At 39.0% G+C, this 261,322-nt stretch overlaps 7 protein-coding genes and 17 non-coding genes across 26 annotated transcripts; 20 read left to right on the forward strand and 4 right to left on the reverse strand.

Moving 5' to 3' along the window:
* Positions 1 to 38,582: 38,582 nt before the first annotated feature.
* On the forward strand, positions 38,583 to 40,106 carry LOC108877494 (putative protein TPRXL). Its single transcript, XM_018667566.2, has 2 exons — positions 38,583 to 38,853; positions 39,127 to 40,106. Exons 1-2 carry the CDS (start codon positions 38,661 to 38,663, stop codon positions 40,104 to 40,106), a joined length of 1,173 nt encoding a protein of 390 aa, XP_018523082.1. The 5' UTR covers positions 38,583 to 38,660.
* Positions 40,107 to 49,223: 9,117 nt separating this feature from the next.
* Positions 49,224 to 95,513, forward strand: cdk18 (cyclin dependent kinase 18). Its single transcript, XM_018667584.2, has 16 exons — positions 49,224 to 49,540; positions 66,565 to 66,700; positions 74,036 to 74,172; positions 76,612 to 76,743; positions 77,136 to 77,192; positions 78,311 to 78,425; positions 80,749 to 80,843; positions 80,939 to 81,001; positions 81,858 to 81,981; positions 82,570 to 82,690; positions 84,892 to 84,989; positions 85,124 to 85,229; positions 86,838 to 86,880; positions 86,985 to 87,075; positions 88,888 to 88,965; positions 89,716 to 95,513. The coding sequence occupies exons 2-16, from the start codon at positions 66,583 to 66,585 to the stop codon at positions 89,748 to 89,750; spliced, it is 1,413 nt and encodes a 470-aa protein (XP_018523100.1). The 5' UTR covers positions 49,224 to 49,540; positions 66,565 to 66,582; the 3' UTR covers positions 89,751 to 95,513.
* A 1,591-nt stretch (positions 95,514 to 97,104) lies between these two features.
* mfsd4aa (major facilitator superfamily domain containing 4Aa) lies at positions 97,105 to 112,413 on the forward strand. The gene is made up of 10 exons (XM_018667580.2): positions 97,105 to 97,476; positions 99,243 to 99,441; positions 100,154 to 100,408; positions 103,007 to 103,136; positions 103,220 to 103,335; positions 103,632 to 103,805; positions 109,902 to 110,049; positions 110,397 to 110,467; positions 110,817 to 110,937; positions 112,029 to 112,413. The coding sequence occupies exons 1-10, from the start codon at positions 97,244 to 97,246 to the stop codon at positions 112,079 to 112,081; spliced, it is 1,500 nt and encodes a 499-aa protein (XP_018523096.1). The 5' UTR covers positions 97,105 to 97,243; the 3' UTR covers positions 112,082 to 112,413.
* trnaf-gaa (transfer RNA phenylalanine (anticodon GAA)) lies at positions 104,928 to 105,000 on the forward strand. The gene has a single exon. It is a non-coding gene; the product is annotated as a tRNA-Phe (tRNA).
* trnaf-gaa (transfer RNA phenylalanine (anticodon GAA)) lies at positions 105,069 to 105,141 on the forward strand. The gene has a single exon. It is a non-coding gene; the product is annotated as a tRNA-Phe (tRNA).
* trnaf-gaa (transfer RNA phenylalanine (anticodon GAA)) lies at positions 105,384 to 105,456 on the forward strand. Its single transcript has one exon. It is a non-coding gene; the product is annotated as a tRNA-Phe (tRNA).
* Positions 105,615 to 105,687, forward strand: trnaf-gaa (transfer RNA phenylalanine (anticodon GAA)). Its single transcript has one exon. It is a non-coding gene; the product is annotated as a tRNA-Phe (tRNA).
* Positions 105,846 to 105,918, forward strand: trnaf-gaa (transfer RNA phenylalanine (anticodon GAA)). The gene has a single exon. It is a non-coding gene; the product is annotated as a tRNA-Phe (tRNA).
* Positions 106,237 to 106,309, forward strand: trnaf-gaa (transfer RNA phenylalanine (anticodon GAA)). The gene has a single exon. It is a non-coding gene; the product is annotated as a tRNA-Phe (tRNA).
* trnaf-gaa (transfer RNA phenylalanine (anticodon GAA)) lies at positions 106,468 to 106,540 on the forward strand. The gene has a single exon. It is a non-coding gene; the product is annotated as a tRNA-Phe (tRNA).
* trnaf-gaa (transfer RNA phenylalanine (anticodon GAA)) lies at positions 106,699 to 106,771 on the forward strand. The gene has a single exon. It is a non-coding gene; the product is annotated as a tRNA-Phe (tRNA).
* Positions 106,930 to 107,002, forward strand: trnaf-gaa (transfer RNA phenylalanine (anticodon GAA)). Its single transcript has one exon. It is a non-coding gene; the product is annotated as a tRNA-Phe (tRNA).
* trnaf-gaa (transfer RNA phenylalanine (anticodon GAA)) lies at positions 107,161 to 107,233 on the forward strand. Its single transcript has one exon. It is a non-coding gene; the product is annotated as a tRNA-Phe (tRNA).
* On the forward strand, positions 107,392 to 107,464 carry trnaf-gaa (transfer RNA phenylalanine (anticodon GAA)). Its single transcript has one exon. It is a non-coding gene; the product is annotated as a tRNA-Phe (tRNA).
* trnaf-gaa (transfer RNA phenylalanine (anticodon GAA)) lies at positions 107,623 to 107,695 on the forward strand. Its single transcript has one exon. It is a non-coding gene; the product is annotated as a tRNA-Phe (tRNA).
* trnaf-gaa (transfer RNA phenylalanine (anticodon GAA)) lies at positions 108,014 to 108,089 on the forward strand. Its single transcript has one exon. It is a non-coding gene; the product is annotated as a tRNA-Phe (tRNA).
* trnaf-gaa (transfer RNA phenylalanine (anticodon GAA)) lies at positions 108,245 to 108,317 on the forward strand. Its single transcript has one exon. It is a non-coding gene; the product is annotated as a tRNA-Phe (tRNA).
* On the forward strand, positions 108,561 to 108,633 carry trnaf-gaa (transfer RNA phenylalanine (anticodon GAA)). The gene has a single exon. It is a non-coding gene; the product is annotated as a tRNA-Phe (tRNA).
* trnaf-gaa (transfer RNA phenylalanine (anticodon GAA)) lies at positions 108,828 to 108,900 on the forward strand. The gene has a single exon. It is a non-coding gene; the product is annotated as a tRNA-Phe (tRNA).
* Positions 109,144 to 109,216, forward strand: trnaf-gaa (transfer RNA phenylalanine (anticodon GAA)). Its single transcript has one exon. It is a non-coding gene; the product is annotated as a tRNA-Phe (tRNA).
* Positions 112,414 to 112,549: 136 nt separating the features above from the next.
* On the reverse strand, positions 112,550 to 128,659 carry elk4 (ETS transcription factor ELK4). Of its 3 annotated transcripts, XM_018667581.2 has the most exons (6): positions 128,436 to 128,656; positions 122,279 to 122,493; positions 120,453 to 121,226; positions 119,242 to 119,481; positions 116,124 to 116,243; positions 112,550 to 116,022 (listed from the first exon to the last, which is right to left on the reverse strand). In XM_018667581.2, the coding sequence occupies exons 2-6, from the start codon at positions 122,483 to 122,485 to the stop codon at positions 115,924 to 115,926; spliced, it is 1,440 nt and encodes a 479-aa protein (XP_018523097.1). In that variant the 5' UTR covers positions 122,486 to 122,493; positions 128,436 to 128,656; the 3' UTR covers positions 112,550 to 115,923. The 3 variants fall into 3 exon arrangements, with proteins under 3 accessions (XP_018523097.1, XP_050930457.1, XP_050930456.1); XM_051074500.1 differs by lacking the exons at positions 112,550 to 116,022; positions 116,124 to 116,243 and adding an exon at positions 116,250 to 116,594 and having other exon boundaries at positions 128,436 to 128,658; XM_051074499.1 differs by lacking the exons at positions 112,550 to 116,022; positions 116,124 to 116,243 and adding an exon at positions 116,597 to 116,719 and having other exon boundaries at positions 128,436 to 128,659.
* Positions 128,660 to 134,085: 5,426 nt separating this feature from the next.
* si:ch211-117k10.3 (Krueppel-like factor 15) lies at positions 134,086 to 141,957 on the reverse strand. The gene is made up of 3 exons (XM_018667614.2): positions 140,990 to 141,957; positions 138,309 to 139,484; positions 134,086 to 136,573 (listed from the first exon to the last, which is right to left on the reverse strand). The coding sequence occupies exons 2-3, from the start codon at positions 139,415 to 139,417 to the stop codon at positions 136,474 to 136,476; spliced, it is 1,209 nt and encodes a 402-aa protein (XP_018523130.1). The 5' UTR covers positions 139,418 to 139,484; positions 140,990 to 141,957; the 3' UTR covers positions 134,086 to 136,473.
* A 2,579-nt stretch (positions 141,958 to 144,536) lies between these two features.
* Positions 144,537 to 156,386, reverse strand: LOC108877495 (solute carrier family 45 member 3). The gene is given in 8 exon segments (XM_018667567.2): positions 144,537 to 145,811; positions 146,823 to 147,077; positions 147,567 to 147,692; positions 147,694 to 147,833; positions 147,929 to 148,401; positions 150,319 to 150,431; positions 152,708 to 152,949; positions 155,839 to 156,386. Coding segments are annotated over 8 exon segments (1,719 nt in total). The 5' UTR covers positions 156,065 to 156,386; the 3' UTR covers positions 144,537 to 145,667.
* A 5,521-nt stretch (positions 156,387 to 161,907) lies between these two features.
* nucks1a (nuclear casein kinase and cyclin-dependent kinase substrate 1a) lies at positions 161,908 to 182,131 on the reverse strand. Its single transcript, XM_018667585.2, has 8 exons — positions 181,825 to 182,131; positions 176,781 to 176,830; positions 175,790 to 175,880; positions 173,203 to 173,249; positions 172,916 to 173,068; positions 169,220 to 169,369; positions 166,910 to 167,062; positions 161,908 to 164,847 (listed from the first exon to the last, which is right to left on the reverse strand). Exons 1-8 carry the CDS (start codon positions 181,839 to 181,841, stop codon positions 164,597 to 164,599), a joined length of 912 nt encoding a protein of 303 aa, XP_018523101.1. The 5' UTR covers positions 181,842 to 182,131; the 3' UTR covers positions 161,908 to 164,596.
* Positions 182,132 to 261,322: the final 79,191 nt, after the last annotated feature.

Genomic DNA, 261,322 nt, shown 5'->3' on the forward strand with positions numbered 1-261,322 from the left:
TTTGCTATGTTTGTGATCTATTATGAACTGAAAGAAATGAGAATTACACTACACTGACCTAGACAAAGATATGATCAATAACTGGGAAAAGGGACGTCCTGATTATGATTCACTGCTGGAAACAAATTGCCATCATAAATTTGATACTATTACTTGCAAAATCACATATCCATAAATCCAAATTTTCCAACCATAGACCATCTTGATCTTTGAAACTGAAATCAAACAATACATCAATTTGATCTTATACTCAACTTGATCTTATACTTATACTTAACTCCCTGGCTAAGTTGCTATTTTCTGTTGTTCATATCCGGTGTTTCTATTTGTCAATAAAAAGTTAAAAAAAAAAAATACTCTGTCGATCATGGGTGTTGATCCGTACCTGGAAGCACGATCTGTTCTGCGCATGCGGCAAAATCAGCACATGCGCAGAATTTAACCTATTTTATGACACTGCCCGATCCGTTCCATGCATATGCGGACATATGTTTTAAATAGCCATATAGTAGCCTACATTTAAACAACAATAAAGCACAGAGTGAGAGAAGGTGCAAGCCGCTCTCATGAACATGCAGAGGTGAATGTGTGACAGATGTTGTGCCATTTATGCCAGTTGTTGCACCAACTGGCATAAATGGCAGAGCTTCCTTATGAACAATGAAATTACATATACAGTGATTCATGGAAAATAATAATTATAAAATAATTGGTACCAAATTTGAATTGTATATTAGCCTTGGCACAAACTGAGAGCTAACGCAGTCTTAGTCCCTCGCGGTGACCTGTAGACAGCCGAAAGCTTAACAGACCACACTCTGCCTCTGAACTTCAGCCTCTGATAGTGCCTGGGCAGAGAGTGTGCCTCTATACAACACACACAAACATTCAAATGTGGCTTGCAGGATCTGTCAATGCTAACTGAGATGGCAGACATAGTACACCTAAACCTTCTCTTTAGAACTACTCAACCTGGTCCTGAAATGGCTGTTATGCTCCAGAAGAAAAGTAGTCAGTATCAGCATTTCATGAACAGCTTGTCCCCATGAACAACTGTAATTGGGGTCATGGGGACATTTTCTTTTTTCTTTTTCTCATTTTTTTTTGAGTAGGTATCTCAGTCGAAAAAAACAAAAAAACAAAAAAAACAAAAACAAAAACAAATATGAGAAACCTTATATGTACTGCATTACTTCTCTTCTAATCTATGATTGATCTTATTTGCTATTAAGTGTTACAAATATGGTTACAGGTGCTACAGAGCACATTTTTGACTAGGCTTGAGCTTTTCCAACCTGGCATTACTCTTCATACAATTGCAATTTTTACAAATAATCTCAAGATTGGCAAAAATATGCAATTGTTTATTTATTTTTTGTTTTTTGTTTTCTTGTAATCCATTGGAAATTCCACAGTTTGTCCTGAAGAGATCCTGCAGAGACAGTATCATCACTAAGGAATATCGTCAGTGTGTGTGTGTTTACTAAGTATTTTGACAACTCACACAGTACAAAAATATATGTAAACTTTGATTGGTCCTCAGATCTTACGGCTGAATTGCAAAATGCTTACTAGGCAGACTGTTTACCATCCACTGAGGGCTTTTTGTTTCCATTGCTGCTGTTTTACACCACAGAGGAATGCTGGCAGGCTGCTGCCATGGGGCTGACTCTGCCCAGCCAATACGTCACTGCTCAACTGGGAACCTTTAAACAAGTGCACCCACACACAAACAAACACACCTCCTCCCTTTCTTTTCATCTTCATATCTTTCTACAGCATGTTAGCTTACTTATCCTGACTGATTCTGCACTGCTACATTTTCTGTGTTTTTTTCTCTTCTTTTTCTTTCTTTCTGTCTCTCCATTGTTCTCAATGAGACATATTTTGTCTGCTGTGTTACAATGTTTAATCAAAGGCCCTGCTGTTCTTCTGTGTGCTCATGAAAAAACCTACATCTGCTAGAAAGAAAAGTCAGTGCTGAGTGATTTTTGTGAGTGAGCAGAATGACTGAAAAATTTCACTGAATAGATGTAACATATTAAAATGAATCTGCTGGGGGAGAAGTTGTTAATTTGTTGAGCCAATTGATGCTCTGTTGAGCCTTTTTCATCTGTTGTGTTTGTCATTATGTTTCCTTCCAACTGAGTGAACTTTTAAATTCTGGAAAAAATTCTTAGCACCTACACTAAAGTAACTGAAAATAGAAAATCTTTCAAGAGGTAATATTGGATAAGCTCATCTTTGTTTTTGGCTACATTTAGAACTATTTCATCCTGCCTGAGGACAGAGCAGACGCATCAGCTGGAGACTCCCCAAACATGAGGTAAAGCCTCAATTATTTTCTGTTATCTCTCTGCTGTCAGCCCATTAAAGACATAAAATACCTCAAAAGTAATTACATAAAAAGCACATGTGAGCACACGGACTGTTTGCTGATGCTAACAGTATGCCTGAGGAAACATCTACGTGATGTGCAGGAATTACAGCATTCAGTCTCACACGGGTCTGGGTGTAACATCCCATCTTTAACTCCACTACATCACCAGAAACAAAATCCTCCTGTGTGAAATAAGACCTTATTTCCAGTCACAAATGAAATGTGTGAAGTCCCGTCTCCTCACATGCACAAAACACATCCATGCATAGCTAGCACAGTTTCTCTTCCTCTCAGAAAAATAGTGAACTCAGTGTCCTGGCAGGCTGGAATTTGTGCAACCTGCACAAACACTAACAAAAATAAGGTGGCCTGATCATAAATTAATTTCACAAAGTCAAAATGCAGAAAAAAAATCAAACTACTAAAACATAATGACTATAACATTCATTATCACCTAGTCAGTGTCACTAACTCCCAATGTGTGATGTAATATGACGTGATGTTTTGCCCTTACATCAAAAGATATATAAATTTAAATATGTAACCTGCAAGTTACTCTTTAATGCTGGATAAAAAATAAGCTAATAATTCTGACTAGCTAGTCAGCTGCCAAAGTAGGCAAATACATATAATATTATATAAACCATTTATTATTTCACCTTTGCTTGTTTACACCGAACCACCAGCATCAATCAGAGGTAACAGCAACAGCAGCCTCAGTGTCGCTGTCTTGCTGGTTTTCTCTTATCACACTGACGTTGACTCGGCTGTGTGACAACCTCCGCTGCTGACTTAAAGGTGGGACAACGATGTCCCACAGTGCAATATTCCCGCCTTGAACACATTGTTTAACAGGGTCTACCTCCAGTCCTCTCTGGGTGTTAGCAGTTGTTCAGAGGCTTTCAACATCAATAACAAGGGACAGAGATTATTATAGCATTAAAATGATTATCAGCAGGCCTGAGTGAGTTGGACTCCTGACCAATGAACAAGACTGATTTACTTTATAAGTGTTAGGCAGTTACTGAGATTTGGCATTAAGCTCTAAATATCGTTTGTCCTTGGTCATTCTGTTGACCATGAAAACTCACAGCCTTTAGAGCCATTGACACTTGTTGTAAAAACATCATACATAGCATTAAATCATACTCCCTTTTTGACAAGGAAATGGAAATTAGTGGAATGATAATTTTGGGTAACAATGATAGACACTGCAGCTATTTTGAAATAATGATTCTGGTGACATATTCAGACACTGCTATTGGAAAAAAGTTTAAACTGCGGCTAGAGAACAGGCAGTAGAATGAGATGTTGACTGAGGAGAAAACAAATTTACTCAAACATTGACTTTCAGAGATGGAAAAAACACACCAAACCCAGGAAAAGGAATGAATACTAATTTAATGATACTGATGAACAGCAGTGTATAGAAGCAGCTGTGTAGATTTTTGAGAATGTTAGTCTTTGACACTCATGAACCTAAAAGGAATTTCTGCTTTTTTGAAAATACTTTGCAAATGAGAGCAATTTCATCATTTTTTTTATTGTACATTGTGGATTATGGATTAAGTTTTTAACAAACTGGAAACACAGACACAGCAACATCAGACTTAAGTGACAACATTTTAGATATGAGCAATCTTTCAATTGAAACAAACTAATTAAGTGATTTTCACTTAATTAGATTTCAAGAAGGACATTCTTGTTTAGTAAAAAAGGAAATTCATTACTAACCCATTGGCCTACTTAACCTACTGGTTTGATGATCCCCTGATCTTTCATCTAGCGCCATCATCAAAAAATTCAATTTAGTATGGTCAAATGTTAGTATGCTATTTAGCATGCAAGCACAAGATGGTGATGGTGAACATAATAAACATTACCTGCTAAATATCAGCACTGTCACTGTGAGCATGTTTGCATTGCACTGACATCAGCATTTCGCTCAAAGCAGCCCTGTGTCTAAGTACTGCCTCACAAAGCTGTTAGTAAGGCTACTGAGTCTTGGGCTGTGTCTGACTTCACTCACTACTCGCTATAGAGTGCACTATATAGTGAGTTTGCCATTTTGTAGTGTTGTCCAAATGTGTAGTGAGAATTATTACACCCTATATAGTGGATTCAAATTATCCCATAATGCATCGTGAAAAGTAGTGAACAACCGATGGCCACTAACCAAGGAATATATCCCATCATGCACTGCATTTGTGCTGTGAGAGAGCAAAAAACGGCAGACAGATGGGAGGAGAGAGAGTCAAAGGCCCATAAGAAAAGTATATTTGTGCAGCACATTTCAACAAGGCAATTCAAATAGCTTTTTACATAAAACATGAGAAGCATCAAGATAAAGTGAAACACATAAACGGACATTCAACTTGAGGAGTGTAGTAAATAAAAATAAGCTAAAAAAATAAATAAATAAATAAAATAGCTAAAATACAGTAACACAAATAGAATATAAGAATAAAAGTTACAATGCAGAGCAATAAATTTATCATCAATCTCACATTTGATTGAATAGAAGGCAGCGGCAAACTGAAAATATTTATTATGGATCTTCACCAGCCAACGTTAATCTGGCATGTTTTAATTGTGCAACAGCAATGATGTCATTAACAGCGCAGAGAAAACAACCTGAGTAGTGTCTGAAAGTGTTTTAACACTTCACCCATGAGTTCACTGTATAGTCCACTACACTGAATTCCCTATATAGTGAGTAGGGGGTAGGGAGTGAATGAGTGTTCCTTCGCTGGATGGATGATGGTGTCACATCAGAGTTAGTCAGTTTTCATGAAGTGTCTATAATTTTGTCTGGTTGCAGCACATGTGCAATTATTCTGAGACTACAGTATTGGTTGTTGTATAACTAAATGAAATGTAAACTGTCTGAAACATTGTTATCAATGTGACGGGTTGAAAAGATGAACTTATGCAAAACAAAAGACAAAAGCTTGACATTAAAAATTATAATATTACTATGCAAGCCAAAAAAGATATTTTTGTCATGAAACTTCAAAGCATAAATATGTGTTAAAGCATAATGGAGGATCTGAACAGAAAAAAGGTTAGCAATTGTCCATGGCATGGCCCTTGGCATTGTCACTTTGTCATCAATAGACACACCCATAAATAGACAGTGATGAGTCCCTCTGTGCAGAATAAGGCTGAATGGCCTGAACTTTCCATCTGCCAAAACATATGGAATTCTAAGGATGTGACTTCAGCCTTGTCAGACAACACAGTTTGTTCTGGAAATAGAAGAAATGTACAGACACAGTGACAATCAGTGTGCTGTGTGTGAGGCATTCTACTAACAGATGCCAGAAGTAGTTTAAACTGGATGCCCACGTTAACCACTGCTGTTCATGAGTAATTCCAATGTATGAGAATTAATACTTTTACTCTGCTACATTTTATAGTGAAGCACTATTTTTTTTTTTAACTCAGTATTTATCTGACATCTGTATCTCCCAATAACTTTACAGATTATGTTTTTACATCCAATATACAGTAAAGGGTTAAATTCTTTAGCCTGTAGAGGGGCATGTAATCCTTAGACTAAGCATGAAAAAATGAAGATGCAGTGCTTTCAGATGACAGCAACTCTGTGTAATTCTATCGTTTACTCACCCGGACCTTATCTCTTCCTGCTAAACCTTTGCAGAATCACATGAGGCTGGATACTAAGCACACCCTGGACCAGTTGCAAGTCGATCACAGGGCTACCTGGACCTTTTGCAACATTAAAATACAACTCAGATGTCAATGCATCAATAATAAAATAAAAAAATTTTAGTACTTGAGTACATTGTAATGCTTGCAATATTTAATTAAACCAGCACTAACTGATTTTAAAGCAGCCTGGGGGTAGTTCAAAAAGCAAAAAAGACAATACAGACATATCATCACCCTACACAGCAAATATGAAGCATTCATTTGGAGTCATATCTCTGGCCACCCAACAAATCTAAGTCCAATATATACTCCCTTTGAAAGTGAGGTGCTGTAAAACCAGTGAACTGAAAGATGCAAAATTGCTCTGAAGACCCGGGAGAGATGGCAGATTGGAATGAAAATTCTCTCTGGGTTTATCAGGATGAGTGACCCTGTTTATACAGAAATATAAAAATATTGCTTCCTGGAGCTTGAATAAAATAATTGAAGTAAAATGCTACTGGACCACCTTGAAGGACAATATCAAAACTAGGGACAAATGTATAAGTGGATGGGTTACTGTATGTCACAAAAAAGTGTGACTTATTTTTATACAGTGCTACAACAAATAATTTTTCATCAATTTAAATTTCACATTGAAGAACAACATTAGTAGTTTGATTTATACAAAACTGAATTCATGAAGTCATGATTCTGTCATTAATGTCTGATTTTGATGTGAACTCACAGAAAATGGATCCTTGACATGCTCACAAAGGCAAATGGTTTGTGTTTTCAGATTAATTTTCTACCTGAAAGTCATGACCAAGAAAGATGTGCAGCATGAATAGTTTGACAGAACTGCAATTACCTCTGATTACTTTCCTAATCACAATCAGACAGGCGCCATGTTGTCCGTGACAGGGTTGAACTCAAACAGTGTCCTTGTCAGAGAGCAATGCTTGATAATGATTGCGGTTTAATGCCTCAGGTGGGAGAAGATGTGTTGTGTGTTGAAGGTGTGTTTACTTCCCACAGCAAACACATCCTCTATCAGACAAAGCCATTACAAACGAAATTATGAACTTGTTTTCTCGTCTAAAATGATAAGGCCTGAATGACACCCATTTGTATGAATCACCCACATGTTAATTGCCTCCAGCCAGTCTAATACACATGTAAATTTGGTTTTGTAGTTCATTTACAATAATTCCCAACCATTTAGCATCTAGTCTGTCTGCCTGGTATTACAAAATGTATCATCTTAAGCCTGCTGCAGTGTGAGCATTACAGTGTTGTTTTGGGTGCTTTTAGAGATGTTGTTAAATGGCACAGTAACCCTAATGGATTCTTGCATCCAGCCAACTCATCAGCCTTATGAGGCAACTCAAACTATTGTGCTCAGTGGATGTAATTTTGGTTAGAAGTGATCAGCATGAATGCAAATGAGAGGAGAATAATATCTAATAGTGTATGAGGTGCATCCATTTTTACCTTCTGCTGATGCTATAATGCTGTATTCCTCAAATATTCATTTTATCTTTTTTTTCTCTCTCTCTATTTTTCTTTGGGCAAAGGGCACTACTCAAAACCAACAACTGAAATTTGACAGTTACAAAATCTGTTGTTTGTTTGCTGTCTGATCTATTTAACAATATATCAATACAAATCACTGTTACAAAAATTGAAGCCACTATGGTTATCGTTTGGCCAGGTTTATACAAAGGGAAGCCTTGTGGTTAGGACTGTTAGGATATTTTGGCATATAATGTACATTTTTTTGCTTTTTTGTAAAGAATTAAAATATGCTGGCTATATCCACGAACCAGTTGCCTGTGCATGAAGACTGTAAACCCAGGGCAAACACCTAGCCTGACTATGTTTGAAAATAACCAAATCCACATAAATTAGCACAGCACAGTAGTAACTTCCTAAAGTCTTGTCAGCACCACAAGGAACCAGCAACCAGCTGTCACTTCAAGATGTTACATCTGGGACGCACTGCCTGCCTTGTATGTGCATGATGTCTACCTTACTGAACTGCTGCAGCTTGCATATGTGTATGTCCACATCAACAGTGTGTGTGCTCTGGCGCTGCCCCTGCTAGCTCCATCTTCCAACATTGAGATTGTTTTTGATAATGGCCAACAATAATATAATGTTTGATTTCATGTTATCATAAATTTAATTTACCCATATTCAGGGTTAGAGCAAGTGAGAGAGACACACACACTCACAAAGAGATAGGGAAACAAGGAAAAAGAGTGCACTGGAAAACCACTGCCCCTCACTTTCAGTGACAGTGCAAGGTGTCAGTTTTATGTAATGTTGCTGGTATGATGTCAATATGACTATGAACAATTTTTTTTTAAAACTAACTAAATGGGGCACCATGTAAACATTCAGCTCTCCTTAATGCATCCATTGTTTTCTATTAGTTTTAGTGCTATGTTAGCTACTCCTGGCTGCAGCTTCATATTTAGAGTATAGACATGAGAGTGGTACTGATCTTCTCATCTAACTCTCAACAACAAAGCAAATACAAATATTTCCCTAAATGTTAAACTATTGCTGCTGTGTGCTTGCACTGACATATTGTCATAGCATCAACTCCTGCCACTCATGACATGTAAAAAGATGTCACACACTTTATTAAATGATCAAAATAAAGTGGTCAAAATAAAATGTAAAACTCCTTATGGACAAATACTGAATATAACCAATTACTCAGCGCCATGAGGAATAATCATTTTTATCTCTTACTCCCCTCGGAGAGACAGCAGGAGGTGGGGAGCCAGCCGAGCTGTCAGATGAGTTGCAAAGAAACAAACATGCTGTTGTTGTGAACTGCTGATGGAATCTAACCATGGACCTAAACTGGCATATTTTTTATATCAAAAACGTAAATGGAGTGCAGGAGGCATAAATATATATTGATATAATATATCAATATCTGGTGTCACAAATTAACGCAGCAGCAAAACAAACAGCTCCCCTTAAGAGACCCCCCCCGCCAAAAAAAAAACAACAAAAACAAACAAAAAAAACTGGAATCATATCCTGGAAAAACCGCCTCATATCCTCTCTCTGCTGCTGTTGACCCCATGACCAGTCTTTAACTCACTTTCATTCACTAAGTGGACAGAAACACAAAGCTAATGCTACTCTGTGTTTGTTGATGTGTTAATAGGCATTGACGTTGTTTGTCAATGTTTCTTGTTTACTTGGGTTGCTTGTTTCTATTGGCCCAAGGTGGTCAAACATAAATTATTGCTGCTTCAAATATTGCCCCCCCACACTTTATATATAGGGTTACATGTAACTAGTTACAAACACAAACACAGTTTAAAATAGCAATCGTAAAGTTACATACATACTTTTTTTCCTAATGTAAAACCTGGTTTGTTCTTTTGCTCTGCTCACGTTGGAAGATTGTATACACTTTCATGATTATGTCAACCAGAACGATTCATATTGAATATTTACCTCATGGTACTTAAAATTCCTGTTGGTGTACAGAGTCTGTCCTCTTCTTCAAGTCCAATACTCATGTGCTTCTGTTACACTATTTTCAAGCATGGATATCCTTTGGTTTTCTTTAAAGTGCATATTTGATTATTTTCCCTTACTTATATTTGTACCTGAGCTTGTGTAACACCATAGTGAGTTTGCAACTAAATGATTACAACTAACTTTTTTACAGTTAACTTATTACAACTAAATCATGAAGCTGTGATCTGATAATTAGTGCTGCGGTTACACTGTTTTTTCAAATGCTGTGATGGAAATTGAATCAGATGATGTTATTCCTAAAGCCCTGTAAGGTAAAACTGGTACATTGAACGATTTACTTGCAATAAGACCGATTGCTGTGAATATTTGATGACTTGAAGCCTATGCAGTGTAAAGAAAGTTTGAACTGCAAATTTGTGGAAGTCATTTTGTGGACTGCAGGGATCCTCCTTATGGTTGTTTGCAATGGAGGGGATGAATAGATGTAGCCATGTTACTGATGACTTTGTGTGGTGATGAATTCCTCTTCAGCTTGAACATCTTAAAAACTAAGGACACAGCATAAGTTTTAGAGGATTACCGCCCACTGTAATCGAAAGCAAGGAAATTGAGTTGGTGGACAGCTATAAATATCTGCTGTTGATAGCAAGCTATGCCTCAAGAGCCATGCAGGAGCAATATGTACAGATGTTACAGCAGCACTCATTTTTCCTGCAGGAAATGATCTCTTTTAATGTGGCTGATAAAAGATGACCTTGCTTCATCAGAGTTTGTTCAATATGTTTTGACATTTTGTAGCAAAGACTGAATTGGCACGTTGAGTGTTTATAAATCAGATGGAGGAGAAAAAAATAGCCAGCAAACATTAACTGTGGGGCAGGGACAAAGTAATGACACTTCTCATGTTGACAGTTCAGTAGCTTTGTCCCCTGTCATGGTCACCTCTTTAGATGTCATTTTGAACAACATTAATAGTACAAGCAGTGCTACAGTATTATTAATATTTTTACAAATGGCATTTCCTCCCACTGGGCTAATGTGTTGACTTATGTGAATGACTGTCTCATGTTATGTGGAATATTACAGTGTATGACGTGGGCCAAAACACCTGAACTCAAAATCTCAGGAGCTTGTTGTCTCTGCTTAGTCATGTGCTCCTTTTCTGCCACTTCCTCTACCACTCCTCTCTGATGTGCTTAAGGATATGTGGCAGTGAAACCACTCACTGCACCAAGTAGTGTCAGCGCCTGAACACATCAGATACACCATACAGATGGAAGTAGAAGTCAAGGGTGCACACCTGGGGAGCAAAAATGATATTACTGACGCTTTTTGGAGAGTTATTATGCATCAAGACATTGCCAGTATGAAATTATGGGTTTATGAAATGGGTTTTTTTATTTTGCAACACAAACCACTTATAGTGGTACAATGATGCTGGCCCCAGGAAAGCAAAATTAATTCCCTATGTGCAAAGTATTGTTACTGTCATTGTTGCTTGCTTAAACGTAAACATTTTAACAACAGCAACTGAAAACTAAGGGGCAAGCGTTGTCCTGCGTCACCTCCTCGCTTTCTCTTTTAATGTTGTTTTATTCATCCAAAAAGGAAAATGTCTCTAAATCACAGCTACTGCTCTTTTACTACTTTCTCTGACTGTGCTGGGCTTTTGGTGTGTGCTGTAGGTCTCACACAATGTGATGCTTTGTGACATCGCTGATGTGTGTTGCATTTAAAGTCTAAAGCTATGCTGCCGACTCTTTGGAGCTGTATTTAGGCACAGCAGCTGAATGAAAACATCAGTGTGCTAACATGCTAAAATACTGATGTTTATAGGTAATGTCTATGATGTTCAAAATCCATGAGTAGCATTTTTGCATGATCGCAATTGCTTATTAGCACTAAACACAAAGTACAATTGTATCATGATGGGAGTATCCTTAGTCTCTCAAGTATCTGGTCATGAGCTTAAGGTAAATTTGGACCTGACCGACTGGACCTGAATAGTGTGAGACAAAAACTAAGGGAGATCACCAATGTTCTCAAAATTCATCCTGTAGCGAACATAAATGTCCAAGCCCTGGACAGACCACCCAACCAACATTGCCATTTCTAGAACCAGTAAACTAGAATGGCTAAGAATTTAAATTTGATGTTGCACTGGAGTCATATCCATAATAATTTACCACTACTAAAAACAGATACAATCTCAAGAAATTGCAATTTGGCACAATTTTTTGGCAAAGTTAATGCTGCTAATGTGTTGTGAACTGTGTAATAAATCTTTTAAAGCTTAGCTGTGTTTACTATTCCCTGTATCTGCTTAAATTGTGCCAAAATGCTGCCAGCGGTGATAAGGGCTGAACTAAACTACATTAGGGCCGGCTCCTGTGTAGCAACACCATCTGTCTGTCTCTATCGCTCTCACACACATTTCTTTCTCCTCCTCTTCACTGCACTGAGGTGCTGCTGTCTCTTCCTCTTTTCACTAACTTCCCCTTTGCTGAAAGGCAGATGCCCAAAATCAATTGCATTCACTCAATTTATATCAGCTCAAGTCAACACGGCTGAATGAAATGGAGGGACGTGCATGGCTTACGCCAGCTGAAACGGCTGCAGTGTTCTACTCATCAATAACACAACTGATAGACATCAAGTACAATGAAAGGGCACAGAAAGTAAACATTACTGTTGAATCACAGATAACAGTATGCTTCATTCTCCTGAACAACAAATCAGACTATTATATACACTATCACTTCCACTAGCGGCAGCCCCTGTCCTATAAGTGAACCTCATTGCAATGACAGCATCATTCCAGCTCAGTAGGTATGATACACTGTTAAGAGGGAAAAAAAAAGAAGTTTTTTCTAAATTGAGAATTCAGATTTATTGTGAATTTATTTTATCCAAAGAATACAACAAGCCTTGACAGAAAATCAATCAAAGAAAAGCAAGCTTTGAGGCAAAATTTTAATTAGGCTTCTGAGACGTCCTTTAAATAAATGTGCATTAGTTATATGGCTTCAATCAGTCTGTGGTACAGGACAGGATGAAGGTAAATATTCCATTAATAAGGTATTGCTTCATCCATATATGCTGGTTGATATTGATATTTCAGTGCCTCTTTGAATTGGAAAGATGGAAGAAGAGAGATTGCTGTATCAATAATCCACCTGCTCATGTAATATTGAATACTCTGACAATAAAGAAAAATATACTTATAACAATAAGCTGTATACTTATGTGATGCTAAAAGAAGCACGTTCGAATTAATTCAGAACACTAGTTCTTCCTCAAAGTGACGAATGTTAGAGAAGGCAAACTCCATTCTGCCTTTAAAATATTCATAGTCATAATGTATTGGCAAACACAAACAGCTGACGCAAGTGTTTGCTCAGGGATATTGGGCTGGAAAGGGAGCAGCATCTTCGCCTCGCGGGAGGGAGAAATTCAATTGAAGGATTTGGAGAAAATCCTGTCGGGTGAACTGTGTCTGCTCCAGTTGCAAATGCAGTGTTTTCCAGCATCCTGTTGTTTCCCTCTGGGCTCTGTGCATGTGTGTATGTGTGTGTGTGTGTCTGTTTGTCAGAGACTGTGAGGTGAGGGGGTGGGTTATAAAATCAAAGTTTTAAGTTCCCAAGACCTCATAACTGTAAGGAGAACTGAAAGTAACAATGTGTATCATTTTCATGGTAATGAGTGCACACGTTCCTTTTCCTTCTCTCTGTTGTTCTGCAGTAGTGGTAAACAATAAAACCAACAACTGACAAGTTCTTCATTGAACACTATGGAATAATATTAGAATGTGAATCTTTCTTTGGATCACAAGCTTTTTAATATACTGCAAATCTGCAACCGTTGGGAGCTATATATACTAGAACAGCATATCCTCTACCTGACAAGAGAGTGATATTCCACAATCCCACAATTATCCACTCTTCACAAACGTTCCTGTCATATTCCATTATGTTGGAAAGATCACCTAATGATTAAACCATACACATCCATAGTGCACTCACCCAGGTGTGTTAAGTTCTGCCAGATTAGTTGGTTTTTCAAGGTAATTAAAAGCCGCTTTAATGATTACAGTGCTGTTGCAGAGGTAAGAAATTTTCATTCCAAATCTCACTGACATTTTGTAAGATAGCTACAAATCCACATGACCTTGCTCAGAAGTGTGTAAGTAAGTAATTTTATATTGTTGTTGTTTATCGTTATCTATGTTTTTAAGGGGATTTGAAGACCGGCATTCTCTACAAGGCCTTTTTTTTTTTAAATATATGTTTCTTAATACACAAAAAACAAGCAGACAGAGGTATCCAACACTTAATATGGTCCAGTGGTTGAGTGAGCCATGGACAGGGAAGATAAGATAAGATAAGATCAGCATCAGAGATGGAAAAGAAACGAGTAAAAGACAAGGTATAAGCAAGATAACATAAAAAATATAAACATAAGAACAGGACAATGTAATAAAAATATGAACAAAGGACCAATATACGCAGGACTATATACATTAAGAAAGATTGAACTAAATACAGATATGAGTGGTGGAGCTCATGTAAAAAAAACATAAATCATGTAGTGATTGTAAACCCCACATTTCAAGCCAGTGAAACAATAGACCTCAGCTGATGTGGGGACCAAACCAATTTACCTCTCACTTCCAATTTTGGTGTTTAGCTGACACAATGCAGAGTGGTTCATGATGACTTATGGTTCTTTACTACTGTGATGATAGAAAAGATCAAAGTCTTCATCAGAAATTCATGACCAGAGATCGTCTATGTCAACATTGGTCCTGAAACTAGAAAACTGAAGATAGTGTTTTGTTCCTGGAATGTTATATGCGTGATAGAGAACAGAAACAGGTGGCAAGGGTGAGAAGGAAATACAGCATATTTCTTTGTTGTTTGTCTTAAAGCTGAGGAAGAAGATGTGACAGGGAGATTCAGGGGTTAGAGAAGGATCTGAATTATTTTGAAGAATCCCATTCTCTCATATATACTGTAGAGAAGAGTGACTATTTGATGTTCTTCATGGAATATTTAATAAGGCATTTACCTGCTCTCCAGTTGTGCTACTCCTCTAAAAACCACAGAGCATTTGGACTGTCATCCTCAATGAAGAAGTACACCTGAAAAGAAAACCTGTTCTCTACCTAACTGAGACAGCAATGTGTGGCCTTTTACTATTTATCTACTCACATATAAATCAAGGATAGAGTATACATGGTTAGTTAAACTATCCTGGGTGGATTATGCTGACATTATGTCACACTATCTTTTGTTAGAAGGAAATACAAAAGGAAGGAAGTTATCTGGCATCAGAAATCCATTTAAAAGCTTAAAATATCTGTAAAGTGCAAAAGGTTTTTGTGCCAGAGGATTCCCTCAAAAATTGAGAAATTCACTGTCCTGCATGGAAAAGGTACAAACTATAAACTCAGTAGAGTGTATGGCTGAATCAAAAAATGCAATTGCTGATATTTGGCTCCCATCACTCACATCATCTCTTTGATCCTTTTTTAACTGTTTAAGAGCTGGCCCAAGGCTTCAGTGAACCAGGAGAGTGCTTAGGGCCATCAGGAGCCTCCAAATGAACACAGATTCAAACATGTCAGTTTTTTTTGTAGCCAATTAGCTGTACATAGGTGGCACAGTGGTGCCATTTTGTTTTACATTTCATTTTTCACATGGGAGGATAGACAGCTGTGTGACCAATGCACATTTTAAGACACGTTCAAGCCTCACTGGCACTTTATAAATACTGTGATGCTGGGATTTAGGAGGGGTTTGGGGTCAGTGGTGGAGTGTAACTAAGTACAGTTCCTTAAGTACTGTACTTAAGACTAGTCACAAGGACCTTTACTTTTCATACTTTAATACATTGCTTATAAAACATGCTTATGTTTACATTAGTGACACATGAGTACAACTTTCAAACTCATGAATTTCATATGGAAACATATTTTTTAATGAAGCATTCCACTCATTAATGGAAGTGAAGTTACAGAGACATAGGTTAGAAGTGGTTGCTGGATGTACAAAGTGCACCTCTGTGCGCAACATTACATTTACTAAGGGATATCTTAGTAAGATTGTGGTTTCGGTTAAATTTAAATCAACATATTGTGCCTCAAGATACTGTGAATATTTTTCTAAATTAAACCAGACCAACCATCCTTCACTAACCTTAACCAAGTGCAGTGTTTGCTTAAACACAACCCTAGGAAAGTGTAATGTTGCTGTAGTGACTACAAGTTGTTGTGATACCTTCATGAAAAAACTGACAATTCCTGACCAGGTAGGCTAAATCAATCGATGAACTGAGAGTCGTACTGGCTGTACATGGTAATCACATTCATGTACACGTAATTGGTATATTACAGTTTCTGTGCATGGACACAAACTGCAGTGAAACTAGGCTGGACATTTTGATTGCAGTAGAGTAGTAGAGTATTTTCCCATTTCAGTATTGCTATTTCCACTTGAATGAAGAATCGAATAGTTCCTCCATTCCTGGTTACAGTAGTAATCAGATCCTACAAAATGTATGGCTCTAAAAAGACCAGTCCTGCTGTATCTAACTGGCATTCAGGCCAAAACCAGCATTACATTAGAAAATTCTGGTGTAACAATTAAATACAAGTTTATAAAATGCCAGAACACAAACAACACAACAAAGGTATGAAAACAACAATAACTTTACCCACTATCATGACAGTTGCAGAGTATACAATAGAAACACTCCATCTGAATTTCAAAGTAGTCTGTCTGGAATGTGCACTCACACAGGTACAACTTTGTTTGCTGAGCAAACCTATGTTTCTTTGGTGGTGTCCAATGTAATGACCACTCTCAGAGAAATGAATGATGCTTTTTTAACCACAGTGCTAATACTGGTGTGAACACAGCTTAATTCAAACCGTGTGAAATCCATTGCACCTATTGCCCTGTGTGATCAGGCACTGTCCAGTCTACGTACAGTACTCTGCTGCTGCTCTCTAGTTTCTTATTATAGCTTTTATGTCTTCTTGAAAAGCACTGACCTCCTTTGGAAAGACACAGAATGCCAAGAAATCCTCAAATCTTCACATCTCACAGACAGTTAGGTGTCAACAGGTTTTCATCATCTGTTTCTTCTCACACTTTTGCATTCACAGTAAACTGTTTCACAGAAAATCCAGAAATGCCTGCAAACGGGCAGTAAGACCACATTAAATCAGAGGATGAAATGCTGCAGCTGGTCTCAGTCTGAGCACACAAAGAGGTGTATCCTGGCTGCCACCCAGTGGCTTAACTATAACATCACAAACCATTCTTGGGTATAACAATCATGAAGACTTGCAATACAGGTCAGTATTGTACAAATCAAATACTAGATAGATTTTAGAGGAACAATGTACAAATATGTAATAAAAAAGGGGCTATGGGAACACTATAGTGTTAGGGGAACACCATTGTTGAAGCACAAATATTAATTTTCTGCAATGTTGTACATAGTATTTTATGTGTATTATAGTCAGATCTTTAAAAATTGCATTGTTATATTAGGCTCCATGACTGTAAATTATTTAAATAAAATAACCAGAAGCCAAGAAATATGACCTATATTTTAGATCAAAAACATGGTTTTAGTGTTGTATGATTTCATTTGATTTCTTGCACGACTAGTTCTTGGCTGGGACCAGATATGTCCTAGGAAGTTGCCTGGCAACTGTTCCTGCCCAAGAAAGTCTGGCACATAATGATGGTTTGTCATTGTAAAACTTGAGTTTTGATTAACCAAAACTGAATGAGTGCAGTGGGGTTTAGAATTGCTGCAACCAGGCAATCTCAAGATTTTAATCACTTTGAATGTTAAATACCCATCTTTATCACTGGTCTGTTTGTATGTATGGCACAGCCTCTTGAACAGACCTCATGTTTCACATATTGCTCTGCCATGACATCAAAGTCATGGCAGAGCAATATCTGAAGCCCACTAAAACTGGATTTTGTAAGCGATATATATATATATATATATATATATATATATATATGTGTGTGTGTGTGTGTATGTATGTATATATATATATATATATATATATATATATATATATATATATATATATATATATATATATATGTATGTATGTATAACATTACTTTACTCCCACTCACCGCCTGGAACAGAATAAATTTGATGCAGCCATGTGGGAAACGTACAAGAAAAAAGCACCCAACATGTTCAGCAGCCCATGGTAATTTCACACATCCATCACTTTAGTTATCCTCAGTCCCAGCTTGAATTAGCTCTATCAACTCTTAGTCCTAGGAAAGCATGGTGTGTGTAATTTGTGCTGCTAATAGACTCACTGGCTGCCAGGTGACCTCCATCAAGGACCTGCCCAATACTGGGGCAGTGGAGCACATCACTGCTGACCCTGCATCCACAGATAAACAGTCCTGTTCCATTAAAATAACCCCATGACACTACCTGTCCAAACACTGTCAATCATTAGATTTTCACTCAGATTAAACAGGTTTTCCAAACTGGTTAATGGACACAGCTTGGAGATACAAAATAATGAGTAGAGTACAGTTTTGAATGTATCACTGATTAAGAATGAGGTCAATTTAAAATTGCTTGTGGAGCAACAACTCTCTTTTTATACAGTATAAAGGTCAGGCTCCATAGCAATTTATATGAAAATTAGACAAGGAACATTTTTATGAAGAAAATTTGTGCACTCATTTAGCAGAGTGTAAGTGTCAAACCAGCCAATTCCCTAGCAACATCTGTTGTTTTATTTATAGTATACATTGTAATGTATACTATGTATACATTGTACAACACATCCAATAGATTCCATAAATGCGATGTGACTGATTTATCTGTAACATCATATACACACAGCTTGAGTATTTCAGTAGAGCCACTGTGTTCTATGTCGACTCTGTGATGCTCTGCTCTGTAGCTGTGAAATAACTTGGCTACTGAAAATATTCCAGTGGAGGAAAAACTCCTGCAAAGTGATATAATAATAAATATAATAAAATAATAATATTGTTGATGAAAAGTAGAGATGTATTACCAAAATCATGTAGTTGCTCTAATTTTTGCACCCTTTTAGAGTTTGTAACATTATTATAGAGATTACAGTATGGTAGTCTGGCACCATAGATTTATTATAATAATATAATGATTAATACTGTGTAACCACAACAGGTGCACCTATGAACTGTAAAAATGAAGTTGTGCTGGCTTTCCTATGGAAGCCCAGTATTGGTGTTAAATGGTTTTGACCTATCATGTGATTCTATAATGTTTTGCAGTCCACAAATTGCAATTAAACTACTACAGAAAAGTAGTAGTGATCTGGATTACTTACCTACAACATCATGTGGGACAAATCTGTATTATATATTCTGCACAAGACCTTTTTAAAAAAAAAAAAATGAGACAATCACTTTATTATTGTCAGTAACCATTTCTGTGTTTACTACTGTATAAAGCACTGGTGAACAGATCGATAGAAAGGGTGGGGGCTGGAAGCTTGGTGGCATAGTGACAATTCACAGGCCTGCTGTTTTGTTCACTCCCCCTGGCTTTATGTTCACCACTGCACACCATTTTATTTAAAAAAAGGGGAGAAAAAGCTCATTGAAGAAGGAAAATAATGCTAACAACTCTTGTCATATAGCTGCAAACTTGTGATACAGTTTATAAAGTGTTAAAAGATGTTAAATAAAAGTGAAAGGTGCAATACAGCTCAATAGCTACAATAGCTTCCTCCATTTTGGACTCTCTGGCTGTCAAAAATAGTCAGCACAGTCATGGCAGCTCACTATTGGTCAAATACATGAATTTGCAGGTCAGAATCATTCAACATTTAACTTGGAACAGAGGCTTTTGATCCACTTATACACTGCAGTCACCAAGCCTGTTCTCTGTATGTCCACACCACTGTCTGGTTTGGAATAAGTAGCCAGTGTGCAATAACCAACTTCCTGTTATTTTTAGAACTCCTTCACCTCCCAAGTCATTAAGCAAGAATCACTACAGACCACTCACATCCTGGACATAACCTGTTCCAACTTCTCCCATCTGACAGATACTTTCCACACAGTCACTCTGATGAGCAGTTACAACTTAGAAATAGTTTCTGTGTAGTAACTCTATAACATCAACTATACCTGCAAATTGTAAACGATGTATTTTACATGTACATATCATCATAATTATCATTGTCCTGATATAAATTTAAGCAAGCTATATGTATTCTATATCCACATGTATAAACCCATCCAACTATATCGCTTATCCTTTGAGGAGGGGGGCTGGAGCCAGTCCCAGCTGACACTGGGTGAGAGGTGCAGTAGATCCTGGACAGCTAGAGGCAAACAACCATTCACACTTACAGTCACACAATTTAGAGTCACCAGAACATGCAAACTCCACACTGAAAAGTTTAAACCCAGATGCTTCTTGCTAATTTGTGTATATGAAGTAAGTGCATGTCTTCACTTGGCCAATTAAGCAGATTCTGATTGTGAATAATCTCTTTCTGAGCTAGTGAAATCCTTTACTTTGTTAATGTAGCAAGGGAACCATAAATGCTGCAACCACAGTGGTTTCAGATCCCCAACAGAGCAATATAATACATGCACTTGATTTGAGCTTTCTGTGTTAGGTTCACTGCTGTTTTGTACAATCTATGTTCTGTTTATTTCTAGTGTATGTGCCAGATTCCACAACGTGGTTGAAAGCTGAACTGAAAAGAAAAAGAAAACTGAAAGAAAAAAACCCAACAACTTCACAAATTCAAATGTCTTGGAAATATATACTATAAACAAGGGATTAAATAATTGGCAAAAGTGAACCTCAGATACTTAACAACATTTGAACAGTGTGTTTTAGAATGACACAGCGGGTTAAGCTGAAAAACACCTCTAAACACTGTCCTCTGCTGGACACCTGGGACATGTACACTACTGTTTTACATTTTTTTCTCATATGAAAACCTTTTACCTACTTTATGTGAGGAATAATATTTGGTTAATAAGGGTTCTGCAAATTGGGGGCAAATTGGGCCCCTGGGGCTTAAAAGCACTTTTACTCTAAATCCTCTGAGGAAAGTAATAGTTCAGAAGGATCTGATGGCCACAATTTAAAAAATGAATACACTGTTCTTATTTCATGGGGATGTTTGGAAACACAATTTCTGCAAAACATGGTTTTGCTAATTTAGATAAAAATGCCACTGGCCACTGCTGCTTTATAATAATGGTGATTACCTTTGAATACTGTAGCTCTAAGTATAAGTCACTTTAGGATCCCCAGGTGGTTGAACTAATGTCTGTAACCTCAGTTAGTTAGGGCCACTTCTTATAAGTACAGTAAATTACAGGCAATATCTTGCCTGTATGACTGAGTAACTACGTAGGTAGATGGAGCCATCTCGATGCTATTGAACCTATTCTGTTGATTATGCTGCACTGTAGGCAAAGTCCACATGCAACGTTCTCCCACACATCTTACATAAAAACACCTTGTTGCCATACAGAGTTGAAGACTTGGATTTTTTAGTGTCTACATTAATATTATGTTCATTTTTCAACAGGTAATACAGAGTCCATTGTATATTATGGTACTACCAGCTGGTTTGGAAAAAGTCTAATTCAAGGCTCTAATTCTTTGTCTGATACTGACAGCAGCAAGGATTATGGCAGTGTCATCCCCTGTGAGCAATGAACTACTTCACAGGCCAATGGATTCTCCTCCATTGGTTACCAGCCAGTAGTGTATATGTGTGACACCACAAGAGCCACCAAGCTTAATTCAGAGTTAGCAAGTTTAACTTGAAATGCAAATAAATCTGATTTTACTTTCTAAAAATTTTAATTTTTTAAAACTCAAATTAAGGTATGCATCATGAAATTACTGGAAAATTTTAGGTTCTCTTGTTTTGGGTGCCACTGATAAGCCAATGGTCCATGGCAAGATGGCATAGTAGGCTTAAAAAGTGGAAACTGTTGCCACTTCAACAGATTCAATTTTTGAGTAAATGTGTTATATACTATAGTTGGGGTCAAAGCTTAGTGCACCAACCTAGACAATAACACTGTTAGTGTGTAAGCAGATGCCCTCTGGGCCTGTGGCCCCACCCAGGCAAATAATCACCTGCCACTGTTCTCCGTTGTTGAACCCAGTATAAGCTAGTTGGCTCTACTGTGTAAGCACCATTCTTATTAATATTTATGTGTCCCTCTATCAGCTGAACCTATTAACTGCCCTGTCATGAAGCACAATTGAAGGGGTAGCAGGGCAGGTGGATTATGTGAATAGTATAATGGTAATGTCAGTTTAGACCATTGATTCCCATTCATCACGTGTCTTTTAGTGACATGCATTTTTCTATGCACTATTAAATTTAATCTGTAGGTTTTATTAAAGTGGATTATCTATACAGTAGCCTACTGATATGGATATTAAATGTAAACAGACTAAATTTAACAAAGGTGATAAAATCAAGTGAACTGGAAACTAACCAAAAAGGATTTTTGAGTCATGGTACAATACAAATTCAAAGTTCTTTCTTAGTGCACTCATTTGCATCGCTCTTGTTTTTTCAGTGCCATCTGTTTGTGATTCTTTGCCCCACTTCTGCTCTCCCACACTCACCTGCCAGAGGACAAGTGCAGACGAGTGCAGATGAGTAGAGAACTGGCAGAGGCTGAAAGTGGAAAGAGGAGTGAAAAAAAAACCTTTGAGAGATGCTGTGGGTGGAGGTTAACTACAGTGTGGATGTTGGGATGCGGTAGCTTTAACCCCATGCAAAAATAGAACAACTTGGCAACTTGAACAATGACACACGCTACATGAACCCACAGACTCTGGTGAGTATAAACACATGATAAAACATGTAATGTCAAATAGAATTAGCTCTTCATTAGAAGGTGTTTAGAGAAACAAACCTTTAATTTGTTGAAAGCTGAAGACATTTGTCTCCATGTCCTCTGTATTAAGTGTTCCAATAGTCATTTTCCACAATATTTCATAAAACACATGCCACACTTACAGATAGAAATTCTAGTAGCATATCACTGTCAAATTGGTGGTACAACAGTGTATTGATTGATCAAGCAGGGATGTAAAAGAGAGATTGATTTAAGTGCTGGAAATAAGAATACAGGTGAGAAAGAAAATAGTCTCCTCACAGGCCCAATTCCTGTTTTCACTGAAGACCTGATAGTGAGGTTCAAGCTGCAACCTGACAGAGGAAGGCCTGAGAGAATTGCACTACAGAGGATTAATCAGGTATAACACAATAAAGTTTTCCAAAGAAAATCCTTGAAATTTACCCAGAGAATGAAAAGATGTCTCTCCAAAAGTCCTCACTGAGTCGGTGAAGGTTGCAATTTAATTTTGATGATTATCATCAGCTGGTTTTAATATGCTAAAGTTTTCTTAAAAGTAAAATTGAAAAGGTTAAGATTTCTTCCCATATACCAACAGCAATTAATTATAGCCTGGTTGCACACCTCTGAAGCACCAACACCTATCTAATTTGTTCAGCATTCCAATAATGCAAAGTTGTTGTTGTTGTTGTTGTTTTAATTTTAGTAGGGACATTTTTTGTATGTGCCATTTTTGACAGCCAGTACACACATTTTGTGCACTTGCTATGTATATGAAGTAGATCTTAGTTTCAAAAAGGTTGGTGAGTTTACAAAACATTAGTTCATATATGCCATATATGAACTGGCTTTGATCATGTGATGACTCCCATTGTGAAGATCATTAATGGCATCCACTCCAAAGCCAAACAACACAGGATATTCAAGGTGCTATTGAAGGAGCTGTCAGCTGAATATGGTGACCTGTGACTACACACATAAATCCGATGGCTCAGCAGGGGACAAGTTTTCCAATGTTTTTTGTAACTTTTGGGTGAAATCAAAGAGTTAATGCAATCCAAATCGGAGGACACTGAGTGGATACTTGACCTTGCATTTTTAACGCACATTACTGTCACGACTAGGAACTAGGACGTGAACCCAAATGCATGACTCAGACTCAAAGTACAAAAAATAAACAATCTTTATTAGACAAAGTAACAACACAAAATCACTCAAGGCGAGGAATCCAAAAGGTAACAAAAGTATCAAAGTGCATTTACGGAGAAAAAAAGTGCTGCACTTTCCTTCTGTGCAGTCTGTGCTGAAAGACAATGCTTCTGCATTTGTGGCTCTTGACAAAGTTGCAGAAAAGTACTCTCAAATCATAGACTGACTTGGGCAAAAGTTTGAGAACAGGTATTGTGACTTTGATCAACTTGAGCCATATGGGTCATTCATTTCCAATACTTTGATGCAAGTGGACATGACATGCATTGCTGAGTAACTAAGTGCAACGTTCAAATTGGATGCTGGACAGGTGGAGATTGAAACTGTAACATTGCAAAATGACCTCCACCTCAAAGCCCATCAGGGTGCACCAAACTTTTGGTGCCTTGTGGACACAGAAAAGTACAAAGGTGTATGCACAGCAGCTATGAAGGTTGCCTGCCTTTTGGTTCAACCTATCTCTGTGAGTCAGCCTTTTCTGACATGAACTTCATCAAGAACAAACACAGAACATGCTTTACTGATGAACATCTGCAATACTCACTCAGAGTTGCAGTGTCAAGTTATATCCCAGATTACAGTACACTGGTGAACAGCATGCAATGCCAGGCTTCCCACTAACAGACATTTACAGGCAAAACTAACCTCAAATATTGTAAAAAAAAAAATAAATAAATAAATAGTGACAAATTTGTTCATGAAGTGTAACAGATGGGATGATCTGTTAAAATATGAGTGAGTAGTATAAAATGTGATGGGATTTATTTAAAAATGTGAAACATCGGTCATAGTTCATGATTTGTTAAAACTTGTTACAGAGGTAGTGGTTAGTACAAATGGGACATGATGATTTCCTAAAAAATGTTACAGAAGTGATCATTTGAAAATGAAACAAATGAAATGCATTGAAATTAATAGAATTTTTTTTTTTTAAAAAAAAGCATTGCATGTTGAAATGTGTCTGTGTTATTATTGTTAATTATTGTAAGGAATTGTTAACATTAACATGTGATCTGGCACTGTCTTCACATTCAGTATATGAATATTTATTAATATTATTAATAATAATAATGATGATAATATCATCATTAAAGGTAACCCATGCAACTTTATGTTATTCCAGGAGTTTGTATTAAACTGGTAGCCCTTCTTATTAGTCTGTACCCTTGAAGTAGCTCTCAGTTTCAAAAAGGTTGGTGACCCCTGATATATGGGAAGATATCTGAACAGTGGAAGAATTTGTTGAGTATGTTTATTGTATAACTACTGGGCTGTGAGAAGTCCAATATAGTACAAATGTCTTGTGGATTTTTAGGTCTTAGGTTGTTCTCAGAAATTGTCTCTAAAGAAGCGTGACCTTTTTGTGTGCATGCATGTTTAGGTGTAGCTTTCATTGCCATATGTGTATAAGGTCATTTCAATCAGGAGAGACTTAGAACAAAAGCATGCACAAATCTGAAGTAGAATTTTATTGTTCACAGGAGAAATAGAGTTTTGGCGCTTAGAAGTAGATCACCCTGGGAAGCATTCAGAGAAAGAGAGAGAAAGAGAGATATTCTGATCAAGGGTAGATAGAACATGGCCAGGCATCTGCAGTTGAGGTGGTGAAAGGGAGGAGGTGGAACATACAACATCTCTGTGCTGAAATAATAGCTGAATAACAGCAGAGAGAGAGAACATTTTAAACTGCGCAGGAGGAGCAGAGATCCATTGTTGAAGAGAGGCGGAGGAGATCCCTTGCATTGAAACTGAGGTGACAGTACTCATTCTAAATGAATAAACTGAATATGCTGAGGAGATAGATTACACTTGTGAAGAACCTTTAAAAGTGATGATTAAACTATGCTTGGCATGGGGTGATTGCCTGAGGTTAAAACAGGGGAGAAGCTGCATAAAAGAGGTCAGCCTTGAAAGGACAAAAGGGGCATCTATGTGAACAATAATATAGAAAAGCACCCTTAGCTTTAAAATGTTTCATATAAAACTGTGTATAAAAAAGTGATTGAGGTGAAATGCTAACTAAGAAAGGCGATACCTCTGTCGGGACTGAAAGAATATGAAGTAGTGAATTTACAGATTCTAAGAGGCCATAGAATGCTAAAAGGAATATAGAGCAAGCTAATGTAGGAGAAAAAAAATGACCCCCTCTAAGCAGCATAGATGTGGAGTGTGATAGGGCATCTGTTACCTGGAGCAGAGGGAATCACTAGCTGTTAAAACAGGAGAACTGCCAGTAATGATGCAGAGAAAATGAAAACATGAGCAGAAATCATGAGTTTGTAACACCACCACATGACTTACATGAAGTTTGGAGAACGCTGAGCAGCTAGAACTGAGGCAAAATCTGGCCATATGTAGGAACCATAGCTGAAAAGGACCAGCAGCCCGGTAGCTGGAGAGAGGCTGAAATATTCTTTGGATTGTGGCTGAATTTGCAGCACCTATTCTAAAATACACTGTGAGGGTGAATTGAATGGGAAAAACAGATCCTCTCTGGAACAGATGTCATATTATGCAGATACAGAGTGTGGATGGGTACCTATAGGTGCTGGAGCATATTGAGATTTATTTTAATAGCACTGACACTGGATTAGTAAAGGCTAGGAAAAGGGATCAAAACATTTAGTATAAATTGGATCCCAGCAAACATAACACAACCATAGTGAGGCTTGAAATGGCAGACATAAGACGGTAATTTATAATATTATTATTAAAACTACTATTAACTACTGTTAAAAATACTGATGGCAGCATGCTTCCGGCTCACGAAACTGAGAGAGCAAGAGTTTTGAGGTTGGAGAATGCGTTGAGTCCTAACTGATAATCTGGTACACTTATCTGACTGCAAGAGTCGCACAACGTTGCAGTGCTGAAATGACAGCTAAATGACAGCAGAAAGAGAGAACATTTTAAACTGTGATAGCTTTCAGGTGATTGGCTTTAGTTGGGGTGTCAGGTTGTGACTGGATGAAAACAGAATTAGTAGGTGGGGCTTAGAGATAGCAGGAAACAACTTGTGATTCAGCTTTTTACCCATTCATTTATTCATGCTTAAAGACTAAGACAATCAGCAATAAACATTTACATATTGATAGCGTTTAATTTAGGGATCCACAATATTAAGGCTCTAAGACAGCGTAGACTGAACTGCAGACAGACAAATGCAAGTCATGGAATAAGGACCTATGATACTGTGATCAGGTCATTCTGAGTGGTCACACTGTAAGTAGCTTGGGTAATTCTCTGCATTATGGTCCATACTGTCTGTTGCCACAGTATGCATTAAAATAAAAAATCTTCTTTCATGCTCCATACTTAATTTACCCATGCGGCAAAGATAAGGATTCTGGTGTGGAAAATCACAAAGTGGTTCTTTAAGCCTTTTGGAAAGTTGTCTCAGTATCATTATCCGTTAGAAGTAGGCGTTGCATTTGGAAATAAGATACATTGTTGTTCACTGATGCCATGAAGGGGAATGTCAGTTTTAAGGATTCCCGTTATTCCTGCACCTCAGGACAGTTCAATATTTGTAAACCTGCACTGCTCCTCCTTAGGATAGAGAGAACTCCTGAATGTTTGACCAGTGATTTATTCTCTCCTACTTTCCAAAATGATTGGAGAAAAATTTTATTTTGGGTGTCACTGTCATCATTTTAACATATTTGCCACTTGTGAATTTCAGTACCACAGCAACAGGAATTCCTGGGTGTTAGGGATGCTAGGCCTCAAGGACGACAGGAGGAGACCCATTCTTATGATTGTGCATCGCCGATATGACTGACATGAAAGACAGAGACCAACCTCCTCCCTTGTTGATGAAGTATTAAAATGCTAGTTGGCTGCTGCTACTTTGTTCACTTAAAATTACATGAAGTTATGTTGTACTGGAAGTGTGATGTGAAAATGTGAGTGAAAAGTTTAGCTACTAAAGTCAAAGTTCACATCGACCTGTGTAGGCTTAATGTTTTATCTGTTCCTTTAAGCAAAAAGCTCTGTCATCTGAAAATTATAGAGCAAATTTAGGCAGTACACTTGTTCTAAGCCTTGTCAAATGTAATTTAGCTGCTAAAGTTCATAGCCTGTGTAGGTTTTACCTTTATGTAGTTTTATTTATTTATTTTATTTTTGAAGTTGTATTGGTACTCTATGTAAGATTGCCAGTTTTTGGTTATATGGCAAAGTATTTAGAGATATGGTTGGTACATTTGTTCTTAGCCTTGGAGAAAAAAAATATTTTATATATACTTGAAAATGTTCGAAGTGCCGATAAAAAAAATAAAATAAGAAAAAATTCTCCACTTGTGCTGATTTTGCTCTTCTACCACTGAATAGGAATAGAACCTGTGTATTTCATTAGACCTCCATTTTTTTTCAGAGTGTAACCCATCACATAATAATATACATAAACTACTAATGAATTAATCAAGACATCACTTTAGAATAGGGAATATATTCTGAGTTACAGAGAATTAATTCAGACTTATTTGGACACTATTAACAGTTGTAGTTTTGTGTTTTGTTATGCAAGAATAGACAATATTCATCAAGTGTTAACAATGGAGAATTACTATTCTTGTGTTAATACTACCTTATAAGGTCCATATTTAGCAAAGCATATTAAGATCATAATTCATGTACAAGAATTTCCTTATTTACCATCAATAAGCAGTAACTAGGAGTTTTTTGAGGGAAAACTCTTAGTTAATAGCTTATTAGCTGTAGAATAGATCATGCAGAATAAGGGATTAATAAGTGCTTAATAATGACTAATAAGGAGCCAATATGCATGCTAATAAATAACTACTTAATGGTGAATAAGTGTACCCTAATATAAAGTGTTACCACTTAGGACATAACAAAATACAATAAATACAAAAAAAAAGACAAAATAAATTTTATTACAGATCTGTCTAAAGACAGTAGACTTAGACTTAGACTTAGACGGACTTTATTGATCCCTTTGGGATGACTCCCTCGGGGAAATTACGTTTCCAGCAGCAAATACAGACAGAACACATCACACAGGACAGTACAACAACAGTTTGTGAATGAAAAACAGGGCAGCATGCAGGACAGTTAGCAAACGACACAGAATATAAATAGAAAAGCACAAGAATATAAATAGAATAGAATTAAGGGTACGTTTTGTTTTTGTCATTTGTCATCCTTTTTATGTATATAATGACCACGTGGTCTCATCCCTCTCTATATCCTCCTCACCCCCGAGGTAAATCTGCCCTCTCCCCACTGTTTCTTCTAATCAGTCATCAGTGCTGCCTCTCACCTCCAACTACAGCAGACACCTGTCCTTGAAAGCCCCAAATCAAAAGTAGTCATCCAGAGAACTCTTGTTCCTGCCAGTGGATGGTGGTAATTAGTGTCAGCTAGCCTAATTAATGTCAAATCTCCTGGATGAGGTAGAGCCCTGAGGACACTGCAGCCTGTTACTGCTTCATCAGCTAGCACAGAAACACTTCCAACCTTCTGTAAGATGCTGCACTTAATAAATATACTGCAGTGACAAAAGAAAGTATAAAAGAGGGTGCAAATTATCATCAACACCATTCTTGTGAATTTAACTATATTTAAATATTTACATAATGGCAACACGAAGCCAGCTTATGTTTACAGTGAGTGGTAATCTTTAAAGGAAAATCAATCTCAAATACTTAGCCTGTAAGGTATCTGCTTAGTTCATCACAAACACACTGGTTTCTCCACAACAAAACTAAGTACAATACCTCCATGTCACATAGCTCTGGTGGAAACAGCATGTTAAACTTGGTGAAGTTTTCTTGGAGTGCAGATCTCTATATGTATATGTATGTTACGTCCCCAGTGTGGCCCAGGGGATGCGGGGAATAACTGTTAATTAAACTAGGTGGAAAAGGAAGAACCCAGAGACTAAGTTCAATATGAACAACCAAAAGGGGTTTTATTTACAAGAACAACAAACAAAATATAACACCGCTGGTTACCGAAGTAAACAAAACTACACAAAACAACAAGCAATGGGGAAAAAGTACACCCTCCCAAAGAGAAGAGTGGCTCCACAGTTCCAGCTCTCCACACACCCAGCAACATCTTGCTGTTTACACACACTGGCTTTCAGTCACTGTATTTCTCTCCAGCCTTCTTATGCACTGCATGGTTTGAATGTTCGTCCACCGATGCCGATGCTTCCTCAGTGTAATGGAGGGCGGGGCAACAATGCACCTTACATCTAAAGAAGGCATGGAGAGAAAGAGCACACACAGAGAGAGAGAGAGAGAGAGAGAGAAAACACCCATACAACACAAAGAAAAACACTTACGGACACTTACGACACTCCCTCCCATAAGAACAAACATGACGTTTTTCTAGGCTTACGACCCCCACTCCTAACACATAACATATATTGAGTATTAATAATTCAAAACCTGAGAGTAGTATAGCATGGTCCTCCAAGCCACTACCTACCACATGGTCTAACTTGGCAGCACAGGGGTCGGACAGGGCACCATAGCCACAACCATGGCCTTCACCAGGTGGTCCTACCCACATCCCACCCACCTTCCCAAGTGGATGACAGTGGACTCACCAACTCGCACACGGCAAGGGTAATGGTTGGCAACACTCCTGCCAACTGCTGGACAGTGCCCTGGATGCAAAGCCCTTTTGTGCAGTACCACGCCCTTGTCCACAAAATGGGTCTGTTTATGCCCAGCCCTACTAGGTTTTACAGTTGCAGCCTAACACTTAGCTAGCAAGGGATCACCAACGTTTTATTCAGCCCCACTCTTTTCAGCTGCTTAGGGTAGGGATGTGAAATACTGCAAATTTCCAAATCAATGCAATACCAAGTAAATACAGGGCCAGTATCGCCAATACCGATATGATACAGATACTTTTTACTTATAAAAGCAGCTTATGTGCTTTGATGTAGAGAAAGGCAGTGTGTCATGATTTATGAAATGAATACATCAACAACTTACTGAACGCATTTTCATGACCAGTAGAAGATTTTGTCAGGTTTACTTTCCACTGTCAATTAGTTACTATGGGTAATCAGTCTGTAAAGTAACAACTATGATGATCACTTGCACTTTATGCTTAAGATCTGTCATGAGTGACTAAAATATGACTTTCACCACCACATAAGCCTACCTGGATATTTGCCTCTCTGAAGGGACTTTGTCAGTAACCTCTGTCTCTGTCTGGATCTGTCTGAGAGATATTCCTCCTCTTCTCTTCATTTCCTTCGTAGCTCAAAGTTCTCTTTATTGTGGTTTTTCATGTGTTTGTATAAATTGGTGGTATTGCCACAGTAGCAGATAGCCTTCCTACACACATCACAGCTTGCAATATTTTAATTTATAGCTGTAAAATGTCTCCACAACTTTTTCTCCCTGCCATGCTATCATGCCCTCACTCACTGCAGCCTACAGTGATGGTACGACAACAAAACATGTAAGAGCAGGGGAGGAAGACGAGCAAAGTGTACTTGCAAAATGTGAAAGCAGACATGTCCACTTTTGATGAAACGGGAGCAACATACTGAATGCAGAAGACAGAAACTGAAACTTAAGTATCGAGCCATCACGTTAGTATCGATCCGATACCAATATCAACACTGGTATCAATACTATCGATATTTCCACCCATCCCTAGCTTAGGGGGCGACCTCGATCCTGACCGCTGCTGCTACCTTTTCCAGGCTGCCCTTTCAGCTATCAAGTAATTGGGTTTATGGCAGAAAAAACAGTGCTTAACAGTGTTCACACCAGGGGAGCTACTACCCCGCACCACCTGCACATCGTTAGGTCTCTGCTATGAGTCACGAGGAAGAGAATCAGGCAAAGTGAAGACATTTCTGTGCATCAGAGCATACTCATCTGCCAGAACAGTGGCCTGCTGTAACATTGTTACCTTCTGTTCATTAAGGTAAACCACTGTATGCTCCAACACAAAGTTTTTAAACTCCTCCAGCAATACCAGCTCTCGCAGGGAGTTAAAGTCACTCACCTTACATGCCGAGCACCACCAATCGAACAAAATCCCCTTGTCTTAGGCAAAATCCACATGAGTCTGCCCCAAGGTTTTTTTAAGATTCCTGCATTGGCCACAGGGCAGCAGCAATGCATTCAAATGCATTAAAATAGGACTCTACCTCAGAGTCACAGAATATGGGGACCAAGGAAATATGCCTGCTCACATCGAATGTGACAGCTGAGCTGGACCCCGATGGTGTACTAGCCAGAACGCTAACTGGGTCTGACCTCAGCTCATAGCTGCTGCATCTGAATGGCAGTCTCGGCCTCAAGCTCAAGTTCATTTCGAGCTCTCACCAAAACTGAAACTCACTCTCTCGCTCTTCCCTCTCCAGCTGGAGACAGGCTAACCATACTTTTAGCCTCATGTCTACCCTTGAGCCAGGAGAAGAGTCGGCAGAGAATGGATCAATGGATCAAATGTTTACACGCTAAAGATCTTCTCCATGGATTACCATGAAATTTACAGAGTACATCCCACTCCTCAGAGTGTTAGGGTTAGGGTTAGGGTTTTATACTGAAGATTATTATCTTTCCCTTAGCATGACCCAAGACATATCTTAACACCAATAACCCTGTTAAATCCCAAAATTGTATGCTGCCCAACATGTAATGAACATTGCAGCCATAACAGAGCCTAGAAGCCACCTTATCTGTACTCCATGTACTGTCTAACAAAGGGAAGAGAAAAGTTCTTTATTCAACTCAGTTCATAAGTTGTACTGAGGGAGAAAACTCCTTACCTCATCTCACCTCACTGGCTTGCTGGTTGACAACTGTACCAAGACCCAACTGCTGTCTGTCTGGTCAGTCTGTCAGACTTCCCGGCTGTCTTCCCATCAAGACGTATGTCTGTTTTTCCACATTGAGCTGAATTACAATGAAAGCGCCACCTTTTGTTAGTATGATCTTGTAATTTGAGTAATTTACTTGTTGTAATTTGTAAAAGAATTTGTAATATTTTGTTAAGAAATCGTTAATTATTTCTTAATACTGCAGAATAGTACACTTTCCCTTTAATTGGAATGCTCTGCTACGTCTCAGTCTCGTTAAGTGCAGTTGGAGCAAGAGAAGCTACAAAGCAACACCGTTTTTTGACAGACTCTGAGGCTTTTGACTGTAAAATAAATCCTGTAATCTTCAATTTTTCTTTTTTGAAAAAAGAAAAAGTTTTTCAAATTTTAGTTTAGAAATTTTATTTGTTATTTGTCTAGAGGTTTTTTTGTGTAAGACTGGTTGCCTTTTTTTTTGGACGTTTTCTCTCGAAAGTGGCAGCACACTTGGAAACATTATAGGGAGAACCTCTACAGACTACATTACTGTTGTTGGATTAAATTCAACTACACTCAACTACACTTTTTTTCTTTTGTTTGGTCATACTCATTAAAGTACTAGAAAACCTAGTCATTAAAGTGAATGAGTACATGGTATTCATTGAGAAAAACTAATTTTTGGGTTGCACATTGGTTATTTGTTTGGCTAGCCAAGTGAAATTTTTGCCTCTATCTATCCATCTGTCGTTCTTTTTTTGCTATTTTGTCAGTCTGTCTGGAATTCACAGTGGCAACACTGCAATAAAACAGCTTGTTCAGTATCATCTGCCTACAAACTCAGTATAATGGAACTGTGTTAACATATCAAAACAGTGTACAGCAGTGAATCCAAATCACAGAGACCTTCTAACTATCAATTCACCAGTCTCTGTTCTTTCTTTCTTTGCAGCCATCTGTCTGAACCCCTATGCTCAGCACTCATTCTCCTTTCATCTCTGTGTATCTAAAGCCAGGCCTGCATTATTCATTATGAAAATTGACTTGGTATCAATGATGTGGGCTTCACAGAACCACACACATAGACACAAGCCTAATTACAAAATGGTTTACAACTCCTTTTTAGCTGAAGGAACAAGAGTAAAATTTTAAATGATGAATATGTGTATTGTCTATCAGCAGAAACTTTTTCACAGCAGAAATTTTGACTATGATATAAAAATTACTTAATTCCCATTAGTTGAGCCCATTCAAGGGTGCTGATATTGTGCATTGTGTAACTGAGTCATTGTTTATGGAAATTGCTTTTCCTGATATTACAAGTCAAATTCTCTGTGGTGAAAAAAATCTATTGGCTCAACAGTAAGATGACAATTATTACAACAGAATTATTCATTTGCATATTGTTACATGGAGCCCTGTTTTGGATTTACATATCCATGGCACTAGAGCTGCTGTAACCACTCCCAAATGCTACCAATCCAGCGTGGCACCAAGACCTTTTGTAGACAGCTTCAAATACAAAGCTGGTCAATATGGCTAAACTAACTTACGCTACATGTAGACTATTGAGTTAACACACTTGACACCTTGGTGACAATCAGACTATTGGATTTTCAGTCTGGTGTCTGATTGGTAGTACAGCAGAGTTCTTTTCTCACACATCCCCACCTTGATGTGACTGAGCTGTCTGTCTCCGTATTTCTGGACTTCTAAAGGCTCAAGGGGTTTTCTGTTTTCTAGACATTGTATTGTGCTGTTCTGATTACTTGCCATGAAGCAAACATACAATGTGATAGATCAGTAATTTTTTTCACCTGCTGAGCTTAATTAGACAGATCACATAATAATCATGTCACTAAATATGTGAATTAAGCTGTGTGATGAAGTGCTACTGCTCTTTTTTTCTGGTACTTATTATCTTTTATGAAGATTCAATTCTTTATTCTGACATTAGCATCCCTCATTTCAGGTGCAAGCATAGAGCCTACAATATTTCCGTGTATGATGACGATGTGTACAATTTGACATGTTTGTTCTCATCACAAGTCATCCAACATGCTCAAATATTTGTCTCACAGATGGTATGATTTGATGGTTGTATTGTGAATTTCTCACTAGAGTAGTAGTACAGTAGTAAATACAGAACATAAATATACAACTTTTCAAAGAGCAGCCTACACCTGAGTCAAAGCAAATTCCAGAGATGCAGTAGAGATCCACTGATACTGAAAATATCCCTGCTGTCTGTATTGGAGGTGATGCAGCTGTTCAGAGAATAGAGGTCTCAGCAGGGCTGAAAGGCAGGAGGATGTGTATTTATCCTCCTGCTGTGAGGAGAGCTATTCTGTGGCACTTCATTTCTCACTGCGTTGTTCATTCCAAAGGGGAAACTCCCCCATCTGTTTCGCTGCAGAGAAAATCTCATTTGGTTGAATGAGACAACCTCAGTGATCCTGGCAGCCTGAGCACTACACAAGGTAGCGTATGTCATCTCTGTAGTTTCATAGAGGTGGTTGTGTAATAGGTTGCACTGAAAACAACCAAGTGTACATAAAATGAACATACTGTGCCTACACATTAGGAATACCCTTTTCTATGCTATTAATCATTGAAATGGCTTCTGAAATATATATGAAAATGTATATATATATATATATATATATATATGCATCTGGGTGTTTTCTGGAGTTCGTTGGAGTTAGCAGTGGTCAAATATTTTTTAATAATATGTCTGGTGATGATGATTACTGTCAAAGCCTGATGTGAATTATTCAATGCTCCATTTCTGTCCAGAAACTGTGCAAAACCACTGAGTTATATTGTGGGTATCGCCTGGCCTGGGCATTGAGGACTGTAGTCTTTCTTTAGCCTCAAATAATTCTGATATGTCACTACATTGGTTGACTAACCTCAAATCTTTCTGACAGAGGAAGAAATCTATATCCATCATGAAATGTAAATAGTTTGAATCCGGACCACCCCCTACACTGCTGCCTGTGTGCAGATGTAGAGAAATGGAGAGCATGGCAGTGCTGTATACTGTCCTCTTGTATACAGGCTCAGTCAGTCCACTGCAGCCACCGTTTGGCAACAATGGTACGAACTCTACTAAGCGTGTATCAGAGAGGAATATACCACAGTGTGTTCAGCTTGCAGAAGTTTAAGTCAGATATCAAAATCCCTGTTAAATTCCTCCCTTTCAAAAGATCTCCACAGGAAATTCCACATCATCTCCGCTACAGGAGATGCAATGGTGGGTTCTGGCCGACATGGCAGTGACACACCAACTCCTGCTGAGACATATTTAAGCTGCTGAGAAAAGATAGGAAGGTTTGAGATCGGTCAATAATTAGAGACCCAGGATCAACATGTGGTTTCTTAAGTAACCACAGCAGTTTTAAAGCTAGTGGGAACAGCTATCTTTGGAGATTTTAGCTGGCAGAAGGTCGAGAAAGCAGATAATGGGTTTAGAAGCCAACACCAGCTTAGACCATGATTCAAGAGATACAGTTACAAAGTTTGTTACTGCACTGGGACACAACATAATGCTAAACTGATTCTACAGTTTAATTTGAAAAAAATGCTGCTCTAGCAATAGAATCTGTGCTTATAATTCAGCACACACTGGTACCATGGGAGGTAGAGAGCTTCTGATTTGGATTTATGACATTTGCACTCCAAACTCCTGCAGGCCAGGAGACTTAGATTGCGTTTGAGTTCTGAAACTTTTTGAGTTTTGTATTTAGTTTTATTAATTTTCCTTTTTTTTTTTCAACGCACCTTCACAAATTGGCACTTTTGTCTGGTAATTGTAAATAAAAAGAACACCAGGTGAAGCACCTGAGTCTGTGCCTCCTTCTTCTACCACCGGGTCAAATCTTACAGTATATATGTTTGTGTTCATTTGTGTCAAACAGCACATTTCCAGTTTTATCATTTTCTATGCTTATCATTTTTCTATGAATAAGCAATTAGCTAATATAATAGAGTATTTATTGACAGTCAATGTCATTAGATTGACTCACAGACTCAGGAACCATCAGTGGTAATAAGAAATACACATGTTTCACTGTAAGTGCTGTTGAACTAGCTTAGACAAGTATTTTATTGTGTGCTGGAATAAACAAAGTGTCATGTGTATATTTACATATATATATACATGTACTATGGAAGGTGGTGTGGTCACACCTTTTTTTTTTTTTTCCAAACGTGTGAATGAAATACATGCACAAAACACAATTTGTTCCCACAACAGTGACAGCCATGACAACAGCAGGAAGTGCACTGCACCTACTTTAAATATCTGTGTTAAGCTGATTATTAGTTGACAAGACAACATTAGTAAAGTAATTAATTAAATAGCCTACGTAATACATTAGTCAGTCATTAACCATGACAATGAATAGAACTATAACCACGTCAGGCTCCTGAAGCTGATGCTGAAGAGCGAGTGCATCTGGCGCATTTACCTTGCATGCATGAGCATGTAAAAACTGCACACAAATTAGTTAAAATGTGGGAACAAATTGTATTTCATGCACACATTGCTATTCATTTATAGTTTGGTCCCTGACTGATATAACTGAAACTGAAACTGAAATAAGATTAATACTGAAGCCTCAGTGTGTAAGTAATAGCTGCTGGAGGCTGGAGCTAGTTTGAACTATTTTATATACAGTTTTGTAAACAGGGACACCAGATAAATATGAGGGGGTTGTGAGATGATTAATGGGGGAGGAAAGCAAACAAATCACTTTAAACACTGAATCTTGTAAACATTTACTGAAATTTCAACTTACTTCATATGGGAAGAGGTACCTGCCTTGGCTCTTCAGTGCATCATGCGTCCAACCAGGCCAACCCACATAACCATCTGTGAAGCAGAAACAACAACAACAACAAAAAACAAAAATGAATGTATAGATCCAACATATTAATTAATTAATTCAGTCATGATCTATATTGCAGGGGGGCTGGAAGCCTATCCCAGCTGACATTGGGCGAGAGGCAGGGTACACCCTTTACAGATCGCCAGTCCATCGCTGGGCATTGCATCCAGTTAACCAGTTAACCTAACATGCATGTCTTTGGATGGTGGGAGGAAGCTGGATTACCCGGAGGGAAACCACACAGTCACAGGGAGAACATGCAAACTCCACACAGAAAACCTGGAACCCTCTTGCTGTGAGAGTGAATGAAAAAAACATTCAAATGATCAGTATGTATGCAAGCCTTTATATAATTTGCTAATTACAGACAGTTACTGTCATTCTACATACATTTATATTTAAGAAAGCAGAAAAAAGTTGTATAAATTATTTAGTGATTGTCCTGTAAAAAGAACAAACAAACAAACAAACAAAAAAAACATTGGCTTGTTAATTTAAAGTTAATGTTTGTAATTTCAGAGAGTTTTGTATGCAATTAAAAAAAAAACAGAAAACTACTGTAAAATTTAAGCCTCACTGTTCTGGTTTACACCTTAACTTGACCATCCTGGGAAAACAACCTTAGGCTTTAAATTAGATGTTTTTGTCTTGACATAGCATTGCTTAAAAGAAGGCTTCTATAGCCTTGAAGTGGATGCTTTATGTCCCTTGTGTCTTGTTAAAAATAACTCAAATTAAGACAAACTTGCTTATTAAGACTGAACCAAATTCTTAATCTATACTAAAAACAATACAAATTAGATTTTGAATTAAAATTAAATTTTTTCACACATTTAAATTTATACTCATTATTCATTTTTTTTTTTTTTTTATTTTTTTTTTGCATTGTGTTTAGACATAATTGTAATTGTATGCATCTTCAGCTTGTATTTTTACTAGTAAGTTGTGGATATCAGTAATGACATTTTTACTAGTTACAGTGTATTTCTCATATAAAAAAATACATTGTGGGAATGACTAGTTACAATTGGATTGTAAATATCTGAAATTGGAGTTGTTCCTGATAAGAATTCTATTTAAGATATCCAGAATGAATATTCCAGAATGAATTTTGGAAGGATAGACAATTCTATGACATAATCAACTGTGATGTCATGTAAGTTGATCTTGTAGAACTCATTTTGATCTTTGACACAATTCTACAATACGTGGCGTACTCAGCACTGCATACACTAACAGACAAACAAACACAGTCTCTACATTCCATTTAGAAAAAATACTTAAAATTAAAAAAACTATTAAAGATGGATTCCCAGGGTTTATGTCCATATGGAATAAAGAGCTTGATAGAGTGTGTTTCCAGAGCGACACTCATAGCACAACCAGGTGACATTCCAAACTTTTTAGCTGAGTATTTGTCAGAGCTGGTCAGCTTCAGAGACTCTAACCATGAAACCAATGTCAAAGACGTCTCCTTTCACTACGAGGAGCTATGGGGTAAGTTTGCATTGTTATAATTTACATTCAGATACAATTAAATATCATCTTTTAAAGTTACAATTAACAATGATTAGTAATGTCCTCCATTAGTGATGATTTGATCATAGACTTGGTGGGCTTGAGAAGTACATGAAGTAGGAGTTAAGGCCAAATAGTAATACAAGGATATTAGGACATTGCTAATAATAAGTTAAATAAATGAAAATAAAAGTTCTGTTTTTTATGTATGACAATAATCTTATGCATGTTTTCTTTGAAAATCTTTTCTAGAGAAAAAGTTCTTCAGAAATATGAGGAAAACAACCTGGACCACAGAACAGTCTCCAATCCCTTTCACTTCCAGTGAAGGAAGTGTAGCCAGTGACCCTCCCACTGACTCAAAACTGATGACTCCTCTCAAAGTGAAGACACGTAAAATGTCCCCTGTCAGAATTCCGAGTCACAAGGAGAGTGTGGGAACAATAGTTAAATCGTCAGAAACAGACAGTAAGCCTTCTTCATCTTCCAGTCATTCAAGACTGAAACCACCTCCAGGGAGTACGGCACCACCGTCAATGAAGCCTGTGCCACCTTCCTGTAATGAAAGCGTAAAGACACATAGAGTGGCCTCAGTAGGGGTTGTGAAGTGTCAGGAGAATGAAAGAAGCACTGACTCAAAACATCGACCCACATTTTCCTCATCTAAAGGCATTTCAGCACTGGAATCCAGTGTGGCCAGTAAATCATCTGCCCTTCTTAGCCATCCTGTTGCAATAGTAACACAGAGGCCTGCACTCCCACCTGTTTCACAGAAGATATCACTCAGTGTATCTAGGCCAAAGAACACTACTGAACATCAGGAATCACATAGCACCAGGACACAGCCTACAACAGCTAAGGCCCTGGGAACAGAGAGTACCACAACAGGGCCTACAAAACCTAAGGTTCCAAAACCAGAGAAGACAAGAGCACAGCCTACTATAACAAAGGCTGCAGGATCAGACAGTAATAGGACACAGACTAATGTCCCAGGACCAAGAAACACAAATACACAGCCTCCAACAGCTAAACTCCAGAGACCCGAGAGGACCAGGACATGGCCTATAACACCTATGGCCACAGGACCAGACAGTTCTAAAATACAGACCACAACACCTAATGTCCTAGGATTAGATAGCAAAAGCACACAGCCTACAACACCTAAGATTCAGGACCAGAGAGGACCAGGACACTGCCTACACCACCCAAGGCCTCAAGAACACTGCCAATGATAGCTAAGGCTGCAGGATCAGACACCAGGACACAGACTATAACAACTAATGTCCCAGGACCAGAGAGTATGAAGACACAACCTCAAACACCTAATAACCAGGGACCAGAGAGGACCAGGACACTGCTTATAACACCCAAGGCCCCTGGAGCAGAGAGTACCAAGACACATACTACAATAGCTAGACTCCAGGGACCCGAGACGATCAGGACACTACCAACAATACCTGGGGCCGTCAGACCAGAAAGTACCAGGACTCCAACTTCAACACCTATGGTCCCAGGACCACAAAGTTCTACGACACAGCCGTCCAACAGCTACTGGCTGCAGGACCAGACAGTACCAAGATGCAGACTACAATACCTAATGTTCCAGGACCAGAGAGAAAAAGCACACAGCCTACAACACCTAAGATCCAGGAACCAGAGAGGACCAGGAGACTGTCTGCAACACCTAAGTCCACTACACCGAAGAGCACCATGAAACAGACTACAAAACCTAAGGTCCAAAGGCAAGAGAAGACCAGGACACGGCCTACAACACCCAAGTTCCCAGGACCAGAGACAACCAGGTACAGGGCCTACAACACTTAAGACAGCAGGACCAGAGAGTACCATGACATGGCCTAAAAAATCCAAAGTCCAGGAACAAAAGAAGACCAGAGAATGGGTTACTCTAAACAAGGCACCAGAGAAGATTCTGTGGTCTGAGAAGGCTAGGGCAAGGTCTGCACTAAACAGATCAGTTGGTGGTGCCCACAGTATGGCATTTAGTGGACAAGGTGGTATAGCAGAAGGTAAAAACTACTTGGGTGTATCACAAGTTACACATTCTAGCTACACTTGCCCACATTTAGCACATACTGTTGACATCATTAGGTATAAGCATTTGCGGGCCCAATCCTCAACCCTGCACCACAGCGATCCTTAAGATAGAAAAAATCACCATTGTTTTCCTTGCAAACTCAATAAAATCAAAAAAGTCATTAGCATGAATTGATGAGTTGTAGTGATTAATGTTACTGACTAACTTATCTCCGATAACAACAGAATATTCTTAAAAGTGCTATATTCTGTCCTTTTTTTCACTCACATGTGGTTTGGCTATCATTATCTCAGCAGAGGTGTAAATATTTCTCATATAAAAGCACCTAGAATATGTGCTATTACAATGTAAAAAGGTAATAAACGGTCATCTGTTATGCTGCTTTCTCTCTTTGTGTGCTGCCTTTGTTGGTTGTTCCTCTCCAGTAAATGGGTGGACATGTCACCGTGTTCTACTTATCCATCATACCAAGGAAAGGGAACTCAGGGTTGGAAGAAGTCTATGTATCTGCTAAATGCAAATGATAACTAAATATAATTACACGCTATCATGTTTTGTATCACTTTCTATCCCTTCAGACAGTATGGGACATACTTCTATAATAACTCAGCAGTTAGCAAAGAGGAATGAAGACTATTGGCGTGGTTGGGGAAGAATGTACTATGAAAACTGAGATATCTACAAGAGAGAGTGGATGAAGGATAAGAATCGTGTCCTTTTTTATCAAAAGTAGACTGTAATTTTATAGGGCAGGGGTATTCAACTAAAGTTTAAAGATGTCCAGTTAGAGAAAATATATTGACGCAAAGGTCTGTAAGATCATAATTTAGTGTGATATATAGCCTAGTAGTTCTATCAACATCTACATGTAATCAATACCTGATTGTCAAATGAAATGAATTCAGTACAATTAAAAAACCTCTTGATAATGTTTATTGTCATGTAACTTAGATCTGAACATATATGTGTGACTGCTGATATATATAATGTTCTCACATTTACTAAATGCATTTCAAAATAAGAGAAAATAAATAAAATGTGAAAATTGTGCATGTTCAAATAAAGTGCTTAACTTGAGAAAAATAAAATAAGGGAGGAAAAGCTTGAATTTCCCCTTTTCTGTTTCACGTCTTGACTCAACAGTATCAACCAATTTACAGATAATAAATCTCAACACATCTTAACAGTAGAGTCTCACTTTCTTCCCCTCTTATATTCAACTCCCTCACTCTTTTGCTCAGTAAGAGAATTGAGCTCTAGCTTGTCCTGCCAGGATTTTAAACCTGGGCTTGAATAGAGTCAGGGCCATTCTCATACACATGTGGAGGTGCTCATTGGTGAGCCTGGAGCGATATTTAGTTTTGATTATATTCATTGTGGAGAAAGCTGCCTCCAAGGTGTGTGTGGAGCCAAACATGGTCAAGATGTATAGGTGGAAGGGTCAGTTCTTACAAACAGCTCTTTCTGGGCCACATCTGCTTGGAGATCAACCAGTTGGATCTGGAGAGGCTCAGCATTTACCCATTTAAAGTGCTGTGTGACTTCCTTGAACACCTGAAGTTTCCTCTGAAAGGAACAGACAGCTGTCATCAGTTCACAAATTGAATTGTCCTTGCCCTGTAGTGTCAAATTCAGTTAATTCAGATGCGAAGTGATATAAACCAAAAAGGCCACATTGTCCATCTGTTTCTCATTTCACTTTCAAAAAGAGAGAAAACTGTGTGGTGCAGCAAAAGATCATCAGCATTGGCATCAACTTCTCTGAGGAATTCCCTAAGCATGCAGTGCTGGTAGGAAGAGGATGCCCTGAGAAAAGTGATCATTTTCGACATTGTATTCATCACCTCAGCATGCTCATCTGACAGGGAGGCGCAGAGGACAGATTAATGAATGATACAAGTAAGCTATGTGCTCGTGACTGTCCTCTTTCAGTCTTGCTACAGCTCCTTTCTCTCTGTATCATAGCAGGGGCTCCATCTGTGGTTATTGAAACCACTTTTTTTTTCGCTATTTCTTTCTTTGTTAACATCTCCTTAATGGCCAGGTAGATGTCTCCTCCTCTTGTACTGGTCTGAAGGGGGGTGACACCTAACAGGTCTTCACAGAATGCTTTTTGGTCTGTGTGGAAAAACCTACTATTTAACACTCAATATTTGAAAGAAACACTTGTAACAAAGATGTGTCAAAAATCTATGTTAAATTGCTACACAACTATGAGTTGAATTTGAGAGGGATAGAGTGTGTGTTTGAGAGAGAAAAAGCACACAGCACAATGCAAGATAAATAGGTGTAACAACAACAGTGATAATAATAATTGTGTGTTGTGCAGGAACATGGGAGCAGTAGGTAGTTTGCAGTTGCAGATCCATACTCTACAGCTCCAGAGGTAGACATACCATGCCATGCAGAGAGAAACAGTAGAAGAGAGGGGACAAGAAAGCACAAAAGTACAGGAGAAAGAGGGAGAGAGAGATGAAAAGAGAGTAAATGAAGGAGAAAGAGAGAGATAGGTGCGCAGCCTAGATGCTCATGTGCTAGAAGTAAATCTATAGCAATCTGATCAGCAAGATAGCATGGACTACAGTGTATAGCCTATACTGGTTTTAACTGATTCATTGAGAGTGAGACTGACTTGCCTTAGAGAGAGAGAGGAGAGAGAAAGCGAGAGAGAGCTCCATGTTTGCTCATCAAATATAAAACAGCCTCCTTGGTGCCAGCAGCTCCCCAGGATAGATTTTAATTTTCTGCAATGCTCTGTGCTTGTACACTACATCCCTGTGTGTGTGTGTGTGTGTGTGTGTGTGTGTGTGTGTGAGAGAGAGAGAGAGAGAGAGAGAGAGAGAGAGAGAGAGAGAAACTTACCCTGTACTGGAGGACAAGGACAATCTAATCACACTGAAGAATGTTCCAGGTCTGGCTGCTGGCTGTGCCCTGCTCATTGTTGTGTGTTGAGTGTGTGTGTGCTTACTTGTGTGTTGTTGTACAGTAATGCATGTGTTCTCATGAACATTCTAATTATCTTATTTGTATTTTTTTAATTTATTTATTCTTACAGTGAAATACAATACTGTAGTGATATGATCATCATGGTAATATCACAATCAGGACCATCTGAAAAGGTCTACTTCCAGGTGACCTGGCGAGCTGGTTGTTTGCATTGTCAATGCAGCATAGAGCAGATACAAGGCTGTGATGTTATCAGACTTAACTGTGAGGTGTCATTATTTACAACAGATAGAGTCTATTTGCATCTTCAGTTAGTGCCTATCTTTAACTATTTTTGTGTGTTTCATGAGATCACCAGAGGAGATAAACATTCATGTGTGCTGAAGAGCACTGAAGAGCAGCATGACTTCGTCATCGGATTAAAAGCTGGGTTTTGTATTTTGCTCACGGGTGTGTGTAGGATAATGCAGGATGACAGACTACTAGCATTGTCCAATGAATGGCTTACAGGTCAGTCCATGTGACTTCTTGTTTGCAACGCATGAATGAATTGTAATAAATCAGTGTAAACAATGGCCAGATGAACCTGTTGGGACGCCTACGGCCAAAAATTTATTGGTTGGTCCTTATCTAGCACCAACCATCTTACTTCTCACCCTTTGTGCCCCATGTGTCTTGGCAACACCTAATATTTTTAGCTTTGTTTCCAGGGTGCCAGTCATTTATGTTTCCTTTCATTATACCCTTTTCACAGCAGATATTTTGGCATAGCAGGAAAAGTCCAGGTGAACCTGATGGCTCAAGTAGCTCATCAGGTTTCTCAGTGAGCCAAGACAGTGAGATGGCATGTAAAATACCCTGGAAGAAGCTCAAATAAATGGAATCCCCTCATTTTTAATGTTACCTGTGTTTTTCCTAAGTGTCAGCTGTGGATCCCCTTATTTTCCTGAAGTAGTCCTCTGGGTATTCCCACCTTTCACAGTCACCTGAGCTCAACAGCCACCTGCCCTTTATTTCCTCATCAACACCCCAGTATATAAACCTGTCCTATAGCTATAATCTGACAGTCCTTGAGTGGCGCAGCAAAAGCCTAGACTTAAACCCCACAAAACATCCTTGAGGACACCTGAAGAAGGCAGTTCACAGACACTTTCCATCCAATCTGATGGAGCTAGAGAGGATCTGCCATGAAAATAAACCGCCCAAATCCAGAGGCCTGTACTATGAAGGGACTTTGACCTACTCTGATTTAACTTGGGAATTATCAAGGGAAGTAGGGGTTGACAAACCCTGGTTGCCTAAACTGTTAAATGGCACTACAATAGTGATTAAGATATTGACTTAATTGGAGTGTGTTCTGCAATGGAAGCATGGCTTGTGTAATGTGTTAGTTCTGTCAGTATATGATGAATTTAAAGAGACTCTAGCAGCAAAATGTAACACTATTGCTGCCAACAAAGCTGCAGAGACTTGTTGTCTACGCACTGCAGACGAGTAAGTGTTCCTGTCATATGTTCTCTAGAATCTTAATTTGTGATATGAGATATAAGGACACATTAAATGTGTGACAATTATTAGGATACTTGAAATATAGTCGACATGTTGGCCACATTTCTGAATTTGACTCCCATTCACTGTTAATGATATCCCCCAGAGCACATAGGCTATACATGTATAAAGATATAGTGTTAAGTAATAACTGCATTCTAACAATCTTTGCTAAAAACCTAGTGAACAGCAGACCTGTCAACAAGTCTGGATAACATTTAAATGCCTTCTATAAAGTGGTATGCACTAATTATTCTCAGCATTACAGCTAACAGAAAAAAGACTGAACTTGGTAGCAGCATCATGCTATCAGGGTGCTTCTCAGCTGTAAGGACAAGAAGACTAGTCAGAATTGAGGGAAGGATGAATGCAGCCAAATACAGAGAGGTCTTTAAGGAACCTGCTTCAGAGTGCATGTGACCTGGGACAGGGGGTGTAACAATGCACCGTGGCACTATGCATTGTGATTCAGAAAACATGACAATAGACATTGTGATGCTGAAAACTATATCATAATGTAAATGTAAATGTGAATTTACAGCAAATTTACATGCATTTAGACACAATCTCGATGACCATGAAATCTAGATTACCATAATTTCATGTGGAGAGAGATGAAGAGAAAAGAGAAGAAAATGTGTAGGCAGCAGAATGAAACTCCAAAGGAGTTTCTCTTAATTCTGCAGCAAGCAAATTAATCTGCTGAGAAGAATTCAGTGGTTCATTGTTTCTTTATTTCCTCCTTCCTGTTTTCATTCCACAAAAACAAAACTGACCTTTCACCTCTGGCATCTTTCACCATGTGCTACACAGCTCATTTAACAGACTCTACAGTTAGTTCTACAGCTGGTTCACTTGAACAGCTCACAGATGGATCACAGGGAGATTAAATTATTATACTATTTTGAAGAAACTGGTCTTATGACCTTGCAGTATATTGTAAATAGGCCTGAATAAATCACAAAACTAACTATCAGTATAAATGTTAACCTGTAAAATAAGTTTTGGGTCACAATAAAAAAATTAAAATCTTCAAAATTTGACCACACAGAATAAAGTTTGTATTTGTGCTAGACCCTAATTGACTGTGTATAAAATTAAACATTCAAATTCCTACCACAGTTGCAAACATCCTTATCATGTTTGACCTGTAACAGCAACAGACCCCTTTAGCCAATTTGAGTTGTACTGAAAATGGAAAGGGGATGTGATAATTATAAATTTCACCAGATTATTGATGTCTGAGATATTGGAGGTACATATATACATGTCAAGGTGTTGGATAATGCCCTCCTGGTAAGATCATTACCTATAGTCATTCCTTTACAGTTTATATTGGGAGAGGAAGATCAAAGTTTCAAGGACTATCTTAACTAATGTTACCATGTCTATACACAATCAGTCAGTAATTGCTGCCCTCACATTAAACATTACACAATGTAGATTAATCCTCAGCTCGTTATAAAACCTATGGATTGCTGTTGTAGTTCGTAACTTTCTTTTAAACACAGTGACTATGCTTGTTGGTAAAACAACTTGTCAGAACAGTTCCCTGCAATGAAACATTCAGCCTATGGAAAAAACTTCTGTGGTAATCTTTATTTAAATAAAGGCTATCTGTATGAAACTTTAGACACTTGGTCAAGGAATAATCATCTCCCACTACCCTTGACATAAATGGTTGCACTGATTCTTGTCAGAGTTATCACATCATATTGGATGTTATGTGAATACTTCTGTACGATGATGAGTGGAGTGCAAAAGACTGGAAATGCTAAAACTGGAACTAAATGTAATTTAATACTATGTTTAGTCTAACATTGTAGTAAAAGTCTGTCAAATGATGAATGAGTGGACTGTGGACTTGATAAAACTTGGTGGTATTGCAAACTCAGGCTCTGTCACATTTGCTTTGGTGTTTATTCAAGATAACTGTCATATAGTCTACAATGTTAAAGGGAAATATTAGTATACAGTAGGGTCCAAAAGTCTGAGACCACTTTGAATTTGTTGTGAAATAAGATAATTTACCTTTTTGGGCCTCAAACGGTTATTTAATTGAAGCTGCATATGCAGTGGAGTAAAAATCACGTTTCCCCCTGAATTTCAGTAGAATGTAATGTTAAAGTAGCATAAAATGGAAACGCTGAAGTTCAGATACCTCAAAATTGTATTTTAGTACAGTAGTGGAATAAATGCTCTAAGTTACTCTTCACCACTGGTTGAAAGATATCATTGTTCTATGTATTTAATGTTTCTTTTTATTAAGTAAATAGCATGGACCAACATCCCACTGCATTTATAGTCTAAGTTAGTATGCATTGCCCACCCCTACAATGGGATAACATGTGCATCCAGCTTAAAAGGAATATTGAGCAGAACATACTGTACATATACCTCTACATCTGGAATTGAAAAATTCCCTCACAAACAGTAGAAAAGTGAAGGCCATTGATTGCACCACTGGGTGTTGGAAAAGGTTCTGTATGTGTGTATGATAGAAAAGGAGAGGTCTACAAAGTAGAGCTGAAAAATTGTTAAAAACTGATAACATACGGCAGGTGTTATTAAAATCAATGCAGTCACATTCAAAGGAAAAAGGGTGCTTTTAGAACTATTGAAGCAACCTTAAAAAAAAAAGTACATGGTTTATTAGGGCTGGGTGGTATGATTCCTCATTATTTGTACTCTACAAAAACAGAACATTATAGATGATGATGAATATATTTAACATTTAACACATATAATATAATAATAGTAATCCTAATATTGTTATAACATTATAATACCACATACAAAACCTGCTAGCTACGAAGCTAAGCTAGCTGTGAGGCTGCACTTGAGCTAAATGCTCAAATTGCCATGTTAATACGCTCACAGTGACTGTGGTATGTTGATGTTTACCATGTTCACTGTGTGAGTTTAGCATACTAACAAGCTAATATTTGCTAACACGATGATGACACGTTGCCTGGTCTGGGAGTTTTTTTGTACAATATACTTTCTTGTAGGACATGCATTAGCTGCTTGTCTAAAAGCACTACTCCCTTTTTATCTACGTTTTCCATGCTATCGGCAGTCAGTCTATTTGTTTTTTAACTGTCACACTGTTGCACTTAATTTGGGCTAATGGAATGACTAACAGGAACATTCATATCACACCAGGTACAAATGTACAGGTGATGGAGATATGCTGTACTGCTTATTTAGGAAACACAAACATTCACACACACACACACACACACACACACACACACATAACCACATGCTAGTACTGGTACATCTCATGGTGCGTTCTCATGCATAAACATGCAAGCACAAACCCATGCACAAACACACACACACAACTGCATGTACATTTATCCACCCACATTAACACGCTCAGGCTTCACACATTCATGCACAGACACATATGCATACACACAGTATACTGTGTGTATACACATAAACATAAGCATGCACTTCTAGACATCTATGTTGTAACACATTTCTGTTTTATTGCACAAATGCACACACACATGCATTCAGACTCATATATACACTTTTCTATACATTCTTTTACATACACACACGTACACACATGGTTTCATTGCTCTTGCTGGTGTATGACTATCCTGTCAACACCAGAGGCTGACTGAAGAGGAGGAGGTGGAGGACGGAAAGGAGGAGGCTTGTGTTATGCTGAGTGGTGATTGGTCGTTGCCATACCAACAAGGGAGGGCCGAAGTTAGAGATTGGTGGGGGAGGAGCTGCAGGCTGATTATAAAACCCTTCTGAGCAGCAGTTTCTCCTCTCCTGAGCTGTCTCCACAGTGTCTCTGTCTCTCTATTTAGTCTTTCCTGTTATCTGGCCAGTGAGGCGACTTGCAGTGCTCTGCGTGGAGGACGGCGGGTGGGAGGGTGAGCTGTCAGAAGGACTTGTGGACAGGTCGGTCCGTTTTCCCTCGTCTCCGTCTTCAGCTGTCTGTCCATCACTGTAATAGAGCTGCCTACATCTTGTGGATTTATCTCTGTGTGAGTGACACCTGGGAAGGCAAGGGAAACCTGAGCATAGAGGCAGGAGTCTGCCTCCTCCACCTCCACTCCTCCTGTGTGTGTGGATGACCTCTGCTCCTCTGTAAGTAGCTCTGCTGCAGCCACATTCCAGTCACATTTTTCGTAACGACATATCAACTTTACAGTAAGGTTCAGAGGTCAGAGGAGGCAGAGACAGTGGTACATGCTCCTGATCTCTGGAAGAAATTTGTTCATTATCTCTTTTTCAAAATTTCACATTAGCTCACTGGACATCTCATGGAGTCTTCTTATGGTCCACTGAGGTCTGTTAATTTGCCGCTTTTTACTTCACTCTCGTTTGAGGCGGAAGCTTCATCTCAAGGTTGATCTTTAATGGCTATCCTTATATAATTAATTTCCAAGGTTACATCATAGTTCACTATCAATATCAATATTAAACTGATGTAAACTGCATAGAAAAAAAAATTGAAGACATGGAATTGGACATGTGATACAAAAGAAAGATTACTTCCCTTTTTCTAGGTAGGTATTGATATGAGGATAGATGAGATAGCATTAAACTTTCAAATATCCATAACTGTTGCCTCTGTTTTGTGTCCATTAATTCAATAAGAACATTAGGACACCCACCCACCTACCCACCCACTCACTCATCCACATATCTGCTCTCTGATGAGCCTCATGCATTACTACTTATATGTAAACTGACACTGGAATAGTAATGTAGGAGGGGCCACTCAAATACACAGAAGTCCATACATAACCACTGTACACACAGCAATGTTTACCTATAAGGGCCTGTAATTGGTTGTGTGTGTGTGTGTGTGTGTGTGCGTGCGCCTCTGCCTGTGTCTGTCTGTGTGTGTGTCTATTTATCTGTGTGTGTGTGTGTGTGTGTGTGTGTGTGTGTGTGTGTGTTGGCAGTGTACATACAAAAAACTGGTTCCCTTTTCCTTATCATTGTCATGTGTTGTTGAATCATGCACAATTTAAACTATAGTGCTATCACAAAAATAACAGCGTATAACATGTAAGTGAGAAGTTAGACTTCTGGCAATGTCATAGCCACTGAGTTTGCAAGGTGCCCCCAATTTTTTCTTGCTTTTCCAGGATCAGAATGCCCTGTGTCGATTTAAGCATTAAATGTTAGCATGTTAACAACTACATCCCAGTTTGGGAAAGTTTCATTCTGACATCAGCATCAGTATAGTATATTTATAGTATATTTGTAGTATATGTGTATTTCTCTATAGTAAACATCCAAATAGGGTTATGTTACATTTCACCCTCTATTTAAGACCCAGATTCTTGTTTAAAAATGAGTCAGCTGGGGACATCCCCTTCAACCACTGAGATAACATTATTTGGTGAGCTAGCTAAATAATCTGTTCTGCTTCTGTTTCGTCACTTGCAAAAAATGAGAAAGCTGTTTTTCTCTGCTTCTTTCTGTAATTAATGCTCCATTTTATTTTTAAAAAATCTACCAATTGTGAATGGCAACTCTGCCAACATCACTATGGAAAGCAACATACTTTGCTTAAATGAAAAACTACACAGGTCTAACTCAGTGTGGGTACTTACACGTGAATTCAAAAACCATGTTGTTAACTGGACTGGCAGCAAGTTAATGACTTTGTTTAATATAAAACAAGATGAATGGAATATACCAAACATAGACACCACGTCACCAAACATTTCATTCACACTGCCCTTCTTTGTACTCTGTCAGTCATTGCCAGTTTTGTGTGTGATTGTTTAAATTGGATGTAACAAGTAACATTAGGACACCAGCAGAGTCCCAGTATACCTCACATGATAATACAGCAATCACACTTTTGAACAGTTAGTTCTTTGCCGTAGAGACTGTTACTGTAATTTGGAGTCCATAGTAGCAGTCTTTTTGCCTTAGCATGGTGCAGCTGAGGCACAATAGTAATGTTTACATAAGCAGCTTATTACTGAGTCCCTGATTCATCACACAGCCCCAGGCCCACTCAGTCATGACAATGTGAAGATAGACCCTAGCATATTCAACAATAGCCCTGGCACCAGCACTAAACACCACTCACAGATGAACAAACTCATGCAAACATTTGGTTGAACACACCAAATGGAAGGCAGTTTTCATTTCAGCAGCCAATCTACTGGTAATTTAAATGCTTCAGCAAGCAAGCAAGCATCTTTTGTGAAAATAAACCCATCATCACCATAACTTGAGACTGTGTGGATGCATATCAAAGTTATTCTGTGGTGGCTGTGTTCTACTGATAGAGCCTGTTTCCTAAACAACACAAAGATCACTAGCATTAGATATGTTGTCTCTGTCACTGCTTTAGTGTTTTGGTGTGAAGAGATAACAGAACAGATGTGTGGGCAAATGTGAGTGTGCTATTTGCAGGTTACTGACAGAATTTTTAGGTAAAGGAGTTTCCCTCTTCTTGATGCCATTTTGAGATACCAACAGACAAATGTTGTCAGTTGTACCATGAACATCACGTTCCCATTGTGTTCTTGTTGCTCTCTGCTTAAAAAAAATGAGCAGAAGCTATGTCACCATATTATTTCCCTATTTTGATTGGTCAGTACATTACCATGGGTTAGTACATAGTTGAATTAACTGGAACAAACCCATACTAGTGTGAGAGCTGGTACAGTGCACACTTAAGTAATAACCACTGCAGCTGCCAGTGAACACACACAGTTATACACACTGCAGTCTTAATGGTTGTTTTCTTGTTTACATTCAGTGTTAATTACAATTTAATTACAACAAAATATTTGCAAAACTGATCTTTAGTGGTGTATTATTAACATGCATGTTTGTTAGCTCTCAACTGTTTTATTCCTTACCTTTGATGGAACGCTGCAATGCTTCTTTGCATTTTATCACAACCATTGATCAGTGGAACAGCAAAATTTGATGGTTCTAATGTGTAAATCTATGAGGAAACAGTCTATAAAATTTAAGCTCACACATTCTACCAGTGCACATTATTTTACTTTGCTTTCTGATCAGAATGTTTCTCACCAGCATTTCATCTAATTTTCAAAAAATCCAACACCAACAAATAACATACAATTCAATTTGTACCAGTGTGATCTGAGCATGATGCTTTTGGTGGTATCTTTATAAAATATATAACAGAATAACCTTAGCTTGGAAGTCCCAGAGTGCATTTGCATGGCCAAATCATTAAAAATATAATATCATGAGAAATCACCACTGGTACATTCAATACATAATATGGTCAGGTTTCAGCTACAGCACCAGAAAAAATTCAGTTTTCATGTGCAATGACCAGCAGCCACATGCTCCATGGTGCCCCTGCTGCTGCCAAGGTTGCATTAAATTACTAGAAAAAAAGCCCTAAAGGACCTTAAGTGTTGCTGGGCATGCTTTCCTCTTTCTTGCCCAATACACTTTGAAAGATCCTCACAGGTGGGCGAGTGGTGCATTCACAGCCAAGCTATCCAGCTAATTTAAAATTATCCGCCCTATCTGAGGCAGCCAATGCTTTATATAGAATTGTGTTGTTTTCAAGGAACATTGGACAAACACAAATGTTGTGACAGAAGCTGTCTGATGATTGGCTGGGCATCTTGATGTCCAGGATTTACTTCTCTGGGCGGCCAGCATGTTCACTGCGTGTGTTTAGGTGCTTTGCTTAATTGTAGGCCTCGTTCTCTCAGGTTGCTAGTCTAGTGTTGCAGCTGTGGTGGCTTATTAGACGCTTGCTCGCACACTGACACAGGCAGAAGCCACCTTGGGAAATGTATCATGCACTGTGCGCGAGTGGTGTGAGGTAAGCTGTGAGTCAGAGCTGCTCCTGTCAGAGGCACGGCCATAAGCTGAAACCTGAGGGAAAAGTTCCAGCAACCAACACATTAGAATAATCACATACACAATGTGATGTAAAGCAATCTGACAGATGTAAAGGTCTAAAACATTGATGCATCTTTCTCACATTAAACCTAAAACTGTTAAAAAAAAAATATATATATATATATATATATATATATATATATATATATATATATATATATATATATATATATATATTACTAGATTTAATATTGTCTTCAAAACAGACACTTGGACAAACCACGCAAATTTGAGATTTACACTTCACTGGCAGTGTTTTCAATCAGTAATTTAAACATTTTACAAATGAAAATACTGGTCTAACTGGTTGTTTTGGCAAATGTACATCAGATTAACTTCCCCAAACTGACTATAGTGTCCCTGACTAATACCGTACATGGATCCAACTAAGGCATTAATATGACTGCTGCAATATATATCAGGAGGGCAGTTTGTTAGCAGGTAGTGATATCATCAAGAACACACACACACACACACACAGTCTAGCTGCTAAGCCCAAAACATGCCCTAGGTAAGTCTATAAACATGTACACATTCAGTGTTTGCAAGGAGGAAAGTGAAAATGACACTGCAATAAGATGGGGTGTCTTGCAGAGCTTTGTAAGTTACAGTCCAGAAGGCTCTTGCTGAACTTAATATTTCTCCTTGTCAGCAGGAAGTTCCCCAATCTAATTTTACAGTGTGCCCTTTTAGTCTCACAAGGGTAATTTCATGCTTTCAGTCACAACAAACAGACATCCATTAGACTGCGCCTGTCTGATGATGATAACAGTCTGTATCACTGCTATCTCAGACGAAGAAAAATTCCCTCCTGCTCTCTTTCTTTCTCTCGTGATTTCCTGCTTTCTGTCTCTCTTTCTCTTTTACCCATGAACCTTTTTTCTCTCTCACGCCTGGTTCCTCTGTCCCCAAAACTAATTGCGCTTAATTATCCACAGAGACATTTTTAATTTGAGTTGAGCCTCATATCGCATGGTAACATATCTCACCATTAGCGACTCACTTCTGATGTCACTCTGACATCAGCATTTAGTGCATGTACGTATACATGCGTGTTTTGGGAGGTTGGGTTCAGGGGTTGTTGTCCTGTAGAGAGAGAAGAGACACAATCAAATGTTCACACATATTTTTTTTTTTGTGAAGAGGATGAAACCACTTACTGAGTTGGTATGCAACTTTGTGCACATGACTGGTCCAAGTGCTCTTCTGTTGATCCTCTATATCGGTAATGCTTCAACTTTTTCTAAAAAACATGACGTGAAGGCTGAGACAGCAGGAAGTGTGGTCATTGCAGGCAGTGGAAGTCAGCAATGTTGCTCTAGGTCACACTGAATTCTGGAAGTCTTAAACAGTCTTAAAAGTATTAACTGCCACAGGATACAAGACTGCATCTGTGCTTTTTGCAGATGTTGTCAGTGTGGTGGGAGTGAATCAGTGGCCCAGGAATTCAGGCATCATCAGGTCTTGTTTACAAGGTGGAAGGTAAGATGGAACTTGAGGTCGACAGGTGTAACACTGTAATGGACTGTCATGATGAACAGGGAGCTAAGCATGGAGACAAAGCTTGTGATTTTCCAGTTTGGTATTCAAATCCTCACCTATGGTCATGAGCTTTTGCTCATGATTGCCAATACAAGTGACTGACATGAGGTTTTTTTTAAATCATTATTTTCTATTTATTTTTTTATTTATTAATTTTTTTGCTGGGTGGCTGAGCTCATACTTAAAGATAGGGTGAGGAGCACATACATTAGGAAGGAGTTCAAACCAGCTTAGGTGGTTTAGGTGATTAGGATGAATCATGGATGCTTAAATACAGAGCTATTTTCACTCTGAATGCCTGTTTAGTCTCCTGCCACCATCCACACCTAGTTAAGCAGCCGGAAACAGGATGTATAATCACAATTCACTCTTATGCATCAAGTACAGTGACAATTTCTTGAAAACTAATATGCTTTGTTTTTTAGATTTCTTTAGAAATTACCATAAATATTTAAGAGCTTGTTTCTTTGACAACAACCACAATGATGCGAGTGGCCTGTTGCACAAACCATGGTGACCTGTGATACAATAGGCCAGTCTGATGTTAACCCCAGTGGTGTTGTTATTCGCTCACAGCCCATGGATACAGTAGGCCTACTGTTCACACAGGGGCAGGGGATGACATGTAGAAAGAAACAGAAAGAAAGACAGTGGGATTCATTGTTGCTGTCAAAATTGTTGTCAGTTTTGCTGCTAGTGATGCCTTCATTATTAGCACTTCTCTTCGAATAGTCTGAGAGAAAGTCTGAGAAGATGTGAGTTTGATTAGGATTCAAGGACAATGAGAGATAAACAAAGTGATGAAAAACACTAGTATGTCAGGCAGAGAAATGGGGAGGGTGATGTATAGCCATTTAACAGAGCAAATAAAGCAGTGATTGTTGTCTAGTGAGGCCCGACTCCAAGATATGATGGGACGGGAGGAAACAAAAAGTCATCTTCATCACAGCTTCAGCCCAGAGACAAAAAGAAGACAAGAAAGTGACATCATATTTCTAATTACATGTCTTGTGTAACATGTAATAAAGATGTCAACCACGAGAACAGTGGATTTTTCTGACTGAAACACAAGCTCAAGGTTGGTTCACTGTGTGTCCAGGCTTATTTTTTCACCCCACAACACTGCACAGAGAGATGTCTGGCAGAATTGATTATCACTGTGTGGCTAGGGAGGAAAACCCCCTCTGGGTTGCTTCTATCTCTTTAACTAATCACACTTGCTGCAGACAGGGCTTAAGCCAATGCTTTTTAAAGAACAGTGTTCAGAGTGAAACTGGTTTCCACTGTGGGAAGTAAAGAGGAGGAGCTCAAAACTGGCTCTAGTCTATCCCAGCTTCCTAGTAAGTCAGACAATGTTGTTTAAGGCAATAATCAGACTGTTGAGAGAGTCTTTCTTGGAGCTTTGTCTGGAGTTCATGTGAATATAATCCTACTGTGATCTGAGCAAATTACATAAAGCATTGTGTTGACAAAACACAGATATGATCATCTTAAAATTTAGCTGGTTCTCAGACTTTATGGTTCTTTAGTTTGCTTGAATTGGCCTGTACTAAAAATCTGTCTAACAAAGACAATGACTGCTTTCAAATGACTGACACACATAAGTTTCAATTTGCTGTAATGTTACCCTAATCATTTATTTTTATTTTTATTTTTATTTTTTTAAATGAAGAACTGATAAAATGGCCATGTGTAATGTGAAAGGTGCTGCTTGCAGTGATAAACAGTCATGAATTATCACCCAACTCTCTTAATGTCAATGCAAAGAGTTTTGTTTTCCTGGCCTGGATGCTACTCTCCTCAATCTAGTTTCATGCTGTTTCCACAAATGGAATAGGTTTCACAAATCTGGAACGGATTCTAAAAAAATGTTTACTATCTTGATGTGATATGTTCTTTCTGTTAAAACTGTTTTAAGACCTGGGGTGAACCCTAAATCAGGTTCATACTGTGCAACTCAAACACCTATGGGGCTTAACCCGTCCCGTTGCCCTTCGTATTCTGTATTCTTTTTTCTTCTTAATATTATTATTAAAAAACAAAAGATAACAGCTTCAGAATCACAAATGTCATGCACAACAACAAATCCTACTACTACTACTACACACACACACACACACACACAACAAAGGCACATTGTTGGCCACCGGGTCACTTTGACCCAGAGGACAACATGAGGGTTAAGGTTACCTGCAGAAAACAGCTCAACAGCAGCTCTAGTTAACATATTCACCTGCTAACATAGTTTTAAAATAGTGAATGAATTCAAGCCCTTTTGCATTGCAGTGATTTCACCACATTGCATGTACTTGTAGTATCTCCAATATATGTGTATTATTGTTGTTAGAACATGGCTGGATAATGGCAGCTAAAATTGGATTAGCTGCATTACAGACTAAACACAACCAGCTGTTTAACAGTGATTTTCTCTTAACCGCTCTGTTTTTTGTGAAGCAGCACTGTCACCACCACCATTCACAAAATATGTGTGTCGTGTACGTGTGTGCGCACAAGCATTTGCAAAAGCAAATTGGGGGAGGGGGGAGGGGGGGTCAGTCCATATGAACTACTGGAGCACACAGTAATGTAACCCCAGGCCCAAGGTCATATTTAGAGCATATGACCAATCACACACACATACACAGATGACACAGACAGATGTGTGCATGTGCCTCTCTCTCACACATACGTGGTTATGATTTCCTCACATTATTTGTATTGAATTCATTTCTATTCATTTCATTTCATATGTTACCTCTTCTCTTAGTGTGCTTGTATAGGTATAGCCAACCCATATCTGATTTGTCTCATATGTTACTGAGATGCCAGGTTTCTGCAATGGAAAATGTTGGGCTGCTGTCCAAGACTTTAGTTTGATAAAAAAAAAAAAAAAAAAAAAAAGGTTATGTCAAGAAATCCCTTATTATTGTAGACAAAAGTGGCTAAAGGTGATTATTATTAAGGGGGCTTAAAACAAGACATCACTATTGGCAATATACTAGAAGATAAGAAGAACAAGAAAAGAAGATAAGAAATCAATGCAGAATTATACAAATAACACTCGAGCAAATAAAGCTTTATCTCATCTTCTCTCGTATGCATTTCCAGATAGCAGACAGCCTGTACTCTGCACCTCTTTTTCTTTCATTTAGTGTCTTTCTGCGTCTCTGTCATTGCATCGTCCCTCCTGACCCTCCCAGAGATCACAGCTTGTGTTGGCAGTCCTGTCCAGCTGTCAGGAACAGGAAGCTGCCATGCCAGGTTTCACTGGACAAACATAGCAGTCGGATGAAGCTGTGGTCTCCCTGTTAGCTGGCTAATGGTCTGTCCTGACACTGTGCCAGAGCTGCTTTTCAGTGGCCTCTCAGGGTTATTCATTCATTCGATCTCCACACATTGGGCAGAGGAGGAAAAAAAGTGAAGAAAATATGCCCAAGGTTTTGAATCTGAGTGTGTGCTCGTGTGAACCCCTCTGTATGAGTCACACTTGCATATCTCCATGCCTGTGCTCTATGCCTTATATGTGGATGGATTGGTAAATGTGTGTCATATTTTTTGATGACTGTGCTCACTGACCTGTAGAAAATCACAAAGCCCATCTAAACAAGCCCCACATCTTTTCCATCAGCTGACCCCATTCTGAATGAGTACACATGGGGAGAGATGTGTATATTCATTTAGGGTCATTTGACTGCTAACATATGGCTTTTTGCTGAATCACACAAAGTCCTCTTGAACCTCCCTGAGGCAATAGAACAATATTTTGTTTGAACTGGGCAGGTCTTGTTTTTACAGTGATGAACTTTGAGGTAATGGAGAGCCAGAGGGTCCAAAACAGAGGAACCTAGCTTAGTAGCTAGCTAGTGTTGCACCATCCATGTTTATTTAACCTCCTCTGTTGGAGTATAAACTGCCAAAAACATGCTTAATTTTTTCAGAGAGACAGATGAAAGAAATGCTGAATGAGAGATTGCATTGAATTATAGAAACTAGTGGAACAGAGGCTAGCTCAGATGTGATGCCATGACTTTAGCTCTCTGTTGTCCTTTTGCTGAAGGGCTTGTTAACTCTAGCTTAGCAAACTACCTACGTCTGAGATTTTTAGTAGGAAATAGAGAGAGGCTTGGGGAGCTATTGTGACAGACTAGTGGTAGCATGCTTGCTAGTGTCAGCTCTCTAACTACATTAGTTCACCAGCTAGCCCTGCCAGTAGCCTCTAGGTCCCTAGGTCACTACAGTGCATGTAAACACTTTGTCATATTTCCTGCATAACCTGATTTCTTGCATGCATGTAGACATATCTAATGTGGACTTAACTTCAGATCATTTCACAAACAGTGTCAAATTATCTCATATCTGACAAGCCTTTACTGTCTCTGCCGTAAAGAGCACTAGACAGTTACTGATGCATCATAAGAAAGAACATTAGATATGCAGATTTTGGTTAGGTATAGTCACAAAAAGTATTTAGTCAATGTTGGGAAAACAATTAGTGGTTTCCATGTTGACTGTTGGCAACTAACCTGGTCTGCCTGCAGCCAGGACTAGAGTTGCTGGCATCATTTGCACTTTTATCTAAGATAATTTGTAGACAAGATAGCAATACTTCAACAGCCCTGTTGTACTAAGCAAGCTTGTCCACAGTTTTATTATTCAGTGCTGGAAGTCTTTAATTTCAGTAAACACATTAAATGACTTTGTGCTTCCATCAACTGACTGTATTTTTGTTGTTGTTGTTGTTGTCTGATATATTAAAAAAGAAATGAATGTTATATCTGAATAACGTTGAATAGATAGAAACTCTCATGAAGATGCATGAGATGGGGGGAGCAGCTGAGAAAGACAAACAGAGATCAAAGAGGAACAGGGATTAAAAAAAGAAGAAGAAAAAAAAGAAGAGTGGGCGCTGTAGCAACATGAAGTGTGTTTGTGTCCAGGGAGGATCACAGCTACGAGATTTGTTGGCACCTCACTTGGAGCAGATGCACTTGTGAGGTTGAGTTTGTGTGTATGTGTAGTCTGTGTCACACAACCAACTTCCTCCCTTTGATAGAGTAGATCTGAGAGTGATGCCAGATACTCCTGATTGGTTGCAAAGATCCAGACCCTAAAACTGTACCCTTCTCCAAACAGAGAGGTCTGTTGTCTAGAAGATAAGTGAGGCACACCGCCAGTCATACACACACGTGCGCATGCACATACACACATAGACACATACTGTCCATTGCAACTTTTTCACTTATGACCCATGCAATTAAATTATTCAAGAGGACAAAAGAGGGAGTGCAGTGAATTAAGAGAGTGTCCTTTTCAGTGTCCTGAAAAGACACACTTCAGATACCATCTCAATTGAAGTGAGGGACAAGAGAAAGGACAAAAGAAGGAGAATATCATGCTGGAGTGGACACTGCAAAGACCAAACATGTTACATCCCTACTTGTGGCTGCCTTACCACACTATATACAACAAATCCACTCAATCTGCTTTAAAGTTTGAGATCGCAGGGGCATGAATTCTCAAAAGCTGAATTAGATCTGAGTAGGCAGTCCTGAATATGTTGAGTCTGTTATTTTGATTTTATCCAGCTGTTTTGACAGCTTCTCAGCACCTGAGATCACAAGAGCTCACTTACCAAACTAGCAAGCTGCAACAGGACACACCCATATCCGAGAATCGGGGTAGTGCCTTTTTTAAAGTTAAAGTCCACATAGGAAAAAAGTCACCTTTATATAAAAAAAAAAAAGAAATAAGTAAAATATTGCAGTATAGCAGTTGGTGACCATATGACTATTTATGTATGTAATTTACAGATTTTATACATAAATGCCTTACCATTCGCCTACAATTTCAGGTATTGTGGATTTGAGGAAGATATGAAGCTCAGCCAAATTCTGACCATCAGACTGATGCCCTAATTGTCGGCTAGTTTATTGATACCTATATATTGGATTTTTCACAACCCCAAAGATGCTGTCACTCTGAATGTAGCCACATAATTTATTATCATCATTATTATTTGTTTTTTGGGCTATTAGTTTTAAGATCACAGAAAACCCAACCACCCCATATCACGCTTGTTAGATGTCTGCTCAGAAGTGACAATGAGCTTAATACAAAATGTTTTTCTTATTATGGTTCTGACCATTTTCTTTGTCAAACTTATTCCTAAAAATGGAAAAAGAAGAAATAACCAATCTTACATCTGGTTCAACAATTCACACCAGAAATTATGACTAACATGAAGTTAACACGGCCACTATGATACATAGCTAGTAATTACTTTTAAATTAATTTGACTCAAAATTTCTCTGCTATAATGGCTCAAAAACAAGATAATTTGCCAACAGACTAAATGTGATTTTAGTCATTTAGTATCAATGCATTTAGATTTTTAAGATAATGCAGACATCTAATACTGTTCTTTCCATCTCCATCTGTTAGTTTAAAAATGCACCAAGCTTTTATTGTGAAAATGGAAGGAAAGATCAGGACAGGATGATCCATCACTTCCAGGTCAAATTGAACAGGTGACACTCCAGTCTCAGTTTGTATTTACAGTTAGGGGATTTAAGCTGCCAAAAGTGAGTGTGAACAGCTTTAAACATTGCATCATTGCCAGCATAAATCTAGTTTGAGCAACAACTCCTCTCGCATGCTCAAATCATCTGCAACACTCATGATCCTGTCCTCCCATGCACACAAATCTCTGCTCATGCAAATCTGTGCCTTTGTGCTTTCAAATGTTTATCATCACTTTTCTTACATAATTTTTAACCACAATTTCCAGGTTTGGTAGTCCAAGTGTAGACAGTTGTTTTTGCCCAGAACAAATGATTCTGTGTTGCTGTGGGCTAAATTCCCCTGGTGTGAACTGTAAACAGGAAGGAATGTCTGCACACTCAAAGCTGCTGCATTTTAAGCATATTTTCAGTTATGTCTGACAAATATTTGGAAATAAAGTTATTTTAGATATGGACTTTGAGTTTTTACTGCACTCTTCCAAGGCTGCACGGAGCACTTCAGTGGTTAGTCTCCCATATTAATATTTATATTTGAAAGGTTTCATAGAAGCTCTCCTTCAGAGAAAGTGTGTCAGTGAAGTGCTTGGAAATCAAAATGACCCTTGTTTTTTATTCTTTAGTCTTAATCTCTCTGTGCTTTACAGTGATGTATGTGTCCTTGGATGATGTAGTGATTTGATGTTTTGTTTTGTGAAGTGAGTATATGGCTTTAGAATATTGATCATACTGCTTTATATTCAAGGACTAAGCAAACAGAGGGTTGTTTGAAAGGATACATTGGTATCTTTGGGTCCACTTAAATACAGATTTGATTTGACAGTTTAAATGTGTCCATCTGTGCCACTTTGTATCTTAATGCAAATCAACAGTTGTTGTCAGAGTTCTCTTGCACAGGAAGACGTGGCTCACACCAGCAGATGCCCCTTGTGAATAGCAAACTCAAAATGTTTGATTGTTTGAAGTCAAAGCGGCTCTCACTAACACCTTCAGTCTGGTTTCATTGACTGAACTCCAGATTTGCTAACTCCTGACTCCAATTAGCTTTGCTGATGTAATTAGCATGAGAAATGACATTCTTCCATCACTGTGAATTTTTTGAATGGTGTATGCGACATGGAAAAGAACAATACATCCATTTGTGTGTTATTAGTTCAACTTTATTGTGTTTGTTTATAATTGTAACTTAAATGAAGATTTGACAATTTTTAAGATAAATGGTGTTTATTTAAACTTAAGCACTAATTTGCATCAGAACCTTTCACAGCATGACGTAGTTTAGCTTGATATTGGCAGGTTAGAGGCCCACACATTCTAAGTTGCTAATTCTTGATCAAGCAATGTGTTAGTTCACAGATTTGTATCCTGTGAGTTTAAGTGTTTGTTCACAGCACACAAGATCCCAGTGAGCCTCACCATAATTCTCTTTTTGAATGTATTTAACAAGGGTTAGGTTAACCTTTAACACTGATAACCACTGTACCAATAGAAAAAGTGGAATTAAGGATATGATCAGAGATGTAGAGATTTTGTGGATAATGAGTGAAAATGCTCCTCTGATAATGTCTTTCAGAATGCAAATAATTAAGTCACAATCTTATTTTAATAGCCTGTTACAGCAATTTTAACAGCTACAACAGTCTCTGTAAAATCATAAACCCTGACATGAGTTATTTGAGTGTGAACACTGAAAAAACCTACTGTACAGCATCAGCTAAAAGATGTAAGAACAGAAGATTAAAGGTAATTTCTCCTCCACATCATAGCAATAAACACATCCTCCTCCTTAGAAAGATAACAATAGACCAAACTAGTAAAACGAACCAGTGCTGTTTCTCAGCTTGTGATACAAAGAGGTCTTTGTACTGTTGTTTTTCAACACTGACGCCAATTTGCTTGAGTGGATTACACCTCTCTTGTAGAACACAGTGTCAACTGCAGTATACTTTTTGTTCTGAACTTGTGTACGTACTGTTCTGTGGGCGCTCCTTTTCTACAGTATACAGTGTAGCTCTGCCCTGCTGAGACAAGGGGAAGACTGTCTTCACAAAGACTGCTTCATAAAGACTCACAGGGAAAAACCTTACCTACAACTACAAACAGTTTAGCCAGCCTAGTAGTATTGATTTCTCATGGCAAAGTAAGCCTCTTTCCTCCTCCATTCTTAACCCCTTAATCTGCTTTATATTTGATAGCTTTTTATTTTACCAGCTTTGTATATGCTCTGATATTCTGTATTTGGTCAGACAGATAACAATAAATGCCTGTTGATAACTGCACCTTTACTGTTGTGATGATGAAGATGATGAAGCTACAACTGAGCTAATGGCATTTTCTAGCTCTAGAAATATAAAGCTGAGGTCTCTGTTACTGCTTTAACTGTTCACTGGACATGACTGTGCTATTAACAGCATAAAAAGGTTGGTGTTTCTGCTTTAGAGCAGTGCTATGGCAGTGAATTTGGTCTTTTGTGTTACCAAGAGCATGTTTCACTTGCCTTCAAAGAGTCGTATGTGCTGAATTTGATTGATTTCTAAAGGTTTTCCCTTTTTGGAATTAGAAATCCTGCCTTTCTCTGCTCTGATCTGGGGATTACTTACATCTACTGACGCTTTTTGAGCTGCTTCCTCTCCTCCACTCGCTCTTCAATTTATGGCAGCCACCCACACTTCTGTTGTTCAGAGAAAGCTTTCATTATTTTTCTTTTAACTCCTGGATCTTTGTGCATATTTTCACCTTTATACTGTCCAGATTGTAAGTATTTGGACATATACTTACACATTTTACATGCACATTTTTTTCTCTTCAGACTCCGTGCTTCAGCCCATTCAATTTGAAATTAAATTAATGGATACTACATTAAATGTCTATGTCAGTAAAGAAAGAACTGTGTGGGAAATATGGCATGGCATGGTTTAACACATGGTGCCCAAAGTTTAGAGGTTTAAAAAAATGAGTGCATATGCTATATAATGAGGGCACGTTTTACTATGTTCCCACATTTTGAGACTGGCTTTCTCCCCAAAGCATGTAGTACGCAGCACCCAGGCTACTTCAAATATCAATGTTAAGTTGATTATTAGCTAACATGAGTTACAGTAACTACATTTGAATTGAACTGACTAATAATGAGTGTAAATGTGTCTGGAAACTGGGCTACACCACTTTACCTGTGCATTTATACTGGCTTCAGTGCTGGGCACCAGGAAGCACTGAAAAGCTGATGCTTCCCTTCTTAAGATGAAGGAAAGCATGACAGTTTCAGCATAACTGCAGTGTCACATCCACATCGCACATGTTACAAAGCTGTTGACAAATTGACAGGGGTTCTGTCCAGTCACAAAGAAGAGCTGTTGTTCCTCCCTTTCCGTTTTGTAAAATGTTGTTGTGTTTTCTGAAATGTTGTTGTGTTTTCTGAAATGTTGTAGTGTTTTCTGAAATGTAGTGTAAAGATCACAGCTGACTGGCTGCTGTCTTGATTCTAGTTTCAGATTTGACCAAGGCCATGGAAATAATAATCCTTCCTCTTTTTACTTTATGTCAGGGCCCAGGTTTGACTCTCTCTGTCTCCAGTGCATTTCATTCATGTCTTTTATGTGATAAGAGGTGAAGACAGATGTTGTAGCATGGAAATGTAGAAATTAAGAAATAATAAGAGGAAGAAGGATTGTGAGTTTTTCATACATGCAGGTATAATATTAGATGGGTTGCCTTATTGATGGATTTCCCCTATACAAGCAATTGAACTTATTGCCACAGTAGTAGTAGTAGTAAAATTCCTCCAATTAATACATGAAGCAAACAGAAATTTACAAAACTTTACTATGTACCACACTTTGGTAGGCATCTATTGGCTCTAGGTAGTGAATTCGATACAATCATGAAAAAGAGTAGCATTGCAAAATACAAACATAGACTATGTAGAGTTCATGGTTGAAAGTAGTGAGAGATGAACTGAGTGCATCCAACACCATCCAGGACAGGTTAAAAGCAAAGAAACATTAACTGTTTTTTTAAGCCACATTAACTTATGTAAAATGGCCTGCTGCACGAGTGAAGAGAGCAATAGGTCCTTCATTTTGTGTATTATATTGGTAATGACAGCATAAAAGTACAAAACCACATAGGCTATTGCCAGAAATGCAATATGCCATATACCAATTGGCCTTAAATTCCCATTTGTGTCAGTTCAGGAATTTAATAAAAATAATATATTTCTTATCATACAACACACACAGAGCATGCATATTAAAATCACATTATTCGGTAAACTCTATAGTTGTATTATGGTGTGGGTCAGATGGGTGCTGGATGTTATTGCATATACTAGTAGTTGGTATGGATTACCATTAGATTGGGATGCAGTCAGCCATTCTGTGTGTATTTTGAGTGAATCTGTGTGCATTTATTTGCATATATTCATATATGTGTGTTCATGGCATGTTAGCATAGTATGTTCCTGATTGGGCTCAGGTAGCCATTTGACCTACACTGTGCAGGTACTGCAGCAGGCAGTGTAATTTGAAAATATGCCAAGATTTCCTAGGGACAGTATTATCCTGTTGGGTATTGATATTGAGGCATAAAAATAACAGTAAGGAATTTGGAGTCTTGCTGTAATTGAACCCACCACAGACATCTATCTCTTAGTGTTTTGCAATACTCCCATGACACCAGTCTCTGCAGCACACACAGACCAGAGAAAAGGGAGAGAAGAAAAAGATGAGTGAAAAAAAGCATGAAATTGACAACTAACTAGTAGGACTGGCTGTGGTTATATAACCTACTGAGAGAGAGTGTGTATTGATCAGCTGCTTTCCTGCTGCTTTCTGCCTCATTATCAGATGACACAGGAGATTGTCTTTGGTCAAGCTGCACATAAAGATCCATCACAGCTGTACAACATGCTCTGCAGCTTGTGACATGTAGGCAGGGTACCAAGAGTGTTTACACTGCAGTTCCTTTGATTTATGCTGTACTTTATGTTCTGTACAATGAAAGATCTATTTTTGTTTTGCACTTAGTGTGACCTTATGAGCAAATATTGCTCCCTTTAAACTTTTCCTCAAGAAGAGCATCCAAGAATGTGCTGATGCATGTATTGTATGCATTGATGGACTGGAGGATTGATTATATATTTTTGGTGAGAGTCATTCTATCTGTGTCTCTTTCTTTTCCCAGAGTCTGCTCCTCAGCACCATGAACAAGATGAAGAACTTTAAGAGGCGTTTCTCTCTATCTGTTCCTCGCACTGAGACCATTGAGGAGAATGAATTCACTGAGCAGATCAACCAGCTCAACATTCGGCACACTCAGGGTAAGAACCTCTATTTTAAGTGTCATTCAGCCATAGATGGGACCTGGTCATAACCTTAAAGATGCACTCCATAATTTTGTTTTAATTTTATCAATACGAAGTGCCCTTTTAATGGCTGCCTCATTGGTCTATAGAAATCTCAATCCAAATCACTTAAATTTACCTCTTCATCAATACTCAGATAGCTAATGTCTTTAAAAAATAATATTGTATAATAATGTAAATAAAAACAAGTAGATATTGGCATGTCAGAAGTTGTAAAAGTTTTAACAGAGTAGCAGCCTTCAGCAACCCTCCTGTGTACTGATGTAGACTGCTCCACAGCACCCACTAGAGTGTGAAAGTGATGACAATCTCATGTGCGTGAATTGTTACAGACAGTGCTGTGCAGACACACCCGCAGAGGAGATGTTACCACTTGTCTGTTGGATGTTTTACTAGGTAACAGGTTCACCATGTCAACTTTACCAAAGTGGAGCATTTAGCTGCTTCAGAGCCAGATATTTTCCTCAAGGGATGGTCAAGAACAAAAACAACGCTGAAGAAGTGAATACTGGATTCACATTGCAGGGTGACCAGACACACACACTCTGTAACTGCTGGATGTGTAGATGAGCTACAGAAAGCTTGTCATATCAACTTATAAGGATGATGTGTTTCTGACAGGGTGGCCAAGGTGGCTGGAAAAAACATTTTATATAACAAATATAAAGGATTGGTTAATCAAGCACATTCAAAGTCCCAAACCCTGAGCTCTTATACTTCCTTGTGTCTTCTGGTCTCTGTGTGAATGAATAGCTCATGTCTAATAATAGAGCACAAACTACAATCTCATTCTGGGTTTTAATACCAAATACAAAAGCCTTCCTTCCTTCCGTGTCTGTAGCAGACCCTTACAGATTATCTGGGGTATTTTCCAGCTACGGCTGGTACCACCACCAGTGCTCAGTCACAGAGGATCAGCAGGCTTCAAAGGGAAATGAGGGTTATGGTGGGATAAGTAGGGGTAGATAAGGCAAAGGAAGTGAATACAGACAGAACTAATATTTCAAATGTCTCTTCTTTATCATGTAGTTTTCCTGTAAAGATGTACAAAGAGATGGAATACTAATGATGTGATCACATGATATGCAACTTTAGAACACAGGGCCACCTACTTTCATCTTACTCCTTGTCAAAACTGCACATTGTTGCTGGCTACAGGTTATTTGCTTCAAGGTAGGAAAATAAGTGTGGATTTGTTGCTTTATGTTTAGATAGCACTAAAAACATGCAAAGTCATGTGTTTAGTTGTATCTAAAAAGAAGAAGAGAAGCAGATCATGTGGCATGCAAGGTCACTTGAGGTGAACAGAAATTGCTGTCAAATCAAGTGCACAAGCATTACAATGCATGATGTACTGTAATTGAGTGGTTTCAGTTGAGTTGGTTGCAGTTAAGTGAGGCTGTTATTCAGCTGCCTGAGAGAGAGAAGCAGCTGGATATGTAGTTTAACCCCCCAGAGTACATCTGCCTGCATCACTGTCTGCTCCTGAAGGTCAGAAAAAAGGTAACCAGACAGAGAGAAGGACTGAGAGACAGAGGAAGAGGACAAACAAAAGGACAACTGAGTGAGGCCAAAAAAAGACACGTCAGTCACATTGTTTGACCTATCCCAGCAGACATCTCACGTTAATATTCCTCTCAAAGCATTTCCTGTTCTTGCTTCTCTGTATTGCTCCCTCACTCCTGACACATGAGGCTGACACATGCTCCCACACTGTTATCCACAGTATATAGTGCTGTTCAGGTGAAAAACATTGTTCCCCAAATGGCACATGTATTTTTTATGATCCAGTGGATGTCAGTTTGGTGTATGTAAAAGGAATGATGTGACGCTTGGGTGAATATGCTAAATTGTTCTCTTGCAAAGAGTTAGATAAGAGATTATTGTCTTGTGTGCACGTAACCCTATCTCCTTGAAATTATGTTTATATATAACTAAACTGCAAATACACTTTGGAAATGTAATCACTAGCTTAATTACATTCATTTTTGAATGAATGAATGAAGCACTGCACTTATTAATAACAATAGAGTCACTAGAAGGTGAATGGGGTGAATTAAACCAGACTATGATCTTTCCTTAACCTTAACCAAGTGCTGCAAGTGCCCAAACATATTAACACCATGTAACATGCTTGGATTAAGATAAAGATGAGATAAAAAGTGTTAATTAATCAGCTTCAGGGTTGCTGGTAGGCAGATTTTTTAACTTTGGAAAGAGCTAGGTAAGCTGTTTCCCCCTATTTCCAGTGTGTATGCTATACTTATTGCCCCCCATCTCTAGCTTCACATTTAACACACTGGCACAAGAATGTTATCAATGCTCTAATCCAACTCTGGGCAAGAAAACAAACAAATGTGTTTCTCAAAATCTTAAATGTTTCCTTTAACATACACCAAATTACCTCAGTAACTACTGGACCTAATAAAATCATGTCTTTAATTGCTGGTGGCTCTAACTTCATACTTTATGTAATGTACAGATATGAGAGTAGTATGTATCTTCTCAAATAACTTTTGGCTACAAAGCAAACATGGATAATCTACAAAATGTTGCATTATTTCTCTAATGACCTTGTAAATGTGTAGGTTTTATGTGATGTAATCACAAAATGACCTCTCATGTCTGACTGTTGATAAGATACATAATCAGATGATTACTACTACCACTACTACTACTACTAATAATAATAATAATAATAAACTTTATTTATAGAGCACTTTTCATCCATCAATCCATTATCTATATTGCTTTTCCTTAAGTGTTGCGGGAAGGGGGGGGTGTTAATGAGTTCAGGCAGTGACAGGGGTAAAATAGAGTATCATGGTGCAGGAGATCTACATCTAGAGAGGTAGGATTAACAGTAATATTAAGTCTGATTGACTCCACCTTTTCAGTAAAGGGGGATGAAAACTTCTCACAGTCTGCAACGCAATTAGCAGAGGCACAAGGAGAGGCAGGGTTTACTAAGTCACCGTCTTAAATGGGCATCTGGGGTTATGCTGTTGAGCTGAAATTAGTTCAGGGGAGTAGCAAAATCTGGCAGCTTTCACTATCCTGGAATGGTAGTTTTTCAGGGCCATAAAGTAGACAGAGAGACATGACTTTTCCATCTATGTTCAGCTTTCCTTTTACAGCTGCACATATTGTCATTTAGCCAATTACAGTGCCCAGTGCTGATGATAACCATAAGTAAACTGTATATACCCATAACTGTGCATACAGATCTTATTAAATACACAGCTTGTGCTCATGAGTGTAAGTTCCTCAGTATGATCAGATTACTGAATTTGCTGATATCATTCAAAGCAATTGCAGTTGGATCGAATTGACAAAAATAAAGAAAATCTCTGAGCATGATTAAATCATTAGCATCCCCTAAGGATGTAGACACCAATACACATATACAATATGGGACTGCATAAGTACAAACATAAACTCATTATGTCATTATTGTTAGTCCAGTCAGATAATATACATTTATTAAAGGGATACAGAGGGATACTCCCAGAGCTTCAAAAGTAATAGTGCACATATACAGTATATATGTTTGCCTGTGTCTCTGTGTCTGTGTCATAAGGGTTAGCCACAACTTACTGCCTGACTAACCACTAATATTTCATATAAGCCAGAATCCCCCTGCTAATGTAACATTGAGAGTCATCACATAAACCACTGTAAACATTGGCACTGGGATGAGAGGTTTGTCTTGATGGGAGCTGAAAACCAACTGTCTCTGCAGATGACGTTCTGCAAGAAATTAATCTTGATTACTGGCAAAACAAATAAATTATTCAAGTCAGTTGGTTTTAAATCAATTCAGCGTAACGGAGAGTTTGTTATTCTGATTATTCATCTCAACAGATTTCTTAAATTATTAAACCATCTAGCACCCAACCACACACACGTACACATACACAAAGCTCTTTATTACTAAGCTAGTGAAATTTACTTATCCTGATTTTATTGACTGGCTGCTGTCCAAGGCAAACTGCCATTTGCTTTTACAGGAATGGCACTATTAACCACCTTCCCGTCAACTTACCCCATCTAATCTGAGAGTTTTAGTTTTGCCTCAGTTATTGCTACCCTTTGGATTTAACTTGCATTAACTAATTTTTTTGTTCAGGTTGTGGCAATGTAATGATCTGTAAACACAAATCTGTCACTGTATAAAGTTCAACATAAGTATTCATTTGGACTCTTGAGCCAGTGTAATGTTATTTGCTGAATGTACACTCAGCTGGCAGTTGACTGGGTGCACCAAGCTACAACTAGTGCAGTCTAATAGGACATTCGTCCAACAAATTCTCCTTCATGACAACATTCAGCTTGTGTTGAAACTGTTTCAGAAAAGGCACTAATTCAACTCTATGGTCATTTAGTAGGCTGCAGTTTGTGGTGTTGTTGGACTGATCTAATTCCACCATACAGTTAACATTTGTTTTGAAATATCTCAACAGCTATTGGATGGATTGTTGTGAAATTTGGTTCAGACATGCATGTTCCCTACAGGATTACTTGTAATAACTTGAATAACGTGATCTTAGCTTTTATAACAATCAGTCCTTTTATACTTAATATATAGGATAATAAATATTATACCTGCTAAACTTTCATTATGAGCATATTTGCATGCTAATATGCTCTATGACTTGTTTAGTATTCACAGCATTTTTCATCAAGGTGTATGGCACTGAAGACTGTTTCAAAGTTTTGGAAAATGTGGGTCTGTCCTTGAGCAACTTCAGACTTAAGCTGCTTGATGACTATATTGATTAGCTTTGTAGACTAAAATGTGAGTAACACAGTAACTACTGTATAAAAATGATCTTAAACTGAACCTCTATGTTTATTCAGTCATTATTTGTAAACCTTATTCCCCAACAGATTTCCATGGTTGTTTATTTCCTGCAGTCTCTGGTCTCTCTCCTGCAGTCCATCTCACTGTAATCACAATTTCAGACGGAAACGCTACAAAAAACATCATGTGGCGTACCATATTGGATTGTCCTTTTCCTAACAAGATCTCTAGCAGGCATCCGGCCATATCTCACAGCAATCAGGCACGGCATGCGAGTGTGTGTGCTCATATCAGTATCACCTTTACTGACCCTAATTAGCATCAGGAGATCAAAGGAGTGCTGTAGCTGTGATATTCAAATGACTAGCAAACAGGTTGTCATTTCATCCCCCTAGCCCATTTAGACTGTCAATCAATCTGACATAAAGTGGCCTGTCAGAAGCCTCTCTGTAGCACTGTTAAAAACACCTTGTTAAACTCACCCAAGCACTTTCAAATCTGATACACCTTGGTCTCTATTTGTCTGCCTTCTTTATCTTTTTATTGTAATTGACACTTCTGCAGTTTGTTATATGAAGGTAATATTGTGTGTGTGTTTGTTTAATTTATGCAACACTGAATTTTCTGTAGTATGAGAGAGACCATAGGTCAAACTCTAAATATTAATGTTTGTCTGTATACATATTTGTGTATGTGTAGAGGGGGAGGCTTTCAAAAAATATATGAGACTTCCTCCTTAACACCGAGGCCTGCTTCCCTTGTTAGCCATTGTCCCCATGGAAACAAGGTGTTAAAGCGCTTCATGCTTCAACCCAGGAGGGACCGGTCATAATATACACATACACAAACGCCTGCAGGCTTCCCATAAAATCAAAACACATACCCACTTCATGCCCTGCACTTGCCATAACAGTGAGGTGGCCAACATTCACCACTGAAACTGGAGATCAAACTGCAGCTGAAATCTCACAGCAGGTAGCACTCAAAAGACACCGACCAGGCATCAAACACACATCACATACAGTGTTGTATGATGAGGATCAAAGTCCATTCTTCTCACTACAGTGGCTGGTAGCTCTCACACTATGATGCTGGTGGTGTGCTCGTAGTATAATTGTCAAACACATTTGCTTTAGCAGCCTTAACTTTGATCTCCTCTGCAGTCTTGAGGAGCCTCGTCTCTAAACAAGAAGCTAAAAGGCAGTTTTCAGTCAGACGCCTATGCCTTTCTTTGCTCTATGGAAATAAATTGTTATCAGCACATTCATTCAATAATAGTGTGCATCAATCACAGAGAGGTTTGCACCAGAGATTGCTTTGCTAGATGTATGTTCTAAACAGAGAAAACTGCTATTTTTTTTTTCTTCGGCCTTGTTAATGACTTTATTATCGACAATTAGCACAGTAGCCAGCATGGCCTTTACGTGTAGTTATATTTAAGGAATATAAGGAAGGGCTATGCTAAATCATGCTTATTTTTTTGATCATTTAGAAGAAGGGACACAATTACATTGTATGTCCTCCAGATAGCACTGACAAATTGATTTTTCAACTCAGTCAGAGTAAAGTAGCATAAATCCTCATCTAGCTAAAGTAAGGCATTGTTTACAATCCAGCTAGCAAAATTGGCATTCATTTGAAGTCATGTTTTTGGCAATTGTCAATGTTACAATATTCACTTTCTTTTTACATCTGTTTTGGTCTTCACCAACTCCTCCAGAAAATGTCTGGCTCTCGTGGATCAAAGTGGATCACTTAGCAACTAGAGTCAAATGATCCACTTTGTTCAGCTAGTTGCTAACAGTGGGTTCATAATTTGAATCAGGTGAAAACAGTTGCACCAACCAACCTAACTTGCATGTCTTTGGACTGGGGGAGGAAGCCAGAGTACCAGGTTACAATCCATGCAAACTCCACACAGAGAAGCCCACAGGCAAACTGTACCATGTATTTATGTTAAAATATGAAAATTGCCAATGTATTGTCATCCAATTTTTTTAATTCTAAAAATCCAAGTATGACTGTATGGTGTATGTGTGTCATGTAGGCATCATGGAGGGCCTATATTTACTTTTGTACTTTTCTAGCTGATGCTTTCATTCAGTGTAACTGTCAGTCTCATGTCATGCTCTACGTAGCATTGAAATACTCATAAAGACATAAAATGAAGGGGTGATGTTTTGGGGATTAACTTGAAAAACATATATTAATAATGACATTATTTACTGTATCTCCACATGAGGGTCTAGGTCAAATATACCACTCTAAAGCTGGTTGGATTTAACGATTCACATAGACCAGGAATGGATGTTTGTCTTTAAAATGTCAGGTCTAGTTGTCTGATTAGAGAACAGTGTCTATAACAACCTTAATAAATGAGTGAGGAAAACAAGAAAAGTTTGTGGTGGCCCAACACCACTGGTTTTTCCTTTGTCACCCATCTGTACATGTGGAAATGCTGACTGAATATTTTTTTTCTATGTCAGGCCTGACCCCAGACAGACTGGGTCCTCCCTCTCATGATGCCAGTCCGGTGAGCCCTGAACCAACCACACCTGGAGCTCAGTCTCCATCTCACCTCCACTACCACAGCAAGGCCCAGCACAGACGTTTCTCCATGGAGGTAAGTAGTAGGGTCTCAAAGAACAGCTGCTGAACTTGGTGCTGTGAAGGGGGACACAGGTTAATATGACAGATGAGGGGTTAACAGGCAAAGTGTTCATTTTGGTTTGTGGTCAGGTGCGGTCACAAGCTACCAGGCTTTTCTTCCACAGAGAGTTATATGCTGTTGATTAAGCACTTACAGGAAATTGTCCAGGTTCATGTGCAACATAAAAAGCATTAAAAGTTAGTCTAGGCGTAGATATCAACAGTAGCACAAAGTAGTTCATTTTCCTGTTTAAACACTTCCCCAAGAGTCATTTCTCTATTTCCACCTCTGCTAGCTCACTGAGATGAGTCACCTTGGAGGCTTTTAACTCTCCCCACAGCACCAGACATTTTTATTGGAAATGTGAGAGAGTTCACAGGTCCACCTTTTCAGAATAAGTCCCCATGGAGCTGGTGTGATTCACTCCAAATCATTCTAATACTCCACACAACTTGTACCAGACAGGCAAGTGAAGCTATGCCAGAGAGAAATGAGCACTCATGAAGGACTTGGTGCTGTAAAGACAAAAACAGTGATGCAGCAGTGAGAGATCTGGGACCATTGGAAATTTGTGAATGTCTATCTGATAAAAGGGTTTACAAGTTGCAACTAATGGCTGTATGATTGATTAATGCTTTATAGATCATTAAGCCATTAACAGGGGAAATTTAATTGTTGCCAGGAGTGTGAAAAATCTCTTTGGCTGGTGCACAATGTCTTTTTGCTAGCTTTTAGCTATTCATCAGGGCAACCTTTCCAGTGGACAGTTCAGCCACTTACCTTATAGAAAAGAGCTGCAGTGTTCAAACCAAAATCAATTTATTAACATGTTATCAACTTTCTCAAGCCTAGATTTGTCCTATTATTGAAGTGGAAGAGCCTCTCATCAATTAATTACTTTTTTAAAATTTAAAGGACCTGCACACTCATGATACACCCATATTGGCATGATTGGCCTCATCTGTTGATGTGAACAGGTTGTGACATGTAATTCTCTCAGCATAGCTCCACTCACCCTCAACCTTAGCAGAGGTCCAATCAGTCAAAATAACTTAAAATGCGAGTGGGGGTGTGTATGACCTTTAAACCACACACCTGATACCCTATCAGGTGAGAAGCTCATAACCCTTCATTGATCTGCTCACTCTCTAATATGCCATCATGTTTGCTGTCATAAGTCATTTATTGTATAGAGGAAATTGATAGGGAATGTAGTCAAAACATCACTAATATAGTGATGTCAGTCAATGTCAATCATCAGACCATCAATGTTTTATATTCAACATGCAAAAATTCATTGTGGTTTAACAAGGAGGTAGGGTTAAATAATTATCATCAACAGCTGGATTGAGTGACCAAACCATCTCTTAATGAAGTGGCTTCACACACCTACCTATAGCTAGCTATTATGCTCAAAGGATATATAAGAACAGAATTGTTATATCATGTGGAGAATATTAGCATGTTCAATAAACCAATCAGCAGCCTGACAGAAACATGCATGACTAACAAACAATCATTACTTGCAATTGTTTATCCTGGAAACTCCTTCTGTCATTTGCTTTTTTTCTAAATTATTTGAGATTATATTTGCTGGCATTTCATGTTGTTAAAAAAAGGAATCACATTACAGTAAAATTAATTTCTTTGCAATCAGATCTGCAGTTGTTCATGTTAGTAAGTCATGAATATGTGGATTCTGGTCTGGAGCTGCAGCTTTTTTTCATAAGGTATACTGTCAGACTGTGTATTTGATGATTTAAAGAGCTAGTCTAATCAAATAGACAAAACAAGTTATTCAGAGTAGCTGCCACTCCAAGCGCTTTTGTCCTTTTGTGCCTTTAACCCAACATCTAGACAGGCTGTGCAACAGTGAAAGCAAAACCTTAGCAAAGAATTAGCAGCTTGTCGGTCTGTGTCTACTCAGGATGTGTTCAGATTCTTATTGTTGCCCTTTCTTTTTTGAGTTGTAAGTGACATGATTGAAGATCATCTTACCACTTTTTTTGTGGATTTCCAAATAATTTAACAACCATTAACAAAGCCATAATTTACAATATATCTTTCATAAAGAACGCCTAATTTGAACATAGCATCATGTACAGACATGAATGTTACATTGGCAGTAATGCTAATAATAATACTAGTACAAGTCGTAGTAGTGCTAAATGACAAGATATAAGAACATAGCAGCTTAACATGAGCAGATGACCTGTTTGAAGGCTGTTGGTGCCTAGTTATATAGTATATATGTTTATGTTTATGTTAGTCTACAATAACAATGGAGTTAATAATGTTTGTATTAAAAATTTCTAGTCTAAAAAGATGGATAATCTCTGTATCCAGAATAGACAGATAGACAGACAGGAGCACTATATGTTGTAAACCTGGCTGTCTGTTGACTTCCTGAAGGATGTCAGTAAGCGCATGTCCCTGCCCATGGACATCCGTCTGCCTCCAGAGTTCCTCAAGAAACTGCAGCTGGAAAGTGAAAACTCACCACTTGGCAAACCTCTCAGTCGCATGTCTCGACGTGCTTCACTGGTTAGTGCTTTATATCACTACACATTGTACTGTACACATATAAGGCTATAAAATGTCACTGACCACTGCAATGCTTTGAGTTCATTCAGCAGTGAACTCACCGGTGAATGTTTTTTGAATGTCATATTGCCCCCTACAAATGACTAATGCTCTTATCTTGCCTTCCTGTTATTATTATTTTGTCCCTTGTGTATTAATATTATGAGTCCCTATTTTGTTTGATAGTTTCTCCGTCCTCCATTTGTTTCCTGACAGATTAACAGTGGAAACATGGATTTTTGCTTAATTATCTTGTGAAGATATTAACTAATGTCTGCAAATGTGATCTTTTCCAAGGTGTAATCAGAGGAGGGAATCATAACAGATTAATCTCTTTTTCTTTTTGCCTTTAGTCTGACATAGGCTTTGGAAAACTGGAGACATACGTGAAGCTTGGCAAACTGGGCGAGGTACGTCCCTACCAATTACTCACACATTCATCTTTTAACATTTATCATACAGTCGATGAGGGCGGCTGACACACAGTCCAGGGAGGGATTAGTGTTTCACTGCTACACACACGGCTGCAGCAGTAAGTTGAGGCTAAAGTATACCTTATCAAACAAGACTAAGCCATTTCTCTTGTGTATTATGTCAACCATGCTGACCACAAATAATCTTCAAGTATTCACTATATTTCACAGACTGACTGTGAGTCAAACCTCTCAGGGGAGACAGGAGCCTGTCAAAATGGGTACAACACATAGTAGCTTTGTTTATATGCCTAAACAAGACAAACAATATACATGTGTCCAGTTTCTTGCATTACTTCTGCAGGGCTGGTGCAGCTTAACAAGATCAAAAACAGTATTAAATCCCCATTCACACCATATACTTAGATATGTTTCTCTCTGTAGGATCACAATGCATGGATGTACAATGGGTGAAGGGGGTATTAGGAGTGTACAACACAGATGATGCACTTAAATTCCTTATCATTTATCTGAGAAGTAGAAGTAGTAAGGAGTGATTAGTGACAGAAGCTGTCTGTGTTAGTCTCAGTCACAAGGCAGAAGATAACAGCAGTGGAAAATATTTGCTCTCTTTTCAGCCTGCAGTTGTTAATCTACAGTTATTAGAACACCCACAATCAATTACTTTATGTATATTTATACAGTCCATACGCACATACATATACATATGTAATCAGATCCTGGAGAAGTAAATATGCATTGAAGTAATGGTATGAATTAAACCCTGTTTAAGATGTTTGCATTACATTAAAGTACTATTTTGGTGCTGCTCGTGGATAAATCCTCTGGTTAAATCATCTAATCATCATTCAGTCAGCTAAAATTGATTACGTGTTAAGCTTGTTTGTTGTTTATGTGCTGCTGTATAGAGGACGATGAAGTAAACAGGCAGTAAAGGTGAACAGAGTCCAATTAAACTGACTTCATTATTCTGATCCTATTAATAGCAAAAAGGTATATATTCTGGCATAAATAAGCAACGGTTCTTGAGTATATGGTATTATCAAAATGTCACCCAGAGTTGTGTGTATGTGTGTGTACGTGTGTGTGTATAGGGGACATATGCTACAGTATTCAAAGGGCGAAGCAAGCTAACAGAGAACCTGGTGGCTTTGAAGGAGATTCGACTGGAGCACGAGGAGGGAGCACCATGCACTGCTATCAGAGAGGGTATACACACACACACCAACAAGCACACACATACACAAACACACACTCAGATGTTCAGTCAAGGTTGAGGGCAATGTGTTCTGCCCTCTAGTAGATCATAATTCTATTTTAAGACCAACCATGACAAGAAGGAATTGACTAGTACACATTTGAAATTGCCCCTTAGCTCAATGTTCACTTACAAGGGGGCTGTTGCTGTGTCTCTTAGCATTGGAACTGGACCTTTGACGAAGTTGCCTTGTAAGGACTGCCCCATGTAAATGATTCACACCATAACAGCAATTCAATAGCCATTCAATTTGAAAATGGTATTTAAAGAAACTGATTTGTGCTCTCTGATTCTCAATTGTAGACGATCATTTTCAACTGCTGCAGAAAAAATGTTGAACAACTCCTAATATAATGTGCATAATAATATACAGTGTGTATATACAGTTTAGCTGCACTGTCTTTTAATACATATATGCATCACATCATAGAACATTTCAAGCACTGCAGTAATGTTATGTCTCCTTACAGTGTGTTGCAGTGTGAGTAACTGATCAAATAGAATAAGATACATCAAAATTACTGGAAGAAGTGGTCATACAGTTGGTCATGTCATCCTCACATGTGATGGACATGTGCTAGTCCATTAGTTCATACGTAGTTGTTATGAAATGACCTCCACAGTTTGCCAGATAAGTAGTAATTCATTGTAACTTCATTGAAGATTAAAAATGATCTGGGACAGATGTGATACCTTTTAACAATAGTATTGCCTTCATGAGGAATGATGATCTCACACTGTTAATCTGAACTTTATGTTAAAGTTCAATTATTTTCATCCTGGCCTTTTTCCCATAGCAGAGGTTATTTTGACATTGGATTTTTGCTCAGTTTGCACTCACCACCTCTGCTGAAGAATTTGGGGAAATGAGCTCTTGCAAAACTACTGGGGGCATGGTGTTATGAAGCGCCTAGCGCTGAAAAAGGGAGGACTCAAGGGTGCGGATTCACCAGAGCGTTTATTGTTCACAGAAAACAAGGGGCCGAAAGGGCTGGGGTAGAACACAAAGAGGCCGCCAAAAGAGCGGTGGGTCTGGAAGGATCTGGGTCCGTGACCAGAGCGGGGTCCGGGGAATGGCGCAGGTAGAAGGCAGATGAGGGAGGCCGGGAGGACGGGCTGGAGCTCGAGAGCCAGGACGACCAGGCAGGGACCAGGGGGAACTGGAAGAACGCCACAGGAGAGACCACGTGAGCGACCTGGAGCACAGGGAGAGCACACAGGAGAGACAGGGCGAGGAAACAGCCAGGGACGCAAGGGAGGCACAGCGGTGTGGAAACACACTGGGGACGAGGAACGGGGGAGAAGCTGGAGGAGACGACAGCCTGGAACTTCTGGCGGCATCAGGGGTGCACTGCTATGAAGAACTAGCGAGGAAGGGAAAACAGAGGGCATGTTAAATAGGGAGAGTGATGAGGGGAAAGTGGAGACAGGTGTGGAAGGCTGCGCAGGTGTGCCTGGTCGTCGCTACTCAGAGAACTCAACCTCCGGCTCCGCCTCCCAGCCTGCAGCAAACGAGAAAAGAACACAAAACAGAAAATAATCCCTGAACCCACCCCGATGCGGCCCCAGCTGCCGCATCATGACACAAGGTGCACACGCCTCCTACACCCTCCCAGAAAAACATAATTTTTACATGAATCATTGCTGCCTGAAATGGCCATTATGACTAAAAGCATGATCTACATTCAGATCATCTTGCTGACTTATCCTGAGGAAAGCTGAGTTTGGTTCATTTGGCCTTGGTTTCTTCTTCCAGTTGATTTTGGCAAGAGTGAAACAGAGTCTTCAGGACACCAATGTTGATCAAGGGACCCTTTATAAAAGCAATGGTGCACAAATGGTGTCATTATCCCATTTCACAAATGACCGTCATTCACAAGTTGCAGACACATTTGCTACTCCTACAGTCCTCTTGCTTGCTCTTCCATGAATTACAAGTTTGTTGTTAGTGTTCATTAGTTGAATATATAAACATTAACATGAGAGGGAATACCTTATCTAACAAATTGCACCTTGCATATTTGGTGGAAGGGGCCCAAACACTGCAAATTCATTAGTTACACATCTGGAACTTTAAACCTCAGACAAACCAAATCTGCATTATGTTTATGCTGAATCTCAGATACAGTGCTGTATAGTGGCATTTGGGTGATTTGAATTTTGTTGTAGTCCCTAGTGTTTTTTTGTTTGTTTGTTTGTTTGTTTTTCCTGGAGGTACATTTAAGGTGCCTGGAGAAATTGCACAACCTTTGTCTCATTCCTTTGTTAACGCAGTGTCTTTACTGAAGAACCTGAAGCACGCCAACATTGTCACACTGCACGACATCATCCACACCGACCGCTGCCTCACTCTGGTGTTTGAGTATCTTGTAAGTACATGCAGATGTTCTAAAGGTGTTGACCTCTAATACAAAAGTGGAATATGGCTATGTCTGAATGTGGATACTGCTATTTTTTCTTCCAGGACAGTGACCTTAAACAATACTTGGACAACTGTGGGAATCTTATGAGCATGCATAATGTCAAGGTGAGCCACACCCATGGAAAAGACTCATCAATGGCTGTAATACTAACACTGCTAACCACATATCAAAGACATGTGTTGGTTTAAATCTGCGCCAAGATAATAATAACCCACATCATTAAGTTTAAATACAGTTAATCATTTATTGACAGTGATCAAGCAAATGATCAAGCAGAACTATGGATACAGCATCTTGCATGGAGATATATAGTCCTAGCTTGTGCCTCTTACATAATACTATTACACTGAAGTCACAGGGTTATGGATCTGATTTTCTGAATAAATGAGAGGTGATCTTTGAAAAAACCCAGGTCTTTTGACACTTACTGCTGTTCTGAAGGTACTTCCAGACTGCTCAAAGATCATACTGCAAAATAAAAAAAAGGTTTTACTACACTATTATCTAAGCAGTAAAAATTAAAAAAAAAAAAAAAAAAGAGGAAAAAGAGACAAAGCTTGGAAACAGGTTTGAAATCTTTCATTTGTGCAACAGGTGGAATATTTTTCACATAGAATGGTTAGAAGAGTCTTTGAAAAAAAAAACCTTCACAACAGAAGTAAGTATCTGATTTATTAGGTGCACCATATTGCTACCCTTTCGTTTTATTTCTGTTCTTATTTTCTATTTTGAGAATTTAAATAGATTTTATTGTCAGTTTCAGGCCCTCTGGGAACAGAATGGGTTAGAGGGATAAGGGGAGACTTAAACTGTTAAGGGGCATGGATTTCTTAAGGAAGGTTGTCATGGTCATAGGTTATAGATTTAGCCCCAACTAGGGTAGCCACATTTTTAAAATCCTTATCCATTATATTCATGTATACAGGTGTGTAATATTTGATCCGAATCATTTTCCTACAGATCTTCATGTTCCAACTGCTGCGTGGCCTCTCCTACTGCCACAAGAGGAAAATCCTCCACAGAGACCTAAAGCCTCAGAACCTGCTCATCAATGATAAGGGCGAGCTGAAACTGGCCGACTTTGGTAGGAAAATAGGACACACTCACATACAGTATATACAATTTCTATATCTATCTGAGTATCTGTCTATTTGTGTATGTGTGTGTGTGTGTGTGTGTGTGTGTACTGTATAGATACAAATGCAAATGTGGTTGTAAAAATATGACTCTTGCTGCCACAATCAGTTTTTTATATTTTACTCCCTGTATCCTAGCAACTGTGCCCCTCTCCCTGAGGTTTCTCAATTTTGTGCTTGAAGTGGGTAGATGAACCCACCAGAATTCCTTAAATGTTTTTCAATCATTTTAATGAGCTGATGAGCTGATAGACTACCAGTATTTTTTCTTGGGTGACACTGATCTGTCGGGCGGTTTATGACAACACGGTAGATATTAAGGTGAAGATGATTTCAACCTACTATATGGGACTTGTTGCATCAAAATGTTTCATACTACACTTACACGGTCATACAATACAAGAGAACTGTGGTACACAGGTAGTCAGAGTGAAAGGGGGTGAATATTTGCACAAACTGTGGCCTGGCAAAACTAGCCTTGTGTGAAATCCATTTTGCTACTGAGGTCTCATAACCTTAAACACTGTGTTGTCCAGGTTTGGCGAGGGCTAAGTCTGTCCCCACTAAGACCTACTCCAATGAGGTAGTTACTCTGTGGTACAGGCCCCCCGACGTGCTGCTTGGCTCCACAGAATACTCCACCCCCATTGACATGTGGTGAGTAGTACATGGATATTTAATCATCAGTAGTCTAACATGTACTTGCCTCCCAACTTAGTGCACTGATCCACCTTGCCACAATGAATCTGCTCACTTCAGTTTATTAGATGTACTATACTACAACTACCTGCTGGGGCAAACATTATGTTGTGTGATTGTGTATCGACGAAGTGAGAATTGATCTTGTAGAAGCTTAAAACCCTAAATGGAATTAGTAAAGATAGTATATAACATGCAGCCATTTGTTTATATTTAAATATGATGCAAGAATTGGTCAGAGCTAATCATGTTTTTTTTTGTTGTTGTTTTTTGTTTTTTGCCTGTATCATGACCCTGCCTAAGTCCTGTTAACGTTGCTCAGTCTAACCCTCCGGCCCTGACCTTATATGGATAAACTATCATTCCTCAGCCATCCACCAGATGCCTTCAGACTTTTCCTCTTGTTTCAGTCACCTGCCTGCACCTAATCCCCAGTTATCCAGCCAGTATTCAAATCTACCTATTCAACCTGCTCCCTTCCATTTCATAGCATGTTATGCATTCCTCTACTGTTCATGTTATGGACTCCAGCTCTTGCCACCTGTCTGTTACCTCTTCTGTTCTTGTTCCTTTACCTGCCTACTTGGTCAGCATATTTTAAAGTCTCTTTGTTTCATCTGGCTGCCTGCATGTCTGCTTGGCTCTGCCTGCCAGTGCTCTGTACATCATTTGTGACAACCTGATATAGTCATTTCCCATCTCATTAGTCTCTAAAAGGCGTGACTACCTGCTGATAAGTTGTGTTTTCAACATTCTTCCAGAAACAAATTTTCTGAGCAGTTCAATGACTGAAATGTCTGAGTGAGAGCAGATGGTTATTAGTCCATGTCCTCTCAAATTACTTCACTTGGATGTTTGAGATTCACTGAGCAGAATGATGTACGTGCAGAGTCTAACACTAGAGGGCTGGTTTCACATTCATCCTCTGAGGGAGTAAAGTTCTTCTTTTTTAACTTTAATATGTGTACCAACTGGTGTGATTATGTGACATCACAACAGTTCTGAAGGCAATAATGGTCTAATACGCAATGTGGAGCCTTACAGTGCTTACACTGAGAATGGACTTTTCAGTAAAGTAAGAAACAGCTTGTGCTGTGCAGAAACATTTTTGAATTGAAAAATAGAATTTTCATAACAGTCCTTGATCTGGGGCAGTTGAGGCCATTTATATAAAGTCAGTTTTGTCAGCAGGTTTGACTTGACTCTGATATGATACTGATTACACCACGGCCAGAATCACAAATACTGATAGCACGCAATACTTTTGAGCAGCTGATGAACTATTATGTAGAAGAGAGCAGTGTATCACATTTTATTAGGTGAATTTGTCACTGTCATTTGTTCTGAAAACATTTTCTTTACATTACATTTGTGTTACAACACAAGACAGTTTTATTGGTAAATTTGTTTATATTCTGTGAAACAAACAAGGAGATTGCTGCACACAACAAAAACTACATGCAGTAAACAATTGAAGGTGCTCAGAACCTGATCTGATGTGAGAGGAGTCAGTTTGTATATAATAAGGCCAGTATCTATACTCAAAATGAAATTTACTATTACTAGTATTGATTCTGAAGGTATCGATCCACTCATCCCCTAGTATTTCTCCACCCAAGCCTTACCATTTACATTAACCTTAACTTGATCTGAACCGAGCTGACATGTTGCACAAAGCACACAGGACCATCAAAGCATTTATGCCAGGCCAGCCCTGGTACTAAGCAATGGTGTCACTTGGTGAATTAAATTTATATCAAACAGCTTGAGGGTAGTCCAGGATTTCCATGAATCATTTATATTTATTAAAATCTCCCAAGTTATTAGCAGAGGGATGAGTCACTAGTCACACAATGGAGCATAATTCATCTGCATTCACTTTCCCTATGTGTTTTTGCTCATTAGCAGTTTCCCATGGTGAGGCTCTCTAGCAACACAACAGCCTTTTATGAGCTCACCTAACTAGATATCCTCTCATCAGACCACAGGGCACCTCTTCAACACACCATCCCTGGATAGGACAAAAGGCTATGCTGTGCCCACTCACACCATACATGTTTGCACTTATAATCAGCCCATTTTGAAGTGTGTTGTTTGTTGAACATTACCTAGCCTAGAGTTTCAATATTTCAGACATCATATCCTCTGTCTTCTTCCAGGGGCGTGGGCTGTATTCTGTATGAGATGGCAACAGGTCGTCCCATGTTTCCTGGTGCTACGGTGAAGGAGGAGCTTCATCTCATTTTTAGACTCATTGGTAAGAGAGAAGTTTAATGTAACACTATCTTGCAGGCCAGACTAAAAAGTAATAAAGGATGTGAGAGCAGGTAATTTAAATGACAGTGTCCTGTAAGAGCAGATGATACATTTCTTTCATTCTTTGTCTTTCAGGCACTCCGACAGAGGAGACTTGGTCTGGCATCAGCAGTAATGAGGACTTTAGGTCCTACCTCTTTCCTCAATACAGACCTCAAGCTCTCATCAACCATGTGCCCAGGTATCATTAACAAATTTCCTCAGTCTGTTCGACTGAGTGATGACTGAAGTGAAAAAAAAATAAGTCTGCAGTCATGCTAACTTCTCTGTGAGGCTGAACTTGGACACAGTGGTAGTTTCAGCTAAATCCTAATTTTGGCACGCTAACATGCTAATGTATAAGGTATGTTTACCTTGTTCTCCACTTTAGTTTAGCAAGTTAGCCAGTGGTGGAAAAAGTACTCATATCTTTAACTTAAATAAAAATAGTGATACCACAGTGTAGAAATACTGTTTCAAGTTAAATCTATAATCTATTACTTGAGTAAAAGTTAAAAAAAATACACTTAGAGTACCACTGGTAAACCACTATTATTATAGTCCAGTAACTACATAATACTGCTGGGTAATTGATCTATAAAAATACATAATAAAAGGTACAATATTTGTGTCTGAAATGTAGTGGTGTACAAGTACCACTGGTGTCAGTGTGTTCATATTAGCAAATTACCACTTCATGCAAAGTAAAGCTGAGGCTAATGGGAATGTTATTAGTCTGGTCATAAACCAAAATATAGTAGAAATTAGAATTCTGACCTGATTGTTGGTAGATGAAAAGTTAAGCGATCAACAAAGTAATTACAATTCAACCTGAATGTATTACCAAAATTTTGGATAAAGTTTGATATGCACTAGAGGAAGCCAGAGGATCACCAAAGTCGACAGGACTCATTCTCTGGGTTCCATGTATGTCTGTGCAACATTCTTCTTCATGGTGGTCATTGGGATGTTTCAGCCAGCAGTAAAAGAGTAGAGAGAGAGAGCAGTAATTATTAAGAGAAACCAGGATATGTTCTGTCTCCTGTACTGCTTTCTTTGTATTTAAACCACTTAATGATTAAAGAGTAGGTAGTTTGTGTAAGTATGCTGATGGCATGGCCTTAGTTGATCTTTTTTTTTTTTTTTTTAAATGGACCCTTTAAATGAAGTTGTGTATTTATCACACTAGCTCAGGCTTGGTCCAAAAGTAGCAGGTTCAGAGATTAATGTCAACAGGACTAAAGAGATTATGATTTATAACAAGCAAGATTTCCCAATAGAATCTCTTGGATTTGACAGCTAACTTGTTGAACTGATGATCAGGTCTGGGCTGCTAAGAGGCTTCATCTTCTTAAGTTACTCAACAGTTTTCCTGTTAGTCTACAATCCTAGAAACAGGTTACAAAACTCCAGATGACTTAAGTCCTGTCAGGACAAGATTTAAACATGGACAGGTAGTTCCCATCTTTCACAACTGAACAATGAATTCTGAGTGGAGACTTTGCTGTTTTGCTACCGCATTTGTTGAGTATATTATTTATACTGCTTTTACTAATGCTGCTTTTATATTGTGCTGAGCTAAAGACAAATCTCTACTCTGATGGATAACAAAATTGTGTTCTGTTCATTAAAGAGCTGGGGAATCTCCATTCCTAAGTTCTCTTTGTTAGTTACATTGAGCTTAACTATAAAATGTTTTTTTTTTATTAAAAAAAGGACACATGAAAATAGTCATCTCCTCATTTTTGTTATATTATCAGTAGAGTAATTCTCATAATACAAGTTGAATTTTTTTCTTTGTCTCCACCAGGTTGGACACAGAGGGGATTGATCTACTGTCTGCTCTGCTGCTGGTATAACAGGCAAAAACAATGACCTTCAGACACCTGGATTTGAGGCAGACGGGAACAGTGATTTTATAGACAGTCTAATCATCTGCTTTGTGTTATGATTGCAGTACGACACCAGGAGCAGAATTTCATCTGAAGCTGCTCTACAGCACCCGTACTTCCTGAGTCTGGGGGATAACATACACAATTTGGCAGACAGTAAGACACACAGAGACACACACAGACATACACACATGTGCTATAAAAGCCTCTCAGGTATATTTGAGGTCCACAGTTCCTGGCAACTCTGGCTAAGAACAGCAGACTGTACTTTTACTTTAAATGTGCTACATTTCCATCTCAGCAGTGGGCCTTCTAAAAAAAAAAAAAATAGTTGAATTCAGTGCTTTTTGGTCACTTTGCACATTTTGACCAATGCACCTTGCACAAAAAATCAGAAAAGCCTAATTAAACACACTTGTTATGTGTCTTCACTTTTGCTATCTAATAAAGGAATGAATAATGCCCAAAAAAACACTTTTCAGGAAAAAAAAAAAAACTGTGGAGTGCACCCATGCTAAACATTGTGCCAGCAGATTTATTTTTTAACCTTACCTGTGGCTAATTATTTGCCTTATTTAAGTTATTATTAATCAAAAGATACACATTATTAGCATGTACTTTGTCAGCCCAACCACCTAACATTATTGTCACCTGTTGAAGACAGCACCTGTCCATGTAGTATCTCTCTTAAAATACTAACAGAGGCTTGAATGCAGCAAAAGGAAGCACTGTCTCTTTTTTTCTATGGCAGACAGTGTGACATGTCAGCAATAAAAGTCCTTGTGAAGCTAATTAACAATGGCTCTGTTAATTAGCTTCATAATTAACAACAAAACACGAACATTCAGTTTTTTTTTTTCTTTTTATATATTTGGCATTTTAAATATTTCACTTTCATTTAGGAATATTATATAAGAACCATGTTGATATTAATATCAAAAATGTATTAACAGCATAATAGTAGCAGTTCCTGTTTGCAATGTAACTATTAATGTACAGATGACTGTCACTAGACAGCCACTAGAGACTTTGTTCTGAGGAAAACCTAAAAACATGATTCTAAGGCAATTTCTGGAATTATAGGAAGTGTCTTTTATTCATTTGCGATAAATAGCAAGTGAATGGTATTCTCAGAGTGTGTTAAGATTAGTTTTAACTCAGCTGTGACTCAGAGAAGAAGTCTAGTAATTAGGCACCAAAGTATTTTAATTGCCTCTATGAACTGTGTGTCCAGGGACACAGTTTGGAAATGTTTGAGGTGATTTTGTAGTTATTCTGTGGTGCAAGGTGATAGTTAGCCCCTGTTCATTTTCTCAGAAATACAAGCCATTTGCCTCATAAGACATTGTGGGATTTGAGGCAATATTTGACTGACCAGCTTGTGAAAAAATTATTTAGCTTAAACGTTTAACTCCTATGCAAATGAGAGTGAAATTCACCTTTGTAGTGATTTGCTGAGAACCAATCAAAGAAAAAGTAATGCAAAATGGGACAGGAAATTTACCTGTAGTGGACTGGTAGTGGTTTCTGAGATTCCTTCAAAGGTGCGTATACATACACAGAAAAATGAAGTGGTGCTGGGCACAAAGTCACGCTTTTTACACATTTCTCAATGATCGCTAGTTTTGACAAGCCCACTGCAAGAAGCAAGAAGTGGGAGAGGTGATGTTGTGGGATTTGCGGCCTCTTCTTCTCTGGTCAGGGGATTTCAGATGTACACAAATGTCTGACAATCTGTGAGGCTAAGAGCAAAATCTGTTGCTGCACTTACCATAGCTGTGTAACTTCACACCACAAACTGCTGTTGAATTTTGAAAACTCTGGCTTGGTAACAGGCAAGATAACTTCTGTTTTGTATGATAAGGCACATTGTGAAAGTGGTGTGACAAGCATTCTCATTTCAAATCAGAGGCAATACACAAATACTTTTTTCTGTGCTCTTAAGTTGTCTTCTGCCCCCTGGTTTAGCTGCCTCAGTGTTTTCCCTAAGAGAGGTGAAGCTCCAGAAGGACCCAGGCCACCGCAGCTCAGTGTTTCAGCCTTTAGGTAAGGTACCTGCCACACATAACATGATATGACTTCACTGCAAGCTTTGGCCAAAGCATATTTACTGGTAGCCACTAATTTCTTCACTTAGTGGGTAGTCATAATAGTTCTGTACATTATGTGTGGACAGCATCAGACCTGTTGATGAGAAGAGCTTTTTTCTTATATTCTTAGAATGTTCAATGTACAAGCTTCATATATACATAAGACTGACTCACTCTGTAAGTTTCCTGAATTGTCTGGAATGAAATAGAATTAAAACTGACTCTGTTTTGCTCCTAACCACAACATCTGAAATGTTTAAGCGTCTGCAGACATACTTTGCTAATGAGCAAAGCTCTGCAAGAAGCCAGCATGCTGAGTTTGTTTACTCTGACACAAATAAAATACCACAGAGAGGAGTCTCACAGAAACCGAAAGATATGAAGATAAACAAGGAATTGTCTACATACTCAAGCCAGTTATTGTCACCAATTTACACACTAATAAGCTTTTAATAAAGTTAATAAGTCTCATTGTGACTTTATTTTCACCTGAGTAGGCTCATTGAAAGCTTTAAGACCTACATTCTTAATACTTGACCAAGCAGTTTTGAACTGATATAGGTTTCATGGGAGAGGTTTTTTAAGGGAAAAGTATGAGTCATTGTTTCTCTTAAAATAGACTATATTGTGTGTTTAAATTGGTGCTTATTAACAATGAAAAATCACCATTTTAGAGTAAGTGCTATCTCAGTTTGTCTCTCCTCAGGTCGAGGAAAGAACCGAAGACAAAGCATTTTCTAAAAGGAGGTGCAGAGGAGGAAAAGAGACACACTGAAAAGAAGAGCGGCCTTTTCAGACCATATCAGAAAGGCCCACACAGCTCAGCACATTCACAAGCATGCCTCATCCACATACACACACCTGCATGTACACACAAACTTATGTTCATTCATTCATTTCCATGACAGCTGACCTTGGAGACAAACAGGGTTTATGGAAAGACACTTGTAGTGCACTTGAAATGACTGAGCTGAGATACACTCTCCCTCCCCTTACACACACACACACACACACACACACACACACACACACATTTGCACAATCAGCGACATTGAACATGCTGCCATTACTTAGTTGCACCAGAGACACCAGAGATTTAAGTATCCTGTCAACACACACATACAGTACATTTCAACCCTAGAAAAAACATTTCACTAAATAAAACTGCTTGACATAGTGCTACCTTCTATTCAGAGCACATCCAGTGCTCTGACCATCTAAGGTAGTTACAACATCTGGACCCATCATACAGTTGCAGGTGTGCAGAAGTATTGCCTGAACATTACTGGGACAAACACACAGGATGGCTGTGGTGTGAATGGAAGTAGCTTTAGTCTTATGTAAAATCTAATTAGATGAATTTACTATCAAATTCTCTTAACTGTTTTGTCCAAATAATGTTTAGACTTATCTCTAAACCAAAACACCAAGATGTAGATCAAAGATACACTTTCTGATTTAGTTTTAGCATCTAATGGTGCCTCCAAATTTGCTCCTGCTCAAAGGTGTCATTCTGGGATTAGTGGGTACTTTCAGGGTCTCAACTTCTCAGTTGGACTTTATGTACAGTGCATTCAGAAAGTAATCAGACCCCTTCACTTTTTCTTCATTTTGCAGCCTCATATATATATATATATACGTACAAATTCAACTTGTATTATGAGAATACTGATAATATAACAAAAATATATACAATTGTGGTCTCTTTATTTGGAGTTTTTCTAGAACCTGTTTATGATAGTGTTGATTCACCCTTCTGGAACCCACTCCTCCAAAATTATACCCTTAATGTCAATGAAAACAATCAACATGGCCTTGAATTTGGACTTGCTTTGTCGTGCTTTTTTCACCTTGGCAACGAAGGAGTTTTCTCTTTTGTGACATTTTGTCTCAGGATTGTACTGGAAGATTCAAGTTACATTGCATGTAATCACCCCTTCTAAAAAAAATGTGGGTTTCCTTCAGTTTGTTCCCTAATGTCTCCACAAATTTGCTTGCGTTTTTCCTTTTGATCAGGAGTCAGAAGTTTTGGGACAACTTTGGCACACATTTTTGTCATGTTAAAATTTTTATGCAAAATTTGCCAAACTATCTCTTAATCAATGGAGACCATTTCTGCTATCATTCTTATACTGAGTCTTTTATTTAATAGCCATACCTCATACACACACACACACACACATATATATATACATATATATGTGTATGTATGTATATATATTTAATAATGGCATCAACAAAAGACACTATTACACTACACTATTGCTATTAATACATTTGCAAAATTTTTCAAATTTGTGTTTTAACTTTTTTTAACTTGGGGTATTGATTGTAGATTGATGAGGGGAAAAAATCTTTTTAACATATCATTTTAACATGAAGCAGCAACATTACAAAATGTGAAAAAACTGAAGGGGTCTGAATAATTACTTAGTGCACAGTACATTTTCTGGGAGAGAAATTCTCAAGACTTTTAGACATTTAGCTATTTAATTGTAAATTATTAGTATTTATCACATAAAGAAAATGGTAATGGTAGCTGTAGCCCTGGATACCATTAGGCAGTTGGTAAATAAATGCAGGGTGTGTGTATTTACAGAGGATTAGCACATTTAACTGTTCCTGTCTTTGTTAATAATAAAGGAACTAACAGGCTAATTAAGCAGTGAAATGTTATCATGAGGCTACCGACCTCTTAAACAAACAAATATGTTGGCTAACGCAAAATGTGCGTGGCTAATGCATTAGATCACAATGGTTATCTACTTGGATACTAATAAACTGGCATAATTTAAACTAAATTAGATTAATTTGTGATGAATTGATTTGTTCATCAGGTCAGAGGATTCTCCTAGTATGGCTGCTGCGTTGTGTGACTTGGCAGTCTTGAAGTTGTACATAAAGAAGTAGTCCAGACATTAAACTTGTAGCAATTTCCGGTACCTCCACTCACATGAAGCAAATATTTAACCTACCACAGAGTCTGATTCCATCATGAATATAAGACTTAAATTGATTTATGTCAACAGATTTGCCTTGCTACAGTAACCCCATGTTTCAATGCAGTGTGGGGTTGTGTTCCATACAGTGTTAACAGCTGACTTTCACTCCAGTTTTTGAAGTTGCCTTAGTAAACTGTGCATGATATTTTGGCTTGTGAAGAGTCTATATTTGATCTAGTGTAGCCAATGTGTTAGGAGGCATTTGCTTTATGTCTGTGAATAACTCACTATGAGTGTATGTATTTCTTAGTCTCCTATTTGCACAAACCAGAAGTGTCCTCTGAAGCCTGCTCCCATTCCCTTTGTGTCTTACCTAACATGGTTTTAAAATATGACCCCATATTGTACCAAAACCCCTTATCCCTAGACCTAGTAAACCGGGAAAGTATGTTCTACAAACACTTTCTTGTAGCAAATTACTCTAAGTAGGTGTCACCACTACCCCTTAATGTTTTGCTCAGCTCTATTACACCTATTGCTGGGGAACACTGATTGCTGTAGAACCACAAAAGTCAATGTATACAAATACATTCAGATTAAAGTCCACCCATCTGTTAACAGTCACAAATGTGAAAATTTCAAATCTTGCTTAGTGCCCTTCACAGTTCTTTTGTGACTGATTGGGATTGAGCCCAGAGGTTATGTGAATGCCCTAGATGATGAAATGATCTGCAGTCACAAAAATGATGGGGCTTGTGGCTAAGTTACACTCCTCTGCTCTTTATCTGCTCTAACTCTGTCTCTGTCCTCTTCTGTGTTCTCCTCTGTGTCCAGCGCTGCTGAGTTACAGCAGAAAAGACAATTACACAGGGTTGGGGCCATATTAGTGGCCTAAGGTGTGTGATTAAGGTTGTCTCTTAAATCAATGGTGCAATATAAAAAGAAAGTATGTGTGGAATACAACAGTGGCTTCCTATCACCATTATTCTTTTAATCAATAAAATTGTGCTGTGCTTTTAGATCAGCAGATGCACGTATATTCAATAATCAGATGTCAGTTTTGGAAATTTTAAAAAAAACTGATTCAGGTGTTGTTAGATGATCCCACAAAAACTCAGACTGGAGCAAAACTGACCCCCTCCCAGGTATTAAACCACTGTAGGGTCATTCACACATTGAGGATCATTAAGGTCATTGTTGAGGGCCAACTCTTGTAGGTCAAGACTCTGCACTCTACAAAAGAGGATGGACACTTAGAAATGTGCAGATATGAGTACAGATGGTTTAGAAGAGCAGTGAAGCACACTATCTATTTTAAACTGGAGCAACCATTGGCCAACAAAGGGGACATAGACTCAGCCACTTATTAAACCATCCCGACATCCCTTCCCAGGCAGTCAAAGACCCATTCACACCTTCACTTCACTGTAACAACACTTACATGATTTAAAGAGGTTTAGAAGAAGTTAAAAAAAAGAGCTAGTTTTGATGCCCTATTGTAAGAAGCCAGAAGGATTAGATTAGAAGGATAGAGGAAAGATGCCATAATTATTTAAATGTAGGGAAAATACACATTTTCAGATCGATCTCCCCTTTGAAGAAGGACAGACTTGGCAATGATGAGAACAAATAAGTACAGTACTATGATAACTCACATCTCCTATCAAGGAATGTTTAAAGAATGAAAAAACACAACTTGAAAGAAAAGTTCTAACCCTGCTTATTTTCTCACCTTCACACAGTTGGCCAGTCACTGAATGAAGTGTGAGTGTCTGTTAGTTTCAGAAAATTTCAGAAAGGTGTGGGAGAGAGGGTTTCAGACTGAACAAGCACTTCTGATGAAGCATACTGGTAGCTTAAAAATTTGAATGCCATTTGGCCCAAGGGAGTCAGTATGCTTCAAACAAAGAGCCTGTCAGATTGTCAGACAACAATTAGTTCCCCCTCACCTATCCAACAATGGAGATGGGCACACTGCATCAGACAATTTTCTGAAACAACAGGTGAGGGCTTGAACCTGTTGCTATAGTTTTTTTTTCATTCTTTTCATACCTTTTATCACAAGCCTTCAAGGAGAAACTACAGAGGCATGTGCCATTATCCCCATTTTTACAATTGACGTCTCACCCCTCTGTTGCAGGCTTTTCATCTCATCTTTTTACATATGACTATTTGGAGCAGGCATGAACACATGAAATTGGACACCCGACACATGCCTCCCAAAATTTTAAACTTTGCTGTCTGTGGCAGCCGAAGTACCTCTTTGTTGATGATTTGTACCCCTGAGCTTATCACCTCTGTTTCTTCCAAAACACACCTGTAGTCAGATAAATAAAGTATTTATGAACAACTGAAAACAATGAAGCAAGCAGAAACCAACGCACATGTTGCATGCAATGGCAACATCCACTGTAAAAGTATTCTTTTCTTCAGCAGTCTTCCAGAGACTAGAGCGCAGTTTATGCAGTTATGTACACAGTAATTTTTGGGAACTGTGCATATACAGCTTAAAACCATGCTGAGAACTTAATGACTCTTACATGATTGTGATGTTGCCAAATGATTCACATGTGAACTCTCAACATTAGAATGACCCTACAGAGGTTAAATCCCTTGACTCCTGACTCAGTCTGAACTGAGAAAGCTTTTCAAATGAGAGGCAAAACATCTTTAAGAAATCTACAGCAGATCTACAGCAGCTGGCTTTTATTTAGCACATCGAGATGACTGAGTACACAGATTTGAGGAGCAAAGGAAAGACATTTGAGACTGTTAAGTGAAGCCAGGGGTAGAGAACCTAGTAATCATAGAGTTGATGGCTTGACTTTCAAAAGGAGGGTGTGTTCAGGCTCCCTTAAGCCAAGCCCTGAACACCTAAAGCAATCATGTGCCAGACTGATTTGAAGAGTTGAATGTGTGTAGGCCAGGGGGATTTATGTTTGTGTATGAGTGAAGAGACAAATGCCAGTGGAAGTTAATGGCTGCTGAAAGTTTTTCTACCTCTGAGAGTGAATGAAGCTGAGGGAAGAATAATGTTATGACCATCCAACCCTCTGATCCATTGTCAGTGAGCACAAGTAGAGGTGACAGCAGTTTGAAGAGAGAAATTCAGGGCAAACCTCCAAGGACTTCAGAGGGATGTACATCTGTGGATGTTGCACTTCCAAACCTCCCCCCTACCCTCAGTGGCAGAAGTATTACTTTGTGTTAAGTTGTGGTAAATTAAGCTATTTTAAATACTGTATTGACAAAGAAAATATATATGTATTTTAAACAGATGTTTTCATCTTTCAGTGAGTTTTATTCTGTATTTAAAAAAAATAATCTATAAAAAATAAAGCACTGTATTTGAAATAAAATAAAGAAAAAACCCGCAGATGATGTCTAAATGTTTTATAAAAGATATGTTTAGATTTTGTATAAGATGTGATATTTTGTGTGATTTGTCTACACTGTTAAAAAATGAGAAATTGAATGTACTGTGACTGCCAACAGGCATAAAATTGATTGAATAATTGATTCATTAATGAATATATATAATATATTAAAATTCTGGAACACACTCACCTGTACAAAGTCTCTTTATTCAGCTACTTACATAGTAAATTATACCATTATGAAATGATAGGATGTAGTAGTTTGCAGGATGCTGTTAGGAGGCATATGTGCAATAAAATTGATGAACAGAAGATGGTGCTATTGGACCACTGTATGTCTTCACAGGAAGTTATTTGACTTCTTTACGCCAATGTGGTGCACAGCGGTTTTTTTTTTGTTTTGTTTTGTTTTTTGCACTTTTTCACCTTTTTCCCTATAACTTTTCAATTACATTAAATGTCATTCACTGTTGTGGGCTTGTGGGAGCCAATGGTGTGAGTGAGAATGGCGTACTGTACCAATGTTACTCTTTCTTGACAAACTGCAGGCTGATTAATCTCTCTTGACTGAGCAAACCATACTTTTACCATCTTTAAACCAGATATTATAGAAGATCATATTATTAGCTACAATATATACTAGTCTTACTGGTGGTTCCTGGGAGTCGAATGGTATGTAGAGCCTTGAGCTATCAGACTCCTCTACTGCAAAACCGTCTCCCAGTTTGGGTCCAGGAGGCAGACGCCCTTTGCAGTTTTAAGAGTAGGCTTAAAACTTTCCTCTTTGATAAAGCTTATAGTTTGGGGTGGCTCTGGCTTGATCCATCCCCTAGTTATGTTGCTATAGACGTACAATTCTGCGGGATTTCCCATGATGCACTGGGCTGCTTTCTTTCTATCTGTGTGTTCTTTTAGTTTTTTGCCCTGTCATTTTTCTCCTCCTCTCCTGTCACTTTCTGCAGGTATTTCTGACTCCAGAGCTGTTGAGTCTGGATCTATGATGGCATGCCTCCTGCTGCTTCTACAATTCTGCTCAATACCTGCTGTTATATTTAAAATAATTTGTCTTAATCATAAGTCTTATTGCTACTATTATTATAATTGCCATTATTATTGTTGTTGCTATTGTTATTAGAATTAATAATACTACTTTGCATCTTTATAAGAACTCTGTATTACGCTACGTTCTCCCCTCTCTTTTTCCCAACCCAACCGGTCAAGGCAGATGGCTGCCCACCCTGAGTCTGGTTCTGCTGGTTTTTCCTTGCCACTGTCGCCAAGTGCCTCTCAAGGTGGGAATTGTTGGGCCTGTCTTTATTAATATAATATTATAAAGAGTACGGCCTATACCTGCTCTGTATGTATGACAAGTGCCTTGAAATAACTTTTGTTGTGATTTGGCACTATATAATTAAACTGACTTGACTTGACTTTACTATAGGCCTACAGTATATAATGTACATACTATGTAATCATGATGTTGCGAGACACTTGGTCTTCATTAATTCACGTATAATTTTATTTCCTGAATTGTCTCACAGAGACTCTCAATACTCACAATTTATTAAGTGTTTGTATAGTGCTTATAAATGATAAACAGGGTGCCTAAAGTGAAGCGTTACCGATAATGCAGCATATATATTCTCATTGATAGCACATCTGTCAGCGAACTACTGATCTGAAACCAGTTAGGAACAGGGCGGGCCTTTGGGGCATCAGCCAATCAGTGTCAGGTCCGTCAACAGGATAACTGACGGCCAACTGGAAACTACTCAGTCTAAGCTCTGTTTACTTTCTTCGTTGGCACTTTGTTTTTTCAGTGTGACAAGAGTTCCGCAGTGTCCTTGTAAATGAGCAGCTGGTAGTTGTCTGGTCTCTGCAGCGCTCAGGAGTTCAACCGCCCCTGAAGACCAACATGAAGCTGCTGGACGAGCGAATCTGGTCGCTATTCAAGCGCCACTGGCAGCAAACTCTCACCTACTGGAGTGTGTTCTTCAGCTTCGGCCTGTGCATCGCCTTCCTGGGACCCACCATACTGGACCTGAGGTGTCAGACCCAGTCCACTCTGCAGCAGATCACCTGGGTCTTCTTCTCCCAGCAGTTGTTCCTGCTGGTGGGCAGCAGCATGGGAGGACTCTGTAAGAAAACGTGAGTCTTGTCAGTGAGCACAGGTTGTTTTTTGCCTTCAAGTCATGCTGAACATGAACATGACTTAGAGGTAGAAACCAGCCGTGACATCCCTGTAATATTCACATGAATATTATCACAATAATATACTCTGTGTATTTATTCCATCTATTAATGCCTGGAAATATTTGAAGGACAAATGGTAACATGCTCTGTTTTGGATCCTGGCGTCCACAGTTAAAGAACAGAACCTAACTTCTGAGTGTTGCTTATGAATATGATTGAATGTGATCTGAAAGATAAAAGTGGTGAAAATTCTGTTTGGTATCTCAAAGACCCAAGCTATAAAATATGGTTAAACATGGCTTTTCATCTGCCCTATGTTGGCGATCAGTACCAAGTATTTGAAATCCCCAGTAAGTCTATTTTGGATTTTTCTTATGGAAGTATCAAAAGATTTAGACTTCTAGAATAACTAGAAAAACAAGTCTCTCTATCTGCTTGTACAGTCCAGTCTACCCTTGACTAGAGCTGTGCACCCATGTATTGTTAAACCTCTAGAAAGCCCTGGGGCTGTGCACATAGCTACCATTCAGGACTCCAGGTCATTTCCTCAGTAATATTTCTGTAATTTCAAAATCTTGGATGATTTTTGGAAGACGCACAGTCCTGCCCTTGAGGCTGAAAAAATGTGTGACTGTTAAAATGTATGGACCTGGAGTGTGTCAGTGCACACATTGAGACTGTCACTTTTGACAGTTAGACTGAACTGTAAATTTGACTGGCAAATCTGTAACATTCAAATGGCAGTTGGTTGTTTCAGGTCTGTGCCACACTTCACACACTGAGTAGCCACTGAACTGTGACCTCAGGTGTAAATGTGAATGTTTGTGTGAAGTGGATATAGGGACATTTGAGCCAGGTGAGCACTCAAATGTGTTTGTATCTAGTGTTTTAATACACGAGATATGATGTTTGACACATTATCTTTACTTACTACAGGTTGCTTTCTAGACATGCTTATCACCTTGTTACCCGGCCATATACAGTACGTACTTCTATATTGAGATTGTGGTAGCTGATGCAGTGTCTTGTACTCTGGGCAACCTCATACTGCTGGATTGACTCCTGTCTTTTTAACATCTAACACTGCTTAAACGGGAGTGTTTTGCATTAGGGTTGACACATTCTTCATATATACACCCAGCTAAAAGCTTAGTGAGCACAGGCTATCTGATTCAAGTTACTGTATATGGGAATGTTTTTAAGGGCAAAATGCTCCTTTCTTCTTTGAAACCAATTTACAGTAGCACATAGTGGTTCATTTAATAAAAACATGAACATTTATTACATTCATATGTTTACTCAACAAACTAATGTTATGTAGGACAAGGTTAAAAGGAGAGTGGAAAGTTGGCAAGAAAGAAGGAAAATAGAGGGTGAAGATAATGTGGAGGTGTACTGAGGCTGGAGGGGTGTGATAAATATACTGGGTAAATAAAAGTTAGAGGGGCAGCAGACCTTCAAGGTGACTTTACTAAAACAACAGGTGGGAAATCCTAACTCTCTGTGTAATCTGGTCTGGGCTAAGTAACTGCACCACTCAGTTTAATAACAATGTGGTTTGTTAATTAAGCTTAATATGTTGAATATACAGTCATGTAAATAGAAAATCTATAATTTTGCCATAAATTCACCCTTGTCAATGACTGACTAAATGTATTTTTATGTCATGATAGTCTAAATACACTAGATAATGCTGTGTGCCAACCCTGTGTCTTCTTCAGACTCCTGTTCTCCCTGTCAGCTCTCTTGTCCTGCACTCTCGTCATCTCGTTCGTGTTTGCCATCATACCGCTATGTCACCATGTGGTACTGTTGTCCATCACGATGGCACTTGCTGGCAAAGCCATGGGGGTGATTGACACCATTGCCAACCTGCAGCTCGTGAAACTGTACCAGAAGGACTCTGCCATCTTCTTGCAGGTCAGAGAAGGAGAGGGAGGGGAAAGGACAACTGTGAGTGTCTGTGTGTTTGTGTCTGAAGATGTCGCTGTGAATGGTGGGCCAATACAGTAACATAGTAGAGTTCATTCTGGTTAATATACTTTATTAATGAAGTAAAGAAATTATAGAAAGTTGAAGCATTAATCAATGCTGCATCAATATTTTTACATGAACAATGGTTGCTTGCCTATGTGTAATGACCTGATGACCTATTTTAGCTGACAATTTTGTTTTACGGTACAGTTTGTTTTAGTCTAATACAGCCTAAAAATGTCTTAGAACGTGATCTGCCCTTGTATATAGTCACTGAAACTGCTAACCCACAAAAAATAGACTTGAATAATATATAGAGATTAATTTCAAAATGAGAATGACAAAGTTTCTTTTGAAATACTGTTCCCACCTCTCCAAAATATCAACTGGGCCAAAATGGACAGTGTTTCTCTCTCATATAATAACTTAAAGTCATATGTCTCTCCTTATATTTTCTACTTTTAAGTCTGTGATCTTTAAGATTTTTGGCCATTTTACTCAACACTAGCGGACTTACAGTGTAGATGCAGATGGAAAAAAATAGGAGAGGGAGAGGGCTATGATATGCAGTTATATGGTGTTAGTCCTAACCACTAGGCCACTAATATATAACCACTAATACATAATCTTAAGGGGATATTTGTTCATGTCTCCCCAGGCCTTACATTTCTTCATAGGCCTGGGAGCACTAGTCAGTCCCTTGGTGGCTGATCCTTTCCTGGCAGAGGACAGCTGTGTTCTGGGTGCCAACTGGACTGCCAATGCATCCTCTTCCTCGGACCTACAGCACCTCCGCAGCAGTCTTGCCGGGCACGGAACAGCACTGCATAACATCTCCCAGTATCCTCTACACACTGAGGGTGTCGTCATCACAAGGGTTTCCTATGCTTTCTGGATCATGGCTCTTATCAATGTGAGTTCATGACACTATTACATGAGTCATAAAGAATGATGTTGACAGCAAAACATACAATACATACTAGTATAATTCACACTGCTTAATATGTTGGCTCAAATGTATATTACTTGTGGATGAGACAATGACAGCGATTCTTGTAGACAGTAAGATATGAAGCCAGGTGTAGCTGTGTGATTTCCCTAAGAATGAAGATAAAACTACCTTATAAAAAGCTGCCATATAAACTCATAAGTCTCTTTTACTGAGCAAGGATAGTCATGGTTTGTTAACAAGTGGGGTCGTATTTTAAAGGTTTGAACATCATTTCTGTATGAGGCAATACGTTTGTTCTCACTAAAGCAGTTACTGAGAACACGGAGGACAAACACCAGCAGTCAGATGATCAGACAGGTTGATAATCTGAACCATTTTATTCATGAAAGCATACCCGAAATGTTTGTAATAATTCCTCATTTCACAAGAAAACTGTGCAGGGATGGATGTTTGCCTTGAATAATTTGCCTTGATTTTCCCTCTCAAATGTTTTTGTTAATATCCTGTCTGATTGTCAGACTGTTTTTTATTTATTTTTTTTTTACATTGAGTGAGTTTGTAAATCTCAGCATTTATCCTGGTGAGTATAAAGTCATAATTACCAAGAGGACTATGAAAATATAACCCAATTTGTTAATTGGCAGTTTTTTAAAGAGGCAGGTTTTGACAAATTTGAAAAGGACATAAAGATGGAGCTGCTTTTTCAGCGATAAATGTAAAGATCTTTGCAAAGGTTGTTATGGGTGACCTCCCGAATCAAAAGGAAGTGCAGTGTGGGCCTGAGCATCAAGCAAGCAGATGGGTTGATTCAGTATAATGTCAGGAAGGTTTCTCTGTGTTTGTTTTGTCGAATTCGGATGAACAATTCAAAGTAATACCAGAAGTCTCTTCTAGCAGAGCATAGCACAGGAAACTAATTCCTCTTCAAGTCACTTTTAATATCATTGCCAGTCTTATTATTCTGTCTCTTTATGTTGATAGATCTGATCCCTTGTTTCATGAATGCAATAGTTTGTTTACACTTGGGTTACTGGCGTGAAATTGAATTCTATTTTCTATTTTTTCTATTTTCTATTTACATTTTCTTGTTGTGCTTTCCTAAACATGGCACTGCTTCCTAACCAATTTGTCCAAGTATAAAAGAAATACATACGTGAACATATCTGAAAGACACCCATAATTGTACATGCAGCCTGGAGAGATATAATTTGTTGTAATTTGTTTAAATGAATTTGGACGCAGTTTAAACAAAGCTCTTACGGAAACATGATTTTCCTTGGTTCATTTCTGCTGGAGAAAGCAAATTCTCTGTGTGCATCTGCATGACAAAAGACTGTGGACAGCTAAAATAGCAGAATGGAGTGGCTGAATGAAGAGAGCTCATGACATACAGCATATTGTCCTTGTATTTAAAAGATGTCTGACCAAAAGCCAACTAAACCTGAAGCTAACACAAAGGGTTCTGTAGAGGTCTCACTAGGTTTCCATTGCTGAACATTTGAGTATTTAATAATTCAGTGCAGTAGCAGCGTCCTCTTTCACTATACAGTTAAAATAAGGAAGCCATGCTTCAAAACTAAGTTGGAAGTAGAGGAGAAATCTGTTTTCCTGATCTGCTGCATGTATACACAGATGTACAGTAACCAGGTTAATACAGTGCATTTAAAAGTGATCCCTGATTACCTCAATAACTTGATTTCTCTGAGTAACTGACAACATGACATAACAACTTGTCTAACTACGGAGCAGGTCCAATGTTATGGCATTATATACAAAGTACAGTTTAGGCTAATAGGAATGCAATTATTTTTGCAGGTATTTTGTCATTAACCAAAGTATCAGACATATTCATTCTCAGCTGATGATGGCATTAGAGGAAAAGTCATGGAGCATACATCTAATTGGCACACACCTGTGGCAGTGGGCTGAGTCTATATAGGCCACCCCCTTTTGTTCACTCTCTCTCTCACACCTGCGATACAGTGAACTAAATGCAATTTTTGTCACTGTAAAATTTGAAAGGCAAAGTGTATAATTACAAATAAGATTTAAACATCACTGCATGATTAACTGTTGATACTGATGGCATCTTGGACCTGTCGACCAACAAGATAAAACTCAACTAAACTCAGCAGTACTGACTTTTTTTAAGCATTGCAGAAAAAAAAACTTGATGCATAATTCCATTATTTACGTATCCCATGACCAGATTTCCCATGCAGCGTTGCACAGTATCACATCAAAATGACCAAAATGGAATTAAGTGAGATAATTAAATTCCAAACAGTTTTGTTGCTCTTGTGTTCTTGTTTCTAGATTTTTGTTCCAGAAATATTTGCATTTCTTTAGATGTCTGTGAGCCTTGATATTGCCCTTCAGATGAAGTTATAACCTGATTCAAACCTAAGCAGAAATACAGCTGTGTTTCTGTTTGAACTGGATCTGTTCCAAGTAAAGGACAAGTTAAGACTTTTATGGGAGGAGGTTCACAAATTGAATCAGCTGACAGGAAGTCTTGACTGTTAAGTTAAACAAAAGCCTCTTTGTGTGTTCTGACAGCTTCCTGTGCCAGCAGTAGTGTTTGCACTGATGTACCACGAGAGATTGCTACCTTGCTTCAGTAACAGCCCACGTCTGCTGGACAGAGACACTTTGTCCAGCACAAGCCCCACTGGGGACAGTGGCCAAGGTAATGCATATGTGTGTGTGTGTGTGTGTGTCTTTGTGGCCAAACTATTCCTATAAAACCTCTCAATATCCTTGTCCCTCTAGGACACGGGAATGTGTTTGTTTGCTGTAACCCTGCCAAGCTCCAGGGTCGCCCTGCTTCTTTCTTCATCCTCCATGCTCTAGGTGGAGCCATCCTCTTCATCACTGATGGAATTATAGTGAGACTTCCTGCTAACACATGTATACACACAGACACATTTAACACTGCACTCTGTGTCAGGAGTTTTCAAACCATGAGATGTGTGGGGAGTATGGGACACTTGCTGTGGGGTACAGAATTCTAGGACAAGACTCAGAGACAAGACTCCTAAGTCCAAAAACAAGGGGAAGGTTATTATAGCAATCAAGTTACTTAAAAAGACTTAGTGCCTGATTGCAGTTTGTTTCAAAAATGACACTCCCTCTCTAAATCGTAACTCTGTGCTAACCTCCAGCTGTGTCTCACGGCCTGCAGGGTTCCTATGCTGGTTTCGTCTACACCTATGCTGTATCCCCTCCTCTGCTCATGGGTCATAAAACTGCCGGCTGTCTGGACAGTATATTCTGGGCTTCCATCACAGCAGGAAGACTGGCTTTCATCTACCTGTCCTACAGATACACAGCACCCAGGCTGCTCACATTGAGTCTGGTATGAACACACATAAACAAATACAACTTGAAATGAATATATATATAGTTGATATTACAGTGCCGTAGTGCTCAACAAGTGAAAATCAGGGGTCAAGTTTTGTATTTTTCCCACACTGGGTGGTGTGTCACACTGCGTAGCAATTTCTTGTAAGAGCAATACAGTTCATGCACAGCTGGCAAATGATAGTACAAACTAAATATTTGAAGTGGGTTAAGGAGGATTACTATCTCTCTATTATTAGTCTTTATAAAGACAGCAGGATCTGATAGCCAAACTAAACTGCTCTGTCATCCTCTGCATTTTTAAGAACACATAATACAAACATGGCTCATAATCACCTGGTGTGAGAAGGTCAACTCCCTGCTGTTCTTCTGGGGAGAATCACCACAGATCAAACTTACTACTTGTTTTTTGTGACACTTTGCTTTTGTTAGTGCCGTCGCATTAACCATTAGAGTCCTGAGCCTATTTTGGCCGTTTTTGAATACTTTTGATTTTGTCTTCATGTACCACATTACAAAATGTTTAACATGCCCATATCTGGAACAATTGCAGAGAGATCTTATGGTCCATGAAATCTTTACTGAATCAGTCCTGTGTTTTGCACCCCGTAGCCTCTATACACAAAACCTAAAGTGCCAAAATAGCTCCATTGGGAGAGTGTTAGACTGACAATCTAAAAGACCCTGCTTTAATCCCAGGTTTTGGTAGCAGATGTGCATGCTTGTCAGGACACTTTCCTTTGCTTAGTGCCGTCAACTTAAAATCAGTCTGGGGCTTTTCATTGTTGACTTTCCTACATATCCATCCGTTAATGTAAATGAAAACACTTGCAGGCAGATTTCTTGTTCATGAAATCTTCACTGAATCAGTCCTGTGTTTTTCTATACAAGAAATGAGAAACGCTGAAATAGCTAAGTTGGGAGAGCATTAGACAAAAGATCTAAAGGTCCGTGGTTCAATCCCGGGTTTCGGCAGCAGATGTGTTGTCATTTCGTTAGTGCCATTGACTTATTATCAGTCTGGAACAATTTCAGGGACATCTTCTGCTTCATGAAAACTTTTCTGAATCAGTCCTGTGTTTTGCACCCCATAGCCTCTTTACAAGGAGCACAAAATGCCGAAATAGCTCAGTTGGGTGAGCGTTAGACTGAAGACCTAAAGGACCCTGGTTCTATCCCGGGTTTCGGCAGCTGATGTGCTGTCTGTTTAGGACACTTTGTTTTGCACCCCATAGCCTCTTTGCAAGGGACACAAAATGCCGAAATAGCTCAGTTGGGAGAGCGTTAGACTGAAGATCTAAAGGTCCCTGGTTCGATCCCGGGTTTCGGCAGCAGATGTGCTGTCTTTTCAATCCCGGGTTTCAGCAGCAGATGTGCTGTCTGTTCAGGACACTTTGGTTTGGTTTGTGCCGTCGACTTAAAATCAGTCTGGTGCTTTCATTGTTGATCTTCCCACATATCCACCTGTTATTGTAAATGAAATCAATTGCAGGCACATTTCTCATCCATTAAATCTTTACTGAATCAGTCCTGTGTTTTGCACCCCATAGCCTCTTTACAAGGGACACAAAATGCCGAAATAGCTCAGTTGGGAGAGCGTTAGACTGAAGATCTAAAGGTCCCTGGTTCAATCCCGGGTTTCGGCAGCAAATGAGCTGTCTTTTCGGGGCACTTTGGTTTGGTTAGTGCCATTGACTTATAATCAGTCTGGAACAATTTCAGGGACATCTTCTGGTTCATGAAAACTTTACTGAATCAGTCCTGTGTTTTGCACCCCATAGCCTCTTTACAAGGGACACAAAATGCCGAAATAGCTCAGTTGGGAGAGCGTTAGACTGAAGATCTAAAGGTCCCTGGTTCGATCCCGGGTTTCGGCAGCAGATGTGCTGTCTTTTCGGAACACTTTGGTTTGGTTAGTGCCATTGACTTATAATCAGTCTGGAACAATTTCAGGGACATCTTCTGCTTCATGAAAACTTTTCTGAATCAGTCCTGTGTTTTGCACCCCATAGCCTCTTTACAAGGGACACAAAATGCCGAAATAGCTCAGTTGGGAGAGCGTTAGACTGAAGATCTAAAGGTCCCTGGTTCGATCCCGGGTTTCGGCAGCAAATGAGCTGTCTTTTCGGGGCACTTTGGTTTGGTTAGTGCTGCCAACTTAAAATCAGTTTGGAACAATTGCAGGGAGATCTTCTCGTTCTTGAAATCTTTTCTTAATTAGTCCTGTGTTTTAGCTAAAGGTCCCTCATTCGATCCCGGGTTTCGGGAACAGATGTACTGTCTTTTTGGGACACTTTGGTTTGGTTAGTGCCACTGACTTATAATCAGTCTGGAACAATTTCAGGGACATCTTCTGCTTCATGAAAACTTTTCTGAATCAGTCCTGTGTTTTGCACCCCATAGCCTCTTTACAAGTGACACAAAATGCCGAAATAGCTCAGTTGGGAGAGCGTTAGACTGAAGATCTAAAAGTCCCTGGTTCGATCCCGGGTTTCGGCAGCAAATGAGCTGTCTTTTCAGGGCACTTTGGTTTGGTTAGTGCCATTGACTTATAATCAGTCTGGAACAATTTCAGGGACATCTTCTGGTTCATGAAAACTTTACTGAATCAGTCCTGTGTTTTGCACCCCATAGCCTCTTTACAAGGGACACAAAATGCCGAAATAGCTCAGTTGGGAGAGCGTTAGACTGAAGATCTAAAGGTCCCTGGTTCGATCCCGGGTTTCGGCAGCAGATGTGCTGTCTTTTCGGGACACTTTGGTTTGGTTAGTGCCATTGACTTATAATCAGTCTGGAACAATTTCAGGGACATCTTCTGGTTCATGAAAACTTTACTGAATCAGTCCTGTGTTTTGCACCCCATAGCCTCTTTACAAGGGACACAAAATGCCGAAATAGCTCAGTTGGGAGAGCGTTAGACTGAAGATCTAAAGGTCCCTGGTTCGATCCCGGGTTTCGGCAGCAAATGAGCTGTCTTTTCGGGGCACTTTGGTTTGGTTAGTGCCATTGACTTATAATCAGTCTGGAACAATTTCAGGGACATCTTCTGCTTCATGAAAACTTTTCTGAATCAGTCCTGTGTTTTGCACCCCATAGCCTCTTTACAAGGGACACAAAATGCCGAAATAGCTCAGTTGGGAGAGCGTTAGACTGAAGATCTAAAGGTCCCTGGTTCGATCCCGGGTTTCGGCAGCAAATGAGCTGTCTTTTCGGGACACTTTGGTTTGGTTAGTGCCATTGACTTATAATCAGTCTGGAACAATTTCAGGGACATCTTCTGCTTCATGAAAACTTTTCTGAATCAGTCCTGTGTTTTGCACCCCATAGCCTCTTTACAAGGGACACAAAATGCCGAAATAGCTCAGTTGGGAGAGCGTTAGACTGAAGATCTAAAGGTCCCTGGTTCGATCCCGGGTTTCGGCAGCAAATGAGCTGTCTTTTCGGGGCACTTTGGTTTGGTTAGTGCCATTGACTTATAATCAGTCTGGAACAATTTCAGGGACATCTTCTGGTTCATGAAAACTTTACTGAATCAGTCCTGTGTTTTGCACCCCATAGCCTCTTTACAAGGGACACAAAATGCCGAAATAGCTCAGTTGGGAGAGCGTTAGACTGAAGATCTAAAGGTCCCTGGTTCGATCCCGGGTTTCGGCAGCAGATGTGCTGTCTTTTCGGGACACTTTGGTTTGGTTAGTGCCATTGACTTATAATCAGTCTGGAACAATTTCAGGGACATCTTCTGCTTCATGAAAACTTTTCTGAATCAGTCCTGTGTTTTGCACCCCATAGCCTCTTTACAAGGGACACAAAATGCCGAAATAGCTCAGTTGGGAGAGCGTTAGACTGAAGATCTAAAGGTCCCTGGTTCGATCCCGGGTTTCGGCAGCAGATGTGCTGTCTTTTCGGGGCACTTTGGTTTGGTTAGTGCTGCCAACTTAAAATCAGTTTGGAACAATTGCAGGGAGATCTTCTCGTTCTTGAAATCTTTTCTTAATTAGTCCTGTGTTTTAGCTAAAGGTCCCTCATTCGATCCCGGGTTTCGGGAACAGATGTACTGTCTTTTTGGGACACTTTGGTTTGGTTAGTGCCACTGACTTATAATCAGTCTGGAACAATTTCAGGGACATCTTCTGCTTCATGAAAACTTTACTGAATCAGTCCTGTGTTTTGCACCCCATAGCCTCTTTACAAGGGACACAAAATGCCGAAATAGCTCAGTTGGGAGAGCGTTAGACTGAAGATCTAAAGGTCCCTGGTTCGATCCCGGGTTTCGGGAACAGATGTACTGTCTTTTTGGGACACTTTGGTTTGGTTAGTGCCATTGACTTATAATCAGTCTGGAACAATTTCAGGGACATCTTCTGGTTCATGAAAACTTTACTGAATCAGTCCTGTGTTTTGCACCCCATAGCCTCTTTACAAGGAACACAAAATGCCGAAATAGCTCAGTTGGGAGAGCGTTAGACTGAAGATCTAAAGGTCCCTGGTTCGATCCCGGGTTTCGGCAGCAGATGTGCTGTCTTTTCAATCCCGGGTTTCAGCAGCAGATGTGCTGTCTGTTCAGGACACTTTGGTTTGGTTTGTGCCGTCGACTTAAAATCAGTCTGGTGCTTTTCATTGTTGATCTTCCCACATATCCACCTGTTATTGTAAATGAAATCAATTGCAGGCACATTTCTCGTCCATTAAATCTTTACTGAATCAGTCCTGTGTTTTGCACCCTATAGCCTCTTTACAAGAAGTACAAAATGCCGAAATAGCTCAGTTGGGAGAGCGTTAGACTGAAGATCTAAAGGTCCCTGGTTCGATCCCGGGTTTCGGCAGCAGATGTGCTGTCTTTTCAATCCCGGGTTTCAGCAGCAGATGTGCTGTCTGTTCAGGACACTTTGGTTTGGTTAGTGCCATTGATTTATAATCAGTCTGGAACAATTTCAGGGACATCTTCTGGTTCATGAAAACTTTTCTGAATCAGTCCTGTGTTTTGCACCCCATAGCCTCTTTACAAGGTACACAAAATGCCGAAATAGCTCAGTTGGGAGAGCGTTAGACTGAAGATCTAAAGGTCCCTGGTTCGATCCCGGGTTTCGGCAGCAGATGTGCTGTCTTTTCAATCCCGGGTTTCAGCAGCAGATGTGCTGTCTGTTCAGGACACTTTGGTTTGGTTTGTGCTGTCGACTTAAAATCAGTCTGGTGCTTTTCATTGTTGATCTTCCCACATATCCACCTGTTATTGCAAATGAAATCAATTGCAGGCATATTTCTCGTTCATTAAATCTTTACTGAATCAGTCCTGTGTTTTGCACCCCATAGCCTCTTTACAAGGGACACAAAATGCCGAAATAGCTCAGTTGGGAGAGCGTTAGACTGAAGATCTAAAGGTCCCTGGTTCGATCCCGGGTTTCGGCAGCAGTCTTTTCGGGACACTTTGGTTTGGTTAGTGCCGTCGACTTAAAATCAGTTTGGAACAATTGCAGCGAGATCTTCTGGTTCCTGAAATCCTTTCTTAATTAGTTCTGTGTTTTAGGTAAAGGTCCCTGGTTCGATCCCGGGTTTTTGCAGCAAATGTGCTATCTTTTCGAACCTGGGTTTTTTTGACAGTTTCTTTCGATTTTGTTTTAGGGACAAAATAATGTTATATTTGCAACTAATCTATGTATCAAAGGCTCTGTAATTTTCTCAGACCTTGTCGGACAACACAGTAGTCCATAGATTTAAAACACAATACATACAGCAAATAAAGTAAACAGAAAATACATCTCATAACTTGGATTAAATCGGCACATAACACCATTCTTTATTTCAGAATTTAATTTCAATTGATGGATATTGATGATGTAACTCTTGCAAAAACAGGAATCGGTTATGCACTCAAACACCTCAGTGCACCTCTGTAGTACTCAAAATCAAATCTGAATTAAGAGAGAAGATCCCCTCCCATACAACTGGCATATTCAGGAATTCAGATTCCTTCCCCTGCCTTTCTTTTTAGAAAAAAAATGAACAAGGACTGGTTTTGCAAGTGACAGACTTTGTGTATGCTCACTCACTCACTTTCTATCTCTTTCTCTGTTTGTATGTATGTCTGTCTTAGGCGGGAGTCATACTGGTGCAGTGCCTGTTGTTGATCTTCTACACCAGCTGTGTTTTTCTTTTCATTGGTACTTGTGTTTTGGGACTGTGCATCAGCAGTGTGTTTCCTTCCATGCTAGCTTTTACAGAGGACATACTAGACTACAAAGGTTAAAAAATCACACAAACACAAACACACACATATACACAAATTCTGATAAACACAAAATCAGCATCAGAAGGATAAACTACAACAACTGTAGATAAAGGACTAAAAACATTTAATTAATGGATATATAAATGTAAATGTATTAATTTATACAAGTTGAACTTAACATTGAGACAAATACAGCTTCAAATATTAATAAAGAAAATTAAAAATAGATAAAAGACCTACCTCATTAACATACATACATAGACAAAAAGAGGAAAATATAATGAGTTATTAATGAATAAGACACTTTCAGCTCTCCATAATTGTAGGCAATTTCTGTCTCTTTTCTCTTGTGTGTTAAAGGTTGTGCCACAACTGTCCTGGTTACCAGTGCCAGCACAGGAGAGATGATGCTGCAGCTGCTTGTTGGATTGGTAAGAAGTCTTTGATGACTGCGAACACATGTCCTTTTCTTTATAATAATGATTAAATTCAACACAATGTTTCCTCATTTAATATTTTCACATGATTCAAGGTTACTTCTGCATTTGTTTGTGCCTTTTGATACCTAAGTTTTTTTGTTTTGTTTTTTTTCTATTTGCTTGTCTGCACAGTGCAACTGGCTGCCTAATGATTTTAGATCAGGCTTTCATGTCGATTATTTCAGCAGCATTCAGAATGAATGCAAGCAAGAGGAAGAATGAAGCAGAAATACTGTCAATATAAACTTGTTCTGTAGCCATATTGTTCTCCAGTATTGATTGCATGTATCTCTTCCTGCAGGTGATCCACAGTCAGGGCAGTTATGCTTTCCTGTTGTGTTGTACAATAGCCTCCTTTATCAGCTTCTGCCTTTTCCTGCTGCTCCTCTATGTCCAGCGCATCCACAGAAACTGCCACAGAGGTAAACACACATCAGGTAGACACACAGAAGATAATGAATGAAATTCCAAAAACACTGGACTATGTTTGGAAGTAAAAAATCAAAATGGCTCAAAGAAAAAGGCTGTACAACACTGATGTCACATAGCAAAAGGAGACAGCAATGTATACAATGTAACTGAAAATGACTTGGAAATAAAGAACCCTAGGGTGCATACAAACCAAACCAAGTAGATGCTGTAGTGGAGGAGAAAGCAGCAGCAGCAACACAAACTAAACATGTTATTGCACACAGAGTGAGATTCACTGGAAGAGATTATTGTACCAGTGTTGTGAGCTGAGTGTAGTCTTTATTTTTTGGTCTTTCATCACGTCTGATGATGTTCATATTTTTATATGTTCCCAGTGTAAGAGTACATAAACTGCACTGCTTATCTTCCCATACCACAAAACCTCTATTAAATAGTCAGACTAGGTAGTTAACAGCTTTCTGCTTTTGTATGGCAGTAATGAAGTTTGTCCCACAGGTGTGAAACCAGTGACAAAAAAGAAACACAAAGAATAAAAACAAAACATTTCAAGAAACAACAACCAAAGAAAAAAACAAAACCTCAAAGTTTAGAAATATTACCACTAATAACACCATTTGTGTGTGATGAAGGCCACTGGGTTTGGTAAACCATGGTGATAAGATATTATGCATTGGTATGGCGATAATGGCAATAATGGAATCATTTTCATACAGTCCCTGATAGTCATGTGTAAGAATAACTCAGGCATTTTTTATCCATGTCGTGATTGATTTTCCAGCAGGCGTGCATGCACAGGTAGCAGGAAATCCTTAAGACCTCCTTTTTCCGTAAATAACAGAACGACAGCTGCCGACAAATATGTTAATATTGAATCTAAGTTAATACATTGTGCAGTAATAACAATCCATACAGGTTCTAGTCATTATACAGCAGTGCATTGCTGTGTGAGATCAGGGTGTAAAGAAAATTCTTCATTTGTTTTACTTGTTGTTGAGCTCCACCAGCAGCCTGCAGGATATCAGTTGTATGTGTGAATCTGAATTGCTGTGAATGAACTTATCAACATTTTTTTTTTTCACAGATTCATCTGAAAACATGGACATGAAAGAGAAGCCGAAGACAGGAGGCTCATGATCTGGGTCTCAGATCATGAGACCCAGATCATGAGCCTCAGGCCTTTCCACCAAGGACAATGGAAAGGGAGCATGGGTGAACATTCTCAGAACACTGACATTCCCTCATTTTAGCCCAGTGCCAGGATATGAACGTCATCCTGGACTTCTCCAACTGAACATTTTTGACCTGAAGAGAGGTCTACTTATAAGCCTGATGATCAATAAGCAGTTTAAGGGATGTACAATACTAAATTAATTTTATTAATTAATTAATTTTTGGTACGACAATTTCTTTCAGCACGTTATAACTCTGCTGTAGCTTGATTTAAAAGACACTTTGATGATTAAGTATTAACTTTTCAGTATGAATGTGAATGAATGGTGGAGATAAAAGTGTTTTTATGGTCAAAATATGATTCATATCAGTTAGTGGTTTTGTGGTTTCATTAATGATACAAGATAAAATGACAGAATAGAGGAGACGTGGTTAGCTTGAGATCTTTTATTATTGGTCTCACCTATCTCTTTCATTATAAACACTTCCTCTACACCTCTCACACATCAATATGCCACTTAAGACAGTAGCTTGTAAACATTTGAAAAAGCATCAAACAAATAGAGAACTTGACAGAACGAAGCAAGAACTGGGTCATTTCTTTTTAAAACAAGATCTTACATTTCAAGGTAAGTTGAAGGAAAAACATCATCAGAAGATACAAATGAAGAACTATTCAAATGACAAGTTTAAGATGACTTAATGGAGGAAAGTTTTAAATGGACTTTAAGGTCATTATTGAGCTATTTCATAGAGTTAATGCAAAAATGCAATTTAAGCGACCAATTCTATTGGGCTTGACTATAAATTCAAATAAATAAATATTTGTGGTCGTGCCTAATTCCAATCATTGTCAATTATTTGATATGTAGAAGATTAAATTTAACTCTTTTTTGTGGTATAAAATACTAAGTGCATAATCGTATCCTCCCTTTGGGAAAAAATACATTTCTCAGTAAGCAAACGACAACAATGTGTCATCAAAGAGGAAATCTGAGTCATAGAAAAGCGACAGAATCCAATACAACAGGAACCCCGAAATTTTAAGTGCAAACGTTTCATCACAACATCTGCATGTACAATATCAACACTATATCAAAACACTTTACATATAAAACAGAGATTTAGATTTCTCCCCATAAGGCTTTGATTCCCAAAAAAAGCCAATGCCACCATGGGGCAGCCGCCTCCCAACTCCATAAGAGGAAAACAACATCAAGAAACACATGCGCGAAGAGAACATTAAATCAGAGAACCCAAAATAGCAGACATCTAACTATCTGGCCGTTACAAAAATAGAAATTAATCTTAAAATTCTATTGGTGTTACAGGAAAATAAAGAGTTTACACAAAAATGATAATCAGGTTTTATATATATATTTATATATTTTTTCCTAGTAGATCTGTTAACACAAACATTTATAAGCAGGTTGGAAAGAGATATGGCTGCCAAATCTTAAAACATGGCCTGATTCAGTTTATAAGCTATGCATATTAACCCATGTTGCTGTCTGTATTTACAGTAATGCAACCTGACGAACACTGCGGCACATTTTAAGGTCCTGCAGTGCAGAAGCTGTGGCAGACCATATGAGCTGCAGTAAGCTCACATAAAACACCCCTCTGAAGTTTTACTCCAAACTCCTGGGGCTCTGGTTTGGTCTATGCAAAGATATGGCATTAAAACAAACAGGAACGCTGTCGTATATTGTTAGCTCTATACTAATTTTTAAATGATAGAACTCCACACATGGGAGAGAAACTTGGGCTTGGCTGTGGTAAGGCACCATATATCAATGTGATGGACTGCAGTTTGGGGGGCAATGTCTGTTAGTTGACTAAAAACTAGCACAAGTTCCCCCGTACAAGATTTGCTGGTCATCCATCCCTGGGTTACAAAGTGACACTTAGGTAAACACGCACACTAGCGTGTCCTATCTAAGTATTGTGTAAACAAGTGTGAAGTACAATATCCGTGTTTAATAGCATAGAAAGGTGGGATCTACCTCTGGAGTCTGTGTTTCAGACATATGGCTTCAAAGTCATATACAAAACAGGTGCAAACCTTTCATGGCTGATAATCTAGAGGAGCAGGTTTTAGGGGAAAGGAAGGTGCTTAAAGTTCCAGAGGGTTGTACAGTCCTCAGGATTAAAGGTTGGTGTATTTCAGATTGCTAAGCTGAAGCAAAGGTGAAAGCTAGACTGCTACACTGAGAGTCTAGCTTGTAAGATTTGGAGGTTCAATCTGGGTTTAAATAAATGTTGGGAAATACACTTGCTTATATATTACCAAAAGTTAGATACCCATTATGTCTGCACTGTAAACGCACCTCTGGGGCCAGCAGTCCATAAACATAGAGAAACAGTGGGAGACAGCTACTGAAAAGCTTAAAGCTTGCATTGATGTTTTACATTTTTGTTTATGTATGTATTAAGCACACAGGATATAAAGTGTTAATTGGTGACGTTAAGAGGTGCACATATTGTTACCTTCTGTAGGCTAGCTCTTTCCCCATTTCAGTCCTGCAAAGCCAAGTTAACCGACTGGTGGTTCCAGTTATATATTTACCATACAGACATAAGAGCGATAACGATCTTCTTGTTTAATTTCCGGTCACAAAACAAAGTGTATTTCCCAAACTGTCACACTATTGATTGAAAATTTGCCATTTCACTACAACTTGTATTTAAAAAAACTTAAAATAATTGTCTCTAAAATAACTGAAGTCTGGCTGCCTTTAACAATGTAGAGTTAAGTTACAAAAGGCAACATCAGAGCAGTAAGACATACAAGATTTGTGAGTTGTTGCCTGCAGTGTCAATGCTCAGAGAGAGTTATGGCTTCACATTCTTTCATTCCCACATGAAAGCTTACCGGCGGGAGGCAGGCCAGGCCACACTGGCTTTCACTGCTATTTCTACTTTTAATATACACACATAAGAACAGTTACATAGAGGCATGATTCAAGGTTCAACTTGGGTTATTATGGCCATGTCACAATAAGTCAGTCAAGGTAAAAGTTCTGTTGGATATGGCCAATTAGCCAACATTTCGAAGCAGCTGAGGCAAGGCCTGGCATTTAAGTTCAGGTTGAGAGCTAGGTAGAAGATAAAACAGTTGCAGGTAAACATGCAAGTTGTCAGGTTAAAGCGCTACCCATCAACAAGTGTACTGGTTAAGGACAAAGCACAAAAAGGAACAGAACTGCTGTCAGCAGGGGAGAAAGCTGGTTAGGAACTGATAACTGAAAATGGAAAAGTATCCTTTTTTGGCAGTAACACTTTTGGACAAGATATGACAGGGATTCTATAAAAGGAAAGATTCACATATCTGCAATTGCACTGGTCTGTGTGTCCAAGTATGAAGCAGATTGTGTCTACTGAGGGTCCAATCCACATGCATATACTGTTGCCATGGAAATTCCTCCCTTTTTCAAATTGTTGTGACATGAATGAGGATCCCAAAAAGCCAGACAAAATGAATTCCTAAGTGCATACAGAACAACAGCATCAGTATGTATGAGTGCAGAATAGCAACCTCAGGGTGCAAAAGCTATGAAACAAACTGAATGTGTTACCCTCATCCATCAAACCTGGACTGTCAAAATCGTTCAAGGTCTTCCCTCCACACAGCAGATTGTAGTGTGAATTCTGTGGCAGCGAACTTTAAAGCACCAGAGTAAAGGGGAATGGCAATGACTGAGCTTCCACATTACTGTCCTGAATGTGGGTGCAGGAGATGGAGCTGGAGGGGGGAAAGTGTCTGGCTGTCTGGGTCCAAAATGTGATGCTGTGGGGGGTTAATCCTATGTCTTTTGAGGGTCTGGTGAAATGGGGCCAGGTGTGTTGGTCCCATCCATACTGTGTACAGGGATCTGGAACTGGGGGGTGAGGACAGACGGAAACTGCAACAAGAGAAGAATGAAGTGTTAGGCCAAATCTGGACAGAGTGACTACATGCTACTAGATAAGAGCAGAAAGAAGTTATATACACTCATGTACTAACTTGGAACAGGTGGGCTCCCTGTCGTCGTGTGGCTGGGCTGAGTGGAGCCACTGGACTGAGTGTGCTCCAGAAGTGGATGTTGGACAGCAGAGGACTGGGGGTCAGCAACAGAGTGGGAGTCTGAAGAGGAAGATATACAAGACAGATTCATGTCACTTTCACACAACCTGAACAGTAAAACAGCATGGCTGATATTGGCTGACTTTTGCAGATATATTTTATCAGCGTATATGGAAGACAAGAACTAATGAGAAATTGCTGTAGAGAAATGTTCCCAATACATATAAGGTTTGTCCAGTGGACAGCACTGACATAATGTGATATGCACTGAATATTTCAGCAGTAAACTCTTTATAACTACTTACTCACAGGTTTCAATGGGATCTTAAATATCCCATGGTTTGAGTGATATTAACTTTAATCCATATGCATCTGTGCTGAACATCAAGAGACAAGTTCAGCTGAATCCTCCTATACGGGGAAGAGGCACTGCTTTAAGTAAATTACTGACAGGAGAGAAATCAGAAAGCAGAACTCATGTATGTGAGCTGACTGGCAGTCTGAGCTGTGGATCCCATGACCAGACCTGACCTGACCTGCAGCAAAGGGACAGAATAAAAACAACATTGTCTGAACCAGCAGATTTAATAGACTCAGATATTCTATATAGTAGCACACTGAATCATGTGGTCTGCATACTGCATCACCAGGAACAACTTAACACCTCAAGAACAAGACCAAACAGCCAGGCATCACAGAAAGCTGCTGCACTGCTGCCACCTGCTGGTCACAATCACTAAATGCTAGGAGGTTCTTTGTGCAAAATCAATCCGTGACTCTGTTCAGTTAGATTATGATGCCTGTCTATTGATGTGTTTTCTATGTGGTTAGTCTGTGATATAAACAATAGATTTTTTTCTTGAAACCGGTTATTAATTTCTTTAATAACCGGTTACGGGACCTCCCCCTTCACCACACATAATAAATGGAGAGGCAAATAACTGTATAACTGTAACTACAACATAACGTATCTTTTCATTTGATATTATTTGTGATGTCTATACATTTTAGAGGTGCTACTTAGATAGCAGTATCACTTCAAAAGTAGCACTGAGCTTTGCACAACTTCTGCAATGAAAAATCTAAATCAACAAACCTGTTCTCTCAAAGAAAAAATAAGATTTTTGATAAATGGCTACAACAAAAGGCTGAATACATTTCACTATGAATTCGAACAAATTTTAATGATTTTTATTCATGTAGTACTGGTGCACTTTATGGGGCATGCATTGATCTATGGCATGAATGTCAAGGAGTAAGGAACTTACTAAAATAAAACAACTGTGTGGCAAATAGTTAACAAAGAAAATACAAGTCAATCTAATAGTATGGCGACATCACATTATTGAAGCAAACGACGCTATGGGGCATCAAAACAGTTTGGAACAATCATTTATAAGCTCACTGGCAGCTCATATACTGTAGCTGTGCGACATGAGTTACTGTTGTCTCTTCAAAATGATGCAGTGAGATGATGTCCCACTGTTTGTTCCACCTCCTGTAGGATCTAGTAGTGACATGCGTTGCCCTGATCATAGGGCATGTTTATTTCAGCAAACCCAGACTAAATCAAACTGACTGCAGTACAAGTCTATACAGCTTAATCATGACTAAAACTGACAGGTAACATGTTAATCTAAATACATATTTCCAGATAGGCCATTAAGTCATTAAGGTCACACTTAGGATAAATGCACAGCAGCAAACTTGCAGAGTATACACATATTTTGATTAAGGGTTAAGTTTCTGGATAAACTTGCTCTTTAACTAACTTGGTCAAGAGCAGACAGGTTGTTGGCAGAGAAAATCTTGGCGAACCTAAAATGCTACTTTGTTTATTTTATCTCAGTTTAACCACCTGACTGGACGTGAGCTGCAAGCAAACATTACCAAGAAGTCATTTGAATATATGCATCTAAAGCTACAAGACCAAATGCAAGAGTAATACTACCCTTGGTCATGGCAAAATGGACCACAGTATGACAGTTACTGTAATTAATAACTTCAACACTTTCCAGCACTGAAAGAGCAACTTCCATTTATCATCTAATGATTATCATCATTAGTCTCTACTGCATCAAAGCATATTTCTCTTTTGTTGAGAGCAGAATGACCAGGCCAAATTTTTGTTTTTTACTCAGTTTTGCAGGTGTGATCTAACACTATCTGAAATAATCTTGATGATGTACTGAAGCCCATGTTGTCAGCCACTGGACAATATGTTGTGTGGTTCTCACAAATAATTCAGGTGCTGCTCTTTGTGATGGATGATGCCATGTTGTTGACAAAAAAAGAGAAAAAAGATTACATAGCAGGAAGGGATTAGGATCATTTGACTGCCTCACTTGTTGCTGAAAGCATTTAGCTACACAGAATGATAAATGTAGTTTATCATTAACATGTTCAATCTCAGCCAAAGAGAAGTTTTATGGCACTGGCATAATTCTCTCCCACATGCTTGAAAACAAATGCTGTCAATACTGGTGTTGCCATCTATTATCAAGTTCAATCATATCTATATGCGTTGTCATCACTTTGATGCCAGTGCTGTAAAGTGCTGCCATCCCATGTTTAACTGTTGTTACTGAATACAATTATTTTGCAAAGTGGTCCACATTTATTATCTATTTTAAAGTCTGATTAACCATACTCAGCTGTCATGCCACAAATTTTTGCTCACGTGTTGTGACCTTAGGTAAAATTCATTTTACAACAACATCAAGATAAGACTAGGCATCGGCAATAAAGTTTTGTTTGCGATATACTGTTAAAAAAATTCCCCACGGTAAGAATTAGTCATCCCGCAATAATATTGATAAACGCATGTTTACATGTGTCTCTGTGGACACCCACAGGAACAGAGCTGCAGCGGAAGACAGGTTGACAATTTGCTACATTAAGTGCAAGACACGCGTGCGCTTGCATCCTAGAGGAAACACTGTGATAACATGGTGTTGGTGTTATCATCATTTATATTGTTATCGCAATAAACACCAGAAAATGTTGTGATAAAATGTATGTCCATATCACCCATCATTAGATAAGACCACACTCTTACCTGAAGCATTGCTGGTGTGAGAGAGGCAGTAGGTAGTGAGGGGCTGCAGAGGTTCATGGGGGAAAAATCAGAGGTGGTGACCAGCAAAGTTGGTGGGCTGATCTGCAGGATTTTCGGTGGCTTTCGTGTCTTTCCTGAGCTCTGAGTGCTGACTGTGGTGCTGCTGCTCACTGAGGATGAACTGGTCTCAGCGTCCACCAAACTGATCTCATCTCCAGGCAGACTGATACCACTGTCCACCTGGTGAACACAGAGAGACAGATCAAGATGTTATCTACGCATTATTTTGATTTCATCGCTTTACACTTGGCACACTCTAGAATATCTGGGTCAATACATCAGCAAAGTGCACGTTATGTATGGCAGTACACACAGCTCATTTATTATGTTCAGTTAAGCTGGAGCACAGCATAAATAATACTTATTCACTAGTTTTGGCACAGTCCTATATAATGTTTCACAGCCTTAAAAAATATACCAGTACAGGCTTGAAAAGAATTAAAGTGAGGCAGCTAACTATTGTTGATGATCCTGAGCGAATATAAAAGTGAAACTAATCTTATTTTCATTATTATCTGCTGCGCTAGTAGTTTTTAGGGTTAGATGCTGAGTGACTGCTAAATATCTATATATAATAATAGCTATAACATAAAGATATATCAAAGGATATTTACCACAATAACCGATCAAATTACTATTTATATGCCACAAGTATGCTCATAGTGATGAACACACAAGCCCTTGGTTCTTCAGAGCATTTTAGAGTCTTTTAGATCACCATTTTTGTTCCCTGTAGCTGTCCTGCTTTGTCTTTTGTTTATTCAAAATGTTTGTGGATGCAGTCAAGTCAAGTCAAATTTCCTACAATGTAGGACAATAAAGTGAATCTTGAATTTACTAACTTAGTTATTTAATCCACTTCATAATTAATGTGTTCAACTGTTATCAGATTGTGATTCAAATGTTGCTAAACTGTGAATGGTGCCTCACATCATGCTTTTTTCCATCATGCAAGAGGCTTGAAACCAGGGAGAAGAGCACATACAAAAACAAGCAACCAAATCTGTTTTAACTTTAGATGAACACTTGTTGTTCAGTAGAACCCCAGAGGTTGTACAAAGAAGCTGACAGAAAAAATACATTTTCAGGGTCTATAAAAATATTTTTCCTGATATTTGTATTATGTGATATGTGTTTGTAAGTATACTAGCCTTCTCCTGTGCCTGAGCATCTGTAGGCTCTGGTGCCTGAGTATCTGCAGGCTGAGATGATCCAGACTCAATGTCACTGTCAATCACCAGCTCCTGGGAGGACTCAGGCACTAAGCTTGGGGATGGGCTGGCTGAGGTCAGGTCTGGTAAGCTGAATGTTGGTTCTGATGGGCGGATGTGTTCAAATGAGTAGACGGACTGGGGTGGCAGGGAGGAGTGTGTGTTGATGTCTTCTGCCCTCTGGGGTGGAACTTGCAGAGGATCTAAGGGGTTGGACATCAGGGTCGGTTCTATGGCAACCTGAGAAGGTGGTGCTGGTGCTGGCTTCGGAGGTGTGTTTCCAAACTTGATGACGGATGGCAAAGCAGTTTGCTGTTGTGGCTGAGGCAATGATTCCTGGCTCTGAGCTGTGGCAGTGAGACCCCTCTTGTCTACCATCTTCTCTGCTGGGTTCTCTATTTTAATGGACTTGAAGAGCTGGCGTCCATTTTGCAATGAGTTGAGTGTGAAGGAGGTGTACAGGCCAGAGTGGATGTAGTCATTACGGTTTGACTGCTTGGTGCTTGAGCCCAGAATTGCTGTACTACCTCCTACCTTGACTCTGTCACCAGACTCACCCTCTTGTAAAATGCTCTCCCTCCTTGTTAGGGAAGGAATGCCCCCAGCACCCACATCCCCACCTTCTGTTCGGGTAGCAACATCTCCTTTTAGGATGTCAGGATAGGACACAAAGCGATAGACAAACTTCTGACCATTCACTTTCTTAATGATGTTCTGTAAGACACAGAAAAGCAATTGCAGAACAAGATATTAGTTTATACTCTTGGTAAATAACATAAAAAGTTTTAACTTCATAATTATCATCCAGGCAGAAGGCACACAGTGAGAGCAGCAGCAAGACTTTGCCTCATGTAGTATGCCCATACCAAAGAGGCCCTAAAAGTAAAAAATAGAAGACTGAGACCACAGAAAAGTCTTGCGCGTGGGACAGCTCTGTCCTTCCTGTCTGTACCAAACTAGCAGCCACTAATGCTGCAGCCAAACATACCAGAGCAGCCCTGCCCAGAACGCCCACAGGGTCAGGCAGTGCTTCTGCCAAAACACAAGCAGAGTGGGAGACAGACAGCACTCTCCCTCTCTCTGCATGTTACTGAGCAGTGGTCCTTAACCATTCTGAGATGCAATTAGGTTGTGTTTGCTATTTGCTGGTGCAGTCTTTGGCGCAGCTGTTAGGGGAAGCAGTGGCCAGCTGCTGCTTCAAAACACATGCTGTTCTGCAACACAGGCATCATGTAATTTGTTTAATTGTGACTGACAATGACACACCCGATCTCATTTGAAGCAGGATGCTGCACCATCAAATTTATATTCATTTTTATGTTTTGGAATCTGGGAGTGGAAGAAGCACCCTTCAAGCTGTAAATCTGTGCCCACTTCGTTCATTCAGTGGCAATTTTGATATGAACCTTCAAAACTAGTTCAAAAAGAGAACAGGAATATTCTGTGACTGTGACACAGCACTGTGTTATGTGAAGACATTCCTCAGTAAACACAGCAAAGAGTACAAAGACTAAAATTTCCCCTCTCATTCTTTCTAAGACTTTCAGTGTGTGTGGATAAAAACATGGAAACATGAAAACGGGACTAAAACGAAAAACTAAATTGAATTAAGGCTTACAGGGTGCTGTAGGGTGTCAAAAATATTATGGACAATCCATACTCAGAGCATAGATATTGTTTTAAAACACTGAGCTACCACATCAAATACAGGGCAGCTACTTTCAATCAACTAGAGTCCCTGCAGTACAGAGTTGAAATGTGTTTACCTTATCATAGTAGTATCTGAGGGCCCTGCTGAGCTTGTCATAGTTCATATTGGGCTTGTTCTTACGAGCACCCCACAGCCGGGCCACCTCCTCTGCCTGCAGCAGCTTGAACTCCCCTTCCTCATTGGTCCAGCAGATCAGCTGCTCATTACTGGAATCCAGTAGGAGCTGGAGAAGGAACTGCCACAGGGTGACAGAATTGTCCATGTCTATCACTGAGGAGAAAAAAAAATAAGTTAGTAAGGAGAAAAATCATATAGCAAATGAACCAATGAACTGATGCTCATAGGGTAGCAATATGAAATTCCATAAACTTTATGAGAAATATCACAGTTGAGCTGCAAGTCAGTTCAGTTTATTCTGACAGTAATGTAGTGATGAAGTGCTGTAATTTAGTTCTTGTAACCACTTTTCTCTGATTTGCTTCCTCCAGTCATTCAACCAGAGAATGGGTGTAAGCTGTAACACACAGCATGTGCGGCACAAAGTAATAGCAGCACACAGATGCTGGACCAAATGTCACTCACTCTGCTATTGAGATTACAAAAAGTGCATATTTTAACCTGCTGAGCACAAAATCTGATTCCAACAGGGGCAATGGTATTCATCTTATTCACCATGTATTTTTAAAAAGCCCAAAGAACCTCCACAAAACATTCGGCCTGATGGATACCTAATAGTAATGATATGGTGTAATTTCAGTAAATGGTTTTTTAAACAGCCAAGGAATAAGAGGCCATTTTACAGGACTGTTCCCTAATGTGGTTCCCACATTCCAGGAATGCAATGCCACAATACATCCTACAGAATAAACTTAAGAGTGGTTGCATTAACATCTTCCATCCCATTTGCTTCACAGGAAATTCAGATGTCCAAAGTGTAAAGTAAATTTCCACCTTCTTCATCACTTGGTGAGCTGGAGTGTGCATAAAAGAACTTTAAACCAATTATTAAGAAATAAGGAGTTTACACCTAATAAAAAAAGTCTAGTTCTTTTAGGACCTATAAAATGTGGCACTGAGATGTGGCTACTGACAAGTCCTTGTCTAGGCCATCCACATCTAGCAAAATCTACACACATCATGGCCACAAAAAATGAAAACACCTCTCACAGTGTGAGATAAAGAATGATATTCACGAGTATGTAAATTCAAAAGCCAGGGGTCAATGAAAGCCATTCACAAAACACCACGTAAAGATTGTAAACTTGAAATGAGGCACTGGTATTTGGGTGTGGTGGTAACACTAATAACTAGAACTGAAGGAATTAGTTGCCAACTAATTTGATAATCAATCATAGGTTAAATAATCTTTTAAACCAAACAGATATATTATACTGTAGTATAATTACTATGGCAAGGAAGGGTTTGCGAACAGAAAAAAGGGTTATGATGGGGCGAGACCCGTGTCAATATTGGTGTGGCTTTCCAGCAGTGGAGAGACGTTCTTGAGCTGAAAGGCCTGAAGTCAGATTTGGAGGTTGCTCTTTTTCTGCTTGACGAAGTATACTATTAACATTAAAACATTATTTTTGCTGTGTTTGACAGAGCTAGTAGGTCAGTATTGTTTTCTTCCATATGTGCATGAAGGTTGGTCCTTTGATGAGGTTTTACGTTTATACATTTTGCTTCAGCTATGAAAAAGAGACAAAACTTCCATTCTGTATAAGACCTAGGACAGTTGAGGTAAACCATTTCGATTCAATATCTGGCTTTTGGTTCCTTTTTGTAACAGTCTGTTCAAAGTTAGGCTGTAATGACAAAGAAAGAAAAGTACACAAAACAAACGCATACTATATATACATATATATTGACTTAATTAAGTAGTAAAAGTATTGCATAGACATAATTAAAAATATCCATATCAAGTATTTGGTATTAATTTCTCCACAGACGTACCCATACAATAAATAAAAATGCAGGTGTTGGGGGCGTGACTGCAGCACTATCACTCAATGTCAGAGAGCATTTCCCTACAGACATCCATACCAAAACACCCACACCATTTTATTTGCATACATTTATTCCATTAGCCTGCTCTGTAAAACAGGAAAAAGTCAAACCTGGAAACCAGTGTGTATTTGCTTTGTAGGCTAAACATGAGGAAAAAGGGGCAATCAGGTGGAAAATGGTAAAAAAAAAAAAAAAAAAAAAAAATATACAATTTTGAGGGCAGGACTTTCAAAATTGCAGTTTTAATGGATTTCATTGGGGGATTTTTTTTGCCCTGAGGACCCTCCAGGAAATTACTTTGTTTACACACTGTATTATGGACATACTATAAGACTTGAGTTTGAAATTTTAAAATAACAAAAAAATGCATATATTTGGCAAACATTGATGCCATGTGCATTAACACAACCAAAAAAATCAATATTGAAATCGACAATTAAAAAAAAGCCTCCATGATTTAATGACACAACCAACATTTTATTGGACATTAAAACTTTTTTTCTTTATGCAGGCCTACCAGGAGCTATTATTTTACATAGTTATGTCTTTGTCTTAATCCTGGAGTGACATGCATAAAAACACCAACCAAATGATGGCCAATACTAGTTGCAAATGTGGTTTAATTATGCTTCACTAACAGGTAACCATGTATTTCAGAGTCTTGTTCTGGTAAATTATGGGTTGTCTGCAACACTGTGAACAAAGACTTTTGCTTGTGTTTAAGTGTATTGTTTTCTCAGCTAAGGTACAAACCCACATTTGGCAATGTTTCTGAGGGGCTTTGCAGCAGCTTTTTCAACACGGCTATGTGCAGAGATTAAAGGCCATGAATACTGGTGGTACACCCACACAAGTGTTTTCACTTTGGATTAGACCTCCTCTCAGCTCTGTGTGGGCACATATAGATTGTGTTTGATTGACATCTGCCTTACTAATTTTGTTGCACCTGTCAGGAGTGGACAACATTTCATTCTTTTAGGTTTATGATGTTTTGTCCAATATGTGCCTGGAACAGGCTGAATACTAGCATAGGTAACTAGTGCATCCCACTTGCATCTCAAACAAGTCAACCTAAAACTTCTTGAGTTACAATCCTTCCTGCCTGTCACTTTAGCTGAGTGCAGTTCTGAAGCATCAAATAATTACATGTTGTCCAGAGAAAAGTAACAGGTACCTCTGGTCACCAGAGGAAAAACTTCCTGCAGATAAAAACAGACAGTAGATGGGGGTGTTCATGCTGTGACTGATCCCGAAATTGAAGACAGGGTAGGTATAAATGTATATAATGTGGGTGGATACTATAGAAACATCAAACGCTGCATTGACTATTAAGTATCTCATAGAAAGCAGAGGCTCTGTCTCCAGAACAGCTTCTGCATTGTCTGTCCTGCTGTCTGCATCCTGACAGCCTGTAGTTGTTTGAGAGATGAAAGAGGAGGAAACCTACTTCCCATGAAGCTTCAGTGGTGTTTACATCTGATGGTTGAGGAGGCCGTGAACAAAGAGGCGGGCGATAATTTGCTTTTCACTAAACCACTCTTTGGCCTGTTGAGCAGTATGTAAGGAAGCATTTTCTTGGAATCTCACACCTTATTTAATACCTTCATGCCATCTCATTTTTGCTAACGAAAAAAGAAAAAACAATTTTGCTGTATGTTCCAGGTTAATTTATTGCTTCTAACTAAAGCTCTTAATAAATATCTTTCCATGATGAACATACGCTACAACAGGCTTGATGCCCTTTGGCTTCTTTGTATACGAAATTCATATGAATGTATTTGTATAGTTATATATTAATCATATACCTTATATTATGCTTCTATAATTGTATTATAGTTCTATACAGCTGCCGGAGAAGGGCTAGCCTCCCTGCCAGCAAAGCCACTGTTCCTCTTCCTCTTAATACCTGCATTTCGGTACCAACACCAAAACATTTTCTTTTATACACTAAGAAACAAAGAAAGTTATCCCAAACATATGTAGCATAAGCAATGCATCAGTGTTTATTTTTACACGAGGCAGTTTACGGCTGACACTAATGATTATTTTTATCATAAATTAATCTTCTGATTATTTGTTGATTAGTGATGAATAGTTTTATCTATAAAATGCCATAAAAATGAACAAAATCCCATGGTGAGGTCTCTGTATATATTGTTTTGTCCAACCAACAGTCCAAAACCGAGAGGTATTCAGATTACTATTATATCTGACATAGAAAACATTAAACCTTCACCTTTGAGAAGTATTCAAAATTGTTACCCAGTAATCAGTTAACTAATTATTGTACAAGAATCTAAATAAAGTAGGCCTTAGCAATGCTGTCTAAAATTAACAGGACTGTTATGTAAATCAGGAAATATCCAATTAAGGAACACATAAACTAGGTATCCGACCAGACATTAAACATCAACTTCCGGTGGTAGTCGATGATACTTTATGCTATAAACACATTTTGGTCAACACAAAAAAAAGTCTGAAACCCAGCCCCAGAGATCACTATAGTGAGACTATTTATGGAAACCTTGATTTCACTAAACTTGCAAACTGTTCCATAAGGGTAACTGAGACCTGATATTTTAAGCTTGGGTTGAATGATCAAAATAACTGTAGGCTATAGTCATGATTTAACACATATAACCGAGACATTAAGTACAGATGCAATGAATGACATAGTACAGAGATGTTGTGGGGTTTTCCTCAGGAAACAGGTTAGCAATCAGATGTGGTAAACTGATATCAAGACATCAATTTTCAGGGATTGCAGCAACTACATAAAGAATTACACCTCCCAAACCTACATGTATATTTATAATAATAAATGACGAATAATAAATCAAATTATGTTTGCACCATTTTTCCATCCAGTGGATTTAGGTGGTATGTCAGACCAGGTCACCTTAATCTTTGGGCCATGTAGGAGAGGTACCCTCTGTGATTATCAGCTATCATAGCTCGACAAAGGCAAAAGTGTGGTTGTACTCATCAATTGCACTATGATATAAACTGTCATACTACAGCTTTAAGATTACTCGTTATGACCCAATCTATCCAACACCACCAGTGATCATCTGTGAAGGGCAGCCTCCCACATTGCAGATGTTCTGATGAGGCATCTGTGAACCAGTGCACCTACTGTCCACGTGTGATTGCCACTATTGAAAAGCCCAGCAACTACACTTGTCCCGGTGATGTAAACAACAATACTTCTGTCAACCATGATCAAACTTTTATCGAGATATTATCATATCACTCATTGAGCTCACTCTCAATAATCCAATGCTAGTGGGGAAATAGGATTGTTTTTATGCAGTGACACAAATGAATATGTCAGCAAGAGTCCATTTCTTCTGCAAGACACACATTTGTATCTTTCAGGTGTTTCACTTTTAAAATCGCTTCTGTTATTGTAATTCACACCACAACTACTAAGGTTTTCTAATACTGCCTTGAAGAACCACACAAGTTGTTGTTTACAAGTTGACACACACTGACATGGTTCCTTAAACAATAGTATGTGTTGCTGAGTTTTCATGTGGTATTTTCGCTATTTTTGTCCACGCCATGTTACAGACTGACTATGACTTGTGTTCTCCCCGTCAGTATCTGTCAACATGTGTGTGTGTGTGTGTGTTTGTGTATGTAAGCTTCTTATGAGGACGAGTAAATCTGCCCTGACTCATCCAGACCTGCTGGGTTGGAGACACACCCCCCACACACTCAATCTGTCCCGGACTGTCATGTTAAAACCGATGATATCAGGGGAAACTAGGACAGTGTCAAAAACGCTACCATGGAAAAAAGATTACCAATGTATGTTATGTAACGTCTGACATTAACAGCAAACGTTATCTACGGAGCAGTGAGATAACGTCAGCTAGGTCAAATCAGTCACAGAACATGGATTATTCATACGATAGAAACGTTTGGGTTGGAGTGACTGGTTTGTACTGTCAGATCAGGCACCTACACAAAGCAAAATAAAAGACCACTTGTTGATGGAAAATGTTAGTGTCGTTACCGTCACCACAGGCTAGCAGTGTTTTCCCGATTATTTAAAGTCGCATGGTGGACCTAAAATGACAGTCTTGTTTAATGTGTGCGCGAACAGTGACGGAGACAAACAAATCAAAGCACTGATGTTAGTTAGCTAACTGTAAGTTAGCTGTTAGCTAGCATCACGTTAGCTCATCTGCTAACATTACCTCGCTCGTAGGGACCGCTGAATTTCCAAGTCGTCGAGTCACGTCCAAATATTCCCAAAACATTGCTGGAAACCTTTCTATACTACCATAGCTCGGGAAACAACTTTCAAATACAGTGCCAAGCAAATACCTGAACATAAAATGCATTAAACTGCCTTTGGTTTGTACTGACGATATATCCTTGGAACAGGAAATAATGCTGCATTCATTGTTCCTCGTAAATCTCTACTTTGAGGCTGTCGCGCCTCCAAGTGGGCTTGACCGGGGACACACACGGAATTTTGTGAGTTGGTAGCTGCTGTTTTTAAGGTAAAAACTATGCAGGAAATAGGTTGCTTTGAGTTGCGATGCCAAGGTGTAAATACTTTTTAATCATGCATTTTAAGCATTTTTTATTACGATGTTTAAAAACTGTGATAGTTCAGAGAAAATAGAACATCTAAAATAAGATTCTCACAGAATATTGGAGGTTAAGCAATATCCTTAACCTCAACTGTTTCGCACGAATCAGTGTAAGAGATAACTCCCATTGTAATGGTTGTGTGCGCTCGTCAAAATTCCGATGCTCCCGATAGCACAAAATGTGTCATTAAACTCACGCTGAGGTCACTTCCTCCCTTGCTTCTTTGACTGTTATGTTTACCATTGTGTAGTGATATCACTGCACGGTTCCTCCAGAAGAACACAAGTGTGTGATGTCTCTAACTTACACGACTCACTGTTTATTTCTGCAGCGTGGACTCGTGTCACTATATCTCTCACACAAGTGTACAGTTTAGAAGTTTTAAGAAATCAATCGAAACTGACTTTTCAGTCTGAAGTAGGCTACAAACCACTAAGTGCTAAGAATTGTTGAAAATGGTCGAACTGGCCATCGGGTATGCTGGTACAATCCATGACGTTTATTCTGTCTGTCTCTTTACCTGCGCAGGAGAGCGTGCACGCGGTTCCAGTGGCCAGTCACAACCAAGTTTCAACCCCCACCGAAACGACCAGAGTCGGTTCAGTGCTGATTTCTTTGCCATTGCACCCCCGCTGTCAAATAATTTGATTTGGTGCCAGCAGGATAGAGCATCTCAATTTATTTTCAATATACACCGTACAAGCAGTGTAAATCTTGTTGGCACCTGTTGATAATTTAATTATGAAAATAATGCAAGGGAAGAGTCATGTGTGTGTGTGTGTGTGTGTGTGTATATATATATATATATATATATATATATATATATATATATATATATATATATATATATATAACATTTCATGGAAATGGGTTATAAGCCACCAACACACATTAAGCATGCCTCCACTTTTTCTTTCATATGGTGGCTACTTCCTTTGTATTATATTTAAAACCTGAACTACTTCCCAGCTACAAAAAAGCCACTGTCTGTAATACAGCAAGTAAGTAAGATGCATGAGTTATTTTGGATTTGTTTAACTTAAGTTGCATGACATACATAACTAAAACAGATTTTGATGACTGAGAAACAGCTATCAATTCATCTAAACAAGACCACTGTAAAGCTCTGTTGGTTTACCTAGACAAACAGAAGGAAAGCTTGAGCTCATCCAAAACGCAGCAGCAGCATCCCCACTTATAGACATATTGCCTAATGTATTACTCTAGTAGTGAAATAATTTCTTTGGCTTCTAACATCACATAATCAACATCTAAATTCTACTGTTAGTTTACAAAGCACTGAATAGTTTTGCTCCTCATTACATTTCTGACAAGTCAGGCCTCTCAGGTCATCAAGTTTTCTGCTTTTCTATCTATACTTGAATGAATGCACTGAGCTGTACTGGGAAGTGGTGAGGTTACTTTCAGTCACTATGGTCTGACTCTCTGAAAGAAAACTGCCTGGTGATTTGATATCTGTCACAGCTGTGGTCACACTCAAATACAAACTGGAAACTATTGTCTGCTATATAAATGAAGCGAAAACCTAATGCAAATTGATCACCATTGATCTCTTTTTGTTTTGTTTTGTTTTTCCCTTTTTCCTTCTCAGTTTTGAACATTTGATTTTTTATTGTATAGCAGTCCTTATAAGTTGTACAATAACAGACATGTTAGAATTGTGTTCAACATTATAAATGCCATTGCAGTGATTTCTTTAAAAGGCAGACTGTCATCTGCAACATAACATAACATCTTTCTCTACAGTAGAAACTGTATGCATGTTTTCAGATTAACCACCAAGTGGCAGCATGTCACAGCAATGACACACTACCATCAACCAACTCAGCAGCACTTTTGGTTGCACTTAATGGCATCCAATCAGAGAATAGAATCAGTCCTAATATGATCCTGACATTCAGCCAAAACATATTAGGACTATTCAACTCTTAATGTGATGTAGTAAAAGACCATAGGGTTATTACTTATAAAGTGGTGATTGATTTCCTGAGGGACTCATCACAGCATAGAGAGAAATCTACTCTAGATTTACATTTTCTCCAGGTTTATTGTGTGTTCATATTTTGTTGGAAGCCAGCACTTTACTATCTCTATTTAAGTATTTATGAATATACAGTATGTTATAATTAATAAAAGAGAATCTAAGGTAATAATATTTTTAATTGTTTATCAAAAATGACATAATTAGATTTTTTGTCCTCATCACACATAATAATTTTGGAGTGTTTTCTGACATTTTATAGAGAAAACACCAGATTAATTTAACTCAATTAATCAATAATGAAAACAATCATTAAAAGTATAATATACAGGATTATTATTATTATATTACTATATTATTATCAGTTGCTATTTGTAAACACACCTTTCAAAGTTGGCCCCTCCTCCCTGGCTTAAGAGAGAGGGAGATCAGCAGTGGTCAAGTGAGCCAGAGAGTGGATGAATAGAGGGATCGGTGTTAGTGAGAACAAAGCAGTGAATCACAGAGATAAAGTTGTTTCAAGTTGGTTAAGTTCTAAAGTGTGAATAAACACACTCACGCCTCTACACAACCTTGTTGGAAGGTGTTGCACTACTGGATTTTGAATGAATGCAGCCAGCCTCATCCTCAGTCAGACAGACCCGCAGCTCTATATAAATCCATGACACCAACAGAGAGGGAAGAGAGAGACAGAGATAGGTGTAACATGGCCGCTATGTTTTACGCCCACCCTCACATCCTGCATGCTTTTATTTGCTGGGTGCTACACAGCTACTGCCCAAAGGTTGCAGCCCTGAAATGTCCCAAACACAGCAAAATAAGAGGAAAACAAGAAGAAAAGCAGAGGGCATGATCTCTGCAGATAAACACACAGAGGAATTGCTTTTGTAGGAGTCTATACATTGTTTTTTTAGGAAAAATCAGCATATTATACCTTTAATTACAGCACGACATCAGACTCAGCAACAGTAGCATTTATCTGGGGTCATGTTTTTGGTAACCAAATGTAGGTCTAATATTCACTCTACTTTTAGCTCTTTCTTGGTCTTCACCAACTTCTGATAAAGTATCTGTCTCTGTAGTGGCTAAATGGTCCGCTGTGTGTTCACCGGCCAGTCTGCTGTTTGGTTGGTCATAGTGGATTTATCAGAGCTATTTTGCTAAGAAAAAAAATTGATGAGAACAGAACAGAACGTAAATGTAAATTAGCTGGTTGAAAAAGCATCAAGCTTAAGGATGCAGAAAGCCTCGTAGAACTGTGAGGAACTACACTATGAGCAATTTCTTTCATCATTATTCCATTCTTACATCATTTTTCGATCCATCATCATATTGATTCATTCTCGAAATAAGTTGGTTATTAATTGTCAAAGTAATTGCTTTAAGCTATCCATTAAAGTAGAATAAAAACATTCCTGTCTGCTCTTTATCTTTAGAAGTGTTCTTGTCATATTGTACCTTTTTAAAGACAGTACAGTGCTCTGTCCTATAGTAACCTCTAGTCACAACTATTGGACAGCTACTCTTATTACAGTACAGCCTGTGGCCACATTTCATTTCTAAAAGGAAACCCCCTTCTTCTGCTTGTCCAGCTGGTCTGGCCTATTTTCTTCTCAGATGCCTGCCTCAGCTACAGTTTATGAGTCAAAACAGCATGACAGAAATGACATGAGCGGCTCTTTCAGACTGCATCATCCCAGATTAGAGACAGCAGAGCAGGAAAGGAGGCAACACAGATTTCTGCTTTGAAGCTGGTCCCAGTTTCCTCCGGGTGCTCCCTCCCAGCCAAACACAACTGGAAAACATCAACAGCCAGAAATTCCAACCTGATATGCATGGAGATAGCTTCCTCTCTGCTCTCTTGAATATTAAACTAAGAGATATTACACCATACTGCAGCAGTCAGATCAGTATTTGAAAGCCTGCAGCATGTTTTCATCCAGAGACTTACTGGAGTGGCCTTGATGTGGTTATCCTGCCACCCACTCTGTGCTGTAATCGCTGCTGTCGTTCAGCGCTGCAGGAAATTCAGATTGGTGTCATTTCAGTTAGACAGTCACTGGGCAAATTAGTAGAGAGGCGGTGACTAGAGAGACAATGAAAGGAGAGCAGGCTGGTAAGTTTGTCGGCCATGACAACAAAGCCTGCCATTGTTTGAAGGTTCATATATGCTCTGTAAAAGGTTTGGTGATAAAAAGAGTGATTTTATCTATGTATGTATGTATGTATGTATGTATGTAAATGTTTCTATATATAACAGTTTTGAGGGAGTATTTCCAATGCAAGTGTGCCAAACACCAAATAGCATAGAAAGTCAGCAACTAGCTAGAGAACACATGCAGCAAAAGACCACTTTCATCTCACAGAAGCTGGCAAACACCGAAACTAACAAGAGAGTTTGGACTGCTTGGATTTTTCTGGTCAGAGCCATGACTCCAAATAAATGTTAATATTTGCTCCATATCATCTGAATATTAATAGGCAACTGTTTGCTAACATGTTAGCCATATAAACATGCAATGTTCAGCATATGAAATTGTGCTCCAAAAGGTCTTTGATTTTATATTGGGAGGGTAGCATACACTTTTTCTCAGAGCTTTTTTGCTGAAAATAGCTGCTTGCTTAAGGCAGGAAAAAAGGTTGATGAGGGAAGTGACACTGAACCAAAATGGTAGAGTACCTGTACCTGAAACCAAAAACAATTAGCTAAGCGATGGTTTTGGGTTGGATTTGTCATTTCAAATGATTACCAGTTTCCTGTTGCTGGAAATGAGTTTGACAACAGTGATGAGAGAACCAAAACAGTAAAGTTGCGTGCCTGAAAACCAAAACAAGCTCAAAAGATGCTAAAAGGTTCCGCAGAGCAGAGGGAACTGCAGAGCTGGGTGATAATTGTCTGCAAGTTTCCTCAAACAGTTCCTTTGACCTTACACCTTTTCATTTGATCCAGTCTTGATATAAAATTAATAATGTGTGCAACTTTAAGCCTAGTACTTCAGTAAATGCACTTTCCACATTACTACACAAAATAATATTATTATAGTACTATGTAAAACGGTAGTGGGTATTAATAATTACACTATTACATTTCTGTTATTGTCAAATTTCTCATACATGCACAAGCCCAGATAAATATCTAACTTCATTACAAATGCTAATGTTACACTATCTGAATAACAGATCTTTTTAATAAGCAACATTCAAATAGCAACAAAGCAAAAGATTCAGCAATTTCATTTTTTTGTTTTTTATTATTGCAAATAGGAAAATAGCATTTCTGGTATTCAAAACAAAAAAAAAAAAAAAAAGAAAAATACAGCCTGTTTTCAACCAGATACACAGGCAGGATTGGGAGAGAAATAGAGAGAGAGTTGGATGATGATTAGGGAATACAGGTCTGGATGTAGGTCAGTAGAAGCAGCCTGGGGAGGCTCAGACACAAAGACTGCACTGGTTCAGACAGATAAACACGTCTGCCCGTCTGTCTGCTTTGAATGGGTTTCTACTTTACTAAGCATTTTTTAAAGAATGAAATCTAGTGTATCCATAATGCTAAGACAAATAAATGTGTACGATTGCTATGTAAATGACTGTGCACTGCTACATGCAAAAGTGCTCTACTTTTTAGTTCATCCAAAAGCACCAATGTTTCTTGAGCTAAGTTAAGATTGCCAGTAGCTTACAATTTGTTGTAGCAAGTGTCTGCTGGTTCAACAGAGACAATCCAGTTAATGTGAAGCTTTCTGTTATACAGTCTCTTCATGTGAAGCACTGGTAGGTTTACAAGCACCAAAGTGTTGAGATCAAAGAACAAATGATAATAGTGACTGCATGACACAGTGCAGTTTAACCTTCCCTGGAAGATATGCTTTTTTTTGGCATTTTACAGGTCTGATACATTTTATGGAACTACCATAAGAGCACAATGATTGTTTCTGACTTTCCACTAACACAAGTGCACTTGAGACCAGCAGATTCAGCTTAATAGTTTGTGAATGGGTAGAGTGGGACTCCTAATCCCAGACCATGATCAGTCTGACATTCCACAGATTGATCACACTACAATCAAACTCACATAACAGACCAAAAACCTTTCCAGAAACACGACTGAATAGCTTAATGCACTGATTGAAAACCCTCTGATAAAAAAAACAAAACAAACAAACATCTACATACAAAGGCTACAAGCTGTACACGTTATCTTTGTTTTTCATGTTAAGTACATATTATATTGAGTATGCTAATACAGATGATTGGATAGATGTTAGCTGCCTTTCCAGCTGTTTAAACTATTAGCTTTTCTTGTTGCTATAACCAACAGAAAAATGTTTACAGTAGCTGCTACTGTAAATAAGAAAGAGCAGTGTTTCACAGCACTTTTGAACCATTGAGCCAAAGTATAACATATAGGTCGAGTAGTTTTCTAGGCCACATAAATCGGCCCAATGATTTTCAAGAGAATTTCAGCTTATAAACTGTCACACACTGCAGGTGTCGTTTTCATGCTCTCACAGGGCCAGAACAGGGATTTCTGGTTTGGCAACCCCAGTTCTGAGTCACAGTTAAATAAGAGCAGTCATATGATAACAGTACAACAGTAGGATCAAGTGAGGTTTTGTGATATGGACAAAGGCATCAATAGAGATTTGGGCATACTGGGACTGAGAAAAGGCATATGGGTCAAAAAAGGGAGGATTATGGTTGGACGAATGCAATAAAGGCCAGGTCTGAATGCATATAACATCAGAGGTTTAGGGACTTTGTCAGCTCAGCTGAACTGTGCACAAATCCACATTTAGTATGACTTAATCAATGTCTCAGCATTTACTCTTAATATCAAGAGCCATACCATTCATTCAGAGTGAACAGTACCTCTGAACATCTAAGTACTTAGAGGACACTTCTGTTCCTTTAATCAGAATTTCACCCCACACAGATGGCTGTCACGCTCTGCCATGTGAATTGAGTCCATCGCAAGTCTCATGATTAGAACACATGGCATAAATGTGATACTAAAGAATAAATCTTCACTTTAACAACATACAAGAACATTGGGGAGCTTTATCCATGTGGACCCTGGAGTTTGGCTTCAAGAATGGGGCCAATGCAAAAGAAGAAAGGAGATAATATAATTACAGACGCTACAATTATTGTTGCCACCCTACTCTCAACAGCACCTGGTAGCTTGGTAACAGGAGCAGTAGTGCAAGCAGCGGTTGCAAGATGGGCCTTTCAGTAAGACTGTCTCCTGTTGATGTTTTTTGTCTTATGTTTGTGTTTGTATGTGTAGGCCAGGAAATCCACTTTCAGCTGATTTTTCCTGAGGTGGCTGTTAGCTTAGTATAGGATGAGCTGCTCAGAAGGAACAGTATAAAGTAAACAGCAGAGAGGAGAGGAAATAAGGAAATGATGAGGGTGAAACCGCAGCCAGTCCTCAAGATTTTTTCTGAAAGTTCTGCTTCTGAAGCACCAAAAGTCCTGAGGGAGACCCGGACCCCACCCTGGTCAAAGCCAGCCCAGACTGATAGGGTGGAAGGGTGCAAGGCAGGTTTTAGGCCAGGTATCACACAGTGGCTCTGATAATCCTGCTGGGCCTGGAGCTGCGGTGGACCTTTGTGTGTTTGGATAAATGGTCACTGCGGAGCAAACTTCTTTTCACACAGCGAGCACTCGTATGGCTTGATGCCAGAGTGAGAGCGACGGTGACGAGACAGTTCATCGGATCGGGAGAACCTGGCGACACAAGAACAGATGGGTGGTGTAAGGAACACAGTTAGAAAAGGAATTAAAAGGATGCTTTATCAGACTGGCCCACTAGCTAATTTATCCATTAAGTGATAAGAACACATGCACCAAATTTGTCATAGCAAGGAGCTCTAGGCCCACAGAAAGACTGCTGCTCTGGGGCCCTGACTTTTTGCAGACCCTATGAATCACCATGTTTTACCCTACTAGCCAGTGTAGCTATCAGACATCAAATCCATTATGATGACTCATTAGTGCCTGACTGTATTTACTCATTTACATTGTAAAACTACTGAAGGTTTGTGTGTCAGTAAATGTTGGGAGTGATTTCAAATACAATGTATGTTGAATGACAGTAGGCTGTAGAGAACTGCATCCATATTAAACCCCAGTGAGTATAATGTTGAATTCCTTTCATTCAACATTATACTTAGAGAAGTTTAACTGCTTTATACTTTGGTAAGCAATGGTGTATCGTGTGCGGCTAAATTAGGCAGTTTTTCGTTGCGGATTGGTGCAATGTACATTTAATGTACAAATGACAGGACTGAACTGGTAGGAACATTCTCTGTTAACATTAGAAGAGAAGGAGATGAGTAAGGGCAGACTGTAAATGAATACATAACTGATCAGGTAAAACAGTTCCAATATGTTGTTATGTTAAAAATAAAATCTTTTAAAATGTATAAATCAAGTACTAGTTTTTAATCACTATTCCTCCTGTTTATGTTGGTTAATGTTATCTGATGGGTATGTTGGCCCTGAGAAAATCTTTTGAAACTCTGGTATAGTCATGTATTTATTCTTAGGTGAATTTTATTCTGAAATTATTACTCAATCCAGTCAACTAGTTGATCAACAGATTGGAACAAAAATTTTGACAACTCATTAAACATTTAAGTTTATCAATATAAACATTTTCATGTTAGTTGATATTAATAATTATCACGACAAATGTCAAATCATTATTTCTTTCACGTTTAAAGGATGGTTTCTGCTCCTGAGTGAAAGTTAAAGAAACAAGATGGTTAACTGTGTAGTACTGAGTATTGCATAAGAACAGTGTGCAGCGGCAATGTACAGTGTGCACACTATACACAGGCTCAGATTTTTTTTTTTTAAACTGAGACACAAAACAGATATTTTACTGAGCAGAAGACGGAAGCTGCTGGAATACCACTGCCTTGTCTGTTCCCGAAAATATAGGACTTTTCAGTTGTCAACATATTTTATAGGTCACACAATATTGGACTATTGATTTGGTGTATTTTCCACCAGACATTTAGCCTTGCAATATTTTCATCACTATACACAATACTGGCTACAAACTGGCATATGCTGGCTAACATAAACACTGCCACCAACGCAGAGGGAACTGACAAAAAAATGCAGGTTTGTCTAGCAAAAAGATTTAACCTTTGATGCAACTCAATGTCATATCATTCAGCAAGGCACTAAGTTGGACAAACAAGTATGTGTACCATCCTGTTAGATTACTATTGTTGGGGCCGAGGATAAGATGATGTGCTGTGATAACTATTTTTAGAGTTGTAAAATCCTCCCTCATTGTATTATAAACCACTGTGCAGTATCTTGGTGTCTGATAAGCATTCCAACTTATGGATCTGTTACTCAGACTCTTCCCAAAAACTCTTCCATTAATCTCTGTTTCAAATGTAGTATTTACTGTTAAACCTGGTGCAGTTCACGTTATGTCACATACCTCCAGCCACACTCAGGCCAGCTACACGTGTAGGGCTTCTCTCCGGTATGCCGGCGGAAGTGAGCTTTCAGGTGGCTGCTTTTGGTGTACATCTTCCCACAGCCGGGGTGGGAGCACTTATGGACCCTCTCTGTGGGTGGCACTCTGGTCATACGGGGGGCCATGGCCTTCAACAGACCGTTGCCCTGGGCCCCGACCCCTGTCACGCCCGTAATCTCTACAGTCCTCATTGTGATGGGCAGAGGGGCAATCTTCACGTACTTCTGGTCAGCTGACTTAGTATCTCCACTGTTTAGTGATAAAAAGGTGGTGGGGCTGGAGGGCACCTGGGGGGCCAGCAGGGTAAGATTTTGTCCTGTAGTACCCTGGAGACCCATGACGAGATGAGTGAGCCAAATGCCATTTTGGGCCCCAGGAGGAGAGCCTGCTGGAGTCTGAGGCTGGGCCAGAGGTAAAGGCTGGAGCTGGAGAACCAGCGGAGCACCCAGGAGCACTGGGGGGGTTAAGGTGGATGCTGAGGGAGTTTCTTGGGCTGAAGGGGAAGGGTCAGCTGGGCTGGGGCTGTTTTGCTCATTCTGAGGGGTGTTTGGGTTGGAAGTGCTATGGGAGGTACTAGTCCCTGGATCACTGCAAGTCTCTGAGGAGGAGGTTGGGGGAGCACTGGAGGATGGAGATTCACTGGAGCTGCATGGTAGAGGAGAGGCCTCTTCTTTAGGGGCCATTAGCCCCTCTTTGACCAGTTCCATCTTTTCCATCAAGAACTCCTCTATGTCCTCCAGGGTTGGGGAAAATGGGGAGGAGGGATGGAAAGGGAATTCTGGCAGCTTAGGCTCCTGACTCACAGGTTCCCCTTCCCCTGCTGCTCCCAGAAAAATATGCAGACGTGCCCCATCATCTTCATCTTCTTCCTCCTCATCTTCCTCCTCTCCGGGGCTGGAGCTGCGCATAGCTCCCAAGTCCCCTGCCTCGGGACTGTTGCAGGAAGTTAAACTACCCCGCTCGCTGCAGGCTCCGTCTCCAGGACCGAGGGAGAACAGGCTACTGCTGCTGCTGCTGTCCCTGAATAGGTCATTCTCCAAACTCAGCGTTCTACTGCTGAGAGACACCATTGATCCAGGCCAAATGCAGAATAGACGATGTTGAGGAAACTCTATCCAGAAGAGGAATCACAAAAACCTGCAAAGGCAACAGTGAAACAGAATTTTATTACCCAGCAGAAAGTATGGTAAAGGTGGATGAAAAGATATTTGCCTTAATGCCTGGATTTTTTAAGATTTTGGCTCTTAAATTGTATTATATATTTACTTAGTACATATACTTACATATATTTATTTAGTTGTATTATATTTAAGTACAGTGATCCCACAAGTAACTGGTTTCCTGAAACAAATGATATAATCTGTGGTCTCTACACATGTGTAAAACCATAAATAACTATTTTTCCTATTACTAATAAATACTCTGAATTTGCAATTTGTACATTTTATGAGACAATAACACAATAAATACATACCATTATGGTACTCCTCAGCTTATGAGTTGATAAAAGATTAGACAGAATTATTGCTTCGTTGTACTGTCTACTGATGTCTACTTTGCTTACTTAAACTAATTTGCCAATGTATACACATCAGATGAAAATCTGGATTTCATGTCTTGCTCAAGGACACATCAACGTGTAGGTAGGAAGAGCTGGAGATCAAACAGCAGCCCCTGAGATTAATGGCCTGCCAACCAGCAATGAACAAATAACAAAAACGTCTTAGGGGGGCTCAGGGAGAAAATTTGCACTTGGACCTCTACTGAAACGTGTTCGTACACCTTGCCACCTCAATGTTCGCATTCAGTCCAGTGCAACCATGACTCCTATGCTTAAAAATTAATTCACGTTAGTTTGAGGTAATTTGATTAAATAAAACTTTATCTGGAATTATGTGCCACATTAACATAATATAAAGTAAAATGATTCATGTCTTAAATTATATATTGATACAGGCCAATGTGTAAGATTAGCCTTGGTTGATATTGCACATTCTTCAACAATTTTAAAGGTGATCTTCATCTTTAGGCCCAAATAATAAGCACCAGTCTGGTACCATTAATCCCCAATTATGCACATGTATATAAAGTGAGACAGTAGCAAACAATATAATAGATAATTCTTTAACTATTCAAATTTCCAGAATGTAAAAAGTTAAACTTTAACTAAACAGCGGGCTACGGGAGTCTTTTTAAGTCCTCTATTAGGTCCGCAGACCCCAAATTTGAAACCAGGGTCCAAATAAACAATGGTAAGATGATCTCCATTTGCTTATGTAAAGGATGTTTGTTGCTGCTGTCAGACCGTCGGGCACATGTTGCAGCAGGGCCTCATACTTTACACAGCGCGTGAACACGGCGCTGTATAAACACGGCCCGTACTGACGCGCCCATAACCATATGGCGAGGAAAACTCACCCTGAGAAAACAATCGCCCCGTGAAAGCGGATAAAACTGCCCTTTCACTTTGTTTGCAAAGGAGGAGCAGTCGACATCATGGGAATCCGCCTGAATACAACTGCGCCTGCATAGGAATCCACGAGTCTCAAGTTCGGCTGGGTCAAAAAAATGTTCTATTTATACTCCCCACGTCTCTCCGGATGAACCGAGCAGGAGAATCCCGGACATTTGGCTCGACCTACCGTGTGCAGTTCGGAGGAGGCTCGGTGAGAGAAAGCAGCGCCGTCGACGGGATTGTATATTTTCGCAGTTTCCTTTTTCCTCCGTCGTGTTATTTTCGTAGCACACTCACATCCCGTCCTTGCCACGGGTCCATGTTGGCATTCCTTTTCCCAGCGTCACGTGACTGTATCGCTGCACAACTCGGAGGCACGGGTCCTGTTCCGCGTCTCTGATTGGCCGAGCTCCTCGGAGGCTCGCCCTAAAAGGAGCGCCCCGATTGGCTACCCCTCGATAAATTCTGACTGCCATGTGTTGATGGAGGGATCACTATTGCACGACTTAAGAGGAAACAATGTGGCCTATTGATGGTATACGCATGGGGGGTGGACAAAATAATGAAGACACCAATTAATGTAACATCTAACTGATTATAGGCCATATCGAGGCTTTTCCCATTTGGACAGCTTCAGTGTCATCCTGCATTCTGAAAGCTTACCAAAGAAGAAAGGACAAACAATCTTCTCTTCTGCTTATGTTGCAGTATAAACTACACCACTTCAATTTTTATAGTAGTCTATGGAGGCATTAATTTGTACCTTGGAGCCTGATATTTGCTATTAAACAGATGTGCAGGGAAATCTTGACACTTAAAATACTGATTCCCATTTTGGAGCTGATAGCTACCACATGCAAATGTTATAAAAGCTGCAAAGATAATTTAACAGCCCTCAGTTTCATTCAGTTCACACCAGGTGTTATTTCTTTGTGTGCCAGCCTTCATGGATACTTACAATCTCTGAAAGGCAACACCTGTTGGCCACCTTCTTCACTGAGGCAAACAAGAGCAATTGCCCAGTGATGTAGTAAGTAATGTTGGCATCAAGAAAATGTTTCAAAAAGTAGGGATTCAAATATACAAACTACATAAATTCCTATAAAACATCTTGTGTAACTGCTGGTGTTCTGTGTTGTGTTATGTTGAAAAAGGCCCACCCAAGGATGGTGAGGAGTTCTCATGGGGGAGTTCTCTGTTTATTGACTGACAAAAAAATGTAAGTCTCCAGTCAGTTGTGATCATGTAAGTTTGCTCACAACAAGAAAGTGCAGCACAATACATTAAAACACAGAAAACATACCTAACAGAAAGAGATATAACAAAAGTCTACGGTCAGTTGTGATCATGTAAGTTTGCCCCTACACTGAGTAAATGAGAAAAACATGTTTGCATGTTACATATTAAGTTTTAAGATAGCAAGTAAGCTAACAACCCTAATAACTGGGAAGGTAACATGCAGAAATGTCTGTGACCACAACACTTACTTCTCCCATGGAGCACAACAACAAAATGTGAGATATGAATGTAGGAAACCCCCTTTATAGGGAGGGATCCCCAAAAGTGAACGTAGGGGTGCAGGAGCCCAATCTCAAATGTTCCACATACTGGCCACACATGTCAAGTGATAGCATTTGTTTACATTTATATATTTGGTTCATTAACACATTGCCACTGTATAACTGACACTGTTACACCTGCCTAATCAGTTTTACCCAAACAGACAGTGTTTTTGCTAGAGTTACTGTTAAAATGTAAAGTATAACACACCTCTATGAGCCAAAACATACTAAATTACATAAATTCCATGACTGGGTTAGGTCATTTCAGACCATTTCAAGTTTATGTTAATCCCTCAATGAAAATACCACAAACTAAATGCCATATCTCTGACCACTAGGGGCTCTGAGGGTCTGAAGCCCTCCAATCCATTTTTCCTGGTTGCTGATCCAGCCTGCTTGAAGTTGTCTTTCTTTGATTCTTTAACAGTTAAAGTTTCGGTTAGTAATAATGTTGCAGATTTTGCTCTGCTTTTACTGACAACATTATCCCAAAAGCCCTAAAAATGACCATGATACTAATCTTTCTATTATTTCTTTCTATTATTTCATTTACAGAAAATAACAACAGCAAACATGGATTATAAACAGTCAGATCAATAAAAGTTCAGTAAACCAACAGTATAACAGTTGTATAGTTTGCAAGCATCTATCTTAATTTTACAAGCTTTTCTCAAGCATGTATTTCATCAGATGCAATATAACATTAAGAACAGTTTATTTTCACAATTTTAAAGGACACTACTAAACATTATTATACTAAGTGGAGCAAGATTCTTTCTCTGTGTTGACTCCTTGGTCAATGGAAGCTTTTTCTCCCAGTGGAACTGTTCACATCTGAAATATCCCTCGTAAAAGGCCTCTTACATGTTGGGTTAGACTAGAGCCTGCTGGGCCACTGCAGGCTTTGCTCTACTTGCCAATGACAATAGGAAAAACAGTGACATATTAACTGGTGTTGGGGCAAATGATGTCAGGGTGACAGGATGAAGAGGAACATGTGTGGCCTGGAAGTCATAAGCAGTGTAATCATCTTCTCCAGGCTTCTTTCAGTCAAAGAAGTTGACGACTGACTTACATAAAGGTTCTGGCTGAATGATGCTGTTCCACTGTTTACATGTCACAGATAAGTTTATTTTGGGAATATACATACAGTGGATTATTAAAGAGAGGTGGTTTCCACTCAGGGTTCAAGTGTTACTTACCATATTAAAATGTTGCTGCTGGCAGTATCTTTAGTGCTTTATTGCTGGAACAGGACAGCTATAGAAATATTCCAAATTAACTAGTACCCGGCACATTTCACTTTCTGTTATTTGAAAAGGTGACAGTTTTAAGTAATATGTCAAAGACACTGATGGTTTGAAAGCAATTTGTCATATTTGGAAAACTATATATGATGGTTTTAAAAAATATTTTTTAAAAAGTAACATTTGAATACATCAGGCAATTCCCTCTGACACAGAGGTCAAGACAGTAAAACTCCAACTGGTGAAACTCACTCATGTAAGTTAGAAATAAAATGTGTATTATTTAATGAGTGTCCTTCTATGAAAATTGTCATTTTAAGTATAAAACATCTCCCAGTGGAAGGTGCTTCCTGCACAAAATTTGAAAACAAAACCATTACACTCTCTGCTTGCAGCATTAAATAAATCAGCAATAAATCATTATCACATTAAACAAACAATTTCCTCACACCTTTCTCTATTGGAGAACCTTTAATATTATTATTATACACTGTTAGTACCACGATGAACTTTATAAAGTACAGAAGTGCTTTATAAAAAATCTTCATCAGTGTTGACTTGATGGTGATGTGCTGCTGGTCTGTTGTACAAAGGGGCCCTCTGGTGGCTCAGCAGAGCCACAAAAAGTCAAACTCTAAATGGTGAATCTTTTCACCAATGAGGGATGGGAAAATAATTCTAAAAAATCTAAATCACACATATACAATGTTACAATCTCCTATACTATGTAAACATTATTTATATATTTTTTGTGTAATTAACTTTTTCTATTAACCTTAACTTCCTGGAGCTGTAATAAAACTTACCTGAAAGAATTCCAAGCTTGTATCTGAATCCAGTGCAAGCATGTTAGCCCATGTCAAATGTTCATGTTTTCTCTAAATATGTATAAGAAGTCATGGGAAAGGAGGGCAGTTTCACAGAATGGATTCTGAAGATGTATTATTAAAACCTCCATCAAATGTGTGACTCATAGCACATTCCATGTTTGCGTACTGCATATTGTCACTCAAGTGAGGCAGCAAAGGAACTGCAACTGTACAGCATATCAGTTCTACAGTGTGATTTCAGTTAGGCTACTTGGTCTGAGCCCAAATAAATCTGTACAAATGACAGCCTTAACATCACTGAACTGACTGACACCACATTGTATAACATTTATGGTCTGGAAGCTTCAGGAAAGACATACACCAGTTGCTTATACAAGATAGCACCAATAAATTCCACAGATAGTCTTAAACTGCAACATTTCCAAGCAATTCTTATGAGAAAAACCAGCATGACTTAAATATTTGATTGTCCTTGGTTATACTGAATGTGCCTAATTATTCATCTGACACATATAAACTTTGAAAACTTACTATTGTCCCTAAGATGTTGACATAATCCGGTGCCAGAGGTGGAATGTTAGTTCCGATAGTTGTTATTTTTAAATTATAGCTTAGTCACTGACCTAGATTGTGGATAAGAACACAACCAGAACAGTGGTAGACAAATGAGACATTTGGCTGGAAACATAGCTTTACTTTATAGGTTGATCTTTTTTTTTTTTTTTTTTCAGTTGAATTATTAGCTTCATTTAGCAACTGCTTACTAGCTTTAACTGATCGCCCATGAGCCAAACAGAGCATATGGATGAAAAGACTGCAGCATAATGCACCACACAAGGAGTGTCAAGACTCCAGTGCAGTTTCTTAGCAACAGTACACAGCAGGATATCGCTCCCCGTCAAATATACAAAAACATAAAAAACAAACTCCACACATGAATATACTGGCAATAAATTACTCTGACTGTGATGAAAGCACAGCACGTGTCTTAAACTTACAATGACAATACACAGCATGCTTCACATACTGTATGTCACAGTCCCACATAGGTCCCTGAACTTCTTTAAACCCTTAGGGGATAGAGTAACCCCTCAGAGAGACTGATCTCAAGTTGAGTCTCTGTCACTTAGGATGCATTTCTTCCACACAGCAACCATTTCAGCATCAGCACATCACAGGTATATGTCACTGTATGTCCTTGGCTGATGGTCTTGCTGTAGAAGTGGTCAGTGTTGAAGGTCGGTGATGCTGTAAATGACCCTGGTGGAGCAGAGAAATGCCAGCAGGCTGAAGCAGCAGGCGGAGGCCATGTAAGCCCTCACACTGTTCACCAGCTGCACTACTGAGCCTAAACAAATTGCCGGCAGCACCTGGAGGAGGTACAGAATTACATTTTAAATGGCTGATCAGGATCATTTCTATGTGTTTAAAGGCCCAATTTCAAAATTAAAAAACAACAAAAAATAGGGCTATGTACTGTTATTATTAATTATTATTAATTATTATTAATTTAATTATTTTTTCATCAGCAAATCAGCCCAGGATTGTTTTTAGCTTTCAGTTCTTTGTTTGTGGCGCCACTTTAAAAAATGTTTGAATCATAAATTGTGCATATAAAAATACCTTCTCATTGATTTTTCTTAATTGTTACATGGAAAGCAGGGGTGAGGGTAAATAAAGTTGATAAGATCCTAGATGTTGGACTGACAGTTGGAGGTATATGTCTTTGCCATGAAGATACTCCAGACATTAGTAAGTTTTATTCTGTCTTCTTCAATCCCCCAAACAGTAGAACTTCAGTTACATGCTCACCGCTGTGATATCAGTGTTCTGTCTCCTACATAGTGTTTTCAAGAGCTTTTGGGCAGAGGTGATTTACACACTCTTTGACATACCAAACAGAAAGCTGCAAGCATACAACAGATATCCAGTATGTCTGCTGTTGAGCAAAGGCTACACACTTGCAGAGTACAGAGTTTACAGATAATGGCTGTTCAAGCTATTCTTGGCAGCTAAAAGTATGAATTTGATGACTTGCAAGATGCATGTTTCCTGTTTTAGTAGAATTTTAGACTGCTAAACAGTGAATGAGCTGCTACTGGTTTATTCAGGAACTCTAGCCATGGCTCCAAAGGACTGTGGACGTCAAATTAGATGTCTACTGAACTGTCGGGTCTCATGCACATAGATGAGCCTCATGTTATTGCTATAGCTAGCTGACACATTTGTATGTACTGACTGTATTTGGTTTGCTTTCATATTAGAATCCGTTTCATGTGTCATGTCATTTTGCACTGTTTTTTTTAAAAATATTTTTATATATATTTTTTAACATGAATCATTTTGAATAATTGATTCATGTTGCAATCACCCACTCTTACCTGTGAGAGCATGTAGGCACTGTCCAGTATTGCAATGTCAAAACACAGCCCTCTCTGGGAGACTGGTGTACAGCTGGCTTCATCTCCTCCTGCAAACTGTGAAATGTTGGGCAACTCCTCAGATAAAGTCACGCCCCCTGTGTGGCCATTAACATAAGGACTGGCCAGATCACAGGGAAGGATGGGCTTGGTAAGCGTTGGGTCATCGCTGTCACTGAGTGAACAAGGTCTTGGATTGGATGAGGTGAAATAAACCTTAAAGAGAGAAGGATAAAAGATAAGCAAATGGTGAGACTCATCATTTACTTATCAAATAAAAGCTTTTATGTGTAATTAGTGATATACTTTCCTTAACAAATCGTTTTCTTGCCAGTTAGAGTTAGATGACAAGATAGATAGCACTGACACGATCAGGGAGGCAATTAGCTTAGCATAAAGACTGGAAGGGGAGAAACAACTAGCCTGGCTTTCTCCAAGGTTCAACAATACCAAGAGTCTGAACAGCCATGATAGTGACTCTTTGAGGCTGTACTTGTTAAGGTTCTGATATTTCATTCTTTATCCCTGCTTCATGAATTCTGTGAGTATACTGCTTAATAAACCTTTAAGTATGTAGAAATGTCATAACATAAAAATGTACATCAGTATTGAAAGGTAAGAAAACTGACTTCAAGTGTGTTTATGACTCCCTGCTTGTTTGCATGCATAATGCTAAGTGTGTGGCTTAAAGACTAACTTACTTACCTGTTTGTTTGAGTGATAGAGACACATCAGTGTGTATGGCACAACCTGAAGGACACACAGTGTGTAACCTGTCACAGCCACCATGAAAATGACAATCATCACACTGTCTGACACACTCATGACAGTCGGTGGTGAAAACCAGCAGAGCTACACTGCTGATGTACACCATCTTGGCTCCCAACAGAGCAACCCAGCGGTCCATTAACAGTGAGCACAGCATCGACACAACACACTGCAGGAAGAGGCCCAGACTGGCCATACGCACACCTAAACAGGCAGAAATGTGTGTGTCAGTAAGACAAAATAATTTCATTTGTTGAATTAAACCTACAATGGTGGGACCAATGAAGCATATACCCTACCTTCATCATAGTGTTTCCTTTTCTGTGACTCTGGGTCTGCACTGGGCACTCCCTGGTACAATCCCTCTCCCATAAAGTCAGTAAAGAAAAGCATAACACTCATCAGTGCCATCCACGTACACATCTTCGCCACAAACAGTCTCCATATGACTGCTGGAACATGCACACACACTGCATACATACGAGGTAACAATGACATACATGCTGATGCACATTGGCCCAGTGCAACATGGAGACACTGACGTTGGGGTAGGAACAAGTGAGGGCAGTATCTGCTGCTCCAGCTTCTTAAAGAGCGGGGGACAACAGACTTTCTCCCTCCTTTTCTGGCTACTGTCTCCTCTGGGATGAAGGCGGTAGTGAGGAGGCAGCTGAGGAAGAGGAGGGTGAGCAGGGCGTAGATGAAGGCCTCCTGGCCTCCCAGGTATGTTGCTATGGGTACTTGCCTCCAGTCCACAGCAGGGAGCAAGAACCTGAGCACAGAATTAAAGATACTGAAAGAGCATATAATCTTCTTCATCTCTCCAAATTGCTTACATCATAATTCCATTGTTAATATATAATTACTATTGTCCAAGTTCTGCGCAAGCCTGTGCCAGTGAGTTGAGCATCAGAAATTGTTGTTGTGTTTTGTTTTACCCACAGCCTGAATTTATTTGTAACCTTAAAGTCACTATGTGTAAAATTGGAATTCTGACTTCAGTCTTACAACCCTTAGCAGAAACTAGTGGTACAGTGTAACTCCATACACTTCACTGATAAATCATAGAATTGCACAAATTATAAAATATAATTACCAAAGAAAGTCAGGTTTCAGTTAAAGCTGTCATGAATAGACAATTACTCAATTACTTAAATAACAGAGTTAACTGGCAGCAATTTTGATCAACTGACTCACTAACTATTAAATGGATTGTCATCTGCTACATACTGTATGTATGACTTATTTTTCATAATTATTATTTTTATTATTATTTTTCATAATTATATGCAAAATAAGAATTTGGTGATTCCTTAATTTTTCAGTTAGTGCTACCATCAGGTAGTACTTCAGCAAATACCAATAAAACTATGCCAGTCCCATGAGTTCAGCTTAGTTTTAAGTGCTAATCAGTAAATGTCAGCGTGCTAATAATGCGGAACATGGTGAACATAGTATCTGCTAAAAATCAGCATAATATTACAATGTATGTTGTTACAGTGGGTTTATCAGAGTTAGATTTGCTGAAAACAGCTACCAGCTACAGCTGAAAATGACACTAGTAGAGAGAGTGACCCTAAACAGTAAAATTGTGGGACAGCTAAACAACAAGCTGAAACTCACTGTAATACTCTGTAAAGTTTAGGGGAGCTGATGATTTTTGGTAGGTTCATTTCTATGAGCAATTGCTTTAACATTGTCACATTGTTCTCAATTTCAAAAATCATTGTCATTTCATACATTGTTATTACAGAATTATCAATGAAGCAAAATGTCAAAAATTTATATGTTCTAGCTTCTCAAATGTGAAAATTTTCTTCTGTGATGGTGAATTAAATCATTTTAGGTTTAGCTCTGGAGTATATCAACTTGGGCTTTGGGGAACTGTGATCTGATATTTTATGACATTTTATAGACCAAATGTTTATTGATTTCAAAACATAATCAATGGACGGATTGATAATGAATTTAATTATTAGCTGCAGCCATAGTTTCATGTGTGTTTTATGTGTCTCCTTCTGTTTGTAGATGAAGGTTTCCTCTCTGGCTGACTCACACAAGTGCTCTCCCTCTCTCTCTCTCTCTCTCTGTCCCTCTTTTGGTATAATGACATCATTATCGTGAAATTAACTTCCATCCATATAATATTTATAGTAGGTGACGTTTGTACGTCACATTACAAACATTTTTGACAATGAGTTTCCTGGATGGCAACCCCCTTAAGGGACCTAATTCATACAAAAGTCGATCCATGTCAGAATAACCCTGGCTGGGAGGAGAGTTCATTCAGACAGCCTGCCAGCATGGTATATACCTTGATAAATTGGCTAAAAGCAATTTTGGCTGAAAACTGTAACCTCAGAATAACTAAAAGAAAAAAAAATGTTACGCATAGTGTCTTCAAGAATACCTTATAGGGATGCATGTTATTTAAAGTAATAAATCCACTCTGATGCATCAATTAAATAACTAAAATGTAATTTTAGTAGACTGGTAGACTGAAAGCTAAGGGTGCACGCAACAGCCTTTGAGGTCCATCACCTGACAGTAAATACAAAGGCAAGTGACGTACAGTGAATAATGGGCGTTTTCCACAGCAGCATAATATTAAATCATGCATCCAAGTAAGTGAAAGACAGTAAACGAGAGACAGGATCAATTAGGAAGAATGCTTTACTAAGTGTCTTACCCCAGGCATCCCCCCAGGCTGGTCATCAAGGAATTAACAGAGAATGCTCTGCGGTTCTCTTCCTCCCTGGGGAACAGGTCTGACAGCAGGGCCAACAACAGGGTGAAACAGGCCTGAGGAGCCAACACAAGGCTTAGTTGACACCAAATCACAGCCACTGTAGTTGTATGAATCTGTTTTTAGAACTTGAAAATATATTTTCATTTGTCACCTTATTACTATAATGAATTGCTGTTAGCTTGCTTATTGCTAGGTACTGGTGTTAGAAAGACATGTATGCTTGTTGATTGCTAAGGTGATTGCTAGTTATTGTGGTGGCTGAGGATGGTTGTACGGTTGTTGCTTGGTGGGTTGGAAAGCATGCTGCTGGTGAAGCTAGTGAGCTGGTTTCTGTTAGCTAGAGTATTATTAGTTGATGATAGCAGCTAGTCATGGTGTAGACAAAAGTGGAGGGTCCATAGCAATTTATTGTCACTATTGTCTACAACATCCCTGGAACAAACTGAAAATCTTGTGAACCCTCATTTTTTGCACAACGTAAACAGACATCATAGCAATACTTAAGGAGGTTGCAACATTGATGCTGGTGAGATCACAACAGCAGCAGCATCACTGCTGCTGACCTTACTTCCTGATACAGCCCCAACCAATCATGTGGTGAATTATATCTTGCAGATGTTCATCCTATCCATCCATTATCTATATCCATTATCAGTCTATCCCAGCTGACACTGGGCAAGAGGCAGAGTACACCCTGTATGGATCGCCTGTCATATACAGACAAACAACCAACCACACTCACATTCACAATTAACCTAATCTGCATGTTTTTGGACAGTGGGAGGAAGCCAGAGTACCCGGAGAGAATCCATGCAGGCACAAGGAGAACATTCAAACTCCACACAGAAAAGCTCCAGGCTCGAACCGGGGCTTGAACCTTCTTGATGTGAAGTGACACACCACTGTGCAGCCATCTTGCAGATGTGTAGCAATAATTTCTGAGGACATGCATGACCAATGCTCCCAAGGAATGCAGTAGCCATGATATAGCCATCATGTGCACAAGAATATGGGTATCAGTGGCTCTTTTCTTTTGTAAAGTCAGGTCATGGGACATGTTTCTTACACCAGAGAGTTTGATAAGTAGTGCTTTTAGGAAACCTATGATATTGTACAGTGACGGTGGTTCGGACAGCTGAGCAGGTCTGCAACTGTAAGCAGATACGATGTAGATATAAGGCTAGGTTATGCTGCAGAGTATCTGCTCTTTGCTTGGGTATGGATAGGACTGAGGGGATGCTTTGAATGTGCTTTAGATCAGAGAATGGGGTGGGAGGTTTGTGATATAACAAGTAACTATATGAAAGACTAGAAGAACTAGTTAAGTCAGGGATTACTGAGCAGGTAATGACACCCAGATGAATCAGCATAGTTTAAGATACAGTGTAGATATAAAGCCAGATTTGTGCAAAGTATATGCAAGTATACATGATACTTTCACTGAGAAAGTTCTAGAATTTCTCTCCATTCATTTCCATTCAAAAGAATTACCCTGTGTGCTCTTTGCCTGCGTGGATGCATGTACTTTTTAGTGGGTGTGGCAGTAGTTATGGGGTTTCATTCTGGGACCCAGTGTTGTTTTGGCCATGGGGTACACTGGTACAAATTCTAATGATGATCCAATGATTTTATTCATGCCCATAGTGAAGAATGGTAGGCACGAACATTGAAGATTCACAAGTTTCCAGACAGTGACAGTTTGGAAGTGAATCTTTCTATTTCATTGTGTCTTACAGAACTATTAAATTTTCTCTTCTTTTAAGTATAATTTGTAACCCTATTGAGAGTCTCAATGAAGGATTCATAATGCTTCTGTCCCACCAACACACACAGTATTTATCAAGGGTCTTCTGTAATGAATTGTTCAATATAACGCTTGATTCTAGAGATGCTGAATGTCTCTTAAGCATTTCCCTGGATTTGTTCAAAATCTATAGACAGTGCAGTACTGCGGTTGATGAGCAGAGACCATATCTGTTTTTCTTAACAAATCTGTTACACACATTTGAGCATTTCTTTCTGTGTAGTGTTATCTGTGCTGCTGAGAAACCACTTTGTTGAAACTCTTTTGTTTCACATTGAAGTCTCTAATATACTTTTATGAGCTAAGGCACATTCTTAAGCACTTGTGTTTTCATGTTTAAAATGTATGGATGTTTAAATTGTGACACTAGTACCATGTCATGTACTGTATTTTGCCATGACACAGCTCATCACATGTCTGGTTTATGACTGCAAAACAACAGCAACTCACTCTCATCTCAATTGATTGATTTACCTTGAGCACAATGTAAGGTGTAAATGTGTGCAATTGTAGAAGCTAACTCACCTGTCCACAGAAGTCTGTCAGACACACCGCCACAGACTGCAGGGCAGCTTGTAGCCAGTAAGGGTGCTGTGGGGACATTAGCACAGCTAGGCGCCATGCCTGTGGCAAGATTTGCAGGCCCAGCAAAACTCCCAGGCTCAGCATCCAAATAAATGGGCGCCGTCGACCAAAACGACCTTGATGTGAATCACTAGCTGAACCAATTATTGGTATAAAGATCAAGCCCAGAACTGGACCCACTGCTGTCAGAAAGAGGAAAGTTTGTTAATTTTATTACATCAGCAAGAACTGATTAGCTTGTTAGTAAGTGAAACTGGTATATGCCTGTCATGTGAGACAATTCTTTTTCACTAAAATACATTTTTGTAGCACTACATGCCCATCCTCTACACCTATTTACCCTTTCTAAGATTATCAGGTTGGCACTGACAGAGTAAGATGAATTGGCCGGTTGTAAAACCTGTTCCATAAAATGTGTTTATCCTGTTACATATAGCTTAGCAACCTTAACTAAGCCCAGCAGCCCTGTTAAGCTTTGAATGTCCTCACATTCTAAAGCAGTGTGCATGGTCCTTTTTACAGTCTCTCCAAAATCAGAAATAGAAATGCTCAAGTGTTAGGAATGGATTAAAAATTGGTTTTATGCTCTGATTTAGCCTGCTATCATGAGACAAAATAACACATAATTTGCCATGTTAGATTTAAGGTTGTATAAGAAAATTTTTCAGAACTGACACACTGACTGCCTTGGAGCTGCTGTAACATTGATCCTGGATGCAGGATTATATCAGAGTTTAGGGCTACATGCTGTGAACTGTGCACTGTGTTGGGTTTGAAGTTCACCCAAGATGACCTCAGCAAACCAATAACTAGTAAGTCCTCAAATGCTTTTCTCATATAAAAGTGAAACCTGTTTGGAAATACAAACATAAAGCATAAATCTAAACATGGCGCTGCTTGGGTCCATGTATCATTTGTTCACTAAATCTGGAAAATCAGAGCTGAGTGATCATTTAGTGTTTTTTTTTTTTTTTTTTTTGTTTATTGTTGACATCAGAGATGATAAATAACTGTGCATTTTCACACTCCCATACTGTCTCAAAATCAGTAATCAAATAAAAAAGGAAACAAAAGAACCAGTCCTGACTGAATACTAAGTAAAATTTTAAGGTAATTTTAAGATATTTGGAAAAATTGTTAGCTAAAAAGTACTGTTACAAATGTCTGATGACAGACAGTTTATAGACTGGTGTGTTATGTCCCAGCCACAGGTGCTATAGGTATGTTTTTACTTTCCACATAACCAGCATTAGCATTAACAGCTGTTTAAATTAACCAATCTTGCGTTATAAGACAAGAAGTTAGAATATCCCCTATGGACGGCTAGCTGGTTAGCATGCTAACTCAGTAGAAGATAGGAAGTGATAGAAAATCTTGGTGTTGCTCCCCACCACTGGAGACAGCTCTTGGTGAGTAAATAAATTAAGTTTGATGCTGAACTTACAACAATTCCTCTAAGCTGGTAGGTAAACAGCTGTTAATGCTAGTGTTGGCTATCTAGTGATAGAAAAAATAAATAAATATAGCACCTTTAAGCATGAAAGTTCAGAGTTATCTTATATGGTCTACAATTCAGATTTCCTCTGTAATTTAACAGGTAGTTTAAGAGGAGACAGTAACGTTCTTGTGTCTCTAATTTACTAGTGGCTATCTAGTGGCCATAAGTCATTAAAGCAGCTTCAGTAGTATTTACTACCTGTAAGTTCATTATTGCATTAACAGTAAGAAATTTGAGTGAATGCAATGTCCAACAGAACTCCTGTGCTGGACATCCTCACTTTCATCAGTGCTGGAGGGAGATTATATAAATTACACAGAGGGTTTGTTTGGGGTTAATTGTGGGGAGGAAGTTGTTTTCAGCTGCATACAGTGCACATTTTTTGCACATGATGAGGGAGTCACAAATGTAAATGTTAATTGGTTTTGTCATCGGATTACTTACTTTTAGATGAAAATAGGGCAATATTTTAGTTTTGTGACACCTTGATACCTGATTTTCCAGATTGTACAGTATAAATTATGGAGTAAATGATAGTTAGCTAGTTCTGTACAGCTAATAAAATCTGCCAGCTACAGTTCAGCCTTCAAATTCAATGGTTGCAGACTGAAAAAAAGAGGCCTGCATTCATCTACTTCTAAGTGAAATCAAGGACCTATTGTTGCAAAGTTCACCTTGAGTTTTGAGTAGTAAATGCCAATTCTGGTGCACCATTCATCACAAGCGTAGCAGTTCTGTTGGATTATTATTATTTTTTGCATACTTAGGCAGTCATAGACTGATCTTTAATTAAATGGTAAACAGACTGAACTGACTATTTATCCAAAGTGCTTTACAATGTGCCTCACAGTCATCCATGCACACACTTAACCATGGTGATGGAACTGTCATGCAAGACACTGCCCAAACAATTAGGAGAAATTGGGGTACAGTGTTTTGCTTAATAGGCGGCCTGCTCCACATCCTGAGTCACAGTTGCCCTTTATTTAGAATTATAAAGTCTCCAGTTCAATGGGCGGCACGGTTGTGCAGTGGTTAGCACTGTCGCCTCACAGCAAGAAGGTTCGAGCCCCAGTTTGAACCTGGGACTTTTCTGTGGTGGAGTTTGCATGTTCTCCCTGTGCCTGCATGGGTTCTCTCTGGGTTCTCCGGCTTCCTCCCACAGTCCAAAGACGCAGCTTAGGTCAATTGGTGACTCTAAATTGCCCAGTAGGTGTGAATGTGAGTGTGATTGGTTGGTCTGTATGTGTTGGCCCTGCGATGGACTGGCAATCTGTACAGGGTGTACTCCACCTCTCGCCCAATGACAGCTGGGATAGGCTCCAGCGACCCACGACCCTTAACGGTATAGATAATGGATGGAAGTCTCCAGTTCAGCCACATGAACACTGGGAAAACATGTAAACTCCAGACAGAGCACAATGGTAAGCACTGACCCACCATGCCATCCTGTGCTTTACTTTTCAGTACAAATGCAATTCTATGCTTCAGTATCTTGCAGCAGTGATTCTTGCTCATTAACATCATACTTTTCCACCCATGGTCACCCAGTGTGTATGGGTCACCCACTTACCGAGCACCATAGTCATATAGCGTTCTTCCATACCGGCCTGCAGCAGCAGTGGTGGGACATAGACAGTTCCTGCAGCTATGCACACCTCCAGCCCACATGACAAAGTGTTCACCAGTAAGAGCTTCCACACCAGGCCTTGCAATGGGTTTTCCACCTGCATTTTGGTTTCTTCACTTGGTGTTTTACTTTGGTGGTTTACAGTCTTGGTTGGATATATATTTGCCATATTTGCTGCGCACAATATATAGACCTAATATGAAATAAGTGGTATATGTCAACACAACTGTTAAATGAAATGGCTGTCCAGAGGAGTTTTGGACTGATTTTCAGTTTTGGACCATTTCCATGTCATGATGTGTGGTGTTGTGCAACAGATCATCATCTTCAGGGAATAACAAAGACAACGGTCTCTTTTTTCCTTATTATTGTCACCATTAGGTGTCATTCTCCTAGAATGAGCAACATATCCCATCTGAGGCCAGCTTGTGGACATCTTCTACCAGCGTGGTGACAGAGAATAGCGCTGTCTGGTCTGCTGTAAATGTACTGGCCCTAAGAGATACAAAAAAAAAAAAAAAATAATAATAATTCATGAAATTATTTCCAGCATTTTCAAAGAACGAGTTGGATGATGATTGCAATGTGCAAACAGTCAGCTTGAGAAGGATGTGGTTAATGCTGTATCAGAATAAGAACTCTGTAGGGTTTGTTGACACTGAACAAGAGATCTGAACAGGACTACTCAGTTCTGAGAGACCAAGATCTGACAGCGAGCAAGAACTGTATAGTATCAGTATGTAACTAGATTCACAGATATGAATTTATTTTTAAAATAATTATATTCTGTCTATCATCCAGTGGGCCACAGAATGTTATACTGTTGGTGTAGGAAGTAAAAATAGGAGTTTGTATTTTATCTGTAAGCTAGTCTTTGAAGCAAATAAACACATCTCTTTTTGACTATGGCTGCTCATTCACTGGTGCTGGAGTGTAGTGTGTAGTTCTTTCATGGTTACTGGTACAACTATATTTGTTGCTTCTTTGCTGGGCAGCATAAACTAGTTGGAGGAGGTGGAATTAGGTGACCTTTCCACTTGAAGGGCAGATTTCTTTTCTTAAAGGAAAAGTTCTACATTTTGGGAGATGTGCTCATTGGTTTTCTTGCACAGAGTTTGATATCCCTCTAATATCACTGCACTAAACGGACCACTGGCAGCCTGCTAACTTATCTTAGCGCAAAGACTGGATCAGGGGCAAACAGTTATCCTAGCCCTGTCCAAAAGTTAAAAGTGTTGCTATTGTATGAGGGGTTTATGTACCAGATTATTTCTTAGGTTGAGCTGAGACTGTGTAGTATGATATCTCCTACTAAGTTTTTAGTCATATTGACCAATAGAATGAGAGGGTTCTATCATAAACATGGCATTAGGGTTATATTGCTGCCTGTTAGTTGGATATACACTTAACAGCAACAGTATGTTTACAATATTTTGACCCTCTGATGACAAGCACGGAGCATGAGCAATGATTGGTTGGGGTCAAACTTGTAGTGTTGCCAGTATCCCAAGCACAAAGTGACAAGAATTTATAGCGCTTGTGAAAAAATTGTGTAGTCTGATCCCAGCTTTTTGCAGCCAGTAACTTCCTACAGTCTGGTTGCCGGCAACATCCATTCACCACAGATCTAATATTAATGTCAGGTGTAAATAGGTCTATAGTCACCTATAGACATTTGAGATGACTCACTGTGTTCTGTCATTTTATTCAATTCATTACACACCTTTAACAAAAGTTTGGCGATTCTCAGGATTTAATAACACCTTTTAGGCTTGGATTTAAGGCGTGTATGGGCATGTGAATGGTCTGTCTACTAAGTCTTAACCACATGTTGCTGGTAAGGAACACAATTGAACTCATAGTGTGATGGCTCTGAGTTCTTTAACATAAAACAATGTTTACTGTTGATAATCATGAGAATGATAGGTTCCATTAATATCTCCTGATCTCAGTTCTCTTATTACATACAAACAATAGTAGGCCACACAGGCATTTTTAAAAATAAAAGCACACATACTGAACATTACTTTATCACAATACTTTTTCTTGCCACCATTTGTGTTGTTTAGTACAATCATTACAACAAGAACCGACCTGTCAAACACTCTCAGAGAAACTATTAAGCATTAGACAAGTAAATGTTAAGTTTGATTCACTTGCCTCGTAAAAGCCCTTTGGTTTCTCATCGTGGATCAAAAGTGGTTAGAAATGTCAGCAGCAGCTCATACAGTTTAAATACAACTTCCTCTGAAGTTCAGCAGCGCGTGGCAGTTGTGGGTGTGTGTCCATTCAAGGCTGTCTGTGTCAGGAACGATGGCGACACGACACGCACTCTTGCCTACAGGTGAGGAGATTGTGGCTTGGGGAACCGAGGCTGCGAAGTAAAGAACTGGTTTTACTATCATGCTTTCTGTGTAACCTGTGTTGTGACCTGCGTATTTCCTCCCTACATAGAGCTAACAGTAGGGAATGTGCAGGTGACGTATGACCTGGAGATACAGACCAAACCTGTAAAGTGACATTGCAGTCCAAACACATGTCATTAGCATGGAGACATAACAACTGTTCATTCAACAATTTCCCTCTATTAGCATAGTGTCCAAATTCGGAATACCTTAGTTCATAAGTTTGAAATGAAATTGTTCCCTAATTTAAATCATGATGTGTAATTAGTCCTTGATTATGTCTAATCCTTCCTTTGCTTTACTTTTACGTATGTTCTTTTTTCTCTTTACATGATTCTAATCATGTTTCATTTTCTTTGTATTTTGCTAAATCATGTTTTTTTCTGGCATTCTTTGTTTTTATCTTGAATGGCTGGCTTTTTGACTCTTCCTGCCACATTTGTTTCTTCCTTTTCTTTTTCTGTCACTTTGCTATACGTTATTATATATTTGTGAGCGAGCTGAGAGTTAGCTTTTTTGTTCAAAACAGCGAGTGCTGGAAAAGAGGTTGATGAGACCAGTAAGACTGAACCTTTAAGTCCAAGTACAGTTCTGAGTCTGAGTATTTCCATTTCTTGATACTTAAGAAATCTACTTGAGTACATTTCAGAGGAAAATGTTGTTCTTTTTACTCCATCACATTTATTTAACAGCTGTGGTTATCTTCTCTTTTTTAAACACTTTGTACTCTTAAATATTGAGCCATTAAGCCTTTAATCTTGGACATCTAACATGATCTCATTTGAGTAATGGCATTCCTTATTTCACCAAAAAGCAGAGATTAAAAAAAAAAAGTCAAAATGTCAATTGTTGTTTATTCAGCATAACTTTTTTTCTTTTTCCCTCCTCCCTTAAACACCAGTGAAGTTAATTCCTTAACTGGATGTGAAAGTAGCTCCACTATAACAAGCTACAACCGTAAAATACTGCTTACACTCTGATCCATCAAGATTAACAATTTTGATTATGCCATATATAATAAATATAAGAACTCAGCACTTTTACTTTTAATATTTATTATTGACTGATGGACTTTTCTTTTAAATTAAGTATTCTCTCATCAGTGTTCTGACACTTTTACTTAAGTAAAGTATCATAATACTTCCTCCATTAGTTGTATGCAGGGTCTTTAAAGACTTGGGAGGATAACTACAGCAGATCTCCAGAACTTCTTCATGATAGCCAAAAACTTCTACACTACAATGTATTGGTCATAATGAGGATTGTCCTTTCTTCCTTAATTCATTTTAGTTTTGCTGTTTGCCATTCATTTCTAAATTGTCAGATACTATAAGTGGGTTTTGGGTTCTTAGGTTGGGTCTGGCTGGACTGTATAAATCCCATAATTCAACAAGTTGTTTTCTGAAGCCATCATGAGCCTTACAGTCACATTCTGCAAATGAAACCGGCTGTGGAGAGAAACCATTTTAACAAGGTGAGTCAGGCTATAAAATATAAGCTTTTGTATTTGAATTAGTGAATGGCAGGAAAGAAAGCAGCTTTCTAAACAGTATGGACTGTGATGGGACTGAACAGCAGATGGTTATGAATAAAATCATAATCACTCACTTTTTCAGAGCATGGGGATCACTTGTCTGTCTGGGGGTGACCTAAAATGACATTGTGTGTGTATGTGTTAATGTGTATACTACTCTATGTGAAGTGTTAACAGGCCAGCAATAAAAAGTGCTGAGGAGCCTGGATAGACATGCACATTGTGAAAAAGGGGAAGCTCAGAGGGCAGACACCTTCACACATAGACATACCACAAGTGGGTGAAAGCTGTCAGGATATTTCTGCCATACACAGAAGTTTCATGTCAGTGTCAAGGGTGAGTAATTTCTCAGTTTCAGGGACATATATTTTTGGCCATGTGACTGAGGCAAAACAAACTGTAAACGCAGCATTAACATTATCTACTTCTAAAGTTGCTATGTGTTAGAAAGCAATTGCTTCATACGTCCAGCAGACACTAAGCAACATTAGCCTGCTCTCCAGCATGACCACAAATATCTGGCTGACTGTGTTCACCAGTGAGTCACTAATGTTGTCTATGTGCCATTTAGTGAGCTGAGGAGAAAAGTCAAGTCATAATTGTCTGAGAGGTCATCACGACAAGCAACCTCTTTCACATTCCAAACAGTCGCTTGTTGTTAATATAAAAAATTGTTTTTTGTGCCGCTTTAATTTGACTACCCCTCTTAAAAATAGCTGTAACAAATTCAAAATTTTATTTCTATCATGCTCAATAAACACATGTAATTCAAATACACCAGTGGTTCCCTGCACAGCTTAACACTTTAATTTATCCTTTTTATCATAGACTGTTTAGACATTTAACTGTATTCTGTATTATGTATATAGTATTCACAAATGTTATGTCATCTGTTGTGTTAGTATTTCTTTTGTTTTCCAGTTGCTTTGCTGCAAAAATAATTTGCTGAAGAAGTAGACGTTCAAGACAAGAAAGTTGTTAGCCATGTCAGTTTAAAACTGAAAACAAAGGGCTTATTCGTTGATAATGAAGGAGAAATATGGTGTGTTGATATGTATGTATTTGTATTAGTATGTTGGAGAGTGTAAATGGTGCATATTTGCATGTGTGTATGTGCCTGTAACATCGATGGTCCTTAAAATAATATTGTTTGAAAGGGACAGGAGTTCCCTGTACAGGAACTTTGCACTCAGAACTAAAATTTACTCTATGTCTTACAAGTATTCTATGGCCTGTTATATGGAAGTCAAAAGGTCAGGTGTCACTGATGTGTAGTGGAGACATCTCAAGAATCCTGTCTCAAGATGCCACAATTCAGACTGTTGAGGCATCATACTAGGTGTCTGAATTTTAGAATGTCATTTTACAGAGATTTTATCCCCCATTGCCTAACTGAGATCATGTTAGGAAAGGATCTCTTTGGAACAGTTACAATGACCAATAACCACTGTAATCTACACAATGTTGAGTTGTAAAAAAAAGGGGGAATCCTGTCCTTTAAGCAATGATCCCACATAATTTAAATTATTTCTTTACCTTTAAACCTGTTTTGTCATGTCATGTGTCTCTCCTTTAAAATTGTTGTAAAAAATTGAATTACTTTAATTTGGCATTTTCCTCCAGACTGTTATTTCGAAAACTTCTACTTTTCTTTCTCTCTTTCTCCTCTGCAACTGTTGACTGCTAATGAGAGGTGAACTGCTACAGACACAGACAGGGGTCCAGAATTAAATACAGGTTTTCATGCTGCCCCTCTGCCATAGAGTGATTATATGAAGAGCTGTTTTGTAAATTTTGGATATAAAATGTTTGTAACCCATCAGTGCTGCCAGTGTTGGATTATTATTGTATTGTTACTGAAGTCATCAAAAAATTACTATGTCTGCAATTTATTCATCAAATCAGAAGACTGCATGTAAAACACAGCTGTAGCACACACAGTGCCACTGAGTGGCAGACACTGAGTACTGCCAATCACAACACATCAATACCTGTGGCACATCATTCTCCCCCCAGTCGACACCCGTACAGCACACAGAGCTCAACGTCACAAAACAAGTAGTTAAATCCGTATAAAAAGTAGGTTGCCTTTATTAGAAGCTGGGAAACCAAAACATTATCAACATCGTCGTTGTTAATACTTTTTTTTGTAAGACCACAATATTGCCATTGCCATTACCAGCATCATCATCATCGCACTTTTTCGCACTTTTTCCACAACATGCAAAAGATTCAAGAGTTCAGCGTTCCTTTCCCACACTAGTGACAAAAGCTTCTCCACTTGGTCTTCTGTAAGAATCACAACTTGGCTTACATTTTTACATTGCCAGTACAACTGAAGGTAGATAGAAAAGAAACATCAAAAACAGTACAACAGAAGAAATCGTAGAATGGATGAGAAAGGAGAAATTCATAGCCTTATGCCATGTGCCTCCTGTGGGATGAGAGAGAGGAACCTCATTCAAGCCCTCAGTGCTGTGAACTACAAGACAATATCTGACCCTACTGCAAACAGAGCTCTCAGAGCTTTACATTGGTATAAACAATTTTTTTTCCCTATTTATTTTCTTATTCATACCCAATCATCTTAAAATGACATTAAGGACTTGGTGCCAATTTAGGACCTGAATATAGAAAAACACTAACCTGCTAATGACAGTCGTAAAACAATCAAATGTGCTTCTGAACCAGGGACTAGGTTCGAGTGTGTCCTGTACACACCCAGGACTGATTTCTGTTGCAGTCTTGGGACCAATCAGAATTTCTCCTGACCAATGCCTAATAAATGAGGTTGAATTCCCAAGATCATCATAGCAACTTTTCACTTTTTTTTTTTTTTTTTTTTGCTTTGACATCAAACACTACTTATCGCAAAAAAGGACAATCTCACAAGTGCTGCACCTGATCTCCAAGTCACTAGTTTTGAGATCGTTTATGGCTTTGGATGGTCTGCTGATCATACAAATTGTTGACTTGTTCTAAGCCTAATTTGCTGCTTGTAGCAAAGACCTAAAACATGAGGACACATTACATTCTCAGGCCTCCAGTGATGATATCAGAGCCACTACTGAAACTCAACTCAAAGAAAATTAAGGCATTAATAGACAAATGAATGCCAGACATACACTGAGCTGCCCACCACCATTTCAATCTTTTCTGAGCCTCAGTACTGAAGAATTCTGGATTTAAAAATGTTTCAGCTTGTGAAGTACTAATGTGAGCAACAGAAAGCTCTACGAAACACATGGACATGGATACCAACAGTAACCATTAAGCTGATGCGACTGGGAGAGAGGGAAGGAGAAGAGAAAGAAAGGAGTAAAGACTGGAGTAAATAAGGGAGGGATGGTTGGTCCAACCATCAGGCAGAACAGATTGGATAGGGTCGACTGTTTTCTTTAAAATCAAGATACATTTTATTTCTTTTCTTAAAAAACAAACATTACAAAAAAAATCTGAATAGAGAATTAGAACAATGAACCAACAGGAGAAAAAACAACATTCATTTTTTTTAACCCTCAAAAAAAAAAAAGAAAAAAAGAAAAAAGAAAAAGAAACATCTCTTCTTGCATTTCTTAAAAATAAAATAAAACAAAAGAATTAGGGGTGCCTGGCACAACAGCTTGAATGTTGAGAAGATGCTGTAGCCATGCAGGAAGGGGAGATTGGTGTGTTCTGAAAAGGGTTGGGGTTGCTTCACGTAGCATGGTGCATCATTAGAAAGCCCAACATATAACAACAGAAACCGTTTCACAAAGGCAGCCAATGGGCCAAGAAAAAAAGAAAAAGCCACACCCTCTTACAGGAAGTATCCCACAGGCATACAAATTTAAACAAGTACATAAAAACACACGTTGGCTTGAAATGTGTGATAGTGGCAGTCCGGCATGTAGCAAACACTCAGCGGTGACCCACCACTCTGTCTGTAACACACCTCAAACTGTTTGATCTAAGAAGCAGCAACTACAAGTGGAATACTTTTCAAAATAATGCGCTCTTCTCCACACTGCCACACAAAAGTTCAGGGCATGAATATATTCTGAAAGAGTAAAAATGAAATTAAAAATACTCTGCTATAACTAAAAGAACAGTTTTAAAGTTTTTTTTATTTTTTATAAAACTAACGCTGCCCTGTTAAAACATGCTCTGGGTTTAAAAGCACAAGTACCAGAGAGAGGTGTCAAGGCTGCAGCGTTGCATGTGTTGACTTAACATCGCTTTCTAAATACAGCGCTTAAGTTACTGATACTGGGAAGCTCCGAACAATACCCCCAGTAATTGCAGATATCAGTGAAGTAAACAGGGGGAAAATAGTGTAATCAGTCATGTCAGATCACGGGAGGAAAAAACACAAACACTAGTGAACCTGTCTGTTCACACTCAGGACGGATGCTCACTAGCACTGAGCTCTTAGAAAGGCAGAAACTTTTTACACTAATATGCACAAAGAAAATGATGAAGACAGGAGGGTGAGTGAGGCTGAATGTTGACAATAAAAACTCCTTATATATGCTGTATGATCACATGAGCACAATGTCTTAGTTCAAGGGGGGCAGGGCAAACAAGAAAAAGCACACCAAGTCCAAACCATTGAGCCAGGCCACCAGGAGGAAAAAAACAACAAAAAAGAAAAAGAAAAACAAAAAAAAGAAGGGAAAAAAAAAAACAACTCTAAACGCAGAGCAACAAAAGAAAACAAAAACATAGAGAAGAGACAGAGAGAGAGAGACATGGAGGATGGGCTTCAAATGGGTACCATCTTCTAGTCTTCTCCAGAGGGTGCCTCCTCTTCTGAGCCGTCCTCCTCCTCTTCGTCTTCCTCCTCTTCCTCTCCTCCTGCGGCCTCCTTCGTCGTCTTGGGGGCGGGGGAGGTCTCTTTCTTCTCGGCCTCCTCCTCTTCCTCCTCCAGGGGACTCTCGGGGTCCTCCTCCTCCTCCTCTTTGGGTGAGCTCTTCTCCAGGGCCTTGGCGCTGGGGCGCCCCTTTCCCTTACCTTTCATTGGGCTGGGGGTCACTGCAGGAAAAAAAGATGTATCAGTTAGTGATAATTACATTGCGTTTCAGTCATACTACTGGCTACTTAATCCCATTTGTAAATTAAAATTAGCCCCCGATTCCCACCCTCAAATTCAGAGTGTGAAATTACACAAGTCTTGTTTTTCACCTCTGGTCTTCTACCTTGGTGGTAAATGCATTTTCCTTATTTTAATGTCTCGAAAATCTGTGACAGATTTTTGGACATTTCTTACAGTGAGCTTGGTTAACCCTTCACTTAATAACTCAGTCAAACATTTTTAAAAACTTTCTTTCCAAGGGTTAGCTAAGAAGATTAATAACACTGTTATTTCTGTGCATGAAGTGTGAATGCAGAACCAGGAGGTGATTAGCTTAGATTGGCATAAATACTGGAAACATGGGAAATAGTTGGCCTGGTTATGTCTAATGTTTGAGAATCTGCATCACTAAAGTTCACTGATCAACGTGTATCTTGGAACTCTTTCTTGAGAAACAACCACTGGGCTTCTCACTGACTTGTCATTGCTGTGAGTTTCACAGGTGAACAGTGGAGACATTGCACAATAGTCCTGGGAGGATGGAAAACCAGTTCTGTTTGTGTACAGAAGAAATGACATATATTACTTGATGAGCTTTAGAGTTGCTGGATTTTTAAAAAAACTTTGGACAGAGCCAGGCTAGCGGTTTCCCTGTTTCAGGTTGCCTGGCAACTGATCCACGAAAAGAAATACTCTGGTACGTGACTCCCTGTGCAACAGTGACTTGTCATTTTTACATTTTGGTTTTGTACAGATTAAACAAATTAAATATAACATGTTGATCAATAAGGTTTGGAGGTTTGGGTAGGTGGGTACCCAAGGTAGGTAGAATCAGGCTACCGGATTCCCCTGTTTCCAGCATTTATGTTAAGCTAAGTTAACTGTCTCCTGGCTGTAGCTTCATATTTAAGACAGATATGAGAGTGGCACCAATTTTTTCTCATCTAACTCTTAACAGGAAAGCAAACAAGGCATTTTCCAAAATGCTGAGCTATTCATTTCATATACCATGTCACTGATTTGTTTCTAGGTCAAAAATATGTAAGAAGCTTCTTTTTACCCATTTCACTGAGCCAATTTGTTAAGAAATAAGAATAAGAAATAAGAATAAGTTAAGAAATTCTACGTCTTTTTATATATATATATATATATATACACACACACACACACACACACACACACACACACACACACACACACACACACACACACATATAACTTCCAGATCCCGAGGCTTGCTGCCATGGTAATTTACGCTGCATCTCTAAACTGCTGACTGGGAGGCTGATTCTGCAGGGCGAGGATCGCTATTCTTAAAAAAATACTATATTATTAGACACATAATATTTATGTCTTTGCATTCTCCCTTTCCTGAAAAGAGAACATTTTTAAATGATAATAATTTTCTCAAAGTCAAGCTCAGGCATCCTCAAGCATATATTTACACGGCAAAACACAGAAAGAATATGGCAGAATTTAATGTGACCCACATGTTGACTTGACTGACCTTAAATCTCATATTACAAATTAAGATTCTAGAGAACATATGACAAATCTCCCTGGCTTTGTTTGTTGTGGCTGTTGAGGTTTTATATTTTTCTATTAGAATCTCTTTTAAATTCCTCGAAAACCAACAGAATTAACACAGATTCTTCATCTGAGAAATACGGTACACGCCCCCTTTACATGCGCGCACACACTCCAAAGTTAACACACACTCAACTGACATTGTAACCACTGTCATAGTACCGTTTAACACCAGTTTAGGGAATCTGGGTTTGTCGACCCTGATTTCCCCTGAAAACCTTGAGTTGAAACGGAGTAGGTACTACAAACCACCTTCGTAGTACAGGCATCTGGTCCTTAACTGTAACCTAAAGCAATAAACAAGTCCTTTCTTCACAGCACTCACTCAAGCTTAAGTATAAGATGACAAAATAAAAAATACACAAGTAGATGTACCACTACAGGGTTTTTCCTTGAAGTCTGAGGCTGCCACTGCATTATGACTATACTTCTCACCTGTGGCCTTTAGTCGGGGTTTGGGACTTTTCTTCTCTTTCTTGTCCGTCCGTCCCCGTCGAATCACCTTCTTGCTTCTCTTCTTGGAGTGGCCGTAGTCACTGTCATCATCATCTTCCACCATGAAGTCCTCATCGCTGCCGGACTCATCAGCTGCACACAGAAAAAGGAAGTATAACAATCTTTTCAATGCAGATGCTCTCCTGCCCAGCAGTCTAGCGCACAGTGGTATTATTGATGTAATAATTACATGTCTAACATAACATTTTAGGGGTGTCACTTCGAAATCACATTCAAATAAAACAATAGAACATTACTGGCTTAGTTTACTCTGGGCTGTGCAATGGGCCAAGCTGACGGGCAAGTTTTGGAGCTCCCTCTGCTGAATCAGAAGGCAAACTACTTGAAATGGTCTGCTGCACCGGATTTGAACAGCTCATCATAGTTCAAATAATAATGAGCATTTTCAAATAAATATGTGGCTCAGTTTCACATTGAGTGGAAATAATATTGTCTGACAGCTCTGTCAGCCTCCAATGGCTCAGCAGAACATTTTATTAAGACCTAACATAATATAATTATTGCTCAAAAGCAGCGGTTCCCAACCTATTTGGCTTGTCGGCCCTTAGAGTGTTGTCTACTTGTTATCCTTTACGAGAGAAATAGTGAGTAGCTAAACCTCCTTGTTTCATTTAAAGGATTTAGAGCCATAAAGTATGCAGTATTTTACAAGAGAAGAGCAAAAAACAAATGTTGTGTATCAAAAATGTATACAGTTTACAAAGTGTTTTAGTAGCCTAAACATAATCACTTATGAAAAGGAAGATGTGAACCCCAGGAGCCTGTTGCTGTTGACCTGCTCTAACTCCGTAATAGATATAGGAATAGATGTTGGAACCAATATGGTCACTCATTTAACAGGTTTGAACTGATCAGGGCAGTCCTTGCAAGTCTTACAGCAGCTTTTCAGGGTTAAGTGTGACGCAGGCGGTGTGAGTCACTCTGATTCTCTCCACTCCAGTGTCAGGTTCTACCTGCATGCCCATCCTGAGAACAGACATGGCTAAAGCTGAAACTACCGGTGTTATGACGAATTAAAACAGATTGACAGTGTCAATAGGCCAGCAAGAGAGATAACTGAGCTGTGACCACTATACATATTATGTAGCATGGCCTGCTGCGGGAAAATTCCAGCCACGGATATTACAAAGTTGCAGAGTACCCGGTTGTACCGAGAGGGGGAGAGAAAAAAGAAGAGAAAAAGAGAGAAAATGGTAGAATGAACTAGCTAACATTAAGTTAGGTTTGCATTTTGTATTTTCTACCGGTTGCCTGTCATTGCCCCTCAGTGTATCAGCATCTGAGAAATCACCACAGGCAGCAGTATGATCGATGTAAAGTTACTGCTAAGCAGGCAAGTGAACATAGTACTACTGTTTGTTCTGTGAGAACTGTTACATGGTTCATTTTTTGTTGGAATAAATACATTATGGATTCATATATTTTCATTCTCATTCCTTGGATTAGTACACAGAGCATGGTAATGCTCCATCACATGTTTTACATGTATGTAGTGAATCCTAGACTGAAGCTTGACATTCAAAATTATATCGCAAGTCAAATTGCAATCGTAATATCTGTCAGAAAAATCACAATTAGATTTTTTCCCAAAATCATTCAGCCCTACTTTGTACTAAAGGTGCTACATTTTTGTAAAATGCTTTGTATAACTAACTCAAAAATAACAAAATAACAATAACAAAAACAACTAACTCATGAAGTGAAGAAATGAAGAGATCATGGTATTTGTTCCATTTTGGAATTTGAAATATTTCCCTTCACTCCAATTTCTCTTGAGGCAAATCAAATATATATTAGATGCAATCCTGTTAAAAATAGCATCTCCTCAGAGTGATACAACAAAACTGAATCCATCAGCAAAAACTGAGGACACACAGCGCTCACAAGTAGAAGTATTTGGGTCTCTATCAGTTAGCCAAGCTGTTGCTGGACTGTGAGACTGTGACAGTGAGGGGTCAACTGCAAAGTGTCAAGATGTACTGCATTGAGCATGAAGAAAAGGTCTTCCATGCATAAATCAGAATTTAGCAACACATGGTAGGTTTCTTAGTTACGGTCAGTCACAAACATTAGCTGCATGCAGTGGTGTGGAAGTGTTGGCCTGGTTCATAGGAACAATACTACAGACATACGACAATGACCTAATAAATCATAGCTTGCTTATGGTTGATAACTAGCATTTGGTGCAGGTAGAATTGCTGTATCAGTGTATAGTGCAGAGGTACATACGGTCCATGTAGGATTCCTCTTGGTCTTCGTGCTCCTCATCCTCACTGCCTCCATCACCCAGCAAGATCTCCCTCTGTTTGGACACAGCTTTGGAGGCTGCCTGGCGCACTGTACGCTTTCGACTCACTTCCCTGTCATCATCACTGTCATCTACATAAAACACACAAAGTTGTAGATAGAGAGGATCAAGTGACTCTGTGGATTTACCGGGTAAATATACCATCTTGTTTTGGCATGTTTTTGTGTTATCACAGGAGTCATTTTAGCAGAGTCAACACAAAAACTTTACTGAGTACTTCCACTGATACTGTAAAACATGAACACACTTTTGTTGGAAACTTAACATAATTTTCAAAGTTTCTTATTGTGTTCGGGACTGGACAATAGGGCAACACTTTCCTACTGATTTCAGTTATCTTGTTATCTAGGGCAGTGTTTCCCAACCTTTTTGAGCTGCAGCACAGCCGCGGCGTTGTCTCACTCGCAGCATGACTATGTACTTTCGTATTTAGCGTGATACTGCCTCTAGTGGAAGAGCATGTAATTGTTTTGCCTGTCACTACACGCCGCTTGCTTAGGGTACCAATCAGGTTAAACTGGATAATCTTCTACAGAACACCTGATGATTTCTCATGGCACACTTATGTGCCGCGGCACACTGGTTGGGAAACACTGATCTAGGGATGTAGCCTCCTCTAGGAACAGACCAAAACAGTACAATGGATTATAATGCCTTTAATGGAACATATACCACTATGATGTCTCATTAAAAACCTACCTGCCTGTAGACATTAATTATTAATTTTAATGCTGATGAGGTAGAAATACAATAAAGTAGTTGTTCTGGTGTTTTAAAATCAATCACAAAAAACAAACAAACCCAACAACTATAAAATAAAACCTTGGATACCCTCAGGGATGAAAGATACTTAATGAGGATATTGTTTTGACCCTCATATATTTACTCAACATTTATTAGCTCTGCTCAGCAGATGACAGTGATTGACTGATCAGGCTGATACTGTGTACCTTTCATTCACAGTAATAAATCAAAGCTGCATGCCACAGTGTCTGGGAATGTTGGAGGCAAACGACTCAATCAGTCATTATCAGCTAGAGGTGTGGGAGGAATAAACTCAGACCTTATCTGGGAGGGCACATGCAGAGCTGCCCATCAACCACTGAGCTGAAGTTGGTGTACAATTAAGTCAGATATTCATATGTCAAAAGATCAATGTTAATGGCACCACTTCCTCTCATAATTGTTTTAGATAGTAGTCAAGGCCACAACTACCTCACTACCAGGCCTTCTAAAACATTGTGAGATCCCCACAATAGACTACAGCACCTGGCTGCACAGAACAAAAAAAAAAAAACAAACTTATTTTATCAGTATATTTAATTTGGGTACAGTATTTTTAAACCCTGTCCTGAGTTTGGACAAGATTGATGAATGTCACAGAGCAGTGACAGGGCTCTAGACTAACTATTTCCACTAACTATTTCAGTGCTCCTTACTGAAAATCTTAGGGGCACTAGCACAAAAGCACATTCAATGGAATAAAATCCTATTTTTCCTGGTTGTCTTTCATTACTAAATAACTTTTTTTACATTACCAACAATATCAAGAACAAATTCAGAACAGGATTACAAATGAGTTATATTTTCAATACAACTTAATGTCGTTTCTATAGCAACAAAAGTAATCACGACAGCAAATTCACTATATGAGGTATAGCTATTTAAGCAATATTAACAGAGAGGTTGTGCTTTAACATCATTTGAACACTTCAGTGATGCGCAAGCATCACTTGAGTGTAATATTGCAATTATACAACTATTACCAACAAAGTAAAATGTATAATCAAAATCTGTTCATGTTGAGGAGCAATTTGCTCTCAAAATTAAAAGGTTTTGGCGAAGTGTTTTTCCCCGTTTCCATGGAAATACATGGGGTCTGACTAATAACTGGAACACAATCAGTCACGTCAGTGAACTCCTATGTGTAATGGAACTAACCGAGTTTACCACTACAGCAAATAATCAGACCCTTAGTAACGACCTAGCAACAGAAATGATTTTCTAGACCCAGATGAGTGAACTCTGAGCTGACGTTTAAGCAATATTAACCAAGAGGGTGTGCTTTAACGTCATTTGAGCACGACAGTGATGTGGTCGATGCAAACGCCTCGGTCCTGACTGCATCACTGTTGTGCTCAAATGACGTTAAAACACACCCTCTCAGTTGACATTGCTTAAATGAAGTTGTGAAATAAAATGTCATTAAAATAAATAATAATCTTGACGTCAAAATACTGAGATTAGTTTCTGGAGAATGAAGAATACAGACATCAGTCACTACTGCCTGCAGGTGGTAGGTGATGGTAGAGAGGGAAGGCTGGTTTGTCTCAGCCAGTAAAGTTTACAATGATCTGCTAAATTTTAAGGCTTCTGGCAACAATAATAAGTTAAACTACATACAGATAGCTTTCATTTCAGCTTCTTTGTAACAGTTTGCATTAACTTAACCAGCCCTGTGTCTGACAGAACAGCTGAAAATATCACTCTCAAGTAACAAATCTATCATCAACTTCTACCAACTAACTTCATCTGGTTAGCTGTAGCTGCTCTACTCACTGTGTGTGGCACATGGTCACACTGGTACTCTGATGCCCTGTGACAAAATATGTGGTGCAATCCCTACAATCATTTTGTGCAGAAGAAATTAGCAGTTGTTTTAGTAATGTGATAAAAAGATGCAAGAAGAGAAGAGATTTGATTCTTTTATAAATAAGTTATATCTTTGAAATTTGTTTTGTTACTGCACTGAGTCAGTAAAAAAAAAAAAAAAAAGAGTACATTTTTATAGCTGACCTCATTCACCAAACAAACTACATAAGATTTGATAAGGGAGCTGAAGGAGTCTGGACTGGATAAAATACTATTGAAACTCATCCCTTGATCTAGGTCATTGCTTTGCTTTCTTTCAGACATGAAGCTAGCAGGTGGCAGTGGACATAGTTCTCTAAAATGTAGCACAGGACTTCTATATTACTGTAAAACTCACAAGGAATACATTTGTATTCCATATTGTACTTCATTGTCAAAAACCTGATGCCTACATTATATACAGCACAACTTGACTGCCAACAGCTTGAGTGGAGATTCCAGCGTGTTATACTAGCAGCAGCTACTGTAGCTTTGAACTACTAGCCTGTAGAGATGAGAGACAGGCTACAGAGGTCTGGGAGGCTCACTTCTTTCTAACTGCACATTTTCAAACATGCAGTCTTCAGGCCCAACCCATAACACCTCAAGAAATTTATCAGATTTCACACAGCTCCTGCTGGAGCCACACAAGGATTTACACAATACTTTTTCCACATATGTAGCAGGACTTGAAGTCCTGGGCATAGGATGTGCAAAACTCCTCCCTTCAAGGTTTGGTATTAAAATCTAAAACCATCTAGACCACAATGGCAACTTAATGGATTCATGTTAATGTCTACATGCATATATGACAACATTACATCCCACATACCATGTATCATAGTAGCTGGACATAAAAGCAGCATATTCTGTGAATTTATTTTCCACAATCCACAGTTGAATTAACAGTAGATTTATTGAACAGTTTATCCATACGGTTTAACATTACCACGTCATTATGTAGAAGGAAGAAACTGGATTGTTACCTGCAGCCCGTTTTCTCTTTGGGCCCCTCTTGCTGGGCTTCTCAACCTTGGCTTTCTTTCCCTTTTTCCCTCTTTTTTCTTCATAGTCACTTCCTCCATCTTCATCCTCCTCCTCTCCAAAGTCATTGTCTTCATCATCGCTGCCAAAGTCATCTGCAGCAGTGAAACACAGGGAAACACAGTGAGGTGGCATTCCACTGTTCAGTTTCCACTAATCAGAGTTCAGCTGTTTTCACAGAGTGCCTCAGCCAACCTTCTCATCTAAATCAAAAAACAGACCGTCTTACCTGCTGAATCATTTTTGGATTTAGAGAGCTTGTCATCAGAGTCCTCACTGGAACAAAGAACAGAAAAGAACAAAGTCTTAGCAACTTAAGCCAAGTTAACCTGGGAGACCAGGACTGATTTTATCTGTATTTCAGTTGCTGAAATTAAAATCCGCATTTTTGTTTCTGCTTCCATTTTTTTTAACAAGATGTAGATGAAGTAGATGATCATGGTTTTTTCAGTGCATTGTACATGAATTCTCTCAGATTAATTCCATCAGGAGTGACATACCAACATGCTGATTAAAAAGCATGATTATCATACAGATGTCCATAATCATGGGGTAGATAAAAGGACATTTGTTGTTGTGCAACAATAAGCCACAAATTTTGGGAGATTGTGCAATTGACAGGAATTGACTGCAGGAATGTCCACTGATTGCTGATTGAGTAATGAATTATGAAGTTATTTAAAAACTTTGGTATGTTCTGGACCAGAGCACATGGGAGGAGAAGCAAGTTTGCATCACAATTCACAAATGACTTCTATGAACCTCGGGCAGTCATACCAGATATTGGCTGCTGTCTAATAGTCTTTTTTGTTTAGGAAAGTTCCTAAATGAGTGTGACCTGGAAGTATCTCAGTGGCAGCCATTATAAGAGCTGGTCAAATTCTCTAAGGAAAGGAGATTCAGTGCTTCCTATCTTATTTCCATTAGGATAGGGTACACTGGGCCTTCCTTTACGAAAGGAAAGGAGAGAATGCTGTCCCACAATTCCTTGCAGCAGCAGCGTTTAACACAGTGCACTGCTGTAGTTTTACCGCAGCAGATTCACGTACATGTACACACAACAAAGCACCTGCTTTATGCTTGTGACACAATCCAAACCTTAAGAAAATCCTGCATAAATCACAGGACCCATCACAGAAAACTATATATTCCTGTCTGAATATAATTTACTCTGGACCCTCACACAATTCCTCACATTTTTTTTAAAATCATTATTTCAGTGGCTCAACTTTCTCTTGTTTTATATTCCTTACATGTTATTATTTCAACATTTCACTCCTGTTCGTTTGTTTTTATTTTTAACAATATCTATTTTGTTGTTGTTTTCTCTGAATAATTTATGGTTAAATGTTCCCTGTGTATAAACTGAAAACATCCTTTCTTTAGGAGCTATGTTTCTGTGTTGGACAGTTGTAGTGGACATGTCTTCCATGTGTTATAAATAAAGTTGGTTGAAAAAAAGCTTAGTGTAAGTGCAGTCAGATTCTCAAAATACCTGTGGTTCTCCTTTCCTAAGTCCTTGTCAATTCTCCTTAGCATCTTTTGATGGACAAAAAAAATCTCCTTCTACCATTTTCCTTGACCTCAATGGAAATGTCCATTGAGGTCAAGGAAAAATGGTTAGGAAAGGAGATTTTTTTTACTATTCGACTACAGCCATTGACTCTGTATTCTGTGCCAAGATCAGTGTTGTGTTTTGGGAGAGGGTCTGTGTAACCATCTGAGGCACATTTGTATATAGGTAAATGATATAATAAATCATTTAGAGCTAATGTATCTTTATTTTTGAACCTTGGTACATTAACATATTTGAAAATGTGTAGTGTTGTGTTTACATTTTTTCTCAGTATAAATGTTTTCCTCTTGTGCCTTGCTGTCCACTAATGATGACATGTTTGTAGGTCATGTTTGTAGGCTGATATTATGTGGACTGTAGTTATGGCAAACAGGTTAAAAAGCTCAGAGTAGTGGGCTTTATCGAGGCAAAAGACACAGAGAACACAGCCTACCATGCCATTATTGTGCAGTTTCCTCTTACAGTCAGCGTACCATCAAAATGATTCTGATGCAGTTATTTTACAGTAAAACAGCTATATAATATTGCTTTAATAAGATGATTACTGTTGATACCAATAAGCAGTACCAGTACCAGATGCCAGTACATATGATATCATCCTAATAATGTGCATCCTTAATAAGAATCAAAATTCCAATATTTAACTATGTGATAGTAGGTTCTGACTTTCACACTACCCATTGACAAAGTTTTTAGAGAGGAAGTCCATCACACGCTACACTCATGATGAATGTAATGCAGCTTGTCTTCCTCCTCCACAGGGTGCTCCTGCTGAGTTTCTTTCTCTCTTCCAGTTCACCCACCAGCCCCGATCGGTCTGACACGCTGCTTCAGCATACCTGGCTGTCTCTCTTCTTTAAAATGGATTTGATCAACAACCTATTTCCTCTCTTCTCTACCCTATAAAGATTTCCTTCTACCCAGGCCTAAACCCTCTTAGTCTTGTTGCACCTGTCTTACTATATCCTGGTGTCTTTAATGCTGACTGTGCTCATCTACATCTGCTGGGTTCCATTTACAGACTGCTTATACAGAAGCTGCTCCTCTCTGCATCAGTGTGTTGATGTGGTTCAACCATGGATGGCACTGGACTGATTTATATAGAACGTGTGTGAATGTGTTGTTTGTGGATTCAGAAAGATAACTTTATAACTAACTAATTTATCAAAACTATTACAGCACTGTATGTACTAGAGGAAACTGTTAGGCACAGTTATACCATTCTCTACTGGGGGCTCACCTGTCATCCTGTGAGTTCTTTGAGCGCTTGTGCTTGGGCTCACGAGGTGCTGTGCGCACCTTCTTCGGCTTATCATCACCATACTCCTCATCTATGGAGAAAGGACAAGATCTCAGTCTTTCACTCACATGTATCCACACTCAAGGACAAGTTTAATTGACCAGAACTTTCTTGATCTACTAGCCATCTCTTGATATTTCTTTGTGATTTCTGGAGGTCCTCTGTAAGGCACATAAAACATTACAAGAGATTGTACACAAGAACTGGCACAATAGTTATGCTGAGACAGTAACACTGTATTTGCCCAATGTAACATTTTTGACCCACTTGTACTCGCAAGTATCTGAATAAAAGAGACTAAGGGTCTTGCTAGTGGCCTTCAGATGCCTTGCTACTCCTAAATAACTGGAATCAATTTTATATGAACAGGACCATGTGACAGATGCTGCCAGAGCTGTCAAGATAGGCTGGACTGAATATATAACAGGCTGGTCTTCTTTATATATGGTGTTTTTTTCCATTTTTAAAAAAATCTATTTTACAGGGTTTTAGAACTTCTTAGTTTTATTGTTGTATTAATGTGGCAGGCAGCAATATCAACATATTCCATCCACACAGGGCTGAGCAATGTAACAGCATACTGAATAGCATCTAAATGAGTTTATCTTTAAGAGTTGCTGCTGTATTATTTGCACTTTGAGGGCTATACTGTGAATATGTCTGGATCAAGATTGTTTTATGGTAACATTGGATTTTTATGTGATTTTTGCATCAATTAATAGACAGTTAATTCATTCATTTGTTCTGTCAGGTATTTAATTTACAATATCAGTCAAAAACAGACATTCGTAATTTATACACAAACAATTTCTCTGCTGATTTTCTAGAAGATGTATTATATCATCATATATACAGACATCATGACATAGAATATCTTACAAAGTGATAATGATATGTCACCACATATATTCACATGTAAAGCCTCTCTTACCTGCATCGTCAGACTCGTTGAATTGTGAGTAGTTCACCACCTTCCTGTTCCTGTGGAGAAGTACACATTTCACACATTACATTAGATGACATTTACAAATGGACAGAGTTGCTTCACTGCTCACCTCTGATATTAGACATGTCATTGCCTGCTGGAAGGTGGGGAGGGTCAGCTACAAAGCAATTATTTGTCATTGTCCAGCAATTTAACAGACAGCATCGAGTCAGCTGTGTATGAATGTCTGGATTGTATTATTTGGTTTGAGAAGCCACAAACAGCCTCCAGCTGGGGGCACTGAACTGGACACTGGTCTACCTTCTACAGTTTCCATGGCTAATTTGGCAAAGTGCGGGAAGCCTCGGGTGACAGCAGCCAACTTTAGTTCAGGTAACACACACCTTCAGAAAACCGTGGGGCAAGGCTGACGCAGACCCGAGCAATGGTTCAGATTAAAACCACTGAAAAAAATTACCCCCTCTGACTTTTTAATAAAAGACAAGGCTATCTGAATAGCACATTGTGATACAAATACATGAACGGATTAAAAAAGAAGGTTGAAATAAGTTCAAAATAATTTTCTGACACAGATGTATCCAACACAGTGATGACACTGAACAACTGGTTGCACCAAGATCATCTTGAAGCTCTGCCTGGAAAACTAACTATGCATATGTGGATCCTAACCAGGTTAAATGCCATACTGTAACACTGTGCTGTGTGTGGTGGTGGGAAGGGACAGAGGGCGAGGGGTAACAGTGCCATAAACCTTTACAAGTACTTTGATTGTGAGAACAGGCACACACATTGACCACAGTAAAAGCCTCAAACATGTGCAACAACAGCCAGTGACATACCCACCAAGTCTTCCACACATTACCATTCACATCTCAGGGATATCAGAGGGAGCAAGATACTATTTTTCAAACCAGCTCGATTCTAATGAGTCACCAAACTGTGGACAATATGTGTGAATATGATGATACAGTTTATGATGTGAGGGATCAGTACAACATGCAGCTAGTCTCAGTCATTGACTGAGGGGTACAATATGTGATGGCAACTTCTTTAGAAGACTAGAGTGCAATTTTCATTTAATGTTGATTCATTCTCACTTTTAAAAGTGCATTGCCCCTTTCCTGACAATCAATTTCAACCAGAAACTGAAACAGATAAAAGGAAAACATCAAAGGTGTATTCACAAGCTGACGAGATTATTCGATTAATCAATAGACAGATTTTGATACTTTATTAATTACCATTCATCACCTCTCTACTCCAGCTTCCTACAACATAAACATTGTGTTTAACAGAAAAACAGTAACAATTTAGATTCTGAGAAAAAAAAAGCAGCCAGAGAGAACCCACCAACGCAAGCACGGGGATAACATGAAAACTCTATAGAAAAAAGCCCCGGGCCAACCAGGGTTCAGACCATCATGCTGTGAGGCTAACCACTGCGCCACTGTGTCACCCTCTATTAAATCCTAGCCTGCCCTTTTTATGATAGAGACATCTACCAAATATTGCACTAATCAACTAATTGTAGGTAATGTAAAATGTAAGAAAACAGTGAAAATGCCCATCACAACTTCCCAAAGGCCAAGTTGGCTTGTCTTGTCTTGTGTGACCATCAGATCAAACTCAAACATCTTCGGTTTACTATCAGAGAAAGAAAAGCATCAAATCCATACAACTTAAAACCCACAAGAGGTTAATGTTAATGCTTGAAAAATAACAAAGAATTAATGAAATATTATACTTATTACCTTCTATCAATTTTGTGTTTCAGTTGGTATTGTGTTTCAGCTCTTGCTAACTTATATCCTGTCTTTTTGTTTTTTTGCTCTATGACATATATCATGGTTGTGTTTTAAAATATTTTTGTATCGCCATATCACCACACGAAACTACAAGTCCAGAGGAAGCCATGTCCAGATTACTCAAATGATGTGTTTTTTTGAAAACGAAAGGAAAAAATCCTAGTTAAAGCATATTATATGTAATCATTTCTGCCAAGTTGTTGTGCATTTGTCTTTTGAAAATAAACCATGAAAGCAGTGGATACCTGCAGCTCTGGTTATTGTGGTTACATTCTACAGAAAAACAATACAACAGTTGTTTGCAGGGTTTTAATAGCAACACTGTATGGTGGAAATGGGGCCATCCTTATCGCTTCAGAAAGTGTAATGTGAATTTTGCAGGCAATTCGTTATTTCACTCTCTTTCTTTCTCTCTCTTTTTAAAAACAGATTTATATTTTGTTTCAGCTTGGACTTCTAATGTAGTTGGTAGTTTACTAATTTCCTTGTACTTGTCATTTCTCCCATAGACACACAAATGCAATATGCAAAGGGCATTACGAGTATTAATCAATACTTGTGGTGATATTCATCCTCTCAGCAACTCATATGACTGGTTTCAAAACTTTAAACAGCTGTTCCAAACATAGTGGCACATGTTGAAAATGGCTGATCAAGTGAGGAAAAGAGTGCTACTCTTCAAGTATAAACTTTAACGGTCACTCAGACCAAACCCAGCTGTGCATTAAAAAGGCAAGGCACTGCACTCGTTCAGGTACAGGTGAGACAGTTTTTGTTAAACACCAAAACAATGCACAGCAGTTACAGATAAGGGATGCACCAATCTGATCTGTTGGACTGTCAGCCCAGATTCTGACATTGTTATACAGATCAGGTATTGGCTAGACTGGATCAATCCACAGTAACTACAGTTTCTTCATCAACATGACAATAAAATTAACTATGTCTCCTGTAAGTTACATTCACTCAGTCACTCAGGTTGCCAACTCAGTTTTAAGTGTCACAGTAACCCCTTGTGCAAAATATGGTCTTATTTGTCACAACTGTCTGTCTACATATGCAAAATTACAGTCCCATTGCAGTCTGTCAGCTGGATTCTCAGCTCTGGAATGATGATGAACTGAGGGGTGAGAAGTTGTATCATGTGCACTGACAAAAAAGTGGCTAGTTAGGCTTGATAAAAAGGCGCTGGTTTAGGTGTTTAAAAAATTGTGCCTTGTGTTTATTTTACCCACTGACCACCCTTATCAATTTCAGTTTAACTTGTGCATTAATACAAACACATTTTTTTACCCATTACACATCATTTTTGCAAGTTACTTGTTGGGCAGGACTCTGACACACACTGGAGCAAGCTGTTGAAAAAGACAGCAATGGTAAAAGATTAATAGTATATGGAGAGTTTAGGCAATGCAATGGGTATTGGAAAAAGTCTGATCAGTGCATCCCTTATAATAGCAATACCACTACGAAGAAGGATTCTCCTACTTCAGAAAGTCCTCATTACAACAGTCATTTATCAAATAGTCATTCAACTGCCAAGTGTCTGTCAGAACACCACCTTCTGGAGCCTAAGGTAGATAATAAGCTTTTTGGGTGTGTTTCCTTTTCAATACAGTGGCTCTACATTCAGCACAAACTCATTCCATCTATAATCAACAATTTGAAAGTAAGTATGTAAAAATAAATTGAATGAAGTACAAAAGTTAGTGTGTTTATTAATTGCCACAGTCTTAGTAGTTGAAGTAACCACAATAGATCATTGTCTTTATGCCTCTGCACTTTGGTGAAGTGTTTCTCAAATTAGAGGATACAGATTTAACACACATCTAGCTGCACAAAACTGTATACTGGGCCTGAAAATAAAAGCCAATAATTTGCTGTTGTTGATGAACATAAGTTTTATGCTAACTTTGGCTAAAAGAAAGTATTATTTATGCAAACTGTATGACTAAGCTGTCAGAACATAATCACACAGTATCTCTTGAGCTGTGCCTCTGACCTGAATATGACGTAGGCCAGTGATGTTGTATTAATAAGTATTATATTATTGATTATATTTGTTTACTTAAAATAACCACTGTGGATATATTATTTTTAGATTTAAGGAGGGGGGGGGGGGTGTCACAAAAATATATGTTTATTAGGGACGTTTTTTAAATGAAGTCATTATTTACACCTCATTCCACCGTCATTAAATGTCATACAGCCCCTAAAGATATGTCTAAATCCAGATTATGTACACCATTTTCACTTAAAGAAAGAAGAAAAAGCTCAGTAAAATATTCCATTTAAGTCCCACAAATAATGTATTTGGAGGCCGAGAAACCGTGACATTTCAAGATCAACTTCACGTTAAATTTGATTGCATAAAATGACTTCTAATCAAGTTAAAGGACATTTTAATTTGGATTAAAAGAGCCTGAAGACACCTCATGCGTTGTAATCACTGTGGGGATCTTGCATTGAGGGGGGGTGTGGTGACTTTTTGTAGTTCTCCGCCCTCCCCTGACATCAGCCAGCAGTGTTAATTTACTGCCAGCGCCGAAAATGTAGATCCGCTCTCCCTCGTTTCTTCCAACAACGACATTTTTGTTGACTAATACACGATTTTCTGTTGGTCTAAAACTACATAAACGTTTTAAATGCAGTGCAATGCGATGTAGTGGAGACTACGGCACGACATGCCCAGTCTGCGCGGTAACAAGATCAAATCCCGAGGCCGACCACCACCTCCTCCGGTCATTTTTTTTCTTTTAGTGGGGGGGTACTAGCGTTCTAGAGCCTCCCCTGGATGAATGGGTAGCCATATTCTCATTCTCAGTCAGAGAGGGAAAATATTATCAGGCCTGGTTAAAGTGAGCCGTAAAACGTAGCTGGTTAAATCACACCGACTAATTTTCCGCTTGGCCTACATAGCAGCCAACAATGCACATCATGGATCCATTTAAAAGCATGATAGACACGACACAGCGGCGGGCTGCGCGTATCTCCACAAGACATGGCGAACAGTCCACACCGCTGGGATCCATGTTAGAAAAAGAGGGTGCACACACAAGAAGGGCAACACACACGCACACATTCCCATTATTTTTTCATGAAATAAACAAATTCTCAGCTCATAAAACACATCATGGTCGAGACGTGCATGTTAACTGCGACGCCTGCCAGCACGGTGTCGTTATTAACTTACAGAGAGCAGAGGACAGATTTAGCACACCTACCTCACTGGTCTTGACATTTTGCAGGAATACTGTAGAGGTTAAGGATGTAAGAAAGGGGGGAGAAGAAAAAGCACAGGGAAAAAAAAGAAATATAGATTCCCGCTCTGCAAAACACCGTGGGGAGCGAGATTGACGCACAACTCCACCGTCCGAGCTAGCGCGTGAAAATAAAAGTACGACAGCGACTTGTCCTCCAAACGCAAATATTCTTAATTTTTTTACCTTCAGCTACTCAAAATGGTGAATAAAACAAACTGAAACTGCAGCCTGTGTGCAACCAAACCCGCGGCCTTGAGGGGTGGGTCCTCGACAACAAGTACCGCCCCCACGGGGCCCTGAGAGGAGCAGCGTGTAGCCCCTTTGTTTCCATTGGCTTATTTGAAAGACGAATTTCATTCTTATTGGATATTTTAGGTGCTCATCGGAACACTTTTAGCATGCAGTTCCCCGCCTCCAATAGCATGCTCGGTTGAATTAGCACTGTTAAGAAAACAAAAAGAGGGCCTCAGGTTGGATGCAAACATTCAATTCAGTGAGGGTCCCAAAAGACCATAAAGCAACATTGTGATTATAGGTTACAACGTGAACAAACATACATCGTGTATATATGATGATATGATATATTCCAGTAATCAGATTTACTGTGGCATTACTGATACTGAGACTAGCCTTCTTCTGTTTCACCTGGCAGACTACTGCAGCATGAGATGCAAACTGCAAACACTTGTATCTATAGCAGCTGGGAAGCCTATAACATTACAGTTACAGATTATGCACTTAATTTCAGTGATAGATTTCAACAATTAGGCCAATCTTATTCTTCAGACTATAATGAGAGTCTATTACTACATTTCTCATCTGTCAAATTACCTAGAAAGAAGAAAGAAAAAGATTTCACTCCAAATTTGCCCTTATCAAACTGATATGCCAACCCAGAGTGACCTTGCATTTTCAATTATTCTGAATGGCTCATCATGTATGCCTGGCTATATGACCCTCTTTCTGACCTGGGCTTAATTTTACTTTCACACTTAACTTTATGATTAATAGTACTGCACAGTATACTGTATGTACACACCACTTCATCCTCATTCTTTTGAATTTCTGCTGTGAGCCAAATATGAACATTTTTAATGAGCTAAAGATGAGCAACTCTGTTTAACAAATATAAATCTGTAGTTTAGCTATTATCAATGTCCACTGCAGTTACAGACACTGGTTCTTCAAATGGTGATCACCTGGGATAGGTTGGGACTGCAGAAAGTGAGTGAAGTATTGCTGTTGCTAGGCTCCAGGACCAAAATACATGGGATTTAGTATCAATTACTAGAGACTTAATCGTCTTTATTAAGCTATTTCCTCTGTGGTTCTAATTGGCTGGCAGCTGTCCATCACAATTAGATATCCGAACAAAGAAACATACAGTAGTTTGATAAGTTTAATTCACCATTTCAAACAAGACAGCATGCCTTATCTATACTTTTATTTTCTTTATCCTCACTTTTTATTGATTTTTAGTGTTTTTTGTAAAGGGCAAGCATGAACCAATGCCACATACCACACCATTTACAGCCTAAGCTAATTTGCAATGCTCATCCCCAAATGAGAAAATTATATGAAACTGTGAGGGGGTTTGGAGCGAGAGGCAGGGTACAGGTCGACAGATTGCCAGTCTATTGCAGAGCTGACACAAACATGCTATACAGCTAGGGTAAATTCAACTGGGCAAAAAAAATAAATAAATAAATAAATAAATGCACTGTAGTTTTTTGATGCTTTGATGGTGTTGATGCTTTGATTTGCAATACCTCTAGAGCAACAGGGTTTTCAGTAAGAAACTGAGCAGAGAAAATTTGTTGACATACAATAGTTCACTTTGAAATGGTGAGTAGATGTACTAATGTACATGCTGATGCTAAAATACTGCTGTTAGTGTGAAAACATGCTTAGCAAAGAGTGGGTTCTGCCTGCTCCGTCACTGGTCAGAACCACTATCTTACCTTGTTAATTAACTATCCTGATGAATCCAATTCCAGCAAGTCTCAATTTCCTTAAAACACATTTACATTCTCTGGAGGTAGGACACCAGAATCCAGCCTAGCAAAGCTATGCCAAAATCAAACAAAAATGATCATATTCACAGTTCATAGTTCGCTGATTACAAAATTAAGAAACTTGTATTTTTGTCCATCTTAGGTGAGATAAATAGGTAATATGGCAATTATTCAGATTCAGGATACATAGGTTGATACAAAAAGTGGCCACAACAGAACAAGCTACAAAATTTGTAGAGCCACTGGTAAAGACTGCAGATCAGTAGTTGATTGCTAAAGGAGCTGAGGAGCTGGTTTAAGCTAGTTTCACAATAAGAAACTGATCATGATAGCTGAGTCTGAGATGTACTAAATTGGCCACCATACAGAGGTTAAAGTTTATAATTTAGGTAACAACATGGCCCTCCACCATCAGACCCTCAAACATTGCATTTATGAGTTATCATGTTAGAGTATTAGCAGTGTTGGGAGAGGATGTGCGCTTGGAGGAAATGAGTCAAGAAATTTTTGGAACGGATAGGGGCACTCAGTTCTGATAGCATACAGGTTGCTCATTCTACCTTTGGGGAACCACAAATGATAACAGTCACAACTGAGATTGCCTTGTGTGTGGAGATGACAATGCCAGATGCTCTTTTAAAGAATTCAGTGGCCATAAGCCTGTATGATTCACTTGAAGTAGATGGATGCAGACCCAGATATCACTCTGCAAGCAAGCATTGATTATTTGAATGTAATTCGGGTGGCCATGTAGAGATCAGTGAGCAGAGGAGTAACACACCCTTTTAGGTTAATCGAAAACCAGACACGCCACAGCATGTATGAAAGGAAGCCAGCTAGAAAGGCACTGTAGAAGTAGAGGTGACACACATAACCATCACCTATACCAAGAGTTACGTAGTATTCTGAGTGGGGTAAGGCTTGATTTTTCTCATGTTGTGTAGTGCAAAATGGCACCCAGGTTTCTGGCAACCTTGTTTGGGATGAGAGACGAGAAGGCACTTTTGATGTTGATATTGTGATGGATAAATTAGAGAAGTCATGTGAATAGAAGTAGATTGGACCCAAGGAGGTGGTGTATGCTGCAAAAAGATGGGGCTCAAGCACTGTGCTTTGGGGCATCCCTGTGGGGGACTATTGGATATGAACATTTGTCCTTGCCTTGAAACATGCAACATATAACAGCAAGAACACCCGGTGAGGTAGGATTCAAACCAAGAAGTGCTTTGCCCATATCAGAGTGCAAATCACAGGATCCAGTGGCTACTGATAGTGAGAGGTTTGTGTCTGGTGGAAGATGATGAGGGAGTAATGAGTAATGTTTTAAAAGTTGAAAATAATTTCATTGCCTGTGGTACTGTTAATCTTATTATTGTAAGCAGTCTTGTCAGCAGCAATGCTGGATGAGAAGGAAGATGGGAGCAATTTAAGTGCTAAAGTTGAGGGCAACTGGACGTCTTTTAGATTACTTGAAGACGTTTCACCTCTCATTTGAAAGGCTTCCTCAGTTCTGAAAACTGGTTGGGGACTCCCACGTATTTAACTTCTAGCAGGTGGTCCTTGAGAGTCGTTAACCCACCCTGTTGTTATGCAAGTCATTAGGGTCACATGCGCCCAGGTGTGACTGGTTGGTGGGTCGTTGCCCCACTCTGACATCATGTCTCAAGGTGTGAATGGGTATTAAATTGCCAGGGGAAGGATCTCAGGATTGCGTTATAGGTGGCTGAAAGTTGGTGTCATAAGCCATCACCTCTGTTTAAAGATGGACATTCCAGATGCACATAGATGGCCTCTTTTACTCCTCTCTTAAACCATCTGTCTTCTGAGAATCTACACAGACAGACAGATAGGAGCAACTGATAACCCTTCAGATCAGGGGGACTTTTGCCATTTTCTCTTAGCATCTTGGTACGTAGCTTTCAAATGTATCTGTCAGCTGTGGGTGAGGCAGCAAGCAGTTTGGTGAATAGAGGACATGTTCTTAGTGTAACAGAGACATGTGGCATTATTGACCTATGGTGAGGAAAATGTGCTAAGAGGAGGTAGAGCAGAGGTGACCACTGAGTAAAAGTGGGTGGGAAACGGGTTGCGTAAATTGCAGTGGAACAAGACCAGAAGTGGTGGAACAGAGGGCTGTTCTGGGAGGCATAGAGAGAAGTGAATGAAATAATGGTCACAGAGGTGCAGAGGCGTTATCATAGTTGCTTTTGTTGTCAAACTCATAACCTACTGCACACACAAATTAGCAGTGTACACATCCAGGACATTAAAAACCCTCAGCATTTGAAATTGAATTCATGGATACAAATGTGTCCCACAGCACATTGTAAGATAAAATGTCTAACCTACTCTATGATGGTTTAATTGTTTGACTTTGCTTGTGTTACTCAACAAATCAGTAACCCTAGAGATGTGAGATTAAAATAGTTACAAGAAAATGTAGATGTACTGCAATAATCTTTTGTTGAAAATTCCAGTTGAGTGTTGGAGGCTCTAGGTGGAAGTAACTTTAGTTTTTTTTTTTATGCTCATTGAATTTCAGGTCCACCCACATATGTGGTGTGTTTGAGTAGGTTCTGTCCAATTGTAGGCTGTGCTGAGGGCTTGTTTGGAATGTGGGTTATTCCCATAATGTTGTGTGTGTGTGTCTTTGTGTCAGCGTTGACGTGTTGGAAATGATGTAAAGTTGCTGAATCCTGATCAGAATGGGTGATATTGCTCAGTATTTTGGCAGTTGTGTGCAATATAATGAGAAACTCTTAAAATGCATACCTCGTCTCTGCCTCTCTCCGTGTTTGTTGGTCTCTCTCTCTATCTTGCTTCTTCCACATCAGATAGACTTCAGCATCATCCCTGGATGATGCTGTGGTGAGGAGCAGGTGTGTTGCCATGGCAACCAGGGAAGTGACTCTCACCTTTCTCTGGATCACTCTTCATTCCCAGCTCTGTGTTCTTTGGCCTGCAACTATAGAAAAGTCCTAGCGCCTCATCACTGTCCAGCAGGGAAGGAACCGTACTGACCTGTAGCTAAAAACTGTGTGGCTTATAGACTGTATAGATGCATGAAATTCAAAGATAATCACTGTTTTCTTCACACAAATCCTTATCTCATTTCCAAGCTGTTGAATTGTGAAAAATTTGATATACACTTGTGTGATGTTGAGTTACAGACAGAAATGATAAGTTGGCAGTGCGCTATACCCTTCCTCACCTGTGTTGTACTGCCCCCTCTTGGCTAATATCTTAAACTGCAATGCAGCATGTAAAAAACAGTCTGTAAATACCACGTGATGTAAGCCATGTGCCCAAGTAGTCTATAATAGATTTGGAAGTTTCAAAATGGGAGGGCTCAGCAAGATTCAGTAAATGTTTTTCATCTAACCCATTACTCCCACATAACACAGATTTTACTAACTTTACTTACTTTTTACTGACTTACCTACTTACTTTTTGAGAGGTTGTTTTTAAAGATGGGTGACAAATGAAAGAGAGGAACAACATAAAGCTCCAGTACTCATTGTCTCAGATTCTCAAGGTCTCAACTTCACTGGAGAGATAAACACTGGAGAGATAAACAGCATTCTTTAATTTGCTGTTTTGATGATGGTGGTAGAAGTATTGGAAAGTAACTTGTACATTTTCTCCACTATTGTACTTATGTACAGAGGTATGTGTAGTGTACCTGAGTATTTCAGTTTGAAATACTTTACCTCTACTTCCTCCACTGCATTTCAGAGGCAACTATTATACTTTGTACTCCACTACAACTATAGTTACTAGTTTTCAGATTCTCATGAAAAGTCATACAATAAGCTTTGAAAATGCAATATTATGAATGCGGGCCTTTTACATGGATTGTAGTTTTTTAGATTGTGGTTTTGACTGATTCTGAGTGCTATAGACTTTGCTCCAAAATTTTCCCCAACATATTATTTATATCTTTTCCTTAATTATCAAACCACTGAGTCAGCGAGTCCTCAAGTCCTCCACATTTAATCATTATGTTCCTCCACCCAAATATTTAGGATTTTTCTTTCTTTTTTTTTTTGATAGGACTATTTGTGACACTAAAGCCACCCACAGACATTCTCTACCCCAGGTCTATGGACCCTGATACCATTTCATGGTAGAAGAACATCTCAAAGTCCTCCTGCAGCATAGCCAATTCATCCAGTGTTCATCCCTATGCTCAGCATGTTCAAAATACTATTTTCTTACTTCATTGTTTCCATCTCAGGCAACACATTTGTTAAAGTATGTATGATAACACATCAGAATAAGTAAATAACTGCTGTAGGATAACGTTCAATTAAATTATTGCAAACTAACTGACACTGGTTGGTTTCTTTGGATTTGGGCGAAATATAATGTAGCAGGGGTGGCACAGTGGTGCAGTTGTTAGCACTGTCACCTCACAACAAGAAGGGCTTTGAACCCTGGTTCAACCATGACTTTTCTGTGAGAAGTTTCCTTTGTCTGTGTGGGTTTTCTCTAGGTACTACACCTTCCTCCCACAGTCCAAATACATGCAGGTTAATTGGTGACTCTAAAATTGCCTGTAGGTGTGAATGGTTGTTCAGCCCTGTGAAAGACTGGTGACCTGTTCAGGGTGTACCCTGCCCCTCACGCAATGTCAGCTGGGAGTGGCTCCACACCAAGGATAAATGGTATAGATAATAGTTGGATGGTTTCTTGAGCAAAGATATTGCAGTGCTCATCTCCAACAGCAGATGTAGAGCTGTGCCTGTGAGTTGTAAGCTCAGTTTATTCACCAATTTGTTATTCAAATTCATCATTTTATTATGTTTTCCATAAATTTTAATTCCTCTTCTACTGTTCTCATTGGCAACTATTCTGAAAACAATTTTTCTATTAGAATAGAAAATTTTAATTACCATCATATTTTCTGTGTGCTTTGCCTCTTTTAAGGTATTGAGGAAGAGAGTTGCACTTTTTTCTTAGTTGTAAAACCTCTCAGATTTCATTTGTTCTATTTTTTTTGACAGGTAGTGTATGGTACAGTATAACATTGCATGTAAATTTAAATTGAGTTTATTATATAACAATTACAACAACTTATTTTACTCACTTATGGATGCTGCTGGTAAAGAACATAATTACACAATGATACCTTGGTATCCTGATCTTAGTCTGCAGAGATCATATGTACCTTTTGCTCATGAGCAGGATCCAGTGTGAACCACAGAGCTACAGCACACCTCCAACCCTTACTGACAGCTCTGGCACCATGGGGATTTTCTTTTCCTGTTACAATGTTACAATGTGATATTGAACACAGACTGTAGAAATAACAGTTGAATATTTACTGTGACTGTGACAGACAGCTCCGTCAAAATGAAATCTCCTCCTTCAAAGTCACCATTTAAATAAAGGATTGTAAGACATCAGGTGTGTTATATAGGTGTTCATGTTGAAGGATAGACTAGTGTATTTCTGTGCATGTGCAAGGCAGGATGTAAGTTAGAGGGAGCTAACAGAAGATAAATACTGTAGGTATTCTAATATTTCATTAATCTTTCGTTAATTTTGTCTGAGCCTTTTTTGGGTGCATGTTCTCCCTGTGCCTATGTGGGTTCTCTTCTGATACCCTGGCTTCCTCCCACAGCAGGTTTAGTTAATTGGTGATTCTAAAAATTGCCCATAGGTGTGAATTTGAGTGTGAATAGTTGTTCAGCCCTGCGACAGACTGGTGATCTGTCCAGGGTGTACCCTGCCTCTTGCCCAGTGTCTGAGCTGGTATTGTCTCAACCCTGTGGTTGTGTTTCATATCTTGAATATTATCTTGAGTTAGGCCCAATGCTGATGTGTTCTTTTACAGAGACATTTTAATATACTTTTAATCCATACACCCATTCATCCATCCATTAGCTATACTGTTTATCCTTTGAAGGTTGTGGGGGGCTGGGACCAGTTATATGTTTTTCATTTTAACAAGTTTATTTGAAAAGTAACTAGCAATTATGTCTGTCAGATGAATGTATTGGAGTAAGGGTATGATGAAATGGAAATGCTGAAGTACAGCTCAAGTACCTCAAAATTGTACTTACAGTATGTCTGTATAGGTTCTCGGTCATCCAGGTCATGGTAGTCTTAAGTGCTAGAGTTGAAGGCAACTGGACTTCTTACTTATACAGTACTCGAGTAAATTTATTTTTCCTTTTCACTACTGCTGCTCCATACACAATAGGTGAACAATTTTTCTTTGGGCCCTCTTGCAATTTAATCTGGCTCTGCCCTGCTTGAATGAGGTACATGTATAAAAGAATTATTGTGAATGGATGGTCTGAGTAATTACTGTTATTCTACATAGTCACTCAGTGGACACTTATTATCCCAGAGGTAAGAGAGTCTCATCTCTGATGAGATTAGGACCACCAGACGTTTCTGTTAACAAGTCCTCTTCACTTCACTGTTCCACCTAAAGAGGGCAATGCAGGACTGCAGTTAACCCACAGTGTAACTGGATTACAGCTCGCCAGAGTGCAGAGCACATTGCTATTTCTAGTCAGCCACAGTGGTGTAACGTGCTGCCCAAATGTTTGACTCACTACCCCCGTCTATGTGTGTGTGTGAATGTCTGATTAAAATGTCTCTTGACCTGGCTGTGACACCCTGAGTTAGTGAGCTCATTGTTTGACAGTCTGCAAACAACCCGCTGATGCTCTGAGAGAGAAACAGAAAAAGCAACAGGGTTAAGAACTTCCATAAATGAACCTCCTATTCAAAGGCTTATCGTGCCTCCTGGCACAATGATTGTTCTTACACATCATCCTCCTCCACTTTGGAGTTGATTCCCTCATTTTCTCTGCTCTGTTCTCAGATGAGTAGCTGCAGGCAATGCTGTAGATAACTGGAGCAAGAAATACAGGGAGTGTGAGAGAGATAGATGGCAAGGAGGCTGTGCTGCTTAACTTAATTCTTAACTGCAATTTATGTAAAGCACGTGCATGGGTAGAAAATAGTGCTAGATACACAAACATAAACAAATTGACAGCCTTGCAGTGGTATTAAATGCTAGATGAGAAGGTATACTAACTTCACATAAGTCTGGGTCTGTCAGTCCTCAGCAATCATCAGATCAGTTCAACCAAATTACAAATAAACATATTAAATGGGTAATCCACATAGAACACAATAGTTTCATGAGCTGTTTCTCTGGTAGAAAGAGGCTGCAGTGATATGTGTTCAGAGTGATGTTTGTGGTTAATCCACAGCAGTTGTTTCTGTCATACCCCTTGAACCATACCTTGATTGGTTAATTGGTAACAATATGGCAAAGCTGAAAAGATCATTTTATGTTACTCCTAAGTAACTGTTGCAAATGAAAAATGCAAGTTAAACTTTTCTCAAAATGCCAGAGAATGTTCTCCAGCTACACTGACAATGAATTGACTGACATGTTTGCTTGATGAGCTTTACTTGAGTTTGTTTTCCTCCCTGTCAGAAGTTTGTCCATCTTGTACTTTGCTTGTCTTTTTGCTTTCTGAATAAATCTTGCTGTCCTGAATCTAAATAGCCCTGCAGGCATCAGAGCACTCTTGTTTCTTTATCGTTCCCAAATTAAGCAGATTTACAGACCTTTTTCACAGCAGCCATTTTGACATAGCATGGAAGTGTAGGTGGAATTGAAAATGATAATGATGGCACTGCTCCAGCAATCATTTCAAAGCAGTGCAGAATTTAATAATGTAGAACTGTAACAATTAGTCCATTAGACAGTTACTTGATTGATAGACAATCAATATACAACCAACAGTTTCAGTCATTTTCCAAGCAAAAATTTAAGCAAACTTTCATGGGTTCCGGCTTCTCAGTTATGAAGATTTGCTGCGTTTGTTTGACGTACATGACAGTAAGTTAAATATATTCAGATTTTGGGCTGTTGAGCAGACAAACGAAACATTTATTTTTCACTTTATTTTATTTTATTTTTTTTTTACATTCCATAGGGTAAATAATTGATCAATTCATCAATAAATTGAAAATTAATTGATATAGAGATAATGAAAATCATACAATTATTGGTAGTTCCAGCCCTACTGTTACACCAAGTTTGTCACATGGGGTGATGATATTTCACATGTGAAATGTAAATTTACCCCTTGTGAAACATGTTTTTCATGGAGTACATGCAAAATTATTTCCACATTTCACCAGTTCTAAAAGTAAGTAGAAATAAATATAATGATGTGCTCAATTTTGAGGCACTCCACTACACTTCCACAGGGAATTTATTGTGCTTTTGACTCTACTATCTTTATTAAGGGGCATTAGTAACTGGGTGCTTTTCAGCCATATACTTTCTATGTAAAACATATAATGATCTTGAAAAAATTATGCATAGATGAAATTACCCACTAATATATTAAGTTGTTAAAATCTTAAAATGTCTCCCACATGTGAAATGTCTGAAAATCACATATGAAATATGTGAAAATATTTGAACTTTGTGTGTGAAATAGTTATAGTATAGTATAATTAATAGTGAAGATGTAGACAGATATGTGTACATGTCTAACATGGCCATCATCCTTTCTTTTGTGTTTATTTATCTAGAAGAAACACAAGACATAAATAAAATGAATGAATCCACATAATACACCAATCTATCAAGGGTAAAAAGAAAGCAATAAAAATTTGATCACAAAAAAAAAAAAGAAAATATATATTTTCTTATTTGGGTGAACCAAAGAATACTTGTGAACGACAGATACAGGTCATGATGCTGCTTTCCCTCTATTGTCTTGTTCATGTGAGAGGTTAGATTGATGCCTGTCACGTAACCCATCTCCTCTCCAGCATTTGCTTTCTGGTTTGATCTCACTGGTACCGTCTTCAGTAAAGCCTCTCAGCACAGCACTGGTCGAGCTTTTCTTACAACATGAAGGTCGTCTAATGAGAATATCTGAATAGGTCTAGACTGCACCATTCACTCAGCAGCTTTTGACTGCTTTTAGTGGGTTAGGCTGAAGTGACGCAGAGGCAAAATAAATGGAATGAAAAGGGGCATATTGCACCGAAACTTCTGCTGATTTCTCAGAGCACAGAAACCGGTGTAAACGTGGGATTTGTAAACAAAATGAAAGATGAAACAGTAGCCCCCCCCCCGTTTGACTGAAGTTTCATTACCATCTCTTGATGCGAGAGTATCCCAACATTATGTTGTGGGTTTAAAGGTTGGAATAAAACTAAGAGCAAGGCGAGAACTGTGTGTTCTTGACAATTCCCCACTCTCTCCCTGAACAGAGATGTGCTGACAGTCGTACGGCTTGAAATGTAAATAGGTCCAACATTAGTATTCAGCCGCCATCCCATACTCTGTTTTTGTGTCTGTGCATGTGTGCGTGTGTGTGTGTATTTAGGCTGGGAGGGGGGGGGGGTAACAGTAGGGAATTGGAGTATTTGATCAGACTCCCCTCAGTTTCGTGTGAATCTCAGTAGCAGGAGTTCATCTGTGGGACACTCAGTAACGCTGAGCACATCAGCTTCATTGCAGCTTTTGTCAGATTTTGGGAATCATGCATATGTGTCTGTCTGTGTGTGTTCATGAGACAGTCAGTGTTTGTGTGACACTATGAGATCCAGCATCTGTCTCCTTACATGTAGCGCTCCTCCATCCCACACATCCAATACACAAGATATCACTGCGACATACAGACAGTAAGCCGCGAAACTCCTACGCATTCAAGCCATATTGTGTGTTGTGTGTGTGTGTGTATCTTCCCAGGCTCTTTGTCTGTCACATTCACCGGTAAGTGAACCCTTGTCCCTGAAAATCCAAATGACACAGTAAACTGTGTTCCTGTCATCCATAAATCCAGGCAATTATCCTGATGCACACACACACACACGCGCGCATGCATCATTTTCTTGTGTTCACCAACATTTTTAGTGTATGTGTGTTAGTGTACTAATCTGGCACCTTTTATGCCAGTTGGCAGGGAGTGAAGAAGAACGAGGAGGAGGAGAAGGAGGAGGAGGAATAGGGGGAGGAGGGATGCGGGAGTTTTTTCAAACTCAAGGCCAGACGTGATCTGTAGAAGCTCTGTAAATGCTTTAAAACTCTTCAAATGAACTTAAATCACACCAATGGAAGAATTAATCACAATCTCAGCACCAGATTCAAACTTTATCCAGGTTCAAGTTGTCTACAGAGTGTGCTGATGTGATGAAAGATTCAATCACTTTTTACAATACCACACAAGGATTTTATCAGGCTATTATACAGTGTGCCTGCGGGGAAACATGCACACATTCAGTACTCAATATACACAAACAGAATTTGTTTGAGGTGCTCACTTTCAGGCTAATGCCACTGTTTCTGGTTAGTTACTGTGGCTTGAAGTGTGGAATTCTTTATGAACTGGATGAGTCAGAATCTAAGGGGATGGATTTAATAAATGTGAGTGATTTATAAATTTAGGAAAGACAGCTTTCCTCTGTGTATGTGCTCATCTCCCTCCTGTTGTTTAAAGCTGCACTAATAAAGATTTTTATATTAACAATGGGTCTAATGTGTAATATGAAAGTGGAAGCTCGTAATGATGAATTTATGGAGAATTATGTCCTTACTCTGCAGTTTCCCTAAACTCTACTGAGCATTTTAGCCTCTCATAGCTCATTGCTTTGGTTTTACTGCTTGAAATTTCTAAAAATGACTGAAACGTTTTCCAGAGGGTCCAATGAAAGATGTAATTGCATTATGGGAGATGTGTGATCCAGTATTTTGTAGTTCAATTTTTATTAGGACCTACAGTAAAACTCAGGGTTTTTCAGCCACTTCAACCTTGGTCCCTCTCTCTTTTTTATTCATCTTTCATCTCTCAAACAATTCTGTTCCTCACTCACCAATGTGTGTCAATTATGTTAGATGTAAATATTATAAGAAGAAGTGATGTGTAGCAATTAGTATTTTATGAGCTAAAGAGAAATCCAATTTAAATATGTGTCACAGGCATGATTTTAATTAGCTGTGAATTAAATGTAAATTACATGGAGATGGGTCCTGGTACGAGATGCATGTTAATAAGATTTAAAGGGAAGTGGGACGATTTGATTTCTCTTATGGGAACTGCTATGTTTATGAGTTGTTTCTGATTAACATTACCTGTAGGTCTGGATATCGTTGAAGAAACGTGATTTGCAATTATACAGCAACATTGTTGTATTTAAGTCAAATGAACAGCATTTTTGGATTGAGTCAATGTAAGCACTGTCATCAGATATTTCCCTCCCCCTGCAAGAAATGCGTGGACTGAATATGATGATTGAGAATTTCCAAGCAAATAAATGTCATTAATTAGTTTTTGGTCCTTTGATTGTAAACACATTACAAGCACACACAAAGACATATTGAAAAATAAAGTTAACATTATCATATTTCAACAGCCACAAACTCTGTTCTGTCTCATTTAAGTCACTACAGGAATAACTTTGCAGTTGCCCTTCAAAAATAATTACCCCATAAAAATGTTGTTTATTTTTCAGTGTAATGTATAGTAATGAGTTTAAATGCATTAGGATTCCCTATGGAAACCACTTTGCATAACGAGTTTTGCTTCTCTGTCATTTTGTTAGTGTAAGTTTGTGAATGTACAATCACATCGTGGATATCTCATTTCACAATATAACTCATCATGTGTGATTTTATTTATTAAAGTTAAAAATCAAACAAACACAAATATCAAAAGTATTATGCAGGAGGAAAATGGCCTCAAAAGAGCTCACATAGTAACAATCACAACATAAAAGACAATTAAAAAATGATAAAACAAAGTCTGTCCAGCTATGATTTACTGAGACTTACAATACTTGTCAGAGCTTTTCTTACTCTTAACGTACTCTCAACCTGTCTCCTCTGAGACAGGAAGCGGGGAGAGAAATGTAGCTTGCCCTGCCAAGACAATGGTAGGGGAAACACTGTGTAATGACATGCAAAATTTCATCCATCCATCTATAGGCTACTGCTTATCCTTAAGAATTGCAGGGGGCTGGAACCTATCCCAGCTGACACTGTGCGAGAGACAAATACCCAGTCTATCACAGGGCTGACATATAGAGACAAACAGTTATTCATGCTCACATTCACACCTACAGACAATTTAGAGTCACCAGTTCACCTGACCTGCATACCTTTGGACTGTGGGAGGAAGCCGGAGCACCCGTAGGAAACCCACACAGGCAAAGGGAGAACACGCACAGAAACTTCACACAGAAAGGCCCTGGGTGAACTGGGGTTCAAACCCACAACATTTGTGCTGTGACGCAACAGTGCTCACTGCCCACTGAAGCTGTGCCACCAATGAACACAAAATTTCAGGGAGGAGCAAACAACACAGAACACAGAAAAAAAGCTCGAAGAGCTACTGTGACTGGAGCGTTTTCCTTGCTTGCTAGCATTTTAGACATTAGATTTCCAGTTGTAGTCAGTAGTTCAGCAATTAAGCCTGCAAGTCCCTTCATTACCAACTCTCAAGTACTATTTAATGAAGATGCACAGATGAATTTTACTGTGCCATTTTCTAGTCTCACTGGGCCGTTAATTTGTCTCTCAAAGTGTTTCCATTTCCCTATCCTGACTGTGACACTCACTAACTAACTAACTAGTTCCACATATATGCATAATGTATATCTTTAAGATCAGGTCACAAATAGAAAATATATTCTAAAAAAATGCTAAGTAATTTCCTACAACAGCTGACCACTGTTACCCACACAGGAGGAAATGGTGCAATTGTTTGGGACTATTTGGTGCTATAGTGAGCAACTGCAGCAGCGATGATTGTGTATGTGGGATTCAGTCAAAATAAACTACAGTGGGTGTGATCATAGTAAAGAAAGAACATATCATAGAGTGCAATAGTGTGGGTCACTGGTGTGTTTTTTTCTAGTTTTTTGGTGATGATGGAGCTCTATGGCACAGAAGAGGAAAATATCCAGACAACACTTGTTAGCAGAATCAATTCATTGGTGGTTTTATATAATTTTTTTTAAAACATACTTACTATTGCCTCTTGCTTTTTAGTGCACATCTATGGTCTATCAGTATGTGCTGAGGTTACAGTTGCTGCTAATTGCAGAGCATCTACTTTTCTGTGACTGATTATTACTGGATGTATTACAAGTCAGCATCTGTGTCAACCAGGGCAGATGGCAACAGAGACTGCCGGCAATCCAGATTGAGGGTAAACAGAGGCAGTTAACTCAGTCTGTGTATATGTGTGTGTGTGTGTGTGTGTGTAAAAAGGGAGCAGTGAGCGCGTGCATGCTTAACCCAGCTCGGGTGCCTCTTGATGCTGCATATGTCTCCTGCTCCTCCCATGGCGAGAAGCTCATCATCAGAATAGCGCTCTCCTCTTTTCTCCGTTTCTCTCTCTCTTCCCTGATGCTCCACACTTGTTGAGGAGCTGTCATCTCTTTCTCCCCTTTCTCCCTCCCTCTCCAGTCTCTCTCTCCTCACTCTGTCATCTTTCCAGTGTGGCTGCAGGGGCGGATCAAAGCCGGATGGAGGCGGAAGGGAGATAGGGGGTGGGGGGAGGTGGTAGAGAGAGAGGAAGAGCAGGATGAAGAGGGAGTATTTCAGTTTTTTCGGGGTGAGAGAGAGGACAGGGTGGCTCTGTGACACACATACAAACCCCCACCAAAATATCCTGCAATCGGAGTGATGAGATCCAAGCTGCTGCTGCTGCAACCCAGCTGAACTCACACAGACATGAGCGACAAAACAATTGCAAACGCATGTTCACAATGATCAACTATATCGGAGTATAAATATCAATATGAAAGACTTCAAAAAACATCAGATATTGTGAGAAATCATTAAATCAACATGGCTGGCATCATTTCAGATGGTATTATCATTACAGATCTGCTCTCTCTCTCTCGCTCTCTCACACACACACTTACACAGACACACACATAGAGAGGAGGCCTATAAAAAGGACTTTTCAAATGTTCCCACTTGCACTTTTAGTGCAGTTTTTTCTTTCTGCCACAAGATGACAGCGTTGGATGATCTGACCACATGCTGTTAAATTATCAGTTTTCACACATTTGACCCAGTTAATCACCTCATGATTCATTGTGTATGGTAAATCATATCATATTGTTCTGCTGAAAAATGCATGGACATAACAGAAGAACTGAAAATTCCAAATCACTAATGTTTTACAGTGAGATACAGTTTTTTGTCACAAAGAGATGCACATCAGAGCCATGGATATCCAATTGATATTACTTTGATCCAGAAAACGTTTTTCATGCTGTTTGTAATGGTGGAATATAACTAACACACTACTACACGACTATACTAGTTTAAGCACTGTACAATTTTGTGGTACTTGTATTTGCATTTCATGTTACCTTACCTTACACCACTAGACTTCCATGGTAGTATTTTACTTTTGACTCCACTCATTTGATTGTTACTTGTTACTTACGTAATTAAAAACAATGATACATATGATGACTAAAATATGATGCATTTATTCACTGCAAAAAAAAAAAAAAATCCTTTTAGTCAATAAAATTTTTTTCTCTATAATTGAGTCCTTAAGCAAATTAAGCAAATTAGTAAAAACTAATTAAAACACTTAAAGTCAGTGTAAAGCAAATGCAGAGATTTGTCTCTCAACACAATATTTATTTAGAAAATAGTTCCTGAAAATGTGAAAAGTCTGTAAACCATGTATTACTGCATTGTGGAGTTTGACTGCTTAACAGTTTTTCATCCGTTTCATTTTCAGGATTTTATGGGTGTGTCTGAAATGGTGGCTCAATGATGCACTGGAGCCAACATTCAGCATAACCCCGCCCCTAACACTGTAACATTCATAAATAGCAGCTCTGCATTAGCATCAGTGCTTGTCCCGCTCAACAGCATTACAGCTTTTGCCAGCTAGCTATGCTTTTGTCCCGCAAATGTATCAAGCAGATGCCAGAGTTTGCAGAACAGTGTGGTCATTGCCTTATATGAATTTTCAGAGGCATTAAGAGGAGGTGGGTTAATTTTGTGAAGAGCTCCATTCCAACGGGAATTCCCTGATAATCCCAACAGTCACTTTTGAATGTAGCTGAAGTGACCATCTCCCTCCTCGGCCTTCACCCTCCTGTCCTGCCAGCATTGCTCACTGTCTATGTGTATGTGTGTGTATCCCCATGAAGATGAGGGATCAAACTGGTTATTGTAAGCAAGAAACACACTTGTTGCCATAATAACGCACTTGTTATTATTAGCACAAAGTTAGCATATTAATCGTATGACTTACTCATGAGATTATGCTTTGTTTTCCCATATTAATAAACATAAACATAAACATATGACTGTATATGTGTGTTTTGTTTCTTGAGTCCTTGAAAGACAGGCAATTTGATCAACAAAACTGTAATTTCTACACATTACAAATGAGTAATTGTCCTCAGGCTCCAAACTGGATTCTGTCTCTGGTGGCTCAAACATGTACGGGCTGTACCATATGGGCTGTACAAATCCAAGGCTTCTAGTACTCATTTTTCAAGTTGTGGTTCTAACAGGATGCCAGCAGGATGCTAGCAGGGCACTAACTGTCATTTGGGTTGCAAAGTTCGAGGGGGTGTGGTTTCCGCACCTTCAGCAGACACACCCCCAATGTCTCAGGGCAGAGATTTTGAAACCTATTTTTTATATATTTATATATATTCTAGATTTTTAACTATTCAATTTAGCTGGGTAGTTAAAAGCACACTTTCTGTGGTGTAACTCAGAACACACAAGTATTACTGCTTCACACAGACTTTAAGAGAAACAGAAAATTTGATATGAATGATCTTTGTGATACAGATTATATTTCAATCCTGCCAGTGTTCCTTTGTCCTCTGGTGGTGCCATACGTGGAATATGTGATCTTCTCCCGAAATCAGTGATCAGTGTTGGTTGTTTAAATGGTGTTTAGTGTTCTTTGTTTACACGATTATTAAAAAATCTGAATGAGACTGAGGGTTAAACAGACTCAGTGAAAGATTTGGAAACTACCAATTTTAAAATTTTACAATTTTACCTAATTGTGCCGCATATGAAATATATAAAATGAGGTCCCCATCGCATCACAATGCCCTACGTATTCACGTGTTCAGGGAGTGTACACGAGTACTGTACTTTAGAACAATTTTTAGTTTTGTTCTTGTACATGATACTATTTCATTTGATAGCTATAGTTACTGATTACCTTTTAGATAGAGATTTTGCAGGAAACACTATAAGCCTATAAAGAACAGCCCACTGTTAAAGAGTAGTTGTTGTGATTCCTAGCCTTTTGGCTCAGACCCTTAAAAAACATGTCAGATTTTTCTTCTTTCTTTAGTCATGTTACAGCCCTTACAATTTGTCTTGTGACCCCTCAGAGAGGTCTCACCCCTGGGTTGGGAACCACTGGACTAAAAAACATTGCTGCACTAGCTCCACCTCACCCATCTACAACAGTAAAATGAAGATTATATATTGATGAATCCAATTGTCAGTTATATAATTTATAACAATATGCCAGTCGTGGGCCATTTTCTGTAGGATGAGGACTTTTAATTTTGATACTTTGGGTACATTTTTATCAGTGTTTTTGTACTTCAAATGAAAGACTTTCACTTCTAATAGAGTGCTTTTATATTGTTGTATGGGTTCTTTTCCTTAACTAAACGGTCTGAATACTTGCACCACTACTGTATACAATTTATATAAACTCTATAATATGGGCAACAGCAGCAATTGACAGTGTCTGTTAAAATACTGGACTTTTACTTATGTAAGATTTTGAAAGTAGGACTTTTACACTGTTGTATTATTACTTTTACTTAAACAGCAGATCTGTGCACTCTTTCTACCACCAGCTCTTGGATTGTACTGATATTGAAATAATAAAAGAGAAACCTCATCATTTGTAGAAATCATTCTATTTCCACCAGGCCTTACAGGACCCCTGAGAGTGATCGCTGGCCACAGAGGAGAGTCTGGGGAGTCCACTTTAGCAAACTTTATCGACCCAAATTTATCCAGAGACCCGTGAGTTCTTTGATGGATGTTTTAAGTTCCTGGGAGGTCTGGCACACTTGTTCTGGTCATGCCCTAGATGAGTTATATTTTAGAAATAATTTCTTGACAGTGTCTGAGGTTTTCAACTTCAATTGCCAATTTTGGCTCATCAAATGTGCATGACCTCAAAACAGATAATGTAGAAGAATGTCACCAAAGTGGAGGTCAGCAACTTCTCAGATGTAGAGGTCTTATTATATACCACATCTCCTATAAACTCAAGCACCTGAACTCTAGACACGAGGCACATACAAGAAACAAGGTCCAGTGCACAGGTGAACAGAAAGATGAGAGAAAGACAAATCCAACCAGCCACTGTTAAGATGTAGGCAGGGGAGCAGACTGGGGAAACTGGGTGAAAAGGTGGAGTAGGTGAAAACATTCTAGAGATAAATACCTAAGAGTTAGAGCTCAGGCTCATCCACAGAGCAGGAAACCAAGGCTTAGTTGGAGGAACAAAGGGGTCCATAGTTCCATTGTCGACTGCTGCTGTTGAGCACTCGCCTGCAGCTCTCTCCAGGCTTTCTGCGACAACCTGTCTCACTGCTGGTGTCGTGGTATAGAGCTGTCACACTCTCTGACAGCCTCACACTGCTGCTAGGTGAAAAAAATTGTGTTAAAAGTGCAATGCAGTGGTAAAATGTGAGCATAATGGGTTGCTGTTTATCCATTTTTTGCTTATTATCTCATATTCAGCCTACATGGTTGTACATTGTCCCTCAGTGGGAGATGCATTATTAAAAATGTGATTACTTGATTACCTTGAAAACTGATTGCTATTGTGCATGCAGAGGATGTTGTATGCTGTGAGTTGTCTTTGATTGTGTGTGGTGGACCAGGACTACTGTCGTGCTGTGTAACTAATTATAAATGACCTCCTCCGCAGAATCCATCTTTTCATTGTGTGTATGTGTGTGTGTGTGTGTGTGTGCACATGCATGCATGCATTATGGTGACTTACCTCAGGAGCATGATAGGTAGGTCAAGGTTAAAAAAGAAGAGTAGGGCATTACTGTCTTTGCAGTCTCTCTCCATTTGTCTCTCTCCATATTAAGTCCATTAACATCTAGAATGATAACCATGATGATAAGTTCACACTATAACCAATGATGGTACCTATCCCTGCTCCACAGTAACGGCTATTGGGTGCAACTTCTTACTGGGTGCAATCTGTCACCTTTTAAATTCTGCCCAGTGTTATTCCTCAACTTAATGTAACACCAGGTGTACTCAAAAGAGCTCTTCATGAGCTCAGTCAGTCAGAGTGCAACTGCAAGGACACACTGTGTAATGAATGTGAAGTGTTAAGGTGGGGCGATATTGACAAAGTCAAATATAATGATATGTTTGACCAAATAACTCAATATCACTCAATTGGTGATTACGAGTGCAGGTTATCTTTACTGCAGAACTCAAAGTGCTGCTGGGGTTTGAACTTCAAACATTTCCTCTCTTTTCCACATGCTTTGCTAGTTTGCAGCACTAAGTAAGCACATTTTAGTGAAGTTTTGCACTTGTCATTTTACTCCACTATACTTATCTGACAGACACAGTTACTGTATAGAATAATATTTTCTATACAAAACATATTATCAGCCTATAAAAGTTTGCAATCCTACAGATAAAACCACATGAACTACAATGTAAAATCACCTCCACTTTGACCAGTTGCAAAATGAAAGTGGTGTTGTATGTGAATGTATTAGGAATAACAACCATATAGCATAACGAGTACACTTACATTTATTGTATGTGAATGTATTAGAATAACACATATACATACATTAACATTTATGTTTGACATTTATTTTATTTTTGCTTAAAACACAATACTCATACACATGTATTGTTCATTTACGTAAGTTAAGTTTTCCATGCAAAGCTTCAAATAATTTAATTAAAATTTAAGTAAGGGATCTAAATTCCTCCTCTACCAGTGGTATGCTGGTGAAGTTTTCCCACAACCCAGATTCATGCAGCTGCCATGCAGCTTTTCAGAACAGAGGGTAATAGTATATACAGCCAAATGATTGACAGTCTCATGTAGTAATATGATATCATTATTCTGCATCACCTGCACACTCACACTTTTCTAACATACTAACAATTCTAATGAGACAACAGGTATGTACCTTTAATTTTATGGGACAATATAGATGATATAAGAATCTTCCCTGAAAGTTACATGAAAACTATACTCTTGCTGAAAAGTTATTTTTTTTTTACAGCTGACGATTTACTTCAGGCTGTCACAAAGATCCCATGGAGAAAGTTGATGACTGCTGGGAAATTATAAAATATATATATTCACTTGACATTACAAATTTACAAAATCAAACCTCTGTCACCTGTTTAATCCATGATTTTGTTTGGCCTCCTCCTCGCTATGAGTGTGACACAGCAGATAAATCTCTAAATCCCTTCACCCTTTCAGGTATGCCGACTGAGTGCAGCCCACTGACCCATGACAACACTTTTGGCCTCCTTAGCCTCCAGGAGTCTCTGGTGCAACCAAGCAGAAGGCTCAAACAAATAGCCTTAGATAGAATTTAAATACCTGGAATTAAATTATGGAAAGTAAGTAGGACCCTTAACCCAAACCCACCCTCTTGCAAATCAGTTCCTGACAGTAAAGGTACAGTGAATTTTTGGCTACGGCATCCACACTGCTACAATCATATCTGTAACTTCTTCAGCACACAAAGCTTATAAACTTATCCTCAGCCTAGAAAAATCCTACTTCTTCCTTTTCTCTTCAAGTTTACTCTGCTTGACTGAAAGTGTTTTATTGTAACTGCATCAAACAAAATTGCTCTGAGACCAAACTGTGCCTTTTCAGATGATTTTATAATTACTGTCAAAGCAGGAACACTGGGAACAGTCACTCTGTTTACCTAAAATCATTTAAACCTTTTTATAGTTACAGCAATATCATCATTCTGGGTGTGAGTGCGCGTCTAGTCTTATTCAGATCATGAGTCACCACCTTAAACAACATTTTTATATCTCTAACTGTGAAACACAGTAAACTATAAAAAGAATAATTCACAATTTGAAATCAACATGTACTTTTTGGTTTTAAAGTGTGACTGGTGATTTCAGTAACTGTGATCCTGTGAAACTTTGAATGTGTTTGAACAAGAACCATGCATGTGTGTCTGTGTGTGTGTGTGTATATAGCAGTCATCAGAGGTCGAGTGATGTCAGTGTCAGTGCTCTCCCTCCTTGCTGACCCTGTCATGGTGACTGCCATCTAAGTGTCTCCATTCCAGCAATGCTGTTTGCACACACACACACAGACACACAATGCTCTGACATCCTCAGTGCAAGGCAACAGCACTGTCAGCGTCAAGGGCAAGGCCAACAGGATGGGCAACTTCAAGTGTCTTCCCTTAGTCAACCCTCATCCTGATCCCACCCCACACTCACCACCACCCCCCTCGGTGCAGGCAGTGGCAATGCTTCTCGGAGAGCAATAGAGATTTTCTCTTGCTTACTGGATTTAATGAACTTTATTCAGAATATTTCATCCCTCCTGCTATTTCTGTGGGAAAGGACTGTGACACAGCAACAGCAGCAAAGGATAGTCGGCATGTTTTTTTCACCTTTCAAAAATGCATTAGCGATCAAAAAATCCAGAGTGTTTGTGTTACGAATTAAGTGCAACATGGATAATATGCGCACAACAAGTGCAAGCAGTGACTGTCTTGAGTCAGTATTCTAGGTTGCATTATGCAATCAATATTGGAACTTGGTGGTTTGTGTGATTTCACCATGGGGTAGGAGCTGCATCATGTCTAAGTCTGTGAGAAGCTCTGTCAACAGGCCCAAGATGACCCTACCTTCAAGTCAAGCATCATCACCAGTGATGAGAGTTGGGTCTACAGGTATCATACAGGGACCACACAGCAGTCTTTGCAGTAGAAGAGCCTGCAGTTTCCCAGACAGAGGAATGCACCTCAGGTCAGGAACATGACTGAGAGCATGCTTGTCATTTTCTTTGACATTCTAGGTTGTGCAGAACCAGACGCTTGCTACATCATAAAATACTAGCTAACATTGTAGTAAGCTGGCTAGCATAATAACTAAAAATGGAGCATGTTTAAGACTATAAACTATAAACTAACTTTCATTAATCATTTGTTATGACTGACCTCAAACTATACCAGAGTTTTTTTTGTTTGTTTGTTTTTAGTGCATTTTTATTAGAGAAGTACAGTATGAAAGTTAGCGCTTCTTGACTAGATATGGTCAATCTGTCTTTATTAATTGGCTATGTTTCAGTCTTTTAAAGTACCTGTAAGTAATCCTATTCTTAAAAAATCCTACTCTTGATCCAAGTATATTAGCCAACTACAGACCGATATCTAACCTTTGCTTTCTTTCTAAGATCCTTGAGAAAGCAGTTGCAAATCAGTTGTGTGACATTCTATGGAACAACAGTTTCTATAAGGATTTTCAGTCAGAATTTAGAGTGCATCATAGCAAGAGCTGGTGAAAGTAACAAATTGCCTCTAATTGCATCAGACAAAGGACAAAGGCCTCTGTTCTTGTCAGATCTTAGTGCTGCATTTGATACTATTGACTACCACATCCCATTACACAAACTGGAACATTTAATTGGCATCGAAGGGACTGCACAAAGCTGGTTTAAATTGTATTTATCAGATTGACTTCAGTTTGTACACATTAATGAACACAAAAGTTAGACACAGAGTTTCACAAGGTTCTGTGCTTGGATCAATTCAGTTAACCTTGTATATTCCTCCCTTAGGCAATGTCATCAGGAAACACTCCATTAACTTCCATTGTTATGCAGACAATACTCAGCTATATTTAATACTTATCAATGAGGCCTGATGAACACAATCAGTTGCCCAAACCTCAAGCGTGCCTTAATTCAATTGAATTCAATTCAGTTCAGTTTTATTTACATAGCACCGAATCACAACAGAAGTTATCTCAAGGCACTTTTCATGTAGAGCAGGTCTAGAACATGCTCTTTAGATTATTATAATTACAGAGAGAGACCCAACATTTCCCACCATGAGCAAGCACTAGGCAACAGTGGCAAGGAAAAACTTCCTTTTATGAGGCAGAAATCTTGAGCAGAACTGGACTCAGGGTTAACGGCCATCTGCCTCAACTGGTTAGGTTGAGAAAGAAAGAGAGAGAGGGGAAGGGGGAGAGAGGGGGGTAGAAAATAGTGACAGGAAAACACACACACACACACACACACACACATATATGCAGTAATACTACAAGCAGTACTAATAATAAATAAATATAACAGCAAGTGTTTAGCAGGGTTGTAGGAGCAGCAGGAGGCTTGTCCTCACAGATCAGACTCTACACCTCCTGAGGCAGAAATACCTGCAGAAAGTGACAGAAGAGGAGAGAGAGAGAGAGACGCAAGAGCACAAAACTATGAAAAAGATATTGAGTTAGTAACACGTAATTATGAAATATGAATCCATACTGAGAGAGAAAAGCTCAGTGTATCTTGGAAAATCCCCTATAGTAGTCAAGGCCTATAGCAACATAACTAAGGGATGGTTCAAGCAAGCCTGAGTCAACCCTAACTATAAGCTTTATCAAAAGAGTTAGTTTTAAGCCTACTCTTAAAGCTTCAGAGGATATAAGGATATTAAAACCTGGATGACAAGCAAATTTCTGCTATTACACTCAGATAAAACAGAAATTTATTGTATTAGGCCCTGAACATCTCAGATGGTAGATGGTATTGCCCTGGTCACTGAAAAGAATCTCTTAATTATCTTTGTTCAGGATATCCTTTAAGGACCGGTGTGTAGGATTTAGTAATGTCTAGCAGTGAGACTGCAACTTGCAACCAATTGAATACCTGTCTCTTCACCCCTCCCTTCTCAAGGATCTACAGTGGCCGCTGGGTGACAAAATAGTGTCAACTACTGCATCAACTGGTCTGTCTGTTCAAGCTATATTTGTAAAGCTAAGTAATAGCTGACATGTAATGGCCTTATATAGAGCCAGTCTTTAGTTCAGTGGCCGGCTCCTTATATATAAATGGCCAAACAAATTAAACCAAAATGATCTTAGTTTTAGGCAATTATACACTATTAAAAATAAACTTAAAAGGACTGCCTTTTTTCACCTGCGTAATCTTGCAAAAATCAGGCTAAAAAAGATGTGGAATAACTAGTCCATGCATTTGTTACTTCTAGGCTGGACTATTATTGCAATTCATTAGTTCTAGGCTGCCCTACCAAGTCTCTTAAGACTCTACAGTTGATCCAAAATGCATCAGCACAATTACTGACAGGAACTAGAAAAAGAAATCATATTTCTCCTGTGTTAGCTTCACTGCATTGATTCCCTGTGGTCAGGCACCACTGTATCCTTAAGAGCTCAGAGTTCCCTATTATATTACTAGAACACTTGAATGTAGGCTTACTAGTGGTTCCTAGAGTTTCCAAGTATAAAAGGGGAGGTAGAGCTTTTAGTTATCATGTTCCTCTACTGTGGAACCTTCTTCCGGGCGGTGACCCCCTTCACAATGAAGAGTAAGCTTAAAACTTTCCTTTTTGATAAAGCTCATAGTTAGGGCTGACTCAGGCTTCCCATGAGGCACTTTGTCCATCTGTACCTATTCATATCCCATAAATGCATGTTACTAACTCAATATTTCTCTCTCCATAGTTTATGCTTCTTATCTCTCTCCTCTGCAGGTACTTCTGCCTCTGGAGCTTTGGAGTCTGGATCAGTGTCTGCAAGCAACCTACTGCCCTAAGATCCTGCTCAAAACACACTATTATTATCACTATTATCCATCCATCCGTCCATTATCTCTACTGTTTAGGGGGGCTGGAAACAATCCCAGGTGACATTGGGTGAGAGGTGGGGTATACCCTGGACAGACTGCCTATCACACGGCTGACTATTATTATTATTATTATTATGGTTACATCTCTATATGAAAATTACATTGTACAATGTTCCTCTTCCTCTCTCTCTCTCTCTCAACCCAAATGATCAAGGCAGATGGCTGTCCACCATCTGGTTCTGCTCAAGGCTTCTGCTTCTTTAAAGGAAGTTTTTCCTCACTCATGGTTGGAATTGTTGGGTCTCTGTGAATAATTTACAAAGAGTACAGTCTAGACCTGTTCTGTATGAAAAAAATGCCCCGAGATAACTTCTGTTTGGCGCTACATAAATGAAATTGACATAACTCAAAACTGTATTAACTAGAGCGATGACTTGCTGAAAGCTATCTTGTAGCTTATTCTATGGCTTACCCTTCAAAAGTCAGCCTTATATTATTTCATTTTAAAATTTTTAGTTTTTATATTTATTTAGGAATGTGCCTGTTTCTGAGCCACTGTGTTTTTATTTTTTGTCGATTATTCATTGTTCACTTTTTGCTTACATGGGCCCCAGAAGCAAGGGTTTCTCTGGCATGTCAGTGCTTGTTGTTCACTCTAATAAAAAAAAAAACTGTGGTGGAATTTAAATTTACTTAAGCACTAGTTAGTTAGTACTTAATTTTGAGGTACTTCCATTTGCACTTCATTTTCTGCTATGTTATACTTTTATACTACTCGGTTTCAGAGAGCAATATTGTATGCTTTACTCAACTACATTTATCAGACAGCTATATGTACAAGTTACTCTGAAGAATAAGATTACTTATGACCATAACATAAAATGAATTGTTGAAGGTAAACATGCCCAACTTTAAAGCAAGTGGTAACACTAGCTGTAACATCAAATGCTGCTTAAATGTTAACATATGAGTAATAATAATCCTAATTATTGTATTATATTGTGATATATATATAAAGTGGGTTCTTCCACCACAACTATTGGTAATCAGCACAAATCTACATCTCAAATAAAACCTTAAGTTAAGGCAAATGCTTCTGTTAAACATAATTCTACTGTTAACAAATCCAATGATCATAGTGACTCAAGTCAAAAGAATTCTGCGCCAGATTTCACTGTCAAAATTGCTCACATGCCCTGTGTTGGTGTATTAATTCTGATTTGCACATGATCAGTGCACAAAAAATGACATTGCATGCCCTTTGGCTCTAAGACATGGTAAACAAAGTAAGAACACCACGTGAGCAAATATACATATAATGCAATTATTTCTCTCTTTGTATGTTTATATTTTCACTTCAAATCCACCTCTATAGGCACTTGCATTGACAGCATCTTTTTTTGAATGCCTGATCTGATGAGAGAGTTGGTTGTGAGAAGAGAGTAGAAACAGAAGAAGAATTCATCTGTTACGCCATAACAGTGAGGCTATACACTATCCTGGATTCAAACCTCAGATTTTGAGAGGTTCATAAGTGTCGCTGGAAGCATCAAGCATCAGTGAGCACCAATAGACACATCAATCAGAGCAGTTGCCATTTCTGTTATCCCACTTAGTTACCACCTGCTTATTCTCAACCTTAATGCTCCTGTGCTTCCAGCTTTAGAACAGTTCCATTTAACAAAAAAAAAAAAAAAAAAGAGAGAGAGAGAGAGAGAGAGAGAGAGAAAACTCTTGGCTTATGTGTGTGTGTGTGTGTGTATGAGAGCAGGTGACTGTGTATGGATATTGTGGTGGAGATAATACAGTCTCATAAAGGATTGCTCCATCCTATATTTGCAAAGTTCTTATTTTATCTCGCATCTATTAGCCTACAGGCAGACAGGACTCTACCACGAACTTCACCACACTACAGAGTGAGTGTGTATGTGCATGCAGACGTGCTCGTGTTTTGAGGGTGATGTATCGAGCCAATCACTGAGTGACGTCTCATATATCACTTTTATTGCAGTGGTTTGGCCCTAACCCTCTTCCTTTCCCGCGTTGCTCAATCTTTCCTTCTCTCCATTTTAGGCACAAGCAGCAGAAGAGAAGATAAATAATAAAGTTTTCATGAGACTTTCACATTCTCTGAAACAAAGAGGGCTTGTCATTGTGCTGAGAGATAGTGTTTATCCCCTTTGACAAGATTTACTGTGTCAGACTATACAACTCCAGCTGACATTAGCCTCCTGACCTCTTGTAGCTGTCTACAGGTGGTGGCATTACTTTTTTCAGGCAGCATTTTGAGCAAGCACCATGCAGATTGTGCCATTTATAGCTGAGATGAAAGCCATAAATAATAACGCCTGGGATCAGCTGCCATGCCGCTCCCTGTGGAATACAAAGTGGGCCTTTTACCTTCTCACCATATTGTTGAAAGTAAACATTTGAATTTACAACAATAAGAGCATCCTTTACTCTCAGAGCTGTACTCTCTCTCTTTCAACATCATAACCAAGCATTATAAAGTCCTAATGTATCTCATTCCTAGCTATAATGAGTTCTGATGGTATGCTTTTGTCTGACCAGCCCACATTATTTGGCTCGCTCTACACAGCCTTTATTATGCTAAATAAACAGCCACAAGACTTCTTTGTTATTTGTAATGTCATTGAATAAAAGCACCATTTCACCGCTAATTGTCCTCTCTAATCTTCTCACACATAATTGTTTTTATACCAACAAAATCTGTCTTGGCTCACTATTCATCAGCTATTTGGCTGCACAGTTAGATATTGATATGAATTCCTCTGAATCCCCATCACTCTGGGATGCCCAAATGACACAACTTGGCTTGGGGTCTAGATCATTCAGTAATAATTTCTCATTGAGGAATCATTTTCTGGCACATGATCCTACTGGGCTCTAATTAACATAAGGGTTCAGTGTCCTTTTGGGTGATTAACAGCAGGCAATAAATCTCTTTCAGTAAGTCTAATAGCATTTTTCTTTACAACACAGTGTATAGTTTTAAGATTCTCAGTTCATCCAGGTCATGGTATTTTGCCAAATGAAGGCAATAGGACTTGCTTAAGGCCTCTTCAGCTCTGAAGTACATGTCTCTTTTGGATGAGATTTGATCCTAAAGAACCTCAAGCAAGTCCAGCTGCCTTCATATGACACTTAGAGACTCAGTTTATAGTTTTTCTTCAGCAGGATAATCAGATTTTTGTCACTATTGTAGAGTCCAACTAGTGTGAATTTTGAATGCCAATGTCAGAGATTTTATTTTATCAATAGTTACTATCTTCATTTAGTGTTTGCCCTAGAATATAATTCTGGTCATCTTGGAAATGTACTTGTACACTTGTACACATTATTTATTCAACTTTTAACCGGCACAGGCAGCCTCTGGTTTTGGTTCATTTTAGTCCAAAACCCAAAATCTAATCACATAGTCATGAAGGTACCCTGTGGACTGTTAGTCCTATAGGGATGATCTTTTTACCTGTGAGTACCTGTTTTATTTGTACTGTACTTGCACATGCACACGTGTAAATCATCTGTTTTAATGCTGCTCTGTCAATGAACAGTTGGTGGTGGTAACATGCAAAAAAGCACAGGGATACCCCAGCAAGGGAAGTTAACTGCTAGAATGTAAAAATGGATGTAAACAAATAACTTTACAGTTGTTTTATGAGGAAAGAAATACATTCAGCATGCCTTGTTTAAACCTCAAATATACACACTGTGTTTTAGTGGGAAACAGTGGATGTAAACAGACGTTTGTTAACAAAAAAAACTCCATGGGGCACTTTAAAACTTGCTTGAGATATTTGATAATTATCATCTTGCTTTTATTCCCCCAAAGCTCATGAATGCAGTGTTGTTTGGCAGCTGGCTCAAATGTTTTCAGCAGTAAATGTGGAATCTTTGTGCTCAGTTGCTACCAATAAATAAAGAGTTCAAATGTCCCTACACATTTTATAGGCTGTCTTTTATGTAGCTGTGGTCAGTGTGGAACTTCCATCACATGCAGTGGATGCTGGGTGAAATTTAAAGAAAGCCCAGTATTGGCCAGATAGATTTTTGACAAGCCTTTTAATATGATAAAAATCCTGGTGGGTCAGTTTATCATGAGGACTGCTGGTTTTGTGTCTACTCAGCAATGACAAACAAGGCTGGCTATACACATAAAAAGTTGCTCAGCAGCACTTTAGGTTAACATGCATCTTGTCAAACCACCAGCCAGCCACACACACACAAACTCAAACACACTTACCTGGCATGCCTAGTCATCTCTTCACAGTTGGTTTCACTTCATTTTAGTGCTATGCCAGCATGAACACACACATGCACGTGAAACACACCCTTGAATGAGCCAAACTGGCAAGCCTCATTGGAGATAGACAGCACTTCAGTTGTTGAACAGGCACCGAGAACACTCATGCATGACTGAGTTCTCATTGCGGCAAATCCAAAGCATCATTTCGTACCAGCGCTACAGTATATGATTTGGTCAAACTACTCACAGCATAGGAAGCTGTGAGGAGTTTGAGTGGTGTGTGTGGAATATGTGGAAGAAATCCACCAGATAATACATGGATCCAGGCAGTGTACAGTTCTTAGTTGGACTCATATTAAAAAATATGCTTTTATTCCATCTGTTCTCAATTTGACACCATAAAGAATGACAGAAAAAATAGTAGAGAAAAACAGCAGGAACAAAGGTTGTAATTCAAAACTATTTCAGTTCAAATATGCAAATTTCTTTTGAATTATATACAAATGACTTTCATAGTCCAGTACTTAAAGTGACAAAGTTTTGCCAGGGGCTCTGGAAAAGGAAACTCTGGTTTCTCTGGAGTTTCCCTTTGAGAGAAAAGAGATGGGAGAAGAGAGAAATGGGCTGAGGGAGTAGAGGAAGGAGGGTTAGGATAGGTCAAGAGGGTGGGGAAATAAGAGGAACAACAATATGAGCAAAGAACTGTAAGGAAAATAAAATAAAGACGGGGAACAAAAGACAAAGGAGACATGAGATGTTGTTTAGCCCACTAAGCCTCTGGGATGTCCCATGGGTTTAGTTCTTTTTTATTTTGATTTGACAGCAGGACAGATCAGTAGAAAAACATCCATTGCACTGTTGGATGCCTACTGTGGAAGTAAGTGCTCACCTTCACATAACTGAAAAATCAATTTCCACTCTTACACTGTATTGCACTCGCTTGTGTGAAAGTCTTTGAGCTCAGAGAAATATCAAAACTTTGTTGTGTTGTTTCATACAACGAGCACCTTTCTTTTAGATGAGGACTTTGGTCACACAAACTTCAAATACTGATTCAATTTATATAATCATTTCAATTTTATTTATACAGCACCAAATCACAACAAATGTCATCTCAAGGCACTTTTCATGTAGAGCAGGTCTAGACCATACTCTTTAAAATATGGTATTTACAGAGAGACAACTGCCTGTTGAAACTGCTACCAGTACTTCATTCATTTAAATGAAACCACTGCTTTGTCTCTGCAAGCTGCCAGTGCAGGGCTCCAACAAAAACAAACACAGAAAAATATATTTATATATATTGAATTTAATGACTGTTAAGAGGCGGGACAGTGTACCTGTTCTCCTTGTGCCTGCGTGGGTTCTCTCCAGGTACTCCAGCTTCCTGCCACAGTTCAAAGATATGCACGTTAGGTTAATTTGTCACTCTAAATTGCAAGTGTGAATGTGAGTGTAAATGGTTGTTTGTCTGTATATGTTGCCCCTGCCATAGACTGGCGATCTGTACAGGATGAACCCCGCCTCTCGCCCAGTGTCAGCTGAGATAAGCTCCAGCCCCTCCACAACCCTTAACGGCCTTAACGTAGTGATAATGAATGATTGACTTGTTACCATAGAAGCCAAAATGATTGCTGCTCTCTTAATTTTTCAGAACTGTACAATTCCTCCATTTAGCTGTGTTTTGGCATCAGATACATCTTCAAATTTATGGATATGTTGATCAAATTTGCCCTCAAAGGACTAATGAAGATGATAGCTACATGAACTGTCAGAGTCACAGCAGTAGCATGAATTGCGACATGACTAACTACCACAGTCTACAGGACTGATGTGACTCTGGGTGGCTAGCTGGTTCTTGCTGATGAGGTGTCTTTGGTCTGAGAGGTTAAACTATATCAATTGACTTAACAGTGTGTGGATACTCCTTTGTTCATTCTCTCCCTGCCATATAGCAAGGTAGCTAACAGTAGCTAGCCAACACAAACAGAAGGAGCTGAGGAATTAGTAGTGGACTCGAAAGACTTTTCTTTTTCTGCTCGTCATAATTGAATCACCTAGTATTAACTAAAATATTGATGGCAACTTTGGTTCTTTTATTATGATTCTGTTGAAGTCTTTAAGTCTTTGCAGGAAAATAGTATTGAAATATTGAAAATGTAAATTGTTGCCAAGCTCGACACTACTGCCATCAGAATAGTGGGGTGGGAGGTTATATCATACAGCCACAGCTCTTAGTCCATTTTTACATAGACATTGTGAAGCAAATAGTAGCTGGAGGAATTCAAGCTTGGATAAACTGTTGTGCCTGAAACAAACAATGAGCAACTGCATTGCAAGACTCTGAACAGGGGAAAGATTAATGAGTCTATAGGGGGAGCACTGCTATAAAAGACAACCAATCACAGAGGTTGAAATTTTGTTGAGTGCACAGCTAACAGCTGGAGGAATTTAAAGATTAAGCTTTGTAGAGCTCTTAACTCAGACTCACATTTGTGCACATTTGTGGTGTGTCTGATTCTACAGAGTATCCCCAATATTTCAGAACTCTATGGTTGCTATCTTCTCCATAGCAATGGGTGATAGAGTTTGTGGGTACATGGGTGCTGTAGTAGGTAGTGAATCTTACATTTAACCATAACTTCTAAGAAATGAATTTCAAATTTGAATGTCCAGATGGAAAACTAGCTGCACCGTACACTACTTTAAAGTTGCCACTACTACAAACATTGCTAGTGTCACTGTTACTAGAGATCTTACTGCAGCTAATGCGAGTGCTATTACTGCCTCTTCAACATGGTAGCACTTTTTATACTGGTACAGCTGCTTCTTCCGTTATTCATACCTCTGCTACATCCTTTCATTCACACTTAACTACGGATACTCTAGTGTTTTAGGACAACAATATTAAATAAAGTAAGAAATGCTGTACAGACAGGTTATTTAAGAATTTAAGGGAAAGAGATACACAGGCCTAAAAACTAATCCATCAGAATTTCAGGAAACTTGGCTCTTCCATTCTGTTCATGGGCAGAGTTGTGCTTGTTAGCCCAAAGACAGTGGATACCTGCCAGGCAGAGCTAGAATATAGGACAGGTCCCTGGCCCAAATGCTGCTGGGAGGTATGTGTGAAGATGAATTAAAACTGCTGAGTTCACACTAGGCTTTCTTGGAAGGAGGTTCGTGGGGGGAAGTGTTGGACCAAAAACTTTGTGTCATGGATTCGTCCAGACGGCTGCAGAGCTAGATATCACCTAGCGAGCAAACACCTCCCACATTTACATTTTAGGCATTTAGCCCATCATCTTATTCAGAACAACTTCAAAAGTGTGAGAAACAAGGAGTGCACAGTCTTGATGGGAAGTGTGTATCACTTATTTTGCTGATGCATTATTAACACTTAATAGTTTGAGGAGGCTGAACTACACAAAGCTGAAAGGAAAAAAAACCCCACCAGTATATGTAAGTTGTGTCATAAAAAAGATGTGCAGGCCTTGTTTTATTTTTGAGGTGATTTTTTCCTCTGAAGTGCAGGAAAAATGACATGCATTGTTCTTTTGTGGCTGCTCATTAACTGACCATTCACTAAACCCTACCCAACCTTAGCTACTGTTGCTCTGCCTGTCAGTTAATAACGACAACAGTGGCAGATTTTTGAAACAGTGATGTGAGAAGAATTAGACAAGCAGCTTCTACCTTTTAGTCTATTTTGACTGATTTGAACTTCTGCTGGCAGATTTTTTCAGCTGTAGCTAGCTTCCCAGCTAACAGTGTATATACAGTTTATCCCCAGCTGATTTTTTAATGCGTCCAACTGATGGGTATGTAATAAAATATGCATGTTTCATACATGACATCATGCTAACTCAGTGCTGTGAAGTGATGCAAAACAAAGTTTGCATCCTCACGAGATGATGACCTGTTGAAGACACTGAAAAAAAAAAAAAAAAAAAGCACAGGTCTTGTATTGTAGGGTCACCAGTTAGCCATAGTATTGTACTGTCTAAGTATTTTAAGATGTTTACAACTGGAATACATACTACATACTAAATTACTTGGACGAACAACATACAGGTTACAGCTCTGCTTTATTGTTTTTTTTTTTTGTTTGTTTTTTTTTGGACATTATATAATTTAGAGACATTTCAGGTAAGTTTTCCATGGGTCAGTCTCAGATTTTGATCTAGTGGAAAGCTCTCGGACAGATGCTACGGTATATGTTACAAACTAACACCAACCCTGACTATCCTATGTGTGCAGTGTCATTTTCTAGCCACTAACCTATGCACAAGACCACAACACCAAGTGAAGCATACAAAGCCAACTAATTACATGACCACTGTGTCCAAAAACATACTGGTCCAATTGTGAAACAGCAGTGGATGAGACAAAAGCACAGTGGCAGCTCCATAACCATGCTGTCCCGGAAAAAAAGTGCATGAGCTGGTTTTTAAGCTCTTAAAGCAATTAGTGCAGAGGACAGAGCCAGCTGAGCCATTGATTACTGTTATTTATAAACCTGACAGCACCCTGATGGGGAGACAAAATCTACCCTCTCCATCTTTTCTCCACTCCTCATCCCTCCCTCTCTCTGTCTCTGACCGCTTCTCCACCTTTGTTCACCTTTTCTCACATCTCTCCGCCTCTCTCTCTTTTCCTTTTTTTCTGTTCGGTCTTTCTTCGCTCTCAGTAGATTTCAGTGTCCATCATATTTGCTTCCCCTTCCCTCTTTCTGCTCTCCTTTCCTGCCGGATCACTCTCACACATGTGCTCTTTGAAAGAAAAAAGAGGGCGGAGAGGGGTAAGCTGAGCAGGAGAATTCCCTCATAAACAAAGAAAAATGTATTTCTGCTTTTCTGTACGACAAGCCAATACTCCCATAGCTCTGGCCTTGGGCCTTGCAGCACTCTGGGAATGGCATGAGACAAAGCAGCAAACAACAGCAGCCTCTCAGACAAGCTTGGACATTCTTAGGAGATTGTCTTGCATGCAGGTATGCCTGGATGAGTGTCACAGAGTGGGAATAGAGGCATGTAATCTATTCCCAGGCTCTGGAGCCAGCAGGCCGGGAACAACAGGGGCATTATAGCCTGATCTAACTCTGTGCACCCAAGACGGTCTACATTTTGAGGTAGAAAAGAAAGTGCAGGTGTGCTGGGAAGTGCAGGTGGAGATGGAGATGTGAATGTGTATGTCAAGGGGAGAGTGGATCAAGGAAGCATGTGCAGAATTTCAAAACAGGATAAAAATATACTGCATGGGAAGAGTTCTGCTTCACTGCTCAGAAATGTGTATGATAGCAGCAAACGAAACAACACTGTTTTAACATGCTCATCTCCCAGAGCAAATGCTTTTGTTTGCTCTTAGAGGGTAAAACTGCTCTGAAATGAAGCATTTTTCCTTTTGATGGTAACATGTTCATTAAAAAAAGTAAACAAACAAAAAACAGAAATACACAAATATGGATGACAAAATCAAACCCTGAAGTGACTTGACTGTGTTGAGAAAGGATCCAGGCCCATAACAAGAAACTAAGCCGGTAGATAGAACTACTTTACCATTAGATAACAGCTTCAGAATCACTTTGATGGTACAATGGCTTGTAATAGGGAGAATGGTGCTTCTGTTATTCCCACCCCATCCCATCGCCTGTTCTCGCACTATGTAACTTTGGTGAGTGTACATAACTAAGTGATAGTCAGTGACTGCCGCAGTCAGGCCCAGCAAGTTCAAGAGTAATGCTAAAATATAGCTAAGTTAAAAAAAGACTTTGATATTCACTGAGGAAACTTTGATATTAAAATATCAATATAAAATAAATATCAAGAATTGTAAACAAAGTTTGCTGTGCATGTTACAGTGACAGCACTTCCGGCTGCAGGAGCCAGGGTATCATTAGCAATATACACAGTTTAGCTGTGTGTAGACTTGAAAATAATACAAATTCCCTTAAAGTTTTGTTGAGTTCATGCAGCTCAAACTAGTCTAACAGCAAATCCCTACTCAAGGTCCATTTACTACCTTTTGTCCATAGGCATCTAATGGTCTTTCCACAGACTGTATATAAAAAGTCTTCCACAATTATTGAAGTCTACTGAGAAAAGTCTTTTTTTTTAATTACCAGAGCCATGATAAAATACGATCTTTCACACTCTACAGATTTCACACCTCCTCACGAAAAGGTTTTGATGAGTGGTTGGATCAGCATCTCTATCTCTGAGGTGGTTCGGTTTCATATAATAAAATAACATCACAGCGTATACAGTGAAATGCTGCAAGAAGGCTATTGTCAGGAAAGCTTTTCAGTTGTTCACAGTGTTTAAACAAAGAACCAGTGTTGTTGTTTTTTCTGGTGAGTGTCCTTACCACATATTGTACCTCACTGTCATTGTAAAACAATAACATTCTTAGAGGAAATGTTTCTGCATGAATGTCTCACTTTGACTTTGTGGAACCCACAAGACGAAGACAAAACATCAGTGAGAATTAGAAGAGAGGGAGATAAAGGGAGACGAGGAAACACAGTAGCTGGAATTAGAAATAACTGGGAAAAACACTAATTGGTGACAAGGTGCAGCATCAATTACTGAACATCAGCGTCTGTGTGTGTATGTGTGTGTCTATTAGAAAGGCTTTATTCTTAAAATAGCATGAGACATCACAAAAGATCAGACCAGGGAAGCCGCTTATTAACTGCTTTGTGTTAGAACTATTTTGAGCTCTCCATCTGCAGGGATATATATATGCCCACACATAAGACATTTAAGAGGAAAAAGCCCTCTTAAGACCAAAACATGAAAGCTCTGAGTCCAAAATGCTATGTCCTATTTTCGGTTAAGCATTTTCATGTGTCCAGTACCTAGGTTTTTGACCAAATACTTACAAAATTAATGACATTACCATCAACCTCAGCTGTCCTGTTAGGATAGAACTAGACCAATAAATCAGCCAAGTCGATATTAGCTTCTAGAGGATACAGTATATGCCAACTTAGTTTATATGCTAAATATGAAGTAATTTAGAAACAGTGTCACCATTAGTGTGCCCACCAGAGAGTGGTGAGAAGCAACGTGTAAAATGCAGTGGCGGGCCGTGCATTTCACACCTACTGTAGGCCTTCACTGGTGTCCTACCTGAATTAATGCACCTCTTAATACCATCATTATAGTGTTACAGCTATAGAAACCATCCAACAATATACAGAAACACAGTATAACAGAACTTTACACAGATGGGCATATCATGTACCCAGAATAAATGCCATTACCAAAGCAATGCTGTAAAAACCAAATTAACACAATTCATTAGGCCTCCAAACACTGCAACCACAGCTGCTCCACACATAATTTCCAGCAGAAGCATCAATATTAACTAATAAAATGACAAAAACGTAAACAATAAAATATACGTAAAATGCATTCTACTCACTGAAACTGCTGATTATTTGTGGAGAAATAAAAAAAACAAACAGTTCCTGTTGAGTGGACATTCTCAGCCCTAAAGCGAATTAAAAATTATGCAAGAAATACGACTGGGCAGACTTGACTTTCAGCTTTGGCCTTCATGGCGATAGAAAGGACCTATTGTTGGGACTGAGACGCACAGATAACCTCTACAACAGAGTCATTGAACTCTTCTTCTTCCTTCAGCCATTGTGGGTTGAAAATCAGCTATTTAATGCATACTAACATGTTTTAGCTTGTGCTAGCAGCTAATAGATACAGTTAACTAAAGACTTTGTTACCACAACCAAATTTCCCCTAGTGGTATAATAAAATTAGACTTCACTTTACCATGCTATTTCACAAAACTAGCTATTACAGACAATCAACAAATCTTGTTAAAACAACAACCCTTTCAACTAACAACTGTCCTACAGCCAAAATATTCCCAGTTGAACTTGGACTGTAAAACATATGTTCGTATTTTTTTTAGAGATAAGCTAATTCAATAGTAATTATTTGATTAATAACAAACTAAATGTACAGAACTGTTCAAATACACAAAATCCTTTATGATGAAACTTGCTGTTATTCTCTTTTGTCTTTTAGATACAATTCTTCTTGTGCAATACCACAGCAGCTAAAATATTTAGCAAATGTGACCGACCCAGATCATTCACTTTATGTATCTGTTGAAACTACACAACCTGGTGCAGCAAACTCTGAATTGCTTTAGTTGGCAATACTTCAAAACATGACTCTTCTCAAATCTTGAAACAAACATGAGTTGCTCTTCATCCAAATATTTCAGCGAGAGAGAGAGAGAGGAAGAGGAGTAGCGACAGAGGTAAAGACAGCGGTTGTATGGCAGTGCTCTCACACTTGTCACCATCAAAGGTCACAGAGAGAGATCTTACATTTCTCCAGCTCTTTTTTCTCTGTACTATCTCTTCTTCCCTCTCGCTGTCTCCTCTTAAAGTTGAGATCCCCTCTGTGTGTGTGTGTGTGTGTGTGAGTGAGGGGTGGGGGGGTAGGGGGGACAGACAAGAAGAGAGAAGTTGCAAACTTTCTTGTGCATGTGTGTGTTGAGATGAGAGGGAAACTGAGATGAGTGTGTCTTCCTCAGTGTGTGTGTGTGTGTATGTGTGTGTGTCAGAGCGAGAGCAGAACAGGGAGATGAGAGGGGAGTGTAAGCTGTCATATTTGAGGTGAGATGTGGGTTCATGCTGAGGTTAGACTTTTCTCAGGGGTCTGGTGAACCTGCTGAATGAAAGATCTAAAAAACGTAAAGAGAGGAGGAGATGGAGAGATTAACGCAGTCCACACACTGGCATCTGACCAACTAACCCTCCCTGTTGGCTCTGTATATGGCCGCATTCACATGAGTGGGTGTGGATGATTTCTTAGTCAAGTTGAATTCATGCAAGGCATATCCAGTACCTACACTGAATCATTAAGAGAGTGGATGAACTAATTAATTCAGTATTTATGCACACCTGAATACCAAACCACAGCTGCTAACCTGCTACTAACACTCTTACTGTAGCAGCATGAAGTGCAGTTACAAATAGTGATACATATCTGTCCACATCCACTAAAAGCTCTTTTTTTTAATGTACAGTAATGTGACTACATTGGATGTTGTTTTAGCAATGTCAGCCAGATTGGATGTTACAGCAGGAGTTTCAGCAACTTTAGATCCCGTTCCAGAGGTAAGTGGACATCATTCAAAATCAAACTGATAGATCACTGTCATATTACTAAAATCCAGTCTTAAATCATAACTTTGCTCAGTGGTATTGTGTGGTTCACTCCAATTTAATATCACTGTTTTTGTTGCCTTTAAAAAACATCATGTCACATAAGCCTTTGACAATGGCTAGGTCTACAAAATGGATATATTTACAAAATGAATAAATACCACTATTCAAATTGGTATATCAAGGCCATCATCTATTTCTCATTTTGACTTTAAATATTTTCATTACTTTAATTTCTACAAATAACACTTTAGCAACATTTAATGGGATCATGAAGAATCAAATTAGTTGACCAGTCTACCTGTTTTTGATTCACCAGATTTTCCCTAGACAAAATAAGGACACGTTTTTTACAGGATACAAATTTTACAAACACTTGAACACAGTGATCAGATAGATTTTAATATTCTTAAAATCTACCTACATACTGAAACTATTATTATTATGATTTATGTATTAGATTATATGTCTTTGTATTGAATATGTACAAAGAAAGATGTTAAAGTACCATATCAGGCTTACGGTTGAACATTTTGGGAAATACGAGGTATGGCTATTAAATAATGAGACTGCCCTTATGAGGATAAAACCACGTGGTACACAGTCACACCAAGTTTTATATATCAAAGGTTGGGTATTCACGCAATTCAACTGCTGTAAGTTTCCAATAAGTGACGTCTTTAGTTCACTGCTACCTACAGATTGAAGTGCATGTGGTTTTGCTAAGGCGTTGGATATGCTTAGCTTAAATGTTGAGCAAAGCATTAACTTTAGGCAGCCGAATCGTTTCATACATTAACTGGGGTGTATAGGGAACACTGCATGTCACGTGCATGTATTTGAATGGCACAAAAGGTTTTGTGAAGGCAGAGAAGATGTGCAAGACAATGAATGTTCTGGTTGCCCATGTACATCAAAAACTTCTGGAAACATTCAACAAACTGAACAAATTGACTCAGTTTAAGAATGATAGCAGAAATGGTCTCCATCAATAAAGAAAAAAAACTGTGAGAAAAAGTCTGAAGAAAGAGACCAAGATTGTGGAAAAATGGCTTCATTCTTCATCAAGACAATGCGCCAGCTTATAGTGCACTCTCAGTAAAGCAGTTTCCAGCGATGAAGCCTCAGCCACCGGCCCATGCTCTTGCCATCTACGTTTGTCAGCATCCAGAGGCACAGAAGATGTTGCTTGGCCAGATGTGGTGGATAAACTTCAGGGAGAGTCACCAACATTGCCTCACAGCCTGGAATCCAAACATCACTGTACAGACATCATGGTGTGACACTGGGGGACTGTCACACTACAAATGCGATGAGGCTGGGTTTCATCTCTCACAACTGCAAAGCCCACAAACCTTAATTCATCTGTCTTCTTTTGGTATTGTAGGCTTCCTTTTCCACATCTTCAAAGGATACAATAACTTGAGCCATCAATATTTATGTATGAACAGTGTAGCTGGGCATCCTCTTCTGTGGGACTTGCCTTTACTTTGGACTTCTTTGATATCTGGATGATGAAACCCACAAATCTCTAACTGCCTATGGTTTCTTCAGCTTTTTATGGAGGGTTTTTCCAGACTCAGACACCTCAGTGCAGATAGTGTTGTTTGCTTGCTAAGAAAGATCCGTCTGGCTCTCCTTCTCCTCCTCAGAATCTGACCCTGAGTCCAATATTTTCAAATTCATGGTCTCATTTTTAGATTCATGGCCTTATATGTCAAGAACCTCTCACATACTTCATACTTCAAGACCTCTCCTCCTTGATTACTGCCTGGAGGTCATTATTCATCTCAAGCTCTTTGTTATACTGCTCATTTGGCACCTCCTTGTAGCCTTTCAGTATCTCACCTCAACTCAGTTCCTCAGTTAAGTCTCTTTCTTCTTGGAGAATTTGGTGAGGGCTCTGAATTTCTCTCAGGAGAGCCTTTTATCTTTGTTCCACCTTCTTCTCCTCCACATTCTCCTCTACTTTGCATTGCCCCTGAACTACTTTGATGTTTGTAGATACGTCAGCAAACTATTAGTAGAACGGCTGCAAATGCAGCACTGTTTTGACTGATAAGATGTAGGCCACACTTAAAAAAAAGAAATGAAAAAGTGGTGCAAATCTGGCAACTTGAGGGCCAGAAAAAAACATGTTAAAATATGGTAGAATACTGTGATACAAAAAGTGTAAAATACTGGTTACTGATTGTATCATAAATACAGAACACAGCTTTTTCTACTAAGGAAATTATTATAATTTTAAAAAATGAATGGAAAAACACCTAAAAAATATCATAAAATCATGTATAAAATAGTAACCACCTTTAAATAACAGACATATAATGTGGAATTACAAATGATCACCTAAAGAATAATACAAAAAATGACATAAATATATTATGATTTGTATTTCTAAAAATTAAAACCATGATAATATGACAAAATCATTCTAATACAGACATGCTAGCAAAGTAAGCAAAACTTTGTCAAACAGAAATAAAAACAAAAACCAATGTAAAGGAAATGGGGACTTATCCTAACTAACGGTGTAACTCCAATGATAAACTGCCCAAATTATGACAACCAGCCCAAATAATTTTTTTCTGACCAATTATAGAAAAAGTAGGCCAATTGGACAGGACAACTGCCTGTCCTGGCAACACTGTTTGAGTGTGACTCAAATAAAGGGAAATCAGATAAAGGTGTTTTAATACCTGACCTGTAAAAACAGATTGTGGTGTGAAAAATTTATATAGTTACAGTTCACACAATAGTTTAAACAGTAGGTCCACCTACTCCTCTTATCTCTTGTTAAGTGGTGATTTGTTGATTATTTCTGCTCATGTCATTTTAACATTAGCTTAGTTTAAAATTTACATGAGTCTCCAGAGAGATATAAATATAACACGTGTGAGTGGTAAGTTGTGGTTTTAACAACAGATCTTCTGATTCAGAAAGGATTTGCTCTGAATTTTGTAAAGGAATACAACGCTTTAATTAGGGAATATGTGAAGGAGAGGAACTTCCTGCACCTGCTATTTGTTTGCTTCTCCATCCCTTGTCATGTTTCTTTGTTTTTCAAAAGAGGACTGTCTAATGCTCTCTCTTTCTCAAAGATTTTCATGTCTGACGACTTCTATGTTTCTCCAGAGTGATGAAATACATCAAAGTGGCAAGCTGGGAGATCTATAAGACATGAAGGTTTGAGTAAATGCAATTACAAAATCAGTGATTAAAGTCGGTTCAGTGGTGCACTTTGCCACTTGTGAGTGATTTTGTGAGTGAATTGTCATCTGGACAAACAGAGGGGCTGCAGAGGGGCTGCAACTGGCAAGGACAGGCTCTGCTTTAGCACACTGCCTTAATCAAGAACTCTTCCCAATCCGACAAAGGCCTCAAACAAAAACATTTGCACATTTGTCCATGACACACACATAGTCACACAAAACAAATCCTCAGCCTGTTGTCCAAGGGATGTCACTTCACAGGGGGAAGAAAAAAAAAGATAATTTGTTACAGTCTTTCTGAAAGGTTTTTCCATTTTGTATTTGTCCATTTTGCTCTATCTACTTTTCATGAAATAAGGAAATAATATGCTGTGCATTTTTGAAAGTATACAATGGATTTAGGCATTGATTGTTTGCCCACTGTTTTTTGTTTTTACCTGTTTTTTCTGTTTCTATTTTTGTTGAGCTTCTCTGGCTCTGTTTGGTTCTATCTTTCTCTGACATTAAAAGAGCATTTGACTGACAACCACTTTTGACCATTGATTGACACGTCACACTACAAAAACTATTCAGAGTTTTATTGGTTTCTAAGGAGAAAAACGCCTGAAACAGCCTTTAAAGCTGCACTAGACAACATGTTTATATTAACAATGTTTGAAGTGATGTATGATAGGTGTTGCTTGTGTGGTGAACCAACAGTGAAGTATCACCCAACACCTTTCCAGCACACAAGCTCTTGTAAACTCACTGTACACCAGCTGCTCAGTTCCAAACAGCAGACAGACAATGTTAGTGACTAGCTAGTGGACACAGTGGAGCAATTAGCAGCTTAAGACAGATATTCTCTAAATATAAATAAAAGGACAGTGAGTACTGGACTTGCATTAATTAGGTCAAAACGTCCAAAAAGTCCAAAATGAATGCTAATGATGCTGTGTCTGCTAGATGTGTAACAAGCCATTAACTTATAAGGATATAATATGTCAAACTTATGTGATGGTCATGTTATTAAAGGAAAACTGGAGAAATATTATTTTGTTTATTTGTATTACTAAGACCTAGTTGAGAAGATCTCTATGACTCCTTTGACTGTCCATTCATTTCAGTGCTAGAGCCAGGAGTCAATGAGCTTAGCTCAGCATAAAGACCAGAGGCAGGGGGAAATGGCTCAACTGACTCTGTCTAATTTGAAGAAATAACAGTTTGTTGAATTTTCCCTTTAAAGCTGCATTAATTACTTTGGTCTTCTTGGCTTTGGTCTTCAGCAATTCATGAGTATAATACCTAGCCTTTTAGCTACTAAATGCTCCACCCTCTTCACCAAGTAGTTGATGTCTTTGGCTTTTTGATGCTGGTCAGGCAGTGTACAGTCAGTTCATTTGAGCTATCTACTAACAGCTAAGTTTGATATAAGCAGCGAGAATCAAACAGAATCTGAAACAGTGAATCAAACAGTGGGGCTGTGAAACCAGAAATAAGACGTGTTTCTCAAAATGTTGAACTATTCCCTTGAAATTTGGTTAAAATTAGAAAACTAGGAGCTAAAATAATGTAATTGTACACACATTCAGCTGGAGCCAGACTTCAGATCAAATTTTCAGATCTCAGATTTTTAATTAATGTTCTACATTACCTGCTGTCAAAGCCAATCACCAATCTAACCCTATTTTGAACTTTTACCCAAACAAATCAAATCATGTCAGTCTGAGTTTCACCTGTTAACCAAAACCATCATTCTGGAGGTCAGGTGGAAGAGGAGGCAAAAAGGAGGTCCCAGCCAACCTCCTCTGTCTTTGGACCTACTTCATCTCATTTTGTTCCCATCAATAATCACGCCTGTGTGGTATTATGGTATTTGCGTAGAAAAGAACTCAGTGAGCATCCAATTAGCAACCAACAAAACCAACACAACCTGTCACAGTGGATTATCCCATACCTCCCCCCCACCCCCCACCAACACCCATCCTCTCTTCCACATCACATGCTGGTTTGCTCCACCACCTTATTTACATTTTTATTGGCCAATTATCTCCCCCTCTCCCCAGTCTGTCTGGGAGCAGGGCGCTCAGTAATAGGGGGAATCTCAGCCATTCTCTAATTGAAAGACTTTCTGGGGATTATGGAGAGGTCAGAAATAAAGTTGTTTTGAGAAGTCATAAACATAAGCCTTTTCTTTCACTCTGTTGAAGAATATTATTTTTTTCTCCAGCAGCTGTTTATCATTGCAGGGTTTTTTTCCCCAGAGCAGAGGGGCTTATCTCTCCTCCATGAATACTTTAAGTCGGGAGTCTGGAGCTCTTATTACCAACAGGGAAACAGGGAGAGACAGGGGGATGATGGGACTTTTAGATGGGTTGAATTAGCCGCACATGTGCTGCTTGCTTTCTCTTCAATCATTCATGTTTCTGATGTGTCATGATGTTGTAATGTGAAGGTCTGGCAACCCTGAGACACGGAAGCCACATATAGACACACACTTGTGTTATCCTGCCACATCCATCGCTGCACACTTTTGAAGGATGATCCCACACAAGGGCCCATGATTCCTAAAAGGAATAGGCTGATATTTTGGATTTTAATTGGTTAGTTTTAGTCACCAGATGCTTTTCACAAGAGGAAGAGAAAATTGAAGTGAGTATGCAGCTTGCTGGGTCCCCTGGTTTTTGGAACAAATGCTAACAGCGCTAAGCAGATGTTATTTAAGGGCACCTGGGGGACAAACTTTAAAGTCTTTGCCATCACATTGTGTCTGCTGAAGAAAAATAACTAAGTAAAGTTCAGGATTTCAAGCAAACTCTGTAACATACTGTACTCAGGTGAGCTACAGATTTGGAAACAGATATTTGCTGCTATATAAATAAATGACTTTGTACTGTTTTTGGTGTGTTTATGTATGTGTGTGTCTGCACCTGATATACCTGGTATGAATCCTAGGCAATAGGGAGTATGTTTATTTCTGTGTTTGAATAGAGCGGAGGCACACTAAATTATCTTTAAACGCCTCTCCTAGCAGCAGTTTTATTTAACGACTGCTTCATTAGACAGAGAGAGACAGGAAAGATGGGAGACAGAGAGGGGATGACATGTGAAAAAGGTCATGGACCAGATTCAAATCCATAATGCTCCAGGACAGCCAGGTGTAGGTTAGAGCCAGACGGAATGTGGCCAAGGTTGCTGGGTGCCACCTACGCCTCCCGTAATCAGCCGCTTGTGGGCAGATAAGTCATCTTGTCAGCTTAGGTTGTCAGGTGACCTACATCAGTGGAGTTATATTTAATGGAAGTTATATTTAAGTTTCTTGCTCAACCCCTCCGTTGATACCCGTTGATAACTTTCAAATCCCCTGAAAACCTGAGTAGAACCCATTATGAACAAACAGCGTAAGGTAAATTTGCAAAGAATGGAACATACAGCCCCTGTGTGTAAGATATGAAACTTTCTGACCTTGGCAGCTTCCAGTGGTAGCATCAAAATGCCACTGAGGCAAACAAAAGGGATCTGCTCTGGGGAAATGCAGCTGAAAGCCACACAGGCAACAGATTTTATCAGGATTGTCCTACTTTTCTACAAACATAAAGTGATTCCATAAGACAAATTGTAAAGATGCTATAATCATAAACATCCTACACATATAATCCTATCTCTTAAAAATAACATTCCCTTACAACTAATTTGCATTCTCAATTATGTTTGTTGAGGAACATATGTTCTCTTATAACAGCACATATTATGTTTGAATCAGTGTTATCTTTGCAGTTTATTTACTTGCTTTCCTAAAACATGCTTGACCCTGTGCGGGACAGTTATACATAGGCTATTAATTTGAACATTCTTACTACTACTGCTACTACTAACAAATACAATTCAATAAATAGCTATTTCCTGTTTTGTTTGTTTTTTTACTGAGACTGTACAGTATCTACAGCATATATATAGACTTATGTGTTATAATGAAAGGATACTATGAACATGCTGTTGTACAGTTGTTGCAGAAATGCTATTTATTGCTATTGCAAAAAATATCTCACAGTGATTAGGTTGGTGAAGTGGAAAAGCCTTTTTGAAATGTACTTGACTGTGATAAGAACTCAAGTATAATCATAAAAAACATCAAGTCAACCCATATCATATTATTTTGCAAAATCACAGATTGCATGAACTTTACTGCCATTTTTCAGACTTTTTAGATAGTTTTCTTTCCTTCCAGGTAGCCAGTTGGTTGCCAATCAGCTTTAAGAAACTTGAATCTTAATTGAGCCAGTTAATCCATCCATCATCAGCTCTTTCATGTGTGCTCAGGGAAACTGTCTGAGACTTTTTTGATTTTTGCTTGAAAGAAGCACTGTGTATTTCTGTGCTATCATGTGTCATCATAAAATCAAACCAAGACTTAAAAATAAGCAAAGAGCTGTTGTGTCCTTTGTTTTACTCCATTAACCACATTACTGTACAATTCAGACAGATTGGGCCAAAACATACAACACCATAAAGAAGGGTTCTTAAAGGGGTATTTCCATAAACCTTGGGGAATCTCAAAAGGCAAATTAAAAAAAAATATTTTTTAAAGTTGAAAGTTCAGCAGACCCTGAGATATCCTGATGATTAGTCCCTCATATGGGATAAGGTCCAAAACACTAAATCTTGCACTTCCCATAATGCACCCTGACTGTTTCTTTATTGGACCCTTCCTACTACTGTCTATCAAACTCTACACCTCCTAGTTTAGCTGATTTCTCTTGTAGACTCGATGTCAATGATCCCAAGCTGAGATAATGATGATGACATCATCAGGGTTATTTTCTTTAATTTTAGAAATCTCCTACACTGCCACAGATGACATCATAAACTGTTTTTACAGGCTGAGTGGTGCACTCCCTCCTTGCATGGCAAACTGTTCATGTCTAAAATTGGTAGAGGAACCCTTTAATGAAAAAAGTGGAAAATAAAGCTTAAAATGCATTGGATGCTTTCCATAAACATAATACCTGCTAAGATAAGGAGGGAATAGTAAGGGATTTAATTAAATTATCAATATATTTATTGTAAGAGCAATCAATATTGCTTTGTTTTCCTGTGCTCTGCTACTGCTCTGCATTAAAATGTGTGTATGTGAGAGAGAGACAGGAAGGACGGGGGTATGGAGGTATAGGAGTAAGAATAGAAAGCCAGACAAAATAGAAGAGCGGAAGAAAACATGTAAGTCAGTGATAAAGAGTGTGTGTGTTTAAGGTTGTAGTGATTGCTGGCTGAGGAGATAAGTGGACAGAGTTTGCAGCCCAACAAACAGCAGCCATGAGAGGAGCGGAGAGGAGAGGCTCTTGGGTAAAGACGCGTGCTGCACTTAAGAGCCAATTACCCACCATGTACACATCTCCTCCTCCCTCTTCCTCTACTATCTCTCCTTCTCTACTATCCAACATGGCACTCATCTTAGTTTAATGGCCCACAGGGATTCCAACACACACATTCCTACACACACACACACACACACAGGCATGTTTGCATGTGTGCCGTGTTATTGCACACACAGAGATCCGCCTCATGATGTGTGTGTTTGCAATCCTTTAATCTCTCCTTTAACTCTCTCTGTTCTTTTACTATCTCCTTCCTTTCCTACCTTGCACACACACACACACATGCAGCCGCACACTCACACATAGACACACACTCATCTTATTTTAATGCGTCTGAAGGGGAGGCACTCAGCAGCACAGCAGGGGGCTTCCTGGCAAGTCACGGAAGCACTGAAAACATACACTGCTGCTCACGCTACCACCATACACACATAGAAACCCACATGCGCACACACATACATACACATACACACACTTACACACGCTTACTAATGCTGTATATGCATACATGCAAGCACATAGCATAGCACAGAAATAACAAACAAAATCACAGTGGGGAAAAGCACACATGCTGACTGGTGTGTTATGCAGGGGACATGCGCCATCACAGGATCGCAGGAGAAAGTAAAAGTCATCCAAATTCCGTGACTGGGAGGCTGAAAACACTCTTACCAGTCTACCAGCGCTAGACAGGAAACTCTGCCAGAGGCTGTCCTGATCTGACAAGGTCTTTTGGTCTTTTCATCAAACCCACTGAATCATGAACACTTGCTTTCAGTCTGCATGGAAATTTTTACGACAATAATATTTGACAAAAAGGGGTATGGTGTAAATGTTCTGTAAGATTTCCCCAAAGTAGGACGATGGCGACATTAAAACGATTATCAAAGCAATCACAAGGGCATCAATTAATTTACCACATTTCTGGTCTTTTAGTTGAAATCCCTGCATGTCACTTTGACATTTTTTCACTCTGTCTGCCTGGTGTGACTTCATTAACAGCAGACCTTTGATAAATCTGCCTGCTGGAGTGTGTATTCCCTGCTGGCATTTTGGCTTTTTTGATTTGATCAATAATTGCAAGTCCTGGAGAACACAAGGGAAAAAACAGCTTGGTCGGTGTTAGAAGTATAATTTTCAGGCTACAGACAGAGCAGACTAGTAATTGTTTGAGTGCCAAAAATGACCAGTGGGAGAGCCAGCATTGGTGGTGTACCCCTCAAGAATTTGCATGAAAGAAAGGACAAGACAGCTGAAACACACTGAAATATGTCTTTTATGAAGGAGAAATTCACTATAAGCCAAACATGAAAAACCTTGAATAAAAAAAGAAATATAATTACCCACAATGTGTTTCAAGTAGTAGGAACATCCCAACAGCTTCTGTCTGCACAAAAAAGACATGTTTTTTGTCGCATCTCATTGACTAACATTGCTAATTCCAACACACAACCCTCCATCTTGAGTTGGTCATTAAATACTTGCCAAATTGCTGACTGTTCTGGCTATGTATTTTAACAGATTTCTGAGGGCACGTTTGTGTGGCCTTTAAAGACATGGTGAAATGAGTATATATATATATATATATGTATATATAGCTTGTTAGCTACAGATGGTAGCTAGCAGGACTATATCATAGTAGCAGGTGTGTGTTTGGATTTCAGTTGTCAAAGGCTTTTACGTTTCCAGAGAATGTGGTGTTAACCCTTCAGCCTGCTCCTGCTCATCTAACAACGCAGCACCCACACCTCCAGCCCTGTGATTGGAGGTGAACACTCCCAGGGCATAGTCATTACACATGAAAAAAATAAACCCCTTTGTTCTAAGACAAGTACTCAAACATGTTGTAAACCCAAAGTTTCAGAACTTTCCATAATACAGCCCTGTTGTATATTACGAGTAGAAACTTCTTGCAGTGTTTGACGCTAAGCCTCAGTGCAGTTGTTTTGATGTTACTCACAGTGGGTGGGGTGGAGAGTGGGGGATGGGGATGGGGGACCATTCCAAATTGCGTTTCTGGGACAAAGCCTGTTTTTGTTCAGCCCCGTATGCGGACAGAGTCACAGCGAGGCCAGTGGGCCGAAAGTCTCATGGTCTGTAATCCTGATTTTACACTGTAAACAAACTGGCTGCATTCTGCTGAGATGTATACCCGATACTGGAATATCAAGCTTATCAGCCGTGGGCGAAAAATATGTGTTTGGAGATGGCAGACAGTGTGATTGTTGAATCCCGTCTCCAAGAGAAACAAGCCATCCAAGTCCAGTAGACAGTAAAGAGGAGTATGGCCCCTGTTATGCTATGTATTATGCAAAATCCTGCAGTCTCCTGAAAAAGTTCTGTGAGGTTTTTAGAGCAGAACTGAACTGTGCAGAGCAGGACACTGAGTTGTGGTGTTGGTGGCGGTCTGTGGCTTTGAGCTACAGTAACAGATGTTTTACCAAGAACACCCAGGGTGCCTGATGGGATGCTTTAAAGGTCACTGTTATTCCGTAATAAGAGGCAGTTCCCCAGAGCTCCACCATATTGTACCTGTCAGCGAATAGCAGACCTAGTGTGTTTAACTGCAACTATTTTTTGCTGAATAAAAGTAATGTAGTATTTGTACATTTAAAACACCTTAAAAGGCACTGTAATAACCTTTACTACTATGTGAAAAAGCAAACAGGATACAGAACCTCCCTTTACCAGTTCAATGTCATAAGTATGTGTGTTTTTTGTCACTCAACTGTATCTATTATTGATACTACTGTACAGCATATAACAATGAATAGATGATAGCAAATTTAAGGTACATATACATACAACATGTTATGTTACAGCAATACTAAATGTAAGCAATTGTTAACAGAATGATATTCCTCATTTAATGAAACATATTCAATCAAATATATTGTATAGTGTATAGTGTGCTGGGAAATATATTACAAAGCTGTAAATATATTAATAGTAGTCTATATATAAATACATGGTTTAAATTATGATAAAAAAAAGAATCATTTTGTGAAATAGTTGAAAAAATTATTTAAACTCAGCTCATTGTTATCAAATGTTATTTTATTATTCTTAATAATTACAGTTTTATTGGATATCATTTTTATTTAATTCTAGACATTTCTAGACATTTCAAAATGTTCTGTTTCAAAAGTATTTTTTTTATCCATATTACAGTTTTATTTCACATCTATTATCTATTATTACTACTTTCCATCTATTATCTATATCACGTATCCTTAAGGGTGGCATGGGGGGCTGGAGCCAGGGTCTGGGCGAGAGGCAGGGTACACCCTGGACAGGTTGCCAGTCTATCACAGGGCTGACATATAAAGACAAACAACCATTCACACCCACATTCACACCTACAGGCATTTGAGAGTCACCAGTGAACCTAGCCTGCATGTCTCTGGACTGGTTTTATCATTCAATGTAATGCAATTTCCGTGCTACACCACATTTGTGTGATTGATTTTTTTTTAAATGCCCTCAAACAAAGACAGAGCTGCAAGGCACAAACAAACAAATGAATGCAGTCCCAGTGGCTAGGACAGAAGTCCTAACAAGGAGACAAGAAAGATGTTGATGATACACAGTTTATTTCAAACTATGAAAGATTATAGTAGATACTGTAGTATTATTTAATATGTTAATATAAGTCTAGTGTTCCAAACTTCCAAAGTCTCCCTCTGCTGTCATTTATTCAGAAATGTTATAAAAACTAATTTAATGATCCTGACTAAAATTAAATAATGGGAACAGTGACAATAACAGTACACTATGTCCCTCTTTAAGCCTTGCAGTAATGTTTAGAACCTCTTCACAACAAAAGCTGTTGCAAATAGACAACACCTAGCTGCATAGGTCCATTCAAAACCAACAAGACTATCAAATGCACATTACAATTTGCAAGTTGTGTGTCCTTTAAATGGTAAATGGACTGAACTTATATAGGCATTTTTCTAGTCATATCGACCACTCAAAGCCCTTCACACTACAGGTCATATTCACATTCACACAGCACTTGTTCAGTAACACGTTGTGCTCTCTAACACATACACATTCACATGCCAAAGACACATGGGGGGCATGACATCCAGGTTCAGTATTTTGCCCAAGGATAAACAGTTTCATGTTACATCATACCACATTTACTGTAGAGAAAGGAGCAGGGGGGTTGTGACACAAGAGTGTGTGGGGACCAGCAAACAGAAAATGTGGAACAGCTGAGAGTGAAATTTTGCTGCATAGATATACTCTGATGTTAGTAACCATTAGACCATGATACAAAATACTGGTCAAGCATAGTTTTCATACAAGCCAGACAGTCTAAGCAAACCTGTGATAAAGCAAGTTCTAAAAACTCACTGTACACTGTACACTTAACCCAACAATAAACAGCAGCAAAAGTTACCAACTAGCCAGTGAAAGATAGTTGCAGCATTAAGCAGCTAAAGACTATGATTCTCTCAGGAAATGGAAAAATTGAGCTGAAAGGAGAATGAATATCCTTAATAATACTTACACTGGAGAAGTGGCTAGAAACACAAATCCAAATGAACATGTTTGCTGGATGTGTAAATACGCAATTGTTTCCTTGTTAGCCATAATATGTGAAAGTGTGAAAGGAGCTTGTTGTTCAATCAGGCCCTCAAGTGGCCAAAATAACAGAAACAAAAAAAAAAAAGAGTAATGCATCTTTAAAAGAATAGTTTACTATACTGAGAGTATGCTTTTTATTTTCTTTTTCTAAAAGTTAAGCGAGAAGATAAAGACCACTCCGTTCCTTAATTACAGAGCTAAAGGCAGGAAGCGATTAGTTTAGCATAAAAATTTGAAACGAGGGGAAACAGCTGCCCTGGCTAGAAGCTAAAGACAAGATAAACAAGAGTCAATATTGGGCTTACATTTATATGGTGGACAGACACATGACTCCAAATTAATGCTAATGTTGCACAAGGCCTGCTGGATAAATAGGCTATATTAGCTAACACATTAGCTAAAACTTTGTCATAACGTGACAATGTGTCATTTGTATGTTTTTCAGCTGTCTGTGGAGCTTTTCTACCAGCAAATGGTCATGGTGGCACTGAATAACCAATTAGTATTGCTTTGATTAGAAAACAACAAAATGGAACAGACTTGGTTGTGAACAGATGTTTAACACAATTTAATTCATGTTCAGGTTTTCACGTTTTTTTGGCAAGAAGGTTGTCCTCAATGCATGTGCTATTTTTGTTGAATAAACCCCATAGAGATCTATATGACCTCATAGCTTAGCTCTCTGCTTGACTGGAAATGTGTGGAGAGTATTACTGCTAATCACATGTAGGGACAAACGTGCCACGGCTTCATCTAAGCAGGTAATTACTTTCTCCGCTGCAGGGTAAGTTTCATATGAAACTCGGCTCAATGTAATGCTGGAGTCAAACTCATTTACTATTATTCAAACCAATCTCTTCATTATCCAGAGTTATTCAAAAGGTCTGGGATAATATCTGATAATAATCACCATCACAGTACAAAAGGTAGCAGCACTTAGCTAGCCGCTGAATCAACTCAAACATTTGAGGCGTAGGATCGGAGCAGACAGCTTTCTGACCCACATGCAGAAAAACAGATAGTTCCGTTTCAAAGTGTGCTATTCATGTTCATTGATACACTGGAATGAGAACACACATGCCTGACAAAATGTTTTTAGGTATTAAAAAAAAACACATGAAACACACTCACACATGCGCACACACTCATGTCCCAAGGTGCTTATATCAGACACAAAAAGAAATAATTCAGCTTTGCACTCAGAATCACCTCTGATAGTCCCCAGCCGTGAAATTTCTGCTTTGGCAAAGAAGCAGGCACAAAAAGGAGAGACAAAAACAAATCGCACAAACACACGCAGACACTCATACACCCTCCCACATACAGGCCTGCCAAAATCGGATTTGGCCAGGGATCTGTCTCTCTCTCTAAGTCACAGACTCTGTCTCTCTATCAGTGTAAAGACAGCCTGGTGCTTGTGATTGGTGCCTGGTGGGCTCGGTGCCATGAAGGGGCAGATGTTAAACTCTGGTCCTCTCCTCTCTTACATAACTCCTGTTTTATCGGGTTAATTCCCTGTGGTGTAATGAGGCCAATAAAATCAGTGCCTCGTTAGCATACTTATGTAAGCTGAACTAATGAACTGGGCTCAATCCCTGAACCAGAATGAGAACCAGGGTATACTTTGGATGTGTATATTTATGTGGATATCATCAATATCGGCTGAATTAGTCATGAGGTTGACATGTTATTTTGTTTTTGCTAGCCTCTGTAGTCAGAACTCAGTTCCACTTTGTGATCAAGAGCCATGGAAATGGTTTATGGCGCAGTCAACACTTTCTCCCTTTAATCCGCTGAATACTTGCATTAGTGAGCGAAGAGAGCGAGGCAGCATAGCATAAGCCATCCTTGAATGCCTTCCACGGTGACAGTATGGGAGAGGAGGAAAAAAAAACTGGAGAGGGTGAGGGACGGGTCGAGGAGTGGATGGAGGGGGAGGATCGAGGAGGAGGCTGGAGAAGAAGACAGGGTTAAGCTGGGTGAGTCTAGGACAGAGACACTGCATGTTAAAGAGAGGAGAGGCGAGCAGAGCAAGTAGAGGGCGAAAGGCAGAGAAGTGGGGGAGTCAATAGGGGAGAGCAATGAGTCAGGGCTCCTCCATGGGGGTTTCACTTCATTCCCCCCCACCCACCCCACCTGGTTCTTCTTTCTGTTTTTTCAAAGTCTCGTCTGGAATCTCACTTCATTTCTTTCATGACATCTTCACCCGGGGTTGTCCATGCATCGGTGCCCTGCCCTCATTCCACTGTCTTCTTCTCCTGCTGTCTTTGCAGAGTCGTGGTAGGAACTCTAGGTGTAGGAGTGTTTGTGTCTGTATGTGTGTATGTGTGAAGTGTGTTGGTGTTATATCTAAACTGGAGTTCTAGATAAACCTCCCCTAAACAGTGTGAGATCGGCAGAGGGCGGCAGCACAAATTAGGAACACCCACCCTCTGTGCAAACCCTCTGGAAACCAAACACAAAGATACACACTGTGTGGAAAGCATGCAAGTATACTGTACTAGTTTTTGATGTTCTTGTAGTTTAATGGAGTGCTTCAATATGCCATTTTATACTTCTACTCCACTACATTTATTTGACAGCTTTAAAATAAATGTAGTAACTTTAGGTATGAGTACTTTTACCATGGATCTAAATGGTCATTCACTAATCCCTGCCTACCTTATTTAGTGTTGTTTTGTTTTCAGGCTTCCCATTCTAGCATGGCACATAAGAAGTTTATATGAAAAAAAATAAAATAAAATTAAAAAATTATATATATATATATATATATAGACAGAAGCAACAAAAAAACATAGAAGTTATCATTTATTGTTCCTATTTTCAACAATAGGATTATGTAAACTCGTTAAAGGTATACTTCGGTATTATTGAACCTGAGGCTTATTGTCCCATGTTTTGGGGTGTATATTTTGGTGTATCTCACTACCAGACTCCACTCACAAAAAACTGGTTTACCCCACAGAACAAGGGAACTGCTGGAATACCTCTACATCAGTTAGTTTTTTGTTTTTTTTTTCAGATCCTTTACATTACAGTAACAATACTACACAATAACACTAACAAGCTAACTGCTCAAACTGCTCAATACTGCACAGATTCCATAGATTTATGTCCCCATAAATCATCTACACCCCAAAACAATATCCTATCCTTTAAAGATGGGGACTTATGAGTAATGCTCAGATCTCAAGTAACAAGTTTGGCTGAGGTTGCTGCAGTGTCCTTACTGGCACAGATCTTCAGCAGAGTTCATGTCAAAAACAGTAAGTAAGTAGTAAGTAAGTTCTGTGTTTAGCTTAAGTCAAACATGTCTTCTTTACCTATTTTGGGAAGTGGGTCATTGCTGTACGGTTGATTAGAAGGAGTTTTGTTTCTAGAATGTGATTCCTATTTACACAACAGTATATCAAGCACATTTTTATTGAGAAAATCTTTTTTTATTTTTGTCAAATGTTGCATTTTAACATTTTGATGTTTTCAATTTTACTCACCCAATGCTGCATATGAGGCTCTCACATGCGTGCCCACACATTCTTATACACATACCTAATTTTGCATATACTACAGAAGCTTACAGAAACACACACAAGCTATTTTGCTTTGCTCCAAATTTGATTTTGAACATTCTCAGTCCCTCCCTCCCTTTCTTCCGTCTGCAGCGTTTCCATTTGGGAAAGCAGTGAGGCCCAAGATTATAGTCATAGGAGGCCTGGCTTTATCTCTCTGTTTTAAAAGGGAAAAGAGAGGAAGGGGGGAGGATGTTGAGGAGGAGGAGAGGCGGCTAATAATTGCAGCTGGCTTGTTTTAATTGTGCCCAGAGTCCCTGGTGTTTGCAGGGGCCAATAGAGGCACTGAGGCACAGTTGTGTTGATCAGCATGCTCTTTTCTGCTCCGCACAATAACACACATAAACATTAAGCCACAATGACTTGCACACACACACTGCATTTCTGATGGCAGCCAAGCTGTCAACAATCACAACAACAGCAGCCATTATGTACCACTGTACCGCCGCCCCCCTGTGTGGCTCATTCCTATAGTGTGTGTGTGTGTGTGTGTGTGTGTGTGTTATGTGTGTATGCGTACAGGATGTTTAGGAGTGTGAGTTCTTTGAATCTTCAGAACATGGTGTCCAAAGGCAACTCTGCCAAGTGAAAGTCAGTGGCCAGCAGTGATGTGCTGGCCAAACACTGACTGCAGTGTGACAGCTAAGCATTCAGCAAAAAAAAAAAAAAAGAATAAGAAGAAGAAGAAGAAAAAAAAATCTAAATTCCAATGCATGACGGAGGACAACCTGGCCCTTGCTGAATTTTAAATCTGAGGTTGTTTTTAAACAGTCACCCCTGTTGGCATCTGTGAAGTAGACCAAGGCTGTGGTGTTCAAAGGGAGCAAACGGAAATCAACCTGGTGAAAAAAAATCTCACCATCTTTAATCAGGAGCAAAGAAACACGTCGAGGAAAAATTTCCACTCGTGTCTCGCTGTACTTCTCACTCGTCTTTTGTTTGATGTGCTCATGAGAGAGACAAGAGAGAGAGTGAGTGTGTAAGAGGGGGGAAAGAAAAAGAGAGAGGGTGTGTGCGTGTGCATGAGGGAGAGATTCATTATTCGGATAATGAGTCCATCTGGGACAGTATGAGACAGTTCACTTCCCCTGTGGTTGTCTCCAGCATTCAGGGAGAGGACACTTCTCCAGCTCGAAGCCAGAGGACGTCGAGCAACACTGCAGCCTTGTTAGCATGCTTGCCGACGGACGTCGTTGACGTGCAGAGTTTCGTTCAAGAGTAAGTGTATCTCTTCAGGAGTTTCTCTTTATCTACAGGGTTGTGTTGTTTCTGTTCTCCGATTAAAGTGTGCTCTCTGAGTTCTGAGAGTTTTATTGTCAACATGGCCAAAGCAAAAACAGGAAGTGACAAATCCTGCTTTTCAGCAAAAACTGTGCATCTCCAAAATGGCAGCTTGACAAAAGGTGCCTCTGTCTGATTGTTTACGGTAGAGCACATAAACAGGTCACATTATCTGGTTATTTTATACAGTACACATGGTAATGTTTTTGTGGGCTCTGTCAATTGTAGTTTTTCTCAATTCCTCTGTTGGGCAGTAGCACATTACTGAGTAATGTATTACAGCAATGTGAGCATGTAAGGGGTTGTAATACAACAATTACATTACAATTAATTATCCCAGTAAAGGTGTTTATTTTTTTCATTTGCTTGCTGTTTAAGTGGGAGTTAGATGGGAGGTTTTGTTTTTACTGTACACACTCATACAGAACATTAATAGTAGCTTAACATAGGGGTTGATGGTTGCAGGAAAAGAGGGGGAATACACTTTCTTACAATACACCTGACTCAACATTGTCTTATTTAGCTATTATTTCTTTACACACATACACACAGATTTACTGTATATACACTGCACATCAGAGTTGTTTGTACATATGGGACCACGTAGGAGCTGGTGTTGGCTTCGATTGAACCCACAAAGATAATTGTAACTTTGCTGCAATAGTTCTGTGTCTGTTCAACTGGACATCTCTTACAACTGAGTATCAAGTTGTGTTATTATTATTATTTTTTTCAGTTATATTGCAGGCTCTCCAACAGCAGAGAACAGCTGCTGGAGAATGACCACTATGCATGGCTGTGGGTATTCATAGTACCTGTTCCACTTATTTATCACACATATCTGTAAACCAGCATCTTTGCATCATCTCAATCATAATTATTAAAGATCTGAAAGATGATCAATGATTAATTTAAGGAAAATTGAGCCTCTCCCTTAAGCAAATCTGTAAGTGGCACCACTACAGTAAAATTCCTAGAGAAACTCCTGTAGTAACCCACAAAACCAAGGAGCGACTCAACTCCTTCTTTGTCACTGGGACAGGATACTGTTCAACAGCCTGAACTTAAGCCTCGACAGGACTCACTTGACCCTGCCCAACCATTCTGCTAAGGTCACGGTCGCCCTCACAAAATTCTCACTTTGCGAGGTTGACTGTGAGCCGTGCCTCCACCAGACGTGTGAAAAGCTCCTGTACGTTTTCCATGTGAGTTTCCCAGGTGTCCAAATACACAACCACATCATCTAAATAAACTGCACCGAACCCTTGTTTGCCATGCAATAACACAGTTCATCAGACACTGGAATGCGGCTGGTGCATTTCTTAATCCAAAAGGCAAGACAGTATACGAATACAGACCAGTCGGACACGAAACCCTCCCTAACAAAACGGCTGATAGGACTCCAACTCCACCGGACAAACTTTTTCTGGATCAGAGACAGCGGAACCTGCCAGTGCTCCCCACCTGGTCATCCATCCTCGGAAGGAAAGAAAGGGAAAAGAGTCAGATTTAGTTACATTGTTAACTTTACAAAAATCAGAACAAAATCTTGGTGTGTGGATGTGTTGTCCGATTTTGGAACCAGCAGACATGGAGAAGACCAACTCGAGAAACATGGCTCCAGCATATACTGAACTTCTGTATCCAGTTGCTTTTCTGCATTTACCCTCTAGATTCTCTGCTTAATCGGGTTAGCATCTGTAACATCAATGTTGTATTCAATTAAGTGAATTTGACTGGGTGTATCTCTAACCAAATCAGGAAAGCCCCGGATGAGCTCAGTCAGCTCCACCCAAGGCGACTCAGGCAACTGCGCCAGCAGTAGGCATGGGATGATATGCAAATTTCATGTCATGATTATTCTGACCCATATTTGCAATTAACGATATTATCGCGGTAATCATGACAATATGCTTTAAATGGCTCCAAAACACACTGAAATCGCTTTACATTTTGGTAAGACACAAACATTTTCACGGCATCACAGATATGACATTTCTTTTAAGTGAACATCCTTTTTAGTGACAATCTTTAGGTAATTATAAATCATGAAGTCCTTCTGCAAAAGTAAATGAAAATAAATAAAAATGGCAGCTTTATACTGTCTCCCAATAGGCTACATCAAATTAGAAAATGTATTTTCTGTCAAATTCTATTCTATTGGTAAATTTTATTTGATCTGAATTCCTTATGGGTTGTGGCACTGACTGGAAAGATGCATGATCCTTGTGACAATTCAATATAAATCAATACTGTATGTTGGCTAGACAGCTTTTCACTTCTGAGCCTCAGAATTTTTAATCCGGCCATACAACAGAGCCTGGTTGGGCGTAACTACTCTGTTTTCAGTCTCCAGTGGGGCAGAAAGAGCCACCACTGTACCAGCTACACAAATGGTATGAGGCTGAACAACATCTGGCCCCGAAGTCAAGGACAGTAATTCTGAGTTGCACACATAATATGGCTTGAGCAAGTTCATATGGCAAAGCTGAGTTTTCTTTCTGTGCAGAAATTGTGTAAATTTGTTCTACGAGTTTTTTCCAACACTGTATGTGGACCAGTGAATTTAATCGGGAAAGATGAACTGACAATAAGCAACAAGGCCAGTGCTTGATTTCATGGACTAAAAACTTGGTGCTCAGCTTGCCAATCATACAGTTGTTTCATTTTATCCTGAGCTGAGGGCAGCTTATCCCTAGCTGTCCCCCAGCTGTGTAAAGCCTGTGCCTGAAACCATTAATGTAATCAATCACATTTACACGAGACTGGGATTCTTTCCAATTCTCAGACACAATGGCCAAGGGACCTCAAATGCGCAAACACCAACTCATTTGGGCTAAAACCTGTACTCTGCTGAGTCATTTCTCGGGATGCAAAAATTAACCAAGGCAAACCCTCTTCCCAGTCTCTGCTAAGTTCTGTGCAATATGCTTGCAAGTTGTACTTTAAAGTTTGGTGGAAGCGCTCTAGTAAGCCCTGACTGCACACGATAAGCGGAGCTCTGATTGTGTTGGACATGGAGTTGCTTCAACACCAAATTCACAAAGAGAAATTTGAGCCCTGATACGACTGAATGACTCTCGGGATGCTCAATATGGAAATGATCTGTGAGAGTGCCCGCAACACAGACCTAGTGGTTACTGTACATACGCACTGTATCCTCTGTAATTGTCAAATGGTAAGTTGCACCTGACTTAGAGCTAGGTAAAGGACCTACACAGTCCACCATCAAATACTCAAATGGTTGACTGATAGCAGGACACAACAGCACAGGTTTTAATGTTTGGTTATGCTTATCGGTTAGCTGGCATTTATGACACATAAAAAAAAAAAAAAAAACACTTTCTTACCAGCAGTTGACCCTGGAGAACTGCACCTCACTTCGAGGTTGAACCTGGTGAAACAGTTCCTTCAGGGAGAGATCAGCCTGCTGCCCTGAAATCAAATCACTGTGGGATGTGGACACAGGAAAATCAGACCGAGGTAATAAGAACTTCTCAGAGACAGTTTTCTTATCTGTTTGTAGCACGTGTTACTGAGGAAAATCGTGCTGTTTTCATCTGGTTCTGGATCTCACCAGTGGTACCACAGGTGGTGGTACCTCAGCCGACACTCTAGCCCTGACCAAGTCATTACCTAGGATGACAGAATCCCGTTCCCAGAATCAGCAACACAGGATGCACAGCCAGGTTAGCCTGGTTAACAGTATCAACAACGACCATGTTGCCGCTGCTGTAAACACTTTTTCTGCTTTCTATTCAATAATATATGTGGCCTCACACATAGGGACAGAATTTTAAACTGTTCAAGCACAGTAAGATCATGCAGTCCTTCAAAGAAAAAAAAAACTTTTTTCCAGGTCCTAAACTGTTGTCGGTAGGCTTCTGGAACCAACTCATAGGCCTTAAGCACAGCCGACTTCACAGATGATTATTTCTTACTCTTGGACTCACTTAAAGCTGAGTAAGCCTCCTGCGCTCTGTCTGTGAGAAAGCACCAGAGCATCAGTGTGCATGCTGGGACTGGCCAATTACCTCCATCAGCATTGCACTAAAACAAAAAAAAACAAACAAAAAAAAAAAACAATCAGGATATCTCAGAAAACTTAGGCAACAGATGCAAATTACCCAAGACATCAAAACCATCCGTAGACTGCTCAGAAAAGACTGACCACTGACACCGACTTGGCCTGTGTCTGCTGACACATCTTTTCCACTGCCAAGTCTTTTTCTAACTCTCTCTCTAACTCTCTACATTTAACTTAAATTTATTAGGTTCAAGCTGTAAAAAAAAGCAGCTCTTTTTATTGTTCAAACGTCAAACTGGTTGTCATTACAGGTGGAGACAACACATTACTGCAGAGAACAGCTGATGCACTCTCAGTCAAAACTTTCTTTTCCAGATTTGACTTTAATACAGCCTTCACTCTTTCAAACTTGAAATCTCCCCTGACCAAATCTTGTGGCACAAATCAATGAGTGTACCCCACTAGCTGACTGCCTAACCACATCTACCTACCTTAGCTCATCTCTGGTCTTCATGCAGATAATGGTGCCAAGCAGTTATGCACTAAAACCCAGTAGCGAGGGAAGGCAACCAGAATCTGGCAACAAGAATTTATTTAAAATAATGTAGAATAATTAACACCAAAATAAACTAAGAATTTGTATGGGATGTGAGTGTTAGCAAAGTCAGACCAATCAGGTGGACTGCACCCTCCCGGTACCTGCTACACAACAGATAACAAAATAGACTGAGGAAGCTAGAATTAGAAAACATATAAGTAAAAGACGGGCAATGGGACCATCAAAATAGTGCTCATATTGTAGGCTACTTCACAACTAAGGATAACATTAAAAGATGGGAAAATAATGGCTTGCGTGTAGATAAAAAGAGTGATGAGGGTCATTACTGATAGTTATTTAAAATAAAGCCTTTAAATGACCCTTTTTACAGATTCCTGTGCAGATTTAAATTCTCTTTTTGTTCTTTTGCCACAACATCATGTCATGTCCTATGGTCATGTATCACTTAAACTATTGGTGGCACTGTCCCCTGATTTCTGATGGTACTGCTCCATTTTGTCCTTCGACGTCCGTAAACCTTCAGAAAACAGGCACAAATATGAACAAATGAAAAATGAATAGTCAGACAGAAGACTCCATCCATATCCATAAGTAACACAGAGTATAAATGAGCCTTTAGTCCATATAACATCCTATTTTCTTTCCTAAGTTCTTTTCTAATAGGTTAGTGTAAACATGAAACAAACTATCATCCTTTAGGTAAAAACTGTATAAATGAGAACGTATAAACTTTCAAATTAAGTTAAACAAAGAGGTACTCTGGGTTCAAAGAATTGCAGCATCGCTCTTTTTTCTTTTCTTTTGTATTCTTCTTAGCCCCATGTGGTGCCCTGCTGTGTTGTGCATCCCAATTGCGGGAATAAACCTTTAAGTATGGATTTTTTCCATAGAGTTGAGCTGTCAATTTCGCACCCGTGGCTGATGTGATTTACCCCAGCTGGGTTTGGTGCTTGCTTCCCAATGTGAGAATCAGAAACGTTAATCAATAGACTCTCTCCTTCTCTGACTTCCACAGTCTCTCTCACCTTAAAGGCAGGCAAACAAAATAGCAGCCCACCCTCGCTGACATGGATGTAGGTGTGAAAACAATATGGCAAAACATCAGAGCCCTGTAGTCTCCGAAGCACCTTTGTAAATATGTCATGTTGTGACACTATGCTCTGGCTCCACCCATGTCTCTTCTCCAATTATGGCACCATACCCTTTTTACTCCTTGACTTGTTTCCTCTCTTGAGCAAAAAACATCACGTTTGGTGGGCAAGCCCTGCAGGAGAGAAGAAAAGCTGGTATGAGTGTGCAAGGTCGGAGATAAGTGGAGGTATTAACTTGTGGAATGAGACAGAAAGAGACCAACAGAGATGCACATGCACGCCTGCCTGTGAGTGCACACGGCTCCATTCAGAGCTGCTGCTACAGTACTGCACACAGGAAGCACGCGGGGACACTTCCCTTGTCATTAATCACAGTGACAGGCCTTTTGTTGTCATTTAGCAGCTGTGTGCTGGGGAACATTACTCTACTGTTCCTGATTACACACACACACACACACACTCATAGGCACACAGACACACACACATACACATATACGCTACACACCACAATTACATGTACATATGGGGCCACGTAGGAGCTGGTGTTAGCCTTGATTGAACCCACAAAGATAGTTGTTGTTTTGCTGCAATATTTCTGTGTCTGTTCAACTGGATGTCTCTTACAAGTGACTACCAGGTTAGTGCCACTGTCAGGACAGGAAATGCTGGCAAAAAATACAACATTGTAACATGGAAACTAATTCCTTACATGTAGCATGTATATTGATTTGACATATTCTGTCTATGTAGCACATAACATGGTTATCTATACTGGTGTAACAATACATATTGGTTCAATAATACTGAGTGAGTAACAGTAACTTACAGTGGTGGAAAAAAGTTTTCAGACACCCTTAAAATTTTACAGTCTCAAATATCATCATGAAATATTAGGGGAAAAATCTTTTTTGTGTTTCAAAACGTGTGGCTGCATTAGACAGACACAAACAAATACAAATGATATTATTTTGTTTATTGTTTACAAGAAAAACTAACAAAACTAAATTCAGTTCTCAACATTGTCGGTATCAAAGTCAACAAATAACAGAGAATGTGTTTAAAACTGAACAAAAAATAAATAAACCATCACATCATCAAATTAATATTTAGTAGTCCTGCCATTAGCACGCAGTAGAGCTCTAATCCTGGCTGGCATGTTCCCCACAAGCCTTTCACACTGTTGAGGGGTAATCTTGTCCCATTCTTCTTGAATTACTGCTTTTAATTCTTCTAAATTCTTTGGTTTACACTTTGAAAAAGACTTTTTGATAATCCACCACAGATTTTCAATGGGGCTCATGTCCGGGCATTGAGCTGCAGAAGGGAGCATATGGGTTTCGAGAATGGCACAATACTTGGCAGAGTTCAATGTGCCATCACAGACAGTGAGATGACCAACACCAGCAGCACTCATGCATAAAGCTGGAAACTGGACTCATTTGACCACAGAATCTTCTTCCAATTCCTGGCTGTCCAGTTCTTGTGTGCTTAGGCCCAACGACAGCGGGCTAATCTCTGTCTCTCATTGATCAGGGGCTTCTTGACAGCCTGGTAGGACCTTAAGCCATGATCTAAAAGTTGGCCATGTACAGTGTGGGTGGAACACTGGACACCAGTTTGGTCTGACCACTGCTGCTGAAGCTCCTGTGATGTCATTTGGCGGTTTTCCCTGCATCCTGGATCAGAATACGGTCATTTCTTGCTGAAGAAACCCTTGGACACCCAGATCTTGGTTTGTCTTCCAAGCTGTTGGTTTGTCTGTATTTCGGCAGAGTGTATTCAACTGCAGAAGGACTGCATCTGCACTTCCTGGCTATCTGGCGGCAGCTGTACCCTTCCTGGCTGAGAATCTGTATCTTCAGGCGTGTTTCCTGCGATAGGTTCCTTGTTTTAAGCCATTTTTGTCTCTGAAGAATTTCCAAATGTGCTCGCTTTATATAGACATGAAGCACAGCAACAAAAAATTGTGTCTTGTAATAAAAAACACGACCTTCATTAGTGGATCACTGGTACCAAAATGACCCAATACTCAAAATTTCTTATATATTTTTATATATTTTTATATATTTTTAATTAGTTTTTAATGGCTTTTTTAGGATTTGTTTAGTATTTTGGCTGTGACTGTACTAAAAGAAATTGCACTTGAAGACCTAAGAGTGATTCTTATTTCACAAATGCACAGGGTGTCCGAAACCTTTTTTCCACCACTGTATTTACATGCACATGCACTCCATCCATATAGCTGAGCAATATCAATTCATAGAAAAACATGCATCAGTCAGAATTTCCCTTTGAAAAATAAAATAATAGTGAATTTTAATGTAATCAACTGAATTTAATATTAAAAACGGACAACTGTGGTTATTTTTTCTCTCAGTCTTTCAGCATTAGTTGAGTTTACCTGTAAACTTTCTGTCTCTGCAACATTGATTTGTTGCAGGATTCTCTGCAAGCAGTGTAGTGATCTGCCAGCCTCTGGCAAGTTGAGAAAAAATAAAACCCTAATGTACTAAATGTTTGCGGGATAACTTTAGAGGGGGCTGATGTCAGCCAGATGACTCTAAAACTGTCAAAAATCGTCAGGATAAAAACGCAGGATTATCAAAAGAAGTTATAAGTATATTCAAATACTTTTGTTCCCTTGGCTTAACTTGACGTTGCTTAGCTTGAAAAATAGAAAAAATCATTTGTGTGTATAAACAAAAGAAATAGTTACTTGCTGAGCACGTCGTGACACATTTGAATTAAATCCTCATATTACTTTCTTAGCCTAGCAATATCTTAGAAAATTCTGATTTTCACTGAATTATTTGTAAACATTTGATTAATAAAATGGTATGTTTTACCAAATGCCTAGACAATTATTTCACATAGTTTCAGACATAAGGAGAAGTGTGGGCAATGTTGGTCTAGATAACATTGATATGTGATGTCATTTATGGCCAGAGATCTGGTGCAGAGAAAGATAAACAAGGAAGAGAATACCCTGATTAGGTGTATAGATATGAAAGAATCCAAACTACATAGTTCTTTTCAGGTCACTGGTTTTCTTCTCTGTTTTGAATATGCTAAAAAGTTACCAACCATTGTCACAAGTGGCATCTTTGGTAAGCCACCCAGAACAAATCACATCCTACTTTATGAGCAATGTAGACAGAATACGCTTAATCAATATACATACTACAATTAAGCAATTAGCAGTTTTCACATTACAATGCTGACTGATGTTTACTAATTATCTATGTAGGAATCAGGGACAGAACACCGGAGCAAAACAAAAACACCCCTCCCTTCAATGCTCCTTCAGAAACTCCATCCCCCAAACTTGTGGACATTTGCCACCAAAGAAAACCCACACCAACAGGCAACAAAATGGTGGAATGGAGCGCATCTGCTTTTTCATAGATGAAACAAAACAAACTTGATATAAAACACAGCATCTGCAACATAATGGAGTAAAACTGGCAAGAGTTTGTGGTTAAGGTTGTTTTTACAGAACTATGGTTACCAAAGACAGGCCTGTAAATTTAGCAGTTTAGCTAACTGAAGTAGAAGCTAGCTGAGGGTAATCTCACCTGGCATAGCATTTCAAATTATGCATCAGTCCCATTGTACTTGCAAACTCTTGTTTTCAAGTCTTTGTGTCTATAAAAGCCTTTGCAAGACAAATATAGCAAGAGTGAACAACAACAGAGCACCTAGGTTGCGTGTTACATTAGCTGCAGTGAAGCCAACATGGAGTGTGGCCAGTTTTTCAGCCCTCACACACTAGCAGCAGACAGCAATACTCACAAGTCCTCACAGTCTAACATTATACCAAGAACAAACAGGACAAAACAATACTACCCTACTGGCCCTGTCATAACCTTTATTTTTACATTTATAATCCTCTGTCTGTTTCCTTAGCATTAGCATGCACCAGGATTTCCCTCTTTCTCAGTTCCACTGTCCCATTTATACCCTCCCACCACCTGTGCATGAGCACATATGCCATGATTGGCTGGAAGAGATCGCACTAATCCATTTAATTTATATCCCTGTTCGAGAGCCAGGACTGTGTAGAAACACCAGATTTTTTTTCAGTGCGGGGGGGCAGCTAGCAGACTATGAGGAGATATTCCCTGAATTTGAATAAAAGTGCATTAGATTACAATTCCTAATCCTGCCTCGAAGAACATGATTTTGTGATGTTTCAAGATTTGTCTTACGTTTCAGAGCTTCCATTCACGTATTATATATGCAAACTGAAAATGCCTATAAAAACAGAATCCCAAGCATGGCTGATGAGAGCCAGTATAAATATTTTTGCCTTCAGACATGCTCAGGTGACCCATGATGATGTAGCCCCTTCATACTTCAGATGGCCAGTCCATTGTCACCATTAGTCACATTTCTGACTGTCCACACTGGATGCATTTCTGCTGTCTTAATGCCAAGATACAGGAAATATTGAATTCATAGAACCGTGACTGCAGCATAGTGGAATTTCACTTACTCAGCCCCAAGCAACCCTAAATAACTCACCAGACTGACAGTCACAGTGGTTTAGAGCCACACTGGTTAAACTGATAGTTTACTGACCATTCAACAGAGGCTGCAGAAACAATGGAGAGTGACAGAACATCAGATGTGAATGAGTGGTAGGGAGAATTTACCTCAACACTAATACTGATCAACACTGGAAACTACTTGCTTACTAATAGTAGTACTAACAGTTTTTAAGGTGTGTTCAGACAGAAAGCCAGTGTACCAACTATACACTGCCAGTGTGTTTGAGACAAAAGTCGCAGCTTCTCTCTAGTCATTTCCCTCCAGTCTCTCCCTTCTTTCCTCTTGTTTATGAAGCAGATTCATAAAGCTCCAGGATGCACACAATGTCCTCCCTAGTTTGAAATATCTTCAACTTGTCGTTACATCAATTCAGGCCACCTCAGATAGATTTGCTTCTACTCACATCTTTCCATTGACTTTGTAAGCAATGAAGCCACCTCTAAAGTTCACTTTGTGTTCTGTCTGAACACACAAGGATGCTACTCCTCATTTTCTTACTTTCAGTCTTACAAATCCATAATCAAGAGATAGTATATGATTAACTTACTCAAAAGTGCAAAGTTCTGATTTAGGGAGAAAACTGCAAGAACACAAAGTCTCTCTTTTTGCCACTGAATAAAATATTGCTCCATCTAATGTTTCATTTATTATGCAATTAAAAAGTAAACACAAGTATGTAATAATAATCTGAATTACATGTGGATGTTTCTAGCCCCATTACTATTTGAGACAGTCTCTCACCAAAACAATTGGTGAAAAACTGTGGATAATGACCATGTAACATGGCCACTTCTGAGTGTGCATTATCATGGTTACGCATAACTTGACCTTTGAAGAGTTAGACAATATGCAATTTAAAATTTTTCACCTGATATGGCAAACTATCTCTCAAAGCCATGCACACTTTGAGGGGTGATTGTGGATGCAGCCACATGCTCTGTAGCAGTGGTTGTTGCTGCTTTGTCTGTTAAAGCCTAATGAAAGTAAAGCCTATTTTAACAAGACGATTCTCCATGCAGTGACTTTAATTCAAGTATGGCCACTAGCTCGCTTACTGAAATATGGCTGAAATAGCCATGGCTCTTCACTCTATGTTAACCTGCTTCCCGAAAGAGGCAACATATACATTAACCACAAGCAGATGAGCTAGATATTTAACACAACTAAAGTTGATTTGATGGATGTCCTAATGTAATGGGAGCAGGCACGGGCTCGTAATACCACCATATGAGGATTATCATATTTTCTGAAACAGTGACATAGTGTTAAACAATGTGGACACATAGAATAGGACAAAGGCATATTTTCAGTGAACTGAACTTGCTGTTGAGATAAACCAATGATGCTGAAATACCTTGTATCACACATTTGCATTGATAAAAATGGATCTAAAAACAATACATTGCTGTTCCAGAGGAGGTTAATAGTTGGAACTGTGTTTCACCAAATCATCATCAACACAGCCACTTTGTGTTAAAGCTTCACTGGATGTTGTTAGGTGTAAGCTTGGTAAGCGGAGGTGAGGAGCAGCAGTGATCTTAGTTTTGAAATCTAAGATATGATTCTGCTGAATTGAAAACAAGCAGAGAGACACACTGAGTGACTCCATCCACAAGGGAATGTAACTGTGTCTCATCTAAGAGGTAAATTAACAAACAGTGAAATAAGAAGTCAGTCGTGAAATAAGAAATGCTCAGCTTTTATTACGCATATAAAAACAAGAGTCCTGATTCAGTTTGCCTCACGCATCCCCATTAACGAGCTGATCAAGAGAAGCTGCTCAGTAATTCTAAATCACCACTGCAAGAAGCACAGATGAATACAAATGCACACCAGCTTCATATGTGACGTTTAGCTGAAGGATTGACATTGAACAGTGAGTTTGTCTGATTTAGCTTCAGTTGTTTCAGTTGGTAATCTGACCATGCAGATGGACATTAGCTACCTACACACACATACACACCACACACACACACACATACACACATGCTTGGGCATGCACTTGCACACTTTCTCTCACACATAAATGGATTTACAGTGTCTGGTGTTCTTTGTCCCTCTGCTTTATTTATGCTCTTGGCAAACAAATGAATAGACTACATTCAGGCGAGATAAGCTCATCAACTGTATGTTGGTTGTTGGTGTGTGTGTGTGTGTGTGTGTGCATTTGTGTGTGTTTACGTAAACAGTGCTTTAAGGCTACTACGGGTATTATGCCCCCAAGATGCTAAATTTTGGACTCAGCCATTATCCTGTGTGCGTGTGTGTGCATATGTATGTTATCCTGACAATGCTTCTGGGTCAACTCGCTCAGCATTGAACTTTATTTGACCCTACCTCCCATGATGCAACACTCCTAGTAACCTCCCACGGCTTCCCTGTTCCTACCATCCTTTTCAATCACAGGCACAAAGATACATTCAGACTCACAGATACACACACACGCGTGTTCTTAATGCAGAGATGCTGACACAAACGCACACCTCCGTCCTCGCTCTGCCAGAGCTGTTTGCTCTCTTTCTCAAAGTGACAAAGAGCTCTTGGGCTGTTTGGTGACAGTCCTTGTTTACCTCACTTCACTCACTCTTCTCCTCCTCCTCCTCCTCTTCCTCTCCCTATCCCACGCTCATTTTTTTATAAATCACCCCTCTGAGAGTCTGTCATGGATAAAGAGGTCCTCAGACGCAGACTAGGAATGAGAGAGGATGACCCTGTTGCACAATACGTGAAGATCTATTTCTGTCGTCCTTTATTCAAGCAAGAGTGTGTGCGAGTGTATGTGTTTGTGTTTCCTAACTGCCTATGTCTGTGTGTTTCCTTACTGCCTCCTCTGTGATAGGTCACACACACAGACAGGACTGTCACAGTTTATCGGCTGCAAAATTTGTCCCATATCAGTTCTACGCCTTAAATGAAAATGGGTGCTGGGAGAATCATAAAAACTTCGTGAAATAATTGACATCACTATTTCCAGCTTGTAAAATAAACCTCAAGGGTGCAGAGACGGATAGCTTCCTCTAATTATTCTCACACGGGCATACCTACACTTATACACAGAGGTCCTTCCTTAAGACAGGCAGGTAGGCTTCCTTTAGAAGTGTTAATGAGCAAGGAGATGTGTTTGGAGATGACAGGAGGAGGTGCCTGCAGTCAGATCAGATGGTCTTACTGTCAGTGTAGTCATAAAAGCTCTACTCAACATTACGTTCCTCCACAATGACAAGTAATCTCACAGTAACATTACACATAATAAACAAATGACACTTTGATTATCATGAGATATGTCCATATAAACAGAGTTTGTTGTGCTCATTTTTATTTCTTATTGCAATGACATAATATCTTTCCTGGGAAAAATCAACTGGAGTGCAGGAAGTGATGCACTTTACATCTCTGAAGGCAACAACAGCTGTTTGCTTGAGATACTACACTCTAAGAAAAAAGTATGGCAGAATTGCACCCTGCTCTTGTTGTGGCAGACCCTATACAAGTACAGATGAGTGACAAATTGAAGCCGTTACTCCACCATGAGGTGCCAGAGCAGCGTCAGTGCTCCTTGCCATAGATTCTGGAACTGCTGCTTGGGATGAACACCACTTCTGTTGCCTCATTTGATGATGGTGGAGGGTGCTCTCAAAAGTTACAGTTACTCTCAACTATAAGTATGAGCGAGTAATTTAATGAGACGAAACATATCTTACCTGGAATGCAAACAGGAACAGTCATTAGCAGCGGGGTGCAATGACAGAGAGCTGCAGTCAAGATGGGCAGTTTTCAGCAGTCTTCACAGTGTACAGGAAGTAAAGAAATATGTACATCCCATTAGATCTGATCTCAGTTTGATAAAATGTAATCAGATTAATATATTCAGCTTGTACTCAGTTTCCAATAATTGCTGTTTTAATTATGTTCTTCTTTATGGTCTGATAGACTATTAAAATGCTGTACAGGTGATCTGTGATCTGTGTTTAATCTTTACATATTACTCAATTATTTTACCTGAAAATATAAATGGGATCTAGATCAAGTGGGGCAGAAATCTAGTCAGCTGCACTTTAATTCCTGATTATCAAGTCCACGCAGCCCTGACTCATCTACAATGAATCTAATGTCTTATTGCTCACACTTAGTGCAGAACTTTTTTATGCTTAAGTTGGTACTTTAAGGCATTCCTAAGAATGATTCTTATACGTTTGATAAATACAGGCTCTGATGGCTATGCTAAGGCCAACTTATCATTCACAACATTTAAAACATAGGGTGAGTCCTGATGCCCTGAGCAGAAGTACCTCCATTTGTTATGTTTTTGCACTCAAGTTTTTTCTTCTAAAAGAATACTTTGACATTTAGGAAATGCCACTTTCTTGCAGAGTGAAATAAGTGAATTAACATTGCTCATCTGTCTTGTAAATATAAGGCTACTTAACATAAAAACTGGAACTGATGGGAAAGCTAGCCTGGCTCTGTCTAAAGTAACAAAATCCACTTACCAACACTTCTTAAAATTATAATGTGCAGATGTGTGGTGTGAGTTAACACAATGTACAAGATCAATAAAAAGGCACAGAGTCTTCTCAGCTTTACACTGTATCAGCATCCCTCCCTCAGTACACTCTAAGGCACAGTCACACACATATACGTAACATCAGGTGTTTTTATGATACTCTTTTTGGATGTAATTCTGCAAACTATTCAGTTTGCATCATCAAATCAACTCACTGATTGAACTGGATCTTTCACAACAGTTCTATTAAACAGTTAAATCCTGGTGTCATGTCAGAAGATTTAAATAATTAATGAAAGTATCAATCTGTGCAAGCTGCGTGTAATATTATGTGGTTTTAGAGATGTGTGGGTGTAGCTATGTCTGTGCTATAGAGAAAAAACAAGTGAAAATAATTTACTGAAAACATGTAGAGTGCCTCTGCTTGATCAATCTGCATATGGTACTGCATTTTTATTTTCTTAATTTTCTCTTAATTTTTCTGACATTTATTTGGTTCCTTGTTGTACGCCCCTGCAGCCTATACTGCCCAGCAGCAGCTTAGAGCACATTTGATTAGCCTACTGGACAGGTATTAAAGGTATACTAAGCAGGACACCTACTCACCAAAGGTTGCAGCCCAGAAATGCCCAAAAATGCATGAATGCATGCATAAAAATGGAAATAAAGTAAAGGCATGTAACATCTGGTGTCCCCCTACACTTAGTGGTGGAGTGTAAGTTATTTTTAAGAGGAAATACATGTGTACATTCTTTCCCTTACAAGGGTAAGTTTAGCCATGGCTCTTCATAATCTGTTCTCTATTACAGAATTCTGTAAATGTGGACTTTAGAGCTCTTATTGCTGCTTGATCCTCACCAACACAATTAATGAATCAGTAGAGGTTAACTTCCCTGGCCTTTGCATTAACTGTACTTGTGATTATACAAGTCACACTATTTATTTTTTACACTACAAGGGCAATATATTGCCAGCTTCTTTTCATTATCATTACTGCCACCAGTGCATTTTCTCAGAGCATTTTCATTTAAATATAAATATTTTCACACAGTATAACCATAATCTGCTGTCAAAATGCATTCCCTTCCTGTTCTTTGCACTGTGTGGCCCTATATCTTTGTGTATACAGTGTAGGTCAGTTTTATTTATAGAGGTCTTTAAACTAACACGTTTGTCACAAAGTAATTTATAAAGAATAAGGGCAAAGAAACCACATAGAAACAGGATGAAAGCACCACAACAAGTACTTTGCAGACACAGGGAAACAGCCAAGAGATGGTGAATCAGTGTTTCAGTTAGTCCTGTGTCACCTTGTCACATTTACTTGTTAAGGTGAGCTAACGCAGGTGATACTATTTTCCTGGGGCAGTGTTCAGGGTCAGTCATTAGTGCTGTCATCATAGAAACAAGGATACAGGTTTAAGGGTAAACTACTGTTTATTACACCTTAGGTTTTATTTTTGGAGCTTGGTCATGAGTTCCCCTGGCTATGATAACACCTTCTATAACATTATCTCTCTTAATTACAGAGGTCCCTTAAATGGTTCAAGTTATTTTGTTCTCTATGTAAAGTGAGTTAAACTTACCAATAGTTACCACTGATAATTTGGGTGATTATGTAACATCTTCAAATTACACAGATGTCAAAATATCAGTATGTATGTACACACACACACACACACACACAAGGTGATTTAAGTTTTTTGTGGTATTTCTATTTCTCGTATTTGAAAACTGCAGCACTGTCTGAGAAAATGGACAGCATTTGCCTTTGTGCAGTCATCTGCCAAATGTGGCCTGTCCTCTTCTAAGGGTCAGGGTGTGACTCAGGACAAGGACACGCCAACAAGGAGGTGAACTAAGAAGGCCTTTGCTTGACACCACCTTTTTAGCAGCTCTGCACCAGTTTGCTGCTGGGGATGTGGAATGGGGCCACCAACTAATTAACCAACTAACTAAAATCAAATCAAGCGATTGTGAGTATATGTCCATACACAGATATTTACGCGTCCCTTCTTTTTTGTCTGTTCCATTCTTTTTCTCTCCCTCTCTGTCTCTCTCTTTTTTGGTTTATTTAATTTTCTTTTTCTTACACCCTCTTTTTGTTCGTGTCTCCACATATACCTGCATACATACCCATAGATAAACTAAACATACACTCACGCCATCTCACACATTTTCCCCATAGGATTTAAGCATATCTCTCAAGAGCATACTTAACTCTACACTTGGCTTTGTATCACTGTCAATGAAGTTATTGAGGAAATTACTCATCAGTTCCCCCTTTCAGTCAAGTCAGCACTCAGTTTACAGCAAAGTAATTTGCTAATGAAAGAATAGGCCACTAACCTAACTATATCTGGCCTCACAGTTACCATTTCTCTTTGGTCATACAAGCCTCAGTTTGTGCTGCTAACTGTGTCACCATTACATTTGAGTTATAGAGCTATACATCGGTTTAAATGAAAAAAAAAAAAACAAACAAACAAAAAAAAAAAAAAAACAGTGAGCTTTCATAAACCCAGAAGGCCATTTAACAAAATTTCCTGCTGTTCTGAAAGACTCTTATGGACCTTTAGGATCCTTCAGATGCTTTCAGAGGAGCAGTAATCATTGTTATACAACCTTTTATCAAAGCTCACTGGACAATGTTAGTCTGGAAGCTTAGCTCTGTGACACAAATGTAATGTTAATATATGCAAGGGACAAAGTGGGGGTTGGGTATTGGTCCACACAACCATTATCACATTTACAGTATCACAGTACATTTTACTGCTGCATTAACATGATTGCATTTTTTACTTCCATTGGATGATCAACTAATCACTCCTGCATTATCATAACATCAGAAAAAATGCAGAAATGCAGTTGCATAAATGTGCTTTATTTTAAACATTAAATATGAAATAATCATCAGTGATACTTGAATATAAATAATGACCAACAAGGAGCACAACAGCATGAGAAGGAATGACATGACTAACCAGGACAGGATCATTATAGGTCAGTAGTGAGTAATGGGAGTGTTATTGTATAGTGGATAGCGCCATGTATGGACACTTTAAGTAAGAAATGGTGAGATACAAGATTTAGCTGAACAATGGCTCTGCAACACACCAGCATGGCTTTCACACATGGAAAGACATCTTTTCAAAATATTGTGGAGAAAAGATTTTCGATTGATGCCTCATATTGTGAACTTGAAAAATGGAAACACTGGAGATGCTGGCTTTTCACTTCTTCATAGGTTTACCTACCAGATGAGAGTTATTATCATTTGTAGCTATTAAATCCAGTAATGTCTGTCTTTTAAGATGTAGATAGGCTTGTGGCAGGTGGTAGATGGTTTTCTGCACCTGTATGCATATTAAGCCCCACAAAGTGGCTTAATATGAAATAATAGTAAAGATTTACAGAAAGCAGGTGTTGCTAATGCTGCCTCTAGTCCATTCCTGACTACCAAAACTGTGGAGGTATGTGGAGTGTTTGCTGGTGCTGGGCATGACTGCCCCATTTCACTTTACAACATTAGTTTGTGACTGATGGCATAAATAATAAAATCTATAATAAAATATAATAAAATCTGCACTTTTGTCTGGTAAAGCAAAGTATTCAGTTGTTAAAAATGCACCCACCTACCTTTTTTGAAAATGAACCAGTGGATAACTCTTGTGTGTATACTGTACACCATCCATGCCGCACTTGCTGCCCATGAGATTTTGTTCCTTCAACATAACATAATTAACGATGTTCCACATTTTTGGAATCAGTGAACTGATTCAGAATTCTTGAAGAAAAGAAGAAATTGAGAAATGACAAAATGTCATTTTAACATTTCTGTTAATGTATGGCTTAAACGAATGAGAGAATGAGATTTATAGATTTTATGGGCAGAATAGTTTTTTTTAATTGTATTCTATTTTTTGACAGATCCAGGCTCCCAGAACTTCCAGTCTTTATGCTAACTTCTTGTTTGCACAATGTGGTTGCCAGATTTGGCACTATGATCCCTGTACCAATCCCTATATCAAAATCTTGGCAGTAAACCTCTAATAGTTGGCCTCAAAGGTGTTGGTAGGTGTATTATGACCTTTGGAGAAAGCCAGGCTAGATGATTTTCCCTGCTGTCACGCTTTATGTGAAACTAAACTAACCACATCCAGATTGTAGGTCTGTACTTACTGCACACATGCAAAACTGCTGTGTATCTTCCTCTTCCTCTTTGCACTCTCAAAAAGAAAGCAATTTCATGTATTTCTCAATAGCACGCATTTCACAACTTTCACCCATCGCATCTTGTCTTAATTGCACTGACTGGCTCCTTTCACTCAAACAAATTTCAAGATGAATTTCAACATTTATTTTGACCCAGTAGTCTTCAATCCATTTCTGTCTGTATTTTTTTCTTTTTCCTCATTTAAGATACAGCAAGCCACGTTTCACACTGGCTCTCTGACCCTCACTAGCACACATATTTGAGGACAGAAAGACACATATACACACACAGTGTCCAATTGGGTCTCAGCGGAGCAGTCCCTGTCAGTCTGTCAACTCTTTGGGTTTTCAAACAAGTCAAGACAAGCTTGCTTAGAGAGAAGATACAAGACAACTCATCACTTTTGGCTATTCGTCTTTTGGGATGTCAGTCTTGTGCTGAAATGTCATGTTCATGGAAAACATAAAACACACACACAGAAAAGAACATAAAATAGACCAACAAAGACTATGGGTCATCATGTTGTAGTTTCAGGGCTAATTCTTGTTTTCATGGAAATTGATTGTTAGGAAATGGTGTCTATTGTGAGAGGACACTTGGGGCTTAGAGGCAGCCTGCTAATTAGGACTAAACTGTATTAACACAACAACAGCACTGACCCTGCAAAGCTTTCTTGTTCACACACTTGCTGTTTTTCTCAGATACACACACACTCACATGGATACATGCACGGACTAGGCTAGTTCACATATACACTAAGTGCAACATCGTTATTGATGTTGCTCTTGGTTAAGACCCTCTCACGGTCCCTGCTGCTCTTGGCTCCTCTGGGAGAAAAAGAGAGAAAAAAAACTACACACACACACACACACACACACACACACACACACACAAGCACGCACTCAACCATCCACACACACACACAGATGGGCGAATTTACTGTAATCACAGACCATCCTCTGCTGATCTTTGTGTATTGACAGCTTGTATTGACGAATGAAACATAAAGATGGGCATCAGAGAATCTCTACAATCTAATACCTGAAGCATGTGTAACAACAAAATTTCAAGAAGTAGGTGGGATAATTGTTTAAGCTATAAAGAGAACCAAGTCTTTATTTCAAAGAAGTGTATGTTAAAGACAGACCTTTACTTGTTCCCTGTTTTATAGGCACCATAATTTAGTAATTATACTCCCTATTTTCTGATCTTCCCCTGTTTTGTCATTATAAATTCAGGATTCTGTACATTCCATAGCATTGTTATACAGCAACAGTCATGTCATACTTAGTGCTTAGCCCTGTTTCAAACTGTCGATAAACACTTAAGGAAGCTGCACCACACTGCATCTCTTGGAAGACAGGAAAGTCAAGCAGACATACAAATGTCAAACCCACCACATACTCCTTATCCTTGAAGCCTTGTTTTTCATTAAACTAAAATCTACTTCTTGAAAGTGACAGAGCTAACTCACCACTCTCGCTACTCTTCTCTGACTATCTCACTATCTATCTTAAGCTACAGTGGAACCCAACACTTTTTGCACTTATAGGTCACATTAAAGGCCTTCCAGCAGGTCCAAGAAAATAATCCTCCCCTCTCCTGGTAGGATTTTAATATGGAATTTGAGCAGGAAGTGTTGACTTTCACTGAGTCTGTGTCTTAACAAGGAGCAAAATAGCAACAAAGGATAAACACTAAACACACACTAATAATAAGAGTGAATGAAAACAGTAGGTCCATTTCTATTCAAGGTTCAACCCAGAGCAACAGCATGGTCAGCATGTACTGTATATTATGTTGAATTTATCATCTAAATATTATAATACAGGTTATCCCAAACCCCTAAGTTTTTTTTTTTTTTTTTTTTTTTTTTTTTTTCAAACACTAGCCTAGCCTTTTGTTCATGTTGTTATTAATTAAGACTTCAAATGATCTGATCACCCAGGCTCAAGCGGTAATCAGGACCCAGACTGGGGACATTGTTGGGCAGTGGAGAGAACACTTTAAGGAACTCCTGAACCCAGCCAACATGTCCTCTGAGTAGGAGGCAGTGTTTGAAGATTTAGGGGATGCCTCACTCATATCTCAGAGGCCAATGAGATAGACAAAAACCTACTCACTTACATCCAGTCTACATATGTTTTATGGACCTGGAGAAGGCCCACACCTCCCCTGGGGGTCTTGTGGGGGGTACTGTGGGAGTATGGTGTCCCAGTGCTGCTACTATGAGCCATCCGGCCCTTATGCAACCGGAGTGAGAGTTGTGTTCTCGGCAAGAAGTCAAGCATGTTTCCAGTTGGTATTGGCATACACCAAAGTTGTCCTCTGTCACTGATCCTGTTTGTGATTTTCATGGACAGGATCCAAATCTCAAATATAAGTGGTCAAACTGGGTGTATAAAGAGCTCAGACATCTGGAGGGAGCTAGGAGTAGAGCCGGTTTGGGTCTCTAATCAGGATGCTTCCTAGGCACCTTCCATTGGAGGTTTATGATACAAATATAAAATTTTAGGTTCCACTCCTCTCTACATTTACAGCGATGGTAGATAGATAAGTCAAATTTTTGTTCTGTGAACCAATATGTGCAGTCTTTAGCTTATGTTTTTCCAATGAATAAGAGTATTCTGTTATACTGGTGTTAGAATCAGCAGTATAAATGTTTCAGGGTGAGATGTCTGGATTGCTTCATAGTTTCTGAATAGTTGAGAAACACTGAAAAGAAAGTTGAGAAAGGATAAAATAACTTCAAATTCTCAAGTACACATTAAAGAAGTACGTGCCAACAGCTTGACACATGAGAAATCATTTTGTGACAAGTTAACAGTGACTCTGCTTTTCATATAATACATGAGTGTTATTACCAGGGGCACAGTTCTGCCTTTGAAGATAAAACTTATTTTCAGATTCAATTATTGATATGATTGGCCATGTAAACAAATATCACAGATGTGTGAGCATTGAAACTACCAGCAGCAGTAGCACATTTGTGTGTAGTAGGAGACAAAAAGCACAAAAGAAAAAAAACAGTGAAACAGCAATCAGTAACATATGCAGGTAAATTAAACTGAATAATCAACGCTCATTAGTCAAAGCATAACATACTAATCAGACTGTGAGTCTTGTCTGAGGG

Source organism: Lates calcarifer, linkage group LG12 (assembly GCF_001640805.2).
Source record: "Lates calcarifer isolate ASB-BC8 linkage group LG12, TLL_Latcal_v3, whole genome shotgun sequence".
Lineage (NCBI taxonomy): Eukaryota > Metazoa > Chordata > Actinopteri > Centropomidae > Lates > Lates calcarifer.

Coding starts and splice junctions, on each gene's coding strand:
- mfsd4aa (XM_018667580.2), top strand. CDS start 97,244: ATGAAGCTGCTGGACGAGCGAATCTGGTCGCTATTCAAGCGCCACTGG. Junction 110,050..110,396: donor GGACATACTAGACTACAAAG/GTTAAAAAATCA, acceptor TGTGTGTTAAAG/GTTGTGCCACAACTGTCCTG. Junction 110,938..112,028: donor CCACAGAAACTGCCACAGAG/GTAAACACACAT, acceptor TTTTTTTCACAG/ATTCATCTGAAAACATGGAC.
- LOC108877494 (XM_018667566.2), top strand. CDS start 38,661: ATGGATTCCCAGGGTTTATGTCCATATGGAATAAAGAGCTTGATAGAG. Junction 38,854..39,126: donor TCACTACGAGGAGCTATGGG/GTAAGTTTGCAT, acceptor AATCTTTTCTAG/AGAAAAAGTTCTTCAGAAAT.
- nucks1a (XM_018667585.2), bottom strand. Junction 175,881..176,780: donor CAACGAGTCTGACGATGCAG/GTAAGAGAGGCT, acceptor CTTTCTCCATAG/ATGAGGAGTATGGTGATGAT. Junction 169,370..172,915: donor AAAGAGAAAACGGGCTGCAG/GTAACAATCCAG, acceptor TGTTTTATGTAG/ATGACAGTGATGATGACAGG.
- elk4 (XM_018667581.2), bottom strand. CDS start 122,485: ATGGACAATTCTGTCACCCTGTGGCAGTTCCTTCTCCAGCTCCTACTG. Junction 119,482..120,452: donor ATGCTCAGGCACAGGAGAAG/GCTAGTATACTT, acceptor TGTGTTCACCAG/GTGGACAGTGGTATCAGTCT. Junction 116,023..116,123: donor AGGGAGCCCACCTGTTCCAA/GTTAGTACATGA, acceptor CTCTTGTTGCAG/TTTCCGTCTGTCCTCACCCC.
- si:ch211-117k10.3 (XM_018667614.2), bottom strand. CDS start 139,417: ATGGTGTCTCTCAGCAGTAGAACGCTGAGTTTGGAGAATGACCTATTC. Junction 136,574..138,308: donor TGGCCTGAGTGTGGCTGGAG/GTATGTGACATA, acceptor TTGTGTCGCCAG/GTTCTCCCGATCCGATGAAC.
- cdk18 (XM_018667584.2), top strand. CDS start 66,583: ATGAACAAGATGAAGAACTTTAAGAGGCGTTTCTCTCTATCTGTTCCT. Junction 80,844..80,938: donor CTCTGGTGTTTGAGTATCTT/GTAAGTACATGC, acceptor TTTTTCTTCCAG/GACAGTGACCTTAAACAATA. Junction 87,076..88,887: donor CATACACAATTTGGCAGACA/GTAAGACACACA, acceptor CCCCTGGTTTAG/CTGCCTCAGTGTTTTCCCTA.